Source organism: Xiphophorus hellerii, chromosome 7, assembly GCF_003331165.1.
Source record: "Xiphophorus hellerii strain 12219 chromosome 7, Xiphophorus_hellerii-4.1, whole genome shotgun sequence".
Taxonomy (NCBI): Eukaryota; Metazoa; Chordata; class Actinopteri; order Cyprinodontiformes; family Poeciliidae; genus Xiphophorus; species Xiphophorus hellerii.
Genome location: NC_045678.1, coordinates 7,011,629 through 7,299,986, shown reverse-complemented (window position 1 = coordinate 7,299,986; position 288,358 = coordinate 7,011,629). Strand labels below are relative to the sequence as shown.

The 288,358-nt window shown below is 40.1% G+C and overlaps 6 protein-coding genes across 10 annotated transcripts; 4 read left to right on the top strand and 2 right to left on the bottom strand.

Moving 5' to 3' along the window:
- Positions 1-11,749: 11,749 nt before the first annotated feature.
- On the bottom strand, positions 11,750-51,556 carry LOC116723058 (rho GTPase-activating protein 20-like). Its single transcript, XM_032567596.1, has 15 exons — positions 51,249-51,556; positions 49,013-49,098; positions 38,323-38,499; positions 36,464-36,613; positions 35,803-35,844; positions 35,515-35,599; positions 35,319-35,396; positions 34,529-34,595; positions 33,879-34,088; positions 25,297-25,487; positions 25,028-25,192; positions 23,923-24,032; positions 23,408-23,597; positions 16,765-16,873; positions 11,750-14,744 (listed from the first exon to the last, which is right to left on the bottom strand). Exons 1-15 carry the CDS (start codon positions 51,354-51,356, stop codon positions 13,114-13,116), a joined length of 3,399 nt encoding a protein of 1,132 aa, XP_032423487.1. The 5' UTR covers positions 51,357-51,556; the 3' UTR covers positions 11,750-13,113.
- Positions 51,557-154,286: 102,730 nt separating this feature from the next.
- Positions 154,287-181,176, top strand: rnf17 (ring finger protein 17). The gene is made up of 38 exons (XM_032566805.1): positions 154,287-154,356; positions 155,301-155,413; positions 157,531-157,628; positions 157,733-157,820; positions 161,088-161,177; positions 161,317-161,420; positions 161,917-162,085; positions 163,764-163,840; positions 165,101-165,175; positions 166,076-166,356; positions 166,453-166,545; positions 166,797-166,955; positions 167,983-168,154; positions 168,233-168,374; positions 168,463-168,650; positions 168,771-168,900; positions 169,607-169,760; positions 170,295-170,410; positions 170,716-170,833; positions 170,933-171,050; positions 172,444-172,704; positions 172,956-173,103; positions 173,569-173,681; positions 174,534-174,624; positions 174,739-174,860; positions 175,005-175,179; positions 175,350-175,461; positions 175,617-175,780; positions 176,662-176,781; positions 176,872-176,952; positions 177,697-177,819; positions 177,909-177,965; positions 178,119-178,229; positions 178,551-178,674; positions 179,413-179,548; positions 180,505-180,691; positions 180,791-180,895; positions 180,976-181,176. Exons 1-37 carry the CDS (start codon positions 154,287-154,289, stop codon positions 180,884-180,886), a joined length of 4,776 nt encoding a protein of 1,591 aa, XP_032422696.1. The 3' UTR covers positions 180,887-180,895; positions 180,976-181,176.
- Positions 181,177-181,286: 110 nt separating this feature from the next.
- cpap (centrosome assembly and centriole elongation protein) lies at positions 181,287-194,080 on the bottom strand. Of its 2 annotated transcripts, none has more exons than XM_032568848.1 (19): positions 193,977-194,080; positions 193,177-193,566; positions 191,400-191,526; positions 191,169-191,291; positions 190,942-191,050; positions 190,674-190,779; positions 189,458-190,168; positions 188,508-189,264; positions 187,659-187,791; positions 187,359-187,524; positions 186,298-186,429; positions 186,047-186,175; positions 185,870-185,957; positions 184,261-184,424; positions 183,961-184,050; positions 183,358-183,498; positions 183,095-183,179; positions 181,940-182,060; positions 181,287-181,677 (listed from the first exon to the last, which is right to left on the bottom strand). In XM_032568848.1, exons 2-19 carry the CDS (start codon positions 193,534-193,536, stop codon positions 181,485-181,487), a joined length of 3,735 nt encoding a protein of 1,244 aa, XP_032424739.1. In that variant the 5' UTR covers positions 193,537-193,566; positions 193,977-194,080; the 3' UTR covers positions 181,287-181,484. The 2 variants fall into 2 exon arrangements, with proteins under 2 accessions (XP_032424739.1, XP_032424740.1); XM_032568849.1 differs by having other exon boundaries at positions 184,261-184,421.
- Positions 194,081-194,525: 445 nt separating this feature from the next.
- On the top strand, positions 194,526-207,049 carry ttf2 (transcription termination factor, RNA polymerase II). 2 transcript variants are annotated; one of them, XM_032567040.1, is made up of 23 exons: positions 194,526-194,631; positions 194,838-194,943; positions 195,511-195,597; positions 195,712-195,781; positions 195,892-196,707; positions 197,800-197,920; positions 198,153-198,341; positions 198,435-198,589; positions 198,735-198,816; positions 199,089-199,214; positions 199,356-199,506; positions 201,110-201,215; positions 201,495-201,679; positions 202,406-202,559; positions 202,674-202,765; positions 203,654-203,739; positions 203,832-203,965; positions 204,089-204,268; positions 204,460-204,518; positions 205,634-205,787; positions 205,918-206,000; positions 206,288-206,362; positions 206,590-207,049. In XM_032567040.1, exons 1-23 carry the CDS (start codon positions 194,604-194,606, stop codon positions 206,732-206,734), a joined length of 3,384 nt encoding a protein of 1,127 aa, XP_032422931.1. In that variant the 5' UTR covers positions 194,526-194,603; the 3' UTR covers positions 206,735-207,049. The 2 variants fall into 2 exon arrangements, with proteins under 2 accessions (XP_032422931.1, XP_032422930.1); XM_032567039.1 differs by having other exon boundaries at positions 198,432-198,589.
- A 1,086-nt stretch (positions 207,050-208,135) lies between these two features.
- On the top strand, positions 208,136-231,221 carry mphosph8 (M-phase phosphoprotein 8). Of its 3 annotated transcripts, XM_032567038.1 has the most exons (14): positions 208,195-208,458; positions 210,478-210,639; positions 210,718-211,722; positions 211,837-211,933; positions 213,309-213,557; positions 213,646-213,768; positions 214,164-214,252; positions 223,065-223,205; positions 223,310-223,396; positions 224,082-224,236; positions 224,460-224,611; positions 225,484-225,608; positions 226,502-226,585; positions 230,287-231,221. In XM_032567038.1, the coding sequence occupies exons 1-14, from the start codon at positions 208,357-208,359 to the stop codon at positions 230,326-230,328; spliced, it is 2,613 nt and encodes an 870-aa protein (XP_032422929.1). In that variant the 5' UTR covers positions 208,195-208,356; the 3' UTR covers positions 230,329-231,221. The 3 variants fall into 3 exon arrangements, with proteins under 3 accessions (XP_032422927.1, XP_032422929.1, XP_032422928.1); XM_032567036.1 differs by lacking the exons at positions 223,065-223,205; positions 223,310-223,396; positions 224,082-224,236; ... (2 more) ...; positions 226,502-226,585; positions 230,287-231,221 and adding exons at positions 216,601-218,905; positions 219,498-222,648 and having other exon boundaries at positions 208,136-208,458; XM_032567037.1 differs by lacking the exons at positions 208,195-208,458; positions 210,478-210,639; positions 210,718-211,722; ... (9 more) ...; positions 226,502-226,585; positions 230,287-231,221 and adding exons at positions 215,637-215,822; positions 216,601-218,905; positions 219,498-222,648.
- Positions 231,222-236,993: 5,772 nt separating this feature from the next.
- On the top strand, positions 236,994-274,538 carry zmym2 (zinc finger, MYM-type 2). The gene is made up of 25 exons (XM_032567545.1): positions 236,994-237,075; positions 245,036-245,743; positions 247,232-247,394; positions 248,651-248,799; positions 250,167-250,315; positions 250,485-250,647; positions 252,177-252,389; positions 252,480-252,624; positions 254,817-254,932; positions 255,345-255,464; positions 255,821-255,971; positions 256,195-256,367; positions 256,469-256,634; positions 257,475-257,503; positions 259,256-259,397; positions 260,297-260,418; positions 261,345-261,480; positions 261,611-261,754; positions 264,308-264,432; positions 264,506-264,686; positions 265,912-266,054; positions 267,541-267,655; positions 268,699-268,941; positions 269,846-269,987; positions 270,903-274,538. The coding sequence occupies exons 2-25, from the start codon at positions 245,051-245,053 to the stop codon at positions 271,123-271,125; spliced, it is 4,146 nt and encodes a 1,381-aa protein (XP_032423436.1). The 5' UTR covers positions 236,994-237,075; positions 245,036-245,050; the 3' UTR covers positions 271,126-274,538.
- The last annotated feature ends 13,820 nt before the right edge of the window (positions 274,539-288,358 follow it).

The following is a 288,358-nucleotide window of genomic DNA, read 5'->3' as shown; positions in this document are numbered from 1 at the left end:
AAAATTCTAGATCAGGGTATCGTGACATTGTGCTCACATAACGACCTCAAGGGATATGCAGTTCCACCAGGTGTTTGCTAATTGTGCCTGGCTAGTCTGAAGGAGCCTGAGGTAGGGAGCACAGAGGGGAGAGGAGCTACATGAGACAGAAGCTTGGAAAATGTCTTTGAAGACAGTTGAAGACATGTCTTCAAATGCGTTACCCTAGGTAAATACCTAGGTACCCTACTGTAATGCTAGGGTATTACAGTACCCTACCACTGTAATACTGTAATGCACAGCTGTGCAAAACAACCATTCAGCTGTTTTGCACAGCTGAATGGTTGCCATGGGAGATTTCTCAAACATGCACGAAGGCATCAAGGCAAAACTATAGTAATGTCTTTGATGAGGGAATAACAGCATAACATGACATAAAGATCAAAAAAGTCAATTTTACCCAATGCTGCCCCTTTAAGCCCTGCTGCTAGTAAAAATGAAAAGCCTTACATGAGCCAAGTGTTGGTAAATTTCCTTTCCCATGTCCTCCAAAGGACAGTAAAATTTGGGTTAGTTAAAAACCACAAAGCTGGACTGTTTGGATTGTATTTATATATATATATATTTTTTGCTTTGCATTTCACATTTTCTCTAGTCTATAAGGGCAAAAAAAAAAAAAAAAACATGTTTTTTTTTTAAGGTTTTATTGGCTCTAGTGGCCCTCATCTGACAGTTAATTGAGAGGAAAGTGGGCAATGACAGAAGGGGAAGACACGCGGCAAAGGTCGCCAGGCCAGGAATCGAACCCGCGACAACCATGTCGAGGACCAAGGCACGTGGGCCGCACTCAACCCCTGCGCCACCACAGCAAACCCGAACATGTATAAAACAGTTTGCAAATAAACAGTCTGGGTGTTCCTCCCAAAAATATTGCTACGTGTTGGTAACATCAGGCTACTTTGGAGAATTACTGCTACCTGTTGCATAACTGTGCGGTCCAGGAACCAGACGGAGGAGGATGCAGAGCGGCGCTGGGGTCAGTAGAAAACTTCATGATGTAAATTCTGCTCCTGTAAATATTTCATCAAACATTAAATTCTCTTTTGTAATCAATCAAAAAACACAAAAACAAGGAGTTTGAAGATGTTTAGCTTTAAGATGTGTGACCATTTATGCTACCAAAGATATAATCAGTAGCTGCATTTCCATTAACCACAGAATTGCACAACATGGAATTACGAAAACAAATTAGCTTAATAGAAACATATGAATAAAAAAAAACCCTCACTCTTTTTGCTGAAATGTTTTGGGGCTAGGTTGAAGTGGTTTTTTGGGGCGTATCGAAACAGATGTATTTTTGCCGAACTGCAACAGAAACATTCTTTACAGCGTCACACGAGTGATCAACAGCCGCATGTTATTACTGGGGCAAATCACGAAGAAGAAGAGGACAGGAAGTAGTCGTGGTTTGTAGCTTGTTTTTGTATATTTCGTAGAATGTGACAGTTCATAGGAGGCTATATGTAATTTGAAAGTGTTTTGTAAAGTCTTCTGTAAAACCAGCGACTACAGTTTCCCCAGAATGTCACATATGTAGCCGCTCCCAGGTGTAAGTGGCTTGTCACTCCAAATGTCTCCTCTGATTGGCTGATAGATAATGAGCACTAGCACCATGGTTGAATTATGAATTTAACCTCATGTATACGTCTCTGCCATGATTTTTGATGACTTACCGCGTGGACAAGCTTATTCACGTGTGATTTTAATTGCATTTCTTATCTAATGAAAGCACCGCAATTGCAAAATTGTGTTTTTTCAACATCACACACAATTGCAATAGAAATGCAGCTTCACTGCCGTCAGTGAATGAGGGATCCACTCATTCACCAGTTTGCAGCCACTAAGTAAAGTCAGACAAAGGAATGTGACATTTAGTGAGAGCAGTTTACAAAATGTCGCCTGCGTCTCCGACGGCCTTTTCACCCTCGAGTCACGCTTGAAACCTCCTCCTGATCCACCGAGAGCGGGCGATGGGAGCCGACCCGCAGTCGGCGTTCCGGCTGATCCCAAAGCTCTTTAACGGGGTCAGGGCACCGCGCAAACCAGTCAAGTTCATCCACACCGCGCCGAGTAAAACCCGCGTCTTTATTTACGAAGATAAGCGCGCTGGTAATCTCAACTACATCCCAGCGAGCACATTGGTGAGCGACAGCTGGTGACCCTTTGTGTAACCCTGACGACTGCCGGACCATGAGCCAACGGTAGCGTAGAAAGTGGGTCAGAACGGACAGATTACGCTGCCATCAGAGATTGAGGCGTGCCCGGTCAGTGGCTTCCCCATTCCTTCATTGCTCAACTCCAGATTTGAAGCAATGATATACGCTGACGCCAAAATCCTCTTAGAGCCACTTAAAATGATGACATTAATCAGATTTGGTGGTATTTGTAAATCAAATCCTGCGAGGGATTTGTGTAGCGGAGGTAAACCAAATTTACCCCCCTCTCCCCTTTTCCACACCTGTTTTTATTGTTGTAGCTTCAAAACATTTAGTCTGATAATATACAATTGGGATTATATATACTGCTGCAGGATAAAACCCTCAGAAATACACAGTTCTGGACAGAGAGCTTGAAAAATAAGAATTTGGTGCAAAATTTATTGAGAATTTTCAATTGTACACAGGGTTAAATGTATACGCGTACCACTTTTGTAGCTACTAGCATGACCTCATTTTGTTGGTATCCCAGCAACAAATCAACTTCTAAACATAGTCCACAGATTTTCAATAGATTTTTAAGGTTGGGTCTTTCCAAAACCTTAATGCTAGCCTGGTTTAGCTATTCCAAAGCCAGCTTTCATGTGTATTTGGGGTCGTTATACCAACAGTTTTGTTTTGTTTTTTTCCAACTTTCAATCATCTGACCCAAACTGTCACCCTCAGATCAGTGGGAACAGGAACAGCCCAAAACAAGTTTCGTTGTCTAGTGTGAAATGAAATGAACATCAGCGTGGAAACCAACCAAGAAAGACGTGCTTGGACGCAAAAATCAACTCCTCCTTTAAGCTCAAGTGAAATTGTGCAGCTGCCCTCATCGACGGGCCTTTTGGAGAAAGTTGTGTGGTCAGACAAAAACAAAGATTGAACCTCTTGGTCAAAAAGATAAGTATGTTTGGAGGACTTGGGGCTTTTAGACATAAGATCACCGTACTAACTGTCGAGCACGGTGGTGGTCACATTATGCTGATGTAAATAGGAGGACTGCCTCAAACTTCTTTGACTTCGCCTCAGAACAGCAGCTAAACATTCGAAACGTTGGTTTGCTAACATCATCCTAAGATCACATCAAAGCTATTTCTGGAGTGGATGAGGCAAGTTTATATTAAACTGCTGAAACGGTCAAATAGTCCCCAATGAAAACTGTGTTCAAATTGTGTTTTAAAGTCTAATTTCTTTGCCTGGAAACCGCTAAACAAAATCCAATTGCTTTTTTTTTTCCTTTTCCTGTTCAAACTACTCCCAACGGATGCTGTCACAATTGCTTTGCAGACGCACTTCCGAGGCTTTGCAGCAGATCAAAACATTAAATGTGCCAGATTAATTCATTCAATAAAGTACAATGCTTTTCTGACAAGACAAAAAAAAAAAAAAAAGCAACTCAACAGTTGTGAAATAACCACACGCGACCATGGGATAGTGTGAAAAATGTGTCGAGATGAAGATCTCAGCTGCACCTCGTAAATACAGACGTTCCACTGGAAGGTCTTGCTTCACGTTCCAGGGACTCGCGTGTACAGACGCACTCTCGTCCTGGGTGGTGGACTTAGTAGTCACTTCTTTGTCTTGCAAGTTAGAGGAAAAGTTTGTTCATATGGCCAACAGGTCATTGAATTGATACATTTTAATGAGTGTAAAAAGTTAATGGGAAGGCGACAAATTAAAATATCTCTCTTTTTCTCCCAATTATGCCGTTTATTCATATCCCAAACACCCCTTCCCCCCCTGCAGTGTCGACGTCGTGTGTTCAACGGCTTCGTTGTGTAATCGTCTGGGATTGGCTGTTTGGATTTCTCCATTTTTATGTCACACTGAGTGTGTAGCAACACAGCAAAAGCTTTTATTAGCAGTCAGTACCTAACAGGAGGAAGTTCTGCTCAGTCAGAGGAAGCGTCTGCTGCTGGCAAGTAAGGATGTCAAAAAATGAGCAAGAAAGAACACCTTATTTCTTCAACGCACAAAGCAAGTAACCCACACTAAGCGTGACTCACTGAATGCGTCACTCGTGAAAGGAGCAGGGTGGGAGTAGCAGGTGTTAAAGGGGAGGTCGCTGAGTTTGAAGCCCTGATGTTGGCTCAGTGACATCAGCGGTTTGTGATCCCTTCCCCACCTCCTCGTGACATGCAGGTGGAAGGTTGTGTTGTTTTTCCGGTGCCACGCATTTGAAGAAAAATCCAGATGTTGCAATGGAATAGATTTTACTTTAATGTTAACAAAACATCTACATTTTGAAAGTCGGGAGTATTGTGTAAAAATGGACTTTTTAGAGCTTTACACCATGTTAACGTTATTCTCTCATTAAAAACAGACCAGGAGGGTTGCTTTGATCCTTTCATGCATGTTTGAGGAATCCTTTGATCTCTCGTGGCAACCGGTCAGCTGTGCAAAACACCTGGTTGGGCTTAGCCCCGCCTTTGACGACAAAGCTCCTCCCCAGAGCTGCAGTTTCCAAGCCGAGTTTCTTACCCTGCGACTCTCCCACCAAGTTCCTTCAAACTAGCAAACACCTGGTGGAACTGCACAACTGCTGAGCTACATCTCAGCGAATCGCTTGTAAAAATGTTGTTAAAGGGTTAACAGAGGAAGGTTGTGCTGAAGGAAGAGTGTCAGAAAGAGCAGGAGCTTCAGAAACCCAGTTTCAAGGAATAAAATTGCAAAGTCAAATTTCATTTAAGTCATGTTGGGTATGTATAGCAACTTTATAAAGTAAGTTACTCGATTGTGCTATTAAATGGCACAATATGCATAACGCTGGCCCTTTTAATGATTTAAAGATTTTATGCTAAAGATGTAATTAGAAAGGTACCTCACCCGCTTGAGTGAAAACACAACTCAAACAACATTAAAACTACAAGCATGTCATGACCGTAAGGAGAAACGTGTCACAGCCGCATTCTCGTTGCATCTCATCAGAGCCAATTCCAGGCAGCGTTTGGTTTGGCTTTTCCAATCTCATATAAAGTGTTTTCCCAAATGAACACAATGAAGTCTTCATACCGCTTGCCATATGAGAGCAACACTCAGGTTTTCTACTCAACAGCAAAAATATTCAAATGTGTCGCATGACCCTTACAAAGGAACGAATTCAAATTTCTTTGCTACAACGTGAACGCCAAAGGAATACTATCGCGGGGTTCCCCTGGTAGAAGAAAAGAGACCCTTCAAAGTGCTTTTTATTTATTTCATGGGGCGCATGGATCGGAGGGCCGGCACTGACGGCGAAGAGGTAGATAAAAGTGAAGCGTAATCCTTTTCCTTTATGCCAGCAAAGGTCACATTCGTGCCTTTCCACCCACCTCTTCTGCCTCATACATTTAAGAGAAGGGGCTCTGATGCCCACTCATGAAAGTAATGAATTGATTTTCTGTATGAACATGCTTAGCTGCATTTGTTCAGTTGCATAATGCTACCTCTAAGCCATCATGTAAACCGTAAGCTTTTGTAGCTGGGTTAAACACACACTCAAAAAAAAAAAGAGAGAAAAAAAAAAAAAACAACACAGAAGTGGGGGTACGTGGCACTTTGAAGCCACATACCCCATTGTGTACAGCTAGAGAAAACACAGTGGCTCTCAGGAAAAGCTAATACAAATACTGCAAAATAAACAGAGTTTTAATTGGGTCTTACGTAAATCTCCGAGGCACGGCCATGTACACACACGGACTTATTTGTTGTCTAACAAGTATTGTCTCTCTGCGCCAGTTTTCCTTTGGTGGTCGCTGCCCTGGGACATAAATCTTTTTCGCATTATATAAAGAGGCTTTGTTGGAGGTCTTAAACTGTTCAAGCTGAAACAGTAACGTGTTATTTACATGTAAAAACGTCAAACAAAAAAACCGACATGTTTTCTGTTGCCGTGTACCTCCGCGGAGGCCCGTAAACCCACGTGATTGTATTTTGTGGGTTTCCGGCTTTGGCAGAACCAACTCACGACGCAGGTTTTTGATCTGCCTCCGCAGCCGCGCTTGAGACTGCGTAATGAAGGCGCGAGGAATTTTGTGTCCCTGGTATTTTTTCGAGACTTAATCAGCGTCAGATGCAAAACATAAAAAAATAAAAATAATCCTACACGGCTTTTTTTTTTTTTTTTAAAGGGGGTGGCAGTTTACTTAACACCCAACGTTTTACGGCAACGCTTTTGTTTCCCGCAGGACGTTTTGCTGGAGAAACAGTACGTGTGAATTTCAACAACAGCTAGGCGAGGAATTTTTATACATTTCAAAGTAGGTCAAGGGAATCCTAATGAGAGAAAAACACACTTAATTACTGTTTTCACAGAAATCTGTGAGCATGCCACGTTTTATAGGGTGTGACTTCATTGCACAGTGCACTTGGGGTTAGCTGAGTAATCTTACTGACAACCTTTGAAGCCATGTATGGAAATTAGAAAAAGCTCTGCGTTTGCAAAGAGGGTACTTGAGGCGATGAAGGTGTGAGCTGCACCTGCGAGACCAGCATCGGCTCTTAATTAGAGCAAGTGGGACGGCTACAGGTTTTGAGAGCGCTGCATCTTTAAAAGTGGGCTTAAGGAAGTCTTTCTTATAAGCTCGTAGATTGTGTCATGTTTGTCACAAAACACAAACCTCTCGAGAGGAGAATCCATGTGTGGGTGTGTGTGTGTGTATACTTGTATGTGCTACTAACAGAGGACCACTTTTGCCATTTTCACCAACAAACTGAGGTCATTTGTGGAAAGCGAGGAACATGTGAAGTAGGTTTTTGTAAGGGTTGAGATGAAAACTAGACTAGCAATAGTTAGGGTTAGTAACAATGCCTAGGCTATGCATAAAAGCAGTTACTAAAATGAGAGGGAGTCAAAACAAAATCGTAATATAGAATAGAAAAAACACAACTGTGTGTGCTGTCTCTGCTGCATCTATCCACAGCTGCATCTTGTTAGGCCTCATCAAGAGGCGACATGAAAGCGCGGCAGAAGAAAAGGACAGTCACCAGTGATGGCGTCGCGGTGATAAATTCCCTTCCTTCCGGACCTGTTGCACTTTCTCCCTGGATTTCAGAACTCCTTCAGTAGAAGGTCTTCTTTCCTTGTCTCAGCTTCAACGCCAGTCTTCCACCTCCTTGAAAAAAGAAAAAAGAAAAAAAATCAGCTGGAGTTCGTCTTCCTCCTGGGAAACATTTGCATGCCTGTCCGCCCTTTCGCCTGAATCCACACCGCTCTAAAGAGACAAAGAACAGTGAAAGCACGCGGCCAAATCCCCGTTCGCTTCTGCCAGCCTCAGACTCTGTCGATTGCGCAGCATCCAGTCCTCCAGAGCTCTCACCAAACGGGTCAAGAGATACAGATACCCTTTGTTCCCATCCTGATTTTACTCCAATCTCCTGAACAGTTTTAAACCCAGGTGTTCTTCCTCTTGCCCTGAAAGCAGAAGAACGAACCCTCGCTGATCCTTACAATAAAACTCTTAAAGTTCCGACGGCCTCTTTAACGGACACAACACGATGAATTATGTTTCAAAAAGGTTAATGCATAATGCATACTTTTGACCGCAACTGCATTATGTTTTCAGGTGCCGCTGCCAGAGAGGATTGTCTGATAAATTAAAGTAAAAAGTTTCAGACTTCTACTGGCATCTCTTTTTTCTGTTATCTGGTGGCAGATGCATCAATCTTGTTTTACTGCTGGTATTTACATACCAGGATCTCTACCATGACAGACAGCTCTCATTCTTCAGCCGCGTGCAGAATGTCAGACCTGACACACGCAGCTAGCGTTGCAACCATGACAACGAGTCTACCTGAAGTCTCAACTCTTCCAGGTTGTTCGTTTCAGGCTCCCCTGTTTACGTGGATCATTTTTTGGACATGTGATTTTTAATGCAGGAGGAAACGATATTCTTCATGTTAACTTGACCTCTAAATCCGCCAAAAGTGCGGAGCAAAGGAGCCACATTTAGGGGGTGTGATGCCCCCTAAATGTGGGGCATCACACCCCCATTGATGCCATTTAGGGGGTGGTTGAAGAGTTTTACGCAAAATTGAAAACCGTTGTATGTGCTGGCTTAAATGTAAGTCGCAAGTAAACAAGAGCTGGGCATATTCCATTTGGCATCCACTTGTATCTTTGAAGATCTGACCATCTAGCCAAACTTCCAGTAATCTCTGTCTGGAATACGTCCGTCTTTGTGAGCGTGTCACTATAGGTCCCACTGGTAACTTTTAATAAGTCTGGAACCAGACCCGTCACCCGTTGTGACAGCTGACAGTGATGTATTAGCTGGTTGTTGCTGATGTTGGCGCATTTCTTGCTCATGGTGATGTGAAATTAATGTGTGGGTTGCTACATCGCCTCTTCGTTTCCTTAATTCCCTGACATACAGTACAGACCAAAAGTTTGGACACACTTTCTCATTGATTTCAATGAGAAGGTGTGTCCAAACTTTTGGTCTGTACTGTATTTCAGAGCATCCAACTGCCTTCATAGGTCACATAATTATTAACAAAAAAAGAAATCCTTAGTGTGTCGTTTAAAGAACATACATGAAGACATGGGATCATGTAGGTCAACAACAAAAAATATTAAAATAGTATTCCAAGCTTTGAACGGGTCTCAAAGCTCTGGTCACCATATCATCTAAAAACAGAATATGGCACAACGGGAAAGATGCCAAGACATGGCCTTCAAGTTAAGCTGAAAAGCTCGAAAGGAGACCATCAATAAAAGAATCAGCTGGTCACAACACGTTGTGACTGGAGATACCACAAATGTCCGAAGTTCACACGGGAAACTGATGTGCATTCCAGAGATTCTCGTGAACTTCAAAAGGGTTTCTAGGTGTTGCTGGACAAGACAACCCAAAGAAAAACCGTCTGTCTTGAGCTTTGTGACAAAACTTCCTTGTCTTGAACTTCAACCTAATCTTGGGAGCACTGAGTGCAGCTGACTCTGACTAACAGCTAAAAATGTCAAGAATTTGTCAGTCCAAGCAGGCCATCTGTAAACTTTCACCACCTCCATTTGTGTTCTTTCACACCGTCCTCTGATAAAAGCCGATACCGATGGGAGTAAAACACTCGCAAATACTTCAGCTGGAGAAGCTGGTCAAGAAGCAACAGGGACTGATTCATTCTTTTCTGCCGTAAGGTGCGGATCTCATGATACGCCGCGGTTTGGTTTTGGTTTTTCAGATCATTCTGGGTTGTTTATTACTGTCTTTAAGGTCTTTCCTTGTTCAGTCGATTCCTTTGTGTTGAGTATCTTGTTTCTTATTTTCTGTTTGCTGCGGATTATTCTTTAGACTGTTTTGTGTCATATACACTGGTAAGTGTACGGATGTGTTATTTTCTCACCTCCACTCATTTGCAAGGTGTGATTGGCATTTGTTTTCCCACAGCTGACATGCATCAAGTTGAGTGGAGTGGATTTCCCTGAAACAGACGCCAGACAGTTCCACAACATTACTAGTAATCAGGCATCAACAGCAAGATCCTCTCTTCCATCTTCTGCAGATCGTAAAGAATTAACTTTTTACCTTTTATCCTGAGAAGTATACTTACTTATACTTATCTAGCAACCAACGAGTTCAGAGGATACTTACTTACTTACACTTGTCTAGCAACCCAGAACCGGGATTAGAACTTGGAACCCAGAAAAACGATGTCAGCACCTACTTCTTAGACTCCTATTCTTCCAAACCAGAAAAGGAATTAGACCAGAGGATACTTACTTAAACTTATCTACCAACCCTTAACAGGAGCATCTAGTTTATTTACTATGGATCAACATTATTAGCTTTTTCTTCTTTTGCTCTTTCCCGTGGTTTGTTATTTTGTTTGTATTTCCTTTTAATTCCCGTAAAGCACTTTGTATTGCCTTGTTGCTGAAAATGTGCTATATAAATAAAATTACCTTACCTTACTTCAGTGCCATCCTGGAATCTTGCCTGAACCCAAGGAGAACTTCCATCTTCATCCCACATTTCACAAAACTGTGTGAACGCTCCCATTCGTAGTTGTTGGTTGCACCAAGGTCAACATAACCTCAGTTCAGCTGTCTCCGTGTTAACTGGTCTCCTTCCCTCAGTGACCCGTCTCAGCAGCTGTTCTTCATCCCTCTAATTACCCACGTGGCTTCACTCCTCAGGATTTAATGCTGCGTTCCAGTTACCCGCTGGGAAGTGGGAACTCGGGAGCTGGGTTTGACATCAGACTTGAGGCAGCAGGGTTCTAGTCAAGAAGTCGAAGTTTCAACACGGCAGAAACCTCTTACCAAAACATCCTTTTAAGCACAAATACCACTTTCAGTTTGTTCACTTTACAGTTGGAGGCGCTACATGTAACATCTAAGACGCACTCTTACTGGCGTGTCTCATAAAAGAAACATGTTTTCCACCACATCTTACTGCTGCTGATGAGAGGAGCGGCCTTGCTAGTCCTAACAGGGGTAGTCGAAGTTGCTCCCAGTTTCCGAATGGGAAAATCCGACTTTCCCACTCCGATCTTGATTCTTTTGTTTCTACTGAGAAGTTGGAATTTCCCAAATTCTGAGTACAACTGGAACACAGCATAAGTTTCTTGGTTTTCTTTATTCTCTGCTGGTTCCCTGTCATATTCACTTAGTGCGAAGGTTGTAGGTTCCTATTTGTTTTCGTTATGCTCGTTGCGTACATAAGAATTTGTCCTGTGATTTGCAGTCTGTACACAACTGTACAGCTCATATTTCTTCCATTTCTGAACTCTCATGCCAACAAATGTCAGCATTTTACTGAGCTATTTGCTGACGGTCTTATAGCTCATTCCACTGGTTTCCTTGAAAGAGCCACTTTAGGACTACTATCGTTGAAGTCGATCTAAAAATAAGGTGAATTGCTGGATTATAACTTAGTATATAAACAGAGTGGTCACGTGTAGTTATCTCCGATTAAACTTTATAAAAAACTGAAGCATAAAACTTTCCTGTCTTTTTCTCTCTTTCCTGAATTCATTCAGTTCGGCGTGCACAACGTCCACCAAAATGTGTTTCACGGCCGGGACACGCTTTCACGATGCAACACGGTCTTGTCTGTGTTGCCGAGCAACCGATGAAGCCACAAAGCCAGGCATGCGCCACTTCATTTGACTTTCTCCCCCGATGGAAAATATGAAGGCCTTGAAATGGGAATGAACTAAACAGATGAGTCACAAACAGTGCCGACTGTTAAAATATGTGGCGGTGGCTTCAACAAAAGGCTGCAGACAAAACCTCGAGGAAAGAGCGGCGAACGCCACAGACGGTTGTTACTTCTGTCGCGTCGCAGTGAGAGCCACGCTGGGCATCGCTTCAGCCATGAATGATGTATTCATTTAGGAAGTAAACGGCACACGCAGCACGTTGAACCTTTTGAACGGAGCCGGGAGCATTTTCAATCGAATATTTTAGAAAAATAAAATTTTTAAAAATCCACGAAAAGGCAAATGTGACGTTGCGCCATATCCGTATTATTCTCCCTCTTCATCCCACGGTGCACATTGTACGAACAAAATCATTGCGCGCTTCAAAAGTAGTTTCACAAGAGCGACGTTTATTAAAATCCAAATTCTTCCTCGCTCCTGTGAGCATTAGATTTACACAATATACACATGGTGCGTTTTATAGCAAATATACTATTGGGACAGCAGCAGCAGAATTGGCTTGTACAAAAATACATATTTCGTTTTCACAAACCATACCAAAAAGGATCAAGATAATATTATTATATATATATATATATTTATACATATATCTGTAACATAAATATTCACAACTATACAGGCTGAACACAATTCAAGGTAGTGGAAATAATAAACAGAGTACTTTTTGAGACAACACTTTACATGGACAATGACATGCAACACTCATGAAACCTGTTCTTTTACTGAGCTAAAATGAGTGAATTATGTTTTTATTGTAGTAATTAAGTGAAATTTATTAATTGAGGTAATTTATTAAGATATAAACTAATATAAACAAGATAATCTTGGCCTCACTTTAAAAAAAAGTACTTCAGATAGGGAGAGGACTCTAAGAGGCATACGAACAAGATTTATTCATGTTAAATTGGTTGATTTTCTTCATTAAAATATAGTAGTGATATAAAAGCATCCTCAAAAAGATTTTAAGTAGAAAGGCGCACAGAGAAATCAGCTGGTTGGAGAAATAAGCTGATCTTTCTAGTAGAAATCTCAAGAATCAGATTTTTTTAACCGTCAGTGAAGGCACCAAACCAAAACTCTATGTGGGAGACTAAACTAGAGGTTCAGTATTATTTAAAATGTCAATTCCTTAATAGTTTTGTGCTTTAAAATGATAGTAAAAGACAAAAAATGAATCCCATTGGCTTATGCATTAACCACGTTAAGAGAAAACATCAGTACGTATGGATCGAAACTTTAAAAACCAAGAAGATTTGGAATTTGGCTACAAATCTGTGATCAGTGCATCTCTAATTTTAACATCCCGTCATGGTCACAGAGATCCAAACCAGAGCTATCAATAACAAGAACACTTGTGTGAGTGGAAAGACATCTTATATATATATATATATAAAAAAACATTCACATGTTTGAAAAAGATAGAAAAATGCTAGAAAGAAAATAAAACACGTCCTCCTCATTTAACCCATGGGTAAGAAAAAAATAATGAGCTGGAATAGCTGTATTAACTGTTCATAAAGTCAGAGCGATAATCACTGCTAAATATCATTTCTTGCTAATTGTGGTGCCTATTTGTACCTTTAAAAATACAGAGTACCATTAAAGTACTCAACACTGCAACATAAGAAAAACGTATAATACCATAAAAGGTAACGGCTGTACACAAAAAAACATATCTGATAAAAAAACAAAACATATTCTCCCATTTACAGTTTGTACAGTTTTTATGTTACACATACGACTCTTCTGCAAAGAAGAGCTGTTCGAAGTCTTCCACTCGCGGGTCGCTGCACCGCCTGCTCTGCCACTCTTTCTTATTCTGCGCTATAGCCACGGCAACCTCCTGACTCTTCCGCAGGCAGGAGTCGGGGTCTGCCTGACCCTGTGAGGAGAAGTAGTCCCTAACCACCTGGGTGGCGGAAGGAGACAGGCAGAGCTGCGGCCTGGTGTGGCCGGACTCCACATGCGACGCCCTCCGTCTGCCGCCATTCGGCTGAGTTTTACCGCCCAAAGGTCTGTCTAGGGTGAGGCTCTTGGAGGCGTCCGAATTGGCCGAGACCTTAGCAGGCTCGGATGCTCGGCGAGGAAGGGTCTTCCTTCCTTTGTGGCTTTCGGCAGCAGGGGTGAGGGAGTGGGATTTTGGCCTCTGGAGGACCAGAGTGGTGGCCGTCTGTCCATAGAAAACACTCTGCGGAGGTTGGACTCTCTCAGTCCGCACCGGTCTTTGCGAGACCTTGGCTCCTGCGACCGGTTTGGGATTGTCCGATGGGTTTGCGCCGGAGGATTTGGAAGCGCAGCTCTGGTCGTGGAGCTGCCTCAGCTCTTTGACGGTCAGGGGTTTCTCTGCACCTCTGTAAAACGGGGAGCGGTTACGCTGAAGCTGGATGAGAGCCTGCTGGTAGGACGGAGGGCTGCTGGACCGCCGTTGGCAGTTTTCGTTTGGCTCCGTCGCTGCCGTGTCGTCAACAGCGACAGAGCAACCGCCACCGGTTGAGTAGGAATTCCCGTTCACCACAGGTAAGTCCTCCAAGGGTCCGTTGTCAGGTTGTTTCAGAGACAAGCAGCGGTCCTTCTTGAGCCAGGTGTTTGGGTGGAGTCCATGGGATTGGGAGATCTGGTTCCCACGAGGCGGATGGACGGATGGTTGCCAATGGGGCGCGGCGTCCCTCTGAGGCGGGGAGTCTCTCGGCGACCGTTGAGTAGCTGCGGCGTTCGTGGCATAGTCAGTGGAGTACTGAGAAAAGGCAGAGTCTAAAGAACTGAGGGAGGATCCTGTTGGAGAAGTCGCCGGTGAAGACAGGCTGGAACAGCTGGCGTCCAGTCGCAGCGGAGGCGGAGGCGCGTGCTTCGTCTTCCTCCGCCCACCGCTGGCTCCTCTCTGCACACACCCGTCCTTTACCTCCTCGTTTAGCTTCAGTCTGTTCAAACCCTGCTCCACGAACACCTCGTCCTCTTCCCCCTCCATGGCTGCGTCATAGCTGGCCTTCCTTAAGGGTAAGTGGTGGTTGTCCGCGTTGACCGCCACCATGCCGGAAGACGGCACATTCGCTAAAGCCAAGGCCGGCTCTGAGCTTCTCCGGAGTCTCCTGGGAGCGTGCGACGAGCCGTTGCGGGGCTGCCGTACGGCGGGGCTGAATCTCCTGGGCCTGGCCAGAGGGGGGAGCTGAAGTAGGTGATCGGTGTCGGGGTCCGGCTCGGGGTCGCCGTCGCTCAGGGTGATGACCGAGTCCCGGCTGCGGCTGTCCGGCTTGGCCTTTTCGCGCAGCAGCAGCTGTTCCTGGTAGGGAGACTCGGGGTCATCGTTCAGCTCGTTCTCCAGACTGTCGTAGGATGAGTCGTTCATTTGGAAGGACGAAACATCTAGGGAGGAAAAGAAAGGAGAAAGATAAAAAAAACAAAAACCCACCAAACTCAAAAAGTGGAAAACAGTGGAAAGTATTTTGGTCTAGTTTCTAGCGCAAATGGTTGATACACTTGAAATAAGAAAGTTAATTTAGAAGTAACTTCTCACCAAGATATAGGAGCTTGCTTTACATCAATAATTCTTGAATATTGATTAAAAGTAGTAGTTCCACTGGCTGATTATTTCTCATATATAATACAGGGAAAATGTCTAGTAATAAATGAAAAAATCTGCCAGGGGACCTGGTGCTTTTAATCAATATTTAAGAATTACTGACTTTAAACAAGCTGCTATATCTTGCCTAAAAGTTACTTGTGAGTTTATGTTCTAAGATATTTACACAAGAAACTAGACCAAAAACACTTAGTAAGATCTTGTGTTTTTGCAGTGTTACATGTAGACACATATATAAAATGTTATCCTTCAGTCTGGCTAAAACAAACTTTCTGTTCCATTTGCACCAGCCTACAAAAAAAAAAATCTACTTGTGTTGTATAATTGTGGACTAGGAGATCATAAAAAAAAATGACAGAGGGCCCGTTTGCAAATTCTCACAAGTTTCTGAGCTCAAGAAACTTGTGAGATACACAAGTATACAACAGCAAATACGTTTTTTTATGGGTAACAAGCTTGTCCTGACCTTGAATTTCAAACGGAAGTTGAAGAACTGATAAGAAGAGGTAAACACTGTCGAAGAAAACAACTGCTCTCAGTGGATCTTTCGCCTCGCTTAGCAACTAGCTAAACGCTACTGTAGCCTAGCACTACTTTAACCATGCTCTGTGTCTAATGTTGACGTAACTGCTGCTGCTACCCGAAGCGTAGGTACTGCAGCACTTTGTTAATTACTTTGTTGAACTTTTGACTTTTATTCTATTTATAAGGGAGAAAGTTAGACATGTCAGGTTCCAGGCTTCAAACCTCTGCATTGAGGACAAATAGGCTGCGTTCACACTGCAGCCTGAAGTGACCCAATTCAGATTTCTTTTGACGTACTGCGACCTGTATCTGATCTTTTCATGACAGTCTGAACAGCACAGGTCGGATTCTTTTCGAATGCGACCCGTATCCGATACGAATCCGATTCAAATGCGACCTAACATCCAGGTCGCATTCATCCAAGCTGAACATCACTGATTCTCAACAAATGTCTCTATTCTGCGCCCTGATACACGCAAGCGGGAAGAAAAACAACAACTATGATGGACTATAATGAGGATTAAGTTGTTAATATGCTGGCTCCGGTCGGACAACAACTACAAATGTGTAAGCTATGCTCCACCATTAGCGTCCATGTTTACTTTCGCAAACACTGAGCACTTCTTCTTTTTATGGCGGTTAGCAGAACCTTGAGAACGCTGACGCTATTGAGCCCTCTACTGCGCATGCGGGACACTTTCAAGTCCTTTGCCCGTTCACAGTGGAGAACACATACAGGTCGCATGTATTTGGCAGTGTGAACGGCCCCAGCAAAAAGTGAAGGCCTGAGAGCAACTAATGATCTCGACCTCCCAAGCTGAACGAACAAAAATTGGCGAAGACGTGGAGAACAGAGGACAAAGCTTCATCCTGCCGTGAGCTCTTTGACCTCTGGCGGTTATTTTCGACACGAGGGAGAAAATCAGTGCAGTGTATGAAAGAGGGGATTCAGCGGCATTTTAATCAGCACCTGTGACCCTGGCAGTCACCGAAATTACCGGAGGTCAATCTGCTGACCGCAATCAGCAGGACTGAAAGGGCCGAGGCGACTTGGCTAGACAGACGGAGACGGCGAGTCTCAGTCCGCGCCACTTTGAGGGGACAACACAGTGAGGCTTTATCACCGCTTTCAGAAGGGCAACAAATGTTTGACAAGCACAGAGCAACCGTTTTTAGCTGTTTTACCCCCCAATGTTCAGAAAACGAGACTAAAAGTATGCAGTTTTTTAATCAAACTGAAACTTGGACTCTGTCTTTTTCCGTCTCTCGAGTTCTTACCAGATCCGTGGTCGCTGCTGCTCTTCTGGCTGACGTCTTTGAACAACGAGGCCACGTCTCCCAGGACGCTGCTGCAGTTCTCTATGAGGAAGCGCACGAGCTCACACACCTGCAAAACAAAAAGCAACAACAAGACAAACAACACAGGTTGATTAGATGACATCAATCCCGTTTCAGCATCTTTTTTTTATTTACTCTTCTGAAGCTGCTGACAGTTTGCTGTTCTTTGTTTTACAGACGGTTGTTGAAGGATAGCTGCTGTTTATTGTTTCAGTTGTTCAATCAGTTCCTCAGGGAAGCAGCCAAAGTTCAGCAGAAACTGAGCCAACATGCAGTTTCAAAAAAAGCGTCCGCGTCAGCACAAACTGTCAAATGCAAGCAAAGATCACAAAGTCGGACTGGGAAAAACGTCAGAAATAAAGCTTTTTCTCAGAGTAAAAAGGTAAAACCTGTACTCAAAGAATATCTAACCATTTGCTGTCTTAACAGATGAATGCCTGAACTATAGTTCATCTTTAAATCTTTAAAAGGGAAACGTTACTGTCCCTTATGTCTTTTAAGCCCTGCATTTTAAAAAATGGCCAGTAACCTAAAATGAATGAAGGTAACTAGTTTCTTCAAAGCATGCAAAAATAATTTAGTCATTAAGCTTAGCGATATGCTGTTCAACAAAAGTGACCTAAATCTTGTTTTTAGCTTTAAGAATTGACAAAAAAAAATCTATTAAAATATAAATTCATCCAACTGATTTTACTCATGTCTTTTTTAAACAACTACATGATGATAATCATGAAGAATTGAACTGTGTCTGTATTGGGATGAAAAGTGTAAAATTGATATTCTGTCTCAGTGAAGGGAACATTTTCTTCTTATTGGTCGCCTCATCATCTCAGAAAGTTTAATGCTTTTGTGCTCAAACTGTGAATCCACCCAAAGCGTCATCTTTGGGGCGTCTTTGGGTTGACGTCCAAAAGACGCCAGAATTCTAGCTGAATTACTAGAAAACAAGTCCAGCTCCTCTCCCACCTCAACCCCTCCAAGCATCCAGCATGCCGATGTGAGTGAGTCTTCACGAGTGCAGATAGCATTACTTAATCACTGTGGAGGCGCGCTATCAATGGGCTATTGCAACAGTATATTTTTTTAGCAACTTTCATATAATTTTGTGGGAGTGGTGTATGTGTGTGATATTTATATCTGAAGGCTTGCTTGATGTCCAAAAAGCATTGAAAGCAACCTGGTTCCGCTTGAGATACCAAGTGTGCTACAGTGCGCCTTTGGAAAGGCTTTATTTACTTAAAGACACACTCTTTTATTCACCACATAGCAACTTCTGAATTTCTAGTAACACCTTCCTGTTTCATTCACAACTGTAAACATGTAAGCTAAAATCAAGACCATTTACCATTTGATGTATAGAACATACTGTTGCATATCAACACTGCTTCAGGGAGCTGGAGAGTCTTTCAGCTTTGTTGTTTTGACCCATGACCTTAATCATTTTGTAAAACAGCTACTAAAAGTGGTACTTTTTAGTCTCTTAGTTTATCATAGTTGTTTGTGCTGCGCTGACGTCAACTTCCCAAGTCCTTCAAGAGTATTTGCATTCCACAACATCCCTGACTCATCGAGACATCCTTCTGAAACTCCTTCACCCCCCCCACCCCCATTATGGATGATGTCCTGCTGAGTTCATAGAGTTTCCAGCTGATATTGAGAGCAAGACGAGTCCAGAAGGCTCGTCTACTCATCATCCGGCGCGTATCGTAATATAAACCGGAATGTTTTGAGGCTAAGAGGGTCCTAAAAAGTCCTGTTTACTGGAAGGAACGGTCATTCCGACGAGGTCAGGTTCTCGTAAGACACGCCGGCAGTTTCTTTGCTTTGCTATCGCCTCAGACTTCAAACAAATTACCAAACTTTGTCTGAAGCCGCCGCCTCATAAACTAAACAGATAAAATTTACTAAACACCAAAGACGACATCCTACACAAACTGTGGAAAGTTTCCGCTCGAGTCTGCCTGTCGGGTTTACACAAGAGGAGCTGTTGTTGTTCCCCGCCGCTCTGCCTCTGTGACGAATGCATGCGCAAAAACATTCAGAACAGTTACAACTTTCACCTTTTGTCACATTGGAACCGCAAAACATTAAGGCTTCACAGAACAACACAAAGCAAAGCATACGTAAATAAAGATGAAACAAAAATGTAGGGCAGGCATTTGTCTTCAGCTCCTTTTACTCTCACACCCTTAAATGAAATCCAGGGCAGCATTTTTCCGGGCTGTGTTGTGGCGACCCACAAGCCAAAAGACGCCAAAAAGGAGCTGTGAACAAACGGCTCCAATAAAATCCAAGGAACAGGCAAAGGGACAAAGTTGTGAACTTTATCCAAAGGAAAAACATGTTTCAAGGAAAATATCTGGCATATAAGTCCAGATTTTTGGGTCTGATTAAAACTGAGATGAATTAGGAAGCAACAAATAATGACAAAAAGCATCTATTAAGAAAAATAAATACTACAATGTTATCTTAAAGTTTAGAATGATTTCAGAAACATATCGGCCGCAGTGAAGTCTTTGCCGATTCACAACTATTCCAACTTTATCTCAGTAGGATGTTATGTTTACCGTTTTAAACTGTTTAAACACAAAGCACATCAAATGTTTCTAAGAATTTAAAAAAAGAAACCTGCTGGCCAGATGGGGACACTTTCATACAGTGCTTTCATTTCCTTTGACCTTTTTCCACATTTTATCATGCTACTATGACTTTAAACTCCAGTAAATATCTTGGGGTGATTTTTGATCAACGCAAAATGCTTCACTGCTTCTGCTGCAGACATTTTTAAATCATCACAGTATGACAAATTTGCACGTTTTAGTTCAAATCATAGACTTTTTGGTTTTGGTTTTTTTTTGCTATTCCTCATTGTCAAACTCACAGCTGAAGGGTTTCTGTATCTTACGTTTTCTCCTACATATTATGTTGTTTTTAAGTTATTTAAGTGCCCAAAGGTTTGTATTATTATTATTATTATTATTATTGTTTAGACTCAGGATTTCTCACATCCTGAGTCTAAAAGATTTGTCTGTCCTCTAGCTCAGCCAGAACGGTGAAAAATAAATCTTTGAGTCTTGACACAGATTCTTAAATGGATTGATATCTGAACTTTGCCTCGGCCGTTCTAATGCACGATTGTGCTAATAATATGATCTCAAATATTTACTTTGCAGGAGCAGAAGTCTGCCCTGCAGAAGTGATGCTGCCACCACCATATTTCAACTCAGAGATGGTGTGTTCAAGGCGATGAAGGAGTTCACTCAACTGGATTCTAATCACGCGTTTCCATTTATTTTAAAATTGCGCAAATTTGAGTTCCGGAAATAAATTTGTATAAATGGAAACACGCTAATTTCGTAAAAAAACTCAAGTTTTTCACTCAAAAAATAAATAAATAAATTGCGGTAGGCTGTGGTGATTTTTTTGGATGTATGGAAATGAGTACATTTTGGAAAACTGTAAAGGAAACACTTTTGTCGAAACTGGGTTTTACTACCGGCGAAAAAGACGACAGGAAGTGGTTGGAGGATGTTTTTTTAATGACTTATTGAGTAGGGACGCTTATTCAAGGGTGATTTTATTTGTGTTTCTCATTTAATAAAATGCTGAGGTTCAGAAATTGTGTTTCTTTTGACATTAGCGGAACACTGACAAAGTGTTGCGCATGTTTGAAATGGAAACGCAAAACTTCCCATTCCCATTCATTGTTTGATTTTGATTTGCAAAATAAAAATAAAATTGCTGTAACTCCACCAACTTTGTGTTATGTCTATATCACACACAAAAAAATACAATGAAATGTATAGAGGATTGTGTTCAAAACTGGAAAAAGTCATAGATGCCAGGCACTGTAGATTAGTGCAACACGCTTGGTATCTGAAATTCACTTACGCAGCCAAAGCTGTGGAATAACTTCCTGTTTCAGCGACAGAGAGAAGTCAGCGCAGTTAAAAAAAAACAACAACAAAAAAACAGGCAGAAGTAAAAGGACTGGCCAGCATTTTTATATATTTTTAACCACAGTCAAGAAAAAAACAAAGTGAGCACAAACTAAAGCTGCAATTACCTCAGAAGCTCCTACACAACTATGTTCAGCCAAAAGCATTTAAATTATACGCTGCTGTGAAGGAGAACCAGACACTCGGGCAAAACAAAATCTGCTAAATCTCAGGGTCCACGTGTCTGACGACAAGGTTAGCAGCCGGTGGGAAGCGTCCAAATCTGCCTTGTTAGAAGAAAAAAGGCTGCCTGTTGGAACCAACACACACACATCCACTGTGGCGGCAGGGGAAAATGTGACCAGGGGAGTATTTGTGAAACTGATCTTCTGGTATTTGAGGGTGTTGAGGATTTTTGTGCTGACAAGTGTGTGCGTGTGTGTGTGTGAAGAAAGAAAGAAGGGCAAAAGAGGGGGTGGGGGGGTTGCAGTGACATTTCTGCACACATATTTGGCTTTGGGATTGTGTAGGAAATTCTTTGCATGTTTTCTCAATGAACCTCAGCCGCTCTAAGGAACACACACTTGGTTTCCCTCTCACACACACACACATTTTTGAAACGATACGCAAATCAACCCCCCACAGAGATCGCATGTTGTGCTCAGTGATAAAATTTTAAAAACGACCACAGATCAAAATGAGTTGTGAAGTTACAATATGGACTCTGCAGGAAGAAGCAGCTCTGCCTCGTCTTTACAATAATTAAGTAGGTATTTATAATAAAAAAATATATATAATTATAAGCTCACAATTTCTGTAGTGGGAGTTTCAAACTGCTACTTTTCTATCTGCTTGCAGCGGCCACCTGTGCTACGAGGAAGAGTTAATCTTTCATATTTTATAAGAGTCAAGAGGTTCAAAATGGGAATCAGAACCAAAAGAAGTGAAAATGGATTGTAAAATTAAGTTTTCAGACAACACTATACAGATTAATTTGATTACTTGAAGGATTTCAGCAATTTTATAATTGTTTATCTTCATCCCTAAATATTCTAAAGTACAGACAACAATGAACTTATATGCCACAACTTGCAGAGATAGGTTCATATAAAAGTATTACGGTATGAAATGGGGTCCAAAGAGGCAAACTGACTAAATGGCTAACGCTAGTTTGCTAGCTCGCAACAAGTAGAAGTTGGGGTAGAAATCTGATATTTATTTTATTTTTTGCTGCATTTTAACTGATTTGCTAAACCACCAGAATGTCTGTCACATAAAAATTATTGGAAATATTAACCACAAGAGGTTTAGTAAAAAAAATTTAAAAAAAGACTTGTGAGGTATGGACCTGGAACTGTTCCAGTTTTTTCTGTAGCGTCTTGCTGGAATCTCAGAGGTTTTATTCTCATCTGAACACAAGAATGTGATGATTTCATTTTAGGACCATTTCCATACGAAGGCTTGTGAACGAGACTCTCTCCACGCATGTCTTCCTGTAATGGTCACATCAATTCCGAAGCAGCGCACGCAGTCATCCTCAAACACTTTACTCATGCGTTAGCAGAGAAATTTTGTCAACACACACTCTCTCGCTGTATTACTCACACAGTAAAACAGGTCCGACTATCCAGAGTTTTTGGGAAATGCGCTTGCTTTATTGCTGGAAGTTAGACTGATAAGGCTGTGGCTCAATAAGAGGCAGCTGCGGGGTTAGGTTACCATGAAATGCAGAAACGAGGAAGCCTGTTTTATGCAGAAAACTTCCAAAGTTGCTCAATTTATTTCCATCGTATTGTTTTCTGTTGGTTAAATATAGAAGAAGAAAAAAAACATTGAGAGTAAGAAGAAAAAAGAAGGAATTTAAAATTTGGTTAATCCCTTGGATTTTACAATTGGAATCAACATCTGAAATCTTGAGCCAACAGTTAAATTCAACAACTGTTAAATTCTAACAATGTTTGCCTTCAGAGGCATTTAGATTAGGATTTATTTTAGGACGCTAGCGCCAGCGTTCCTATTCACAGCGTATGGTGTCCAGCAGGGTGTATTACATCTGTGTCTGCTTAGTAAAAGTTATGATCTGTCAAATCAGAAATGTAGGTCTTTTTATCCAGACGAAACTAATTTGGCAACAGCACTAATGCTAAAATAAATCTTGAGCTCCTCAACTTTGAAGAAGTCATTGCTAATGCAAAATGTAGCTTTGGTTGTCATCAATGCAGCTGACATAGAACTTTGTTAGATAAGATTTAAAAGGTTTATTGCAATTTCACTCATGTTTAACCCCTTAACCCTAAATTATGAATGTTTTTGCTTCTTCTTTTTTTTTTAGATGTTGAATTTTCATAATTTCTACACAGACATATTATGGGAAATACAGCAAATAAAATTAATACAAATTGTTTCTACATTTTTGGGGGTTAAATTTGAACAAAATTGACTTACCTATACATTTAATTAGAATAAATGCCATCTTGATCTTTAGTCCAAACGCTAAAATTCACTGCCATCTCAAACAAATACATGTTCCCAAATATCCACCCCCTCCCCTCTCATTTTGTTAAATATTTCCACCAAATCTCATCTAATAACGGACCTCATGAACTGAAACACTGGGGGGGAAAAAAAGCTCCTGGGTTTCGCACCTTTTTTGTGGCCTCTCCCTCCATCTCCGGAGTGCTCGGGGTCGGAGGCCAAAGCATGCTGGGAGCGATGCAGACCGACAGGTTGAAGGCGTTCATCTGGTTGTCGTGGGCGCTGCCTTGTATGTGGTGCAGCACAGCGATCACGTGACGCAGCAGGAGCTGATTCTCACTGGGCAGCAGCTGCAGCAGCCTGCAACGAGATGATGGACAGACGGGGTTAAATTGGTCGGTCCCACGTTTTTTTAATATATATATTTATATGTACAGAAGAAGATCAGCAGCTCAGCTGCAGATTCCACTCTTGCTTCCATGTTGCGTGCTATTTATTTTTCCTTTGGCAGAAGGAATTCAGTTTGCTGCTTCTGGAATAAAAGCGGCGCTGGGTGTCGCGCCCTTTAATCTGCATCGCAAACAAACACGACCTCCCTGTGACACAGCTGAGCGGGAACATTCTTAGCAGACAGGAAGGATTCTGGAGCCCAAGTATGAACCGGCCCAGGACTTTGAGCTCCTACCTCTGAACACTCGGCAGCCGCTCCTCTCCTGCGTCCCCTTCCATCGCATCCATCCACTGATCGTACAGATCCACACACAGTATGCTGCCCGGGATGTTTCGCAGGAAGTCCTGTAAGCACAGAACGTAATGATGACTTTTTTTTTCTTTTAGGTTTAGTCAATCTTAAAGACATTCGACAATAACAGCAGCAGCAACAGGTTGCTAATGTTGTACTTTTGATTTACAACCCTTAGGTTTGTTGTCTATTCTTTAATATACGGCTAAAAAAAGAAAACATTCAGCTAGCAACAGCTTCACAACTCTAATACTGAGAGAAATAATTTTACAATCTCTTGTGTTCGCACACATTGTACTTTTCCACATTTTGTTGCCGTGCAATCACAAACTTCTATGTATTGTATTGGGACAAACACAATATAAGTTCTTAACTGGACAGACAGAAAGAAAACACGCTGGTTTGCTAAAAAAAAGAAAAAAAAGAAGATATTTCTCAACAAATCTTCATAGTGAAACACAGTGGAGATACCATCAAGTTTTTGTTTTTTTTTAAAAAAAAAGAAGATTAAAGTAGCTAAATACAAGGTAGTCCATTGCAGGAAATCATATGCAAATCTGATCGACCTCTCAAAAAAATAAATGCTTCTTCAAAGTTGTGACTCAGGAGGGCTGAATATAAATGCACGCCACACTATTCAGATTTGAATTTCATAAAATAATGGCCTACGTTGTTTTTTTGGGCATCAAATGGAGAACAATTGCAAAGGGGATGGACATATTTTTAAGACGCTGCAAATAGTTTAAGGTAAATGTAGAAAAACGAGACAATATCTCATATATTCTTTTTTAAATGTGCTTCCTTTTCTTCCACCTCCTCCCCAGTCTGAGGGGAAGTGAGTTAAACACCTGAGCTGCTCCTGTTTGGCCTGGAAGCTGAACAAGGCAGCACCTTGTGAGCGAGTCTGGCTCCCTGCCTGGCCGTCTGCGCCGACACACATCACCCCGTCTGGACTCGGGTGTTTGGAGGCGCTTCAGTCGGACCTGCCCTCTGTTGTCTGGTATCGAACGGGTGAGAGAGCTGGGTGCGGGTTGTGAGGCGGCGTTACCTTGAGGACGGCGGCGATGACGAACACAGACTGGTGTGTGATCTCCGGCTCCTCCGTCCCGCTGTCCAGCCTGTCCCGAAGCTCCCTGCAGGCCTTAGCGCCAGCCGACCGCCTGAACACACCCTTGGTGTACGGCCCTTCCTGATAGAGGAACACTAACATTTCCTAAAGAACAGAAGGAGAAAAAATATATATTTCACTCCTTTGGTTTTTTTTTTCCTCCCCTCTCCCCAAAAATCTTTAATCTGAGTAACCTATAGTCATCTCACCATGACGGGCTTGGGCAAGCTGTGATCTGAAGAGCACACCGAGTTCAGAGGCTGTCCAAACAGCCGTCCCGGGTTAGGAGACAGCAGCGATGGGGAAAGAGGCAGGCCGTCCAGCTGGGTGCTGGAGCCCCTCCAGAAAGGCCAGTTGATCAGGGATCGCTTCCTCTTGAAGGTCTTCTGGTGACCGGGCTCTGCAGAGGACAAAACAAGTAAAGAACATGGAGGTTTCAAATAACGTGTCTTAAACAACATTAATCTGTATTTTCATTCAAAGCAGCTTTAGCTAAGCCTGTAGCGATAACAAATTTTGCTGGACGATAAATCGTCCCAGAAGTTATTGCGATGAACGATAATATTGTCATTTTGAGACCATTTTCAAAGGTAATGGTGTAATAATGCAAGAACAATTAAATTCTAATGAACATGTGACACTGGAACTGGAAGTTATTTTAAATGTATAAAATAAACAAAACAGGAATAACAAATAAAATGACTTATTTAGTCTCTAAACAAAAGAAAAATGGGCCAGTTGAGACCAAAGCATCAGACTGAAAACTTTTGTCATCCAGTTTTTGGTAGAAACAGAGAGATGGAGAAAAACAATAAATCAGTGGAACTTCCTGAGCTCGTTTTAATTTATGATGGGATTCATTGATTTATCGTTTACTTCTTTGGGTCTACATGTAGCTACATTTGAGGGCAGGTTGAGGTGAGGCGTGCGCAGGCAGGACGGATACTTTTGGTGCAGCTTGATGAAAACGGAACAAGACAGACCCACAGAAGGAGTCGCTGAGGAAAATGAAGGAAGACGCGTGCTGGTGGTTGAGGACAGCGTTTATTTTAAGGCTTGTTGTGTGCCAGTAGGATGTGGTTATGTTTTTCCGTGCGTGGATGTTCTCTGACATACATGCATGGGGCCCTGTGGATGTCTCTTCGCATTTGTCACTGTGTGTCCTCTGCTGCGTGCCGAGCGGTGAGGTCACAGTCCGCACCTGCGCTCTGCAAACACAGGTCTGCCATGCGTCTGCATGTCCTCTGCTCACTCTGAACCGCCTGTTAAAATGTATGGACTTGTTTAAAAATATATATAAACATATATATTTAAAACAGAATAATTACAGATCTGAAGACATGCACCGAATGCAAAGTAGCTACGGCGTCATCTTTGTGGTTGCTGTTCTGTTGGAAGATAAATCAAGTTCAAGTTTAGATTAAGCCTGTCGCAATATAGTCAATTAATCGCTTTGTAAATCAAAATAAGCTCAATAATTTCCATTCTGATCATTCATATTTTTTGAAGGGTAATTTTGCTTACAAAAACTTCATAATCCATGTCATTTATGGTTTTGGTTGTATGGGTTTTCTACTTCTGTTTTATTTCATAGTTTTTGGTTGTCGTGTTTATTACTTTATTAGTCCTCAGAGGGCAAACTTGAATTATTACGCAATTATCAATACATCACTTAAAAATGGTCTCAAAGCAACAATATTAGTGTTTTTTCGCAATAATTTCTGGGACCATTAATAGACCAGTAAATGGTAGGCCTAGTTTAGATATGAGTCAGAAAATAAAGTTTAGGTCTGAGATGACCAGAGGTTCTGGTTTACCAGATCACTTCTAGCATCTGGCTGCACCGGATTTCATTTGGGGGTCTCAGAGTAAAGGCGATTGAACATAAACGCTCTTTACAGAGCATTTTTTATTTGAGCTAAAACTTGAAAATCACGTATCATTTCCCTTGCAGTTCAGAATTAACCTCTACCTTTTGTGGGTGGACTGGCACGAGTTTGCAGTTGCAACGTAAAAAAAAAAAAAGTGAAAAGGCTTCGAACGCTTCTGTAATCTGTTGATAAAACGTGGAAAATGCAACCGAGAACCGACACATGCAGAAAGACCCCAGGTCAGGATTCGAACCGATGACCTTCCTGCTGCAAGGCAAGAGTGCTTCCTGCATGTTGGGATAGGTTGAGCCAAAAGTCGACTTTAGCCTTTTCTTTGTGTGATTTACTTGCGCAAATCCCTAATTATTTCTATCGCCACATATAAAGGGATTTCATATCAACCGGTATCACATAATGTGCCGCTAATAGCAAGTGACCTGGCAAAAAACACGCAACCTCGTAATAAATCTTTTAACAAGCAACTGCGGTCGCACACAACTGCTGCGAATCCGACCTGCCTACGGTCTTGAAATAACGCCATTTGTTTTACTAGGAAGTTGTGATTCGTATCCGAGGGTGGGGACTTGAACAAAAACAAAAGGTTCTTTAAGCGGGCGGAGGACCTCGCGGCCAAAACGGGCCCCACGCAAAACACGCCGCATACCGCTCACGGAGTTCACGATTCAACAGTCGGTCATGGCGTCGTGCCTGAACACACTCTGCAACAAAAGTTCAACAGCAACACAGTTACTGGCCCGCTCTGGTGCTTCTCATCAACAAAGAGCCACTGACCTTGCTGTGAAATTATTACAACTCAATGAGGAGGCGATAGAGAGACGGGCTGCTTGTCCACACGGTGGGCCAAAGCCTCAAGAACACAGCAACTTTAAAACCCTAAAACAAAGAAGCTAGTTCTGATTCTTGCCTTCTTCTTTAAGCTGAAACAGTGTCTATTACATTGAAGCTCATAGACTCTTATATGAGAAGCCTGACAGCCTAAATGTGGCAGAAAATATGAGATTTGACAAACATCTAATAGAGGGCAACCCCTCAGTTACATGTGGTTGCTACTTTGGTTAGCGGGCTAGCTTTAATTTTGTTGAGGTAGAAAGTTGGTCTCAATAGAGCTCAGTAAAAAAATGGAATGAGGGGAAAAAGTAAGTGAAGGGATTTTGCTGAAATTTTTTTTTTTTTATAATCATAGCATCAAGGAACGGTTTGGAACCCTAGGACACACACACACACACACACACACACCGCAGGCAAAAATGCACCCAGCAATTCAGGTTAATCGCTGAACCTGATGTGCTACTTCTGCTCGCATTCCTGCACTTTGTAAACAACATTTCTGCACCGGTCCAACGTACTGAGGTGACAAATGCAACAAAAGTTCATTCTGAGTTTTCCAAATGGACAAAATGTGTTTCTTCTACATAGTGTGTCGTTCTGTTTTCTGGGAACCTTGTGAAAGTGTTTTATGTACATCAAGTACATTTTTAGTCAAGAATACGCAGAGAAATAGCAAAAAAATAAAAATAAAAAATCCTGTCCTTTTAGTGCTTTACTTTGTCCACCTAACAACACTTTTGTGGACATTGCAAAGGCAGGAAGACTCGGCAATTTTTCAATGTCAAGGAAAATGCAAAAAGCTGACATCATACTCTCTCAGGAGGACTGTCTGGTGTGAGAGAGTCAGACTTCAGCAGATCACAGGAATGCTAAACAGATTCAAACAAGATTCTTCTCTTTTTTCCCTTTCTTTTTGCACTTTTATCCTCAGAAGACGCTGAATAAGAAATGTTGGCGTACGTTTGCAAATCTATGAGTGAAGGTCGGTTGTACTTATGCTAAGGACAATCAAATCAAGTTCATTTGTGTATCCTAAAACCACAAAAATAAAGGCAGAAAAACAGACAGAGACCAATTGAGAAATCCGTAACAAACGTTACATTTTGCAGAGTGAGGCGGTGTACACTTAGCAATGCTAATTCCAGTACAGTAAGGTGTTCAAGATAAAAACTATTTAGCTCATCTATTAGTAAATATGATTTGTTGTGTCTCAAATATCAGGTCAGACAATTGTTAATTAGTGTCCTCCTCTGACATGGTGCTCTTCTGTGTTTTGGAAAGTTCCAAGGAGATATAATACGACTTATAAAGGGGATGTGGTACGACTGTTTTTGAGTTTTATCCGTCTTTTCCTCTGTCCCATAAACTAGAGCGGTGGTGTCCAAACTGTTTGTCCACAAAATGCATTAAATTAAAAACTGAACAGTTAGTTTTTTATTCATTTATTTAGTCATACTGGCTCAAAAACACAATTTTTTAATAAAATCTGTATATCATTAAAGATCAAAAACATAAAAAATGGTTTCAGATTGTTGCTGTATTAAAAGAAAAACAGACAATTTCCAAATATTAGGGGTTTATCAATTGCTTTCCATTTTGTTGGCCAAAATTTACCAACGAAAGCAGATAAAGAAAAAACAAAAAAGAAAAAAATAAATAGTGACCACACTTTGAACTCACCCGAACCAGGTTCAGGTGAGCTCTTCACTAGTGCTGCCGACTGAAACAACCTTTGGCTGTTTTGGTGAAATCGCATTGTCCTAGTTGACCATAAATGTACCATAGTGAACAAATGTATATTTTCATTTAAACCAAAAAGCACTGAAATATATCCTGAGGTCAAGAAGGGAAGTTCTTACAGTGGTTAAAATCAGCGAATCAAAGCTTCAGAAAAATCAGAAATTGGACATCGACTCCAAAAACTGCTGTCGATGCATCCCCAGTTGTTACATCACCACGTATCTGTGTATGTTTACGCTTCACATTCAGGGTCTTTGCATGCAACAAACTACCTCCGCTTCAACAGTAGAACGGTAGTGAGGTCATCAAAACCTAACACACAAACAAAGTAATGATGACAGTTTCCATTATATATCATCTGATTCCATTGAGAAGCACAGCAGGCTCCATTTAGTGGATTTTGTTCTAAGTCTTCTCTCCGACCTCAGCCAAGAAGCTTCTTTAACCCCAAAAACCACAATTGGAGCAAATCATCTGGAATGTTTTAAAGAGAAATTATAAAGCATGTTTGGGTGACAGAGATGGTATATTGGAAACATTTTCTCTTTTTTTTTTTTTGGTGTTTAGAGAGGGAGTGACGTGGCGGCCACACTTCTCAATCCCATTGCGCAAAACGGAGTTGTGTCAAAATAACTCGCAAGATAAACCAAACCTGATGATTCATGTTCAGCTCCAAAGGATGAAGCACTTAGATGGTTTAATGGCTTAATAATCATGTGTGAATGATGAGGGCTGTGGTGGTCTGGAGAGTCCCATCAGACGCTCCATGCCTGAAGCTGACAGGTCCGGATTAAGTGAGCATCTTCGAGACGTTGCAATGCTTTAGCAGAACATTTTGTTTTGAAACTGAGTGATCTTTTGGATAAACGCAGAAAGCAAAAACTTCAAGGAAGGAGGGGTGTGACTGAACCACTTCTGTCATAGCTAGTTACATTTACTTGACTAACTTTTTGGGGGGGGGTTGTACTTTTAGGAATAGTTTTACTACATTATACTTTTTACTTTTACTCCAGTAACTTTATTATGAAGTATTGTTACTCTTCTAGGTACTCTGCCCACTGTGAGTAACTTCATTGAATGAAGATCAAACATGTTTTAACCAAAGATTCACCAGACACACCTGCAGTTTTTGCTAAAATTTCATAAGTTGGTAACACTTTATTTGAAGGGGTGTTCATAAGACTGACATGACAAAACAGCCGTCATGAACATGAAGGAGTCTTCATGAATGTTTACGCCTGTTGACGTGAAGTGTCATTCGGTAAATAATGACACTTTTAATGAAAAGTTCTATTAAAATTTGCATTCAAATCCTTTAAAAGTGTCATTATTTACCGATTGACACTTCATGACAACAGTCTAACCTTCCTCCTTCATGTTCCTAGCGGGTGTCATGTTTATTATAATGTCATGTCAGTCTTATGCACACCCCGTCAAATAAAGTGTTACCCAAAAGTTTCATATTGAAAGAAACCGATTTTGAAGTTTTTGTTGTTTACATGAATTATTTTCAATTTGGTCTTTAAAATGGCAAAATTTCCACATAACTTTACACTTTGATCTGTCTGTTGTAGGGGTTGAACCAATTAGTCGACTAGTCGACTCTAGGACGTCTCGCGAGTTTTTACATTTCATGTCGACTAGTCGCAGTCATGTGATTGCCGGTGGTGACAGCCTGTGCTGATCTGACAGCACAGTATACGTCACAAGACACAAGAAAAATAAGTTAATACATTAGTTTAAATGATATGTAGATGGATGCATATTTGTGGTTTTACAGTGTTTTTAAAAGGAGATGGAGTTGCAGCTGCAGTCCACTACAAAACACGAGCCGTCTAAAACTCGCCCCCTTCCCGCTAAGGATGTCACTTAGCCGGCTCGCGAGTGTCTTTGTCACGACGATCTAACTAATACATTATGATGTTATGTTGCTGATTAAATAAAGATCTGTGGTAATGACAGCTGCTGATTAAATAAAAGCCTGTAGTTGGTAATGACAGTGTATACTTGTCTGACATATATATAGCCGTGAGTTCGTGCTAAGAATGACACTTCGTGCTTAGAAGTGTCATCAGATCTTAGCGAAGAGAATATTGACAGCGAGTTAACTTTATTTACCCCCCCGGCCCCGTGCCACCTCTTTTTATTGTTTTTACATGCCATCTAAAAGATGTGCGTTTCCTTTTGAATGTTGGTTTCCCAGCAACTTATTATTTATCATAAACTATCCCGATGTTTTGTTGTTTCACTTGTTGCTGTTCTGTGTAAATGCCGTATTTTTCCGTGAAAACGGGTAATAAAGCCTGTACGTTACTCCAAAGCTTTGCGTCTTGCGTTGCTATGACGTCACAACGACTAGTCAACTCGACATCGACTCGACTTTTATCATGTTGACGTTGACTAGAAAATATCTTAAATCGTTCAATCTGCTGAGTCAGCAGAGCTTCCTGCCGCGCATCGGGCGGAGGAGAAGCAGGTGGTTTCGTTGAATTCAGCTGTAACCAAACGGGATCCGTTCATAACAAGTTTGGCTTGTGATGTTCCAAAAGCACCATGTAGTCAGTGTGATAATTTGACTCCTATTGTAACTATCCAGAGATCATCAGCATCAGCCGGTGTTTAGAAAAAAAAAGTCAGACCCGACTTTGTGCAACAAACTTTTCCCCGATGCTCACGAAGAATCTCCATAATAGACTTAATAAAAGCAGGAGAAGGGGAGAGTGTGTGTGTGTGTGTGTGTGTGTGTGGGAGGTGGGGGGGGGGGGGGGGGGTCAATATTTGCAGTGAAAATAGCTAATAAAGCCTCCAAGTAGTTGTGAAGGGTTTTTGCGCTTACGTCACTATGACGTCACCGCGACTAGTCGACATCGACTCGACTATTATCATGATGTAGTCGACCTTAAAAAATATGTAGTCGTTCAACCCCTAGTCTGTTGATGTAATTTTTAAATATTAATTGCTTGATTTTTGATAAGTAAATCAGTACTTCAGTTGCCTTGTTTTTTACTCTCGAGTAATTTCTTGGATGGATACGTTTTACTTTCAACTACATTTAAGTATTTGAGTACAATTCTTTAAGTCCTCCACCACCTCCCGTCATTACTTACGGTGCTTTTCAAAATATTTGTACCTCTTCAACTTATATAAGGTTTTCATAAAATCCTCCAAGTCAAGTAAATTTTTTTCATGTCTCTACATATTGATCCACTAAGAGGAAAGATGAGGAGAAAGTTGTTGTGTTTTTCCACAACCTGAAAAGGGGATTTTGCCTTGTAGCCACTGGGTCGATGCAAACACTTGGGAGCTTTCAGTGAGGGTGAAACCCTCCACGGCTGCGAGGCTGGTATGGAGGAATTGCGTAACACGCTGTTATGGTTGAAGCTAAAGAATCCGAGGCGATGCTTGCGGTGGGTAAACTGGAGCCTCCTCGACTGGAAAACACAGATTTTTGCTCCACAACTTGTTTTCCTTTAAACCCCATGTCATCCCCTCCTTTTTTTTTCCATTCCGGTTTTTGTATCCGCAGTTTGTCCTCGGCCCCGTCCGCCGCAGCCGTCGTCGTGTTTTTCTTCCTCCCCCCTACCATTTCTCCATCCTGCTCGTATTTGAAGTCCCCCGTTTTCTTATCCTCCCCCCTCTAGCCAAATTCCTCTCTCTCGCCATCATCCGAGATCGCTTGTTTTTTTTTCCTTCACCTCTGCCGGCCTTCGGTCTTACTCAAAAGCTGTGTCATCTCTTTTCGCTTTCCATCTTCCTATTCTCACACTCGTCTCTGTGCCTTCTGGGCTTTCTGTGCCTCTGTCCATATTGACGGGGTTTTTTTTGTATTTTGCCTCGGCGTCTGTCCCAACCCCTGCTGTAAACCTTTATCGTTTCGATCTCTTCCCACCGTTCTTCTTGTCTTCTCGTGCACCTGTTGCTTCGTCCGCAGGCCGAACGACGGCAACCGAGTGCAAACGTGAGGCCGCTTATGTAAGGAAGTACTTTCTGTTCTGCATTAACGCTTCTTTACTCTCATATTCATTCATGCAGTTCCACAGAGGATCGGACCGACGGGCAGAATCTGGTCCCGCGGGTCAAACTCGTTTTTCATTTCGCACCACATAAAGGTCATCAATGTCCTCAAAGGGAAAAAAAACACCAGTTTTATAAACCGTTCAAATTTCTCTGCGTCCAATTAGTACGTCTTAAAATGTAGCTATTGTTTTCAACAACTTTTCACATTGATGTAAATTTGCAATTTTCTGGAAGTTTGTTCCAGATTGGATGTGATTTGATGAAATGTTGATTTTAAAAACCTTTTTTTTAAAAAAAAAAAAAACACAACTCACCTATAATCTGTGGAGGCTCAAGGACCACTTTGTTGGGTTTGAGGATGAACTGGCACTGGGTGTCTGGGGGAAGGCACTGGTCCAGCAGCAGAACTTCGGGGCAGTCGGTCGGACTCATGGGCTCCCTCCCTGGTCCTCCTCCGTGCCCGCCAGGGCTGCTCCCTCCGTCCCGAATGTGGCTCATCTTGATGCTGAAGGGAAACTCGTGGCCTGAATGGAAAGGTCAGAGCCCAGAGGTTAAGAGGCGGAAGCTGTGGTATGTGCGGCAAGAGGAGGAGAAGCAAAAGAGAAAACGTGATAGAAATCAGGACCGAGTTGGCACAGGGCGACAGCGACGTCTTAAAAACGGAGGAATTCCATGTGAACTGCAGAATAAAAAAGTTATGGTGAAGGAATGTCAGGGAAATACCACCGCGAGTAAAAGAAAAAAAGACAAATCGTCTGGACTGAAACGCTCCCAGATGTTCTGAGGGGTTTTCTTAGCTTTTACTCTTGCCTGATGTTTTCAACTTGAAATTTGTGATACTATATATAGTAAATTTTTTTTTTTTTTTTTTAAAACCTTCATGGATAATTTCTTAGAAATCATTCCTATCATTTATTTGTTCACTTGAACTTTATTCTAAATATTAGATAACAAAAATGCTCACCAATGAGAGGATATGGAGGATCATCTTTACAGGAACTGACCCACAATCGGTGATCCTTCACACAACCCTAAACAGAGAAGAAGAAGAAGAAGAAATTTACTTTTGTTTGAAGAAGAAGCAACACATCAAGATCTAGAAACTTGAAAACCCAATCTATTTTCCAGTGAACTTGTTAACTGTAGTAAGAGTCAAAGTTAGTCACATTTGCTACCAGCGATGAATGTCAAACTGAAGCATCTAAAAAGGTAAGCCTCGTGCTTAATAAACAGATATCCTGTCAATAGTTCCTATAGTTTAGCTGTTTTAAATCTTAAATTGACACAGCTACTGCATCTTATTGCCAATTTTTCACATTTTACATATTTTTTATGTCTATCTTTATTTTTTGTCATTGTTTGTCATTGTGAGGTGTGCTGCTGCTTTTCTTAGCCAGGTGATCCTTGTGAAAAAGCCTGGATCTCAAAGGTTTTTTTTTTATCTGGTTAAATAAACGTTTAAAAAAAAAAACAGTTTTACAGAAACCGTGTCCCTATCCACACAGTGTGACAAAGCCTCTGGTGCTAACGTGCATAACTAATGACTAGTCAATGTTAGACGCCTAGAAATCAAAATGTCGAATGTGAATTGAAATCTATGTTTGGAACCCAAGTTTTACTGAATTCTTACAGACTGTAAATCATCCACAGCACTCTGACGGACTAATCTCTGTTCACATGTGCGTCACATCCACAACGCCGAAAATGATGAGATTCTTTAGCATCACATGAACCCTGTTTGCGTTGTTACTTACCGATATGCCAAACTGCTGCAGGGCCATTCGAATGACATCGTCGGTTCTGTCATTGTTGTTGACGGCGAGCGTCTTGGCCTGGAGAAACGTCACGGAATTACATGCATAAAATAAAAACGCTGGCAATGCTGCTAACAAGTGAAAACATCTCTGTGATGTAGGAATAAAAAGGGGAAGTAAGTGTAAGGAAGCGTACATATGCACAATTTCCAATATCTTTGGCAAATATCTTCAGAGGAATGGTTTTGGGATCGTCCTTCTCTTTTCCTTCGTTTAACCGACTGAACATGGAGAGAAAAAGAAAGGAGAGCAATTAATTATTCTCCATTCAGAATCTCTGTCATTATGAAATAACTTCAACGGCTGTCACATAATTCATTTTATACCGAGTTTCACTTTTTATTCACGCAGAGCTGGACAAAAAAAACCCCATCTCAACTAATACAAAACATGTGATCTGCATTTGTTCCAGGGAGCAACTCACCCAATGATGAGTGACAACCACTTGTCCTTGATCTCTTCAGAGCTGAAGATAAGAAAAGAAAAATGTTTTAAAAAATAATCATAGTAATAATTAAAGCTTTAGCTTCTCTCCAAATCCCGAACCGCAGACTTTGCCTGGAGCGAAGGCTTGATTCCTGCTAACAGAAAATGCGATGTGTGTGTGTGGCGCTGACAGGTAGGTGCACACGCACAGCATGGCACGTGCGACTGCGTTTCTTGGTGCTACGTGTCGGGGCCCGTCACGCGCACATGCGGTCGACTTCTCTCAGTTGAACCGCTCCGGAAAAAAAAACAACAACAAAAAAAACGGGAACAGCCACAAACGCTCGAGGGTTTAAGGGATTTTATAGAAGCGCGTTTGATTTGTAGCTCCCCCTCCGCGATGTGCTTCTGCATCTCAGAACATTGCGTACTCTTTCAGAAACACAAGCCTGTTGACTCACAAGAGCGTTTCATGTTGAGCTGGGTGACTTCGAGGGACAGCGTTTGAATGAAATTCTGTACGACGACGACGACAAACGACATCAATCTGCTCCTATTTGAATCACATCGCGGTCATTTAAGAATACAGCCTTTGGCGTCTCAGGAAGTCATTTTTCTTACTCTTACTCTGTGTTTTGCGTACAAGACTAGATATTTACCTGAAAGTTGCCACAAAGTTACAGGTGGGCCATCCCATGACGAAGCTCCTCTCTGGGTTTGTGCTTCCCTCACACACCTCATCCATGCAGTTCGCCGTCCACATCTCACACACTCTGACCTGGGCTTTTACTTTGAAATGAGTAGGAGACCTGCAAAGGTACAAAACAACTGTTGGCCCTGATAAAAACCGAAGTCTTGAAAAGCTTTCCGACTGTTGCAGACGTCTAAAGGAGACCCATTATGCTGCCTCGAACAGGTTAGGATAAGTTTATGCAAAACATGTTCATTACAACTTTTTTGCACAAAATCATTCTTGGATTATGAGATCTTAGTCTATTCAGCTCTGCCTTCCAGAATGAGTTGTTTTAGGGCCTCTGTCTCTTTAAATAAGCTGCTGATGCTGGCCGCTCAATGCTTGCAGCCATTTTCATGTGCAAATGTTAACAGGTACGCAATTACACCACTGTACATCTTTGAAAAGCATTAGTGGAGCCTCCTTCACAACCAACGAGAACGCAGCAAGTGGTTTCTGGATGGCAAGTCAACAACAAAACACTTGTCTTTTCCGGCAGCCATTGTACAGCACTCACAGGAGACGAACCAGGCTTCGCTGGGGTTGCTAGGTAACGGCGCAGCGTGACTCAACCAAACGGGGACTTTTGAAACGGCTCGTTTTCCAGACACCAAACCAAATGCCAAAAATAAATAAATAAATAAAAAATGGCTGGGTAGTGTTTTTAGAAACAGCTGAAGCCAAATGGAAGAATAAAAACATGCAAAATGTGAACTTTGCATCATAGGCCCGCATTAAGCTTAGATTTATTGTGGTGTTACCGGAGGAGTGTAAAAGATGCAACCCTTTTCCTGCAGTCGGGAGTCAAACCGAGAATCCCTGTAGCAAATTATTTATTTTACAAATCATTGACTCAGAAAGAATGAATGAATATGACAACTAGTTTATACATTCAGTTTGCCTTTATAAAGCACTCTGAATATCTTTAACGTTCTCCCAGTATTTTAACTGAATCCAATTTGAGGTTAGAATTTCACAATATATTTCCGCTACGACACACTTTCTATAAATAAAGATATAAAAAGTTTCTATTTTCAGAGTAAAATGTGCATCCGTTTACCACGTCTCTAATTATAGAGGTAGATGATCCAGTTGAACGTATTCGGTCGATACAACGGAGGGAAAAGCACACATATAACACTGGATGTCTTTTCCCCTCTTGCCGTTGCACATTCCTCTAACTCAACCCGCGCTCAACCACAAAAAAAATAAATAAAAAAATTAAAGCCAATTACAGTGCGTCGTCTCCGTCCTGGAAGGGTCAGCTCCACCCCGCTGGCACGTGACTGCCGGGACACACCACAGACGTCTTGTCCTGTCTGTGTGTACAGTAAGTGCAGAGCTACAGTCTATTTCTGAATTCAGACCTCAAAAATGTCTCCGTGTGCCTCGAGTTGCTATTTTTGCGAGTCCTTGTGTGATTTAGTTTGTGGGTGGGGAGTCCCTCACTGAAGGGGCCGGGCGGGCGAAAAGCGTTTTGATGTCAGCCAGGTTTCGTATGGATTTGATCGACTGGGAAATAATTGTACGCTGCGGAAAAATCTGTGAGGATCTGAAGGTACGAGAGGTAAAACGTAACTAGATCTTTGGAACGCATCAGGAAGAACCAGAACACCCAACGAGTTTGTAAATGTTCTTCCAAAATATTCTCATTCAGATTTTTTTTTTCCTCGCCCTTGTTTGCATCTTTCCGTCTCCATATTCTGCAACCTGCCAGACAAACTGCCGCAGAAAGAGACAGTCTGAGTAATGTCAGGACGTTTGGACCAACGGGGAGGAGCTTACTTGGCCTTGGCGACTAGCAGCGCGTCGTTGAAGAGGAAGAGGTGTCTCTCCTGGGTCTGCAGGCCCGTCTTCAGCTGCGCCTGGACGTGACCCAGGAAAAGGCGGCCGAGGCATTCGGCCAGGAAGGCCTGGACAAGAGGACACGACTCGGGGTTGACCGGCATCATGCAGCTTTCCCTGGAGGGACAAAAGGAAGAAGAAAGAAAGCACAAAATGAAGCTCACCGCCGATCACCAAAGTACTGACTGAGCTTCGTGATGAGTTTGGAGACATGAAAGACGATATGTTTAGTGAAACAGTGAATTTCAGCTAAAATTCCCCTCAACAATTGGGGGAATAATGGGGAACAACAAAACCATGAGGATCAAATTTGCTTAAGGAGGTACAGTTCCTTGTAAAAAAATTCTTATAAACTTTGTTTTTTATTTTTTTACTTTGGGTCATATTCTGAGTGCACAAGTCGATGTCGTTTATTGGCAGATGTGGGAAGAGTAAGAGTACGAGTACGACTGGTTTTATATATTTTTTACTCAAGTAAAAGTAACTGTCCAAAAAGGTATCCAAGAGCGAAAAAGAATCTGATGGGAACATTAAGAACAGATCAAGGCAGCACATTTCCAAATAAGAAAAAAGAAAAGAAAAAAAACTTATGAAATATTTACAGTCAGTAAAGCACATATACTGTATGTTAAAACGGGATGAAGCTCAGCAGGTATAAAATAATAATATAACAACAAAGCCTGTGCACAAACAAGAAGTCTAAGCAATACGAGTAGCAAAAATAGCACTCAAGTAAAAGTAACGTATAGTAAAATTATGCCAACGAGGAAATTTTTTCTAAAAAGTTATACAGGTAAATGTAACTAGTTACTACCCAGCTCCAGTTATTGACATTTTATCAGTCTTATTAGATATTTTAAGCAGAATTTTGTTCTGGACTCTGGGCCACTCTAATACAGATATCTCTAGCAACATCACCCCGAGTCCCCACAGCATGATGCTGCCACCACCAACACGTTTCACTGCGCTATAGTCTTTTGAACGTAGGCCAAAGAGATCGGAGCTCCATATTCAAAAGTTTGGGTTAATAACCAGTGGGTATAATAATATTTGTGAGGCACTTTAACTGAAATTAAAGGAAATAAGTTAACACACAAAAATCGAAGCAGAATTTGGAATAACAATAGTTTCCTCTAACTACCTAATACTAAATCTGTGTCAGGTTAGAAGGAGAATTAAGATCATTTTTGTCAAGGTTAGCAATTAAATTAAATTAGTAGCCTTTACTCTTTTAATATGTTTTACCTCAATGACAATACTCCGGTATAAACGTGAAATAGGTCTGGCAAATTGTGAACCAGCAAAAGAAAAAAGAAAAAAATCACCTAGATCAAAAATAACCCTGAAACATTTCCCAGTGAGCTTCATCCATAAAAAAAACAAACTAAAAACAGAAAATCTCCTCAGCTCTGCTGTTTTCTCCGAAGTGCATCAACACCCGAGTTTTTTCCTCCAATTTCATTGACAGTATAATATAATGATCTGGCAGCGACCGCACAGCTAAAAACACGAACCCCGTGTAGCGGTGAACCAACGCTGGACGGGACTGAAAGGGGATTAAATGTCTCAATAGCTCCTCCAAAATTAATGGAATGGAATTTTCGCCGCAATATTTCCTGATTTCTTGCTGCAAAATAAATGCTGGGGCTCGAACAAAGCCACAAATCATGAGCTGCGCTGCCTAAGCCAGCTGGAAAACGGGCTGCACACGGTTTGTATGGCTTAAATGTGCATAAAAACAGCTTTGGAGATGGAAATATTGAGGTTCCTGGCACTTTATAGAGCACCTATTAATTAAAAGGGCTTATATAGTTCAAAATATTTTTTTAAAAAATCTTTTAAAAACTTGACTTTTATTCTCCTGTCAATACACTCCACTGTTAAAGGATATAAAAAGGAAGAACTTTTCTTTTAGAAGAAGAAAAAGGAAACAATTAGTGCGCTCCATCCTTTCCTGTTTATCCATCGCTCTCCGATAAAAACACTAAACTGTCCCCTTCCAGCTGCATTTACTATCTCTGTCTCTTTTATGTACACAAATGGGCACACGTTCTCTGCCCACAGGTCCACACCCTAGTATTAACAAAGCCTCTGCTGCTTGGAAAAAGAAAGCGCGCGTTATTAGTATTCTGGCAGGAAAGCGCCGAATGGTGGATCAGGCTTTGCTGAGGAGCCAAAGAAACTTGGACTCCCTCACAGAAACGTCCTACCAGCCTCATCAGACGAGTGTTTGGTTACATAATTAATTAACGAAGAAAAAAAAAAAGGGGGGGGGGGAACACGGTTATAGTGCTCACTCCTCGTCTTTGTGCGTCTTCCAAATATGAATCTCAAAAAGTGGGGGCCGAGAGATTTCTGGTAAATTGAATTAATGTGATAAATTAAGCGCAGGCTTTTCAGACCCTCGTGTGGTGCAGATATAAAACTAGAGAATGAACTGTTGATACTATTCAAAGAGCTGCTCAGTCAAACAATAAAACTATGGAATTTATTTTTCTTTTTTTTTTGTTGCGAAATAAACTCCACACAGATGTGTTTAAGCCCCGGGTTTATCCCCAGAACAAATGTTTAAATGCCAATTTGTTTTGTTTGAGAGAAAGACTAGATAAACACAAGTTAATCCCTGACCACGTCATGGACTTGTAGTTTAGTTGTCCAGGTGCAAAACTGACTTGCCTAGAGTCCAGATCTGATGCTCAGAAGAAAACATTTATAAAAAGCAAGGCTTGGAAGTGGTTACAACATGGTTTTCTTTGATTTTTTTTTTCTTTCTGAAACATCAAGAGGAAATGTCCCCTGTATCATGTTCTTTTCACTGCACTGAAACTATATTGTCAAATTTAGGACAGCTCTAATATTTAGGAGTTTTTACATCTGATAGTTTGGTAGACTCTGTTTGATTGGGGAACAAAACTGTAACTTTTGTTACATTTTGCTTTCACACTGCACTCTGTCAAATGTACCAAACTCATTGAAAAACCCTTTCACCCCCTCGCCAGAGGTGGCGCTGCACCACAAATTACTAAAGGAAACGACAAGAAAACCTCTGAAGACGACATGAGAGCAACTTCCTTCTCTCTTTGTGGTTTTCTTTCACAAAAAGGAAACCAAAACAGAGTGGCGTTTCTCTTTTGTCATTAAAAGACCACATCTTATTTCTGTCCGCTAGCGCTCGACTCGTTTTGGTTATATTTACCCAGAATGCCCAGCGCTGTAGTCCGCTTCCTGCTTTTGGAGCGGTCTACGGCCCGCTTGGCATTCACATATGCATTTGATTTGAACCGCACAAGAGTTCACTTCAACTGAACTGAGACTAAGGTTCTTAGGCAGACAAGAGTTCGCTTTTTAAGCCGACTGCACGTTCACACCTCCCCAAACAAACCGGACTTTTCAGGCAAACTTGAGTTCGATTAGAGCGGGCTAAACGTGGCTGGCGTGAATCCAATGGTAAACTCTGTCCGTCATACAACATCCCGCATTTTGAAATATTCTCAGCTCTTTGGAAAAGTCACGGTTGAAGTAAGCTGCAATCTCCCAAATGTACAAGTAGAGACGACAAATACCCGGGTCAACGCACTCCTAAGACGTCCCGAGGAAACGTCAGCTGAAGTTATTTGTTAAAAGCAAACAAAAACTGCAACCAGAAAGCAGGAAAATGTAGGTTTCTTTATGAAGTGGGGCTGAGATAATGGATGCACCTCAGTTCCTGTAATCAGTCCAAATCTCAGAAACCCTCCAGTTAGAACACACACACAAACACACACGAGCTAGCCCCGCTTTGTAAGCGCCCTTTCACTTCACTCTGCTCCCGCTAATAAAGACAACATCTTCCATATTCACCGCACATCCCTCCCTCCCAAATGCCAGATTGACAGCCGAGCCGCAGAGCTAATGTCTCCATTGTGCGTCATGTGATGTTGATAAATTTCATCCCCGCCCCGCCTGAACGTACACACTCGTTTCTGCCGAAGCCTGGGCTCCGTGTGGAAGAAATGTTGACTTTTCAGAAACGCACAATAAGAGCGCGCCAGCGCACAAAAGCTCGCACGACGCTGCATGCTAATCCCCGCGGGATGAATATTCAAGCGGCAAAAATGCGCATATAAAAAGGTTGACGGATTTTATCAGCGCGAGTCACAAAGTTGGACTCTGTCAAGTTGTGAAAGATTAAAAAGTAGGAACCCTTGAGTGAGACTCAGCGTTAGTCAGCGGAGAGATGGACTTTTTCTGTGATGAATGGAGAGCATTCACTCTGAGACACATCTGATTCACCTAAATCAGCTCAGGCCTCAGAGGCTGAACAGCCTGACGAAAACGAGAAAAAACAAGTTTAAGACAAAGGCTACATTAAAAACCATACTGGTATTTTTATTTTTCTGCTTGTTATCTCACATTAACAGGAAATTTGAGTTTTGGTGGTAGACCAACTTTATCATCCTTTGTTGATCTAGAATGCACTGCATGTGACCACAGCTCGGTTAGCAACACCCTTCAGTGTGGAAGTTGCTAGAGTTCACCACTTTTAGTATCAGATTAGTTTCTGATGAAGTCAGGAGTAGGAGGAAATGTATGCCTAAATAGTTATTTCCGTGGAGGCACATTGACCGTTTATCCAGGCAACAACAAAAAGCTAGGCTTTCATGGGTTAAAGGTCATTTCATTTCTTCGATGTGAGTTGTGGGCGCCAATTCGCACCAAATTTGGCGACATCTTATTGAACTGGTAAAGGATTGACTTATCACAGGGAGAGCTTGTCCGGATAACAGCAAAGCTGGATGTGCCATAGGTAAGTTTCTCCTTTTTAGAACTTTGTAGGTCAAGGATCTACAAGAATCCACAAGAAAACTGCATTGTTGAAAAAAAAAATACAAATTAAAAAATAGGAGAAAAAAAAGGAAGTTGTAGGTGAAACGCCAGAAGCTGTGGCTGCCAGTATTACACCGTATAATTATGGGTACAGCATTTTTTCTTCTTTCATGGTTAAATGTCATTGTCTTTGTTGGGGTTACAGTTAATTAAATGTCATTGTCTTTGTTGGGGTTACAGTTAAAACATTAAATGTTTTAACTTAGGGAAAATAACAGTATTTTTCCTAAAATGATTGTACAAGTGTAAAAATTACTGGTTTCACCAATTCATTTCACATTAAATCAACAATTTTACATTGTTTTATAGCTTACAGATTTTTTCATGTCACAACTTTACTGCTTAAATATACAGATTTTTTTATAGTATGATGTTTACAGTAAGGGATGCTAAGAATGCTAATTGCTAATACACGATGCTTAAGACAGGATTATTTTGCTTTTCTTGACACTCACATAGTTTGATGCCTTTGTTATTATTAACACTGACAGCCTACAGCAGGCTGCCTAGTATGGAAATATTTTGGACATTGTTAACTACGGTTCTTAAAGACAAATCAAAAGTGGCATCAGCAGGTTAGACCTTCATCAAAAACTGGAAAAAGCAGTGCATCTATAAGCACACAAAAAGAAACCACCAATCTTAGCCCTATTTTTTAAAGTCAAAGTGAAACACGAAAGACGCTGCCGGCCTGCCTCCACTTTATGCATATGCCGAAACCCTCCATTTTGCATGCGTCAGGTAACATGGTCCCTCCACTGCAGTAAGACATTACCAAAGCTGTCAAATAGTGAGCCCATCAAGAGAATATGGGGAGCCTTTCAGGAGGAAATGACACACTAATGTAACAGTCTGTCCCCGTTGATAAGATCCCTGAAACAAACCTTGTGATCGCATCTGCTCGTCCGCTGGGACCGAGTCCGACACCTTAACTTCCAACAAATATGATTATTTTTGGCCTCAGACCAACGCAAGCAAGGAACAAGTGAATGCAATGACGGACGCTGGCTGTAAGAGGAAGAACTGTCTTTTTTTTTTTTTTTTTTTTCAATTTTCCAAGCAAACTTCACACTGACGGGTTGCATCACCAGTAGTCCGGTCTGGTTCTCCGGACGAGCAGCCGCTCACGGCGCAGCTTACGGGGCTCGGGGAGACAAAGAGCGTTTTGCTCGCAAAAGACGTCATTCGAGACAGACACACACCACCCTGCACCATCCAAATCCACGGTAGCCGCTTTCCTTCATGGCTACTGTCGAACTCGATCACAGCCGCGGTGATTTAATACTGTTGACGACAGCCGCCATTATTTCCTTCTTGTCATTTTGACGTGACCGACCTTACTCTGTTATAGATAAATGCAAAAAATATAAAGTCGCCCCGCCAGATCGCAACAGATCCTGTACAGCTGAGGAAACTTTTTCACAATTCAAATCAGAAAATAACGCTTGTGTGTTTTTATCATATTGTTTATTGCAATAAAGTTACCATGATAAGTTTGATTCATCATTGTCTCGATAAATTCCTTTTATGATGTTTGAAACCCCCTAAAACTGATCATATTGTTTAGGTTGTTAGTTTTACTAACTTTTCTATAGAGAGTATCAATAAATTTGAAAATATGATTAGACGTCGTTACTATGTGCAGTGTGAGTGTAACAAATCACACTTCTTAATCTGACTGGAGTCCTAAAGAAGCCAATAATAAATTGTGTGTTTTTCAAGAGCAGTGTTTATGTTTGTGAGGCTGTGATTGCTGTTTAATGCAGTCACAGTCATACAGTTGGCTAAAAAAAAAAAAATAACTACTGCTTATCGTTACTTTTGTTGATCTTACAATAGTACTACAAAATATTTAAGTCAATATTACCCATTCTTACTTATGCGTCTGTGCAAAATGGTTTTTTCAAATGTCGTCAACTTGCATCACAGATGTCTACGCATTTCATTGAAATTTTAACTGATATGTTTTTGCTTCGAGTAGAAGCAAAATGACACATGGTTTTTCAGTTTTGCTGCAATTTTTTTTTTAAAAAGTGAAAACTTTGGCACGCACCAGATTGCAAGTCATCATTTTTCATATTTTTACAATGCTGCCATCTTCCACCAATGGCGGGTACATTTAATTCCCTACGGTTGATGGAAGTAATCCTATGGTTTGTTTCCATAATCTTCCATAATTCCTTTGATGCGTCTCTATCTCTGTTGGCAGAGACGTAGCAGAGGGAACTACTGTGGATATTTTCCAGATAAACTGAAGAGAGTGGCATGCTTTAATGTTCAGCTAGCCTGACTCAATACTTTATAAAACCAACCGGAAGTTTCTATGAGTCTTGCAATCTTTTCGAGGTCTGTCTCTACCAGATTTGAACATCTGGGGTCTGATTGGTCGAATCTGATCTGGCGCGATTGGATTATTTTGCTGAGGAGAGTTGACCCTTCACCCCGGTTTCGGGTCTTTTGCAGCCTCTAGCAGCTTTTCATGCAGGATTGTTGTGTTTTTAATAGCTGCATCTAGCTTCCCCGACAACTCCAACCAGCTTCCAGAATCCCCACAGCATGATGGAGCCACCGCCATGGGGAAGATGTTTGCAATGTGACCCATAGCATTTTGCATTCAGGTCAAAAAGTTCAAATTGGGACGAATTTGACCAGAGTACCTTCTTCCATATGTCTACTGTATCCAGTGAAAGGATTGTGACAAACTACTTTTTTTGTGTTTTTACACCAGCTTTCAACTTGCCACTCTTCCATAAAGGCAAACTTGTGACGTCGGCTTCCTGGCCTTCACAGACCAGTCTTATTTACAGATATTAAATTACACTATTAAGTTACAGTTACTAACCAGCTGGCCCTTATGTGGAGCTGATTGTACTTTATTTCAGCCATTGGCATCAGAGTAAAGAACGCACACAAGTGCGAACTTTTCTTTTCAGGTTTTCATTTATAAAACCACAACATCCTTTCCTTTCTACTTTACGTTTATGCACCACCTTGTGTTGGTCCGACACGCTGAAGTTAGCGGTTGCACATGGCAAAAAGTGAAAACGAATACATGTGCGGAGCACCGTATATTTAAGTTTCCTCTCGGATTCCCGCTTCCCAGTAAAACAAAAAAAATTCTAAACGCAGAGACAAACGAAACCAGAAATAGCTGCACTGTTACAGTATGAATGGCGCAAATGGTACATTTTCGTTGCTCTCCCTCCCATCTCGGAGGGATTTACTCGCATAAAGAGCACATTGGTGATGCAATGATACTGAAGCCTCTGCCAAGAGCTGCTGGAAGCACTTATTTATCCGTTTCAACTGCATTTATGTGGCTTAAGGGTTCCAGTGCTTTTCTTTCCAAGGCACGCACAGGGTTAGACAAACCCAACAAAACAAACCAATTTATTACAAAAATTGGCTGTTTTGGCAAACGGCTGGAGCGTCGCGTCAACCGCAGCCAGGACTTCAACCTTCTGACGGTTACAGTCACAAACCTCAAGAAGTTGACCCGTCTCCCCAACGTTCAACCGTAGATAAATGAACACCTCCCTCCCGACAGCTCCTAATTTAATGTCAAAGGTTAAGAGTGACAGCGGAGAGAGTCAAGTCCTGGCTCCACATCCACTCTTATTTCTCACACACACACACACACACACACACCGTCAGGTCAGACTGGGACAGACTAAGCGGCTCTGTCATGCAGACTATTTGTCTTTCAGTCAATAGAGTTCCTTTCTCAACCTCTCACCACACCTGCCAACAGAATATGTCTCCCCAAATCTATTTAACACACAAATCCTGCCCCAAGAGAACCGACCCATTTAACAGCGCAGGGAGTTTCCCCCTAAACCCTCTCCATCTTCTCCATCCCCACACACACATCGCTTCACGCAGTCAAACCTGAACTCCATCCACAAACGCTAAAAACGGTTCACACCTGAGATACGGCCTGGCATTGACAGCATTTGACTGTAAAAAGGTTTTAAGAGACTGGAAGCAGATTGAGAGAGTAAGCCTGCCTCTAAAAACTGGCATCGACGAGAGTTAGCCGCAGTTTAGAAGATAAACAAAGCCCTTCGTAAATAAACAGTGCGGCCAAAGGGGATTGGAAGGGCTTATTTCTGACCCTGGTAAAGGAAAAGGAAGGGATCTGAGTGATACGGTGAAGTGAGAGGTGGTGATGAAAAGACTGATAGCTCAGGGATAAGTAAGCAGTGAGTGAGTGAGTAAGCCTCCAAACTTTGAGATTCTATTCAAACTGGTGGTAAACATAATTCTTGAGCAAATATCTAAATCATAGACTTAGCCATTCAAAACCACAATCTATCTCACTCAGATCAGCAAGCAAACAGCTTCCACTTTCACTCACCAGAGATCCAGGTTTTAAACCTCTGTTGATTTTATCCCAAGGCTCTATTCCCCCCCCCCCCCCCCCCCGGTTTCTTTAATCTGTGCATTATCAGTCTCTCAAATCAGCGCTTAGTGTTTCCTGGGGAAAACTCAGTGACAAAAACAGGAAAGCTTTGTGAATCGGCTCAGCGACCGACTTGGCAAAATGCTTCACAGCAGTTGCGAAAACGCTCGGCCGACATCGGCGGAGGCACGCCTTAGCATTATGTAAAGTCAGAATCTTTAAAAAGAATCCACTGTTAGTGAAGGCATGAGGAGTCACAGTAAAACAGGCACGTGTTGTCGTGGAGTAGGCGAACATTGGAGGAAAGGATTTTTCATTCAGACGAGTTACACTTTCTAATCTGTTTGAAAGGTGTGTCATAATGGGAGTAAACATCTACACACGCTAAGGAACTTAGAGCTAACTCAACTGCACCTTCATCCATCACATCATGCATTTTGCGGAGGACTCAGCCACGAATGTCCCAATCAGGATGTTTTTTTTGTTTTGTTTTTTGCCCCCGATGCCGAGCGGCGTCATTTAAGACGAGGAATTTGCCAATAAGGCCTGATAATTAACCTCAACGCCATGTTTGGTGAGAACCACACATGGTCTGAATTAGTTTTGTGATTGCGCGGCGTCTAAATCTGCTCCAAATAAAATTATTCCTGATAGCGACAGATGTTTTGTTCCAGTTGGAATTTTGTTTTTATATAGGTCAGGCTTAATATGCAGCGTTAAAACATGGGGGGTTAAACTGAGTCAGTAAAGCTACAAGTATAATGTCCCGACAACAAGTTACCTGAAATGCAGTTAAGATTTACTGTGTTTCCCAAACAAACAGCTGAAGTCTTCAAAAACCTTCCATTACGATTGTTCTGTGTTGAGCAGTAAGTGGACGTGCTAAGCTAGGCTAACACTCCCATGTTTCTCTGTTTTGTTGTAATAATTTATTTTTGCTCGTAACGCTAATCGTTTATTTCAATCAGTTATAGCTAATCCTCTGCAAAAAAAATTTATGGGAAAAGTTAATAAATATATTGCTTTGCTTTAAACGTCGTAACATTTAACGACTAGTGCTTCAGCTGCTCTCTATGGATATTCGGGGGCCGCCATGACATGGGAAAAGTGATGTTTTCCCATATCCGTTTAGTTATTTCAAGAAAACACGCACAGCCTACAATCCAACTTAGCCAGCCGTCCACACAAAAATACGCCGCCGTCTTTTAAAAACATGTCACGGAAACACGACAAGAATGGACATCGGGAGCAGAGTTTCCTCAATGGAGTCGACTGGGATGCGATCGGGACGTCGCCGGTTTTAACGGCGCCGCTTTCAGAACCTCTCTGATGGGAACACAGACAGGTGTGTATTGCAGATACCTGGAAGCGCTTCTCGATCTCGTAAGCGCTTTGCTGATGACCAGCGAGGGAGCCGACTGTCGCCTCTGGGCGAGGGTCTTCATCTTCTGAGGGGGCAGACAGAAAGAGCGACACGAAACATGAGTCAAAGCACACGCAGAGATAAAAGTTTGCATCTGTGTTTTCGGTTACATTCTGTGACGGTAAGGTTTGTAGGGCGGGGGACAGAAAGTCCACAGTCAGCACTCTGTGATGCTGTCTGATGGCTGGAAGTTGAGGATTTAAGAGAAAGGGGAGGAAGGGGGGAGGTTTGTGACTGACAGAAAAAGCAGAAGAGCCAGCAGCAGTGGAGAAGGGGAGGAGGAAATGACACAGACTAAAACATAAAAGTCACAGGGAGTGAAACAGTTTGCAGAGACTGTGGCACAATGTTTAAGATTCCCTCAGAATTTGTTCTTAAGGTGGCTAATGGTGTACAGCCCGACATCCTCTCAGCTGTAACGACAATTAAACGGTAAACAAAATCACAACAAATCACTAACAGTGCAACATAAATTAAACATGACTCCGGAGCTCATTTTAACCCAGGACATTCCTGGAACATTCCTGTTTTAGCAGACTTACATGAGACATATAGGCCACTGTCACAAGAGTCCAACATAAAAATAAAAGCACCATTGATGAGCATCACGGGACACCAGACTGAGCGCTTGCAGGGATAAATGGTTTAGCAGTCGCTTTTCTAGAACAAGCCAGCTCTCAGACGTTTAGATCATTTTTAGACTTTATTCAGTTTCAGTTTCTGATTAGCTGTAAGCCACAGGCTGCTGCTGCGATCAGATGAGTCTAAACGCAGACCACCAGTCATGTTTCCTTTTTCAGAAAGTGCTCAGTTGACTCTTTTTTTAAACATTTTTAATTTTATTTTGTTTGCAAAAATCAAAACTGAAAGCACAACAGTCACTTCAAACATAAACCTCTTGTTATTTCTGAATGCAATGAATGACTGGGAGGACACGTGCCGTAACTTTAGGGACGCAGATGGAGAGGAAGAGACCAATGAATAGCACCGATTTTTGTTTGTTTTTGCTGATAGACTCAAGAAGATGAAAAGGAAACCTGACATGCAAATGCAATTTTACACAACATCAGTTCAATGGCACATCTTGCAACACATAATGAATATTTTGAAGGAAACACAACAAAGGATATCTTGAGAGTCTCTGGAATCAGGTTAATCCTTAACTTTTCTTTCATGATTTATTGATCAGTAAAACCAAAATGAAGCAAACCAAGCCAAGAACTACCAAAAAACGTGGTTAAAGGACACAGTACTGCCAAGGGTGTAAAAACATAAAACCAATTCATATGGGTTATGTTCAAAGCAAAGAGAAGACGTACCAGTTAGAAAAGCTACACAAAACAATAGTCAAGTAATGCACATGACAGATTTTTGCATACATTTAACCTGTTTAGGTGAAACTTAGTAGATACCTGTTTTGCTTTAAAAAAATGCTCTTTTAGAAAAAGAGCATTCTGCGCATAGATGCAGTTACCAATTTTAAACACGCAAGCGAGGGGGGGCGCTGTTTACAACAAGTTCTCAAAGATTCTGCTAAATCTGAAGGAGATATATCTACAATGACAATGGCTACTTCTATAGCAAAAAACAAAACCCGGCTTAGAATTACAATTCAAAAAATAATCTGTCAATTTATTTTTGCATATTGATATTATTGCTAAAATCGTTTTGTGGGACTTTCTTGGTTCAAGTTGGTTTTTCTATCTAAACAATTTATTCTGTCTATAAATCCGCAAGTAACCTAAAAAAAAAAAACAACTTTAAAAAGCTTCCCAGGTGTTGGTATTATATCCCGTTTTTTCTCATTAGTGTACTCCTCACACAGACTCAATTAATGTTTCAACATTTCTTGAAAAAAATGAGAAATATCTTCTTTGAATTAAGCTCTAATAAAGTAAAAGCAGAGACATATTTAAAAAAGATAACTTAAACGATTAGTAAATAATGACCTCCAAACATCTCGAATATTTAGATATTCGACATTTTTAGGTAAAAATTAGAAAACAGCAGGTTCAGAAGGCATTTAAAACCATTTCATGTTCAAATATATGATATATCGTTTTTACAGTCTAAGTTTTGGCACCCAAACTCTTGTTTTTTGTTATAAACAAACCCTTAACAGAGGCCGAGTGTCACGAAGCGCACACCCGAAAAAGAGTCCGAGCTCCCCGTTACCTTCTTGTTGTCGGGCAGCGGCTTGCTGTCACCCGTCAGAGAGTCGGACCGGTTCTGTCCCATGCTCCCCTGCTGCGGTGACATGCTTTCCATCAAGGCTGTGTACATCCACGGAGCCGAGCGCACCGGCGATATATTCCCATCATACGAGCAGTAAAGTCCACGGTTTACCCGCCAGAGAGGAGAGTGGGCGGAGGATCCATCACAGAGAAGAAGAAGAAGGTCCAACAAAAGAGCCTGTGTGTGACTGAGGAGCCCGCGGAGCTCCTGACTCCGCTGGAGCGACGTTTGGTCTGAGCGCCTGTTCCACAGTCTCGCTCAATTCACTCAAACGGTTTGGAGAGTAAGCGAGCATCCGGTTGGTATTTTCAAATTAAAAGTGCTTTAAAGGCTCAAGTCCCAGCGTGCTTTGACGCATCTAGTCATAGACATGAATCCGCACCTGGTATCCACAAACTTATTTTGAGGAAGAAAATGGCGTCATTTTAAAACGCAGAACTAGCTAGCTAGCTAGCTAGTGGCAGTTTAGTAGAGCGCGCGCGCGCACCATGTGCAGACGGTGACGTTGTCGACGGTTAAAGGTCGCTAGAGCTTTAAAACGTGAGCTACATATGTTGTAAATAAAACAGTCGTTCAGTGGGTGCCAGATTTATCTAACATTAAACAGAAAAAAAAACACTGCAGCAATATTTAAATCTGATTATATCTGATCTAAAAGTGCTTTCAAAATGAATAAAAACCCGTTTCTGTGTCGAGAAAGACGATGAAAACCATCTTGAATGTAGAAACAGATGATAGATGTGTGTTTAAGGATAAGAAGTCGTTTTATTTACACTTGCTGTGCCTCTTGTGGTGTGTGTGGGTGTGGGAGACTTGCTTTGTTTTCAGAGTAATGTCTCAGCTGGGGTAGGTGGGGGCAGGCTTGATTTAGAGTGTTTTGGAGATGGGGGGTGGGGGGCAATTAGCGGAAAAATATTTATATGATTTATATTTCCCAGAACCTTCCAATTTTATTTTTATTATTCAAGCACATTTATTGAACACGTTCTTTGCTTTTATTTTGAAAAAAAAGCAGGCTTAATCTAAATAACTTGACACAACTGAGTGAGGAGGACTTTGGTGTGTGTGTGTGTGTGTGTGTGTGGGTGTGTGTGTGTGCAGTCAGTTCCATATACATAGAAGTGTTCCTAGACTACATGGCAGTGTGGTCCAGTCCAGGTGTAAGAATGCACTGCCTGAGCCAAGAATAACAGGAGTGATGAGGAGGAATGTTGCCAGTAGTTTCTTTTCTCCACATTTCATGACGCACTCATTTGACTTATAGGAGCTGCAACAGTAAACCTCACTGTAGGAAACCTTCCTGGGAGGAGGAGAGTGTTTACTCTGAGATGTTGGAGGGGGAATCTGAGAACACAGAGAGAAAACTCCCAACCGGGCCTACATGCCGGTTGGGAGTTTCAGGATTTTTGATTTTGATCGCTAAAACTCACTACTTAATGGTGGGGACTTAAATACTGTGAGGAAACCCAGGAGCTGAAAGCGACAATTATTATTATTACCTTATAGGTCAGTCAAGTGTGGAATGACAAATGAATAAATGTGCTAACAAATTGTTTTTTCCACTTTTTAAAACAATTAAAGTAAAATACTCCAATTAGCTATGTTAGTGAAGCCCTAGCGGGTACTTACTGTACGTTAAAATAGTACGATGTCTCAAGTTGCAGTATCTATAGGCCTTTATGTGTTAATTTAAATGAGTTTTTACATTTTAAATCTCTTTGCAAAGGAATTCAGACCTCTTAAGCTACAATGTCAAATATTGGGGATTTCTTTGGTAGAGCAACACAAAATAGTGCATATAAGCACAAGGTGGGAGTAAACTAACAGATGATTTTAAAGGTTGTCTACAACCAAAACTGAACAGCTTAGAGTTCATTTTGTATTCAGTCCCCTTTATTGTGACACCTCCAAATACAATCCACAGCAGCCACAAAGAGAGTGCAGGCCAGAAGTCACCCTGAACCCATCATCTCCATGGCGATGGGAGCATCAGGACCTGGGGAGCTGGAGTTTAATGGGAACTAATTCCAGTGCAGCTCTGAAACAAAACTGCAAACGACTGCAAAAGACTTTTAACCGGGGGTGGAAATTCAATTTCCAATTTCCAACACAACAATAACACTGAACTACAATGGAATGTTTTAGGTCAAAACGTATTCGTGGCCTAGTCAAAGTCCAGGCCTAAACTCAACTGAAAATCAAGTTTAAAAAAAAAATTCTGTTTGTAGAGGTTCTGGAACAACTTAACTGAGCCTGAGCTAATTTTCAAAGCTAACAAGCTAAAACGTTAATCTCTTAAAGTGTATAGCTGGTGGAGACAGTTGAGGGCCATTCCCCCCCCCAAAAAAAACTGCAGCCATGTTTGCATCAAAGTAATAACTGCCCACGCTTTCTGAAGTTTCTCTTCATAAGAAATGTTGAACAATATTATGTTGTCTTGCTTCCTCTACTTCCTCTTTCCTGCGTCTCAACAAAATGCACGAGAGGTGGTGATTTTAAAGAAAAAAACTTTAGAAGTATCAAGGGATCTGAATATATTGTTAACTTTTGCCTGAAGCGTCTAGGACTCTCATCCTATCATAAATCTATCGCTATTTTGCTCCCCAACAGAGGGGAGGATAAACTGTTCAGCGAGATTCAAGCCTACAACGGAAAGTTAGGGAAAGCTCAGTGTAATGTAAAAAAAAAACCCCACAATCTCCCATTCACAAATACGAAGGTATGCGTCAATTGTTTTAGCTTATCTCGCCTCAGAGAAGCGGTTTGCTTAGGATGATAAGAGCACTGATAGCGCTCAGCCGTCCTCTTTGATCCAAGACGACGGCTGAAGATCCCCGGCTTCTGTTGAGGGAATTTAATCTCTCATTACAGAAGAATAACAACAAAAATGTGCATTCTTCTACAGCAAAAACAGCCTCGGGTCCAGCAGGCTGGACTTGTCCTCGGCTGCGACCAGTTTTTTGAGGTCGTGACTGCGGTGTGTGATGCTCTCTGGAGAGATCCGAAGCAGGAAAAAAAAAAAAGCCAGGGTGTGTCAGAAATGTGGTTGGAAAACGTCACTGGCTGACCATAACTGACTCCGTGCTGCACCGTGTTGTTCCAACCTCTTAAATGTTCCACTTTGTAAGTGGCTGAGTAACGACAATAAAAAGAAGGGGGAAAAAAAAGCCAGGCTTTTGTTTCTTCTAGTTCCCATAGCAAAATCGACACATCTCCCCGAGATGGGTTCAAAACGCGTCTGTGAAGCCACATTTCGCCGTCACACCGCAGCCCGAAAACTCCACCGCTCTCCACCGGAGCTCGATTAGTCGAGTCACTCGAGGTCAAGGGAAGTCTACTCGTTTGGGATTCTCCCCCTTCAATGAAGGACAGAGAATCACTGACGCCCTGGCTAACATCAGCTGGAGTTTCCTGTGAAGTGCATCTAGAAGAGAATGAACTTTCTTCACGCTTGGGGAGGCCAGCTGTTGCAAACCCCGAAGCCAGGGAGAGTCTTGACTCGGACTGCAAGTGGTCGATTCCAGACGGAGAAAATGAGCTGGAGGCAGCCCAGGACCTGCAGCTGAAGGGTTTCTTCTAAGGCTGAAATGATTCTTCGAATTAATCGCGATTAGTCGCTCATTAAAACAATAGTAATCGTTTAATCGTTAATTGGAATGTGCACTCAAAATCGGCCATTCGCTGAAAAAAACTAAGTATTTGGAGCGTAACTAAGCCAAAACTGTGAAATAGATGTATACATTTGCAATTAAGATCAAAACAACTACTCAAAACTTGTCAAGTGGCATTGTTTTAGCTTCAACCAATTCAAATGGTTATCTGCTTGTTTTTGTTTGCTGAAAAAGAAACATATTCAGAGCTGTATACAAGCTAAAATTCTACAATAAATATGCGTTTAAGATAAAGACAACTACCCAAAGCGTCGTTTTTATCTTCGCCAGGTTTCAAATGGCCATTTATTTTCTTTATTTCCTGAAAACAACATGTTCAGAGCAGCAAATAAGCAAAAACTGTACCATAAATATGTCCACTTGCATTTAAGATGAAAGCAACTAGCCAAACTCCTCAAGTGGCATAGTTTTAGCTTCGCCATTTCAAATGTTCATATTAGTTTTTTTTTCATTTGATGGAAGAATAAAACCAACATATCAAGTTCAGTAATGAAGCCCAACAGCACAATAAATGTATAAATTTGTGTTTAAGATAAAAGCAGCTACCCAAAACTCGTTTTAGCTTCACCCAGGTTCAAATTCTGTAAAAAGAATAAATCATTAATCACCTTTTTGCCACGCAATTATTAATCGGTCAGCAGATCAGCCCTACTCTGCATCGATATCCAGTCGAGCAGAAAGAGCTGCTTTCTTTCTCGTTTGCACAGAGATTGGGTGTTGTGGTTGTACTTTGTACTGTAAACGGACTGAATATGTGGCTGTATGTTTACGTTCAGAAAAAACATGCACGAAGACAAACAGACGCTCATGTGGGGGGGCACAAGGATGTGACGAGCGCTTCTGGAGTCAGGAACGGACCCGTGACGGATGGAGCGAGGGAGGGGAAGATGACCGACGGAGGTGTTTCAGTCAGACAGGGAGGTGCTGCGACCCAAAACGGCATCGGTTCGGACGCCTCCACCGCCCCAGCTGCCGCCACCGTCACCGCTGCTACTTTAAGAAGGCAGACTGCCATGATGCCAGCCAAAAATAAACACCCCACTGCTTCCCTTTCTTCCTTTTTTTTTGTGTCTGTGTGTTTTTTCTTCCTCTGAAAAACATAATTTTAGAGGTTTCTGGCTGACAAACGTTTGAGGCATGGCTGTGAAAATTATGGGCGAGATTATATCTGCAAGGCATTATTGCTTTATTATATATTTTTATTATTATTATTATTATTTTGTTCTTTACTGTTTCTCAAACATAAGCGTTGTGTAAAACTTCAGTGTCGGGTTACCCTGAACAGATTAAACAACTGAAAATGACTAAATTATTGCTGTATTTTGTCTGAGTTGTCAAAAAGAAATAGGTGAACAAAAACGCCTTTAGAGGGGGGGGTCACGTGACCGAGATCGAGATGGCAGCACAGTGAACAGCTCCAAGGACGTGTTCCGAATTTTCTCTTAAAACCCTTGCAAAAGCAGTAAAGAAGGCTCAAAAGATACGACACTGATATGTCTAAAGCTTCGTCTGTGAAACAGTGCGAAATTTTCTCAAAAAGACGCAAGACAACCTCAAAAACAGCACCGAGTACAACGTGCGGTGAAGAAGCTAATATGGCTAGCATAGCTGAAGTATTGGAGGAGCTAAAGTCGCTCCGGTCGGACTTTGGAGTTAAGCTGGACAGTATAGATGAAAGACTGACTGGAATGGCGAGCGCTATGACTGCACTGGAGGCTAAAGTGTCTGAGGTTAAACAGGACCTATTAAACCAGGCGGCTCATATGGAGGAGGCCGAGGCCCGCATTGCCGAAGTAGAAGGCTCGCTTGAAAAAGCAGAAACATCGTTGACTTCAGCTATGAAACGAATCCTGCTCCTTGAGGCCAAAACAGATGACTTGGAGAACCGAGGAAGGCGAAAGAACCTGCGTGTCTTTGGCATTCGAGAAGGAGCAGAAGGAAGACAGTCGCTTTTCGACTTTATTAGCAACATGCTACCGAAGTGGCTGGAACTCGCACCGGACAAGTCATTCACACTGGAACGGGTTCACCGCACACCAGCCTCCGGGAAACCAAACCAGGGCAGAGCGGTTCTGATTCGCTTCTTAAAGTTCCCGGAGAAGGAATTTGTGTACCGAGAGGCAAGGAAAAGAGATATTATGCAAGATGGGGCCAAAATCACGTTTGCACAGGATCTATCGGCGGAGACCGTACGGATCAGACGCGGGTTCCACCCGGCGGTGAAGCTGTTTGTCGACATCGGTGCGTTCCGCGGATTCCAACACAACCCCTGCAAACTTCGAGTTCTCCACGGTGGAAAGATCCATCTCTTCTCAACACCTCAAGAAGCTGAAACATTTTACAAGACTCTTCCAAAATAAACACAGCGGAAGCCTCTGATCAGTGAGTCATGGTTAAGAAACAGGTAAACTGATAAGACATTTTATGTGGCTGTGCCTCAACAACCGGATCATAATCAGGATCCGTACTAAGTTAATGGGAAGTTCATATAAACATAACCGGCTGCTCTTATGCGCTCACATGTTAGAAGTCTAATTTGAACTGTTTTGGCATTAATGTTAAAAGTTAAGCATTAAGCAAGTTATTACCGTTCTATCAAGGGTTAATGGTATTATTTTATAGTTGGACATCGTCTGCTGTGGAGAGCTTTGGTGAGGTCATGTTGACTAGTTGCTCCTCAGTAATGTGGATCAACGTCCTCCAGAAACTGGGTTCAAGGGGAGGGGGAGGCATTTCAGATAAAGAAATGCAAAAGTTCTTTTGGGGATTGTTCATGACTAGTTCTGTGTCTTGTATGGTTGAATGTGTGAATGTATGTGCAAACCTGCATTTTCTGCACTATTTTTGCCTACTTTATTTTAGTATAACAGTAAATTAACCTGATATGGAAAAAACAACCAAAGGAAATGGTTTGAATATCAAAATTACAAGCTGGAATGTCAGAGGAATACGAAAACTAAATAAATTGAAACAAGTATTAGACCGACTAAAATATTTGAAATCTAAAATAATTTTTTTACAAGAATCTCATTTGATTGAATCAGAAATGCATTGGATAATTAAAAGATGGCAGGGTCAGGTATATCACTCTTCCTTTACCAGTCATGCCAGAGGAGTTATTATTCTTATACATAAGTCAATAACATTTCGAATTATAAGGACAATTAAAGACCCATATGGGAGATATATTATTGTGCAGGGTCATATTTCAACATTAAAACTAAATTTAATAAATATTTATGGACCAAATAATGATAACCCATCCTTTTATGAAAATTTATTCTTAACCTTGTCAACCTTGGAGGGATTTTATATTATAGGAGGGGACTTTAATTGTACCCTTAACCCAAGCCTGGATAAATCTACTCAAATTGATACCAGTCATTCACAAACCAGGAAAATACTCCTTAATTATATAAAAGATTTAAGAATAAATGAAGTATGGAGAACAAGGAACCCAACTAATAAGGAATTTTCATGTTATTCAAGCTCACACCAATCCCATTCACGTATTGATTATTTTCTTATCTCCGTGGAGTTATTGCCTCACGTGGAGAACTGCTGGTACAATAGTATTGTAATTAGTGATCATGCTGCAGTGTCCTTGGAAATTAAAATAAATAAGATTGACCTGGGGATGAAACGATGGAGGATGCAGACACTTTTGCTAAAAGACCCAAAATTTGTTACATTTATAGAAACTTGCATTGATCAGTATTTTGAAATGAATAAAGATGAAACAACAGCTAGTATTAGATGGGAAGCTTTTAAAGCTTATATTAGAGGAGAAATTATCAGTTATAGCAATAATAAAAATAAACAATATAACCAAGAATTAAAATTATTAGAGGGACAAATTAAATCCAGCAAAGCAGAAGTTTATCAGAGCAATGATCAGACAAAATTGCACAAATTGAATGTTTTAAGAACCAGATATGATAAATTAACAACAGAGAAAGTGGCAAAAAACTTAATGTGGACTAAGCAAGCATTTTATGATCAAGGAGAAAAGGCTGGTAAATTATTGGCTTGGAGGATAAAGCAGATGCAAGCGGAAAGAACTATTAACAGCATAAAATCCAAATCGGACATTTTAACCACAGACCCTTCAGAAATAAATGAAAATTTTAGAGAATTTTACAAAAACTTGTATAAGTCTGAATATTCTGGAAACAAAGACACACAAGCTGCGTTTCTTAATCAATTAAAATTCAAAACCCTTTTAGAGGAGGAGAAAACAACTCTCGATAGTCCTTTAACAATAGAAGATCTATCTGAAGCAATAGACAGCATGAACAGTGGTAAAACCCCAGGTCCTGATGGACTTCCAATAGAATTTTATAAAATATTTAAAAATAAATTAATCCTACCACTTCTCAACATGTATGAGGAATCATATGAAGCTGGAATACTCCCAGACTCACTGAGGTTAGCTACAATAACTCTCTTGCTAAAACCAAACAAACCCTCCACTGAATGCTCCTCTTATAGAGGAATCAGTCTTATGGGATGTGATACAAAGATTTTGTGTAAAGCCCTCTCGAGGAGATTAGATAAGTACCTGCCCACTTTAATAATAGATGATCAACAAGGATTTATTAAAGCAAGACAAGGCTACCATAATATAAGACGGGTTCTTAATGTACTGCATGAAAAACACAATTGTAAGGACACAGCAATGTTATCATTAGACGCACGTCAAGCTTTTGATAGAATAGAGTGGGATTATCTGTTTGAAGTGCTCCCCAAATATGGATTTGGTGAAACCTTTCTAAAATGGATACGACTATTATATACCGATCCCCAAGCACAAGTTTTAACTAATAATAACATGTCAAAACCTTTTAACTTACAACGGTCAACTAGACAGGGTTGCCCCCTGTCACCACTACTTTTTGTATTGGCAATAGAACCTCTGGCAATGGCTGTTAGAGCAAATACAGGAATATCTGGTATTAGAATTGGAGGAAGAGATCATCTCATTTCCCTGTTTGCGGATGATATCATATTTTTTATGAGTAATCTGAAGATCAGTATTCCTAAATTATTACATCTAATAAAAGAATTCGGTGAATTTTCAGGATATACAATTAATAATTCTAAATCAGAGTTAATGTTTCTTAATGAAGAAGAAAGGAGAAGTCCTATTGTGACTACCCCATTTAAAACAACAACAAAAGGTTTTACATACTTGGGCATTAAGGTCACCCCATCTCTTAATGAAATAAGCACAACAAATTATAATCCCCTTGTGGAAAAAGTCACAGAAATGCTAAATAGATGGTCAAACCTGCCTATATCTATGATAGGCCGAATAAATTTATTAAAAATGACAATCTTGCCCAAATTTTTGTATTATTTTCAAACACTTCCATTACCGCTGTCAGATTCATTTTATGACAGTCTGGACAAACTATTTAATCAATTTATTTGGAGTAATAGAAAAGCAAGACTCCGCTTAAAACTACTCTATCTGCCCTATGAAAGAGGTGGACTTCAAGTCCCTAATCTCAGATGGTATTATATGGCCGCCCAGCTAACATCAACTACCCATTACTTTTGTCCGACGACACCTCCAGCCTGGGTAGATATTGAACAGCAATCTGTTCCAGATTTCCCCTTAAATACCTTTCTATATTCTTCGGAACTAAAGACATTAAAAAAGACCACAAAAAACCCTTTTTTAAAAAATACGATTACAAACTGGTATGCAGCACACAAACATGTAGGTGAGCGTCCAGAGCTATCACAATTTACCCCAATCTGGGGTAATGAAAGGTTCATCCCAGGAAAAAATGATGGAGGATTTAAACTATGGAAAACCAAAGGCATTCAGAAAATTAAAGATCTGTATGTTGATGGCAAGTTACTTACTTTTGATCAGCTATGTAAGAAATATTTAATACCCCCAAAACATTTCTTTAAATACTTGCAATTGAAAAACTTTATGTCATCAAAACTGAAACAAATAGTTGACATTCCACCCTTAACAAAAATAGAAGAGGTGTGTGTTGGAGACTCAAAAGGGAAAGGTTTTCTCTCTGTGTTCTATAATTTGTTAATGCTTTCCTCTAGGGACTCAGCAATAGATAAGTTGGACGCTTGGAGAAGAGATACTTTCGAAGATATAGATGAGGAAGACTGGAATCAGGCCTGTTTAAAAGCACAAAAACAAACGATAAACACACGATTTAAACTTTTGCAATATAAATGGCTTATGAGAACCTATATAACACCAGTTAAGCTTCATCATATGTCCAGTGATATTCCAGATACTTGCACTAAATGTTTGTCTGAAAAAGGAACTCTTCTCCATTGTTTGTGGGAATGTCTTAAAATTCAGAAGTTTTGGAGGGATGTTATTGGGTGTCTATCGGAATTGTTTAAGGTAAAAGTCCCATTAGAGGTTAAAATCTGTGTGCTAGGAATATACCCAGTGGAATTTAAACAATCACAGAGGAAAACTAAATTGATAGACTATGGACTTCTTCAAGCCAGAAGATCTATAGCATTATGCTGGAGAGGCATGGATGCACCCTCCTTGGGACTCTGGAAGAAGGAAATTGCAAATTCGCTCGGACTGGAAAAGCTAACATACATCGCCAAGGGTAAACAACGGGACTTTGAGACTCTCTGGGAGCCATATATGAAGACCATAGAGACTGAAGGTGGAACTTATTAATGGCTGTCTTGTCTACAGTTTCTATACATATATTGTTCTGTTATTTTTCTTTCCTTTTTCTCTAAGTTAATCTAAAAGATTTTTGATATTTTTGGAACCAAACAAATGCAGGTTTGAAGGGTGAGTGGGGGAGTGAATGCAAGAGTGTATAAGTACATGTTATAATGTTAAGTTTGTTGTGTGTAAATTTGTTATGTCAAAAAAGAGAAAATTCAATAAAAAAAAAAAAAAAAAAAAAAAAAAACGCCTTTAGAGTTTTTTTGTTGTTTTTTTAAACTTTGAGCAAAGTTATGATGGATAGCGAAAAAGTGCTGGCCACCTCAAACAGGTCAGAGTACAGATGATTTAAATTTTAAAAAATTGTTAGAAGTTGTTATATATTCACATTACACTGCTTGGCTTTACGACCCTTGCTATGTAGAATTTCTATTTTATTTTTTAAAGTTTATCCTTCTTTGTTTCCGTTTAGCTGTAAATTATTTCACAGCTTACCATTTCTCAGTGGTACCAGTGGGATCATGGGTTCTGCACGCTTTCAGAGCGTGCAGCTGGGATTATTGTACCAAAAAGGGGCGGAGCTTACAAATGGCTCCGTTTGACTAGGTTTTCTATTTCAGTAAGGTATTTTCTCGCTGTCGGGCTGATCTTTGTCCCCCATTCAAGCCGTCCCACTGCACTGAGTGCTTGGAACACGACCGAACCTGTCGGATCACATAACTATGCGACAACATTCCATCCTGTCCTTAGAGTTCGTAGCGGTTGAGGATCTGGGACTGCAAAAAGAAAAAAACTGAAAAAAAGAAATAGCTTGATTCTCCCACCCAACGAGTGGGAATGGTCTACTCTGCCTTTATAGCAGTTCTACTTGTACTTTAAATAAATGCTAAATATTTTTACACGCTCTCACTTTTGCATGTAACCATTTGTTTATCTCGTCAGTTTCTGACTCGGGGATGAGATCTCTCTTTCTGACTCTCCAAACACAGATGGATCTGGCTGGTGTCCAATGCAATTAGGGTTCTGACAAATTGTGACTGTTTCACATAACCACAGTTTAAAGAAACAAAAACAAACTGTTCCTTCAACAGACAGAATTCGGCAACAGAATTTTTTCTGAAATTCGTGTTTTTCTTTGTTTTCCTAGGCAAAAAAAACAACAAGAATGTTTATGAGTTTGAAAAGCCAAACATTTGCTAGAAAAAAAGAAAAAATTTTAAGATTAATCTCAGATTTTTTTATTTTATTTCTTTCTTTTTTTTTCTTTTTTTTTTAGAAAGGGTAGATTTCCAAGTTTGAAAAATCGCAAATTTGCATAAAAAAATCGTGGACATTTTTCATTCTCAAGTCGAAACTTTTTGACTTTTATTTAATTTTTTTTTGGAGAGGAGAGATAGCCTATATACCAGTCTGCCTCACCCCTCAGCCCAGACAGAAAAAACAGAAACGCCGACATCCATGGATAGCTGCTTTTATCTTTGATAAAGCAGTTTTCACACCGTAATATTACAATTCTCCGATTCAGCAACACATCTCGTTATTTAAGGCAAGATTTTCTTTTGTAAAGTTTCTGCGTGGCAAAATTTGTTCGGGTATCGTCATCTAGCGGTTTGTGTCGACCTCTTGAAAGTCCAGCTGCTGAATGCACAAAATTTTGGCTGTTTTTCTGTTTGTTTGTTTTTGCATTGCTGTCTACCATAAAACTCTTAAACTCTTTGCTGACTTTTCTCTGACGGTTTTGGAACATCGACTTTCACGTAGCGGATGAAACCCCCAGGATTTCCCCACATCCATGTTACATAACACTTTACCTCTAAGTCACAATGCTCATTGTTCACAAAACCGAGGAAGATCGTGTTTGGGCGAACATAATATATCTGGTGTTTAAAACAACTGACCGAGACACACATGAAAAACCACTTAAACCTTCGGCACAATGCTGGATAAACCTCTGTGAAGTAATTACGTGGTCAAAACGGTCCACCTAGAACTATTCCAGAGTATAATGTTACATTAATAGCGCTCTTTAAAAAAAAGGAAAATTTGAGTTAAAGCCTGGTTTTTACGTCCACTGCTTCTGAGCCCCCATCATCTGTTTACTCCTCTGGGATTTTACGGATCCAGCTTTTAAAGCCACCGGGACAAACACAGCGAATATCGGATGATAGTAATTTCACCACTGGCCTACGCCACAACCAGCGCGTCCATCTCTCTCTGTGTTTCTCTCGCTTCGTCTAGATCAGGGGTCTCAAACTCCAGTCCTCGAGGGCCGCAGTCCTGCAACTTTGAGATGTGCCTCTGCTGCACCACACCTGAATAGAATAATTAGGTCATTAAGGCTCTGGAGAACTGATCTACACAAGGAGGAGGTAATTAAGCCATTTCATTCCAGCGTTTTGTACCTGTTACACATCTAAAAACCGTAGGACAGCAGCCCTCGAGGACTGGAGTTTGAGACCCCTGGTCTAAATATTGTGGCGTGGAGCGGCCGAGGCGCGTCAAGCCTCCTCGGAGACGGACGCAGGCTCTCCCATTGAACAAAGCCCACGGCGGGAGGGAGGGAGGGATTCAGGTGGAAGGAGGGGAGAGAGGGACGACGTCCAAACAACGCAGCGCTTGGAGACAGAGGCTGCGGGTTAGCTGGCAGCTGCTTCAAACCCAGCCTCAAGTGGTCTGACAATTTAAGGGCTTGCTTTAAACCCTCTGAAGTAAACACGGACATTCTGGGGAATTTTATCACATTAAAACCACATTAACCCAGATAATGTGCAATGGGATTTACACGATTTGCTTTTTTTGTGTGTTTTTGTCTTTCTTGAGGGGGTAAAAAAAAAAAAAGCTCCATGGCAAAGAATGTCTTAATTATTTTTGACTCGGACGCCAAAACGGGAACTTATTGCTTTAGTTTTTTTTGTTGCGTACAAGAACAGAACAGTGGCTTGCTAAAGTAAAATGTTATAGTCGAAGCTGATGGGAAGATGGATTCAGCTAGACTCAGGACGAAAGCCTGTTAGCGGTTGAGAAGGGAACAAATACATGTCATATTGTTTCATTTTAACTGCAAAAAAAAAAAAAAAAGGTAAAAACTTTTTACATTTTTTTACTTCTGGTGCGTGACGTGGTGGCGAGGGGTTAGCGCGACCCATGTTTGGAGTCCTTGAGTCCTTGACGCGGCCGTCGCGGGTTCGACTCCTGGACCCGGAGACATTTGCCGCATGTCTTCCCTCCTCTCCTTCCCTCTTTCCTGTCAGCCTACTTTTAAAAAATAAGGGACACTAGAGCCCACAAAAAGACCCCCTGGCGGGGTACAAAAAATATCTAAAAAAAAAAAGTTTTACTTCTTAACTATGCACTAGACTAGTCTAATAAATATAATCTCCCACAATGACTGATGTAAACGGCTTTGGTGGGGAAAATCAATTTCACATCAGTTTGAAAGTCTAACACAACATCGAAGGATGTTGTATCTATCATTTCTGTAGCTTGTAGTTTTTATAAACACACAATAAAATTCCAGCTCTAGTTTTTCTCCATTAATTGCCATTTTATTTATTTCAGTAAGCGAATGTTTTTTCGATGTCAATTTTTGTTATTTTGCTCATTTTACTTTTATACCTTTTATCACAACCACATTTATATTTATAAATATGAAAAAGCTCAGGGAGTTGAATACTTTTGGAAGGTGCTGTATGAAAGCATGCAAAAAAAAAACCCTGTTATTTTATGTATTTCTCTGCAACCTGAAGGCCAAAAGGAAAGCAAAGGTATAATGAAGGCTTTGGATTAGCAGCACTGAAGTTAAATTGATCTTGTCTGTGTTATGCTACATTAACAATATTAGATCTCTAATTTCCATATCTAACTCGATTTTCTGCACTGATGTCTGTAAAACTGCTAGGGGCTCAAAATGTCTTCTTGACACTCTAGGACTCTTGCAAGGACTTTATCCTTTCTGAGACAAACAGACAGACAGTCACTCAATGAGTCAAAAATACAGAGAAATAAATCAGAGAAACAGACGGTCTAAGCTTGGCTGTTGGTTTGTAACATCTGCTCTCTTATTAGACACGCGCGCACACACACAGGCACACACGTACGTTCACACTCATACAGGCCCCTTCCTCCCCTTTCTTGCAGACCTTTTAACCCTTCTAATCTGATTAGGGCCGTGGTCCTACACATTGAGGATTCGACTGACACACTGCAGCTTGAAGAGGATCGTGGTTGTTATGACTGTATCACTCTGACTGACATCTAGAGACAATGCGACACAATGTCAACTTGGAAAAGTAATCATACCCCTTGAATTTTTCAACATTATGACGCATTTGCCTCCTCATCAAATCTCAAGTCTGGTTTTTTTTGTTGTTTTTTTTTAAGATTTATAAGCGTTTTCTACATTGAGCTTCATCAACTCCAACCAGCTTCTCCTGAGTAAAAACATCCGCATAGCAACGTTTTGGCTCCATCTTCCATGTTCAAATGACAGATTGAGCAGAGTTGGGATGCTGTAAGCGTTGGATCTTGTTTTACCTACTGTATATAACTTCACAACTTCCTCCCTGACCTTTAGCCTTCACAGAGCAGCTGCTTTTATGCTCAGAGTGAAATTAACTCTTTCTCACGATAGATGACTTGTGAAGTTGATTGCAAAAACCGAGACGTACAAATAATATTCCCTTTATCCACCCATCTAAAGAATTGTTGGCTTTGTTTTTGTTGTTTGAGTATTTCCACTACTCCGAACCCTGGTGACATATGAGGATTTGTTGGAGGAAAATAGCAGCTTTCAATCACATAAATTAAAGCAACATCCTCTGCAAGGCCAGCTATAAAAATGACTGGATAAGTTATGTAAAGGGGCAGTTTTTTGTAAAACTGTCTTTTTTGAGCTGTATGTCATGTTATGATGTTATTCCCTCATCAGAAACATACCTGGAGCAATGCTTTGATTCTTGGATGCATGTTTGAGAAATCCTTTAATCTCCATGGCAACCACAAAACGCCTGGGTGGACCCTAGTGCCGCCTTTGAGACGAAACTCCTCCTCAGAGATGCAGTTTTGAATCTTTCGCCTCACAGAGCAGCCCTTGCTCCTTGCTGGCTAGTTCCTTCAGACTAGCCAGCAGCAATTAGCAAACGCGCTGCACATCTGCTGAGCTCATAGGAGCTACTTCTCAGTGCAGCGCTGCTAAAATCATTGTTAAAGAGTTAATAGAAGAGTGTTGTTGGGGTGACTTCTCAAGGCAGAGTTTCTTAAAGAGACAGAGGCCCAATTTCAAGGTGTTAAATTAGGTAACGTAGTGCCTTGATTATGTTATAAAATGATACCATGTGCCTGGAAAACACAATACTGTTGCATAAGCCGCTGTTATCCAGACTTCTCGGACAGACCAAAAAGTCCCACTCGTTTTACTCATCTTAAAGTAATAGTGTTTAAAATGGCTGCTTTTCTGACTTCCTGTGCAAACTAGCTGCACTACAGACGTCAACCTAGCTTTGTATAAAAATGAATAACAAGGAAAAATGGATTTTATCAGTACTTAGGTCAACAACAGGATGATAATCTCATCTCATTAAGGAAAAATACAAAGATTTGTTTTATTGCTCCTACCTGTAACTACGACTTTCTTCCTCAGAAAAAGCATTTAACGTGTGAAATTCAGTAGCATATTACATCCATATGAGATGTTGTGAGATTAAAGTAACAATAAGTTAGCTATTTGAATCAATGTGTCCTCTTCCATCTAGAAGAGGATTTAATCACAATGTTACCCTTTTCCCAGGACCTCTGCATCAGGATATTTGCTGATTTGTTTTTTTTTTCTGAAAAGGAATTCTACAAATGTTCTTGTTTTGTCCTTGCATGGTCTCATTCCCCAGGAGCAATCTGTGGCAAATTGCTGCTCATCTCCGAGGATGAGATGAGCAGAAGGAGAGGAGAAAGCAACCATTCTGTCAGACAGTTATTTAAGAAATGCTTCTTAGCAAAATGTTGCCCATGTGACACGTCGACATGTATAAGTGAGACATCCTAGCTGACAGACATCACAGTTTCCAGTACTAGTATCAGAAGTAGCTGATGTTGTGCTTTTCCCATTTAGATGCTATAAATTCATCGAACTTATTACAAAAATAAAAATCTTAGTGTCACATCTTTTCACAGAAGTAGTTGTAAATTATATACAAATATAAATGTTTGTATACAACGCATTTTTATAGCATTCTGGTACAAACGCTATACCGGAATGCGACAAAATGATGTTTTGTACTATGAAAATGTTTTAAATTTTTAAAGATTTATAGCTTAAATATTTCAAAATCTAACTGATTTAATTAAATTAATGACAAATAAAAAGAAGATGATCACATGCTTGTCATTGAAGTTACTGTTGGAAAGAGTCTCATCCAGCACATGAACTCAATGTAAACGGTTCAAGCAGTTAAATCTTCATACGAATGTCACGTGTTAGTTGTTGAAACTAAAAAACTAAATCTATTTCCGTCTCAGCATTTGAAGACAAAAATGTGCTTCAGTAGTTTCACCTAACTTTTGGACACCGCAAGACATACCCACGACGGCTTTTACAGAAAAATCTTCCGCGGCGAAGACAAGAATTGGCTTTGTTTCCGTCGCTTATCTACAAAGAAGCCGCTCGCTTATCAGAATTTACAGCCGAAAAGACTCTGGGGAACGGAGAAATGTGACAACTGGAAGCAAGGATTTCTCTCAAGCAGTTTGACCTTTGCGCAGAGGATTATTTGGTCAGTTAGAGACAGTGTGCAGGAGCTCTTTGTCTCAGACTGGTGTGTTTATTTAAACCTGCCAACCCATTAATCCACTGGCAGCAAAACAGGAAGTTACGCTTTCAGGAGATCTGCCTGAAGTCGGCTCTTTATTTTCACCAAATTAAAAGCATGCAGCAGCACTGCTGCTTTCTGTAAACAAGTCCAAATGGACGGAATAGCTTCAAGCAAACCTTTATCTTCAGTGGCACATTGATTTAAGGGGGAAGTCGTAGCTCGCTTTGACGGAACGGATCGCTTTAAATCTTTTGTGGGCGATTGTCCAATCAATCAATCTGGTCTCCTGCAAGGCAGCAAGCCGAGGGAATATTGTCGCCGGCCACAGAAAACTATTCAATATATGCTCATATCCGGTCCAGCAGATAAGCTCTCCGTGGGGGGGTTTAAACTGGTGACCCCAGCAGGCCCGCCTGCAGCAGCTTGTCAAGAAAGACTCATTAGAAAATATTACTTCCTTTGCTGTCATTGGGGGTCATTTGTTGTTGTCCAGGATTAGACGTCTAGCAACTCCATCAAAATTAAAAGCACAATTTTAAAGGTTGCGGCATTAGGTCTGTTGATTTTTGCCTTCTCTGCTCTACAAAAAATAATCTGTTCGCAAAAAATAATACTTTTTGAATTTGGTAAGAAGAATAAAACAGATTTTTCTTTAGAATAAAGAGGTTTATGCATAAATGTATTTCCATCAGAACAACTTGCTGTGTTACCAGCAGGAGTCTGAACGCAGATTCTTTTTTAAAAATCGGTTGCTACTGCGGTCATACATTGTTTTTCGTTAGGATAACTTGAACAGTGAACAGTACCTGCCAATGTTTTCACATTAAAATGTACATTATGGATGTTACTCGCTTTGTCTCTTTTTTGTAGTTTTTTCCGTTTTGGGCACTTCGTACCAGGTTTTGTCGACTCAGTCTGGTGCCTTGAAGAGAGTTTCAATTTGAGAACAAAAAAAAAAAATCTGGCGCAATTTTCTTTAAGCTACTCATAATCCGCATCATTAAAATGTGGTTATGTGACTCCATTAACTATTATTCCTTAGTGGGAGGCCATGCTGAGCTGGTTTGGGTGATAAAAACGTCACGTTGCATCAGAGTCTGCCAGCCAAAACCAAGACCAGACCGCAAATTAATGGAAATAGGTCAGAATACCAAACTCAGAAAATAATGGAAGAATAAATTAAGTGATATACGGTTGGATCTTATCGTTTTTATGATTATTCCGTAATTTTATAACGGCTTAAGAGCATGGGAATCAAACAGTTTGTTTGCGGTCAAGAGACGGAAGAAAAAAAAAAGACGAAATGGGGATTTGAGTTAGTGAGGGAACACTTCCATCCTTCTTTAATTTAAAATTTGCTATTTTTTTCTGTCATAACCATTAAGCTATGTTCCTTTTTTTCCCTAAAAATTTAAGTTTTAATTAAAGCATGTTAACAGTTTCATTTCTATTTTGGAGGTAGCACTGACACAAGAGTGATGTGCGTCCGCCTGATCTGTTTGAAAGAGAATTTCTCAGAAGGATCCAGACGGCTGCTGGCTTCCATTAGATGGTCACGTCAATAACGTGTCCAAAAAGCACAGCGGGGTGGAAGCGCGCCCCTCTGCTCTCCGCAGGAGCTGCCAGACATGCAGGTCAAAAAAGAAAACAAAAAGAAAGGAAAAACAATCAATAGGGCACTTTGAGAGAAAAGGACGAGTGTGTCTGTGTCCTCCTCTCTAGCTGCTTCTCCCCATCGTCGGCCGAGCAGCGAGGAGTTTCGTACGTTCGCAGACGCCGTTTTTCCGTGTGTGTCACATCCGTCGGCGCTGACAATCAAAGACGCCGTACTGCTGCCAGCCCAGTCTTATCAGCGTCGCGGAGGGTTAAAAGGTGCAGAGGTCAAAGCCCGCATTCCACCGGGGGTCAGGATTAGCGGGCCCATAATTACAAATCTAATCAAGGTAAATTCTTGCTTCTTTAGATTGTATATTTATGCGACACGTCTATACTCTTCAAACCCAACTTGGATTTGAAAAAAGGGATAACTCTTCTGATAAACACTTCCCACAAGCAACATCCAGGAGTTAGGAGCTGACCTCGATGGAGACTATTCTGGAAAATGTGGAGAAATATCACATTTTAAGTAAAACCTGGCAATTCATGATCTTTAGCTTTAGCACTTATGTGAAAAACCATACACGGTCTATAAAATCATGAATTTCCTCAAAGGGCCTCTTGTACGAGAACATATTAATAAAACTCATCAACAAACTACTACAATATTAATCGTTGTATGCTTTCAATAAGTACATCTTAAAATTAAATAATATTGACCATCTTTTTAATGTCATTTGGCAGAGCACAGATAAAAACAGCTTTGATTTTATTAATTAAATAGTAATTAAGTATACAACTGTTTCTGAAGGTTTTCATGTGGCTAAAAGCTATGAGTTTGCTTAGTTTTTGTTTTTTTTCCTTTTTGTAACACTATGTAGGGGCAATAAATCTCATACAGTTGGAAACCTGTTTATTTCCCCCTAAAAGCTGGCACATTTGTTAGGAAAAATCATTTGTGGGTGAAGCTGCAGAGCTGTGAATGGCTACACCCATGAAAAATGTTCCCTTTTGGTGCCAAGCAGCTTTTTGGCAGCGGCAGTGTGACGGTGTGAGAGGGTTTCATTCACACGAAAAACGAGGCTCGTCATCATTGCTATGTCCTTTTAAATCATGACGTTGCTCCAGGTTTTCTATTTTACAACCTACTACAGAGGGACCCTCGATGAACCAATGAATTATCACTGATGATGTCACATTCGACAGGTTCTAGACGTTTCAAAATACATCCGCGTGAAATAACACAACATTTTGTCAAACGTTTTGTGCTTTTCCGCCACACAATGACAACTATCTCGAAAGAATTTTCCTCTGAACATTTTCTAAAAAGCCGCCAAATGTCTTAAAAAGCAGCTCAGATTTTACCAACCCACCCAAACGCAGGTCCACTGGAAGCTAGCTAGCGAGGTGAAAGAAGCTAAGGCTCAAAACAGCATGCGCGTTTTGACGACATGCTCACATCACTGCGCCATCTAGTGGCCTGGCATGACAACTACAGCAGATTCATGCTCGTCTCTGCGGTGCCGTCTAAATACTCCACCCCCTAAAACAAAATACCGGCAATTTGCAGTTAGTGGTCTCGTACAAACGCAGCTTCAGAGTGTTCTGGAAGGTTTTACATCTCGCCTGGCCTGGAATTCCTGAAATTCCCCTGAGAATTGCTGGAGACACTAGAGAGGGACGTTTGGGGTTTCCTCCTGGACCCGTTGCACCTGCGCGTCAAGCTGAAGACAGACTGGGTGATTTTGTTTTTCTCCGTGTCGCCCAAACCCTCATGAAACAGACTGGGTGACAAAAAGTGAAACTTCGACCTACCAAATACAGCAGAAATGCAAGGAGACGGATGATTAACAAATACATAATCACGTCCATCTGGAAATATAAACCATCCCCATATTTAGATCTGAATTATTCATACATTTTGTTGTGAAATAGCTACAACCAGTCACTGTGAGAGTGACAGCCTTGAGGAAAGCTGTTTGGAGAGCAAAACTCCCTTTTTTTCTTTTTTCTTTTATAACCTCTTCCATGGTTTCACTTACTCTGGAAAAACAGCCAAGGCCCCGGTCTGGGTTTTATTAAAAGGCATGGACATGTGTGCGCGGTTGAGTTTGCATGTAGTAATGAGAGTGGATGGTGCATCTTGGTTACACAGGACCCAGAAATAAACCAGGATCTGAGCCAGAATTACCAGCGTGGAGCTCCAAACTCCCCCCATTTCTGGACACAATTAACCCTGCTTAGTTAAAGAGTTACACACACACATAAACTGTATGCCGTGGCACAGAAACCCGGAAACCACATAATGACTACACACACACACACACATCCTACATCACAAACCGTCTCTCCTTCAGTTTCGCTTAAAAGAGGAAAAACATTTACGAGCAGACTGAAGAACGAGAGATTGGGATATCTGCTAAACTCTGTTATCGTTATTTTGTCCAACGTTCAGTCATGTGACCTGTCATAACAAAGCGGCGCAGAAACGTGCAGCCGAGAGCCAAACGTAGATGGGATTTCTGGCCCGACGCCCTGAAACACACCAGCCCTGCTGTGTCAACATCTGGCAGCGTGGTTGAACATGCACAAAGTTTCACCGCACGTAAACCTGACAACCTCATTCTCACTCGTCGAATAAAGTTGGCGATTGAAAGTTCAAACATCAGATTTAAAAAAAATTTTTTTTTACAAAGAATGGTGACATTTTTCCTTTTGCTTTGAGGATTTCTTTCAGAGCTACAAAATGATGCTTCAAACGCCTTCAACCTGACTAAATGATCAAACAGCATCTTGCAGTTTGATTTTTGGAAGTATTTCGATAGCGATCAAATCCAGTGCAGCAAAGAACAGTGTTGCAAAATGTGAACCAACTTGACTGTGATCTTAAACATATATTTAAAAGCTTAGTCGACCAGCGACTGTTCAGAACGCCTTGCCTTGCGCTTATATTGTAACTTTTTTAAAAGTAAAAATCAATCGATTCAATAGACTGCAACACCTTTCAGCAACAAGGCATTTCAAAGGGCTTTACACCACAAAAACACAAAAAGACAAAGTCCCAGGAAACAAAGTCAACAACTGAAATACATTTTGCTGTCGATGCACATCAGAATGTTGATTCATATTTCATTGATTATGTTTCAAGAGCAATTCTAATCAGAGGTGGAGGGGTTAATCTAGATTTAAAGGCACTCAGTGTTTCGGCTGTTTGTTCCATATTTGTGGTGTGTAGAAGCTGACATATTTATTTAATTGTAGAAATCATATTTCACTTTGACATTAAAGGTCTCCTCTTTTTTGACAAAATAATGACAGTCACATTTTGTTGATCATGGTTGATTTGTAAAAGCAATAAAAGGGTAAAAAGGGCGACTACTTTCTGGTAGGTGCTCTATATGCATGTAAATAAAGAAATTCATAAGAACAGCAAAAAGAAAAACGTCCTCTCTACACCAGATCTTATTTGATCAAATGTAAAGTGGGCTCAGTCAGGCTCTGGCCAAATCGGGGAGAGTCGTGATTTTTAGTGTGAAAACATGAATATTGCCCCAGTGCCTGGCACATGCAAAGAGCAACAAAAATGTTTATTTTGTGCCCTGAATGGCAATTAAAACGCCCAGTAAAAATACTTTAATTTATTTTACTTTTTTCTTTAGCAGACCCACTGAGCTTTACAGATGGCATTTGTTTAATCAGACTGAACTCCACCAAAATAATACGAGCTTGTGTTTGAAAAATAAAAAATAATTGGCGAGACATACATTTCTTTCCCACACTAGTTTCAGTGTGTTTCACACTAGTTTCAACGTTTCAGCATGTTAATTTGAATTCCTTAAGATAAAGTCCAAAACACCTTGAGAAATCGTGGTAGATTATCCCATAAAAATAGCACTAAACAGTCTTTCATACTGTGATCAACACGGCATTAAAATGAGCTGAAACGTTTCATCCTGCAGATGGCAGTCCATATATTATTAAACCATGACCAAATACAAGCTTTTACCGGGAACTCTTAAAGTATTTCTTAATCTGAATGACTTTATTCAGTTAGTTTAGGACTCGGTACGCTTTTGAAATAATCCATTAATAATTTCGTTTTTGAGGGGGTTTTTTTTGTAACTTTCCCTGTAAACTTTGTTGTTTTGGGGGTTTTTTTATCTTTGTGCACATGCTGCAGATACTAATCCACTGTAAGATTAGTTTTTGTGCAAGTCACGATTAGTTTCCGAAGTCCAACGTGAGGAAGGCATTTAGAGGCCGGAGAGGAGAGGAGCTGCCAAACAATCCCAGGGTGGCCTTCGTGGAAGTACACCAAATTATTTCACTTTTACCTCTCAAAATATTTCCATTAAAGTTAAGTCGGTTAATTACAACTCCAACTTTTGCACAAAACCTTACGTTTAAACTTCAGAGAGAAAAAAAACCCCAAAAAAACACTGATGATACATTTGTTTTTCCCCAATTTCCCCCACTGTGAGACAATGTCTATTTATTTCTACTTTGGATTAAGTGAGATCTTTAATATTAACTCTGGACATTCCTGTGGAATTGGGCACCAGCTCCAATGTGATTTTGCACAGATAAGCGTGAAGAGACAACATGGATGGATGGTTTGGATGACTTTTAAAAGCTGCATTATGGCATTCTCCCAGGTATAGAAATTTGTTTGGTATGAAACATCCAATTATGACAACAAAGCAAAACCTTAAAAAAAAACAAGTTTCTTCCTTTTTTTTTTTTTTACAGCATTTTCCACACAAACTTTCCAGAAATTCTGAACAGACTCATAAAAAGTACTAGATCTTTTTTTTTTATGAGTTTGCAAACTCAAAGAGATGAAGAGGCCACGGTTATAATTCTGAAGAATTTATATTGTTACACACTTAAAAAAAAAAAAAAAAAAAAAAGTAGCAATATCCAGTGAAATTAAGCTGCCAGAGATTCACCCTTTGGAATAAAGCAGAGAGGTTTCATCTGAAGTTCTTGTGGCTCGTAGTTTTGCGCTTCCTGCCCAAAAAAGACGGATTCCGGCTTCGACAACATTTCAGAAAGAGACACTGAAATAACAAGATGGCCGTCGCTTGGTAAAGCTCCCGACGTGCTCTGAAAACGGAGACCGACGGCACGGTGCGCGAGCGCGCTTCACTTTGCGCTACGTTTCCCCCCACGCACGCACGCACACGACGACGTGCACGGACATGTCTGAAAATAGGCCAAACAGGCCGCGTAGCCGGACGTGTGTAGAAAGTGAAATAAAAGATAAAACTCACCCCAGCTGGACGGGATGGGGGGGAGCATTTCTTTTTAGTTTTATTGCTACTATTAACTTTTTCCTTTCAGCCATGATGGAAAAAACAGGATGCAAAATACAACACTCTATTTGTGTGTGTGGGCGTGTGTGTGTGTAGGTGTGCTTTGGGGAAAAGTCATTTCCCAGGAAAAGCATTGAAGCTGGCAAATGAAAGAAGTCCAGTCGTCATTTTGTTACTTTACCTGCTCTCCGCTGTGGGGGGGGGGGTTTCCACGTGAACTCGACTGAGCTCAGATTTTTCTTTCTTTTTTTTTCTCTCTTGTTGATAGGTTTCTGCTCTTCTTTTGTAAGTTGAAACACCGTGACGTTTGCCGTAGAGCTCGTCGACGTGGTGTGCCTCGTTTGTCGTCGTCAAACACAAAAACTCGTGTCCAGGATTTGTAGTTTGGACACAACATTCGAGCCTCAAATAATGGGCTCTTTGCACCTTCCGCGCTGACGTCACAACCGCATGCGGAAATGCGGCTCTCTTTTTTCCGCTTTGAGTTACCATGACAGCTAGAAAAGACAAAATTGTATTTCAGACGCAAATAAAACAATACTATGAACGTTGCTGTCTTCCTAATAAAATGGGCTTTTAAGTTTTCATGGATTTCCAAGCGGTCCTGAATTAAGAAGACAATGGCTTGTAAATATTCGTCGCTACCAGTTAAAGCTAACGCCGCACAGCAAAGTTTGCAGCCTTCACTTCACTCCGGATCAGCTTCTTCAGCCTAAAGCAGAAGGTAAAGGAGCCTCCTGTGTTATTTCCATGGAATCACTTCTGTATTCAGCCTGAAAGAGTTTATGGGAACAGAGAGCAGACCAGAGCCAGACAGCCGAGCTACTGATCCGCCTGTACACACTGCTGTAAACACCGTCCTGCTTCACAAGAAGCATGCAAAACTAATAAAGCGAAATAACACGGAGACCTTAAGGAACACGGCCATATTTTTCTAAAAGCAACAACTCTGAACCTGAACAGTCAGCTGAACTAGAACTCCGACACCAGAGCTGCTCTACTGTTAAGCTATGGGCTTGTTGTTCCTCAGGCTTCAGAAGCAAAACGCCTGAACCGTAAAATCCCCGTTACTTGGTCTCTGACACTAACGACAATAAATGTACTAATATACTTGAACATAAGGTAAAAACATTGTCCATTAGAATGGATGAAAAATGTTTAGATACTTAAATAGCACATTTTTACAAGACAAATGTCCGAGAATATTGCCTACTAGCATAAGCTAAAGCTAATGTTAGCCACAAAGTTTAAAGAAAGTAAAACTCACCTTCGTATCTGTGAACGTATAATGAGGCGAACATGTTAAAATGGTTCTCCAGCTTACTTGTTGGAGCTTTGGATCGATGTTCATCATTAATTGTTACCTTGGACAAGCCCTGCAAATATCCAGTGTAAAGAGCCATTTTCAATAGATGGGAAACAATTGAGCCGCTTTTCCCCAAACGCGGAAGCTGAGGTGCAAAGAGCCCATTGCTCCGGGACGCCGCGTATGGGAACTAAATGTCCGCTGATTCTAACTTCTTGCTCCCTGTTGTTTGATGTACTTGAAAATTGTATTCATTTTCTTCTGAGTCAGAGTTAGAAAGAGTCGACTTTCTAGTCTACTGGGAAGCTTTTTGTTTGCTTGTTTCAATGAAAAGTGGCTGACTGTTACAAGTAAACGCACCTAGATGTCAAACCTATCGGGACATTTTTGTAATTGGATGGATAGAGAAAGGGGAAACGATTCGCTGAAGAGAAGAAGAAAAAACCCAACTAATTGACATGTCAGTGTGTTTCCTGGCCGGAGTCCACGAGAGAGCAAAGGACGCAGGTACACACACACACACACACACACATGCCTTTAAAAGGCAGATGTGAGAGTTTCGTAGAAGCAATTAAAGCTTTTGTTTCCATAGCAGAGTCTCATAGCTACCTCGGATGAGAAATAGTTTTGTCTCTTAATGAGCCCCGATCTAAAATTAGCCCGGAGCGCTTCTGTTTTCATCCTCTCAGCGAGTTTTCTCAGCGATTCTCTTGACTTACTGTTTCTCAGCCGTCTCTGTATCAGCATGTGGAGAGCTGATAAGAATGGCATCTGATGAAGACCAAGTCATCCAAGTGAAGAGCTGCCGTATGATTTGCAACGTTCTGAATCAAATAGTCACATTTTTATTAAATACAATTCTTAAAAGCTGTAGTATGTAAATTTTATAAAGGATATTGTTTTTTGTGTGTTTTTTTTACATATTTGCTAAAACTGTCACCATGTGATGACAGTTTATTATGAGACAGTCTGTGAAAAGTTCAACCTCCTCCAACTCCTTCCTGAGCTGCTATTGCGTTCTGAAGAAATTTGCGGCTCCCGACCAAAAACAACCAATCAGAGCCAAGAGGAGGGTCTTAGCGCTGTCAATCAAACTATTGCACTCGCTGCTAAATGTGCTAAAGTTGGAGAAACAACTTACAATTACAGGAAAACCGTTTATCTGCCATCATCAGTGCCTATGCTAACTAGCATTAGCATTCACAACAATTAAGCTACGCTAGCTGCAGAATAGCAAAATTGACAGCGTCAACAGCTCTGATTGGTTGATTCTAGTTAGCTTTTATTTTGTTCTTATTTACAGATTATCTGTCTCATACTCTCACAACACAAAGACAGTTTCAACAAATATGTGAAAAATACATTTTTTAAATAAGTTACATAACTGCAGCTTTAAGGAGTCTGCATAATTTTGTGTGATTAATGAAGCAGAGTAATTTGACGTCGGAATTGAAATAATTCAATTCAAAATAACTTGACTGATTCCAAAACAAATTGGATTACAAATTCTGAACATATTTACACATAAAAATGAGGGAACAGGAATGAACCGTTTAGTCAAGTTATCAAAGATTCAAACAGTTTTGCAGAGCTAAAAGCGACACGATCGGTAAAACTAAATGTAAAAATCCTGCCTCAAGAGAACTTATCATGTTTCAAGGCTTTTCTTTTCTTTTGGATTATGTTCACAAGTGCTTATGTTGCACATCTTGAAAGCTGCAGACTTTAGAAGCAACAGCAAATCTTCACAAAAACTTTAAAAGTTTCTGTTTTTATTGTTATCTCTTGTCATTTCTGCAGCCAACAACAAAAAAAGAGGCATGCATATCTGCAAAGGCTATTATGTCTCTCCGACTCCTTCCTGTCAGTCAAACAATTAACCAGAAGATTTAATCTGAAGGCGGCAAGCTCTGCCCTTTAACCACCACTCACATCTGTGCCCGCAGATCTCTGCACGGCTGTGCAGCTGCCACTCTCATCGGGTCGGTGACATTTTTGAAGTCGAGTCGAGACGATAATGCCGTTATCGGCCTTGTAGAAAAGTGTTTGCTGGACAAGATTGTGTTGCTGATGCTTAATGAGACATCTGGTTTCAAAAAACATACAAAAATCCTGTCGTGAGACAGCATCGAAACAGGAAGCTGTAGCAAACATGAGATGCTCATCTTCGCATAACGTGCTGAAGTCTCAAGATGTGTTGATCTGCAGTAAACCCTGTGCGATAATTAGCAACTGAGCCTCAAGAAGGATGCATTAATCAGATTTAGAAAGAAGAAAAAAACATAAATAGGTGCTGACATCACAAGCATTTTGAAAATTATGTTTGCAATTATTATAATGCAGCTGTGTTTGTGCCGTCATGTAGGAACAGAGGAACGTCTGTAGGGTTTAAAACCTCCCATCCTAAAGCTGACCTACATCCTGCTGTGCTATAAAAAGCATTTCTTTCCTGCTGCACTGCAATACTCCCCCCCCCCCATCGTGCATTAAAATATATTATGATCTAAGGTTCCTATTTTGTACCTCATTCTTTCCTCTGCAATCCATCTCAGAGATTTCCTCTCCCCGATAATGTGAAGTTATACATGAATCACTTTCTCCCTCCTCATTTTCCTTTTTGTTTTTGTCTGTTTTTGTCTGTTGTCATCCCATTTGCTTAACTTCCTCGCTCACTGTGTGGCCTCTTAAAGGGAAAGTTGAGCTTTCTTGAAACCAGGTTCTTATGTGATGTTGCTGTCAGCAACTCTAGCTCATTTGCCTGGAAAGTCCGGTTCGTTTGTGGAACTCTGATGCGAACTAAAACAAAAAAATAAAAAAAGCTAACTCTGGTCAGTTCGAATGTATACACATATGAAAAAAATAAAATAAAATAAATCGACCGCCTCGTCTTTCTAAGAAGTCTACTTACGTTTACCAAGAACAGCAGATTGATCCGCTCAAAGTATCATGTTTGCATCAAGCCTATTATCTTGTGGTCCGTGCGGAGCGCTAACCAAAAAGCTTTTACACTTCCTATATTTAAAGCATACAGGGAGTGCTTTACACTTGTCTCCTTACTCTACAAACCACACAATAAGCTTATCGCGCATTCATTTGCATTCTTGGTTTTACAGAACACCAATTAGTCATTTGTACAGCACCCGCGCTTCAGCTGAAAGCAAAATTTATTTATCGTTGTAGTTCAGAGTTGTTTCAGAGAGACAAAATTAGGGAGATAATCCGTGACAAAAAGTCAAGCTCCTCTGCCTTCTCCCAGTGCTAGCTAGAAACAACCAATCATAGCCGGGAGGCGGGTCTTAGCGCTGTCAATCTACCCTTTGTGTTGCAATACTCATCCCACACACCATTTGCTCTCTGATATGCCACGGCTAGCGTAGCATGTTGCGAATGCTAAGGTTAGTTAGCATGGCGGATAAGCCGTTTTCCTGCTGCTTCTCTACCACTAGCAGATTTAGCAGCGGGTACATGAGGCTGACTGACGGCGCTAAGACCCTCCTCCTGGCTCTGATTGGTTGTTTTTGCTTGGCATTTCTTCAGAGGGAAGGAGCTAGATATTCTCACAGATTATTTGTCTCATGGTTATAGTTTTAACAAACATGTAAAAAAAAATATATATATATATATATATTTTTTAAAATAAAAGTTACATACTGCACCTTTAACGCACCGTTCTTCTGGAAAGAGACTAAATTCTTGTCTCTTTCAAAGCTGCATGACTTTGATTCTTAATAGTCTCATCGGCTGCTGAACAAACTGTCCTCATAATCTATGAGCAATAGGTAAAGGTTCAGTCAAATATTTTGGTCGGAATAGTCTGCAGTCATGGCAGCAGAGGGAGCCACCTCTCACCCAGCAGGTGGAAAACGTCTTAAAGAGGGGCAGCGGGGGCGGGTTAAGGCCTTCCAAAGCCATCTCTTTAAAAACATTATCCCCATTTTTCTTGTAACCTTTCCTTCTTTTATTTCCTTCCTCTACAACTATCTCTCCACCACACTTCTTGTTTCCTCTCACCTGCTTGGCTCCTCCTCGTGCTCTCTAACTTGGGAATGCCAAATCAAAGGGACATAATCCTCCCACCTCCCCCGCATCCCCCAACCCAACCTTACAGCCAACATAAGACCTCTTGCCGCCACACTGAAGTCTTACACTTCATGACCTGCTGTGTCACGAAGACTTTCTGAAGCCAAGTCAAAGGGAATGCAAGCTGACACTGAATCCTTTGCTCTTTCGGTTTCTGGAGAAGCAAAGCTCTGAAGACGACATGTGAGGCTGCCGCATTAGGGCCACCCATAGGCCGGGAGAAATTCCAGCAAAAAAACAAAAAAAAAAACCATACCGGTTGATCACGGAACGGATAAAATCTCAGTCCCGCACAGATCCATGCGAGGACCGTTTAAACCGACGGGTCCCCCGTTTGATCGACCGACCGCAGAGATGGAGCAAACGACAGACAGTTGCAATTTATGAAGGGAAATTACATCTACCAGGGTAACAAAACAACTCACAGTGAAGTTCTACACAGTTCTCAAGTATTGAAAGCCTTAATTTTCAACCCGTTTCAACATGTTGCTGTGCATGATGGCCAAATGCCCACATTTTGGAAGTTGTTTTGTTTCAAATGTGCTGCAAATGTCCTCTTTAGACATACATTTTCTTCTGGTAACTCTTCCACATAAGCTGTATTTTTTCAGTTCTTTTGTTCGGTTACATTTTAACTTTAATAATTACTGTGCGACTTACTGTAAGGTCTTAGTGTAAAATCCTGGGCTTCAGATTGTTTGCAAATAACCATATAACCTTTGTGAGATTGATGAACAGCCACAGCAGTTTCTATGAAGTTATTGCTTATAAGTCACAGCATGTCACAATCAATGTGTTGGGTTTTCTAAGGAACTCTCAACAGGTCATGGCCTGTTGGGGGAGGGAAAAAACAAGTCAAGTCGCAAAACAAATACGTCTGACGTTTTTAAAAGCAAGTCTCCAGGTTTCTCCAAACAAGAATCCTGTCAGATCCGGACCAGCCGGAGAATGTTCACGGACAGATGATTGTCAGGTCTTCCAGAGCAAAATGAAAGTCAGCTGCAAGGTTTGCTTGCTCAGTGCCAGCCTCGTTCAGGTTTATTATTATTTGCAGTTTTTCACGGGTCAGATTGTGACACCGGCATGTTTTTGCGCCCCTCAAGTTTCAAATCTTCGGAGACTCGAGTCCTCAGCGTGTCGAGTCTATCCGCCTTTCAGATGCCAGTCATGTCTCAAGCCTTTTTTTTTTTTGCTAACTTTAATCCGTATCACCAGTGCGACCTCTGCATCCTGAGGCGTATGACTCAAGCTGTGACCACACAGAAACTGTCTTTTTTTTTTTCCCTTTCTTTTTTTCAGTTTTGCCTATCTCACACCAGTTTATCAGGAAAACCTCCCATATTAAATAGTCTTGTGATTATACAATTAGCCCAAAGATTCAGCTAAAATAAGATAGGATACTTCTGATTGGCTTTCAGTTTTTAAAAAATAAAATATTCTGAGAAGTGTGGCAATCATTTGCATTCAGCCTGAATCGATACTTAGCAGCAAGTCTTTGCTTTGCTCATTTAGAGGCTGAATAAAGCATCATCATGCTGGAATGCAGAGCATCCGTGTACAGCAAATCCTAAAACATTGACATTGACTAATAAGCCGCTACTTTGGCCCCACGGTTTGAACCATGCGGCTTATAGTCCGGTGTGACTTATGTATGTTTGTTTCCGGGTTTTTTTGTGTTTTTTTTTTTTTTCAAAACATTTGTAGGTGCGGCTTATAGTAAGGTGCGCTCTATAGTCCGGAAAGTACGGTACTCTTTTTGTTATTTGACAACTTCTCGCTACAGAGCAAACATTCAGGTAATCCTTCCGCATTGGCAATGAATGCAAGTGATTCGGTCCATGAATGGTAGAATCTCTCGTCGGCGATTTTTCTCTTGTCCCCTAAAACAATGGATACAGCCACCTGCCTCGCTCCCTGCCCAGCTGAGAGAAATGTGCCTCAGGCTATGACGCAAATCTTCAGAAATGTTGAAATTTAATATTTATTCTACACATTTTTATAGCATTGGAAAACGGTAAGAATGATTGTGTCATGTTTGTCCTCCTACAGAAACCATATTAAAACAAAAAATATATTTCCCACCCCCCATCTTTTTCAAATTTCAAACATTTTTGAAAAAGCTCCAGAGAGCCACTAGGGCAGCGCTAAAGAGCCGCATGCGGCTCTGGAGCCGCGGGTTGCCGACCCCTGGACTAGGCCATTCTAAAGACCTACACTGTGAACTGTGCGAATTCACTGTCCGCGGACAGCTGAGATTTCAAAGTCGAGCCTGCTTGTTGTCTACAGTTTTCTTGACAAATTCCTTCATTTTCCACAATCCAAATAGATGCTAGCAGGTTTAATGAACTATTTGGGCACCCAGCTATGTTTCTTCTCCACCAAGGCACCAAACACCTGTCTTGAGAACAGCCAAGTCTACGGGAGCTTAAATACATCCATCTACTGTGATGTAAACCACTCCATTGTAGCTCTGGATGTATGTTTTAGGGTTGCTGCTCTTTCATAATGACATTCTTTGTGTCTTTCATGCGCAAAGAGATCAGATTTGTTGGTGTACAACTAAACACAAACATAAACATGCCAGTTTGTGTAATGCATTACGTAAATATTAAAAAGAACACAGATGGGTAGGAGCTCTTTTGTTAAGCATTGTGTGGTTCTTGCCAGTTATGACACCAAGTCTAAGTTCAAGAATATTCAAGTCTCACCACCAGAGAATGTGAGCTGATCTCTTAGTTTCTCAATTTGTTTGGCATCTGGAGGACTTTAGTGGGATTCCTTCTTAAACACAGACAGACTTAGAATATAATATTCCAAATACACCTGAAAAATTTCTCGCGCACACACCTGGACTTGAATGTCTTTGCGTGAACCCTTGCTGACGTAATCTGTTTTGGAACCCTCCTCTTACATTTGACCCCCACCTCAAGCATTTGTCTGAAACTGAAATTAAATTGACCTCAAATTGATGCAGTTTGAGATCCTCTCCCAAGCAACCAACACTTAACCAACGGCCTTAGTTCTCTGGTCTAAACCTCAAACGGGAACCTACAGATAAAAGGTAAACATCCACACAAGCTTCATGCACATGCACTTCATCTGTACTTCCATACATATGGATGCTAAACCCTCTGAACTCACTCACAAGGCTGAAAACAGTGATTGAGCTCGGAGGGCCACAGGTACAATACATCCCTAAATGCATACACATTGCATCGGCATGGTCGGATTTGTTATGACTTAAGCCGCAATAATGATACACCTGAAGGAGTCACGAGATAGCTTTAATGATACAGTTGACTTCAAGGCTTGCTCTGTATGCGTGTGTGTGTGATATCGAAGTAGACATATGCCTCACGGTATCTGTGTGCTGTGTTGAACACAAACAGATCTTCATTCCCTCGCTGACCTCTGACTCACAGCTTGCCTTCATAGCTCTCCTCCGCTGCAAGCTCAGCTGTGTTGTTTTCAAGCATGTCTAAAGTCTGATGAACTCCTTTCTCAGGGAGCCGGGTGCTTGCGAGTTTCAGGTCTTTAAATCCAAAATGGTATTTGACTACAGCACACGGAAACCAGCAATTCTCAGAGGTCCAAACCCAGTTTACACTTTATTTTAAGGGCACAGTATTCCAAAGTTCAACCAACAAGGCTGCACACTACTGTGACGCAGATTATAAACATTTACGTCATTCCAAACTCTTACCAGCCGATAAAACAAGAGGAAAATGTACATAAGTTTATCCTTACACAGTCAACTACAACTGCAAAGAAAACATTCAGTCAAATCATCAACAAGTCATATCAAAACGGAGAAGAATCATGCTAATGCTAGCGTAGCATCTTTGTAAAGATTAATAGAACAGAATAAATAGAAATATCCTTTATTGTCTCTCACTGGGGAGATTCTGGTGCACCAGCATCAATGTGGCAGGCGAATAAATGATAAATTGTAAAAAAAAAAACAAAACCGCTGTATGTTTTAGGGGAAGTGTTGTCACAACAATAAAGATAGGTTCAAAATTATTCCGGTTTCCGGCAGACTCAGATTGTTCCTTACTCGAATCCGTTAGAGAATCTGTGGAGAAACCAAAACATTAGGATGATGCCAAGGAGGACCTTCAACCTCTAACACATGGAGCTTATTACAAAAGACAAATGATTAAATGATGTAGTAGTGAAACATGCAAAACACTTATCAGCAGTGTTTCACTGGTACTAATTCTAAATCTGTCAACGGGATGAATAACGTTAATTTTAGCAGTAATTGGACATCTATAAACTCACGTAGCTCCCTTGTTATAGAGAGTTAAGCAGTTGTAAAAACTGATATTATCAGCAGTTGATATTTGTTTTTAGATATCGACTAAATATCTAGGAGGGAACTAAATATCCCTAAATATCCCTCCTGCACAACAAGTTGTCCACCATTGTTTAGAAATCATAGAAAGTCATTCTCTCTTAACATGTCAACAGAGTGGTAGCTGCGACAGTAACTGCATTTGTAGGGTAATATAGCTACTGTTTGGTATTTATGCTACATACTGTACTACTGATGATAAAATGACAAGCAGGCTGTAATTTCTAGCTATGAAGTTCCCTTGTTTGGTTTGCTCAACAGAAAATTAAGCAAATTCAATTTAATGACTTCATATCATCAGTGAATTGAAAAGTCACGTGAAATTAAGTAAAAACCAGAGGTTAGGAAAGAGAGAAAATCTTCGCAACGCCAACCAATTCACAAAGAAACAGATGCTTTCTCCAAATTTTACGTCACGTACTATTAAGCGGTGCGATTATCTCATCCCAACCAGCAGCAGATCCCCGTGTTACAGGTATGAGGTCATTAAACCATGTCACACCCGGGAGAACAAGGGGGAAACGCGCGCGGTTCAGACTCGATCCCTTACCAACAGCTCGAACATCTGGCAACATGGCCGAGCTCCACTCTTTCCAATCACCTGTAGATCTTTCTTGGTCTGCTGGATTTAAGTGAAGCGCAGAGAAGTGGTAGTAATAACAACAGGACTCATTCGCCTAAATGCCGCCTAGATTAGGTGCACTTTATTGAATTGAGGAGATTCGTATCAGCCTAAAAAACACACACCTTGAGTCCAACATTATGAAACAAAAGTGCTTTTTGGTGAGTTTTTCCAACATGTGTCCATAATGGCACGGTGCCTTCATTTTTCTCGCTTAATCATGCGCGATGTAACTTCTGTTGGGAAAGGAATGTGCAATCTTAACAAAAACCTGTTTTCGTAGTTCGGCTACCAAAGCTAAGAAACAAAAGTGGAACGGCTAGAGAAAGCAGCAAGAGCTGAAACTGTTGCCCCACAGCTTTCAAAATTAGTTTTACTGTCTCTTCATGTTTCATTTATCCCGTTATACGTTGTTATGTACAGTATATGCTTTTCTTTTGTAGTTAGTTTAACTAGGTTTCCTTGAACTTTCCCTCGGACTGCTGTGTGTTTTCTGTCTAATTGTTCACCTCTCACTGAGCAGTGTCGGTAACCAATCACATCGTTTTATCCCGTAGAGTTGAGCTTTCAAGCTCAGCTCTGTTTTACGCAGCGTGACTCTTAGTGGTCCTACATTATTTAGAGAACACAGAGATTGCTGTTTACAGTTAGCGACGTAACCGCCATCATTTGCTCATTTAAGACGCTGCAGGAAGTTTCAAAATGTTAACTCGCCATCAATCATTTTTGTCTTTGTTTTTAAATGGTGCAACATTGTTTTGCAGCGATTGCTCCCTTGCACACAATGTTCACGTCACTTTTGTTTTTAGTAGAAATAATTCATGAACACTCATGATCATTAAGAAACATTTTTAATAACTAATAATATATATGTATTTTTTTTAATTCTGCAAACTAACACATCAAAAAGTCAATCCGCTGTGGGACATTTTCGGATTGGATTATCCATTTGCTGTTCAGCGTAAATGTTTGAGCACAATGTCGCTTCTCTATCTGAATGAAACTAACCTCGTTCAGTCAAGAGTGCTTTGTGTTATTTCAAAAATATGTTTGTTTTCATCTTGGACAAACTGCTTCCTAGAAGAAAAGGTTCTTCAGTCCCTGGATCAGAACTAATTGTATTAATTTGTCTCAGGCACTCTCAATGGCACCCAAGACCAAATCTGACTGGCAATCTTTTAGACAACTCAAAAGTAGTTGTGAACAAATAGAAAATGAGAACCTGAGTATTGTAAAACAATAAGATTCCCCCAGAAGTTATGGCAGACAATTAAAAATATGGACAATAAACACAAATCTTCACACCGCAATAAAGTGTGAAGAGATTTCGATGTCAGACAAAACCACGATGATTAATATCCTTAAGAAACATTTTATTGCATCTGGTCAAGCCTTCTTTATTGCCACTTCCACCATTGCTGTCAACCATTGTAATTAAACGTCAAATTTACTTCCTTCAAGCAACCCTCCCGTCTCACGTCAACTCTTACAGGAACAAGGAGAACTTCTAGAGCTGACGCCTCACAAATCTGCTGGGTTAGATCCTCTCTATCCTTTCCTTCTGAAGTTAGCAGCACACGCTGTTGCCATACCCGTCACTCATTTGTTTAACATCTCTATTTAATTCAGTAAATTTCCCCAAGACTTGAAATCAGCAGTGGTCAGCCCACTCCTTACCACACCTGTCAAGTTTTGGATTTGAGATTACGAGAAAGTTTTAGCCGTCCGCTGCTATCGTAAGTGCAGAATTTACGGGAAAATACTAATACAGGAGCACAACGGGAAAGAGAGGTAAAATACGGTAGTTTCCTGGCCAAAATGGGAGACTTGACAGGTATGTTCTATGCAGAAGGTGAGACTTTACACTTAAATTCCTATTGGCCTCTTTCCATCTTGATTGAATGATTAATAAACAACCCGATTACCCACCATTTTGAAAGCCAACAGAATTCTTACTAGCCATGCAGTCGGGCTTTGGGTGTATCTCTGTGACACTTAAAGTGTTCAACATGAATACCATTGATAAAAAAAGAATACTGTGTGGCTGTGTGTGTTGTCCTGGCTAAGGTATTTGATTCTATAAACCACAACATTCTGTTTAGCAGACTCCAGGAGATAGATCTCTCAGAAAAATCTCTGGCTTGGTTTAAAAGCTACGTCTTGGGTCGTTTTCGGTTGGCGCGAGCTGAAGGTTGCCAGTTCGGCCCTCATCCCTGTCTTCTGGTGTTCCTCCGGGGTCCATTTTAGGACCAACTCTTCAAAATCTACATCAGTGACATAGTTCATGCTGCTAGTACCTCCCATGTCCATCTATACGCTGATGATGCCGTCCTGTACACGTTATCCCTGAACACAGCCATATTCACCTTGCAAAACAGTTTCAGTAGCCTTCAACCAGCTTTTTCCTTCATTTCCTTTTAAACACAGCTAAAACTAAATACATGATCATTAATTAGCATTTATCGCCCACAGCAGCATTTCATTTCTGGATGGTTTACCACTTCAACTCATCAGTTCCTATAAATACGTAGGTGTATGGCTTGACCGCCCTTACAAAAAAATTCCATGAAAATCACATGTGACTTTCACATGTGACCACATGAAAACCACACATGTGGTTCACACAACCTTTTCATGTGAATGATGTGTGAAAGATGTGAATCATATGTAAAAGCACATGTATACGTGTGATTCTGGAACGTTTTGTGGTGAAATCACATGTGAAAATGTGATTTTGGTGGGATTTTTTTTGTAAGGGCGTACACTCTCTTGACATTCATCCAAATAAATTACTTCACAAGATCAAATCAAGACTTTTCTTTTTCTTTTATTTTCTTTATATGGTGATATCATACACAAATCTGCATCGAACATATGGAGTAGAGTTTCCGCTCTACTCCATATGTTTACTCTCTATACAGAGTGTAAGTATTCGATGTCATCTATCAATCTGCAATACATTTTGTTATTTGTGTCCCTTTTATTACCCACCGCTGCCATCTATGCTCACTTGTAAACTGGGCCATCCCTCCATTCACTCATCTGATTAATAAATTGGTACAAATTCATCTATAAAACTATCATTGGTGAAACTCCTCCACACCTTCACTCACTCCTCAGTATTTCCAACAACACTCACATTTTACATCACTATGACAGCCCCAAAGAGTCCATACACCATTAAAGAAATCCTAATTTCATTTCATTGCACCCAAAGATTGTAAAAAAAAAAAACAAACTTGCACTAAACACTAAAGTTCACAATGTTGACGTCAATATTGATTAAAATCTACAGTGCACCTGTTTTGAAAAGCCGGTGAATCCACTGCATTTAGTCAGTACAAATTTGGTTGTACTTTTCGTTGTTATTCTTTTGTATAACATACTACTACAGTATGATGTTTTGACATTTCTTGAACAGGCCATTGTTGAAAATGAGAAGTTGTTCTCAACCAACTTACCTGGCCAAAAAAAAGTTTTAAAAAAAGAAGTTAAAATACCTAAATACTGTATGTATTCTCTGTCTTACTGAATAAGAAATTACGCTGCAAAATACTGTTAATAGATTATCCAAAAGACACATTTACTTTGTCTTTTATAGAAGAATGGATTTCAATTTTTAAAAAACCCATCATAGTCAACACATCTTTATCCAAAGATTTTGTCTCGTTAAAGATGAGAAATTTGAATGCGTTTCCCAAACCACTTGTTGGTCTACATTCTGAAGTTCATCCAATGTAAAAGAGGAAAAGCCGACTTACTTTAAGGCTGTGAAACTCCACGCAGCTTCCAGCTCTGCTCCTGGCGCTGTCCACATTCTTGTCCTCCATGCCCACTAACATCTCCAGGTCAGAAAATCTCCGTCCCCCGGCTAGCATAGCGGGTTTGAGCTGCCAGTCTGAACCAACCAAGCTGACATCTGCTCAGTCTGATAGCTTCCCCCCACTTCCTACTCCTGTTTATCTCCTCCTCTTGTGTCTCAACTTCCCTCCTCCACACCTGCAGCGATGTAGATCCTTGAGGAATCACTAAGAAATTAGATTCATTCAGACACTATTCACTGACAAACGAGGACAACGGGTTTTCTCCAGCCAAATCTTGGTTCAGATTCTCTCAGCCTCTCAGCTCCGGTCTGGCTGGCAGGGGTTTTGGTCCTGTCCAGTTGGTCATCCACACCCCTCCCACTGCCCACTTATTTCATACCCAGACAAGTCTGTCTGGTCCGATTGGCTAGTCAGAGGGAGGGACTGAGGAACGAGGTGAAGGAGGGAGTTCATGAGGAGAGTGACGGCATCCTCCAAACTGTCACAGAAACAGGAAATGACCGAGGAGTTCTGCTAATCTTTGGGAGATTGAGTCTGTGATCAGTTTCTTGATTGCAGTTGAAGAATCTGCAGGAAAAGAGGGATGGGGTGAGGGGATAACAAGATCTCATCTTAAGCCTTTTTCAGGAATCCCGAAACTTAGAGGATTAGAATAAAAATAAGGCCATGGCTGAAATTATTCAAAACAAGGAAACATTACACACAGAAAATCAGGGCCAGACACTGTAAATGACTGTGTGTGTGGGGGGATGTGTGTAGGGGTGTGTGTGTGGATGGATGTCCTCCTCCCACAGACAGATACTGTACCACTGTGTGTATTGTCATTCACCTCCAACCAGCAGCCTCTCCTATTCAGATGCAACGAGCTGAAATGAGAATAGGCTCCATTGTGATAAAGCCTGGTAACCCCCATGTGGAGAGTTATACACACTCACACACACCCCTACAGTAAGTTTGAATAGAGATAACTTGTATATTAATGTTTAAAAAGTGAGAAAAACTCAAATTTCCATACACGCCAGAGTGTCAGGAAATGCAGCACGTTCTGCTACAAATCAACCCATGGACAAAGAACTGAAATCGTTTGTTCTCTGTCTGAAGAAAGTAATTAAAATAAATATTAGGCTGTTTAAAAAGTTGAAAAGAAAAGTACTGTTTAAACTGAACAATGTTTGAAGAATGGTCTGTCCTGTAAATAAGTGAGTTGTATAAGCGTTATTTCTGAGAAGCGCTCCACATCTGTCGACCTGGAACTGATATCGCATCTCAGGACATTTGGACCGCGTTCATCAGCTCCTCTGCATTTGCTGATTTCTATCAGAAACAGTATTTGTGATGTTAACATGTGAGTTTTCCACTAGACTAAACCCTTTATGTCCTAAATTTAAAATCTCCGCCTGAATACTTTTGCTTATTTTAATTGTACGCAGTTCTTTAAATGTCCTGTGAGAAAGTATATTTGCCCATCTATCCATAACAACTGGAACGTTGGATAACTAGCAAGTTATTTTCGCAAATTACTGTCTATTAAAAGAGTGTCCCTCAGAATAATTTCACTCCCTGCTGGGGCGGGAGTTTAATTACCGTAATAGCTTGATATTGACTGGAAAGCGCAACGTCTCCCCTTTCAGAAACCGTTGCCATTTTTCAGATAGCGCAACGTGGAATTACGGTACAGCAGATCTGGCTGGATCACCAGTTTCTACCTGGCCACTCTGTTAGTTTAATCTAGTTGGTCTGGCACCAACCTACCGATGTTTTGGGTTGCTGTCCTGTTAGAAACAGAGCATTTTAAAGGTATTTTGTCTAACATGTCATCTTCGTGTAATTTCATGTGTTCAAACTGTACATAGGACACCACAGCATTGTGCTTGGAGTAGTCAAATGTTCGTTTTTTCATCAGCATAAAATGTTACAGTTTAGTTCTTTGACCAATTCTAATCTCCCCCCCCCCCCCCCCCCCAACAGCTTCGCTTCGAATGGCTACAGCAACCAAATGTAGCTTTTATTATCTTTGAGCTTAATATTATTATAAGCTTAGTTTTGGCCATTTCGGCTATTTCCCCCCCTCTCCTCCTATTGTACGATAGTTTTCAGTTTTCTCCCACCTCTGTCTGGTTTTGTTTTCCATTTTAAAGCCTTTCAGATCATTTCACTTGACCGGCCACTTCCTGCACTTACGTTTTCCCCTAGCTAGTAAAAATTTTATTCAGTGCAAACTGTTCTTCTTGGGTTGGGAAAAGAAAAGAAAACATTTCACTCAGTTTTTCGGAGACAAATCTGCAGTAATCATCCCTGAGGAAGGACCACATATGTGCCACCTGTTTTCCACATAAACATCCTCACTGACTGAACTTCACTGATTCGGTTAGACGGAATCAACAACATGCCGCAATATTTAACTACAATAGCAAATAGAGTGGATCCGTGTGTAATTTCATCTCGGTATAAATACAGCTGTCCTGGGACGGAACTGGAAGTTTGCTAGAGAACATCAGTCGCCAAACGGCATCGTGAAGACGAAGAAACACAACAGACGGGTCAGGGAGAAAGTTGTTTGCAATCAGAGTTAAAATGTTCTGGCGTGTCTTGGAGATTTTGGGATCTATTCAGTCCATAATCTGAAGAGGGAAACAGTAAAACACAACCGCTAACATACCAACATGTGGCTAAACAAGGGGAGCGTTATTCTGAGAATTACCCAAGAGGATCTTTGTAACTCTGGAGGAGCTGAGATCCACAGCTCATATGGGAGGATCTCTTTTCAGGATAACCATTAGAAGCATACTTTACAATCTGGCCTTTTCGAGACAGTGACAAGACGTTTGCCTCAAAAACTATGCGAGGAACACAGCGAAAGCATGACAGAAACAAGTTAGATCAAATAAGACTAAAATGAACTATTTGGGGTTAAACATAAAACCCAATGTGCGTCTTCAGACCAACGGTAAAATGTGGAGATATTTTTTAAGCAGAGGAAATTTAAGCTGGTCAGATATGACGAGGGAATGGATGGAGCCAAATTCCGGAAAGTCCCACAGGAAAACCTATTAGAAGCTTCAAAAACACTGCGATTGGGGGAGAAGGTCATCTTCCATCTGGACGACCCTGGACATGTTGCTCTTGACGAGCTTCAACATTTTAGTTTGTTTCCCACATTTTTCTTGTCTTAAATGCTACAAACATCAGAAGGGGAATCATTCATTAACAAATCGTGGATGTAAATAGTCAACAGGATATTCACTGGACTTCCTGACTGTGATGTAAAGTCGACTTTTTTGAGCTTTCTGTCATGTCATAATATTATTCTCCCATTAAAAACATAACAAACCTGGAGTGTTGCCTTGATTCTTTCTTGCTTGTTTGAGAAATACTTTAATCTCCCACGGCAACCATTCAGCCGTAGAAAACACCTGGGTGAGCCTAGCCCCGCCTTCGAGGACGATGCTCCTCCTCCGAGTTGCAGTTTCCAAGCTTCCTCCTCACGAGTCCCCCATTCAGCTCCTTCAGACTAGCCGGCATCAACTAGCAAACACCTGGTGGAACTGAGCATCAGCTGAGCTCATTATAGGAGCTACGTCTCAGTGCAACGCTGGTAGAAACATTGTTAAAGGTAAATAGAGAAGCCATGTTGTGATGACTTCCTGAAGGCGGAGCTTCAAAAAGAACCTGAGTTTCTTAAAGAGACAGAGACCCAATTTCAAGAAGTTAAATTACGAAGTCAAATTTCTTCTAAGTCATGTTTCATTTTTACAACAAGCAAAGTTACAACCATAGTTACATGATTGCACTGTAAAATTCCAATATGTGGCTTGAAAACACATAATACTGCCCCTTTAAGTCTTGAGTGCTGACCTAATACAATACTGTCAAGAAGATAAATCATTCAAATCATGCACAGTGAAGTATTTTGGCAAGAATCTAGTTGGCTGCAATCATTTCATGATGTCACTAAATTCAACACTATGCACCTTTACTATACTGACTCAGTTCTAACAGTGTAAAAACGAGGAGAAGTGATACGTACTTCAGAAATTTGTCCCCTTCTGTTAGTGTAGTAATTCTAGCTTCCCTGCTCTGTTTTGGCAGCTGTGCCAGCTGCGTGTGTGAATGTTGGTGCACGCGAGTCTCTGCTGTGCAGTCAGCTGGAGGCGACCGTTCAGATTTTACTCAGCCACCAGATGCTGAGCAAGCTCCTTCTGAGATGAAAAGCACCCAGATGGCTCAGAGTTGGTTTCTGGTTTCATTTTCACCGCTGTTGCTTTCAGTTTGAAGTCCGGGTGCTTTAGTGAATCGCCAGGTGACTTTAAAGATCAAACATAGTAACAGTAAATATTTTAAGTACACACATGAGTCCCGTCAAAAAAAGTAGCAGTTGCAGCGCGAGTATTGTATTCACATTGGCTAGTAAAACTATTCATACTCCCAAAGTATTTTACCGGGATTTTAAAAAACAACAGGCCAGCACAAAGCCGCATATATTTATGAAAATATGGGAAAATTCAAAATTCAAATCTTAAAAGTTCTGGGCCCTCATGCGTGAAGCGTGCGTGCGTGCGCACAAAAAATGTGCGGCGCCACAAGTCAGCAAGTATAAAAATTAATTTTGCGTCAAAGTTTGCGTAAATATACGCACACTTTTTCGCTGGCGCGAAAACGTGCGGCAGCCACTCAAACCTTTTCTGTGGACAATATCAATACAAAGCGTCAAAACTCACCTAAATACACTGAAGTCTGACTACATTCAGTGCTATTTAGACCAAGAAGCATCAAACCCGATGTTTTTCATGATTTTAATATTTTATTGTTTACACGTAAACGATGAAATTGAACCGCATTTATCCTCAGACAATAAACTAACACGCACACAAAATAATGAAAATGAAAAAAAAATAATGTAAAAACCTCCCTAGAATGTAAATAGTACTTTTTCTCAGATTTTGTCTCTTAAAGAAGAAGAAAACAGGGTTGGATCACCAGACTAAGATTATGTTCACAGAGAGTGAATGCTGGTACAAAAGACCTGGACTGATTAGCTAATGGGTTGCAGGTGTCTCTCTCTCTGGTTGGAGAGAGACAGGAAGTGACACAGGGGGAAAGAGAGAGCACACTTTTCTCTATTTATTTTATAGAAAATAAATAAAACATTATAAAGTAACTAGACATAAGAAACATAATTAAACTAGAGTTACAAAGAATAACTAGACACAAGAAATAAGCATATTTAACTAGAATCACTCAGAAAGCACCAATCTAAAGCAAAGCAGAAGCAAGGCTGACTACAGGAACACAGGATATTGAAACTAGACCCAAACTCCAAAACAATCCAGGACCCGACAGTCGAATGATTTTAATCACTCAAACATTTTTAGGATAGTAATACTTGGGTATTATTTGCAATTTTCTGTCCCTTCAGATTAGAGGATGGTTTGATGTCCTGTGTAAATGGGTTTAGGTTTCACCAGTTAATCCTTCAGTTTTCAGAACAATACTTTAAAACTTGTTGGGAGTTTGATGTGATCAGAACAAAGCAACTTTAATACCATACTACGTTTTTTCGTGCATGTGGAAGTACTGTTCAGTAGCCCAAGGGTCCATTGTTCTCTTTGTACGACTGAACTAAAAGCTTCGCCTTTAGCCGTAAATCGGAGCATCACAAAGCTGTAGGCATGTCTGCGAATCTTAAGCCAGAAACTCTATCTCTGGCAGCGCCACAGTGTCACCATGGTAATGGAGAGGTTGTTTTCCTTTCCTCTGTGGAGAGACCAAAACCCCAAGAAGTCACTTAAAAAGTAAATCCTTCCATCTGTTCTGGAAGTTGATGTCATGAGATGGAGTTGCTTGTATGGACGCACCTTTCGAGAATTATAGCGTTCAGGACAGTTTAATGGGCGCGCACACGTGCCAGAGGTTAAAAACATCCCAGAAAAAGACAGATGGTATGAATAACAGGGTAGAATCATAATAGCTGTAATCTCTGACCAGGTAAGGGATTATCATCTACTTAAAGTCAGTCTCATGGATCCAGCAGGGATGAAACAGATTCATAACTCCAGCCGATTTGTTGCCGATATGACACGGACTTCTGGAACTAAGGAGGTTCTGTACGTGTCACAGCTTCTGACTTTAACAAGAATGTGCTGTTTGTGAAAATCTCCGATTCATTTATTCCTGCGTGATCATTTGAAAAAAAAAAAAAAAATGCCCCAATGATGAAGGAAAACTTTGGACTTGGTGTTCCCTCGCCCGGACGCGGGTCACCGGGGCCCCACTCTGGAGCCAGGCCTGGAGGGGGGGCACGATGGCGAGCGTCTGGTGGCCGGGCTTTTACCCATGGAGCCCGGCCGGGCTCAGCCCGAAGAGGAAACATGGGCCCCCCCTCCCATGGGCCCACCACCCGTGGGAGGGGCCAAAGGGGTCGGGTGCAGTGTGGGATGGGTGGCAGCAGAGGGAGGGGACCCTGGCGGTCCGATCCTCGGTTGCAGAAACTGGCTCTTGGGACGTGGAATGTCACCTCTCTGGTGGGGAAGGAGCCGGAGCTAGTGCGTGAGGTCGAGAGGTTCCGGCTAGAAATAGTCGGTCTCACCTCGACGCACGGCTCTGGTTCTGGAACCAGTCTCCTTGAGAGGGGCTGGACATACTTCCACTCTGGAGTTGCCCAAGGTGAGAGGCGTCGGGCAGGAGTGGGCATACTTGTTGCTCCCCATCTCGGCGCCTGTACGTTGGGGTTTACCCCGGTGAACGAGAGGGTAGCATCCCTCCGCCTACGGGTGGGGGGACGGGTTCTGACTGTCGTTTGTGCTTACGGGCCGAACGACAGTTCAGATTACCCACCCTTTTTGGAGTCCTTAGAGGGGGTACTGGAGAGTGCTCCTCCTGGGGACTCCCTTGTTCTGCTGGGGGACTTCAACGCTCACGTGGGCAATGACAGTGAGACCTGGAGGGGCGTGGTTGGGAGGAACGGCCCGCCCGACCTGAACTCGAGCGGTGTTCTGTTGCTGGACTTCTGTGCTCGCCATGGATTGTCCATAACGAACACCATGTTCAAGCATAAGGGTGTCCATATGTGCACTTGGCACCAGGACACCCTAGGCCGCAGTTCGATGATCGACTTTGTCATCGTTTCATCGGATCTGCGGCCGTATGTCTTGGACACTCGGGTGAAGAGAGGTGCGGAGCTGTCCACTGACCACTACCTGGTGGTGAGTTGGCTCCGGTGGTGGGGGCGAAAGCCGGTCAGACCTGGCAGGCCCAAACGTGTTGTGAGGGTCTGCTGGGAACGTCTGGCGGAATCCCCTGTGAGACGGAGCTTTAACTCCCATCTCCGGCAAAACTTCGAACACGTCCCGGGGGAGGTGGGGGACATGGAGTCTGAGTGGACCGTGTTCCGTGCCTCCATTGTCGAGGCGGCCGATCGGAGCTGTGGCCGCAAGGTTGTCGGTGCCTGTCGCGGCGGCAACCCTCGAACCCGCTGGTGGACACCTTCGGTGAGGGATGCCGTCAGGCTGAAGAAGGAGTCCTATCGGGCCTTTTTGGCCTGTGGGACTCCGGAAGCAGCTGATGGGTACCGGCGGGCGAAGCGGCATGCGGCTCGGGCGGTTGCTGAGGCAAAAACCCGGGCGTGGGAGGAGTTTGGAGAGGCCATGGAGAAAGACTTCCGTACGGCTTCGAGGCGATTCTGGTCCACCATCCGGCGTCTCAGGGGGGGGAAGCGGTGCAGCACCAACACTGTTTATAGTGGGGATGGTGTGCTGCTGACCTCTACTCGGGACGTTGTGGGCCGGTGGGCAGAGTACTTCGAAGACCTCCTCAATCCCACCAACATGCCTTCCACTGAGGAAGCGGAGCCTGGGGACTCTGGGTTAGGCTCTCCAATCTCTGGGGACGAGGTCGCCGAGGTGGTTAAAAAGCTCCTCGGTGGCAGGGCCCCGGGGGTGGATGAGATCCGCCCGGAGTTTCTTAAGGCTCTGGATGTTGTAGGGTTGTGTTGGTTGACGCGACTCTGCAATGTCGCATGGACATCGGGGGCAGTTCCCCTGGATTGGCAGACTGGGGTGGTGGTCCCCCTGTTCAAAAAGGGGGACCGGAGGGTGTGCTCCAATTATAGAGGGGTCACACTCTTAAGCCTCCCTGGCAAGGTCTATTCAGGGGTCCTGGAGAGGAGGGTCCGTCGGATAGTCGAACCTCGGATTCAGGAAGAGCAGTGTGGTTTTCGTCCTGGTCGTGGAACGCTGGACCAGCTCTACACCCTCGGCAGGGTCCTGGAGGGTGCATGGGAGTTCGCCCAACCAGTCTACATGTGTTTTGTGGACCTGGAGAAGGCGTTCGACCGTGTCCCTCGGGGAGCCCTGTGGGGGGTTCTCCGGGAGTATGGGGTACCGGGCCCTTTGATACGGGCTGTCAGGTCCCTGTATGACCGGTGTCAGAGTCTGGTCCGCATTGCCGGCAGTAAGTCGGGCTCGTTTCCGGTGAGAGTTGGACTCCGCCAGGGCTGCCCTTTGTCACCGATTCTGTTCATCACTTTCATGGACAGAATTTCTAGGCGCAGCCAAGGTGTTGAGGGGATCCGATTTGGTGGCCTTAGGATCTCATCTCTGCTTTTTGCAGACGATGTGGTCCTTTTGGCTTCATCAGATCGTGATCTGCAGCTCTCGCTGGAGCGGTTCGCAGCCGAGTGTGACGCGGCCGGGATGAGGATCAGTGCCTCCAAATCCGAGGCCATGGTCTTGAGCCGGAAAAGGGTAGAGTGCCTTCTCCGGGTCAGGGGGGGTGTCCTGCCCCAAGTGGAGGAGTTTAAGTATCTCGGGATCTTGTTCACGAATGGGGGAAGAAGGGAGCGGGAGATCGACAGGCGGATTGGCGCAGCGTCTGCTGTCAAGCGGGCGCTGTACCGGTCCGTCGTGGTGAAGAGAGAGCTGAGCCAAAAAGCGAAGCTCTCGATTTACCGGTCGATCTACGTTCCCACCCTCATCTATGGTCATGAGCTTTGGGTCATGACCGAAAGAACGAGATCGCGGATACAAGCGGCCGAAATGGGTTTTCTCCGTAGGGTGGCTGGGCTCTCCCTTAGAGATAGGGTGAGAAGCTCAGTCATCCGGGAGGGACTCAGAGTAGAGCCGCTGCTCCTTCACATCGAGAGGAGCCAGTTGAGGTGGCTCGGGCATCTGGTCAGGATGCCTCCTAGACGCCTCCCTGGTGAGGTGTTCCGGGCACGTCCCACCGGGAGGAGGCCCCGGGGAAGACCCAGGACACGCTGGAGGGACTATGTCTCTCGGCTGGCCTGGGAACGCCTCGGGATTCCCCCGGAGGAGCTAGAAGAAGTGGCTGGGGAGAGGGAAGTCTGGGCCTCCCTTCTGAAGCTGCTACCCCCGCGACCCGACCTCGGATAAGCGGAAGAAGATGGATGGATGGATGGAAAAAAAATGCCAAAGGTGTTTTTATTCCTGCCTTTCTGAAGAAAGACACTTTTTGTGTTTTGCATGTGAGAGACGTTCCACCAAATCATCCTCATCTTGTACCGACTGTTGCATCCACCCAAGTGCACAAACACCTATGCTGAAAGAGGGAAGACTCTGGTTGGCCTGCTGTAAAGCAACCACCAAGGTTGACTCAGAAGACGTGCCAGCAAAGAGACGATGCTGAAGTACGGGGGAATCCTGCCAACATTTGGTTTTTGTCAGCTTTTAGAAGCTCACACAAGTTTTTTACTCTAAATTCTATCACCTTTGCTACAACTTCAGACCAGTTTCTGTCTCTGGCCTGTATAAAAACTGAAATAGTAAACTGGATAGTGGTAGCAAATGTACAAAAAACAACTTTCTCTGAGTGATGTTGAAAAAGTAGTTCATGCCTTTCCTCCTTTACTCTGGATTATTGTTTATGTTTTTGTCCAGTCGACTGAATTCATTACTTCTGGTTCCTGAGTGACTGATTTAATAAGAATTTATGACATTTCTCATTCATTCGCATTGTCTCCTATGAAATACAGAAATACCTGTAAAGAAAATGCAGCTCATAATCAATAAAGCCAATAACCAACAAGAAGAACATAATCTTTCCATGTTACCAATCTCATCCTCTATGTTTCCAGAACACTGAAAGAGAGTTGTTTACCACATTTAACACAATAATAACTTGTGGATGTAACACAACATCCACAAGTTATTATTTTCTTTAAATGTATAAATACGACATTTTTTGCTTGGAATTTGGGAGACCTGTCAGTAGTTCATAGAATAAAAGAACAATGTTCATTGTACTCAAACGTATACCTACAAAAAGTAAAATCAGAGAAACTGGTCATTTTTCCAGAGTAATTTTTCTAAGGCAAGTTAACTTGTATTTCACATTTCAGCAACGAGGCAATTCACGGTGCCTTGTATGATGAGAACATAAATCAAAAAACACAATTGAAATTATAAACAAAATCATTATCATAAACAACCAGAACGAAGAAGAGAGGTCGTATGTTCCAGTTATTATTGAGAAATGGGATTTTAGTTTAGTGGTTTAAAGGAAATCAGTTCTCTGATTAACAGAACAGGCTTTGATTAATAGAAAGCTTTTAAAATATATTTTGTCCACCTGCATGTGTAAACATTTTACCACCCACTCATGCTGCTTGTAAAACTTGTGGTGCTAAATGGAACTTAATCATTTTTTGTGATTAAAAAGATTAATTATCCAAGCTGGTTTATCCATTCAGGTCACCTAAATGTCGTGCTGTTAGACGTCTTGCACGCACCGAGCATCTTTGAGACTGCCAAAGCTTCGGTCAAAGGCCAGCGCCGACTAATTAGATTGCGGCTCACTCGGGCTTTCATAATACCAGACGGACAGCTGGCAAAGGCAACCAGACAAAGAGTTTTGGAGCCTGGCGGAGCAGTGCAGGATGTTTAATTGGCGTCCGCTTTCCCAGGAGCAGAATTATGAATGAGCGTAGGAAATGGCAAATTGTGAATGACAAACAAGCAAAAACCTTACCAACACTCACTCTGAGAGGAATGGTTCTAAAACTTTTTTTATCACAAGTACATGTCGAACTTAGACTTATCGCCACGTAGAGTACAGTCAGTTTTTCTAGTCGTGTTTGCCAATGAATAAAAAGGAGGAAATTCTTACCTTGCCAGTAGAAACATCTTTCTCCTTTGTTTATGAACTGACATATTTCCTACCCAGTTATATGTAAACCGGCTGCACGCTTCGCTGGCAGTGTTATGTGGTTCTACATGTCGATGTTTTAAAGCACTCATAATTCTGACTTCACTTGGTGTTTGACGTCTGCTATGGATCTAGGCAAGTGTTTTCTGCCCATTGATGCCATCCTGCATGTTTTAGATGTTTCCCTGCTTTAACACACTTGATTTAGACAACTGCAGTTCAGTAAGAGCCTGTTGATCAGCCATCAATTGAAATCAGGTGTGCTGAGGCAGGGAAACACCTAACACCTGCAGGACCACTGTCGGAAAAACATTGGCATGGTACATCCATCTTGAAAACGGAAGGTTGTAGGTTCGATCCCAGCTTCCCCGGTCGCGTGACGACGTGCTCCTGAGCAAGGCACTTCACCCGACTGCCTACAGATCTGCGTATAAGTGTAGAAACGTACTAAATTGTGAGTGCGAGCTTTGAATGGACCGTATGACTTGGAAGGGAGAGGCTTTTCTAATTTTTTTTGTATGTGTCGCCATGGCTACGCTATTAAAACCAATTTACTACCAAAGGAGGCCAGAGCTGCGGTTTGAGAAGTGCAGTCTTAAAATCCAAGGGTTGAAGAGTTGTTTATTTTAAGTAGCTGATGTAAGCCATGAACATTTCACAGTATTAATCACATGAACTAGCTACGTATGATTGCGTCATGGACACCCAGTTCACCATTTTTCTGTCTTTCCTTTTATTGCAACTACACAATTTCCATTCTGCTGATTGGTTTGTGACGGATGCTTTTTAGCTGATAAAGATTTAAAAAATACAAAAAAATGTTTCAAAAAACACAAGCAAATTAGCATGAACAATACAGAGAACATGCAGTGTAGCCAAACTAAAGCTTAAACTCAAACTGACAGAGCAGAAGACAAAACCAACCAGATTAATTGTAATAGAGATATGTAAAAAGTAAAAGAGGATTAAATCAAACTGTGTTGGAGAAAATTTAAGGAAAAATGAGTCCGTTCAAACAACTTCTGGGATTGCCAAATTATAATGAAAATATGGACAAATGTTCAACATATTTGCTCCCAAGGCCACATTTTTAACTATCAGACGTTACCACAAGAACATTGCACGGCTTCCCGTTTTGACAAGTAAACAAAACTTCCAAAAACCAGCAGTGACAAATCCTGGAGTGTTATACTGTGGTGGTAAACAGATCTGGGAATGACAAGGGGCCGGGGATTTGGGGGGGGAAAAAAAGTGCTTGAAAGTCAAGAGGGAAGTTTGCGCAATAAAAATCCTACACAGATACGATCGTTTCCCTGTCAGAGGCCGCAGGGGGGGAATGACGAAGGACAATATCAACAATAACAAGAGGCGTTAATATAAATTACAGGTAGTTTGTGCATTGTAAATGTAAAATGTGTGTATTTCTTCTGTAAATGTCCTCTGATGTATGCATGAGACGAGAGGACAGATCCCGAATCCTGAATGTATCCTAGAGAATACTTTGGGTTATTGAGGTGGTTCTGGTTGCAGCATTAAGGATCGCTTTGAAACCTAGTAAAACAATTATGGAAGAATGGGTGGACGGCATGGAGGAGATTGCATTTTCTGGATCAGTAATCGATGTCATAAATTAGACGTTGAACAGATCGCAGAACATGAGAAATAGATTTCCAATCATCTTTATCTGTATCTCCTGCAGATAAAGATGATTATTATTATTTCATATTGGAGCCAACACTTATGGCTATGTTAATAACCTTGTATAGCGACAGGTCTAACAGGAACTATTAATGCCTATTTATTTGTTCTGACGGTGTTCTTTTTTATTTTTTAATCAATAAAACTTTTAATTGCAACAAAAAAACAGTTGAAAATATTTTTTCAAACAGATTTTCCTCTTGATTCACTGTTATTTCTGTCTGGAGCCACACCAAAGGAGAGAGAAAAAATAAATCTTTCTGCTTGTCTTAGTTCTTGCCATAAAGATAACGGTGAACTGGAAACCTACGAAAACACCAGCAGCAGAGAAACGCTCCGCTTCTTTCTGTTGGAACGAAATCAAAAGAGCTCGACAAAAATGTTACAAAATACAACTAAACTAATGAAATTGTCTAGCCTCATAAAATTATTAAGTACATAAACATGTTGGTTGTAATATTTTAAAAAGTATCGGTACCAGTCAAAGTGGATTTGGGGGAAAAAAAACAAAAACTAAACGGTTTTGAAGACAAATGATTAGGAGAAAAAAAAAGAATCAAAACATATATGAACAACTTCGCCAACATGGCAACCCACGTGGCTTCGTTGTCTATGCGTGCTTCTATTCTGAAGTGCTGCAGAGGAACGTTTCTAACATGCAGTTTAGAGACCAGATACTCTCATTTGAAAAGATTCCTAGCTCTCTCCTACAACCGCCACACGATTTCCTCCTGCTGATTAAATAAACATCCCAGCTCCATTAATGAAAGTATTTCCCTCTACCATGATTACTCCAAGCAAACTAATAACTTTGCAAGTTGTTGATGAGGGCAATAAAAGCTTTGCAGCAAATGTTTATCAGTTTTATTACCCTGCTCATGCTGATAGCGCTGGTCCATTTCTGGAGTAAAATTAGCTTACTGGAACCTGTCCTCAGTTTCTCGAGAATGATCATATGTATTTCCCAGCATGACGCAGACTTTCCTCTTGCTGTTGAGGGTTTTTAAAAAAAATTTTTTTATAGGTAAGACGTTGGACAAGACCAAAACAAAACTTCGGGATTTAAACAACAGCCTGGCACCAGGTATTTAAATGTTCACTTTGTATCATTTGTATCTGATCCAAAAGCCTGATGATGCTGGTTCTGGACGTTTTATGTGGCTGTGACACATAAAAAAACGGTTTTCCAAAAAAAAAAAAAAAAAAAGGGTCACGGGAGTTTTTTAGTCACTCTTTAAAATAGCGGTGTAAATTAAATTAAAGTTACAGAACGGCCACTCTTTCATTTTGAACAAAGTGAGACATGATTTTCAATCTGAAGTCTGTTGACGTGGCAACGATGAACTCACTTCCTCTTTTTCTCATTCTTCTGTGACGTCCACGATTTCTCATGTGGTTTAATCTGACACATGAATTCAGGCAGTTAATTTCCCACATTTGCTTTTTTAATTTGACCCTAATTTCTTGTAATTACAGCTGCCACAGACAACCACAAACCTCGACGATCAAAATTCGGATTTTGTACGATCGCGCAAGAAAAAGTAGTGCATGATGTTAAATGTTCAAAGCTAGTTATTTAGCTTTTTATGAATTGTTAAAAATAAATAATAATTCCAGATGTCACACATCTTACACGATGCTATTCTGTTGTGTATATATTTATTTAAAGGTTTTAAGTGGAAACCTAAACAGGCAAAACTTGAAATACAAGTTAAAAATGAGACAGAAGTAAATTTCAGCGTTTGGTTTGAAGTTCCATTCCAGCTTCTTTTCGATATTTATGATGATGAAAGAGAGATTATTTGAGTTTCCTGTTATTTTTTTATCATGTCGTATTAGTTGAACTGGGACTGGGTCTAATCTGAAATAACTTGGATCAGTTCAGGATAAAATATGAAAAAAAAAAAAAACAGGTTATTTGGGAGGCATCTCAAATAACCTGCACAACTCCCAAACGCGATTAATGGGACCTTAATCGAACTCATTTGAAAACCAAATTTTAAATATCTAACCTTCAGCAGGCACGAACGCAAAGGTCCCGGATGACACGGTCAGCCAAAGTAAATCGGGAGGCAAATGCACCAGTCTGTCTGACGAATGTGGATCTCTAGCCAGTTTCCATTTTTATAAATCTCCAGGCGATTACTAGATAATCCTTCACCCTCAGACAGAGCAGGTTTCAAACCACAGCATCTCGTTGGCCAAGACTCTGCCTGGTGTGACCAATTCTTCAGGTTTTAGAGACAGAAAGTCTCTGTCAAGGACAACTCTGGATGTGGCATTAATTTAAACACATTTGTGCACATTAACTCAGAGCAGACACAACGGATCGTATTTTTGCAAGACGGAAAGATTGTTGGTTGAGAACGGGAAAGCTTTGAACTTTCCGTCCGTCTTTCCAAGGATCATTGTGCATATGCACGGAGCAGAGACACCACCTGCACACTGACCCAAAAACCTCCATTTCAACCAATCAATCCTGCCTAATCTAATGATATTTTTTACTCAGAGAGGGAGTTGAAATATGCTCCTTCTCCAGAGAGCTTTGAATTAAAGGTGCGCAGTAACAGGCTGTGACTCACACTTCAAGTATTAACTCCGTGTCCACAGTCCGAGAAACGGCAGAAACGCGCGGTACTCAGTCGACACAAGATGAGTTGTCTGTGCTTTCACACACTATTGAATTACTGCATCAAATCCCTTTACTTACAAGCAATCTAAAGGGTATTTTTCTCAATAACGGAAGAAAGATTCCAGTAACTTTGCTAACAAGAAAGCTCCCAAGGATTAAGGTGAAATATTGGGTTGTCTGAACGAAAAACCTCTAATCTGGACAGATTTAAATTTCAAGTTCGTAAGACTGGATTTGTCTTGATTATATTTTGTTGTTGTTTAAATTTTTTGTAACACTTTACTTCTGAACGTAGGTGAGCATTTGAATAAACAAGTTTTCATCAGTCAATCTCGGAGGTAAATGTTTTGATACTGACGGGAGGAAAAATGCTAGAAATACAAACTTGTGGCTCTTTTAACTGTTTTATGTTTTACTGCAGGAAATGAGAAGTGCGCAGAAATGAGACTTTGAATGGGCCACTTAATGTCTTCTGTCAACATTCACATACATTATTTCATATTGTATGTCTTCTTAAAAGGACGGTTTTTGTATTTTTCTAGACACATAGTAGCACAGTCAAGTAACTGTTTTAACTTCAGTTGTTATAACAAATGCTGTGTATATAAAATATGACTTAAAAGAAATTTTACTTCCTAATTTAACGCATTGAAATTGGGCCTCTGTCTCTTTAAGAAACTCCTGTTCTTGGTGAAGCTCCGCCTTCAGGAAGTCATCTCAGCATGGCTCCTCCATTAACACTTGAATTACGTTTTTACCACTGTTGCACTGAGAAGTCGTTTCTGTAATGAATTCAGCAGATGTGCAGTTTGACCAGGTGTTTGCTAAGTGCTGTTGACTAGTCTGAAGGAACTGAGTGGGGGAGGGTTGCTCTATGAGTCGGAAACTTGGAAAGTTGGAAACTGCAGCTCCAAAAGCGGGGCTGGGTCCAAGTAGGCGTTTTGCATAGCTGAATGGTTGCCATGGAAATGAAAGGATTTCTCAAACATGCATGAAAGAATCAAAGCAACAATCCAGGTATGTTTTTGATGAAGGAATAACATTATAACATGTAAAGCAAAAGTCCATTTTACTTTTACTGTCCCTTTAACATTTTACCTTTAGCGTTCCCATTTCCCTTTACTTTAGATCGAGGTTGCATTGTATTCAGCATAGATACGTTAGGACATCATTTGTAAACCACAAGTCTGTTTTATTCAGTTTCAGACTAATGTAAAAAATAACCTCAGTAGATTTTCCTTCGTTGTCACTGGTTATGTAGTTAGAACCAGAAATGTTTTGCTCTCAGGACAGCATGCCTAAAGAGCTGGCAGATGATGGAGAGTCTCATTAATCTAATTTTTTATGGCCATCATCATCTTGAAAATAAACTTCATCTCAGACTCTGTGCGTATTAGCTGGCTCTCTGGTTCGCTGCCAACATGGTATTAGTGCATGGGATTAACTCTGCGTGCTAATGAGGTCCATTTTTTCTGCACGGAAGAAAAACCAAATGTTGTGTTTCGGTACAATGAGCGCTAAGAGGGCTAAGCGTCGGGAGCGTAAATCGGTGTTAGGATCAATGAAGAGAGCAGAAAGTGACTCTTATTCCTCCAAGAAAGTCAGTGATGAAACCGTGTGTTTCCCACTTGAAGGTCACACATTCTGCGTTTGGCGTTAAGAGCGTGATTCTAAGTCCAGTTATGTTTGGCCCGCTGTGGGATGCCTTTCTTTGGCCATTTGCCAATCGTTCAATGGGAGCATTTCATTATATTCCTCTTAAGACAGAGCTGAAGGGGGAGATGTAAGACAAAATGAAAAATAAACACTTAAAAACAAGAATGTAAAATAATTTAGGAGTAAAACTCTGTTTAATAGCTAAAAAGACCCGGAGTTGTTTTTGGCAGGAGTGCAGGAATCTTCATGAATAAGGAGCTGGGTTATCACTGCGTTGCCTTCAGTAAAGTGTCAAAGCAGCTCAGAGAGAAATGCCTCCCATATTACAATCTCCTCTCTCCGTTTACAGATGCCTCTACGTGCATATTACTTCATCTGTGCATCATCACAACTGAACTCGGTGGACCGTTTACATGGAGAGATTTTAGTCAATATCTCAGAATAAAAACACCTCGTTCTCTGTGTTAGCACTCAAAACAATTGGTATACATACATCTAAGGCATAAATTGTAAGTGAAATATAAATGAACCTTTAAAATACTTTTAGCAGGGTGGGACGTAAAACGTCCTTCTGACCACCACATGTATGGTCAGTTTGCATTTCGTCCTTAAAAGTTTTGGCATCACTGGCCTTCCATGCACAGTAGTTCACAAATATATTGTCTTAGCAATATTGATATCTGAAATGGTGTTTGGTATTGACTGTTGCATGCCATGTTTTGCAAATAATAAGTACAGATGATATAAATCAAGACGCTAATGGTCACTTTAACATTTAGTGAGAAATGTGTGGATTTGTACCAGTTCATATCTTCAGCATAATATATGCCTGTATAAATTATTACCACAATAAAGTAGTTGTTGTTAAGCTTAACCATTGCCGAACTTCACATGTACAAACTGAAATGCTTGATTCAATTTGCATGATTTAACCGGCTGATGAGAAACTCCCCTCAAAACTCGTTTTTACAGTGCACGGTTCAGCGTACAGCCTCTTAATTTTCGTAGATAAATCAAAACCCTGCCACATTCCACCATACGGGAAGGGAGGAGATGGAGACGTTTGGAAGAGGAGATTTTTATTAGAAACCAAGTTGAGTTATGGAAGGCAAAGGGAACTGAGTCGGAAAATAAACAAAGGGTTGGTGAGACTGATTAATGCTAGAGGCGGGAAAAGGACAAGCAGGTACGACGATCAGGAAACCAGAATCTGGTGTGCGACGTGCAAGACGTTACGAAGCAACACGTTCATGTCGTTCAAAAACAACGGGAGGCGGCTGCTGTTTACACTTTCCACAAAGTGTGTCCTCACTCATTGTTAAAGGTAGTTTAGATGTACATACTTAACAGGACGTAACTTATGGTTGCTTAAAAATGCCATATTTAACAGAGCTGTGGTGCTCCACAAACATTTGTCTATCACAAACACTGCCATGCCAAAGTGTTTGCACCCTTTGTTTTTACAACTGCAAACTTTAGTGTATTTTCTTGGAAATTTATGTGGTAGATTAAGATAGCTTTTAAAAAATCTTTTGAAAAAAATTTCTGATAGGTGTGGCATACATTTTCACTTATCTTCCTTTATTCTGACATCCCTAAAGAAATCCATCATTCACCTAATGAGTGCAAATTGCATAAATACAGTCAAAATGTTTGGTATAAACAAAGTACAGCATCCCGGGAAAGCAAATATTCACACCACATGTGAAGCATAGAGATGTAAGCGTCATGATGGGGGAATGCTTTGCTGCAGCAGAACCTCAAAGAATCCACCGTGAGTCCTACAGTTGAATTTAGGTGTTTACGTGTAATTAAATAACCTTTTTTAAAAAAGATTATACATCAGTACATGAAGATTTCTTCTGGGAGAACTATTTAATATTTCTCACCTGATAGTCTGGTAGACTCGGTTCGATCGGGGACCAAATTTGTTCCATTTTCAACAGGTTTGCTTTAACACTTGAAAACTTCTGAACAGCCTGTTCCCCTCCTCGCCTGTGGCGGCGCTGCACCAAGAACCCTGACAGAAACGACATGAAAACCTCCAAAGAAGACATTAGCACAATGTCCTACTTTGGAAAATGTGAACAAAAATGGAGGAGCTTCAGATTTTGTTGATCGTAGGATTTTTCTTTTGTCTTTGGTAAAAGAGCACAAGCTATTTCCGCTACTAGCGTTAAACTCTCGCCTAAAGTTTGGTCATATTTACCCAGAATGCCCTGCTTTTTGACCAAAACAAGACCTAGGTTTTTAGACGGAACAGAGTTCACTTTTTTGGTCCAAAATCAAAGTTCGATTGCGCATTCACTCATCTCCCAACGAACCAGACTTTCTATCTAGGCAAACCAACAAGAGTTCGACTAAAGCGGACCAAACAGGGCTGGTGTGAATGCGCCTCCATGTGCTTCTTCTCCTAAACACACTCCATCTTTTTGGAATTATGATCACAGCTCTCCTGTTAAATATGGCAGCACAATATCGCCCAAAGGAGCAATGTCTGGTAAACGGGTTCTTCCACAGGGATTTTATCTGTTCTAACTGATTCAGAGCCAGTCACATGGAGGATGAGGGCCGCTCGTTATGCGAGAAATGCCTCCAAATACATGAACTTTTCCCCCACAGGAGAGGAATGGCGCTAAGAGGTATGTGACATTCTCAGCAATTATGGTGCATTCAGGAAGCGGGTAATATCCAAAACCAACAGTCGCATGTGCTATGAATCTGCAAGTCAACAGAGGAATCCCATCACTCAGGCGTGATGAAGTGAAACCAATTAGGTGAGGTTATTAATGTTGTTGTTTTGACAGAATATTTCCCCGCTTGAACTTCATCAAAATCTGCCCCCAAAACACCATCCATTATGGTTCATATTCAGACTGGTATAAATCTTCCTCAGTTAAGGGTTTCTCTGGACCAAAAGACAGATTTGAAAAGTTAAAAAAAAAAAAAAATGATGGAGAACTATTAGTGGAAAGTCACCAGGAGAGAATAAAGTGGGTCAACAGCTGTCCTTAAGCACAAAAAGACCTTTAGTTGCTATAAGTTTTCAAGATGTTCGTCCTCCCTCCTAAAATTTAAAGCACTGGCAGTTGTGGAGGTCTCCTCTGCAGAAGGATAATCTGTAACTACAATGTTTACATCAGTCCCTCATTCCTCATATTATTAGCTTCGGTTGTCGTAAAATCTGGTGTTGACGCTCATAAACAATCTGCATTCCAGGGGGAAGCTCTTTGAAAGAGCGATGAGGACAATCCCGCTGCTGCCAGGGCTTTGATTGTTCCCTTAAAGGGAAGAAGAAAGTGCTGTGAACCAGGTACACTTGTTTTGTGTTATCGATTGGTGATCTATAAGCAAGATAGGATCCCATGATGGAATAGGATATCCCATGTACACATACAGTACAGACCAAAAGTTTAGACACATCTTCTAATTCAATGGGTTTTCTTTATTTTCATGACTATTTATAAGGCAAGAAATCCCACTTATTAACCTGACAGGGCACACCTATGAAGTGAAAACCATTTCAGGTGACTACCTCTTGAAGTTCATCAAGAAAATGCAGAGTGTGTGCAAAGCAGTAATCACAGCAAAAGGTTGCTACTTTGAAGAAACTAGAATATAAGGGGTATTTTCAGTTGTTTTACACTTTTTTGTTTAGTGCATATTTCCACATGTGTTATTCATAGTTTTGATGCCTTCAGTGTGAATCTACAATGTCAATAGTTATAAAAATAAAGGAAACTCATTGAATTAAAAGGTGTGTCCAAACTTTTGGTCTGTACTGTATGTGTATACAAAACATGTTAATTAAAATTTTTTTTTTACAGAATCATTCTTAGATAATGACATTAGAGTCTAATCAGTTTGGCATATTATGAGGTGTTTTAGGGGCTCTTGTCACTTTAAATCCAAATAAGCTGCTGCTGGCCACGCCCCCCAAATCAATGTTTACACTCGCAGGTGAAAATGGCCACAAACAGATGTACAATTACACCACTGTAATTGCTTAAATTTTTGAAAAGCAGAAGTGGAGCCTCCTGCGGAACCATCAAGAATGCAAGAAGTGGTTTCTGGATGGTAAGTCAACAACAAAACACTCGTATTTTCCAGCAGCGAGTGTGCAGCACATACATCAATAAAGCTGATGTATGGGCTGCATAGGTGTTGGAGCTCTGCTTGGGTTGCTAAGTAACGGGCTGGGGTTTATTGGTGTTGCTAGGTGAGAGGAAGCACCTGCTGACTTGTCATGTTTCATTCCAAAGGTTTTAGAAACAGCTCATTTTATAGACACCAAAAAACAACTGGGCGTTTCTTTTAACCCTTATGTCCTTAATTTAAAATCTCCGCCTGGATATTTTTGCTTATTTTAATTGAATGAAGTTCTTTAAATGTCCTGTGAGTAAATATATATTTGCCCATTTATCCATAACAATAGAAACTTTTAATATCTAGCAAGCTATTTTCGCAATTTACCGTCTATTAAAAGAGCGCTCCTCAGATTAATTTCACTTCCTGCTTCGGCGGTGGTGAAATTACCGTAGTAACCCGATATTGGCTGGAAATCGCAACCTCTCCCCTTTCAGAAACTTTGGGAATTTTTCAGAAAGCTCAAAAAAAGTGTGGCGGAATTACAGTACCGCAAATTTGTCTGGATCGCCTGCGCCCCGTTTAGGACTTGAAGGTTTCAGCGCTTGGGATGTTTTTAGAAGCAGCAGAAACCGAAATGGAAGTGCAAAAAGAATGTACAAAATGTGAATAGGTTCCCCTTTAAACTCTGAGTGACCTGAGAACATTTTAGTTATGTGAGTTGCTCAAACACAACCAGCTTTTATTCTGGAAGTTAGATCCACCCCCACCCTGTCTCTTGCTTTAGGACCTAAATACAGATACGCATTAATGTAAGCACAAAACCAGGCTGCAGTTTGAAATATGAGCATGTAAACACATTTTCCATCCCACAACCCTCCGCGGCAGTGTTTCGAGGAATTCAACAAAGTGCGCACATACTGATATACCTCAGCATAGGTCGGTGTTGTTTTACTGAAGGGCTCAGAGGTGAAGAGTCTCACCCAGAGGGAATGAGAAGCAGAAGTCTCAGATCTGGAGGACATTTGTGTGGAATGGAGGTTAGATCCCACTGGCAGCGGCACGACCACAGACAATCCCACCGGGTACAAAAACCCCTCTGGCACAGAAAGCTCTAAACGGACACTGAGGGCAGGAAAGCTTTACCCTTCTATACTATAAACTTCAAGGAGATTCCCAAAAGAAAACGTCTGCAGAGAAAGTCCAGCTTACAGTGATACGGCTATTAGTCAAGCACTTCACAAATCCTAGGAAAAATGTATTTGCTATTTTTTGCCAAGTTTAAGTTACAAAATGACGCATGGCTCAAATGGTTCACAACTCAGCACACATGAATCAAATGAACATGTTATTAGCTGCGTTTCCTTTACAAATGTGTGCAAAACATTGACGATACGCCACTAATGTCGAAAAGAGCACAATTTCAAAATTGTGGTGTTTCTGTTAAGTAAGAAACACATTTAAATTTGTTCACGCGATGAGTCGTCAAAAAAAACATGCTGCGCCATCGTCCTCCTATGAGGAGGACAACTTCCTGTCGTCTTCTTTGTCTTTTCCGCCAGTAGTAACATCCAGGAGTTCATCAATTACATCAATTTTGTAACCGCCAAAAAAAAGCAAACAAACAAAAAAAAAACACTTCATCCTATCGCAAAAAATGTGTGTTTTTGAGTCTCTCATGTTCTCTCATTTTCCAATCATTCCAGCATAAACATGCTTCAAGTTTCAGGTTCTGAACCCCGAAGATTGGAGTTTGGGATCATCAGATTCAGCTGTTGTCTAATCTTTTTCACGTACAAACCAAGACTCGGGTTGGCAAAGCAGGAATCCCTGGGACATCATGTTGAGAAAAACAACTGTCCTTTCTAATATTCTGGGACGCATTCGGGTCAAACTCTGCTCAAAGATCCTGTTACCTACAAAAGCAGAGCAAAGCCGTGCGGATAAAGTCAGCTGCGCTTTAGTAAATGTTTCTGTCTTTGGAAACGCGGGGAATGAGTAAAAATCACCTTGGCTATGCTGAGCTTAAAAGCCTTAAAGAATGTGCAATAGCTGTCAACTATGTATTTTACAAGAGATGGATCAAGTTAATATGACATTTACAAGAGAGTCCAGGTGTCCAGATGTGCATCTCCTAGAGACAATACATGCCATTTAACCGATGAGTCACGAAGGAAAAAGCTATCATTAACATCCCTGTTGTTCTCTTTGCTCTCTTCCAGCTCTGAACAATTTTTATTTTTGATTTAATCGTTGGATTTAATCACTGACAGACGCTTGACCCTAGCGGCAGAGGTCATGAGTCCTGGCTCAATTCCAGACCGTTGCAACATTTCTTACATTTCTTCTCTATTTCTGGATAATTGCTGTAAATAAAGGCGACTAGTGCAGCAAAACCTTGAAAAAATCAAATCATTAAAGTGTAATTTGCCAACTGACACGTGATAATAAACAGGACAGGCTCAACTTTTTAACCTTCAGCAATGTTTTAGGCAGCCTACATGGCATACATTTAATAAGACAATGTTGATTTCAGACTTGAAACTTGACTTTGACGTGGATCAATGACCTTTAGACCTAACTTGACCAGGACTTTGGGGAAAAAAATGACAGGAACTGATCCCTGGACATTTGGGCAGGCCCGGCGGCATGGGCGGGCATTAGGGGGCAATGCCCACCCACAGTCAGCCGTGCCCCCCCTGGACTGGAAGCTGTCCAAGCCTCTCCGATACTCTGCCTTAAACACGTCATAGCAACAACGCCTTTCTAAATGCGATTTACAGAGATTATTAGCAGAGTTGAATTGGGAACAAGCTCCTATGATGAGACTTGCAGTTCCACCAGGTGTTTGCTAATTGCTTCTGCCGCTAGTCTTTTTATATTTTCACTTAGTGCTAGGTTAGCTTGGACATCAGTTTTCCTCCAATAAATGGAATTATCATTTAAAAATGTTAAAACTGCCATTTGTATTTGTGATGGTGTGGAAAAAATAAGACACATGATTTAATAACTCAGTGCATTTACAGCACATCATGGAACGAACTAAACGAAGGAGCACAGTACCGTAATGTATTCTTCAACATCGTCATTTACTCCTTGTCGGCAGCCCCACCTAGTGGCGTGGGGGGGTATAACACTACATAAATAACGCAACAGTACTTACTAAAATTCTGGTTTGATGACCTGAAAAACTGAATAATAGAAAGGTAAAGGAAAAATAAGTTTGATAGGGGGACTTTTTTTTTTTACCACACTGTAGTTGAAATTAAAAACACGCTTTTTTCTTACCTCTAACACTTGAAACATTAATTAACTTCTTGCGATTTTCAGATGAAATGATTAGCATGATGCTCCATCAACATTCCTGCAGAACAATTAGGAAGTTGACATTTTTTCAATAAAAAAAAGTCCCCTTATTGAGAAACAAAGCGCTATGACTTTCTAATGACATTTTTCCACAATATTTTATAAATGTCAAAGTCAACAAATGCTAATAGTCCAACTAAATGCTCATAATCTGCCTGGGGATCCAGCTAGTTTTTAATAATGTTTTTGTTTACATACTGGAATCATAATCCCTCTTATCAGTGCATTTCCTCTGGAAGTCTCTCAATCACAACAACACTTTTTGGGGGATGAAGCAGCTCCAGTCCTGAGCCAAAGTCTGCTCTTCCCTCCACTCCTGTGGAGAAAGCTGCTGATGAGAACGCCCCCATATGGTTTCTGTTTCATTCTGGTTCTGCTTGTAGTGTTCATCTCGGAGAAATTAAAACAAAATCATGACTGAGATGACGAACGCCAGTTAAATACAGTCGGAAATTACGCCTTGGGACTCCGGGGGAGAGAAGTGATATGAAAGCAAAAAGGAAAACAACAAAAACAAAAAAGACTAAAGCTGAGAAAGTGTTTATAGTTATATTAGTCACTTCCGGTGGTGGTTTCCACCCCGATTTGGAAAGCGCTCATTTGAATTTCCAGCAAAGTTAAATACTAACAGGTTTTGTGAAATTGCGAGGATAAAACCGAGACATTAAATCCCTCGAATATATTGAAAGAGTAAAGTGAAGACATTTTCAAAACAGCCCTAAGCTAAAAACGAGAACATTTAGAGACCATTAGCATTAAGAGAGTGATTAGATGTTATCAAGCCAAAATATGAGTATTTTATTGTAAAAAAAAAAACATTAAAAATTGAGACGAGGGAAAGCAGAAAAAGTGAGGCTGGAACTAAAAAAGAAACAGTAATGATGGTTCTTCAAAGCCAAGAACAACCATTTAAAAAAAAATACATGTTACATTTATACCATAAAAAAAGCTGTAAATTCTTGCTAAAATCTGATTGTTTTGGGACAAACTCCCTGATCTGCAATCTGTTCCTCATTGAATGACTCCATCCCACTCGCACTGGGTCCCAGTCCCCCCAGTATCCATGGGAGGAAAACATCAGCTTGTTACTTGTGAAAATGTAACATTCGATTTGGAAAACGTGTTCTCATTTTTCAATTTGAAAACGTGGATGTTTTTTTTACTTTTTGTTTTAAAACCCCCGCAAAAAATAGCAATTTCACCACAAAACAATGCTTGTTCTGTCCTCGTCTTGAGTTTTTGATTTTTCTACATAGTCAGCCAGACAACAACCAAACTTCTTTCTTTTTTACTTGTCTATTGAAGAGTGGCCTCGGACCGCTGCCCTCATTTTGGCCATAGTAAAACTGCAACATACAAGTTTTAGCATTAGCTAACGCACATCGCAAATTAGCCATGCTTACTTCAAGCTAAAATGTAAAAAAAAATAAAATAAAAATCATAAATGACTTAAACGTACAAATTACTCACACCACCGCTACACAAAACAAAGAGACAATTATTATTTTCACAATTAACCAATACCTGCGAACAAATCTTGTCTGAAACACAACGTATTAAGATTTTTTTATTTTTTTATTTATTTATTTATTTTTTTTATTATCAAACAAACAGTATACAAAGACTCGTTGAGGTATACGAACATTGCAACATAGGTAGAAAAAATAAACAAAAAAACAAGGGGCTACGAATAAAGACATAAACAGTAAGGCAAATGAATAATAATAGAGCAAGATTTTAAAACAAAAGAAAAGTAGAGATACTGGCAGTTACTTTTTTTGCAGAAATAGATTTCAAATGTTTCAATGAGGTGTAATACAATTTAAATTGGTTAAGAAAAAAATCAAAACAAGGTGTAGAACCTCTCCATTTACAGCAGTGTATGTGATATTTAACAAGCAAGAAGACAATATTTACCATGTCAGATATTTGACTATCAAGGCCATCAACATAGTATAATATGTGGGTGATGGTTATCTCTGGGATGGCTTCAATTTTAAGGGACAACCAGTTTTTAATGTCTCTCCATAGTTTAAAAGAAAAAGGACAGGAAAAAAAAAAGATGATTAAGGGATTCTTCTGGACATTCACAAAAGGCACAACATGTTGAATCAAATTTAAATCTTTTGTGCAAAAATTCAGCCACCGGGTAAAAATTGTGAGAGATTTTGAAGTGAGTTTCTTTAACCTTTGGTGAAATCGGCCATTTTACATACTTGGAGAACGCCTTCTTTATAATAGACAGATTGGTTGTTGTCAAGATACTATTGTTGTAATCATTAAATAATTTAGATTTGAAGGCCGTCACAAGCATAACATTATTGCACTTTCTATCAGTCACACTATATTCTCCAATTTTCAATTTGGGTAAAGATGAAATAACATTTGAATATCTTAAAGTGTTTTGGATGAGATGGATCAGAGCTACAGGAATAGCTTTGCATACTTTTAGATATTCATTACAAGTACAGTTCAGATCAAATTTGTTGGTAAAATCTCTATGATTTAACAAAACACCATTACTATCCATTAAGTCAGTTACAAATAAAACACCTTTTTCATACCAGTCAGTTTTAAAAATAGATTTTCTATTTATTAATATTGATCTGTTATTCCACACAACGGATCCATGTGGGGTAAAATTGTGGGTAAATATCATTTTCCAAAAATGTAAAACTTGCTTGTGAAAATTAGACAGTGCAATATTAATCTTGGTTAATTCAAAATCACATTTAAGCAAGAAATCCAAGCCACCGAGCTTATTAAATATAGATTTAGGGATATGAAACCACATTGAGTTGGAATGAGACAAATAGTTTTTCAGCCAATTTATTCTAAATGAACCAATCAGAGCCTCAAAATCCAAAGCTCTAATTCCTCCTTTATCATAATCTTTAATAAGATGAGATCGTCTTAAATAGTGAGTTTTGTTCCTCCAGATAAATTGAAAGATTATTGAATTGGCTTTCTTAATGTTCTTGTCAGAGATAAAAGCAGAATGGCACGGATAAATTAACTTGGACACTCCTTCAGCTTTGGACAGAAGAGTTTGTCCAAAAATAGTCAGATCTCTAGTTAACCAAAGACTCAAGGATCTCTTCATGCCATCCAAGCAACTTCCAATGTTTTCCTCCTCTCTTCTAATAGTATTTTTTGAAATCAGTATTCCCAGATATTTAACTTCAGACTTAACTGTAGTGGAAGCAATAGACGTCTCAGAGCTGGAATGGATCGGCAGAAGTTCACATTTATCAATATTGAGAGACAGACCAGATGCGCTGGAAAACATTAAAATAGATTTTAGAGCAATGTCTACCATAGTTTTATCTCTTAGAAAAATTGTTGTATCATCCGCAAATTGACTTATCTTGAATTCCTTATCAAAAATTTTGATACCGTGCAAATTAGAATTGTTCATAATTAGTAAGGTAAGCATTTGAGTTGTTAATATAAATAATTTAGGTGAAATTGGGCAGCCCTGCCTGATTCCTCTTGACATAGAGAAACTAGGGGTCATACTCGTTCCCAGGGAAACTGAGCTACTTATGTCAGTATACAATAAACTAATTATGTTACAAAATTTTTCCCCAAAGCCAAAATATTTTAGTGTTTTTATTATAAAGCAGTGTTCCAGTGAGTCAAAAGCCTTAAAGAAATCCAGGAATAAAATAAAACTGTCACTATCAATAAAGCTACGATAATCAATCATATCAAAAATCAGTCTAGTGTGATGATGGATATTTCTTCCTTTTAAAAACGCTGATTGGCATTCATTAATAATTGTTCCTAATCCACTGTTTAAGCGATTGGCATAAACAAGAGCTAAAATTTTATAATCTGTACATAAAAGAGTGATGGGTCTCCAATTGTTTAGTGATAAAGGATCTTTGTTGGCTTTGGGGATCAGAGTAATCAGACCTCGTTTCATGGTGGGAGAGAGACTATTGTTTGAAATGCATTCCAGCAGGGCCTCAAATAATAGTTTTCGTAAATCTTTCCAAAAGAAAGTATAAAATTCAGTGGTTAACCCATCTAGGCCTGGAGATTTTCCCTTTGCCATTTGTTGTATTGCTACGTCCAGCTCTTCAATTCTTAAGTCATCTTCCATAAGGTCTTTAAAATCAAGATTAATTTTTTCAACAGATTCCTGAATTTCATCAAAAAAAATACTGGCAATTGGATTCTGAATACTTAGAACAATAAAGATCACTATAAAAATTTCTAATTGCTACATGTATTAAATCCAGGTCTTCAGTGATGCTGCCATTAATAATTAGTTTCTGAATCTTCTTTTTGGACTGTCTCTGCTTCTCAAGATTAAAAAAATATGAAGAGTTCTTTTCACCATCTTCAATCCATCGAGCCCTGGAGCGAATGAAAGCCCCCCTTGCTTTATCTAGAAAGACATCATCGAGTTGAGATTTGAAAACATCAAGCTGACTCAGCTCTTCAGACGTCAAAACTGATTTTGAACATAGAGAGTTAATATTGCTTATAATTTGGGATTGTTTCTGTCTCCTGAGCTTTGAAGCACTTTTGCCTGCCTTTATTGCTGTTGTCCTAACATTAAATTTAAATCACTCCCACTTATTTAAGGGTGACAGATCCATTACTGAAATATCTTCAATGAGGTTCAGGACTTCTGAACAGAAAGTTTTATTATTCAGCAGATTACTATTAAACTTCCAAGCTACGTTTGAAGGTGGTTTAGATTTATTCAGAAAGAGAAACAAGGTAACTGAACAATGATCTGTTAGAGGAGCTGCTGAGATTTCACAACTTGAAATATTATTGACCAGATTATGAGGGATTAACCAGTAATCCAGCCTAGAGCATTGGCCATTTCCAGAAGGGTTGAACCAGGAGTATTGTCTGATATTAGGATTTCTAATTCTCCAGCAGTCTGTCAAATTTGTAGTAGAGATTAAATTTACAAAAATACCATCATAAATATGGTGCTGCCCCCTAGAGGGCAGGCGATCAATCGATCCATCTGGAGTTACATTAAAATCTCCTCCTAAGATAACCTGATCAGTGGAATATTTTATTTTCCATTGTTTTATCTTCACTCCGAGGTCAGTAAAAAATATACTATTCATCGCTTTATTATTATATCCATATACACACACCAAAATGAACTTATTTCCATCAATCTCCACTATTACAGTTACCCAGTGGCCATTTGTATCATTGATATGCTCCAACAAAGAACCTGGGAATTTATAAAACATAATCACAACCCCAGCTGAATGCGACGAACCATGACTAAAATAAATTTGATCACCCCATTGAAGTTTCCAGAATTTGGCCTCCTCACTTGATGAGTGAGTTTCTTGCAGAAAGAAACAATTAGCCTTTTGCTCCTTGCAATAAAGAAAAGTAGCCTTACGTTTGACAATATTTTTTAAACCCCTACGTATTAAGATTATGATCAGCTTAATTTCACAAACTGTTCCGTGTGTTCCGCCATCTTGAATCGCTATTTTGTGTTTTTTAGCGCCACCAAACAATGTAGCAAAATATCCACCAGGGGGCGATCTAGTGCGGTTTTCAAAACCTTGCTGGCCCAGCTTAATATACAAAAGACAGCGCAATGCTAATTTTACATGCTAGGTATTTATTGAACGATTTGATCTACATTTTCTTTAAAGAATTTAAATGTGCATATATTAACAGTTTTTCAATTAATGTATTGTTTTTCATTTTTAATCAACCTACTAATACATAGGGTTGTTGTTTTTTTAAGGTTCTATGACACTGGACAAATTCAATATTGTAAAGAGCGAGGGCAAAAAAGGCTGATGCATATTTTTCTTCAAACTTTATGCCACTCCATACTCCAGATTTGCGCTTTATTAATAAGTCATTCATTCAAGTGTTTGCTGAGAGAAGTTGAAATTCGAATTTTTTTTCTTCTACAGAGTGGAGCATTTTTGTCGCTGGGAGTGTCCCGTTTCTTTGCTTTCATTCTGCAACTCTTTCTTTACTTTGACCTTCATCGTTGAAGCGAATTGATTTTCTCGTTACAATGGCAGCTGTCAGAAAATGTTAAATATTAGACATTGTCGGCGTGTTACCAGGCACGAAGGCAGTGAAGAGAATCCCATGTAACAGAAGAGGTACTGGGGTAAAAGGGGTTTAAATTTTATGACAGAAAGTTAATTGTGGAGTCATGCAACTAAGGCTACATAGCTAATTACGCTGCATAATCAAAACTCTACCAATAAGGTCGTCAGATTTATAGAGAAAGCAATAAGTCTTTAAAATGTAGTAACATTGTGACCCACATCTGTCTTAAGGGGGGGAGGGGAGGCCTCAACCAATATTTCCTTCAGAATTTACATTTGGAAACTAGCATCCATCAAGAATATGATGTTTACAGTTTGGGACGGTTCTTTGGCAACATCTGAGCCCCTTACATACTGATTTATTCAAGCACATAATGAAGTGATTTCTTTTCTTTCTTTCTTTCTTGACGTTCCTTTTAAAATAAATGACTTGCAGAAACATCTGTGGCGTGAAGCTGCCATTATCCTCCTTCTCCGTGTTACCGCCACTCCGCCCTGCTCCTGCAGCTCCTCTCCACAGCGGCTTGTGCTTTGGTCGCCTTTCCACAGGGTGTATATATACATGGGCTCACATGTCTCCAAGCCACCAACCAAGGGTAACCACAGTCCCAGACTTCTCCCAGGAAAACCCTTCATGTGGCAGGTCCAAGAAGAAAGAGATTGGGCTGTTTTTTTTTTTAGATGCTAAAAATAACTTTTAAACTTGTTGGCCTTTTTTTTTTTTTAAAGAGAAGCAGCTAATCTCAGTGTTACTGAAACCTCTGATTGAAAACTGTCTTAAAAGGAGGAGTATTATCTAAAATTGACTTTTTTTGAGCTTTACAACATATTATGTTATTTCTTCATCAAAAACATACCTGGAGAGTGTTGCCTTGGTTCTTTCATCCATGTTTGAGAAATCTGCTAGTCTCCCATGACAACCTTTCAGATGTGCAAAACGCCTGGCTGAACCTAGCCCGGCCTTCAAGGCGTAGCTCCTCCTCTGAGCTGCAGTTTCTAAAGCTGCCGCCTCACAGATCAGGCCTCCCGTGATTACGCTCCCATTCAGCCACTTCAGACTAGCCAACAGCAATTAGCAAACTCCTGGTGGAACGTCTACTGAGCTCATTATAGGAGCTACTTCTCAGTGCGTCGCTGGGAAAAACGTTGTTAAAGGGTTAATAGAAGAGCCATGTTGAAATGACTTCCTGAAGGCGGCGTTTCAGAAAGAGCAGAAGCTTCTTAAAGAGACAGACTTCCACTTTCAAGGCGTTAATTTAGGAAGTAGAAAATATTTTTTACGTCACATTTGATGAATAAAGCATTTTTATGCATTACTTAATTATGCATTACAAAAACGGAAGAACTGTTTGGCTACATTTCCCAAGAAACATCCTGAAGAGCCTGGATTTTGGATTTCTCTTCTTGCTTGTTAATTCTTACATGTTCCTGCCTCTGCGCCGACCGTGGGCGTTCGCTATGTGCTACAGATGTTCCTGCCACCTCAGTACTTAACAAATATTGCAGCATAACATTAGCTGAGCTACGACGTCCAGGCATTCCTCTCATGTCACTTTTACAGCCCGGTGCATATAAATGTTTAAGGTATGCGTGCAAAGGGCTCCACAGTGATAAATTACTGCGCGCACACCAGCAACTAAAAACTGCAGCTCTTGTTGTTTACAGCTAACAATGTATCTGTCTCACACGCTCCTTTGCATTCATTACATGCATCCATTGCAGGCAGTACGGTTACTCTATAACCTTAAAATAAAAACAAAGCACAACTGTAGATTCACATATTTCCATGTACACGATTGTTCATATTTCAATTCATTTATTTTACATTTAGATCACCTTTAACATTGCCGTTTCACACTTGTGCTAAGCGTCTTTTTTTATATATATCATTTTATTTATTTTTGCTAATATCTAACACTTTGGACAGAGTAGCTTGTCAACAAGCAAGCGTGTTTTTTTTTCCCCTTGGGAATCAGTGAAGTATTTTCTGATTCTGAATCCCAGTTCATCCGTTCGATTGGACTTTTCCTGATGCTGCTGAAATCTCAGCATCCAGACATGACAAGTCTGATTTCCCTCCCATGGTCCTTGAACATCCCAGTTACGTAAACGCCCGTGTCCTCTACGTAACCCTTCCCCGGTCGACTGAGCGGAGTTCGCACCAGTGTCCGTCCTGCAACCCTGCTGTTGCGTAAGCCTCGGGTTTGGCAGGGACAGCTGCGTGGAACCTTTGGTCTGGCTCAAACGCATCAAGAGACCCTTCCCGTCTTTGTTAAATGAAATTTAAATGCCCCGGCTCAGTGGATGAAGCTAGCCTCCCAGGGAAGAGGACTTAGCGCAAGCTTCACATCTTGCTACATCTTTACGGAGAGATTGCACTGAAAATACCTCCATACGTCTCCCCTCAACACCAAGGATTGAGAGAAAGCCAGTTTTCTTCTGTCGAACCTTTATGACACATGTATGAAGGAGGAAAGTCTCACTGGGTGGTAAAAAAAAAATAAATTATTGTATCCTCATTTGTGATACAGGAAATTTTGAGATTTCAAGTTTAAATGTAGACATGAGCAAAGAAAACAGGATAGAAAGAAAAGTTATACAAGCTCAGAATTATTAAAAGACGTATCATGGTGCATAATCCAAGGATTTGGGAACAACATGTAAACCGCTGGGGCTTTGTTGCTTTGTATTTTTTATTTTTTTATTGGCAATCTAGCATTGTTAAATCAAAATACTTTCTCCTGATTGGCCATTCTCCAGGAAGAGTCAGAACTATGAGCAGGTGAATTTTTTCCTTTCAACTCACATCAAATGTTTTATTAATCCGCTAACATATTAAATAAATCGATTTCAACATTTGTTTAGGGAATCGATGGGACATCATCAGAAAAAATGAGAGAAGGCAAAGTAGCAAATACATGCAAAGTCTGTTAGATAAATAGTTTCTTTATAAAAAAAAAAATTAGGTGAAGAAATAAGTACCCACTGGGTTCAGAAAGTATTTGTGGACACATTACTTCTGTTTTTGCTTTTTTTGGCACACTTGAATGTTCCAGATCATAAAGCACATGTAATATCAAGCAAAGTTGACCTGAGTAAATGAGTAAATACAAAACGCACATTTCAAGTCCTGGTTTCATTTATTGGGGAAAAACATATCCAACCAACTTTGGCCTAAATGTGAAAAATTAATTGGGCTCTAAAGTTACTTCCAGGTTATTGCCACCTTTGGCAATAATTACTATCTTCAAAGATTTTAAGTTAACTGGAAGTAAGGAATTTAAAGAGCTGTCGAGGATTTTTGGACCACTATTCTTTTCAGAATCTTTTCAATTCAGCCTCTCTAGAGGGTTTTGAAGCCCGACCAGCCTGGTTAGCATCATGCCACAGCATTTCAACCGGGTTTAAGCTCGGACACTACAAAAATCTTGATTTTATTCATTAGTTTTAGAACACGTGAGGCTAACTTGCTGCTGCGCTTTGGATTGTCGACTTGCTGCGTCACTAAAATGCGCTGGAGTTTAAAGTCACCAATTGATTTTGGTTCAGTGTATTTCTTTCTAACTTTACAAAACAAACATCCTAAAATAAATACTTAAAGACATATGCAGTCAATTTAATGCAATCACATCATATAAACTACTCGGCTCCATTCTCATGTCTGATTCTAGTTATAAAATGATGTAGCCAAGTTCAGTTTATCATCCAATTAGTTAAAAAGAAATATTTAAAACTAGGGTTTGGTTTTTTTTACTTTATAGTGGAAATGGAAAAACTTTCTTTTAACTAAAGAAAACGGCCGTTTGCGGCAACCAAACCGGCGGCTGGATGAGAGCAGAAATCAGGGTTTCACTAATTTCCTCAAGTCGTTCAGGTTGGGAAGAAGAAACAGCCCTGGACCATCACATTAATACAACGTATAATATTCTTTTTTGAAACGCTGGTATCTTTACACCAGATGTAGCACACACCTTCCAACAGGGAGTCTTTGTCCAGTCAGTACATATAATATATGCCCACAGATGGTTTTTTGGCAAATCTCAACTGGGTCTTTGTTCTTTTTGGTCAGCGGTGATTTTTGGCTTCTGTAAGATTTAAAGCCTCCATGACAGCAGAACATAGTGCTTTACCCACTTCATGCACATAAAGCATGTCATAATCCTGCCCTAATCAGTTAAATCCTGGCTATAAACTGAAAACAACTCTCAGAATAACCGCATGGCTCTCGTGCGCACTCCAGTTGGAATATGTGTTATTCTGAGCAATCTGAAACAATTTAGTTAGTTTTATTAAAGCTTATTATAAGGACTGTCCACATTAAATATTCAATCCGCCGTCAACCCTCTAAAGCTGGATGGATAAACAAAAAAACAAAAAAAAACCGGTGCTATGTTTTGCTAAGTTCTCATATAGTGTACGGTAATTGTTTTGGAGTAGATTCAAGGACAAGCAAGCAGAAGAAATTCGTTGGGTTTACCTGTGAGGCCCTTGGAGGAACACCAACCGCTTGATAAAGACAGTCAGGCCTACAACAAGAAACATTTCTGTGATTTTCATCAGCATAAATCAACGTTTTATTGCAGTAGAAAAGTCAATGCTAGACTACTAGAATGCTGTAGACTCAAACAACATCTTAACATTTAAATTACCAAAGCAATAAATCAGAAATAACAGTTAATAATCTGTCTTAACATATAAATATGTTGTAATGGTCTACAAAGTCTTGAAGAAGACATGCTGAAAAGAGTACAAATTGCACCTGAAAAATGTTTCGGACCGCTGTATAAGAAAGGCACCGCATTTAAAGGGGCAGTATTGCAGCAAGGCCTTTCTAAATGCGATTTAAACCCGTTATTAGCAGAGTTGAACTGGGAAGGAGCTCCTATGATGAGACTTGCAGTTCCACCAGGTGTTTGCTAATTGCTTCTGCCGCTAGTCTGTATTCTTGAACGTCGTCATCATTCTCACTCTTCCTACTGTTTGTCCTTTACTCCTTGTCGGCAGCTCCACCTAGTGGCGTGGAGGGATATAACACTACATAAATAGTGCCATTTTCTAGTACTAGTAACTATGTTACCTTTAATGCTGTATATATCAAACATAACTCAAGACAAATTTGACTTCATTACTTCTCTGTCTCTTTAAGAAGCTCAAACTGTCTCCGACGCACTTTATCATCAAAACAAATTCGACTCTGGCTTTAGGAGTCAAGGTGCTGAGGTTTAGGGCAGCGGACGTCTGTTTGAAACAACTTCAACACTGATGAGTTTTTTTGTTGTTTTTTTTAACATGTTTAAGCGATTTCTCCAGCACCGTCTTTTATGTAAAACAGATTTCATTCAGTCTCACAGGTTCCAGGACTTGTTGTTCGCCGTAGATTCGAATCTGTTTTCACTCGTCTCAGTCGGCTGTGCTCAGAGAGGCTGCCAGAAAACTTAGAAAAGAAAATAAGGCGTCAGATAGATGTGAGTGCTGCTCGTTTCTCCTGTTTCCAGATGGTGAATGGGGGACATAATTGGGTCAGAGATGTTTCCGATCTTCTTCATGTTCCACAAGAGAGCGAAAGAGGAAAAAAAAAGTCCTTGTGGAAAACCTTTTAAAGCTCATGAACACTCTGTCATCTAATATCACATTTACGTTAAAATTCAAGGAATAAAACACATGAAACGGTTTACAGTGTATTCTTAGCTTTATTTCTATTCTTTATAAAGAAATTTTATAAAGAATCTGCCATTCTTTACTAGTCTACATGCTAACAATTTCAGCAAATAAAGTGAGAAGTCATGGATAAAAGATCAACAAATTTTGGAAAAATTAATTAGGATAAGACAACTGAAATAACTTTTGTTTGCTGTTTTTAAGACTTTATAAAAAGGTCTTAATGTTTAGGTATTGCTAATAATGTCTTCCAATAACAGATAATTACTTAGACATATTTTCAAATCTCCTGTCAACTTTAACTCAAAACACGGTGGGCCGCTGGATGACTGCCCTAGCGCGCCTACCACCAGGCTTTGCAAGTTTTCTGCGGGAAACCCTGGGCCCGACGTAAACTCTAATGTTCAGCATCAAGTTTGTCCATACCAGTCCTGTCACAACAATAATGGCGGAAGAAATCCTTTGGTTTACCAAGCAAACGCTTCTACTTTAAAACTTATACCTCACCTTTTTAATCTTCTTGTCAAACATCACACCCATGGAAATCAAGCAGCTGGTTGGTCACATAAACGACAAGATCATCAACACATCACTCTGTAGTTCTGGCTCGGCCCTGTAGAAGTCTGTCGATGCGGACTTCTGACTACCCCGCTTGGCCAGACAGGGTTCTACGCCACTCGCCACGTCAGTCATTTCACGAAACGCATGTAGACGGCAGGAGGGCGCCTTATTTTAAGTGTTTTTTTCAATGGAGTTTTACCAATATTTTAGAGCAAACACGATATTTAGAACTCACTTTAGCGTCTAGCGATTAGCACAGCTCTCTCAAAAGGATTCAAAGCATCTTGTAACAAACTGAGCCTTCCTGTTGTCCGATTCAGCGCTTGCTCTAATGGACCTTTTTATTCTTTTATTTCAGTGCTTCTCTGCTGAGTTATTACCGTACAAACAGTGAACATTTAGCTTGATGAGGGCTCATCATAGTAAGGCCTTAGGTGAAACTGGGTCCGTAACAGTTTGTTTTCACAATACTAACTCATCCTAAAGAAGATTTCAAAGAAGCCTGCACAAACCTTTATTTTCTAGAAACAGCTCCATTTCTTTTCAGTTCGAGGTCATGCAGGTTTCCTCACAAGCAGGAAGGAAGAAAGGAAGAGCGGGGGATCTGGACGGACTCATCCCACAACAAACAAGCCCGTCTGACACACCTGACCTCTCATTCCAACAGTCATGAGACGCTCAGACACCTCAAATCCACGCGCATGACTCTTGCATAACTGCAAAACAGCTCACCTTTTCCTCATTGTGTGAAAATGTGGAGAACTGCTGGGGCTGGGACTGTGTGCAGCAGTGCAAGAAATTGCTTTACAAATGTAAATCAAGTTTCGACTTGTGTGCCATCGTGTAGAAATTTCATTATGCCGATTTTTTTCCTTCCCTTTCAATCTGTTTGTTCAGCTTTTGAGAAAAGAAAAAAAAAGCTCTCACTTCACACCAGCAGACATCTGGAGGAGCTGATCATTTCCCCCCCACAGCCACAGACGTCTGCCGCTTGCTGTTTTTGTCTGCACCGAGCTTCATACGTACAGCTTTATTAGGAAGCCGTCTCGTGCCAGAGGGAATCCAATCAAGTTGATTCATACAGTGGGAATGTAGAAAACAATGGGACGAAATTCTGATGTGAAGGCTTCAGCCTAAAACGATTTAGAACAATACGAAATACATCAGCTGTGATAGCACAAGTCACGTTTTAAAAATGAACCTTCTTTTGGCTACGGAGGTTAGGTTGAGTGTGGCTGTGATCAAATCCGAGCTGACATCGCTTAAACCCGGCAACCCTGCAGTGAACGTGATAACCGGACGTCGCTGTGGGCTGAATGTCGCTGCGAGGCCTTCGTTAAAGCCATGTCAGACGACAGTGTCAGCAAGTATCAGGTCCTCCCCCATCATACGTCTGTCTCCAAGCACGCTCAGTGTCCTTAAAGCTTTTCAGTCAAGGGAAAACAAAGATGCAATTCTTCCCGTGGCTTTTACGATACCTGACCACGTAGCTACACGTTTTACTGATATGGATAAATATGTTTTGTCGTGTCAGAAGTAAGAAAAATCCAGTTTTGTGTGTCCTCCGAGAGGCGATTGTTGCACTTTAGTGAAGCTGAAAAACTCTGTGGGCGCAAATGTGAGTATTTGCCTCAGTTTTAAAGGTGTAGTTAATTTTTTTTTTTTTACTGGGTTTTATTTAAACGTAATAATAAAGAGTTGCTCGCTAAAGCGGCTATAGCTTTAGCGAGCAACTCAAATCCTACAAAATGTTTCCAACCATGTACTTGTTGTTTTTTAATCTATTAAACAACCCACTGGGTGAGGCCCCACACACCAAATTTGCAGCACTGGATACAAAAAATGTAGCAGTTGCAGCTCTGGAAGATACTGAACCCCATTGAAAACCTCATGGTTATTCAACCAAATATTGAATTGTGAACTCTTCCTGAGTTTAAGCATTAGTGTTGTTTTTTTCTAAATGAACATGAACTTCTTTTCTTTGCATTATTTGAGGTCTAAAAGCACTGCATCCTTTTCGTTATTTTGACCATTTCTCGTTTTCTGCTAATAAATACTAAATGTTTCTTTTTCTTGGAATTTCGGCAACATGTCAGTAGTTCATAGAGTAAAAGAACAATGTTCATCTTACTCAAACATATATCTATAAAAAGTAAAATAAGAGCAACTGATAACTTTAAGTGGTTTCTTAATATTTTTCCAGAGCTGTATATACAATTCAACTTCTCAACTACAAACTAGAAGCTACTGGAAACTAGAAATTATTACAACGTTTTCTGCCGATGAGCTCAACCTCTGTCCAACTTTATTGTACAGCACGCATTCCTCCCACTCGCCATCTTTTGCCCTGTCGTGACTCACTTCCGACGTGTTTTTACACACATTCTTCTTCTGTAGCTGCAGAATAATAATAACAGACCTCCAGTGACTACGCACATCTGTCTGCAAGTGGCCTCACGTGCCTCCCTTTACTGTAACACAAACCTCCGACACGGTCAGGCCTGACAGGTGGGAGAGGGCTTGGAGAGTACCAAATGAAGCTGACATGTTTGAAGCTAATAACGGGGATGTGTTTCACAGTTTGGCCTCCTCGCAGAGTCCGGAGCCTTCAAGGTAAATTGCTGGTGTTCCGTTTCCCAGTTTAACCTAAATACCAAAGTTAATTACAAGGATACATTTCCTCATTTGCTTTGACAAACTTAATATCCCGTCAGCGGTGTTCAAATGCCACCCCGGGTGTGCGTGTTACGACTTTTACAAACGAGAGGAGGAAAAACAAAATGGCTACAACGGAGTGGGAAACAATAAACTACTCGGTACTCTTGTTCTGTTCTTGTTCACGTTTAGTCGTGTTCATTGTTTCCCAGCTGTATAGACCCTTTTCACAGTGACGTCAGACAATGGCCGCCATAACTCAAAACTGGGTATCTTTACTTCCGGTGTGATTTTGCCTTGGGAACCAAGCTGAAAACTTCCCGCATTCTCATAATCTTAAGGATATAATAAAAGGTAAGTTTAATAATAACAGCATTTAAGTGTTAGATAGCTGTTACTAATCATTGTAAATTCACCATTCTCTATCTGTGTATAAAATAAACAGCCTCCAATCGGAGAGTAAACCACCTAGCAGCAGCTTTAGCCACATTTAGGAAAAATATACTCTCTGTCAGCGCTGTAACGTTTAGAGGTTCACTTTCTGTGTTTTATAAAACAGTGTTTACGTGCTAGATAACCGTTATAAGTCATTGTCAATTTACCATTCTCCAACTGTATTCAAAGGAACCAGCCTCTGATCATGAGTAAACCAGCTAGCAGCAGCTTTAGCCACAGTTAGGAAACATATACACGGCCGCCTGTCAGCGCTGTAACGTTTAGAGGTTCACTCTCTGTGTTTTATAAAACAGTGTTTACGTGCTAGATAACCGTTATAAGTCATTGTCAATTTACCATTCTCCAACTGTATTCAAAGGAACCAGCCTCTGATCATGAGTAAACCAGCTAGCAGCAGCTTTAGCCACAGTTAGGAAACATATACACGGCCGCCTGTCAGCGCTGTAACGTTAGAGGTTCACTCTCTGTATTTTATAAAACGGTGTTTACGTGTTAGATAACCGTTATCAGTCATTGTCAATTTACCATTCTCCAACTGTATTCAAAGGAACCAGCTTCCGATCATGAGTAAACCAGCTAGCAGCAGCTTTAGCCACAGTTAGGAAACATATACACCGCCGCCTGTCAGTGATGTAACGTTTAGAGGTTCATTTACCGGTGAATCATTATTTTTTATAAGTTTAGAAAAAACAAGACAAAAGCCACAAATAACAGTTGGGCTTGACGATATTTCTGTTTTTCCAGCAACAAAATGCGCATCTCCATGCACTGTTCATGTTTCTGTCACTGCTAACTGTCACAGAGTCTCTCCCAAAGACGCAAAGAAGGAATAAAAATAAATACACAAGAAAATATTAATGTGCAATGATTTGGATAAATAACTTTAATCTGATTACTGGATTTGAAATACGAACTCGTTAGATTATTCGTTACCGAAAAAGTGGTCCGATTAAAGGCATTACAAAGCAGCGGCGGCACCGGACATCTTTGCTTATAACAAACAAATCCCTATTTTATGGGATGAGTGGCAACTCCAGTCTATAATTTAATAATCTGATCAAGATTAGAGCCTAAAACGTTATAGTTCAAAAACAGTAAAAAGTTCTGGTTAAGGAACAGTTATGTCACGTAGTTAGCTAGCTAACAAAATTCACTAATGCTAAGCTAACGGTTACGCAAAACAAAAATACCTACCTTCATAGTCAAACAGGTATTGTTCGGTGAAGAATTTGTAGCCTTTGTCTAATTTAGATTTTTTTGTCAGAGAGAACTGGTTTGCAAATCGTGATATATCTTCAAATCTTATTTTAGGCAAATGTTTTAGAGACTGTGTAAACTCCATGCTCCGGTGATCTGTCTGATCAACATATGCTGTCAGATTTATACATCTCTCTCTCTCTCTCTATATATATATATATATATATATATATATATATATATATATATATATATATATATATATATATATGACATATATATATATATATATATATATGAAATAGACAACTTTATCATTACTTACTATGTACACCGGAACTAAGGATACACAGCTTCGAGCCAAAACGGAAGTTGTGTGACGTCATGTGAAAAGGGTCTATTGAGAAGTCTGAAGAGGTGCAGACCATGTGTCAAACTCGCGGCCCGTGGGCCAAATCTGGCCCGCCATAGCTTTTTATGTTGCCCTCTAGATTCTAGCCTAAACACTACATGTGCTTAAATATTGTTTTCAATCAAATCGGTGCAGTTTTTATCTGTTTACTGCCAAATTACATCAATCAGTCTCTCCAGTTTCTGGCGAATTATTGTGGAAATTCACGCAAAATCAACAAATTTCTGCACTTTTTTTGCGTTAGTACATGACAGGGAGTTTATTGCAGATTTTTCTAAAAAATTATCAAAAACTTTCTTACTTGTACTAAACAACTGCCTCAGCCCTAACTGATGTCAGATTATATATCATCTGTATAAAAAATTCCATTTACCGTTATAAATAAGAGCAAATATCACAAATATTTCCAAATTAGTGCCACAAATAATTAGATTTTTATTGGAAAAAAATATCACAAAAAGTGTCACAAAATCCTGGAGGGACTGAAAAGATGTTCAATAATATTATTTAAGAATTATTTTTAAGAATTCATTGGTATTTTAACAGTTTGTGATCAGGTTTTATCAATACATTCTGGCACAACCGGCCCTTTAAGAGCACTCATGATTCTTGATTTGGCCCGAAACGAAAATGAGTTTGACACCGCTGCTCTACGTAGAGATTATAAATCCTGAATTTAACCTTTAAAGTCAACTGGAAGATGAGTAGCAGAATCACACGTCACATCCTGCTGATGTGATGCTGATGTGAGCGTTACACACGTTTCTCTATGCAATAGATCAAGGATGAATGTTCTTGCTTCTGACGTCAGTATGGCAGTCGCAGAGCCACGAACAAGAGTGTCGGTTCCATTCACGATGCTCTCCGTACGTTTTGTCTCAACTTGTGATTTTTGTTCATGACTAATTATGGAGCGTTGGCCTCTTTTTTAAAATTCCACACAGGCGCCATAAAACCCTGACCCTCTGCCTCTTATTAGTGTTGCCAAGAAGAGCCAACACAGGTGCAGAGTGTCCATCTGCCAACTCCCGTCACTTCTCCCATCTTTAAATTCAGTTTCCTCGAAATGAATTGTTCCACTAAACGTCGTCCTCTCTCCCCTGTCAGCTCCACTATGGTTACGGAGCTGGTTTTGTCTGTGTTTGGATGAGCTCATTGGGAAACGATGCACAACATCTTTTCTACGTTGTCTTTTATCTTTTTCCCCTGGACAGAAACTTGGACAAAACATCCTGATGCTTGTTGAGCAAAACGGGTTAGACTTTCAGGCACAAGAGACGGAGAGAGAGATCTAGTACAGGATTTAAGGCCGTCTGTTTTTGTACTTTTCCTGCTTTATTTTTGTCACAGTTACAAGTTTTATTATCAAAGAAATGTTTTTTATTATTATTTTCTGAGATGTTCTGAGGGAGACTTGATCTATAACCTTGGTGCACTTTATGATCACAAAATGAAAGTTTTTTTGCAGAATTTATGGTTAAATCGATTTCAGCGTGTTGTTCAGTTCCTGAAGCAGTAAATCTATCTTCCTTTCTGTTTCGGTGCATTTCTGTTAAGCACATTGTTAAATACAGCCAAGTTGAGAATTCAAACGTTAACATGAAAATCACTGATGCGTTTCATGACATCTCCCACAATGCAGTGTGTCTGTATGTTGCCGCCTAACCTGGATCCAAACAACACAGGATACGTTAATGGTTTTTAATGGTTTTTAGTATCTAATGTTTGCTGTTTGACTGGCTTCAAGATCAATTTAACATTCAAGATGTTGAAAGTTTCATTTGGATTGAGATCCTGCTGCTCTGGTACCACATCGTTTGGTCTCTCAGGAGAGATGGGAGCTTTTTGTGCAATCAAGATGGAAGATTTCATTGGGTTTGCAGCAAAATTACAATATTTTAAAAGAGGAAGCAAACAGTACTGCAGTACAATGTAGGTGGTACTGCTTAAAACCGTTGCCATAACTACACATTTGTTTTGGACAGCTGTTCAAGGCTCATTTTTGTAACCCAAAAGTTAATTTATCCTCCTTTCAGAGACAACATCTCAAGGGAATCACAGATTAGCAATAAAAAAAAACCTGCAAATGCATTAACTGGATAAAAATAGTGAAACTCTACCACATAGGGTTAGGTAACCGGATGAACTCTCAGTTTTGTACCGATATCACACACAAGGCATCGCTCTGTTTATTAAACATGTGACTAGCTAAAAATGGAAATCCATTACTCCAGAAATGACTGGACTGTGAATGGCCTCAGTGTTTCATCCTGTCAAACCAGATTCATTCTGCTAAAATTAATGATCCTAAACATCCATGTGTGCTTTCTGCTCAAATCATCGGCGCCAGTTAAGACTCATTCATGATCTGAACGATCCACTTCCCGTTATCTCCAAACAATATTTGTCAAAATCGGTGTAACTTCAAGGTTTCCCCCAGAAAACTTGCTAAGTCCAGAGGTTGGGTGCCAGGACAGTCATTCATCCAGCAGACCGTCGTGTTTTTGAGCTAAAAAATGTTTAAAGTTGGCAGGAAATGTGAAAATATCACTTGATTAACATGTGATATTGGAAGATTGAAGATTAATACTTGAACATCAATTATAAAGTCTTAAAAAATTCATACATTTTAAAAAGACTTAAATAAATAAGAAAAACCTGGTAGGGGCACAAGTATAGCCTGGTGGCCCGCCAGGCTTATAATACACTGGGGGAAACCCTGAGTCTTATAAACAATTTCATAAAGTGAGACTGAAAACTTTAGAAAGATTGATCACCCCCCCGATGTAAACACTTCATACACACCCTCTTTTTTATCAATAGGAAACCACTTAGTTTTCTTCTATTACAATTTATAGAGTTTGAACATATTAGCTTGAATTTGTGCCTGGCAAAAATACTTTATAAGTTGATTTGGCCAAAAGTTTTGAATCATTATGTTACTGAACGACTTCATGACGTCAAACTTTTAATTAAAATTCCCTAGCGGTGAAAAGGGTCCATCGTGTAATCCAGTTTTAGGAAGATTCTTATTTCCGTTTTGAAAAAGGACATACATTCTCCCAGAAATGGAAAGGCAACACCTGTTAATTGTTGGGGTTTAGTTCCATGCTCCCAAAGGTGAACTTTGGAGATTTTATTTTAAACTTCCTTACCTTGCTTCTAACTGCCCATGAGGTAGAGCTCTGACATAGAAATAAAGTTTAGAGATTTTTTGTGCAAACTTCTAAATAAAACAAACTTAGACTACTACATTTGTTTTTTGATTTTTTTACATTTCAAAGAACAAAACTTCAACAACAGATCAGATTAGAGATCTGTTTTAAGGCTCTTACCAAAAATAAAGTGCACAGCAGTATTTTGCTTTTACAAAATCACAAGGTTCAAAGTCCTTTGAGAACATGCTAACAACTTTTTTTTTTTAAATCCCAAATGCAGCAGCTTTGTGTCCATTTGTAGAAACCATCTAAACAATAACCTGCGAAAGCTTACAATACTAAAGCTTCTAAAAGTCAAACATTCTACAAAAAATAAAGTACAGCAGGTGTAATATATCAAAAAGTCAATGGGTAATAGTAATAATATTATCAGAGGTAAGTTTTGATCTCACAGACTTATTGAGGTCACTTGAGCATTAGTGGCAGGTTTTTCTTGACGAATTTCTGCTTTTCACCAGTCAGGCGACTTCTTTTCTCATCCATGTCCAGCCAGGATAAACAGCCGTTCACTTTCAATGCTTGTGCATGGGGCAGAGAGATAGGTTCGTTAATTAGTAACTAGTCATCATCCATAGCTCCTTTTTTTCTTTTTTAAATCCACTTGTCACTATGCACAGTTGGAACAAGTTTATGTTGCTTCAAGGCTGTTGTTCAAGGGTATGTTTTTCAATAAAATAAGATTGGAACATTGAAAGTGAATTGTGATCTTGTAACACAGTGTTGGTTATAAAAAGAAAAGTAAAAATCGGAATCTGCCAAAATTGGAATCCTTTTAAAGGTCGGTGATCGGAAATCGGCCAGAAAACTGCAATCGGTGCACCCCTACTAATTAATGAAAGTGACGGCAGCTGGGAAGGGAGTGGGTGAGGCTGGATGAGGCAACAGATGAACAGCTGGTGAAAGGGGAGTTAACGGCGGAGTGACAAAGGCAAAAGCGAAGATGAAACCAGAAGAGAGAGAACCAAAAATAGTAACAGAAATAAGTATCAACCTTACAAAATAAATTGAACACCGTCAAATAAACTCACAGCAGGAAAAATACTAAGTGCAAAACGAAACCAAATCAACAATAACACAAGCAGAAGTCAGATAGTGGAAGGGATAATGACAAGATTATGCAGTAGCAACTTAAAAGATGTGTTGTTGCGAGATAAATACAGACAGGAACATGTACTGAGTGACGTTTTATCATTTCTGGTATTCAAAACTTGACATCTTTCTATTGCTCTGTTGCATTATAAGCCTCCACGGTTATATTATTTCTAACATAATGACGCCGGAGGCTGGAGAAGATCTTGTGAGTACAGGATTTTCCAGAGGACAGGCGCTGCTTTGTCAGATTTGGTTTAAAAAAGAAAGTCATGCACAGCAGCCGAGGGCCTGCTTTCTTGAGGCATGAACACACAGCCGGCTTTCCGATTGGTAGGCACCGAACAAAGAGGGCAAATGTGAAAATGAATGGAGAAGAGAGACGAACTGCGTGTGGATGTGACTCTGGCTGTGTTTTCGTTACAAGTGTTCGCGAAACTGTGACGCCGAAAAAACAAGTTCGCATTTTAGATCCATTAAATGGGAAACTCAATTAAAATCTCACGTGAATAAGTTTGTTCACGCGATAAGTCATTAAAAACATGCTGGGCCATCGTACCTCTACCACTACCTGTTTTCTTCTTCATGGTTTGCGCCAGCGGCAACATCCGGTTGTTGGTCATGTGACTCGTGTGATGCAAAAAAAGCGTTTCCGTTACAGTTTTGCGAAATAAACGAATTTTGATACGTCCCAAAAAAAACCCACCCCAAAACGTTTTATCAAAAAATGTGAGTGTTTTTCAAAATTGTCGTGTTTCCATTAGGGAAACTTATTTTCAAAATGTCAAATCGTACAATTATATGGTCCATTTAATCATTGTCTGGACACTAAGACTCAGAACAGCCCGGTCTGCTGGTTCACCAACCTGTCCAGCAGGGATTTCCTATCCTCTTCCTCTTCCTAAAAGAGTGACATCCTGTTCTTTTTGCTGAGCTTAGACTAAAAATCAAAAAAACATTCAGCTAAAAATGTTTATGCTTATCTTATTATAAAGTACCATATCATTTATGGATCACTGTTTCACAATAATCTCAAAATTTAATCTGAATATTTTTTAATTTCATTACTGAGCTGGTAAATTAAATAAAAAACTAATTATTTTATATTGTACATTTACACTGTACAGTGCCTTGCAAAACAATTCATGCCCCTTAAACTTTTTCTTTTTTCATATTTTCTCATTATTCTTTACAAAATAACTTGAGTGCAGTCATATTATTTGGACTGCATCTGCAAACATCAACTTTCATGTCCTGCCACAGACTATTAAGAGAATTTAGGTCTGGACTTTGACTGGGCCAGTCTACCATGCTAAATCTAAACAGTTTCTACCTTTCCTTTCCCTGCCATGTTTCACTCTACGGACGGTGTGTTCAAGGTGATGATCAGATTCAGTTTTTCTCCATACATACAGCAGAATCTTGCATTGAGGGCAAAAAGACAAATTTTGGTCCCACCTGACCAAAGCAACTTCTTCCGCATGTTTACGGTTTCTTATGTTTTCCCTTATGCTGCTATATTACAAATACAACTTTTCAGCAAGATACAGGAGCTTGTTTTAAGTTAATAATTCCTTAATATTGATTTTAAAAAGTACTTGCTCCATTGGCAAACTATTTTACTTGCAACTTGGTAAAAAAAAAAATCTTTTTATATGTGAGATAATCTCCCATTGGAACAAGTTCTTTTCCATCAATGTTAAGGAATTATTGACTTAAAACAAGCTCCTATATTTTGCTGAAAAGTTACTTGGAAGTTAGTTTTGTCTTATTTTAATTGTATTAAAATATTTGAACTAGAAACTAGACCAAAAATACTTGATAAAAGGTGAGTTTTTGCAGTGCATTTTGATTAAAAAGGGCTATATACAGACGTACGCTGAACTTTTTAAATGTTTACATTTTAATCACTTTGAAAACTGTCTATTGCCTGAAGTCCCAGTGAAATACATTGAATGTGATGGCCGTAATGCCATAAAAACTGGAAAAGTTAGAGGGGTGTAAAATAGTTTGGTAAGACACTGAAAGTATTGAACCCGCAGACCTGAGCTCTGGAATGTCCTTCGAGGTCTTGGTCTCATCCATCAAGCTTGTTGTTGCAGTGCCGTTCTGTCTGGCGTTATCAATGTTTGCTCATCGACAAAAGCTCAAAGCCAAAGTCAACTTCTTTTGTGTGCAAAATTGCTCAATGTGAAGCACGCACTGGCAATTGTGTCTCGCAGTCTACACAAAAAAACTGATTCCTCAAACGACGGATGTTGGGAAACGTCTGTCGCGAATCGCTTCGTCTCGTCTTTTGAAGGGCCTTTCTAATATCCTGCGTATGCATGGCTGAATTTTAATTTGGGGTTTTATAATCGCCTTGACGTTGAAATAGAAGAACAAGACGTCCTGCCACCGAAGAATGTGGTCACACAACGGCGGCGAGCGGGGGCAAAGTCTCGGTAGAAAATAGTTGTGTTCGTTCAGCAGGCCCGTCTTTATGACCCACATCCAGCAGTGCCGTGTCAGACCGTCACATTTTATGACACGTGCAGTACGTTGGTGCGGTCCCTTGTGTCTCGCTACGAAGCAAAGCAAAGACACACGAGAAAAAAGTCGCACTTGGCTCAAATATTTACAGTCTGTGATTTTATGATAGGAGCCAGACAGTGTTTTTCCAATGCTATTCTGCTTTTTTCACCTCCCCAGAGTCATCTCTGGCCCAGCACACTAATCCAGCTCTAGTATAACAGGAATCAAAGTTTTCATACACAATAATAGCTGGAGCTCTTGAAGTCTCTCCCCGAACCCTTTTTCAGACGATATCAGCAAAGCATCACATGGCAGAAGCTTTTAACGGCAATCCCTTGACCGCCTCTCCAGGAAAAACACACAGACTTTATTTCTAGATAGCAAGCACTGATGTCATCTTTGAAACGCTTCGTCAAACCTCACAGTCAACTTCTGCCCCTGCTTAAAACTCGTAGGTGTCCCAACACCACCTGTTGCCCCGGTAACTTATTGTTTTACGGGATGATGGAGGCGGTTGTTGCACACACAGAATCAGTTCCATGTGTGAGTAAATCTTGTCCAGGAGACAAGTCATTAGTGTCAGTGTAAACAGGCCTGCTCTGAGAGCCTCATGCTAACGCTCAGGGTAATAGGGAGTGAAGGCTCCAGAGGTAAATTGGGGGCAAATTCACGGTGGATTAGCCAATGCGAGATTTCCAGCTGATTCTGCTCACTGCACTGTAGTAATCCAAAAATAACATCAACAACCAAGTCATTACACAGCACAAGCTCAGCCTTTGTGACGAAGTACCGCTGTTCAGTAATGTCCTTTTTATGACGCAGTAATGTAAATCCAAAAGTCAACACTTAGGGATCCGTCATAGCCTCCAGACTAAATGGCTCTTTTTCAGGAATCAGATGTTAAAGACGCAAACAAATTTGTCAGTACTCTCTGTCAGAGGTTTTCTCAAGTCTATTCTCCAAACGCAAGTCAAGTCTTTTGTTCCAAGTTCACTAGCTGCATTTACATTAAAAACATATGCAAAACTTTGTCGATATTCTGCTAATGTTGAATAAAAACAACTGTGCAATTGAGGTGTTCCCATTACATAAGAAATGCAACTAAAATCACACGTGAATAAGTTTGTTCACGTCATTAGAAAACATGCCGCGCCGTGATCCTCAAACTACTTCCTGTCCAATTCTTCTTTGTGACTTGCGTGAGTGGCAACATCCACTGTTGTTGGCACAAAAAAAGCTGCAATAGAAACAGTTTCCGCATTACACACATCTATTGCAGTTTTGCAAAATAAACCAATTTCGATACGCCCACACAAAAAAATAGTTATCCCAGCCCCAAAACTTTTTTTAAAATCAAAAACCAAGTTTTTTGTTTTTTAAACTGGTGTGTTTCCATTAAGCAAAAGTACATGGTCAGAAAATGCAGATACGATCTATAGTCACTTGTCCGTGCTGGGTCGTGGGGGAGCTGGTGCACATCTCTTCACTGGGTGTCGGGCAAATGGAGAGCTAAACCCTGGATAGGTTGGAAATCCATCACAGGACAACACAGAGAGACACGAGACAAACGATGCCGACTTTTCATATTTATCAATTGTCTTTTATTCTTTAGAATATGCAATTTGGCATGGAAAAACTGCAAAGGTCTATTACATTAGTAATAGAAGCAGGTATTCTTAATCAAATAAAAATATGAATGGATCAAAACCTGTGAATGTTGAATTTCTAAATGAAAAAAAGTGCTTAACCTTCCTGTTATGTTAATTTCTGAGGTACAGCAATAATGTTCGTGGGTCAATTTGACCCGGGGAGTGTTTAATCAGGCAACAGTGTCAAAAACCAAAGAAATCCTCCAAAACATTTTTGTATCTGATTATTAAACCCAATAATCCATCCATCCATCTTCTTCCGCTTTATCCGAGGTCGGGTCGCGGGGGCAGCTTCAGAATGGAGGCCCAGACTTCCCTCTCCCCAGCCACTTCTTCCAGCTCCTCCGGGGGAATCCCGAGGCATTCCCAGGCCAGCCGAGAGACATAGTCCCTCCAGCGTGTCCTGGGTCTTCCCCGGGGCCTCCTCCCGGTGGGACGTGCCCGGAGCACCTCACCAGGGAGGCGTCCAGGAGGCGTCCTGACCAGATGCCCGAGCCACCTCAACTGGCTCCTCTCGATGTGAAGGAGCAGCGGCTCTACTCTGAGTCCCTCCTGGATGACTGAGCTTCTCACCCTATCTCTAAGGGAGAGCCAAGACACCCTACGGAGAAAACCCATTTCGGCCGCTTGTATCCGCGACCTCGTTCTTTCGGTCATGACCCAAAGCTCATGACCATAGATGAGGGTGGGAACGTACTGTAGATCGACCGGTAAATCGAGAGTTTCGCTCTTTGGCTCAGCTCTCTCTTCACCACGACGGACCGGTACAGCGCCCGCTTCATGACAGACGCTGCGCCAATCCACCTGTCGATCTCCCGCTCCCTTCTTCCCCCATTCGTGAACAAGATCCCGAGATACTTGAACTCCTCCACTTGGGGCAGGACACCCCCCCTGACCCGGAGACCAATACTAACCATTTCAATCAATATTTGTGCAATGATGTTTTTTTATTTCTCAAAAATAAAGGATCAATGATGACAATTTAATCATTTGGACACAATAAAAAAAAACTACACACAAAAAAAAACAATAATTATCCTTAAAAGTGATTTTTTTGTAAAGGTTTTTGTATTACATTTTGATGGGGTTTTTTTGTAGTGATCTTTATAATTGAACTTGAGTCACGTATTCTGTTCTGGGTCAAATTGACCCGCTGATTAAAATCAAGACAAATGAGTCATGAAGATGATCCTCCAGCTGGCTTTCCAGTGTAAACCTGCGAGTTCAAAACATAGTTGGTTTTTGCATCAAATGCTGCCCAGATTTTCATGCCATATTTAGCTGGTTTGGAAGACATATATTGCCTAAATGAGCAGCGACCTCTGAATGCCACAAGTCTTTCATCCACTGTGACATTAGGGCCTGGGTTATAGAACAGGGGAAGTTGCAACCCACATGTTCCACACTGTCCTAATAGCTGCTAGTTTGTCTGTTTCCCATCTTGTCTCCCGATTGTCAAATGGAATTACTCTGGAGAAAATATGAAAAGTCTCCATAGACATTGTGGCCCGAAATATTGCCCTGCCTATAGACTGGCTGTTGATTCATCCTTTAACTTGTAAATGCTGGTCAGAATGAGGACCCCCACATATGCATGTACTGTAAATGCATTTGATCCAGCTCCTTACAGTTCTCTCCAAAAACTCGTCTTCCTTCTAGATTTGTCATTTCAAGAATGATTTTCTGCATTGCACTAAGCATGAGTAGCTCAACGACTGACTTGATGTCTGTGACGCGAGTTACTGCCATCCTAGTAGGCCCTGGCACTGTCTTTATTATATCTTCTTCACACTGTTTTCCTAGGTGCTTACTTGGAGATGAGGACCACTGTATTTCACCATTTTTTGACATGAAAGTCACGTTTCTCCAAATTAGACAATAATTTTCATCAATTGGTTCATAATCAGGATCATCAGACTCAGAATTGACCTCAATACTGTCTTCAGCTTCAGACACCTCCTTTTATATTTCACTGTCACTCATGATCAACAAGAACTTCCAAGGCTGTCATCTTTTTTTTTTTCCTGCTGCTCATTTCCTGACCTCTGACGGTGACCATATCACATGTACCTTCAGTCTGTAATGTGTTTAGGTCTCCCTTGCAGAGAGTATTTATGTTTTTGCCCCCACTTCCTCTGAGTGTCACTCAGTGTGGGTGGAGTTTGCCCACGGGAACAGAAAAGGTTCCCGTCAAAAGTTGTATGAACACCTGCTTTCTCGCAGTTTCCTAGTGAAGTAAAGAGAGTAGTGAGAAAGTGGGCTTGTGTTCGTGCACGTGTGCATGTAGGCGTGTGTGTGGGTGTGTGTGTGTGTGGTGAAATATGTCTCATAGCTGCAAGGAAACATATAGAATGGGCCTTTTTTTCTTTTACCTTTTACCCTTCAGCTTGACTGCCAGGTCAAATTGACCCGAGCAGTATCTATGAAATATGGAAACTCACCATTTTCAATTTATATGTAGAGAGTGCCTATTAAGACAAATAGAAAACGTTTCGTGCAGAAAAAATGCTTCCAACTATTAAAAAAATAAAATAAAATTTTACTTTAAAATGGGTCAATTTGACCCACAACATAACAGGAAGGTTGAGAATGATCCCACATTTGTTTTCCGGTGTTTTGCCAGGGATTAAAAGTATCTTTTTAGCAGCATTCAGCTTCTACGCACCTCAGATCTGGAGCAAACTCCCAGAAAACTATGAAGCAGCTGAAACACTGAGTTCCTTTAAATCCAGACTTTGACCCCACCCGTTTAGAGTTGCTGTTGAACAATAATAAAGGGAACATTGACCAACGCATTTGATATGTATTCACGATTTTAACATGGGCAAGACGCAATGTCTGTTTCTGCTTTTCACAATTATTGATTATATAGTGCATTTATGATGTTTTCGTGATATGACGCACTTTGAACTGCCTTGTTCCTGAAATGTGCTACACACATAAACTTGACTTGACTTACTGGTTAAGACATCCCAAGCGTGATTCATTGGCACAGTGAAAAAATGTTTTTGAAGATTTTAAACATTAAGACCTGAATCTTGCTGTGAGAAAATATTTAAACTGTGAATTGCAAAGAGTGGTAACCTGATGCCAAAGAGTGAAAATTTCTCTCACTACAGATGATGGGTGAGCTTGGGCATGCATTTATTTTGGCTTGGAGACGTAATGTACATGCGTCATTTATCTTTGCATCTTGCTTTAGTTGTACTGCTGACCTTTTGAACTCCATGTCAATAAGTTTTGTTCCCTTGTTGAGGCAAACGTACATGTGCAAATTAGGACACATGCATGTTGCTGCAGCGTTTGCCGAGACACACTGAGATTATGAATATTTGTGGTTTCTAAAAGCATAGAATTACAACACTTTGGTCTGATAACTGGGTTGTACATGAGACCTGCTCAGCAGGAAGCATGCTGCCGCATGCTTTTCACGGAAACTGACGCGAAACTTTTTTCCCACTGGGGTCAAAATTTCAAAAAGAACGCCAATTTTCAATCACGTTTAATTATCTTGTGGGTTTGGCCTAAGATGTGTAGTACACGCAAGGATACGTTCGTTATTGTAATTGCAAGGTTTCTAATTATTATTCTGCCATTTTAAGTGGCTTTTTGTAGGCCGCAACACGTTCAAAAACTCACCTAGCGTCATCTAAAATTGTCCCCTGTGACAATTTTTCAGATTTCGATGGAATCAAGAGATGAGATCTGGAACCTGGTACGTAAAACGGGTTTTTGTAGCGATGTTTGAGATGTTAGCAAACTAAATAGGTGGAGTTTTCATATTTGTTAAATCAGCTTTAGAATTGTGAATTTTACAACTGTCTGTATCAACACAAACCCATAATTAGGTTAGATACTACATGGCAAAAGGCAAAAATAAAGGTATTAACCACTTACATTTTAGTGGGTGGAAATATGAGCACATTTGACAAGATGACACAACTGGGACACGTTGAGTTTACAGACAAGAGCACCAGAAGTTATTTTTATTTAGTATTTTTTGACTTTGATTTATGCAAGTGTTTATTTCCCGACCCACATGTTTTCCTGGTGAACCAACATGTTTGCTTGCAGTAAAATGTGAATAGATGGAACGAGATCTGAATCTAATTCATCAGGCTCGAGTGTCTTGTTTACCCCCTTCGAGTGTCTTCATCTTTATTGTTTAATTACAGAGACACACACAAGTATACGCATGTTTGACGGTTTGTGTGTCGGCGCACACGCGTTTGAACGCTTCCGCCTCCGCAAGGCAGCAGAGCGGCGAGCCTCATCGCTGCCCCGGAACGTCGGCGTGAGAAACAAGAGCCTGAGGAACAAGCAGCTGGAGAACGTGAGGCTGAATTGAACATGGATGACGTCTGTTAGTCATGTTTGAGATTACACCAGCGCTGGGATGTGTAATCACACCGTCACTGGCAGTGAGCTGCACAACAGATGTGGAAATGACAGTTAAGTGAGAAAAGACTGTTAAGATGCAGGTAATGCATGTTTCACGGCTTTAAAATTAATTGTAAAAACAAAAGATATCCCTGATAAAAGTGTGAATAAATATAAACCAAAAACACATCTGCTACACTTTACATGATCACCAACATCTGCTGATTCAGTTTTGATTGAGTCCGAATGTTGCAGTGCTGCTCTAAAATATTTGCTTCTTACAGTTTTTTTCTATTTTTGCTGGTTTTATTTTATTTATTTATTTTTTTGCAGTACTTAAAGTTTCAAATTGCACAAAATTTTACAATCACACAAGGTTGACCATAGAAAATACAAAAAAATAAAAAAGGTTTTGCAAAAATGTCATTTTGCATCATGGATGTTTGTGTCTTTTTACATGTTGAGCACAGCATAATTATTCAATTTGAACAACTTTATTATATTCATTGCATATAGTGAGTGCACAAATGCGTGCTGTAAAAAAAAAAGGTGTTAAAAATTAGATTCTATTATCCTAAATACTAAATCCTGAATGGCTCCTGTCAGTACCAAAGACGTATCTTGTTTAAATTAGGACACCACAGCTGAATTAACAGATTTTTGCTAGAAGTTAGAAGTTTTAATACTTTATTGACATGAATCCAACCAAGATGTATTGAATTCAATTAAATTCAAATCTATCTGATTGATCCCAGATGGAAATTAAATGTTGAAACTCATACTAATTCAAAGTTTCTCCAAGCGTTATTGTAGCTGGTGATGACTGTGGCCATGAAAGAGCTCCTCTAATGGCCTACATTACTTATGGCACTATTAGAAAGGTAGTTTGTCCCTATTTACAGATTAAAAACAAAACCAAAAAAATCACGGGAAGAAGTCCTAGTTTCACTTTAATGGTCATAAAATGATGCCACCATTAAAGTTTGCTTAACAGTTTGCTATGTAAACGAAAGACATGTTTCTGTAGCGAGTAATCGCCTCTAATATGTTCAAAATTACGACTCCACCTCATTTTTATTGTAAGAATTTGCCTTTTCACAGGGTGCAATAATGTCAGTGTGTTCTGTATGTGTACATTGGCACCCATGGTGTTTGTGTTTGACAAAACGATCTGAATACTTTTCTGCAGCCGCTCACGCGCCGCTCCAAACCAGCACATGAGGTTTTTAAAACGTTCTTCATCCCTTCATAAAGTTAAGGGAGTGGCTTTTACAGCTCTACCTGCCGATTGGTCCTGGAACATAAGGTAACTCCGGTTATTATTGTGTTCCCACAGACACGACACTTCAGGAAGCGCTATTCGCGCTCGTTTCCTAAAGCAAAGCCCAGATTACAGGGCAATGAGTGCGCCCGTGGCGCGCCGCCACACTTCACCACCGCATTTAGCCTTTCGTCACCTCTGAGACATCCACCCAGGTGTGTTTCGCTGCCGTCACTGTCACGGTTTTTACTGGGCCGCTGACTGACAAGTAGGCAGTCTGTCTCTGTCAGGACTGTAATTATGGCTGCCGCTGTGGAAGCCTGTGGCATTGTTGTCATTGTTTCTGTTGAAGTGACACACAGGCAGAGGGGAAGAAGACGAAGAATGATAAAAGGAGAAGCCGTCTGGGTGCCAGAGGGAGTGAGCAGAGCAGGTCAAACGGGAGAAAAACACGTCTGAGATGACAGCAGACACAAACAGAACTGCACTTGGCGATTGGCAGATGATCATATCTGCATTTGTATTTCAACGAGTCTTTTTAAGGTTAATAACGCAAATCGTGTTAAGGTTAGAGGTGGAGAACTTAAAATCAGGACATAAGATTTCAGCTGAAGCGAGGTTTTGGGTCATTTGCACTACATGCAAAAAATATATATTCCTTGGATTAAGGGTGGGCATTTATCAGATCATTTATCGAGATAAATGTTGTATCGTAATAAGAATTTTGATTTATAGTCAGTAAATTCCGATTAATGTTTAAAAACCTCCAAATTAATTTTTTCTTAATTTTTCTCCGATGTTTGTTCAACAAGAGTATCAATAAAAATCAAAATGCAAGTACATGCAGTTATTGTGTGCAGTTTAGTGATACGAATCACACTTCTTTGTGTGACCGGTGGCCTAAAGGAGCGCATTACTGTAACGTTAAAAGCAAAATCGGCCAGAACCCAAAACGCAGCCAAAACAAGAGGACGGTTCACCAAAAGTTTTATTACAAAAATATTGATGTAGAAGGGTGTGGTCACACTGGTGGATCAGGGATCCACAGGGGTCAGGAGTCCAGCTGGGGGAGGGGAGGGTCAGGGGACAAACAGAAGACAGGGACAAAATCCACCAACCAGAGGCTGAGTCGTGAAACGGTCCAGGGTCAGAGACAGGCAGGGTTCAGCAACAGGACTTCCAACAGCGGAGGGATTAGGCAAAGATCTGTGGTCAAAAAATAGGCAGGATCAGAAAACCAGAAAACTCTTTGGATCATGAGACAAGGCTTGAAAGCTGTGACAGTGGCAACAGATGATCTCGCACTGAGCTGATGACGAGCAGCTGATTAAATAGGAAGCAGCGCAGAGCAGGTAAGGGAAATGAGTAATCAGCACTGTCAAGGTAGAGCTGAAGGGCTGGAATCATGACACATTACAAATAGATATGTTTTTCAAGATCATTATTTGCTTTTCTGGGGCTATGAGTGTTGTGACATGCAGCCACAGCTGCACAGTCACCTAAAAACGAATTAATGACTCGTTCTTTACCATTATCACGATAATACCACAAAACATTCAGAAAAAACGTGAAATCCATATCACCCATCCCTAGTTTTCATATGTCAACACCATTTAACCAAGTTAAACAATTAGGACACCCTTTAAAAGCCTTTGTTTTTCCAACATATTTGGACTTATGGACATTTAATTCAATTTTATGAATGCTAAAGAAAAATTTAAGTACTATAATGAACTGTAAAAGCAGAAAGAGGGATCGTTTCACATTGTCTGTAAAAAAGGAGAATAAATAGCGCAACTCCTGGAGATGAAAAACTGGAGCACTGGTGACACAACAACCAGAATAACGTCTTCTATCAAAAACTAAATTGAATATTGCATATATCTTTTGGAACATAACTGCACACCTGTGCATGCAAGCTGTATAAATGTGTTTTATACACATTGATTTTGACCCAAAACATTTTTCATGCCGAGACATCAATAAACTTCTAATAAAACGATAATTTCATAATGCCTGAGTCTGACGACCTCTTTTCTTTCCTTTTTTTTTTTTCTACATTGCACCTCACATTTGATTCCCGTTTTTTTTTCTTATCACACTGCTGCCTCTGGACTTGATGAATGAATCACCACACATCGTGTGAGAGTTTACTGTAAGGGCACGGCTATTTAAAGTAGCAGGCTGACGCTTTTAGTGCTTTTTTTTTTTTTTTTTGGTAGGAGAAAGAGTTGCTTTTCGCTTTATTCCAACCCGAACCCATTGAGCTTTTAAAGTTTCCCCAAAAAGTACAAAAAAATCAATAAAAAAATTGGAGCAGTTCAATGCTTGGTGAAAATGAAAGCCAACACATCCAGGTGTGAGGTTTCTACCCCAGTTCTTCAGAAAAGGCTAATGAATAAGTCGTTGATTTCCGATTTGGTTGAATGGGAAGGTGTGAAATTTTTTTGGAGCTGCATTCACCGATGAATATTGTTAGACTCGTCTAATCTTGTTGGCATAAATGACCGAAACAACTTCAGCGCTCAGTTCTCAAGGGACGTTTGAGCACATTTGAGGTGCAAAAAATTGTTTTTAAAAAAAAATCCAAGTTCAAAAAGCAGAATTGGTTCACAGAACTCAAATGACATGACGAATGACCAGAAAAATGTCCTACTTCTGCAGCTCAATGGGTTTTTGACAGGAATCTGTCAGTTAAGCTTTCTTTTATGTTTTTTTTGGCTGCTAATGCTATCACAAACTTAAGAGGTCAAAGAGTATTACTGCCAAATAGAAGTGATGAGAGAACAATGCACGTGAGCATAAAATTAAGTTTAACTTAACTTATTGCTAGTGAGAATTTCGATAATCCCAGAAGGAGACGTCTCAGTCCGTAGTTGTCAACTCGTAAATTGTGCACCCGTTTTAAGACTAGAGACAAACTGATGAGGAAAAAAAAAAGTCAAAATGATGAGAAGAAAGTTGAAATAAAAAGTAGACTTCTATCTATTCCCGCTGCCTCACACACAAGCAAAAAACACACTTCCTCACCAAAGCTGGGGGAAAGAAAAACTGCAATGCCCCGGTTAAGACGTAAACATTTGCACAATGTTGCTGCAAATGCTCAAGAAACTAACGTTCCTCAAGGAGTGAAGTATTTTCTGTCACTTACAGGTTCGGCGCTTCATTTACACCACAATTTGTTCTCTAAATAAACATTTATCATTTATGGTCCTCTACCTGTCTCTAAATGGATACAGAGTTTTGTTTATATTGTCCTCTTGATATTTAAAATAAAGTCACTGTTCCCACACCTTGCAACAAAGTAGTCCACCTTAGCTCTTAAATATGACCTCAGTTGGAGTCAGTGAACACCTCAGAAAAATTTTAATATTTCTTTTTCTTAGCTAATTTAGCTACATATTAGCTAGTATTGAAGTGCTCAAAAATATATTTATCAAAGGCCACAGAGTACAGTTTCTGTTCCTTCAAAATCTGCAGTGTCGGTTGCAAAACCCCGTCGGTGGGCCACGGGGGCACAAACCACCAAAAAAGAGGGCAACAGGTCATGACCTTTTTAATAAGCACTCATTAAAAGCAACTCAAAGAAATGAATGCAGCCAGTGAATGCTTTCCCCGACTTTATCAACCCAGAGCCTCTGCTCCCTTTCTCAATCCACCAATCACAACGGACACGCAGGCGTGCGCATGACCGTGGACTCGTTCACCCGTGTGCTCGGCTGCTTTTTCACGCATTGGCCGACCCCTTATCTCTCAGGTTTAGAGGCATGATTAGGAGGTGGAGCCCAGCGGCTGACAAGGTACCAGTCGCAGGGACTTGTAAAGCTGGACCGTTTTAGACTGATCTTGCTGACCTTATACTCGCACAAATCACAGGGATCAAGGAGAGGATGGAAGATCAGCTCGTTAGACCGACTAATTGGTCTATCGTTCAGGATTTAAGTGATCTAAAAAGATTTTTAAAAACTCATCACTGCCTATGAGTGTTTTTATACCAGACCACAAGGCTTCAACACAGAGACACACGCAAGACAAACCAAGAACAATATTGCACTTGTCTCGCTTTGCTACACTTGCAGAATGCCAGGCCTGCTCTCTCAGCACTGATACGAAACATTTCTCAGAGAGAGAGCCAGGGGTCGTCACCGAGTTGCTGTGTGTCTGCGGAAAAGAGATGTCCTTTTTTTGTGTGTTTTACGGCATTGGTGAGAAAAAGCAGGAATAAGTGTGACAGCCGAGTTTATGTGTGCGTAATTGTCGGCTGTTGTGGTTGGATGAAGGCCTTGGTCTTGCTGGGTGGGCGACAGAAGAGGTGAAGAGGTTGGTAGACTGGGGCTGTTGGCTAAATTGCCTTATCACAAGATGCAAAGACAAACCCCCCCCCTTTCCAACTGAATGCTCTTAGAAGTTGGATAAGCTGCTTCATTCCCATCCACAGTAAAACGGGGGGGAATTGTAGTGTCTATGAAGAATTGGTTTAATTTTAAGACCTTCAGCTTGAAAAACCTTAAATATTACACCAACTTCAATACAAAAAAAAAAAGCTCCACTCTGTAAATCTGAGCATCTGTTTCCACGCCTGATTTGCCCTCTGGCTTATGGTGAAATGTGCGGCCGACAGATGTCTGTTTATTCCAAATGTGACCATTAACTACATGTAAGACATTCAGTACAACATCCTGTTCTGTCAAGCACTGACATGCTAATAATTTATTTAGTTGGGGCGACATCTTCAAATGTTGTCTCTTCTGACTACAGCAAATTCTTCCTCCGCTGCATCCCCTGAGCAAACTGCGAAAGGGATTTCTTATAGCTGGTAGCCATGGTAACTGTGCCAATTTCATTCAGGTTTCTGATGATGCATAGAACAGTGTTCAAAGATTGATATATTGTTTTATAACCTGCTTTAAACTTCAGCTACCCCTATTGCTACTCAGGGGCAAAATGATCATCAAGCTCCAAGCTTTTATCTGAACATCCCTCTCGTACTTGATGCTGTAGTAATTGTTGGACTTCAGAATCGAACAGTAGACTAACACCATCCATCAGCAAGTTGCCATGGAGACAAAATGTATCGTGGTGGACGGACATTATTAGTTAATGAAAGAGCTACGTTGACTTCTTAGCAATTGTTCCTGCTATCAAGAGATGTTCTGTTTTGAGCTTTACATCAAGTTATAGTGTTATTAAACATACCTGGAGTGTTGCTCTGATTATTTCATGCATGTTTGAGAAAGTCTTTAATCTCCATGGCAACCATTCAGCAGTGCAGAACATCTGGATGGACCTAGCCCCGCCTTTGAGACACAGCTCCTCCTCTGAGCTGCAGCTTACAAGCTTCTGAGCTTCCAATTTACAGAGCATCCCTGCCCCCAACTATCCCAGTCACCTCCTTCAGACTAGCCAGCAACAATTAGCAAACACCTGGTGGAACTGAACATCTGCTGAGCTCATTATATCAGCTACTTCTCAGTGCAACGCTGGTAAAAACATTGCTAAAAGGGTAACAGAGGAGCCATGTTGTGATGACTTCCTGAAGGCGGAGTTTAAGAAAAAGCAGGAGTTTCTTGAAGTCAAATTTCTTTAAAGTAATATTTGATATATAATGCATTTCTATAACAGAAGGTAACATAGTTACTTGATTGTGTTATAAAATTGAATATGTGCCTGGAAAATCCATAATACTTTAAGATCTGAAGAAAACTTTGACTTTATCAATGTCCTATGCATAAGAGAAACACAATTTCATTTCATTGTATATTTTTTGACATTTTATGAAAAGGCAGAAGGTTACTTCTTTGCATTATTATCGTTCTAGACTGTCACAATAGGCCTGACAGACAAAGATATCTCAGGGCTTCTACTAAAAAGGCCGCAGGGTTAAAGTCTCTCAGAGGCTTTGTATTGGAAATCTATAATGTGGACATAATGGGTAGTTTCTCAGCAAATACAGAGCAAATAACAAACATTTCCAGTCACTGTTATCAGCATCATCATTGTGCATTTTGTGAACTGGTGAGGTCATTTCACATGAAAAGGTCCAGTGCCTGTTTGTGTTAGCTGACCTGGAGTTAATCATAAGCACCATTTGCAGGCAGATATCTGCCAAAGGAAAACTGAAAGCTGACTTCAGACACAGGGCTGCTCAATGGAGCAACTAGCACTGTTGCCTTGCAGCAAGAAGATCCGGGATTTGAACCCTTGCCTACATAGTTAGCATGGGTTCTCTCTCTGTGATGCCTGCTGATGTATCGATCAATAGGTACGTCTTTAAAGGACTTTAGAGGCATGAAGATGAGTAAATCATACAAATTTTCCACCTGTCTTGTCAAAACAAATTGTCATGACTTACTTTGTGCTATACTGTTTGGTGTTGGCTTTCGTCTTTGTTAGGAAGTAGGTCTTTCCTTAATCAGACAATGAAAATTGGGTATCTATATCAGTCAAATGTGGCCAAACATTTAAAGTCAGTTGATAAATCAAATGTTCCCTGGAAACAATTACATTCCAAGACTTTGTGCAGACATCTTTGAGTTTTTACATTAAAATCTTCATCAGACGTTAAACTTCAACCATGCAGCCCGACCGTCACAGAAATCCAATACTCCTTTGTTCTCTGTGACCCTTGAATGCACAAAGCGGCTTTTTTTTGTTTGTTTGTTTTCAACGTGACCTTTGAGACACTGCTTCCTATAGTTATCATCTCAAGTCATAAAATTAAATATGTGAAATACATGTGTAACAATAAAACGCACAGATGACAGCTCAAGGCTTGGGGAAAGACATCAAGAGAAGAGCTAATGAGATACACGGCTTAATTAAGAGCCTCTAATGAGCAAACTATCTGACATGGATCTTAGGGGGGTGCAGGCGGGGTCGTTGTTTCCTTCGTAAACACGAGGAGGGAAATCACCCCAGGTTAGGAAGTGACCCACATTTTGCAAGAGGGACGATGAGGGGGTGATGCTTGTTCCCCTATTTGCTGGCACCCCTCCCAGGCGGACTGCTGATTGGTTCAATACCCCTGGTAAACACAAGCATACAACCCCCCACACACTCACCAAAAAGGCATCCCCGTCCCCCATTTTTCGGCTGCCTACTGTACAGATTCCTCTAGTCAGGATATTCAGAGCCCTTCATACTCTTTACTCTCCTTCAATCTGCTGGAATGTGAAATGTGTTTTTTTTTTTTTCTCTAGACATGAAAGTTTAAAACACCGTAAAGATGTTTCACATCTGGAATAGTAAAAGACACTTTTTTTGTTGTATTATTTCTGCTTTTTGTTCTATAAATTCTGTTTTCTTATATTTGAAATATTTTAACAAGGCTTTTTTTTTTTTTGGATGAGCCATATACTGTTTGACATCATCAGACAATGATTATTTTTTTTGTCTGCTTCTCATTAACTGACAAGTAGATCTTTATACCCCGAGGCATTTCAACAACTCACACCACGGTGGCTTCACTTCAGATTAAGGCAGGGAACATTTCTCAGGTGGGCACGTATGTTGTTGGGGTAGTGGCACAATTAACTCACGCGCATTCAAGCAGATCTGTAAAGCTTCATCCTGCCAGTTTTGACTGGAAAACCTCCTTGATAAGGTTGTAATTTCTTTCATCCCTCCTGGGATCTGGACGACTGCTCTTTGAAGGTTAAACCTTTGGCTGCGTCACATACAAGACAGTTTACCTTTGCCATCTGATGTCTGCGCCTCTCCACTCGCCACTTGTTGTCACTACCAGTTAATTCTGCTTCACTAGGTAGCTGCCCAGGGTCTGCAGGCGACAGTGCTTCTGCCAGCTGCGCTCAGATGGAATAAAGGACCGACAAAGTGACGTTGGCGTCTGCTATGAAGCATTGCTATAAGCCCAACAGGAAACAGAGGAATGCACCAGAGTACTTTTAGCATGTTGTAAAATATTAGAGGTAGAGTGGTGGATTCAATGTGGTTTTTTTTTTTAATCACATCTAGACAATAATAAAGGCTATTATTCATTTTAAACTTGTTTTTATGTGTAAAATATAAAACATCCATATAGCTTATCACACTGAACTCTAGAGGACTTAAAGAATCCTATTTCCAACTACGATAAACGTGATTCCAGTCGTGTATATTTAGTTATTTTCAGATGGTATGTGAGTAGCAAATGTTTTCATATTTCATGTGTGAAAGAGAATATGTTTCCAAATTTTCAGAGGGGTCTCGCGGAAGCCCCGCATGTCTGACTTAGTCTTTGGCGCCCTCATGTGTCCGTAAAAACACTGCATGATATATTTGTTTTTCTACAGCATTTCACTGTTTTTGTGAACATTAATGTTTGCATATTATATACAATTCCTCTGGGAATTCTGACTAGTCATAGTCAATAATTATTCAAAGTTCCAATTTTTCAACCAAAATCATTTGATAATTTAATGTGTAAAATGAAATGCATTGGATGTGGTCAGAAAAGTGAGGTCATATTTTTAGAAGTGATCTTTGTGTTGATAAGGATGAAAAGTGGCAAGGTTGTAAGCTGTACATGCTTATGGCGTTACAAATCTATTTTAAAATTAATACATTTTTACACCACCGTGTTTGATAGGTTTGAAGACATTGATGTTCATTTTGTATGTTGTCTTTTTTAGAACAAAGAAAAATACCTTTGGAAAAATATACAGATTGTTGAGATGAGTCAATAAATTCACGAGTAAGAGGTCTTACTGGTAAAAAATAAAATATACAAGCGTTACACAATGTATTAATACATGGTGACACAAGTCAAGCTAACATTGGAACAAACGTTTGTATATTTTATGATAGTTTCATCTGCATGAAGATTGATATGTTCATGTTTACCTATGTGTTTTATTTTAATATGGCGAATAACATAGAAGTGTTTACAATTGAAGGCGCTTCTCGTGCGTCCGTGAACGCACCTGTATAGTCACGTGACGAAGTGAGCAGCCTGCGCGGCGCCATCTCAGGTGGAGCAGAAAAAGGAAAATCCAGCTTCTGGCGACGTTAATGATGGAGAAAGGAGACAGTCCCAGTGCTGCAATTTGCAAATTATGTGGGAATGCATTTAAACTTCCGGGTAGGATATTTACAATGATTTTAATACCGTTTATCTTCGATGTACCACGTTTTACATAAAGTTAGCTTAGCAGTGGCGCCAGCAGGTGGCTAATTTTTATTTTTAGCCACTTACTAGCAGTGCGCGTGCACAGACGTTTAAAATATAAATACGAAAGATGCGTATTAATTATGAGTAACTCTTAATGGTTGCAGTTTTTTTTAGAGGACGGGGGTAACCGCTGTCTTACCCAGAGCATTTGGTGTTAGCAAATGAAAGCTAATTATACTACACTAAAATACCCGCCTAAGTCAAAGAACGACGTGATGCGTCTTCTTGCCGGAAAGGCGGCTCGGCTACTTGCGCCTTTTTTTAAAGCCGCAAATACGCTACAATGTACGGTAGTTCCTTAATCGGAGTGTGGAAGAAACTTTATTTGGTTTGTTCTATCAAAATTAATAAGGCGGGAACAAATGGTCTATTCTTCTACAGCGGGATTTGTTGTAGCTACTGTAGCTGTGAGTGAGGCGAGTTCACCCGCGGAGTTAAACATCCAGGCACTAAATAATCACGTTCACCTATTAATTTCACTATGAAATGAAAATAACTTTTCTTTGGGCTCTCGCTAGTCTCAGCGTGTCATCATCTAGATTATGATGCTGCTAATCCATAATACACATTCAGTTTAAGTGAATCGGGGCTGAGGGAAAACATGCAGTTATACACATATCATAAAGTGATGATTTCCCATTATTATTACTATTTTTTTAAAGGTTTTTAACTATAAGTTGGTAGTCAATCGTAAAGAGAAGTGAGACTGTACTTTGTTTTAAAATGCATTTGGATGAATGTTTTTCATTTTTGGAACCAAAAAAAGTTGTTCCCATTATGTTGAATGAATTAAATCTGGTCTACCTTCTTGTAGTCAGTGCTTATTCTGTTCTATCCATTTTACCACCTTTCAGAGGATGAAACCGATGGTAATCTGCCCCGTATACTTGCATGCGGCCACATCTTCTGCACAAACTGCCTTGTGTCTATTCAGTGTGAAGGTGCCATAAGATGTCCAGATTGTGAGGTAAAGTCATGTTGTTGGATCAATCTTTTCCTCTGTCTCTTTTAGCCTCTTTTAACTGCTTACACGCACACGCTGCAGCTTACATGACTATGTTTATGTGTGACTGCCGGCAGTCATACCAGCCACGGATCCAGACGAGTTTAACAGGGGGGGCATTGGCTTATTTTGGGGGAGGAGGGGCAAAATGAATCTACATAGCAATAATATGACTTGCGTAAAAGAAAAAAGTACAGTGCAGTAAAACTATAAGCACCTTCCAAAAAAGTTACTCAAGTGAATGTAACAAGTACTACCCACTTTTGAACATAGATAACATCAGTAGCCTACAGGCTACATGTTAACAAGCTTAAAGTGCTGTGTTGGTATTAGCTAGCCATCATTTAGCTAACATTACCTGCATCCAACAGCTTTATTCAACTCTGTCGGTTGGTTTGGGGGAAAATGTTGTCTAAAGGTTTTTGCGTTTTGCTGGTTTGCTGCTATGATTCTAACACACACCTGTGTGTGTGTGCAGCAGGTCTCCTTCGCTGCCGGACAGGCAAACCCAGCTTGAGCGTCTTAGCGCTCATGTTGCGTTTAAAGACGGCTCGGAAAACAGGTTACGACGTGTTAACAGATTAAACAGTTTTAACTGCTAAAAAAGGGTGACAAAATGCACAGATATGGGAAGTGCAGAAGCCCTTACTGTGTCAAATCAATGTAGGAATAACAGAGACTTGGCCACTTATAGGTAAAAACAATAAACAGCTTCTAGTCCAGGGGGGCGGGAGGGGCAGGCTGACTCCGTGGGCGGGCAATGCCCCCAATGCCAGCCCACGCTGCGGGCCTGAGTCATACATTAACAGACTGAAACTGATTAGACTACCTTTCAGGGAGGGAACTGATTGCGGAGAAGAATAAAAAGCTAAACTCGCGCTACAATCTTTACCTCACTTGGTTCCATCCATAAAGTGAGCTAAAGCCCCTTTTGCAGTGCACTGCTGGACCCCGGTCGACCCGGGCCGGCCGGCTTTGCATTAGCACTTCCAGCCCGGTACCACCCAGCTCCCTGGAACCCCGAGAGCTGTAGTTCCAATCGGGCCGCCAGACCGGACCTAGCTGTTGATTGGTTCATTGGCTGCGGGGGCGGGACAAAGATCAGATCTCTGGATCAGAGGAGCACTAGACTTTCTCGATGGCTGTCATTTCAATATGCTGCATCAATAAATTCTCGTCATAATCTATTCTTACCCTACACTGGGATTACAATCGCCTCTTCAGCCAAAGATTTTAATGGTAAATGTAAATAACATCTCTCCAGTTGAACCGATCAGAAGTCGGCAAGGCTGTGAACGAGGGGATTTCCGCATTCCCAGCGGTAGTTCAGCTGGCCGTGAGTCCAACTCAGAGACAACATTCAGATGAGACTTTTTTTGTTTTTAGTTAAATGTAAAGCTGAGGTAGATGTTTCCCTCAGCTTCCTCACTCATGAGCGCATACAGAAAAAATGGGACGGGAGACCCAAGAAGAAAACCGTTCTGCGGTCGCTGGGGAGATCGCTTGGGTAGCTTTAGCAAGAATTCGATTTACGTGACGTATCCTGCTCAATGCAAAACGACCAGGGCCATAGCACCAATAGGACCGGGTTGAACTGGGCCCTGCAGTGCAAAAAGGGCTTAAGTGTGGCCCGGCGCTGGACGGTGAATGTAACTCTGTATCTGTTCCATTTGTATGGCTTGTAACATTTTACCATTTTTCAGCATTAAAGCCTGCTTTTATATATAACCAAATCTCATTATTTCTCAAGGTAGTTTACACTCAGGGGTTCTGATGTGGTCCTGAAACTGGTAAACAGACCTGGTGGAGCACAGAGACAAAAATGAATGAACTCCAACAGTCATCAGACTTGTTCTTTCCAGGAGCAGAAACAACGCTGTTGAAAACTGTTCTGTTTTGAGTTGAGCTTAATGTTCAGGGTCATTTTCTGTTGTTACTGAAAACAGTTACACGCCTTTAGCGTTTATAAGACATCCAACATTTTAGTAAATTCAAACATTTGTGGGCTTGTACAAGTGTTGTGTGCTTAAATCTTTTGAAAACCAATGATGATGTTAACAAGATGAACTATGTATTTGCAGTTTTTTGCAACCCTTCCAGAAGGGGGGGTTAACAGCCTGCAGGAAGAAAGCAGAATCATAGGTCTGATTTACACTGCTGAGATGAACCAGATCAAAAGGTAAAACAGTTTTCCTTACACATGTTTTACCAAAATATAACTTGTTTTCTTCTGTCTTGATTTCAGAAAATTATACATAATTTCAATATCCATTTTTCTTAAAGCCTCCGCTGCAATGGACCAAAGGTGTGCCAGAAGAACAGATCATCACCTCGTGCAACCACTATTTCCAACAGTGACGTTGTGAAGCAGGTAAATTTTAAACTTTTATTACAGTAATTATTTAAAGTTGCCTGTTTTTTGGGGTTTTTTGTCAATAAATCTGTCCTAAAATATACTTTACAAATGATTGTTCCTGTCTTTTTTAAATATCTTGGAAGTACTTATGTTACAAACTAAAACTGAATAATCAGAAGAAGAAAAAACAAATTTGAACTTTTAATTTTTTATTATTATAATTACTAAGCGTTGCAGTGTACATGACTAAATGGTTGTGATCACAAAAATATAAGACAGAACCTATTTTGCATCAGAATCCAGAAATTAAAAAAACTATTTTCTTGATTTTCACTTTAATTTACAAAATGTGAACTTAAAATAAAGCCATCATTGTTTTATCTGTTTTAAACAGATACAGGAAAACTTTTATTTAGTTGCATTTTCTTCTCAAATTTACAATATTAAGAACGCTAAACACACAGCTTTTTTCATATTCTTTTAAGCAGACACCTAATCGTATAGCTACCCTATTGTAACTTTAGGAGTTGCTCATTCTTTTGCACATCTTGAACTGCCTTCAAATTGTGAACAAGAAGCAAATGTTTGCTTGAATGTAGTTTAGCGTTGGTCAACAGAAAAACAAATAGGATTTAATTTACATTAGCTGAAGAAAACGGCTTGGTGCACGTGGTATTTTATTTCCATTTCTCACCACCACTTGGAATCAAACATCACAGACTGTTGCAAATTATTGGCTCTTCTAAACATTGCATAATATATAAATTATATTGTAAGAGAAGTGTCATTAAAGTAAACTTCAGATGATTGCATATTCTGATGCCGTTATCAGAAAGTATGACCACATATCTACATTAAAGAAAAGAGGTCAAACCTCAAACTTAATGTAATCGACACTCCCTTCTTCCTGCATTGTATAAAAACCCTTCACTTCTGACGTTAACAGTGCTTTTTGAGCTTGGTCATGAGTGGTGAGTCTCTATTTTTTGGTGTATGAGGTGAAAGATTTTTTACACTTCGGAGGTAAAAAAAAAAAAAAGAGAGTTAACTGTTTTACTTGATTACATTCATGTCCTAATATTTGGTACAAAATCTGGACAGATTAATGTATTCATAATACAAGTTCAAGATGGAGGCTACATGAACATTTGGACATTTACTGTATTTTCCGCACTACAAGGCGCACCGCACTATAAGGCGCACCTTCGATGAATGGCCTATTTTAAAACTTTTTTCATATATAAGTAGGCCTGTCGCGATAAACGATAAATCGATTAATCGTACAATAAATTAAAACTATCGACGTCATTTTAATTATCGGCATTATCGTCTCTTCCGGCCTTTTTCTCTTTCTGTTAATGACACTGAATGAAAAAAAGGCTCAACTCCGGTGCTCTCCACTGACTCCTCCCTTCCTCATTTCCTTAGTGTAAAGCCCAGCGCACACTACACGATCTTAGAGCTGTCGGCCGATTGTCGGCCCATTTTCAAAACCTGACAGATCACACATTACCCGACAGGTTCGATCAGATTCGTTCCTGCCATGTGGTGTCCAACAATGGGCACAGAATAATGGCTACAAGTTCAGTGAACTAATTTTAAAACCAGGCATTAATCAATGCTTTACTACAATCTACCTGCAATGCATGTGGCTAATGTCAGTCCTGACTGAATGAAAATCATTATAACCTATTTATGTCACATTAACGAAGAACAGCTGAACAGTTACTGGGTTTATCAACTGCGGTAGCAATTTCGCTCCAACTCCTCCCCTTGTCATTTCTATATTCTTTGCATGTTGAATTAACATTAATGTTGTTTCCACATGTCATCTCCGATGTCCGCTGGACTTCGGGTTGCGCCGTGTCAGCTGTTTGGGATTCCCCGACGTAATTTCCCCTCAGAAAGTGCGGAGGAGAATCCGCGCTTTCTGATTGGCTACCTGTCACATTCAACAGGCTGCGTTAAAGCGCCCAGTCGGGGAAAATCCCTGATTTAGATCGGAGGACGATCTACCGTAACACACCACACAATCTTAGAAAGACCAACGTTTTAAGATTGTTGTAAGGGGAAAAATAGGAGCAAAAAATCATGTAGTGTGAACTATTGCATCAGGTAGTGGATGTGCCCATCTTCTCTATTTAAATCTAATTATTACTGAAGGGCAACATAGTATACAGACTTCATAATCTGCACTCTTTTGGTTGAATGCAGTATTTATTTCCACTTTGGCTTTATGTTGTTTAGTTTTTTTTTTCCAAGTGAGTTCTTTGTTAATGGAGACTGAGAATCCATTTTATTTTCGTTTTTGGTTGTTTTGTTTATTTTGTTTATCAGTTCCAGTGTTTAGTGTTCTTTTGAAAATAAAGTGTATCTATCTTTGGCAAGAAATCGCATGGATTATTATGTCATTTCCATTAAATCAGTGTAAAAAGGTCTTCAAACAATATTATCGTTTATCGCAATAATTTTTGAGACAATTAATCGCTCAGCAAAATTTGCTATCGTGACAGGCCTATATATAAGGCTCACCGCATTATAAGGCGCATAGAACAGACGCTACAGTAGAGGCTGGGGTTACGTTATGCATCCATTAGATGGAGCTGCGCTAAAGGGAATGTCAACAAAATAGTCAGATAGGTCAGTCAAACTTTATAAATAGATTACAAACCAGTGTTCTGAAAACTCCGTTCATTCCCAAAATGAATAAACAGCTGTTGCTTCCTCCACTTCCGCACCATTGATTGGTTCATGTTAAATTCTCTGGCTGCTGTTCTATTCCCGTGTTCTACTGCGTCACTGATCACCTTGAGCTTAAACTCTGCGTCGTAAGCGTGTCTCTTAATAGGAGCCATTTTAGGGTCTACACAAAACCCAGCGTGCACCGCGCGCTTCTTCTTCTACGGGGGAAAATGAAGTTGGCGGCTGCTTTCCCCCGTTTCTTCTTCTACGGGGAAAATGAAGTCAGCGGCTGCTTACCATAGTTGCGAGACCCTTTTTTAAATGTTTTTATTATTATTTATTAAACAAACAGTATACAAAGACTCGTTGAGGTATAAGAACATTGTGTAGTTACGAGACCTGTTGTGGCTCAATATTGGTCCATATATAAGGCGCACCGGATTATAAGGCGCACTGTCGGCTGAGAAAATTGAGGGTTTTTCGGTGCGCCTTATAGTGCGGAAAATACGGTAACTGTTTTTCTTCATCTGTATAGAAATTTAAATTCAAATTTCGTATTTAAAACGGACTGGTTTGAACGGAGAATTGTGTTTTCTGTAGGCAGCAGACATTGAGAAGATTGAGAAGACAGTAGATGAGTCATTGGTCCAGGCTGCAGAAAATCTTGCCCAGTTGGAAAACATCTATGAGGTAAAAGCAGCACTGTGTCTAATAATCAGATTTTTATGATCGTTATAGTTCCTAGAAACAAAATATGCTTCTATGAATTGCCTGTCTGAGGCTCTTACTGGCATGTGGTTGTGTGGATTGACTGGTCTTCACCTGGCAGACCCTGACAGCTGACCTGGCAGAGCAGGTGAAGAGAGAGAGAACCCGACTGGAGACGGAGATCACCCAGGCCTCAAATAAAGCTGTGCACGCGATTCAGAAATGGTATAAACTACAACACAGAGTATGCAGGGTTTTCCTCAGTATATTATAAGCCTGGCGGGCCACCTGGCTTTACTTCCTCCCCCACCAGGCTATGCATTGCGTATTTATTTAAGTCTTTTTAAAATGTTTTTAAGACTTTATAGTTGGTTTTCAGGTATTAATCTTCAATCTTTCAATAACACATAATTATCAAGTGATATTTTCAAATTTCCTGTCAACATTTAAAATGTTTTAACTCAAAAACACGACGGGCCGCTGGATGAATGACTGCCCTGGCACCCAACCACCAAGCTTAGCAAGTTTTCTGGGGGAAAACTTGAGTATGCTTGTTAATATGATCTTGCATTTAGTTTCAAAAGTAAGATGTCTAAGTATTTAGTTGATTTTTCCCTCTTCTGCTTAAAAGTCTGAAGACAACAGATTAGTTTTAACATTATTTGAAATTTCCAAAATATCTCCGTAATCCGTCATGATATTGGAGTTTGTTGGTCAACAGGAAAGCTACACAGTTGAACCAGCTAAAAAAAATGGAGACACGGTTTCCCTCCAGCCAGGCAGTGGTGTCCCATGTCCAGGAGAGGATTAAAGCTTTGGAGATCGCCATGCAGATGGCCAGAGAAATACGCCGGGTTCCCTTCTTGGAGCAGTACTGCATCCTGGATAAGGTTGGAGATTTGATGGCGTTTGAAATCCTGCACGTTTGGAGTCCGTTTTTAGACCTCACAGAAATGTAAAGCTGTTGTGTTTGTTGACTCAATAATCACACTACTGATGTTGGCATCCACTTTAATGGACTTTTAATGGTCGCCATTAACATAGTTAACAACATGCGCTCCTCTCACAACAGAATGAAAAACTACAGCTCTAGCCCTGTCTCCCATTACCTTACATCCAACACATGCGCATAGGCCTGTCGCGATAAACGATAAATCGATTAATCGTACGATAAATTAAAACTATCGACGTCATTTCAATTATCGGCATTATCGTCTCTTTCAGCCTTTTCCTCTTTCTGTTGATGACACCGAATGAAAAAAGGCTCAACTCCGGTGCTCTCCACTGACCCTCCCTTCCTCATTTCCTTAGTGTAAAGCCCAGCGCACACGACACGATCTTAGAGCTGTCGGCTGATTGTCGGCCCATTTTCAAAACCTGACAGACCACACATTAGCCGACAGAAATCCTAGGTATAACGGTTCGATCGGGTTCGGTCCTGCCGTGTGGTGTCCAACAATGGGCACAAAATAATGGCTACAAGTCCAGTTAACTAATTTTAAAACCAGGCATTAATCAATGCTTTACTACAATCTACCTGCAATGCATGTGGCTAGTGTCAGCGTAAAGTCCTGACCGAATGAAAATCATTAGAACCTATTTACGTCACATTAACGAAGAACAGCTGAAAAGTTACTGGGTTTATCAACTGCGGTAGCAATTTCGCTCCAACTCCTCCCCTTGTCATTTCTATATTCTTTGCATGTTGAATAAACATTAATGTTGTTTCCACATATCATCTCCAATGTCCGCTGGACTTCGGGTTGCGCCGTGTCAGCTGTTTGGGATTCCCCGACGTAATTTCCCCTCAGAAAACACGGAGGAGAATCCGCGCTTTCTGATTGGCTGCCTGTCACATTCAACAGGCTGCGTTAAGCTCCCAGTCGGGGAAAATCCCCTGATTTACTGTAGATCGGAGCGGCAATGAGGATCTACCGTAACACACCACACAATCTTAGAAAGACCAACGTGCTAAGATTGTCATAAGGGGAAAAATAGGAGCAAAAAATCATGTAGTGTGAACTATTGCATCAGGTAGTGGATGTGCCCATCTTCTCTATTTAAATCTAATTATTACTGAAGGGCAACATAGTATACAGACTTCATAATCTGCAGTCTTTTGGTTGAATGCAGTATTTATTTACACTTTGGCTTTATGTTGTTTAGTTTTTATCAAGTACATTTTTTGTTAATGGAGACTGAGAATCCATTTTATTTTTGGTTGTTTTGTTTATTTTGTTTATCAGTTCCAGTGTTAAATATTCTTTTGAAAATAAAGTGTATCTATCTTTGGCAGGAAATCACATGCATTATTACGTCATTTCCATTAAATCAGTGTAAAAAGGTCTTCAGACAATATTATCGTTTATCGCAATAATTTTTTGAGACAATTAATCGCTCAGCAAAATTTGCTATCGTGACAGGCCTACATGCGCAGTATGCTACTTGCTTAACTTGCTACTTGTATGCTACAACTTAACAGTGTTGAACAGCTTTGCATTTCTGAGTCATTGGATGTAACCCTCTACAGAACGAAACTATCATGCTGGTTGTTTCTCTCATGAATAGGTTTTAGAAACACTGCAGACACCGGTGGATCAGAAGGCCATTGATTTGAAATGCATCACTGATGGAACTGGAATGAGGTTTGAAACCAGATTCAGTTTTAATACAGTCACAGTAAAGTAGAGCTTTCTTATAATTTTGGGTTTCAGTTAAGTCTTCAAAATCTTTTCGTTAAAAATCCTTAAAGTTAAAGATGAAATTAAATATTTACACACGTTTAAAAATAACCTTTTTTTTCCTCCATCTGAAATTACAATGTAATATTCTTTTCCTGCTTTAGATCATTTAGGATTAACATTATTTGTGGTTGCTAAAGGCCAGATTATTTAGTCAGAAGTTTGCATCACTTTGAACAATTTGGGAAAGCCCAGATGATGATGTCATGGCTTTGTTAGCTTCTGATAGGTACATTCATAACATCTGAGTTTGTAATTGTAATTGTATTAACACATGTTGCTGTTTTGTAAAACTTTAGACAGTCCTTTTTGTGTTATCATGAAGAAAATTGAAATATATCAAGTAACAAAATTTTGGGTCAACAAGTCGGGTTCATTCTTGAAGTAGAATATCATGAAAAAGTTTAATATTTGTTTGTCACTTATTTTATAGATTCATTACAGATAGTGAAATGTCAAGCCTTTATTTCTTGTCATTTTCATCATTAAGGCCAACAGTTCATGCAAACACGAAGTTCAGATTCCTCTCAGACAGAAAGTTGCTTCTCTCAAATGGACAGTGAGCGTAATCATACAGCCAGGTATGCTGTTGGGTACGACGACGTTTTGGAGAATCCTGAATAAATCCCTCATTTCAGTTAACCTGACTAGGTTAACACAGGTCTTTCAGGGGGAGGTGGCAGACATTAAAGCTAGGTATTTGAGAAATTTATGGACCAGTACCCAAATAGTTATAAAAAGAAGAAAGACAGTTCAGTAAAACGCCTTAGTGTGAATATAGACGAAGCTTTTTCAAACAGATGATGACCAGCTGTGGTCTAGATTGAATTTCAGAAAAAACTACTAAGCAAAAACTTTTAAGATGCGATGTCAAATGTGGTCTGTACACCAAGTCAGGTGTGGAGTGCCATAATTCTGTGTTGTGTGAATTTTGACTTAAAGTTGTGAGCTCAATTAAAATTGACAACTCTAAAAACAACACTGGGGTCGGCCACTTGTTGTTTTGTTGTTCTTGCTGTCACATCTATGTATGTATAGCGCATGTAAGAATTACGGAGCCTAAAAACAAAAAGCTGTTTCTAAATACATACGGAATGGTGTCAGTTCACGGAATATGAAGTTTTGTATTTTATATTTGTTTTGTATTTCTTCTGTATGTTACAGCTGTGTTTTTCAGTCAGAGAATGTGAGCCGGTGTTTGATGTTGTCTCTGAAAATGGAGGCCTGCGGCTCAAACGCGTGAGTTTAAAACATTTTTAAAAAATAATTACAGTGTGATTCTATGGCACATGTGTCAAACTGAAGGGCCGGTTGCCAAATCTGGCCCGTCATAGCTTTTTATGTGGCCCTTTAAGCTCCAAATTACATGAATTATTCCCTCTAGGCTTTCACAAATCTGAAAAATTCCTACAAAATCCACACAGCAAGTCAGCACAATATTTTGTTCTGATTTTTTACTGCAAAATTTTCTTGAAATTGGTCAAAAACATTGGGTTTAAGTGATTGCTGTCTCAGCCTTACTTGATGTCAAGTTGTAGTCTGTGAGCGACATGGCGAGTGATAAAAAGTCACATTTAGCATCAAATATTCTTAAATTAGTGCCACAAGCCAGCGAGATTTTGATTAAAAACAAAACACAAAAACATTCACAAAATCCTATATGGATTAACCAGGATTAATTTTAAGACACTGAATACTGAAACAAACAGCTATTTATCAATATTTTTAATAGTTTAGTGGGTTTTATTAATACATTTTGGGTCTTTAACAACTTTCAGGTTTTTGATATGGCCCAAAATGAAAATGAGTTCGATGCCGCTGTTCTATGTAATACTTAACAATGCTTCTTCTAATTTTTCTGCAACTTTATGCTACTTTTTGGAGTCCTTAACATATTTTCCTTAATTTATAAAGTTTGGATTTTTGTGTACTATTGCCTAAACTTTCAGAGCTGGGCTTAAGATGACTGGAAAAACACCACATCTGCTCTGATTTTGATTTTTTGTTTGTTATTTGCTAGCCATGACACTTTAAGTCAGTTGGTATATTTTGCTTGTTTGTATTCCAACATATAGTCTCCTCTTTGTTTACTTTTTTCTTTTTATAATAACAAATTGCATTTTGTTCTTTTTATTTCAGTGTAACCAAGCAGCTAGTGGGAAGCCACCAATCAAACGTCTCCATCAAAAGCTCTTCAAGGAAACATTTCAAGTACAGAAACGGCTGCTCCAATCTACCCAGTAGCAAGCCAGAAAAATGGGAGCCAGAGAGCCAAGGGGCCAGTAGATCATCAGCTCCAAGGACCCATCTGGTCCCACAACCTGGCCCTAAGATCAGCCTTTCCCCCCACAGCTCGTTCTCAGACCTTGGAAGCCCAGATGTGATTATTGAGGAATTTTTCGACGATAACCCAGAGCCTGGTGTGTAGCTCAGTCATCTGTCACTTTTAACTTGATGTCAGATTCAGGTGTAGTTGAGGTTTTGGGTTTTATTGTTGACATTACGTCTTTCCATAGTGACTCCAACTGGACCTGAAATGGCCAACAACGAGTGGAGAACTCAAAAGAGGCGAAAATGTCACCTGCTCCGTGACAAAAAGTGTAAGGAAGGTTAGGAAGCAGCTCTCCGATCTTTATTACAACTTTGTTTTGTAAATGTAAGACACTGATTTGAATCCAGCAAATAAAAATGCAATTCTATACGAGTGGAAGATTAATCTAGGAACTATATAGAAGATTTAAAATAACTTCAAACACTCTGAACTTGACGCTCGCTTCATTTCTCAATGTTGTCCATTCAGTTCTTCCGTCTCATTGAGTTTTATTCAGTCACTTTTTTGTGCTGTTCTCCTCTGCTTTAGTTACTCTCTGGGTGGTGGTGACCCATGTGGTGAATCCAAGTCACTTCTACGTCCGCTATGTGGCTGAGAAGAAGGAAAGTGAGGTTCTGTCAAGGAATATTAACAAACTCTGCTTTGGAGAAGGTTGCCAGTTTACACTGGGAGACACCATGGAGAGAGGTCAGACTATCGCTTTTCATAGCACTTTATCAAGCTCCTAGTCAAAAGTAATCGTTAGTAGTATATTTAAGTGGCGGTGCAACTGTGTTGTAGTGACACATCGTTGAGGCTGAAGACCACTCCGTAACGCAGAAGTCTTGATTTTACATGACTCTCGGTGGTAGCAGTTCCTTCGCAGTAATAGTTGACACATAATTTTGTAACAAGTTTGTCTTTTCCTGAGTTGGAATATATAGCATTGTAGCTTGAGGGGCTTAATGTTTACAGTGTGGTTTTACTTCAGTACATCCTTAGAGAGTCTTAAAAAAATCTTAAATCCATGTCTCTAAAATTAAATTAAAATGTCTTAAATTAATGAAAAAATAATAATTTGGCCCTAAACTTCCTTAGTCACAGATCGCACATTTTATTTGTGTCTAGACTATTTAATCTCATATATTCAAATTAGTTTATTTTTTCTTGTGTAACTTTTCTGTCAGGTAAACGATTGAGTCGCACGTAGACGTCTTCATTACGTCTGCATCCGTTACTCAAGCTGCTAATATGCCCTTGCTAGCTAGCTAGTATTTTTGTCTCTCTTTAGGGGAGTGTAACATTGTTGCCAGTGGGGTGGATTAAGTTTATCTTTCCCACTTATTCACTTCCTTTGTACATTTCTGTTGTGATATAGGTCTTAAATTTCATTCATAATGGTTTTAAAACAATCTTTCAAAGCCTTAAATTTGAATTGGTGAAACCTGCAAAAATCCTGAATAGAGTTCCTTTTGTTCTATTTCAAAAGATTTCCTTTCGGTGTCCCTGCATATGACCTGAAACCTGAGTGCCACGCTTAAAAGATCCGCCTTTTGCATTTCTTCAGATTTGATCGTAAACAAACATTAAGATAATCGAGTTTTGACTTTTGTCAGTCGAGTCATAATTGTGTCTTGATGTGTCAAAAAACAAAATACATTTCTTTTCTGCCACCCTTAGTCTGTGAATATTTCTATGGAGATGTTTAATTGTAGTTTTCCCTGCTCGTCTCCAGGCTCCATGGTCTTTGTGAAGTGGAAGGAGGTGGTGTGGTGCCGCGCCACAGTGGTTGAAGTCTTTCAGAAAAGCTGTGTTAAGGCTGTGAAGGCCTGTCCCGTCACCCAGCTGGCCAGTTTGCGGGTCTTCTTCCCAGATTATGGGTTCACTAAAAGCATCACCATCCAGTCGTACGTTGTAATTCGACCAGACTCTATTTGTTTGTTTCTCTTTGATAATACGACTGCAATGTTTACTCTTTTTCTCAGCGAGGAGGCGGCTGCCGAGTCTTTACTTAAAGCTGTGAACAACCACCTGAGGAAAGTGGCTGAATCTGTGAACGTAGAACTGAAAAACTTTGCTCCTCAGGCCGTAAGATGTTCACTGAAAGACCTGGTCCCATATAACCTGGTAGGATCACTCTAGATTCAGATGTTTAGAGCTTCAAAAGGTTGATATGAAATTGAAAGTGTGTGTGTGTGTGTGTGTGTGTGTGCAGACAGAGGGCTGGAGCGAAGAGGCAAAGGCTGAGTTCTGCTGTGTGGTTGGATCTGCTGCTGTGGAGATGCGACCTTTGGGTCAGGACAGAGACTCTTTGTTGGTGGATCTAAGAAAAGCTCCCTTGGAGCAATCCACTGATGTTCCCATCTCTGTCAGGGAGTACCTCGTTTTCATCGAGGTGGCCAGGTACACCTGTACATGTGTTTATTTTACCGTTAAGCATGTATGACGTGCTAAAAACTTGTTACAAATTTGAGATGTAGGAATCAGGACTTGTCCCCAAATAATTGTGCTTTTCTACCGTAGGTTTTACTCCTCAGTGACACTGGGCAGGAAGCCTCTGATGTACTACTCGCCTGTGTATCCGGAAGCCAGCACAGAGCTCGATGCTGTGATCAGCCACATCAACAACCTCTCTGACTTCTACATCCAGCTGGTATGAATCTGAGACACCAGAGATAGATAACCAAAACAACTTCCCAGAACTGTTCCTGTAATCATCACTTTGAGGAGGTTCAAGTCACGACAGCTTTATATATCGTATTTTCCGGACTACAGAGCGTACATCACTATAAGCCGCATCTACAAAGTTTTTTTGTAAAACTGGAAACGTTCATATGTAGGCTGCACCGGGCTATAAGCCGCTGGGATCTCCGCTGCTCTTGGTTTTTCACAAGGACGCAGCAGATTTATTTATTAAGGACCCAACCCTGAGTCTCCAACGCCGAACCATGAATTAGTTCACGCCGAGTTTACGTGCAGCGGCTCTATTTCCCTGCTGTACTGCCAGATTGATAGTCCTCAATTTAAAAGCTGCATCATATGAACTTCTTCGTGTGGTTTGGTTTCCATAATAAGGGGTTATGAGTTTGAAAATATTTCTCCGTCGTGCCTGCTCCTAGCATTCGCTTGTTCTAAATGAAAATTAGTGCTTTCTTCTTTGATTTCCAATGTTGATTTCCAATTATTCACTTCCTGCTAAAGAGCCCCCTGGTGGTCGAAGAAAAATCCACAGAAAAGCCGCACTGGGCTAAAAGCCACATGATTCAAAGCATGGGAAAAAGCTTATAGTCCGAAAAATACAGTACTCCTGTCCACTATTTTTGTTTTAATACGCTTCTGTATCCCTTCTTTGTCAACAGGTTGACAACATGGAGTCCCTGTTGCTGTCAGCCAAGCTTCAGGATTACTACAATGCACTGAAAGACGAGGAGTTCCGGGTCTACTGCCCTGCAATAGGACAGGCTTGCGTTGCTCGTTTTGAAGACAAGTTGTGGTACAGAGCTCAAGTCATAAGTAAGGATATCTTATTCCTGGTAGTGCTGCTGTAGCATTTATAATGTTTGCTACACCTACTGTGTAACAGCTGCAGCTAATGTGTTTATTTTTGATACTTAATTTTCACTAACATGTAGTGAAGCAAGTGGTTTTCAGTTCAGTTGGATTTATGGTCCGTTATGTTTATAATAATCATATATACTGGGCTCTCTAAGGCTCAAAATCAACCGGTGAGAATCTTTATACAGCACATCTCTAAATGACTAGGTTAGAAATAAACATAAACACTTGCAGAACAATTAAGGTAAAATATTCCCCTCAAATGAACAGTCAAATTAGGTTTGCACTAGATCTGTTTAGTTCTTTGAGATCTGCCACAGTAAAAACAAACCAATTTTAAATAAAATTAAAACAGTTGTTTTTTTCTAGGTGCTTTTTTCTTTTCTTCCCCTAGTTATGTTGTCAAAGTAGTTTCTGTTCCAACAGAAACTATTTTTAAGGCATGTGGAGAGAGGAATGTTTGCCTTTCTGATATGGATTGTGTGGTTTTAGGCCATCCCGGTGGACGAAAGGTGGAAGTTCGATATGTTGACTTTGGCAATAAGCAAGTTTTGTCAGTCAGTGACTTGAGGAAGATCAAAGATGAGTTCTTTGCTCTTCCTGCCATGGTAAGAGCACAACAAAAGCTCACATACCGCACTAAAGCAGCTACATAAAATGCTCAGGTTGCTTTGAAAGAGTGTGTGTGTTTCCTACTGTCCTTATTTCTAAGTTAAATGTAATATATGATTCTGAATTTACCGTTGTAACTCAATGTAGATTCAATACTTGAAGTTTTTAAACAGAAAAGGCAAAAGTCAATTTGCAGCACAATATAAGGTTAACTTTTGGTTTCAAAAATGTAATTTCTGTTTAATGCTCTGAAAGTTTGTGCGTTCCCCAATTAAAGTGAACTTGTTCCTCTTAAATCCAGGCAGTTCACTGCTGTTTGGCAGACGTGACTCCTTTAGACGGAGAGAGTTGGAGTGAAGCCTGCACCAAAAGATTCATCAGCCTTGCTCACCAACAACTGGTCACTGTTATGGCAAAAGGTGCTGACTGGGGGTTTTCTTTTAGAAATTTTCCTTTTCTCGTACCAAATCCTTACTTCAGATAAGTTTTTGTCACTGATTTTAAGTCTGTTCCTCCAGGAAAAGTACCTAAGACTGAGCCTTTGCCCCTTGGAGTGTTTGTGGGTGGAGTGAACCAGCCAAAAACCAGCATAGCTGAGCTGCTGGTGAAAGAAAATTTGGTCTGCTTTAAAGAGAGGTAATTCTTGTCTGAAGTACATGGACAAATTGTAGTTTGATGACATCAGAAAATTTAAACAAAAGATTGCAGGAATATATGTTTTAGTATCGGTATTTTACCACAGATTTTACTTCATTGTTTGAATGTTCCAGCCTAATGCTGGGTTGTTGGATAACAATAACTAAAAACAGCAACTTTTTAGCTTCATCTTGAATATAATGTGTATTTATCAGGCTATGAGAGACAAACTTTAGCTTCTCAGTTACTGAGAAGGAAGATGAAGACATGAGCTGCAAGCAGAAGGTTATATATCAGTTTTGGTATCAGTTTTAAAGTGGTAGTACTCTGCTAAATCAGCTTCTTTTAAGCTTTACATCATGTTGTAATGTTATTCTCTCATCATACCTAGAGTATTGCTCCGATTCTTTCATGAATGTTTGAGAAATTGTTTAATCTCCATGGCAACCATTCAGCTGTGTGAAAAACGCCTGGTGGACGTAGCTCCGCCTTCGAGGACGAAGCTCCTCCTCGGAGCTGCAGTTTCCAAACTTCCGCCTGACAGAGCATTCCTCCCCCACTTAGCTCCTTCAGACTAGTCAGCAGCAATTAGCAAACACCTGGTGGAACTGAGCATCAACTGAGCTCAATATAGGAGCTACATCTCAATGAAACACTGGTAAAAATGTTGTTAAAGGAGTAATAGAGGATTGATTTTTGTGATGACTTCCTGAAGGCGGAGTTTCAGAAGGAGCAGAAGTTTCTTAGAGACCGAGCCCCAATTTCAAGATGATATATTCCAAAGTAAAAATTCTTCTAAGTAATATTTGACGCATTCAGCATTTTGATAACAACTAAAGGTAACATAATACTTCCCCTTTAAATATTCTTGCTTATTCAGGAGCTGCACATACACACTTATTGTTATGCAAGTAGCATTGCTCATCATATGTGAAAGGACTATAAGACCAATATGTTATATATTATTTAATTTCCCTTGCGGATCAGTAAAGTATTCTCAATTGAATTTAATATAAATAAGCAAGATAAGATTGGAGACGTAAGGGCGTGGCGTAGGGGTTAGCACGACCCACATTTGGAGGCCTCAAGTCCTCGACGCGGCCGTCGCGGGTTCGACTCCCGGACCCGGCGACGTTTACCGCATGTCTTCCCCCCTCTCCTTCCCCCTTTCCTGTCAGCCTACTTCATGAAAAAGGGACTCTAGAGCCCACAAAAGACCCCCTGGAGGGGTTATAAAAAAAAAAAGAAAAAAAAAAAAGATTGGAGACGTAAAGTGCAGAGACTAATATTTTTATCGTATTCTGTATTCATTCTTCCCTCTTCCTCTCTTACAGTATCTCCATATTTGACAAATTTCTTTCCGTTCCTGACCCCACTGCCTCCTCTGTTTCAGCAAGCAGAGCACCAAAAACAAAAAGCCGTCTCGTCCCGATTCCACTGTCTGGGATCCTCCGCTCGAGCTGGGCGCAGGCGCGGTGAAAGCCGAATCTTCGGGTCACGTCACTATTGAGGAGCAAATCGACGACCCTGTGGAGCTGCAGGCGCAGTTGAAGCTGCCGGATCAGCGCAAAGACCTCCAAGTCATGGTCACTCACGTCAACTCACCAAGCAGCTTCTACGTCCGACTCACCAATTCTGACCCTCAGCTTAAAAGGTGACCATCCATGACTAACTCGTGTTTGACATGTCTAAATCTACAAGATCCAATTACTTTGTGTTTATAAAATAACCCAATTCACCAGAACTGAGAGGGACTGCCAGCAAACATCTCAACTACAGATTTAGAAAGCAAAGCTACAGCTGCTTGTCCAACCCTGAATGTTTAAGCTCAGGACGTCAAAAAATCTGTCACAAGCAACTTGCAGTTGAAGTAAATGTCATGAGTTTATTTTAATGTTTGTGTAGAATATGCGAACTGGTGAAGCAGGAGTGTGCCCTAATGGAGCCGCAAGAAGTTGTGTGGAAGGCGGACATGTACTGCGCTGCCAACATTAATGGAGTCTGGGAGAGAGGACGGATCTGCAGCGACGTCACATCAAACAACATTGCAGAAGTATTTACACACTACAGACTTTTGTTTCTGACATCAGTTTACTGCAGCTGTTTCACTGCAGAACTGTCGAGAGGTTTGTTAAGATGTTGTAAGTAAATCTCTGAAAACTTTTACGGTACTTGGAGAGTGTAGGAGACGCATCACAGCTGTGATTAAAAGGTTTACACACACTTCCTGGAGCAGTGAGTAGCAAAGTTTTTGGAGCTTTTAGTTAATTATTTTAAGCTTTTACCACTACAGCAGCATACAGGGATTTTTAAAAACAAGAACTGAAGCAAACTGCAATTTGAAAGAGTACATTTAAATTAGTTGGTTACTTTCTTTACCATAGAAGAATAGTTTCATTGAGACGAGTGGGGGACTTTTTGACCTAAACTTGGTGTCAGGATTCCCCTGTAGAGTTTTTGAAATACTTCAGTGGTGGCATTAAATGATGATCACTGTGTCTCTACTAAATGGTACCAGGTCAGACGGTGTGACCATGGCAACAAAGTGAAGATCCACATCAGTAACCTGTACCCACTTCCGTCCTCTTTGATCGGCTCCCTGGCAATAGAGTGTACTGTGAATGACATCAGGTTGGTTATGCTAACATGTCAAATGATCATAGCAACATATTATTCTACTACATGTCTGTCAGTTGTTTATTGTTTTGCTTCTTCTATTTATTTTTTATTCTGCTCTATATATCATGACAGTCTTTTCCTCATTTTTCCTCATGTGCTTCCCTATTCCTTTGTGTTCTTACTATTGTCTCTGTGTCTTTTCTTCCAGAGTTCTGTCTTATTTCTTAACTTTTTTTTTCTTCATTCCATTATTTCCTACTTTCTATCTCTTCTTTCTTGTGACCATTCCATCCTTCAATGTGTCTTTGCTTCCTTTTTTTGTGTTCTACATCACTTCCCTCTCCCTTCCCTTGTTTTTGTGTCCTACTTCCCTCCTATCCTTTTATTGTCCTACCTTCCTTTCTTAATTCTTGCCAAACATATCCTTACTTACTTGTTTCCTTCCTCCCTTCCTTTTTCTGTTTTTGCCATATCCACATTTACATTTAACTCTGAAAGGTGGAGTCTCTGAATGTATGGCAGAAAGACAAAATGAGTTTGAATCCTGTATTGAGGAAAATCAATTGTTTCTTTTTTTAAGGAAGACGCACCAGAGATAAATATTGCCAATGTAAATAAAAAGAAAAAACTTATAAAATAAAAACTTATATAATAAATTAATTCAATAAAAAAATATACCTTACCCTTTGCACAAAGTAAGGTAAAACATACATGATTAAATTTACCAAAAGCTGAATTATATTAAAGGCACTTATATCAATTTGACAATTGTAATAGAACTACTGAATATTAGACATTCCTGACATTTTGAATAAAATGTGTGTATTTTGACATTGAGACATTTTCAATCTGTTTGTCCTCTAGGCCAACAGGCGGCCGATCGACCTGGACAGACACAGCCTGTGACCTGATCTCCTACTACCTGACAGGAGCTTCAGCTTTGATGACAATCAAGGTGTCTTACTCTCCTCTCCTCTTCTTTAATTCTTGCTGTGGAAATGAATGACTTTGCATCTCTCTATCAGACGTCGTCTGCTCGTATGTAATGGCCTCATTTGTGCTCGTTTAGGAGGAGACAGAGGAGCATCCGTTGCCCGTCACGTTGTCCTGCTCCAACAGAATGGGAGAGTACATCAGCATCGCCGACTTCCTGGTCGACGAAGGCCTCGCCTTCCGGGAAAGAAAGCCAAAGTCCGTGTGTTGTCATGAATAGTAAATTTCCAAATACATCCATTTTCTGTCTCAGCTTTAGAAAGACTTGACTGCTTGCCTGAAGCTTTGCTGTGTTTTTAATCTTCAGGATATTCATGCTTTTTGTTGTTGTTGTTGTTGCAGGGCCACAGCTGTCCAAAAGCCCAAAGTAACTGATACCCAGCCTCCAGCCACTGACCCAGAAAGTTGTGAAAAAGAAAAAAGCACCTCCCCTCCATCTGTTTCTCCTTTCCCTTCCACCCAATCTGCTTCCATTCCTCCAAAACCATTCCCTCGCTCAATTATAACAGCTGAAAAGGTGACTAATGAGTGAGAAACTCACTCTACAATAGCTTGCTTGTTATTTTTCTTTTAATTTACGCTTAGGTTTTTCATATTTACAGGTTTTATTCCATGTAGAGGATAAAATAATGTAGATAAGAAGCTAAAGAACAGGGGAGCGTAATGTGTGTGTGGTTGTTCATACAGGTGAAGACTTCAATGTACAACCCTCCAGAGCTGCCGTGTCCTGGTCACATCCTCATCAATGTTTCTGCTATTGGAGACGATGGTGTCATTTATGCCAGAACACAGAGTGCAGGTAAACTAAAGAGATCCCTTAGAATGAGACATAATATGTGGAATACGCGTACTGCAAAGATGATATATTTGAGATAGAAACCTAAGGACGGAGCATGAGGCTTAATATACTCATATTTCATATTTACTTATCTTGTCTGTGTACGTTTTTCTCAGAGTATCAAATTGAACAACTGAAGGAAGGGATTCAGAAGAGCATCAAGACGTTACCCAGACAGAAGCCCTACACCTGGAAGTTGGTCCAGGGCTGTGCCGTCATCGGACCAGACATGTTGTGGTACCGAGGACAGGTGCTGGAGCTGCTGGGAGGTCACGTTAAGGTCAGGAAGAACTGTGGAAACAAGATAAATTGGATTATTACTATGAACCATTTAAAGTGGGTTTAATAACCGGTAACTTATTTGGAATATCAAATCACAAAAACTGGACAACTACAACAGATTATGTCAAGTATTAGATAAACGTTTGTGTCATGAGGGGTGGTGAGGCAGACGCTGTAGACCCAGGTAGGATGAATAGTTGATTTTAATAAAGAAAAAACACAATCCAAAAACAGGCAGCACGCACATTAGACGAGGACCCGACAAAGAACAGACACACAGGTGACACTAAATACACTGGGGGTAATCAGGGAACAAGAAACACCTGGGAACTAATCAAGGGGAGAACAGGACAACACAAAGACACTGAAAACTCGAAATTAACACACAGAAAACACAGAACACGACAGTTTGTAATTGACAGCAACCGTTTTTGTCTTTCTCCAATTACAAACGACAAGTGAATATCCCGAACAAATCTATGGACTGATTTACTTCAATTTTAGGCAAAGAGTCACTATGCAGGATTAAAAACACCACTGTGTTGAAAATTGCTGATTTTTAGAGTATTCTAATTTCCGTTACTTTCAAGAGAGAAGCATGTTTTCAGATGGATTTTTAAAATGTTGTTTCTAACTAATTAAATTAGTTTTATGAATTCCTGTTGTATAGTAACTGTTGTTGTGATATCAGCAGAAAAAGAAAATGGCCGGCCTAATCTTCAGTGTGCATTCCCAAACACAGGTGGATGGAACCGATGGATTCACTAATCCATCAAACCTCCATTAATTTCCCTTATTAAGTGCCTTATAATGAATTTCTCTAACTTGGCGGCTTTTTATAGTAAAGTTCGACCAAGTTTCATGATGTTGTGTCATCAGGTACAATATGTGGACTACGGTCTGGTTGAGAACATCCCAGTGGTTCATGTGTATCCCATGCTACTGTGTGTGGAGGTTCCTCAGCTCTGCATGCCCTGCCAGCTCTTTGGCATCAACCCTGTAAGAATGCCTCTCGTTTTGTTTGTTTTTTTTGTTTGCTTGTTTTGTTTCGCTTTGTTTACTGCAGTCGTTTCACGTTTGGACCGTTAGGTTGGTGGGAAATGGCAACGAGACGGAGTAGCTTTGATGAGGGAGGTGTTACTGAACCGATCCGTGGGCATGCAAGTTGTGGTAAAGTATACTTTGGAATAATATGCAAAATGTCAAACAAAAACCAAACAATATCACAATATTAACTTGTCTGAGAATACAATAGAAAAGTATTTATTGTGTTCCGTATTTGTTATGCATGCAAATCCCAATAGTATATTTTCCTAGTTGGGTAGGCTTATGGTACATAGGCCGGTCACCATTACAATTTTTAGTGGGCGATAAATTGTCGCAATAAATAATAATATTGTTTTGAGACCATTTTAAGTTTTGCTCTCTCAAACTTTAATTTTGTAAAGAACATTTAACCCTGGACCTGGAAGATATTTTAAATGCCCCAAATAAAACACAGCAAACAAAAATAATAAATAAACCGGAAATAAAAACTACAAGTAACTGATCAAGAAGTCTCTGTTACCCTTCACAAAAGATTGATCATCTGAATGGAAATGATCCAGCTTATTTTAATTTATTTAATTGCTTATTGTGACAGGCTGAGTGTGACATTATACGTCCTTTGTGAGCATCAGATTCTGACGCTCACAAAGGACGTATAATGAAGTAAAAGACAGAAAGAAAGAAAACATATAATGTATACACGTAATGGAAATATTGAGCAATTTCATTTTGTCCTAGTGTTGTGCCGTTCTCCCTGCTACTCTTTGTTGTGAAGCTACATATTGGATATTAGCTACAAGCAGTAGCAGCATGATTAGTAAGCAGCACAGAATAGTGTCTGAAATCCAGTGTGTATTTATTTGCCAGGCGCTGCCGGCTGAGCCCCGGGGAGCCGTCACCGTGGAGATCTTCCTGGATGGGATGAGTCTCAGCAGGATTCTGTGTCACAACGAACACGCCTCCATGGACGGCGCTCTCTCAACAGAAAAGGTCTTCCTCCATGATGCTTTCTGTTTTGATTTTCCTAAAGCGGACTTCACCACCTTCCGTTGCCTAGCGATATTTGTGCTCGTCTGCAGAGTCTGGTAGTGATGCCTCCTGCCTCCCTGCTGGATGTCTGGGATATCAACACTGAGGTTTGGACCTAAAATTATGGCTGCAGGTTCAAGAACAGCTCCTTTAGCTGTATACATATATACGGTTTTGGGCAGACATTTACCAAATTATATAGCATAAATTTATTTGGTTGGATATGAAAAATATTTTCTGTTCTGTTTTATTTCTTTCAGAGTCTAATGGGCCCAGAAGAGCCAGTGTTGGGGTCCTTTGTTAGCCCAAACCTGCCACTAGAGGGAGAACACTTTGAAGTCAGGGTCACACATTTGTGGACCCCCAATGAGGTTATCTGTTAGCTTCACTGTCACATCAAATGTGTAGGAATACCGTACATCTGGGGTCTTCAACCCTGGTGTACTGCAACTTTTAGCTGCAGCCCTGGTCCAACACACCTGAATCAAATGGTTGAATCAGCTCCTCAGTAAGCAGTCATGATAATTTTTACTCAGAAGACACACAAATAAAAGTTGCAGGATACCGGCCCTTTGATAAGATTGCATGCCTTTTAAAAATATGATGGTTGTTGCTGATTTTTTGCCAGATCTCTGCCTGTTTAAAGCTGGTAAATAGTTTATTAATAGTGTTTCACCTTCCCTGTCTTGTAGCTGTTCCTGTGGCCCCTGAAGGACATGGCTGGCTCAGAGATGATGGACGATTCTTTGGACGAAGCTTTGACAAGAATCAATGCAAACATCACCTCTTTACCCCGACTGACCAGCTTTCCATATGGTAATGTTTCTCTAGATTTCCTTACCTGTTAATGAGGGGAAATCAGAGGTTTCTTATTAGGGGAGGTGCTACTGAACCGATCCGTGGGCATGCAAGTTGTCTTCTTGGCATCTTGAAATCATGGACTTGACTTCAATCATATCTGTGTGCTAAGGTCAATTATATTACCTTAGGGGTGTGCAGCATGACTTTTGTTTTTTCCAACAACTATAATTTTCATGTCATAATGTTTTCTTACTGAAAACGTGTAGAGAGTACAGGCCACTTCTGAAAGGCTCTGTTGTTATTGTTATTTAATATTTATCTCCTCGCACGTTTTTGCCTGAAATTAGAGATTTTGAGAATTCAATGACGGCAATATTCAGTATACATGGTTATGGTTGATCACCAAAGATATTATTATACTTGTGGGAGTAGTAGTATTGTAAAAAAAAAAAAAAATTCCTGTAATAAATTATGTCTAGTGGGGACTAATTACAGTCTGCAGCCTAAACCAACATTCCAAGTTAGTAACACGTAAATAGGCAGGCAAATGCAGTGCAGTGTTTGTTTTTATAGTTTGAAATCTGTTTTTTATAGTTTGAAATCCGTTTGTGATCTCAAGATCTTTCTGCGTTAGCAGATCGTCATAGTGAATTAGGGTTCAAATCAATCTACAGGTGGCCTCAGTGGTGTAACTCTGCTCCTATGGGTACTGACACATTATACTTCATTTAAATACCTATTTTTGGTTTTTAGGTGGTCCATGTTTGGCAGAGTACAGCGATGGCAAGTACTACCGGGCCAGGCTGATGAAGTTCACCAGCATAGAGCCTCTCGTGATCTTGGTTCAACATGTAGATTTCGGATCTGACGACTCTCTGCCAACCAGCAAGTATGAATTTTGCACAGTGCCTTAACATTTCTTTTAAACGTTCCACTGAAATGCAACAAGTTTTCTGACTCCAAGACAAAAATCTATCTTTTGCAACAACAATTTGATGTAGACCACATAATCCGAGGGGAATCAAATATAGCAGTTAGAATTGAAACAAGCCCTGCTAATTTACCCAAACCAGGGTGTCTGCACATCCTTAAAAAGTCTTAAACTCATGTGTCTAAATTTAAGGTCTTAAAACATCTTAATTTAATTTTAAAAAAGTAAGTAGGTCTTAAATACATTCATGTCAGGTCTTATGTTTTATTGTAATCTTGTGTATTTGTAGTTTTTTCCCCTCACAGGACTTTTCTGTTTAAGTCACGTACAGACGTCTTCTAGCAAAGGTAGCGCTAGCTAGTTGTTTTTTTTATGTCCATCACTGGTAAGTGCAGTTATCTCCTGTTGGCTAAATGATGTTTGTCTTAGCCATCAGCTCACTTCTGTTGCTAACCCGTATGATTTATTTGTTTAGTCCATTTCTGTCTTGATACAGGCCTTAAATTCCATGTGGTCTGTGGTTTCAGTTGAAACCCTGCAAAACAAAAAAACTGCTGTTTAACTGACTGCTCTCTTGACATGTGAAGTTAGTGAAAGAATTAGTGCAACACTGGATGCAAATGAATCTTGTAACATTACAGCACCTTATCGAAACAATGCCGCAGCAACTTTGTGCTGTAATTAAAGTTAAAGTCGGCCTTTTCTTTGGCCTGGCAGAATATATTCCCCACATAGGATTAAGTGACTATTTTGAGTGGTGTGCAGATTTTTGAGGGAAGGTGGAACAAATTATTTTCACTGAGGGAAACTCATTTCTAAATTCAAATGATCAAGATACGCCCTTGTAGCTGTGACGTACTGTAGACACAGATGGGGTTTTTTTTTTCCTCTTCAAAATCTTGTCTTCCTGCCAGGCTGCGACAAATGCCATCTGAGCTGCTGCTGTTTCCGACACGCGCAATAAAAGTCAAAGTCGCCGGCTTCAAGGCGCCGAGCGTGGAGCGGCGCAGAGACGTCCTGCCGTACTGCCCTGCGTGGAGCGTGAAGGCTGTGATGGAAATGACAGATCTGCTGCACAACAACATCACAGCAACTGTTGTTGTAAGTAACATGATTGTCTCCAACGAAGAAGAAGCAGAAATGTGTCGACTTTAATAAATCCTGGTAGTGGTTGTTGATTTTTCTTCGTTCTCCGCGCAGTCACGAGAGCCAGAGCTCAAAGTTCAGCTGTACAACGAGGACAGAGAGCTGGTCCATCTGCCTCTGGTGAACAGCGGATTGGCTGAGTTCGACTAAAACTTGCAGGTCAGAAATTAAAATGAACTCTTTAATTGGGGTCTTTAAACTTGGCATGTTTTCATGAACAATACATCTTTGTTTTCCAGGTATTCTTGTTCCCATTGTTTTGGGCTTCAGATATTGTTTTATTAATGCTGCTCTTAGTTTATACTTGTTGGGGGGGAAATAAGTTGCATCAATCTGTTCATGTTTGACTGTTGAGTTTAAATAACCAATGTTTTCATGACCATTTGGGTTTTTTGGTTGTTTTTGTGTTAAGCTACACATTAAAAGTTCCCAAGTGCCAACTTGATGCCTGCTGAGAGTTTTCTTTTAATACGCATAAATGTTTTCATACCTGAGAAACAAGAAAGAAAGTTCTTCAATAAAAAATAATATTTATTTAAAAAATCTACATCCATCTACAAAAATAAATATTTCAGATTTTACACAATAAAAAACCAAAATATATATATATTAAAAAAAAATCCATGTAAGTGTAAAACTTTTGCTCAGTATTTTGTTGTAATGCTTTAAAGAAGTGGAGGCACTCAATGAAATTAAGAGGAACTTGGTTCCATCTTTAAAGATGCAAATGCTGGTTTGGTGCAGGAAGTTATACCCGGTTGTCCAGGACGATGTTTCCGTCTTTGTCCTTGACCCTAAGCCGCCCTGTTGGGTAGCGAGTTTCTTGCCTGCCGTCGGTGTAAACGGTCTTCACTGTGCCGTCTGGATACTCCCGCCTCTTGTATTCAGCGGTGTGTATTTCCTTCTGGCCCGTGTTGAAGTGGATCTCTTTGGTGCCGTCCCTAATGCAAATAGAACCTACAGCTTAATGGAAATCGCCGGTGGTGGAACAAGATCACAATGGTTGGGTGAAATTGTAACCAACAAACTGAATGGTTTCAGCTTGTACCTCTTTAAGGATGAGGTTTATTTTTTAGTACTGAATTGAATGCTGGAAAAAAACATCAAGTTTAAAGTCTAAAAATTGTCAGACTAACTTTTGCCTCAGTAGTTTCTTGACGGCAGTTTTTACCACAATGTTTGAAGTATCATCAGTGAACTTACGAGTTGACCTGGATGATGGTCCCGTCGGTCAGCACGCTTTCCTCTCTGCCATCAGGAAACAGGTTCTTCACCGTCTGATCTGGGAAGGTGATTTCTTTGCGGCCATCCGAAAAATGTTTCTCTGGAATGAGAATAAATTATATTTGAGGAGTCTGCATAAAGAACATTAAGTCATTATTTTTAAATGATTTTGGTGCTAATTTATTGCTTTTACAACAAAAATGTTCTAAGATTTAATGAGTCATAAATGAATAAATCTGACTACTGTCCATGATGCACTCTGAGTTGCAATGACTTAAGATTACACAGGGTGTCCGCACATCCTTAGAAAGTCTTAACTCATTTTCGTTTTGGGCCAAATCAAGATCATGAATGCTCTTATAGGGCCGGTTGTGCCAGAATGTATTGACAAAACCTTGAACATCTTTCCAGTCCCTCCAGGATTTCACAATTGTTTTGTGATTTTTTTTTGCAATAAAAATAAAAGTGTTTTTGGTACCAATTTGGAAATATTTGCACTTATTTATGACAGTAAATGCAAATTTTTATTACTTGTGGTATAGCTTATGGGCTATAATCTGACATCAATTAAGGCAGTGGCAGCAGTTTAGTGCAAGTGAGAGTTTTTAACCATTTTTAGGAAAATCTGCAATAAACTCCCAATTATGTATTAGTGCACAAAAAGGCAGGGATTTGTTGATTTTGCGTGAATTCCCACGATAATTCTCAAGAAACTGGGAAGACTGATATAATATGCAGTAAATGAATAAAAGCTGCGTTGATTTGATTGATGAAATAATATTTAAGCACACTTAGTGATTAGTCTAGAACTTAGAGGTAGGGGTGCACCGATTGTAGTTTTCTGGCTGATCGCCCATTACCGATCTTTTAAAAAGCTTAACCTGCAGATTCTGATTTTCTTGTCTAAAATGTTGCTCAATATAGCATACTATCATAAATTGTAAACGTGCAGACATGACTTGGTGGGCCGGTCTGTCAGTAAAACCTTTCTTACCAGAGAGCAAAAGAGGACAGTGGCTGACGTAGACCTTTCCCAAGCTAGATCAGATCGGCTTCATATGTAGCAAATCGGCTGGCCGATAAATTGGTGCATTCCTACTTGGAGGGCTACATAAAAAGCATGTCTGCTCTCACCTGTCTGGTTGTTGGGAAAGTGCAGGACTTCCATACCGTCAGGATACGTGATGTGTGTGGTCTGAGCCTCAGCGTAGTAGTAGATCTGGTTGCAAGAAGCACATAGGAGGCAACTAACACATCTGTTCACCCTACAGCAAACTTTACATTCATTAACCTCTAAATATTTAAAATGGATCATCTAGAGTCCATCAGGACTCTGTAGATGTCAGTCAGGTTTATTCAATATATTCAGAAGCTTGTTTGAGGACAGAAAATCTCACCACTCTCTGATCGGCTGTGATTTGTTTTGTGTCTCCGTTGAAGAAGGTGACCTTGGCCGAAAGCCCGTCTGCTGAAACTTCTTTTCTAGTACCGTTGGGAAAGACGATGACGCGATCGCCGCCAGCCAGAACCTTCTCTACCTGAAAGCAGCACAGAGACGTTTCAGTAAAACTCACAGGACAATGATGCACCCATTAATCACCTGACTGTAATGGTTTACGTATTTTTAAACTGTCCAACAATTTCATAATCTGTCATTACATCTCTAAGCAACTAGAGATGGAGTTAGGTAAGCTATAACTTTATTGATTGATAGTTAATTTCAGTATTTTGGCTTTAAAAGTGACTCATAAAACAGGAAGTTTTAAGCGTGTTTGTTTTTTAATCATGACTTCCAACTAATGAAAATCTTTCTAATTAAGAAATGTCCGTCTGCATACCTTTACCTCCTGTAATGTGGTTGAGGAGCTCTTCATCACCACATAAAGTTCTTCTAAGCTTTTAAAGGGAATGCATTTTTTGTCTAACTTTTTCCATTTAAATCATATTTTTGCTTGGCAGGTTTTCTCCAAACATTTTCTCCAGTTTTAAATGTGCCTCACCTTGCCATCAGGGTGTGTGACGACCTCCTGAGGTAGTTCTGGATCACGGGCCTCGCAGCTTTCCGGTTGCTCTTGCTCTAGATCTATTCTCTGTAAACACACACACCAGAGGTTCAGGTAAAAAAAAAAAAATCTTAAAGGTATTGCTGTATTGCTATTTGTAACTTGGAGCGTTCAATAAACTTAAAAATACGAAAAGGCTTTTTATATCAGAAGTAAAGTTTCTATCTGGATGCAAACTTGTATTACTCAACAGATTAATACAACATTAGAGTGAACAGCTCTAATGGCGGCTCTTACTGGAGAGCAGTCGTGTGAATGCTCCGGTTTCTGGTTGGATGGTTTTTCCTGGCTCCTGCTCGTAGGTCTTGGCTTTTCTTCCGTCCTCCTTCCAGAAAACGTTGAAGAGGACGACAGAGAAGATCCTGACCCGACCGACCTCCTCAGGCTGCTTTTCATTCCTGCTGACGACCGCAGAGCAGGAAGAACAACAAACATCATTCCGACTGGCCCCGTAAAACGGCTTGAGGTTGTATACTTTAAACACCAACGAGAGACAAATATGTTTAATCTGAGGATATGTTTGTCTAAACAGTCCTGTTGGTGTAATTTCTAATTACCCCGAAAACGGATTTTCTTCCCATTTTTTCATATTCGAGGGTTTAAAAATACTTTCATTTATACATATTTTTAAATGCATATAATTTTTACACCTTGTTTCTCAGAAAAAGAACTAAATTGCTACCTCATAAAGACCTACTTTTAAATTGAGCATATTAACAGATTTTTTCAAATGTCGTAGCGTTTTACTTTGCACTCAAATGAAATTACTCCACTGTCCACATTAAGAACTGTTACGCAACAACGGGTTTTAACTCTGTAACGCTCAAAGCTTGTAGAATCCGATTAAAACTCTCCTACTGCAGAACACACACCTTCAAGTCAAGCTGAGTCATGCTAAGGACAGCCTGGAGAGCGATTATGCAAACTGAAAACATCCCTTTGTCCAGCATAAATGACACACACACACGACTAATAGAACCAGGGGAGAGGATTTCATCTCTAAATTATTGTAAGCATCTAAATCACTTGTCAAACTCAAGGCTCGCAGGCCAAATGCGGCCCGTCGTAGCTTCCTCTGTGGCCCTTCAGACGCCTGTGAGGCACGAAGATATAACCTTAAAGAGAACAGTTCAGCGCTTAAATCAAAGCAGTTTTTACACTCCACTTTTTCACAGAAAATCACGCAAACTCAACAGACCGCCACAGTTTTTCACGTGAGCTTATTTCAAATTTTCTACAAAAATGATAATTAAAAAAAGAATTGGTTTTTGGGTTTAGGTGATTGGTAACTCCCACCTCTAGGTGGCAGCATTCCTTTCTTCCACACTGCTGCGCTAGCCTTTTTTGATGTCAAGTCAGCGTTGATATGGCAACGAGTAACAAAGTAACATTTACAGTCATACATAAGTGCAAATATTGCTAGTATTTATACATTAGCACCACAAAATCAATGTTGTTTTATTTTTACGGGAAAAACCCCCTCAGAAAAACAATCGTAGAATCCAAGATGGACTGATCAAAGTGAAAAGATATTTATTATTTAACTTTAAACAGTGCTTATCGAATAAAAGTGCTACTTGTTCATATTTTAACAGTCTTGGAAAAGGTTTTTTTCTGGCACAACCTGCCGTCTGAGAATATTCATTGTCTCAATGCGGCCCAAAATGAAAATGAGTTTGACATCCCTGATCTAAAGTAAACCAAGGACATGGACTTTGAAATGCCTTGCTGCTGAAATGTTCTATACAAATTTGATTGATTGACAAGGACAGTACCTGGTATGTTAAATCTGCTAGAGTATAAATATTCTTCCAGACTATAAATCCTATGAAGCTCTTGTTTCTACCTGTGGCTGCTTGGCCGTTATCCTTCGAGTTCCTTCCTGCTGAGCTGAGCAGAGGGCTGGAGCTGCTTCCTCTAGAGTCCAGGGGAGTCTGAACAGGACGCGTCCACGTCAGTGAAGTATTTTATCGAGCTTTTTGCAAAGATTAACAATATAAAAATAATAAACAGTCAAGCTTACCGCAAACGTTACTCCCTTAGCCACGCTGCTATCTGAAACTCCGGGTCCGTCCTTCGTTTGGACGCCTTTCTCTGCAGAGGCGAAGTTTCTCCTCCAGGCACTGAGGCGCAGCTTCTCCAGGGTTCGAATCTTAAGATCAGAAGTCAAAAAGCGTGCGGCCGTTGAATGAACTGATTACGGGATCTATGTGGAGACAAACTGGATGTCGGGTTTAAGCGCAAGCGTGACCAAGAGGAGTCGAGTGGTTGCACCTCGTCGCGCAGAGCGCCGTTCTCCTGGTGGAGGGAGTCGATCTGCTGTCGCAGGCGGCTGTGTGTGGAGGCCCAGCGGCTCTCCCTCCTCTTGAGCTCCTCCTGCTGGGAGCTCAGCTGCTGCTTCAACGACTGTTGGGAAAGGAGAAAACGTTGCAGGAGGCGCAGTGGTGGGCATTTATTGTGAAAAACTTTTATTTTAGAACAATTTTGATTCATTATGGTCATTATAAATTTCACTTAATGATCGTTAAAAAAAAAAAAAAAAGAGTAATAATAATTAAAACGACAGTATGACGGGAATTGGTTTTGCTGTTTTTCCACAAGAACATTAATAAATAGTAAATTCAACAAAAATGAATTTACTATTTAATACCATTTATTTCTCAAATGGGAATGATTTTCAAGAACAATATTTGTTTGTGGCTCTATAAATGCTGTCATGCATTCACAGCCATACAGTCGTCTAAAAGAAATAATAGTTTTATTGTTACAACAATAATTCCACAACGTATCGCGATAATACGTGATACGTATTATCACGTATTATAATACGTGATAATTATCGTATCGTATTGTAATTCTGTAATTACAGAATTACAATCAGAAGTTAGAAATAAAAAAAAAGTGTAAGACTTAATAGCTGGTGTCCACATGTTGTTCTGCCATCAGCCGATGTTCGTTTGTTCCTTTTACCAAGTCATGATTGGAAACCCCCTCCTGGAAGGAGGCTTAAGTGGCTCAGTCACCTGCTATGTGTGGGTAATGAGGTCTAACAGTGAAAGGATTACGATGACATCACAGTAGCTCCAATTATTGCATCAGCATGGAGAGCTTAAGATCTGACGCTGCGTTTGAAGTCGACGTGTTCGCCCCAACGTTGTGATTAAAGATGAGGGAAGATTGAGTGGGGCGGGGGAGAAAGAGGAAGATGCTGATGCTTTGTTTCTACTTTTTAGCGAGTGGTTTCAAACACCAGCCGGTTTGTTACAAGTTTATTTAGTGAAATATTTAGGAGTAAAGACACAAAAGTATTTAAATGAGTGACGTGTGACATGAACCTGGATTTCCTCCCGTTCCTTTTTGTCAGGAATGGCTCTGGCCGCCGACACGTGCTTCTCAAACAGCTTGCGCTCTTTCTGCAGCTTCCTGTTCTCCTCCCTCTTGTACTCCTCAAAATTGGTCAGCTCCTCGGCTTTTGCTTGCTCGAACATCAAACGCTCTTTCCTACAACATACAGAGGCAACTCTTGAAGGAAGCAGAAGACGAAATGATTCTTCTCCAAAATAAATTAAAAATATTATTTTGCCTTTAAAAAAAACAAAAAACAATTCAGAAATCTTACTTCCTTCCAGCCTCACCTGAGGTCTTCCTGTCTTCTCTCGTTCTCCTGCCTGAGCTTGGTCAATGCAGCGTTCTCTTTCTTAAACCTCTCTATCTCCATCTCCAGCTCAGCCAGCCGCTCTCTGAGCTGTCTGGATTGGACCTGCTGGGCTGGAGATGAGAACAAGCACACGCAGGAAAATAAAAAAAATCAGAAAACACAACACAGGAATCCACTAGTTTTACCTAAACTGAGCTGTGGAAAAGTTCAATCGCAGAATCTTAAAGGGGCAGTATTATGTCTTTTCCAGCTACTTAGTATCACTTTATAGCTCAAATCAAGTAATTGTTACCTTCAGTCGTTGTATATATCAAATTTGACTTTAAAGAAATTTTACTTTGTAATTTAATGCCTTGAAATTGGGTCTCTGTCTCTTTAAGAAAGTTCTGCTCTTTCTTTAACTCCGCCTTCAGGAAGTCATCACATCTCTCCCCTATTAACCCTTTGGCAATGTTTTTACACTGAGGAGTAGCTTCTATGATGAGCTCAGAAGATGCGCACTTCCACCAGCTGTTTGCTAATTGCTGCCGGCTAGTCTGAAGGATCTGAATGGGAGAGGGCTGCTTTGTCATTTGGAACCCCAGAAGCTTGGAAACTGCAGCTCCGTGAAGGAGCTGCGTCTTGGCGGTGGGACCAGATCCACCCAGGTGTTTTGCACAGCTGAATGGTTGCCATGGAGACCAAAAGATTTCTCAAACATGCGTTAAAGAATCAAAGCAACACTCCCATTTTATCATGTTGTAACATTACAAGATGTAAAGCTAAAAAAAAAAAAAAAGTTGATTTCACATAATACTGCCCTTTAAGGATGGAAGTGTTGTCTGACCTGTGTCGTCCCGTTTCCTGTTCTCAGGGGCAGCAGGTGGAGCAGGTGGAGGTGCGCTCTGAGCCTTGGGCTTTAACGAGGGGAACAGTCTGGTCATGAGTTGAGAAGCTGGTGCAAGTTCGTTCTCCGGGCCTTCATCTGGCTCCACAGCTCTGCTCACCGCTACTTTCCTCAGCATAGCCTTCTCCTGTGGGGAGACTCTGCCGGCTGTCAGCTTGGGAACCGGACTGATCCCCCGACTGTCGCATTCCACCGTGACGGCCGTGTCGTCCAGGTCGTTCCAAGTGTCGTCGTCGTCAAATATGACCTTCCTCTGCCCGTCGCGTCCGTCCTCGATCAGAGTGGAACCGTCGGCATTGCTGGCGACGCTGTCGCTCTCCTCATCTTCATCTTCTTCCACTTCGTCCCTGAAACTCTCCTCATCCTGGTAAGACCTCTTGTCATAAGCGGGGTTAGAAGGTGCTGAAAAACAAACAGTGACTTCTTTGCCTCCAAACTCAGAGATCTCATCGTTGTGTGGAGCCTCAGATTCCCGTCCTCCCTCGGTTACTTTGCTCTTGAGCGCATTCCCTCTCATGTTCGCCTCAGATGCTACTGATTCTAGGGAAATCCTTTCACTCTCCGACCCGTCGGTGAGCCGGACACCGACCCCCTTCTGAGGTTCGCTTCCCGATGCCGACTTGATAGGGGTGGAGGAGAGTCGCCTCTGGTGGAGCCCAATGGCAGAGTGCCTCTTCTGCTGGTCCAAGCAAAGAACCTGCAGAGCAAATGGGGAAAAAAATCTAGCTCAGTAATTAAGTACAGAGTCACTTCAATTCACTCTGGATGGTTTTGATCACAGTGAAACTGAAGTTTTCTCCTTAGGTTAGAGCTTAGTTAAGGCTTTAAGACAGAAACCACTCAATTTTACTGTCAGATTTTGGTACTGGACATGAATCTGTTTTCCTCACCTTCATGACGAAGGAGGAGTTGGATGAGAAGGACAGCTCCTCGGCCGCTTGCTCCAGCAGCTCAAACTCTCCCAGCTCCATGCTCTCCAGGTGCCGGTTGCACTCCCACCGCTGCAACTTCTCCTGGAACGACAGCTCGAAGGAATGCTGAGGAAGTCCACCTCCGTCTCCCGCTCCAGCCGACTGTGCTTTAGAAACACAACTCTTCTCTTTCCCGGCATCGCCTGACAACCCCACTTGTTTGATCACAGGGTTCGGCTGCAGATTGGGACCGGTGTTCCTCACGACCTGGACTGGGACGCCTGTATTATATAACTTCTCCGGCCCCAGATGATGCTTTACCGGTCTGGGTTCCGGTGCAGTCTGACTGGTAGCAGGTCCGGTGTTCTGTCTCTGATGACTCCCCAGGACCGTGGTCGTCCGCGCGGCCCTGACGTCCTGCAGCGGCGAACGCAGCCCCCTTCCTCGGTTCTCCTTGTTGAGTACAGCGGTTTTGCGTTGGACGGGAAGCGGCGGGCCGGCGCTGGAGCTGCCCTTCAGGATGGAACCGGGTGCGGAGTTGCTGCGGGTGATCGCCTGTGGTTTCTGCTCCTTCTTGTCCTTCGCTTTCTGCGCTGAAGCCTTGGAGCTGCTGGTAAATCTGGAGAGGCCCTGGCCTCGTTTCAGAAAGGGCCGCCTGGCTGGGAATGCAGCTTCAGGCCTGGCTGGCTTCTGATCAGATCGGAATACAAAAGGTTGAACGAACGTTAAAGAAAACATCTGCAACAACTCTAAAGCCTAAAATATCAGCACTTGACTAAAATAAAAAATAAAAAAAACCCACCATGGTTCCAGGTCAAAATTTCAGATTTTACTAGATTCAAATTACTGATTTTTAAGGCATTGTTCAGATGTAAATACAAAAATTGTATATATATATATTTTTTTTCTTACGTATTTTTATTTTATGTACTTGTGTTTATTATTTTCTATTTTGTACATATATTTATTTATTTTAATAATTATTTGCTATATTAAAATATAATGAAAAATGCGTTCATTTTAAATTATTTTTATTCTTTTTAATAAATGGATGGGTTTTTTTTAAAATCCTGCATGAAAAGCATCCTCTTTTTGAAAAGTCAAATACATCAAACTGACAACTGAAAAATGGAACAAACTAAGACCTGGAAACTACTTAGCTTGCATAGTAAACTTCAGATGTTTATCCTCTTACAGGCTGTTGCTGGGCAGACTTCAACCTCTGCTCCTCCAGCCTCAGTTGCTCCTCCAGAAGCTCCTCAAAGGTTTTCTTCTGCCCCCCAATACCTGGTTTTATGGGTCTGGAGAAAAGCCATGAAGGGCAAGCAGTTGCATAATTATTAGAAATTCTACTCATTTGAAAGGACATGTATAAGAGAGATGTGTTGAAGTGCATTTGCTGCTTGTTTAATTGAGGAGATATTGACATTTTTAATATTGATTCAAATGTAAAATGTGTTTACCTGTCATGTAAGTCATTTTCCTGTTGCCTGCTGTTGGTGTCCGGCTGCATGAATGCATCATCCGACTCTAAACTCTGCTTCGGATTCTCTTTGTCGGAGTCCCACATGCCTGCAGGAATTACAAAGTGTAAAATTGGTTAACATACATAATTTACAAAAATTCCTCTCAAAGTGACACTAAGTGGATTTTTTTTTTAATTTTCTATCTAAAACCAAATATGTTTTACCCTCATCATCTTCATGTTCCTGCTGGTCAGAGAGCTGCAGCTCCTGCCGCAGGCCGCAGTTCCTATCAGGGCTGCGTTGGACCGTGTCTTTTCGCCATTGTGCTCCTGGAAGCCCTGGATTTTCTATGGATCATAAAATAGAGAATGTATACATATTTTCTATTTACAGTAAAAAAAAATATTTTTTTTAAAGATTCATTAAAAGCAATTTCAGAAGCTTCTTTTCCTGACCTTCAGTGCAGATCTGAGGTACATCCCCAGCCCCCAGCAGTCTGTGCTGCTGCTCCTGCAAACACAGCAGCTCCTCCAGCTGGTGGGCTTTCAGCTGCTCATGCATGTGCTGCTGCCACTTCTTCAGCTGCAGGAATGTACGCATAATTACACAGACGGCACAACTCACACATGAGACCAGGCTGGTGAACGGTATCATGGGAAAAATATGATTTTAAAATGTTCTCCATCATATAATTTCTACAGGTTAAAATCCTTTTCATGAGACGCTACAGAAAATATATCAGTTTCTCAAATGTTGTCGTTCCTTCTGGTGCATAGAAAGTGTAGCGCTGCCCCTCCCCCACCTAAAAAACAAAAAACGTACTATACTTTCCCGATACTGAAAAGAAAGACAAAACTGGCTGTTTGGAGTAGTCGTGTAAACTAAAGGAGTGCTACTTTTATTAAAGTAATACCGCTTTACAACAATAAGTAACTTTTATAAATCACAGTACAGCTGTTATAGAGAAGGGTGAACCGATATGAAAATTTGGGCCGATATCAAGATTGCTGTGATGGCCGATAATCGATGTTATTTCTATTTCCATACACTTCCGACATCGCGTAAACGTGACCACACCTTGTGCATTACTTCACCTGACAATCCGCTGTCACATGACCCGAAGTTTTGTTTATGGGGCCGATACAGATACGTTTAAAAGAAAATAAAAAAATAGACTAAACTCGACCGATACCGATGCTGCTGCTGATGTATCGTGCATCCCTAGTTATAATCCATTCTAATACATCATTTTAGCAAAAGTAGAAATGGTTGCTTTCCTGTTTGAAACAAAAGCAAAAAGATCATGATGCTGTCTCGTTTCTCCCCCCACCCAAGAGGTTTTGTCCAGTTGGTTTCGAGGCAACTCAACAAGACATGTTTGATCACAGTCTGTTTACCAACCACTAAATCCAGCTCGTGTTAAGAGTATTTACTTACTTCAACACCTCCATTGCAGTTTAAGCCCTGGTCAGCATGAATAGCTTTTTAAGGGAGAGATGCCTAAAACAGCAGGGGATGTGGTATTAATAACCCTTTGGTTTTCAGTCTATTCTTATTATTTCACTATTTTTATCTAGCTGGAAGCACAGATGCTCCTCCATACAGATCTCCTTGTAGAGCTTACTTATTTTATCCAGTTAATTAACTTAAGTAAAATCACTACAACAAAACGTCACTGTGTCAACAGCTACTGTGAAGACAATTCAGAAAAACGCTGCATAATGACACACAGCAGTTAAATGCTGCACAAAGTAGTAACTAATCAAAATGTTATGCCTTTTATTTTTGATATTACCTTTAGAAACAAAAAGATTCACATTTTACATAAGCTTTCATTTCCACTTGACAACCATTTCCATAAACCTCCAGTTTTGCGCTTTCTTCAAAGTTCTGTATCAAACGCCCATGTGTGCACACAATGGTAATCCCAGGTTGGTTGATTAGATTTTCCTAATCCTACTCTCTCTCTTTTGCAAGCATAATTAATAGCTGTAGCTATTTAAGTGAGAGAAAATCCACAATAAAATTGTCAAGTATGAATCCATCTACTAGAACGTTTTAGTAATTGAGACAGAGATGTCAGTTTCAATTCTGGCATTTCTAATGTTCTCTATATTCAAAGATGAATCTTCATGTGTAATCTTGTGTTAATCTCTCATACAGGATTCTAGGGGTTCACCTCTACATAAGCAACATAGCTAATAATCTGCGGTATCAGATTTACGACCTTACCTCTTCCAGCTTCATCATCAGGGGTAGATCCTGGGTTTTGCTTGTCATTCCCCCCAAATTCTCGAAGCGTCCATCTGAAATCCCCTGTGCTGCAGGCCGGAGGTAGCTCGCCGGCCTAGTTCCCTCTCCACATCCATCCACGCCGAGGCAGCTGCTGTCCGTGGAGGCAGGCAGCGGAGCGAAATCGGAGACGAAAGAATCGTCCGGATGCAGGGGAGCGGGCACCGCGGCGGCAATGTGCCGCAAGGACCCCGCTAGTTCCCGGGGTGGGCTGAGGATCACCCCGGCTCTGGTGCTGCTCGGCATCCACTTGGTAAAGAAGTCCGCCGAGGAGTTCTGAAGCTCGGACGGTGATGACATGCCGACCCAGGATGCTTCAATAAGCGTTTGCTAATCCGGGATTTGACAAACAGATTACGGTGACAGGTTAAGGGTTAATTTAATAATGAATGTACACGACGTCTAACACACTGACTGTGAATCCAAGTTCCAGATCAAATGAGACGGCACATTCATTTCTGTATAAACATCGTCGAACCCAAGGTATAAATAAAAGTTAGTCCAACTCATATCGCGTACAGGTTAGTGAGCATAACATAAACGTGACAGGAACAATTAATTTCGGTCCTGGAAGCGAGTAGTGAACATTGTAGTGAAATGACGTAGCAGTTAAAAGGCCTGTTTACACCTGCTGGTGTAATGTTTAACTTCACACGCAACGTTTTTAACGGTTATCACATTAATGTCCAAACATGTACAGTGACGGCATCTTCTGCCAGGCTAAGAATACTTGTAATTACCTGTTATAAGCAAGACGAACGTCTCGCATGTGAAAAAGGAAATGTAGTGCATATGAAGCAAACAAAGATTTCGAATCCTGCCGCCATTATGAAAACAAAGCCCGCGAGAGCGGACGGCTGTTGGTGCATTATGGGTAATGTAGTTCAAGTGTCTTTTTTAAAAAAAAATGCGTTTGGGCAGGTTTTAATCCTTTTTAAATAATAATAATAATAAAATATCTACATAAAACATTTTCCAGTATGTTGTGTTATTTTTGCAACACTTTAACAACAGAAATTTTATGAAATAGGTTTTCCTGGAAGCTTAACAAGGTTTATGTATCCGGTTTAATCAACGGTCCACATTTACACATTTCAAAATAATGGCTTTTGTACAGATATTATTTAATCCACGGTTACACTTACACACGTGTGTTTATTTCCTTAAATGCACATCAGGAATTAAAATAGTTCAGGCATTTTAGTAGTTAATAAAACACAAAGTACTTGTCAAACTCGCATGTGAGCTTTTATATCTAAATTTACAATCCGGAAGTGAAATTTGAGTGCTGTGATTGGTCAATCCAAAAATACCAAGCTACCGAGACGTTGTCACTCTGCGTAGTTAAGTAAAGGATTTCAGACACAATGGAAATAGTTAAATGTGATTCACACGGTAAGCTATTACTAATAAGATATTTGTAATAAGTTATCATGCAACAAAAACGTATTTTATGTTTTAGTACCGGCGGATTCTGTTGTATGTGTGGTTCTAAGTTAGAATGTATGGCAAGGTGGGTTCTTCTCCGTTCTCGGTAATGAGAACGGAGAATCTCGGTTATAAGATTTGCTAAATAACACTTCCTCTGTGTCCTCTCGCAGGTAGTGTGTGTATGCTAAAAACCGGTGTGAAAGAGGGACCAAATAAAGGCAAGAGCTTCTATATTTGCATTGACAAGCAGGGCTGTGATTTCACCCAGCAGGCCAGGTATGTCAGCAGGTTCATCAGCGAGCTCTTGAATGTCCAGCAGTTTAAAGTCTTAAACGTGTTCTTACTCTGTGCTAGAAATGTTAACAATTCGTTAAAAAATAACAGTACAGATACTATAAAAATAAAGTATACTCTTTCTTTTTTTAATGACATTTGTTTTAATTACAAATAGGCCTGGCTTATCAAAAACGTTTCAAGTCTCCTTGGAGTTCCCTTCCCCTTTGTTCGTTTCCTCCTGTCTCTTCATGATTGTCACTCCCTGCCCGGTCTTCCGCCTTAACGAGATCATTTATTTAATAGCTTAAACTGTACAAAAAAAACAAAACCCTCTTCATGATGTCATGCTATGTAAAACCTTAACGTTGGAAAAGAGTCAGCTGTCCATGATTGTATTTTTTTTTTGTATTATCTGTTGCAATATTGTGTTTTTTAAAGCCCATTTCAGCCTGCATTCAGTTTTGTAAAAAAGTTTCCACTGAGATTTAAACATTTCAATATTGTCACGTTTAAACTAACTCGTCATATTCAGCTGTTAACCTAAATTCTCAACATCGCCTGCTCCAGTATCGCTCCTTCCCACTGTCTGCATCACGAAGAATCAGTGGTGGAGCTGCAGGCGCTCAGCTACAGTCAACAGCAGCAGAGCCACCGGTGAGGATGCGGAAGGATTGAGTTAGAAAAATAACAATTAGTTATTGATTATTATGTTTCGTATTTCTTTAAATTAGCATCATGAACGTTACACCTGTTCCTCATTTGTCCCAGACTCTACTACAGATGTGCTGTCGGGAAAAGAGAAGGTCAGAGATGGTGTGGAAACGTGCCCTGGACTGCTGTAAGGCTAACTTTGTCGACATTCACTTCCCCAAAACTCCTAGAATGCATAAACATTAAATATTGTTGCAGCCATATTCATTTAAGTCTACATTTTATAAATAATTGCAGCAAGAAAAAGAAAGGAGAACCCCTCTAACTGACTCCCAGCTGCAGCCATCCTGCCTCCCACGTGTCAGAAATCCCTTTAAAGCTCCCGACAAGACGGACAAACCTTCGGAGCGGAGACGCATGCAGAGCGGTGGGTGTGAAGAGAAAGAAGGGGAGAAGAAAACTGGGAGAGCGAGTCATAACGCAGAAGGAAGACAACGCTCTCAGAAGGAAAATACGGAGGCCCTAGGCGCAGAGGAAAGAAAGTCGAGCGCACCTGAAACATATCAAGGTAAGCTGCTCCCAGCAGGAATGAAGGTAAAGAAGAGGATTTCAAGTGAGGAGAGCAAGTCCAAAGCTGACGGCGTTGATAGAACAGCTGTTAGGACGCAAGACAAGGCTGGGAAAAGTTCTGCAGAGGAGGGAGAGTCGGAAAAAACCATTTCCACTCGAGACATTGAGAAAATCAGTCAAATGTGCCCCGACCTACTCAAAAATATACCACAGGAAGCAACCAATAGTCAAACCTCTTCCTTGAGTCAGAATGAGCCTACAGCGGAGAAGAGCGTTGCTGAATCTGTCCCCGGCAGAAGCAGCCAGTCGTCCAGAGGAGCCGATTGTGCCTCTTCAGCGGCTGTTAAGACCAAGACCCACCAAGAAGAGGAGGATGACGACGTAGTTTTGGTTTCAGTGAAACCGGCGGCTCGCCAAACCCCCCCGGCTTCTTCTACGGTCCAAAAAACGATCACCAGCTTTCCAGGGTTTCAGTCGGCTGCCCAGGTGGGCGACCCAAAGGGGATGCACTGTCTGCTCAGTGCCCAGCTTCAACAGAAGAAGGTTGGTGGTTCCACTAAACAAAGGCTCTGCTGCAGTTTGATGCAAACGTTGACGTTAACAATTAATTTATTTGATATTGTAAAGGATTAGTGCAGCATCGCACTGTTTAAAAAGAAAAAAAAAATCTCTCAAGCGTGGATAAAACGAGCGTGCTCCTCTCTCAGGCGGTATGGTTTTCATATTGGCCACTTGAATTTCAGGATGATGACAATTTTTCAAGGTGGCTGCCATTTTTAGCTTTTTAAACAAGTTATTGCCATGAAATGCTACCTATTTTTATGACTTGGATGAACTTTATGTCACTTTATATGTTTTCTGCTATGGTCATCCCATTCATACAACTTCAAAGTTGTAATATCAGAAACTGAGGGCTTTGCCGTTTGCGAGTCTCGCACCAGTTGTTAACTGGAAGGAGAGAAAGAGATGTGTGACACAGACTGAGTGAGAGCCGCCATACTGGTTAGCGTTAGCAGATTTTTAAGACGTGTTTGGCGTAAGTGTAGCTAAAGTTCTTGTTCAGCGAACTAGTGGTTAGTGAACCTAACTTTTTCAATAGCTACTGCTGGTTTTAGTGCAGACATACATTCTCCATTACAACCATGGCGGCCATTTTGAAAAATGTCCAGCAGAGAAAGGAAACACAAGTTCTAGAAAATGTATGTGATTTCTATGGTTCAAAATATGCTTTGACACCAAACACATTCATCTAATTGGCAATTTCCCATGACAGCTGTCCAGAAAAGAAATATCAGTAATTATGAGTTATCAATTATGTATTATTTGATACCAAAAAGTATTTGTTTGTGCTATATTGGCAAATATTGCGCTAAGATACATTTACTTGATGACCGTCTTGATTCTTTTTTTAGAAATAAAACAAGTTAGGTTGTTGTATCTGCATGTGGAAGGTTTTTCTAGAATATTCAGGTTTCTTCTGCGCTATATTTGGTTTTTACCGTCATAAAGGTATTTAAAATGCACAAGCTATGAAAATAAAGTTGAACAGGAAAACATAGTCGTATATTATTCAGTAATTTTCTGCTTTTCAAGTGTTTGCCCCACATTTGTGTGTTTATGTGTTCGCCTGAGCAGGCCACGCTGTCTTTGGTGAACGTGGCGGCTCTGCCAGATAAAGGAGAGAGGCTGAGGTTGCAGGTTAAACAGCTGGAGGACGCTCTGGAGTCTCTAAGCCTCGCTGCTGCTTCTCAGCCCGGTGAGTTGTAACTCCGCCCCTCCCCCTTCCAAACACAGCATTACAAATCTACACCTGCGGCTCTCTCAATAGCCGCAATCCACCTCATTAGCTTTTGCCACTCCTTTTTTAAATCTCTATCCAGCCATATGGTTACAAAACAATATTTTCAAAGGGTAAATCTAAAATCTGTTGGATTAAAGTAGCTGTTTTTGTCGTCTCACTGCTAACGTGACGTTCAAACCTCTTCCAGAACCCGCGGAGGAGTCCGGGAGCGGCGGCTCTGCTGCCGGCTCCGCTCGGCCCGTTGTCAATCCATTCAGCAGGCCGGGCGGAACTGTCCTGCTCCCCTCCGCTCCAGTACCAGGGCCAGTCCGGCACCAAGCTTCCAGCAGCTCTGTGGGGATTCAACTGAGCCAGGGAAACGCTCAAACCTTTGGAGGTGAGCCATACTTAGAATCTTGTGGGGGGGAGTGTTGTGTATTTCTTTTAATTTGATTAGTACTTTTCTTCTTCTTCTTTTTTTTTCCAGCAGATCTCCAAATGCACCCTTATTATGGCGGCAGGATGACGAATGAGCGCCTGCTGGAGGTGAAGAACGCCACCTGCGAGGCCATCGACCATCTTCACAAATCTCTGGAGTCGTGTCCGGATCCCGAGGACGAAGCTTCAGACCCCAGAGGCATCAAGGTTCCCCTCTCCTTCACTCTTTTCTGCCAAGTCAACCGCAAAACCTGGTGTTTTGCTTCATTTTAAACTCTTCAAAGCTGTAATTATCAATACTTTAAGAGTGTTCTGTGTCAGTAACGTTGAGTTTCTTTGTTTGGTCGGTCAGGTGCCGCTCCTGGCCCATCAGAGGAGAGCTTTAGCCTGGCTGCTCTGGAGGGAAGCTCAGAATCCATGTGGAGGAATTCTGGGTAACTTTTATTCATCTGTGTATCACTTTTAGCAACATTTAAAACCTTTACAGATTTTAAAATGGGCACAAACTAAAGACAAATCAGGGGTTTTTTTACTGGCCGATATCAAATGTTTCCCAATACTTAGTGATTCTGATTTTTAATGTTAAATGCAGGTGAAAGAGAGAAAACGTGCATTGACAGGGGTCTCATATTTTCCATGTTTATACAGCAAAGCATTTATCCCTAACCTTTTATCATTATTATTTTTGCCTTTTGCGTGGCTACAGCTGACGACATGGGCTTGGGCAAAACACTGACCATGATCGCTCTCATGCTGAGAAAAAAGATGGAGGCCAAAAAAGAAGGAGAAAAGAAAGAAGAGAAGAAGCTGGACTCCTGGATCTCTAAAAGCGGTGATCCTTATTTGTTATCAGTCAATCCTTTGTTTTTGTTTTTTTAAATCCAGCTGGGTGACTGTAATCATTTCTAAACCGTTCATAATTAGATGACACGTCGTTTATTTGGTTTGTGTTATTGCTTGTTTCGCTGTCCAGATTCCAGCATTGTGTCTTCTAAAGGCACTCTGGTCATCTGTCCCGCCTCCCTGATTCACCACTGGAAGAAGGAGATTGAGCGGCATGTCAAGACGGGCAGGATGTCGGTGTATCTGTACCACGGTTCCAGCCGGGAGAGAAGCGCCAGAGCGTAAGGACCAGCACTCCTGTTAAACACACCAGTGACTTTCCTTTGCTTTATCTTTTTGATCTGCCTTTCTAAAAATGGCTAGGACCCATTAGAATCTTTTCTGCAGCCAAATATATATCAACCTTCCTGAGCCATGAAAAACGCCACGATTGTATACATCAAAGAAAACAAACACTTATTTGCTTTGCTAATTCTTTGAGACACATTTGTGTTAGCAGGCGCAATGAAAAGAAGACAGATTTTGCATACGATTATTTAAAGCACAAGCAACTAATGTCGAAGATTGTTTTGTATCTGGGACTGCAATAAACAATTATTTTAGTAATTGATTACTCTATTATTTATTGTGACAATTAATTGATTAATTTTATGCCATGATCATCCTTTTTTAGGATTATCTCATTTTAATCGGATAAAGAAAATTGGCACATTCTGCAGAGTTTTCAATAAATCATTTTCATACAATATCAGAAATGCCTTGAAAGATGCAAATTAATAATTAAATTCCCTCTTTAAATAAGAAAACAAAAAAAATTTTATTGCCTAAAATGCAATAACACAGTATTCCTTTAGTGAACGTTTGATTATTTGTAGCAAAGGATGCATCTCCAGCTAAAAAAAATACATCAACTTGGTAAAACTCAGCTCTTTCTGCTTGACTTAACATCAATACAGTGTAGGACTGATCTGTTTATGTTTTGAATTGTGTGATGGACCGAGCAGTTAAGGAACAGCCAGGCACAGGTTCAAAGTCAAAAATAATTGTTTTTTATTTAACCCAAAACAAAACTTGGGTAAATAATAGAAAAAATGATAAAATTTGGGCCCATAAAAGAGGTCAAAGTAACAGACATCAACTCAGACTAACTCAAAAAACAGACCTCCTAAACAGAGACAAAAGGGGACTTAAATACTGGCTGATCAGGCCACATACAAAACACAAAGGGGAAAATACACAGAAACCTAACTAAAACTAACATAGCAAATCCCATTCCCCCCCTCTGGATGATGAGTAATGGTGTGAACCAATTTGCAGTCTCAGCTGGCTTGCTCCACCCCTTCTCCACCTCTCTGCTCTCCTAAGGATTGGGGCAGCCAGCACTTAAACTCAGAAACAAAACAAAGATTAAATCAAGCAAAACACAACAATGTAAACTAAAATGTGCGCACTTATTCCAGAATACACTGTGATGTGTTGCTTTCTAAACAAAACCAGTTATTCTGTAAATTAAATCCTAAACTTAAAGAAATCCAAATATAAGTGAAATGAACTTATTGCGTGTGGTGAGAGTGAATATTACCACATTTGTGTGGCTGTAACTGCAGCCATCACAAATTGACTGATTAATAATTGGACAGCGAAAGGGGCTTAACAGGAGTTATATTAATATTTAACATATTTACAGGCATCTTTTTTTTCCCCACAAGTTCAAAATTAATATATTTTTGTACAGCTTTGGACTGTGGTGTTCTTTTGGCAAATCGCCTTTTTTGAGTCCGAGTAGTTAGTAGATCACTATATTTGTTGAGGATTATTTCGATAATCGATCCATCACGATTAATCGGATTAATCGTTTCAGCCCTAATTGTGTCTCTCTTCCAGACTGGCAGATTACGACGTGGTCGTGACCACATACAGTTTGGTCTCTAAGGAGATTCCTGTCGAAAAGGAAGATGCTGATAATCCCGGCAAAGATCCCGATCATGTGGTAAATACAGCAAGTCAAATCTAAAACGTCAGGTTTTATGTGTAAATAATAGTAAAAACAAAAATCTGATCCACAATTCGGTGATCACGTTACATTATGTTGAGATTATCATATTGTCACCTTCCTAAAATAAGGTACGGTAGTGTTTTATGCCGAAAGGGATTCCCCCTCCGCTTTGGCAAAAGAAAAAAAAAGACTTATTTTAGGAAGGTGATGATATGCAAAGGAAAGAAGAAGCTAAAACAAATTACCTTCAGCTCATATATTGTATATCTGCAGCCGTCACGTTCAGGCCCTCTGCTGCGAGTGACCTGGGCCCGTGTGATTCTGGACGAAGCCCACAACATTAAAAACCCCAAAGTGCAGACCTCCATGGCCGTCTGCCAGCTGAGAGCCCGCGCCCGCTGGGCTGTCACCGGGACCCCCATCCAGAACAACCTGCTGGACATGTACTCTCTGCTGAAGTAGGTCCCATCTGGTTGTCGGTTCAACTCCTGTCCTGTCCCAAAGCTGGAATAAACAAGTCTGACAGATTTGTGTTTACTGCTAAGCAACATAATGTATGGTTAAATTTAGGGATGCACGATATTATCGGCGTGGTATTGGTGTCGGGCAATATTAGCTGTAAAATTTAATATCGAACATCAGCCTTTCCGTCAAAATAACTCACTGATGTAGAAACTGTTTTTATATGACAAACCAGTGACAATAATGCCTGCAGTACAGCACGTCAAATTTGCACAGTTTGATTGTTGTAATTGTTTTAGAGAGTAAATGTTGTGAATAAATTTGACATTAAACATAACGTAAGTTGAAATTGTTACATCATTTTTTCAGCCTCCTTTTTAGCATCTGCATTTGGTAGCAGGCTAAATGGACAAAGATAATGCAGTATTTTAATTCCACAGTAGAGAAAGCCGTATAGTTTCAGTAATTATGTATAGAAATAAAATATCGGTACTGGTATCGGTTATCGGCCAAATGAGTTTTAGTATATCGGATATCGACCAAAACTCAAATACTGTGCATTCCTAGTTAAATTCAACTAAACTGTCATTTTGAAAGTGAGGAAGGAGTCATTTCACACCCAGCAGAGCCAAATCTTATTTGTTTATTTTTTTAAAATTAGCATATGAACATAGACCCAAATGAAATGAATTGTTCCGCTAACTGACCGATTGTATCTTAAGATTCTTGCGTTGTTCTCCGTTCGACGAGTACAAGCTGTGGAAAGCTCAGGTGGACAACGGCTCCAGCAGGGGCAGGGAGAGACTCAACATCCTGACGAAAACTCTGCTGCTGCGACGCACCAAAGATCAGCTGGACTCCATGGGAAAACCGCTGGTAGAGAGAGCCACACACACACACACTCCCACCGTCATCCTTAACCATCAAATGTAAACAAGGAGTTCATCCTTACTGCAGAAGAGAGGCTAACGAGAACGTTGGGTGTTTCAGGTGTCTCTTCCGAAGCGGACCTGTGAAGTGCATCAGCTCAAACTCTCTGAGGACGAGCAGGCTGTGTATGATGTGGTGTTCGCTCAGTCCAGGTAAGATACCGACAAGTGATAAAATTATGTTTCCGTTCACGTGTTATTGAGAACACATAAGGGTGGAGTTTTTAATAAAACATAGTGAAGTTTTGCTTTTTTATGCTATCAAAACAGACGGAGCAGTGGCGCCCCCAGAAAAATAAAATGGATGGGATGGCTACACAACTAAAATACATATATTTCTATAATTTTATTTATTTTGTATTAATTTATTGATTTGTTGGGTTTTCTTCACTGAAGAAGATGACTCTGTATGCCTTTCTGTGACATGAGCATGATTCTGTGGGGTGGGCAGCCTTTATCTAGAGAGAGCCATGGTCCCCCTAAACCCCCCTCTTGGATGCGCCACTGAGATGGAGATTTTGTAAAATATAAATCAAATCCTATCTTGCTAATAATTAAACCCTAATAAAATGTTATTTTTTTTATTTCAACTTTGTCTGAAAGTCCCAATATTTAACAATCACAAAGCAATTAAATGTTTTCCTTACAGCGTTCGGCCCTAATGCTAAGAGAAACGACTGTTTTCAGCATGCCAAGTTTGCCATGCTCAGAAAATTAAGAAAGAGAAACTGCAAGTACTTTTCCTTGCCCAGACTTGGAACTTTAGATATCTATTTTTACTTTTTATGCTTTTGTCCTTTTTTTGTGTGTTTTATTTTTTTCTGTTGTAAAGAAATTAGGTGAGACGGCATTTATTGATTCATAGCTTCAATGACTGAAGTTTAGTTATCTGATTGCAGAATTGTAGAGATGATTTTGGATTCCAGTTGGCAGGAAAAAAAAATTTTCAATAAAAAAAATGATCACACTGTATTGGGAAGTATTGATGTCTTTCTTGTGAGTAGGAAAAGGTAAAAAAAAAATGCATGTTTTTCCCCTTAGGTCTACTCTGCAGAACTATCTGAAGAGACATGAAGAGAAGGATTTGGACAAGGGAAACACGTCCAGCGTCAATCCGTTTGATAAAGGTTAGATAGATGGTGAAAGCATATAAAAAAAAACAACCCCAGTTCTGTAAATGTAAAACTAGGAACTAAAAACAGTGCTTTTCTCGCTCCAGTGGCCCAAGAGTTCGGTGTGTCCCAGGCTGACCCTGCCAGGTCGGGCTCTCGCCAGGCATCCAGCACCGTTCACATCCTCTCTCTGCTGCTGCGCCTCAGACAGTGCTGCTGCCACATCTCTCTTCTTAAAAAGGTACTTTAGATTTTTGGGGGGGTTTTTAGCTTTTAAAGAACTCATCCAACTTTGACTTAAACAAAAACAAAGAAATCCAATCTCCATGCATGTGTGATCGTTCTTTTCTACTTGCCTGCGCAGACGTTGGACTCGTCTGAGCTGCAGGGTGACGGGATCGTACTGTCGCTGGAGGAGCAGCTGAACGCTCTGTCGCTCTCCTCGACCCCGTCGCCATTGGGCCCTGACCCCAAAGACACCGTGGCTCTGAACGGCACCCGCTTTCCCTCACAGCTGTTTGAGGAGACCAGTGAAAGCACCAAGGTGAGTGACTGGTTTATATTTAGACTCTTGGATCAAAAATGTGGCGCACCGACTTTACAAAGTGCTTCTTAAATTGGCAATGATGAGACAAAGATTTGTTCTTATTATACCAGTGGTGATGCATATTATGAGTGGAAAAGGTTATGTTGATTTTATGAATTTGTTGGTACTTCTTTCCTGTGTATATTTAGATTTCTGCGATCACATCTGAGCTCATGGCGATAAAAGAGAAGAGTGACAATCAGAAAAGGTAACAACGCGCTACCGATATAAAAAAAAAGTAACTGAAGCTGTGAATAATTAGGATTTTATAAGGGTAAAGTAAAGAAATGTTGCTTCCAAAGTGTGTCTGAAATTAAACTTTTCTGTTTATTGCTTCTACTCCTATTAATGTCACCAACAAATCAAAATTAGGGTTGTCCCGATACAACTTTATCAGTATGATACCGATATTGCAGCTTTGAGCATTGGCCGATACTGATATTGACCCGATATGATATTGGCACAAATCGTACATACTTTTATTACTTATTTTGTAATGTGTTAATGTTAGAAAAGGCGTAGTCAGGTGATATTACTCAGAGAACAGTGGTCAATAACGAACAGGTTTGAGAGCAACTCAATCATTTATTAATAAGCAATTGGTCTGCATGCAGTATACAACCACTGCTGGATAGAAGTGCTGGAGTGGAATGCTGGAGCGGAGTGCCTTTATCGTTTTAAATGCAGCCCGACGTAATCCGATGCTTGTTTTTAGCGAATTTTAATATCAAAATTGGTTCTGGGCAGCAGGCCTGTCTCGTTAAAGAAAAAAAAATTGCCATTTGCAGTAATTATTGCGATAAGTTATAATATAGTTGTCTTGAGACCATTTTCAAGTAATATGTTAATATTGGCATAATAATGCAAGGCTGCCCTCCTAAAGACCAATAAACTTTACATTTTTTAAAGAATACTTTACACTGGAAGATATATTTTTGAAATATCCAAAATAAGACACAACAGCGAAAAATAATAAACACACACTCAACCGAAACCACCAATAAAATGGATTATTAAGTCTCTGTAAACAAAATTGCCCTTCAGAAAATATGAACCGTCAGAATGGAGACAACTGAGCTCATTTTAATTTAACCTACGATTTAGCATAGTTGAATAATTGCTCATTGCAACAGTCTGCTTTAACTTTGTTCTACTATATTGAGGTATTTTAACCGTTTCATCAGATGACAAATCTGCTTATGTATTATTTTACTACCTTCACCGATTACACTTGTTTCTTATTTTTACTTTCCAACACCAACACAAAACGTATTAAAATGACTTTTACGATATACTGTATGTGCCGCATGTGTTTCTTTGCAGCGTGATCGTGTCTCAGTGGACCAGCATGCTCAACATCATAGCAGTTCATCTGCGGCGGATGGGCTTGACTTACGGGGTCATCGACGGCACCGTGAACCCCAAACGGCGCATGGACCTGGTGGAAGAGTTCAACACGAACCCTAGAGGACCTCAGGTACACCTTAGCTAAATGTGATGATTCTTAAAGCTAAATGATTTAGTTTTTATCTGGAGAATGTCGCAAGGGAACAATTTGCTGCCTTTAACATAAACGTGTAAGAAGTTGTTGTTTGCTTTTCTAAAAGGTTATGCTGGTTTCTCTTTGTGCTGGTGGGGTTGGACTCAACCTTATTGGAGGGAATCATCTCTTCCTCATTGACATGCACTGGTGAGGTCACGGCACTAAAACAAAAACCATACGTCTTTGTTTTGTTTATGCTTTTCGTACGATTGAACTTAGAGCTTTCACACCTGTTATTGAGCATGTATTGATACTTTTGCACGTTTTACAAGATAAAAGAATAAAAATAAAAAAAATCAACTACCTTCAGAATCATTTATCCAGATCTCAGAAAAATAATTCAGTTGTTGTTCTGTACAGTCACTGCAGCACTATTTACCCTATTTAGTATAGAAATATTAACACAGAAATGTCATTCCTTTAAATTCTGACAGGAATCCAGCCTTGGAGGATCAGGCCTGTGACCGAATCTATAGAGTGGGACAACGTAAAGACGTCACCATTCACAGGTAGCAAAACCGTAAAATCTTTTTTTTTTGACAGGCTTTACTTTCTGCTTTCAGCTAATGATAACATGACATTTCAGATTAGAATATTACATCAGACCATTAAAAATATAGTTTTTACTACATAAATGTGGACTTAATGAAAAGTGTAACAATGAGATGTACCTGTATTTGTCTTTCTTGGGTTCGTTTATATGTACAAATTTACTTTTTACACTGTATGGCTGCAGGTTTGTGTGTGAAGGAACCGTAGAGGACAAGATTGCAATGCTGCAGACGAAGAAGAAAGAGCTTGCCCAGAATGTGCTTTCAGGAACAGGAAGCACAGTCTCTAAACTCTCATTGGCCGATCTCAAAATCATTTTTGGTGTTTAGAAATGACGAAAGTCTTGAGGTTATCCTTTTTAAATGTTAATTTCTGTTTTCCTTTTTCTGTGTGTAATGATGCAAACCTTCTGGAAAATCTTGAAAAAGCCACATAAGGTATTTGTTAAATGAAAGGTTGCTCCATTGTCCTCCCTACAGATAATGCTTCACATTTTGATTTATGTTTTTAACCATTACAGATTGCATAGGCTATTATAAAAATGTCTAAGCTTTTTTTTTTTTTTACAGTAATGCTGCTATACCCATCTCAGTGTGCATTCTAAATTGTAGGACTTTGTTTTTATTAATGCACTAAAGTGTAAAGTTTGTCATTTACTGTGAATACAAGTGATAAATCACTGAACGGCTTAGCACCACAATACATTAAAGATCTGCTTTTATTGTATCAACCTTCCAGACCTCTCAGGTCTTCCGGTTCTGGTCTGCTCTGCATCCCCAGAACCAGAACCAAACGAGGAGAAGCAGCTTTCAGCATCTATGCACCACAAATTTGGAACAAACTTCCAGAAAACTGTAAAACAGCTGAAACACTGACTTCTTTTAAATCTCAACTAAAAACCCACCTGTTTAGAATTGTATTTGAAATGTAATCAATTACAAATTTATTGATGGAACTTGACTTAATGCTTTGTTTTGATTATTGATTCTATGTTGCATTGTGTTTCTGTGTTTGTAATGATGTAAAGCACTTTGAAATGCCTTGCTGCTGAAATGTGCTATACAAATAAAATTTGATTGATTGATTGATAATTTTTGAATAAATTCACTTTATTTCAAACAAATTGGAAGATTTAAAACGAAGTCCACCCTAATAAAACGCATCACTCTTTTTCAAGCCAAGAACCACAACAAATTATGTAAACTAAAAGCTTGCTGTATAAACTTAATAATCACGTTTTCTTTCACAATACTTTGAAATACAGGGCAATGTATAATACTGTCAACTTCGAGAAGGCCGGAACTGATGGTAAAAGGATGATTTATTACAGCCATCCTTGTTTATCTTCTCCGGTAGCTCTGTGGTTCTGTTACTATAGATACATTATATTATTTACGTTATACCAAAATAAAAGCACCGAACTTTTAACGGCGGTTACAAGAAACAACGTAACATTCAGTTGGCCTTTACAACTGTAGAAAGTATTGTACAATTATAATAACTTATGAGCTTCACCTGGTACTAAATGTTACAAATTTGCTGAAAAATCTGAAACGTTGAGACAACGAGTAGGTCACTATGGCAGGTATAACTTACATTACGTTTTTAATGTAATATCTAAGCATGTTTGATACAAAAAAAACCAACAGTGTTTTCTCCGTTTCTGTTAAAATAATAAGGAAAAATCGCTAAGATATTACCCGCTACTAGGAACTTTCTCCTAGTAGCTACATACAGTATCCAGTCTTTCCTACAGGAGGTGGGGTGACTTGAACGCCTCACTGTGAGCAGGAGGCGGTTGATTGTCTGCGCTCAGTCCAAGCTGAGCAGCACAACCGGAGCGGACAGTGCCGCGAAGGTGCGCCACCGTCCTGCCTCTGTCCGCACGGCGGCCTGAACCACCGGTCTGAAACAGCGCTGTTCGTTATAAAAAGCATTCAACCCAGCAGTCATGGCGGCTGAGGCCGAGAAGGTAGAACCGGCTGAAAGCGAACAAGACGAAGAAGAAGACGTATACGAAGTGGAAAGGATTATTGACATGCGGGTGGAAGAGGTAAAGCTAACGGCTAACTAGCTTCCCGGCTAGCGGGCAAACATGGCTGGTATTTTTTTTTTTTCTTTCCCTCTTTGACGACGCAATGCCCTCGTGAGAATAAACCCCTTTGCCAAAATGCACTAAACGTAATTTCCGATGCAATTAATAGTGTCCAAGTCACTTAAACGCATGCTAGTAGCGCATTTCTACTGCGACTCGCTGCTGCTCCAGTACGTCGCACCGATTCCCTGCACAACTTCTCCCATGATGTCCGCTTCCTTCTCCCCCTGCTGAGGCCAAGGACAGGCAAATGTTTTCATCATGGCTGTTGCTGCACAGCCGCAACTCAAAATCCTTAAAAAAGGACCCAATCACCGTGCAGAAAATGCACGGGTGTAACTGGTTCTCTGCAAATCTTAATGGTTACTGAAGTCTGTCCATGCGAGTGCACTAAAGCCAGCTAGCATGTTAACGTTTTAGCAGAAACTCTTGCTTAAACTAGTCTTTGACTAAACTGAGCTCGGTATAAACCTTGTAATGCAGATTTACTCAATAAACAGGATTGCTGCGAGTAGCGACGAAATACAGTTGATGCTTTTGCAACAATTTCGTTGAAAACTAGTTTTTTGTTTGATATTTTAGAAAACGAATCTTTTCCAAATGTGCATTTGTCACATTTACTGTTTCAGTAGCTAAACTGGTCAAATGGTTAAGTGCGTGTGGTTGTACAGTAAATTGTGAATGATGCTTCCTCGGAGGTTTTGTCAGGCTACATTGCCAAACAAAACAGCCACCTAATGGGTCATAACCCAGAGTGAAATTTATACCCAAAAAAGCATATTCAAAGTAATCATTCAACTCAAATCGGTCTTTGCAAAGTCTGGCTTTATGACAAAATAATTCCACAGTTAAGAAAAAAACATTTACATCAATTTTTCTTTAGATAATTTAGTTGAAATGGAATAGTAGTAGTTATAAACTGATTAAAACATGATCATTTTAAATAGAACTGCACTATATCTTATCACTTGAGGTCTGAACTGCTGATTCCGATTGTTGACCAATGTTTTGTGTTTTTTTTTTATGTCGTTATTTTTGTCTAAAGCCTATTAAATTGAGGGAAAAAATGTACAACAGGTAGCAGGTCTCCATCCAAAAGAAAATCTAGGAATTACAAGAGTATCCCAATTTATGTAGTACATCGCCATGGCAACCTCTGAAGGAAAAGCCCAAAGAGAAGATGCATTAATGTGTATATGTCCTACATTTAATTAATACATTTTTTTATGAATTCAGGGTGCAAAGTGCACGCTGTCGATTGATGCATTTATGTAATGAAAAGGAGGGGAGTTCTAAATTTTGATGCGTTTCACTAAATGGGGATTTTTTTCCCCCAATATTTGATCAGCCTATTTTTGGTCAAAGCCAATCAATGGAAACTAATTAATGGGTTGCTGTATCCATGCTTTACATGTAGCATTTTTTTTTTTTACAATACAAGTAGACAAAAAACATGGCAAATTTGTGTCAAAATCTAAAGTACAACCAAGTGAAATTGATGCAGCGTTGCCCAAAACGCGTATCACAATTTCACTATATGAAAAACACTCGACTTTGCATTGATGTCTGAGAACAATTTTTTTCTATCAAAATTTTTATTCATTCATGCAAATTTGCCCAGTTGACTGAAGTGAAATTGATTTTCAGTCCTTGCGTACCATCAGCCTCGCACTGTCTAAGCTCAAAAACAATGTTTTGATCAAAAATAAATCAATGTGTCGGATCACAGTTTTCATAGTAGTACCAACGTGTGCAGCATTCCAACTGCAAAGGAGCGTTGGGATGGTAGACTGTAAATTTTCAGGCAGCATATGTAAAACTTCCTGCCGATTATTATATTTAAGCACTTAGATGGCCTTTCCCCAGTTCTTTGTGCTCCTATCTAGTATAGTTCATACTGGCAGGGATGCTAAAGCTCAGCACCCTGCTGATATGAAGAGTGATATTTTATCTAAAGGCTCCTCTGCTTGTTGTCAGGGCGAAGTGCTTTACAGGGTTCGCTGGAAGAATTACTGCTCTGACGACGACACCTGGGAACCCGAAGCCCATTTAGAGGACTGCCATGAAGTCCTGCTGGCGTTTAAGAGGCACCAGGCCGAGCTGAAGGCCAAGAAAGAGGCAGAGTCCAAGAAACCTGTGGTAAGACTCTAAGATGGCAGGTTAATATACATTTTAAAAAAAGGATAAAAGAAATTGATGATGTCCTTTTGTGTTCAGCAAAAACTTTTGCCTGTAAAGAGCGACGTGTTCGACGCCGACTCGGAGAGCGACAGTGACAAAGATCGCCCGACGGAGGCCCCCGTCAAAAAGAAGAAGAAGAAGAAAAAGATCCGGGAGGAAGAAGAGGAGGATCCCCCTCCGAAGAAGAAGAAAAAGAAGGACAAACGCAGAGACGAGCCGAAGCCGCTCCCTGCGCCGGAAACGGACGACGAAGAGGAAGAGACTCCCCCGAGCCCGCCCTTTCCCCCAAAGGAGGCGAAGGTCGAACCCAAAAAGCGCTACGCCGACTCTGACGAGGAGGAGGATGGAGCGCTGTCTTCCAAAAAGCAAAAGAAGGAGAAGGGAAAGGACGGAGGGAAGCATAAGAAAACCAAGACGGGGGAGGGAAAGAAGAAGAAGGTGAAAAAAGAGTGGAAAGTGGAGAGCTCTGACGACGAGGCCGCCGCCCTGGTGGAGGAGGATCTGAGCGACGGGCCGTCCGAGTCGCAGATGGAGGACTCGGGCTCGGCGGAGGCCGTCGCCAAGCCGGCGGAGAAGCTCAATTTGGAAGATAAGATCAAGCAAAAGAAGGGCAAGTGGGAGGTGAAGCTGCAGGGCATCAAGGACCTCATTAGCGAGAAAAAGAACAAGAAACCAGACGGCAACCTCCAAAAACCCAAGAGTCAGAGTTCGAAAAGCAAGGAGGACGGTGCTCTCCAGTCAGACTCCAGCGACAACTCCAGCCTGCACAAAAAGGCCAAGAGCAAAGGAAGTGATGGCACGCCCGCCGCACCGCAGAAAGCCCCTTCTTCCTCTACATCCTCTTCTTCATCCTCTTCCTCCTCCACCACCGTGGCTACCAGTAAGGTCAAAGAGGATGAAGTGACTAAAGAGGAGGCACAGAAAGACGCCAGCGGCTCCACGAATCTCTTCGAAAAGTTCTTGTTGAACTGCGAGGCCAAGGACCGGGCCCCCCGCAGGCCGCCGCCAGTCACAGAGAAAAGCAGCAGCAAACCCACAAAGGTACAGACCTCGACCGTCCTTCATGTTCAGACAAGAAGTTGTGATCAAATTACAAATGTTCTGACACTCGTCAGAGACTCATTTATTGCGTTTTTCTTTGTCTGTCGATATAAGTTGATAGGAAAGATCGAGAAGATCCCCAAGCTGACCAAAGAGTCTCCGTCTCAGAAAGCAGAGCTGGAGAGGACTGAGCGGACGAAGCCGTCAGACGGTAAAGCTGCTTCACACATACATCAAAAACCTCTTGTAAAACGTTGGGCATGACCAGTGCAATGCTTTGAAAAGTTGGAAGTAAGAATGATCAAACTTTAGAGGCTTGTACAGAAAGTTAGAGTTAGAGGCTTAGCATAAAAAGTTTCTTTTAGCTTTTCTACCCAACAGTTTATTTTTATTACCGGACCAGAACTGGCACTGATCAGGCTTTTCCATGACCGACAAAGATCTGTGGGATTCTTTCTTTGTAGTGTGATCTGCTGAATCAGATTTTTTTTTCCTCTAAAAGATCTTAATGCACACGTCAAAAATGTTCCTTAATGGAGGTAAAATCTTAAAACAAAAACTGAACTGGAGTCGGAGGATTTTTCACACTTCTTCATTTTCCCTAACGTGTATCTGTATTTTTCTTTTTAAATTACTAAACAAAAGACAAACAAACAGTGAAGCTGCAGACTTTTGGTTGACATGTTTCTGTACTGGTAATTGTGTTAGCTTTTCATTTTGTAATATTTAATGAGCAAAGAGGGAGGGGGAAAACACTTTCATTCAATTATTATCACAATTAATCAGTCAATCGGATAAAACATTTTACAAATCTAGAATATTAGAAATATATTAAAAGATGTACATAAACTAATAACATTTTTTTTAAAAGACAAAAAAAAACCATTTTATTGTCTAAAATGCTGTAACAGCTTTTTTTTTTAATTTATAGGGGCAAGAACTGCCATTTAATATTTATTGACAGACGTAAGTGTTTTTAACTTAATTGCTACTTATATTTATAATACATTTTTGGTTTAATTAGTCCTCTGAATATGATTTATTTTCAGCAAGTGGCATTTTTGGGGGGGAATGGGGTTTCTGTGCGCTAACAATGACTCAATTGCTAAATCTATTAATCGTCAACTAATTTAATCGTCCACTAAATTGGTTGACAATTATTTCAATAATCGATTGATCCAATTAATCGCTTCAGCTCTAAAGAATGTGATTTATTTAGTTGGGTTTTTTTCTTGCACAACTGGAATCCAACCACTCATTTTGGGTTTTAAGGCCAGATTTGAATTGTGATTTTGAGGCTTCTCCACCTACAATAAACACCTGTAAATACCAGGTCCGTACTGAACATAACCCGCAGAGGTTCAAATGCCTCCGTCACTGGTGCATTGCACAAATGGGTTGAATAAGGGAAGAAACGGGATGGATTCGCCTAAAATCAACAGTAAGATACTGAGAACCCAACAGGATTACAATCCCAAACACACATGGAAATGTTTGCGGAAACAAAAAACAGCCGATACCTTTACCTTAAAAGGTAACTCATTTCTTATCTCCAACCTGTGATGTTCTGTCTTCACCACCTGCAGTCCCCAGAGCCAGCCAGAGTCACGGCTTCAGCCTGGACAGCGACGAAAGGGAAGAGGAATCCACGGGGAAACCGCGGTCAGCAGACGACTCCAGAGAGCGAAAGGAGAGGGCAGACGAGGCCCAGCGTCCATCCTGGGAGAGGAGGAGTTCAGCCGACGACAGGAGGAAGAGGAGAGACGACAGCGAGCCCAGACTCTTCATTTCATGCGATGAGAACCAGGAACCACCAGAGGGCAACGATAAATCTGGTAAGGCTGGCTTCTTTGGGCTCTGATCTCACATTTAACAGTTTAAGCTGCTATGATGCTAATGGTCTTTCTGTTCTGTGTTGTACAGAGAGGGCTCAAGCCACTTTGAGCCTGGGAATGGATCTCAACCTGGACTGGATGACACTGGATAACTTTCAGAAGCATTTGAATGGAGAGGATGAGATCCTGTCAGGTCCACCATTATCACCCAGTGAGTGTTTTCCTTTACACACTAAACAGCACATCTGTTCTGTTGACTGAATAAATCAGTTTAAGTCTCTTAAGAAAGAAGTTTTGATAGAAGTATAAGATTATTGTGATTTTGGCCTCCAGTTAACCTGAGATTATACTTAATCATCAGATTTTCTTTATATGTAGTAGTGAAGGATGGAGGTGTAGGTCTGATTTTTATTTTTTTTACCTCACTAGAAATCACTACTAACAGTCGAGGTTGCGTGTTCCTACCATACTTTTCAAAACTACTGTAAATGTTTTACATTTTTTTCATACCACACACACAAGCATCCATCTGTTTTCGGACTTTCAGTAACACACCAACAATGGGAACAGGATAAACACTGTTCTTCTCTGCCTCGTGTCTGACAGGTGAACTGCGAGACGCTGTGAAAAGCGGAGATTACATGGCTGTTAAATTAGCACTAAATTCCAAAGAGGACTACAATCTGGAACAAGAGGTATTCATTTGATGCTTGTATACATATTATTTTCATGCTCAACTTAATTCTGTATTTAGATTTGTTCATTTTGTGGTTCCCAAATTTCAAATCACAATCACATTTACCAGCTTGCACCTTGGTTGCCCTGTTTGAATGTGTGAGAATTAAAATCATGTTTCGTACACTGTTAAAGATAAACACTTATGCATTCTGTAAATGACTTAACAAGCATTAAAAATATTCAGAGGAAATATTACCCCAAACAGTGTGCCAATGACAGGGCTAGTAATAGTTAAGTGGTTTGTTAAAATGTTGGACCAATTCTGTGTGAGCAAAGTATTTTTCATAGAGTATTTATAAAAAGTATTCACCTCCTTGGATGTTTCAAACTTTTATTGCTTTAAAAAAAATCAATCATGATCAACAAAGTTTGGCTTTTTTGGAAAAATTACAAAACCAATCCTCTTGTCAAATTGAAAACGAATTTCTACAACATACTGACAATTAAATACAAACATTTCACGTAAAATAAGTGGTTGCATAAATATTCACTCTTCAATTCAATGTTTAGTATATGTATCTTTGGACAGTTTTCACTTTGACAAGTTTTATCTCTTTTTTTTTGTAAAAACAGATTTGTCAAAAAAGCAACATTTTGTGGATGACTGATTAGTAAAATCAATAAAAAGGATAAAATATCCAGTGGAGTGAGTACTTTTTATAGACTCCTTAAATTAGGGATTTTTACTTTTATGTTATGAATTTGAGTTCTATATAGGGAGAATCTGTTTACTCTGGTCACTTTCTGCCACATGGGTGTTTGCTCCTCATTATATTCTAAGGAACATGGTAGCTAGCACCAATATGACCTGTAGTTGATAGGAGAGAGTAGGTTTTTCAAACTGCATCTGAAGATCAACAACCAGACTTGATTTCTTCATACCTCCTAAAAAAAGAAACATCCTGTCAAGATATTTGCGTCATCTTCAAAGCAACTTTGCCTCCGCTACAGAATCAGGTAGGACAGTATTTTATATCTTCTAACTTGTATTTATTCTCCGGTAAGGTTGTAAGATTGTCCATATTGTAAAATGTAATTACTTTACTTGATTGCAATATTGGATTGCATGTTCTTTAGCACAATCAACCAACATTTTATGTTTTTATTTAAAGAACATATAATTTAAACCTGAATTGGCTTAGTATTTAAGAAGTTTATATTTCTAATCTAGCAGCCTGTTTTTATTGCTAGCTTACACAGTTGAGTGTAATACAAAAAATTTTATATTATTACATTTCTCAGTTCTCAAGTTGTTTTATAAAGCTGTTTTAAGGAGACTGTGAAGGTTTTCTACTTGCATAAATATTTAATTAAAATTATTCAGCATGGGTTTTTTTTATTGCAATATATTAAAAATGTTTGTTCTGTGACTCATTTAGTCTTATGTTAATCATATCATGGCTGTAGAGCTATAACATGTATGGAAGAGGTATAAATTTGAGACGAGTGTTGCCTTTCTTTGCAGTGAACAAGCAACTGGAAGACAACACACAAAGTACCTGGACAGGAAGATCCATTTCCAAGCAGGTACATACTGTAAATATGATTTCAAAACATGTCATATTGTCTTCATTAACTTTTTTTTTTATTTGTATTTTATTTGAGTAAGACTATTTTAAAAAGTTAAGAAAAACTTAGCTAAAATATGAGCGTAACTGACTGGCAGGACACTCCTAAAGTGTGCCTATTGTTTTGTAACCCTGAAGAGCCAGTTCATGCACTGTTAGCTGCTATGGCCACATCAGTGACACACTTTGTTAAATTGCCAGTTTATTCTGTAACACTGGTATTCAAAGTTAAATAGTTTTTTTTTAGTCATAAACCATGCATGCGGATTTAGCATGAGTGCACATTTTTGTTCACTTCATGAAGCATTTCATCTGACACCCCCATCCTGACTTGCCTAGACATTTATGTTAAAGCTCTGCTTGATCCAATAAAGCCATTAAATGTTCTTAAATGGGTCACATGTGGTTTTTGTACTAAAGATTTGGGTTGCTGGTGCAGATGTTGGGTTAAAAAGCGATCACTTTGAGCTCTGTTTGAATGAGCCCGAGTCCTAATGGGGCATTGCCAAGGTGCAAGTGTTAAAAGAAAAAGGAACATCGAAAGATGGGTAGCAGAATTGCAAAATTAATATCAGAACTAACAAAGTCACCATCATATTTGCCAAAATTCAGAAAACCCCTCAGCCTCTACTCCTTTCCCTTAATTAGTTACATCTAAAACATATATTTTCCATTCAATTCAAATATTTGTGGGGTCTGATTTGGCAAGAAGTCTTACATTTACTCTTTTTTTGCAGGCAAGTACTATTGATGAGAAGAGATCATATGAAGGAGAGAGGAACTTGATTGAAGCTAAAAGAAATAAAGAGGCAGCAGCAAAGGAGAATATCCCACAAGATATGGATGGTCCGCAGAGTGACAGTAGAATTTCAAGCTTCCAAACTAGCACAAACGCTGAGAAATTAACAGCGAAGAAACATAAACGTAAACTACGGGGTGGAAGCAATAAAACTAAATCCAAGAATACATTACGTAAAACTTCAATCACACAGAAAAGTCAAGGAGAGGAACAGAAGATCTCAGATGACACAAACAGTGCATTATCAACCCAAATGACTCTGAACACTATTAATTTAGATTTAACCAAAAATGCAGACAAGAGGTTAAAGCAGGTAGACGACGGAACTCGACAAAAGCACAAAGCAAGTAAAATTAAAGCTGCCGAAGAAGGGAAAGACTCAGATGAGCACACGGACGGTGCAATGTTGGAAAATGTTGATGGTTTGGATCAAGCACTTACAAAGTCTGACGGAGAAGAGACGGTTAAAACACGATGGCTTCGAAGGAGAAAAACAGCCGAGAGCATGATACCGACGCGATCAAGTCTAAGGACCCACAAGCAAGTGGTTGAAACAAAACCCATCGTTGTGGTTAAAGAAAAAAAGGAAACTTACAAGAAACACTTGTGCGTGTTTTGCGAAAGTTATTTTACTCAAATCACAAAGCACTTGGAAAGTAAGCATGCAGAAGAACCAGATGTTGCCCATGCCATGCACTTTCCCAAAGGTTCCAAAGTAAGACAGACCATGCTGGACCAGATTCGCCATAAAGGAATTTACGAGAATTGTGACGTTTCTAACAGTGGTGAGGGAGAAATTGTGACTAAGAAGCAGCTGAAGAAACCAGCCGTATCTGTGCGTGACTTCTTGCCCTGCCAGCACTGTCTTGCATTTTATCGCAAAGCTGATTTATGGAGCCATGAGCGAACATGTAAGATTAGAAAGGGAGAGCAGAAATCTTCCGAAAAGACAAACCGATCCAACAGTTTCAATTCTGTCTCCGATCTACTTCCAATGTCGGAGTTCTTAACTGGAAGCTGCAAAGAAATCATTCAAATCATGCATCAAGATGACATTTCAAGACATATCCAGTTGGACCCACTTATTTGTAAATATGGCAATACCTTGTCTGTCAAGTATGATCATGATAAGTCTCAGTTTGCCTACATTGCACAAAAGATGAGAGAGTTGGGTAGGTTTGTTCTTGCTGTGAGTGAGCTGGACAAGACTGTGAAGTACCTTCACGAAATATGTCTACCATCTAAGTTTGAATTAGCTGTTGAGGGGGTCAAAAAAATTAGTGGCTTCGACCCAACATCTAGTAAGTTTAAAACGATTTCCCTTGTTTCAAAGATTGGCTACTCTCTAAAGCGCGCAGCAGAGATAGCATTTGGAGAAAGTCGCATGACGGAGGACAGTGAAACGGAGGGTGAATTGAAAAAATTTATCGAACTACTTGACACGAAATGGGCCTACTGTTTTTCTCGCAAAGCACTTGCCTGTTCTTTAAAGCAAGAAACCAAAAAAGTGGATGTCGACAAGTCAACTGTGACTGAAGATTTGATAAAACTCCACAGATTTATTACAGGAGAAGAGGAAGAAGCAAGGAAGGACTTAAAAGACAACGCCAGCATGTCGACATGGAAGAAGCTAGGTGAAGCCACATTGGCAAACCTGTGTCTTTTTAACAGGGGAAGAGTGGGGAATATTGGAAGGCTTCTTCTGAAAACCTACTCTCAGAGGATGAGTGGAGGCACATGTATTCTCTCTGCGGATCAAGTTAGGAAAAGCACAAAGCTGGAGTTGGAACTTCGTTCCAGTTTTACAAGACTGGAACTTGAAGGCCAGTATGGACGAAACATGCTGGTTCTGTTAACAGACAGGATGGTTTCATCAATTGACTTGCTTGTTGAGAACAGAGAGCAAGCAGGCGTCTCCAAAACTAACCCGTACCTGTTTGCAAGGTCGGAAGGGCCCTCTTTCATAAGAGGATTGGATTGTTTTCGAAGAGCTGCAGTTGAGTGTGGCGTTAAAAATTCAGAAGCACTTCTGTCCTCATCTGGAAGAGAGCAAATTTCCACCTGCTGGCAGCTGATGAGCCTCAGTCAACAGGAACTGGACCAAGTAGCAAAGATGTTGGGAAAGAGTAGCCAAGAATGTTACAGCCTTTCTCAAAATGCAACACTACTGGAGGAAATCAGCAGAGAACTGCTGAAAATGGATAGAACAATGCCAACAAGTCGGCCGAGCACTACAAAAGATGGTACGTATGATTTGTTCACTCTTTCTTTTTGGTTATACATTAATCTATTTTGCTTTAATTTCTAAATTTCTGCCATAGTGACAAAAAGAGTTTCTTCAGTTTATATTAAATTAAGACAACATTTAAGTTTGATTTAAAACAAGAGGCTCATGTTTACAATATTGGGTTCCTACAAAAACAGACTATTTGTAATAGTTGAACTACCCCAGTACAATCTCTCAAAAACACGCTCACACCAGTCACCAACTTCTTACCTTAGAGGGAAGATGCTATGCCTTTTTTCTGCATTAGGGTCCAAAAGGTTGCCCCCTGAAGAATGCTCATTACGTTTTTTGTTCAACCCTGAAAAGAGAGATGGCTTATATTAGTAGAACAACCTATATTCAATTCATGTTTGTCAGGTAAATAACAGGATCTTTCAGATCAAAGTTTTCAAAAAAGGAGAACGCTGAACTTTTAAGTTGTTTGCACACATTTGGGACCTTTTGTCATTAGGCTTGTAAGGTAAAACAGTTGAATACATGTAAGGTTTCTATTTTTGTTTATTTTCTCTTTTTAACAAAAATAATTCCTTATACTCTTATTTTTTTAGGAACCCGACCAAAGCAGCTTTTAAAAAGAAGACCCTGGAGTGAGAAGGAACAGATGGCTGTCAAACGCTACTTGAATGAATTCATCACGAGGATGAAAGTTCCAGGCAAAAAAGCATGCAATGCCTGCATAGCAGCTGAGCCAGATCTTGGAGGAAGGTCTTGGACGGACGTTAAAAACTATGTCCACAACACATTGCAAACAATGCGTAGGAGAAATAACCAGCTGAGGTCTGATGGGAATAAAGGCGTTTTGAATACAAAGAGTTCCAAAACTCCAGACCAAACCGTAAACTCTGATGTGGAGGAGATAAGTGTTTGTACGATGACAACCGTGAATCCAGATCACTTGCAAGAAAGTAGCTTAAACTGTTGTATGACAATGCCACCTTCGGCAAACATAAGGGAATCATCACCATTCTCCCAGGAGATTAATGCTAGTTATACGCCATTTTGTTCTTCAAATACAAATATGATCCACACAAGTCAGCCATTGATTTCAAACTTCACACCACTAAACGCCACTGATACTCAAGTGGTTCCTACGTTTACCCCACACCACACTACAAATACCTTAATGTCTTCTGTATACGCATCAGAGAACAACCATAGCCTGTCCATGTCGTCTTTTTATGGACAAAATACTACAGGTATGTTGCAGTCATCAGTGTATACCCCACTGGAAACTACAAACTCTCCACTGATTCCTTCCTATACACATTTTAATACCCCATGTACTTCAATGGTTCCTACATATACACAGTTGAATACTCTAAGTGCACCAATGATTTCTGCATTCTCCACGCTAAATGACAGAAGTAGGCCTGTCATGTCTTCGTTCTCTCCTCTTGACCATTCAAGTACCCCGCCCTACCACACCAGCCCTACAAGGGTCCACACAACTGCGCAGGTTGTCCCTTCAATCCATGAACATGCCTTTTCTGAAAGTGCGCCGGTGGCACAGGAAAGCGCACCGGTTTCTTCTGTGAAAAAACGAGCCCCTCCGGGCGTGAAGCCTCAAAAAAGAAACAAACGTTTATGGAGCGAGGAGGAACAGGCAGCAGTGAGACGGCAATTTGGAGACTTTTGTCAGTTGGCGAAGGTGCCGGGGAAAAAGGAATGCGATAGATGTTTAGCTGCCGAACCGGCACTGAACACCAGAACATGGAGGGAAGTGAAATATTTTGTACATAACTCTATTCAGTCACTAAAAAGAAGAGGTCATGCAGTTGCTTCCAAACAGGATAGACCACCCGAACCAGAGACTCAGACTTCGAGCAATGAGTGGGATGGTCCCGTGTATCTTTCCCTGTAAATAATTTGACTAGACTTGCACAAAAACAATGTGAGAACATGAGAGGTCTGTGGCTTTAACCTCAATCTGATTGGAGTGGGGAAAGAAAAAAAAAAAAAAGCTAAATTTGTGTCGTCAACAAAGCCTGTTTGCCGTGATCTCACTTGTTGTTTTATGTTTATTCTTGCATTTTCAGACAGTCCTGACGTTCTACCGGCTATATTTATATTTTTAGGTCCTTATGTTTTCAAAATCCAATGAAAGAATCTTCTTTATTGCATGAATATTCCCAGATGTGGGAAAGGAAGAATGATTGTTCTGTAACCTCACTCGGTTTAAGAAAATTTTTAAATATGACATGCTCAAATGAGACACTACTAGTGTTTTGTTGCTCATCCGTAATGCATATCAATTTATACATTGGTGTGGAATGCAAATTTTATTGGACAAGGATTTGCAGATTTCTACCAACCACGGAAAGCCAGTGGCTTGAGACATTTTTCACTTTATTCGGTAAATCCTGTGACCGAATATCCAAAGGATCCAACTCTTAAATATATTTGAAGAGTGATTTCTGACTGAGAATTGGCTTGCATGTAGGTCCTTTTTGTTTCCTGTTGTACTGTTTTTAGTAGCATTTTATGTATTTTATTTAACAGAAAACCTTTTAGAGAATCCTTGCATTCAACCCAGCTAATGTGAGAGGTGTACCTTGTTGTGTATCATTACTATATCATGTCTTCAACCAGTAGCCGATACTGTAGGTAGGTTTTTATCAACTTTCTTGTAACACTACAGCATAGAATTTGTCTTGTACACTTTTCACTAAGACATGGACAGTTCTTTAGCGGATTTTAAAGAGGATTATGTCATTGATTAGTTGCGGTAGTTTTTTTTTGTACCCATTTGTATTACAAAATATTTTGTAACACTAAAAAGCGACTGTTTACAACATTTTATTGTGCTTGATTGACACTACTTTGAGTTACTGGATGTTTACCATTAATCTGTACTTGCTAAGATCCAGCTGCCTTACTGTGGTGTATTTTGTTTTAATCCTTCTATCCACCCAAGATCACATCAATTATGCAAATTTTGATCTTGACATTAAGATTTTCTTGTTTGTTTGTTTTGCTGAGAAATGGTGTGTTATTTTAACTATTTTTGGATTGATGTTATCAATGTGCCTGAAAGAAAGTGGCTGAAAAGTTTAATTTCCTAATATGTGGAAGTTACAGTATGGTTGAGTATTGAGTCCAATTGCTTGCGCTAAAAAAAAAAAAAGACAGCAGGAAAGAAGGAGAATTTTGTTAAAGTTCAATACAAATTTTATTTATTTTCCTTTGTACATTCAACAAGGCATATGCTATTTAGATTGTGTTGTATAGATACTTTTTTCAAAGTTAAAAACATCCTGATGGTCATTTTTGTTCTCACTAAGTTGAAGAGAGAGAACTTTCTTCTAAGAACTAAGCATTACACGCCTGTTACAGAGACTTTTTTTCTAGCCTGAGTAGCTGCTAGTGAACCTAAGTTGAACCTGTGTTCACGTTCTCATACCAAAGTCATTAGAGTCGCTGTCAGATGTTTCAGTTTGGCTGAAGGGGTGCTTTGAAGTCAGATACAGTAGCAAAGGTTAGTAGGATGTGGAGCTTTATGGTGTGGTAAGAATTTATTATCTGGGGTTTTTTTAGGCTTTTTTTTTTTTACGTGAATAGCTTTGTGGAAGTTTTTGTTTGTATGCAATGTTACTGTAAAAAACACTTGTTGCTTGTTCATCCTGTTTACTTGTATGTAGCTTCAGTTAATGTTTTACTGTAAGGAACTTATCACTTCTAATAAAATACTTCTGGGCTTGATAATGTGTATTGTGAAAAAAATTATTTTTGGAAGGGATTTTGTACACTAACGTTTGCTTTTGGGTGGTATATATTTTCCAACCTGCGTTGGTTCACGAGTTAAGTTTTTTGATAAGAGGGACACACACACAATCGTGCTAATATAGTCTCAAATACCAATTTGAAAAGTCAGAAAATGGATATTGGTGCAATTTGGAGTTGTGTGTTTTAATTAACTTTAGCATTTATGGCGCTTCCATATTTATTTCTCATAATATTTAGATTTAAATTGATGTACTTGTGTATCTGGTGCAGTGTAAAAGTAGTTTAAAATAGATTTAGATTTTAAGAATTTTTCTCCATTTTACTTTGGTCCAGTAGATACTCCTACTTAATTCTGTGTTTTAAAGCCGTTGCCATTTCCTGTTTGTCCACAGGACGTGAGTGGCATGTCCCTGTGCATGCTGGCTGCAGCGGGGGGCCAGGATGACATCCTCAGGTTGCTAATAAGGAAGGGAGTGAGGGTCAACGCCAGACAGAAGAACGGCACCACGGCGTTGATGCACGCCGCTGAAAAGGTATCCATCACGCAAGCTGGGTCAACAAAAAAAAAAAAACATTTAATTATCTTTGGAATCCTGGACAGACAAAATCTCACAACTTTATCTGTCTTTCCTGGCAGAATTTTTTGACCACTGTTGCTATGCTGCTGGAGGCCGGTTCCTACGTCAATGCTCAAACGCTGGGAGGAGAAACGGCGCTGATGAAAGTAAGCAGCTGCAGAATATTCCAAATCTCAGTTGTCACAATGTCGTTTTGTGCAGAGGCACAATTGCAAAAAAGTGCCTGGATTCAGTAAGCAGTTGGCTGGTATATTTCTTGCATTCATTTTTCTTTTTCTTTATATATATCTTTAAGCTATGGACATCCTCTACATTTGCTACTTCAATTTCAGAGCATTTTGGGCATTTTGTGTAGCAAATGACTTTATAATCTCAAGCAGCTGAGATTTTCTTCTTTGAAATTTCTGACTATATTGTCAGAGAATATCCTTGCTTAAATATAAAAAATGTATGCCTTTTAATTATGAAAGATATGACTTTTTGACATCAGAGGTTCTTGTAAATATGTGAAATGTACAAATGTTATTTTTTGGGGGGTGGGGTATTAGGGCCACTATTTACAAAGTATATTATATATTAATATAATATTTTAATATATGTTATGCAGTTATATATATGTTTTAATATGTCTTTTACATTCGGCATAACTTTCAAATAAATGTTCATAGCTTTAATTTTAAAAATAGCTTTTTTTGGTAATATTTTCAGGCAATATTAATGTTAGCAATAACACAATTTATTTAGATTTATTTGACCTACAGACCTCTTGTTCAAATGAATCAGAGGAACCTAATCTCTTCTCTCCACTTTTGAATTTTTTTTCTGTTTCAGGCCTGCAAAAGAGGGAATGCTGACATAGTGCGCCTCCTGCTGGAGTACGGAGCAGACTGCAACATCCTGTCAAAGCACAAGAACAATGCTTTGTATTTTGCCAATTTCAGCAACAACCTGATGGTGTGCGACCTCGTCAAGGACCACATCAACAAGTAAGTGCTACTTTCAGGTTTCATGATCGCTCTTCTTTATTAAAAGCTTAGCATTTACAGTCTTTAAGAAAAATGTATTCTGGAGGAATATTTAGAAAAATGTTAACATTATTGAGTCTATAAAGTCATCCTGCATATAGGATGGAGTAATCTGTTTGATACATGTCGCATGCCATTCAACAGTAGAGTAAACCGACTTTTTGTTTATGTTTCTGTCCTTCAGGCTGTCCAGTGTGGCAGAGGAGACCATCCGAGCGTACTTTGAGTCCCGCCTGGTGGTTTTAGAGCGGGTGTTCCCTCTGGCTTGCCACAGGCTTTGTGAGGGACCCGACTTTTCTATGGAGTTTCTCTACAAGGCACAGCCACAACCAGAAGGTGAAACTCTTTTATTTGTTTTATTAAATGGGCAGTGTTATGTACAGTCAACCTTTTTTAGCTTTATATCGCGTTATAGTGTTATTCTGTCAACAAAAACATACTTGACTCTTTCATGCATGTTTGCTGTGTAAAACGCCCAGTTGGACATAGCTCCGCCTTTGAGGATGAAGCTCCTCCCCCACTAAGCTCCTTCAGACTAGTCAACAGGAATTAGCAAACACATGGTGGGACTGTTCACTGAGCTGAGCTCATTATAGCAGCTACTTCTCAGTGCAAAAAAAAAGTTAAAGGCTTAATAGGGGAGTCATGTTGTGATGACTTCCTGAAGCCGGAGTTTCAGAAAGACCAGGAGTGTTTAAAGAGACAGAGGCCCAATTTCAAGGTGTTAAATCAGGAAGTAAAATATCTTTTGAAGTCATATTTGATAGATATGGCATTTTTATAACAACTGAATGTAACATATTTACATTTACATATTTACATCGTGTTCTACACAATGTCATGATATGCCCGGAAAACACATAATACTGCCCCTTCCATATAATGGTCACTTTTTTAAATTCAACGCTGAGGGAGACTAAATAAAATTAAAAGAAATTTTTTTTTAAAATAAATTCTCTGAAATTTGCATCTAAAAGAAACATTTCAACCTATATGAGTATTATTCTATGGCACATTATATATGTGTGTATCAAAGATCTTGATGTCCTTAGATTTCCAGCGTTACTATGGTTTCTGTTCTGGCTGATATAACAAAATCTGTTTGTAAAACAAAGCTCCTGCCGAGTTTACATGAGTTCAGGCGCTGTCATTTTGCTTTTGATGTAGACTTGAAATCTTTCTTCTTTTCTTTTTCCGTTCTACTCCAGGTTCAGGCATTCTGCTCTTCATCTTTCACGCCAACTTCCTGAATGAGATCATAGCCAGGCTCTGCGGGCCCTGCAGTGTTCATGCTGTGGTGCTCAACGACAAGTTCCAGCTGCCTATTTTCCTGGTTGGTGCAGATTCTGCTGTTTCCTTTATTGTGAGGCCGATTGAACCAGATTTTGTTTTTTAAAAAAGTGTGAAAACAGCGGGGAATTGGAAAACAAACCTATTACGGTCTGTGTGATAACTAGCGGTGCCAGATTTTCTTAATTTTGGAAGATCGGCAAACGGCCAGTTCTTGCATGTGGAAATGATTTTATCTCGATCCACAAAGGTCACATCTGCAAATTCCTTGTCAACAATAGTCACCCCACTATTGCCAACTTTGTCCCTATAATTAGCAACTTCTCAATAAAATAATGAAGAAAAACTGTAAATCAGAATAAAAAAAAAAAATCTGTGGCCAAAAAACTGTAGTTGGTGCACCCCTAATGTTTTTTATTTTTTTGTCTCACAAAGACACAATTCAATAAATTCACAAAAATGATCCACTTACACATAACTAGTCAACTTACATCGTTTGTGATTATTTTAAAATGCTCAGCTTACACTGCTGAGTAAGCTGAGCATTTGAACACATTCAAAGTTACACTTTGAATGAGTTAAAGTGTAATTAAACTCATTCGAAGAAAAGCTTTCACTGTATAGATTTGACCTTTTATACAAGCAAACTGTAATAATTACGTAGAAATAATTAGAATCAGATAAAAATAGTCATCAGGATTTAAAAATGCTTTCTTGATCATCTTTGAGAAGTTGTTGAATGGATCACAGCTAAATCTATTCAAGCTAATTTCATAAGACTAGTTACCCTCTGAACAGATATGTTTCCATATTTGGTCAGTTTATGGAAATATACCTAATGTAATCTTTCTAAGAAATTGCTTCTTTACATAAGCTTTTATGCTGTGTAGTAATCATCTTTCTTTTTGTCCTGTTTGTGTCTCTTCAACATTTCAGGATAGTCACTTCATTTACTCCTTCAGCCCGATTCCAGGGATCAACAAACTCTTCATCCGTCTCGCTGAAGCACCAACAGCCAAGGTGACAAATTTACAGCAACACCAGTAAAAACCTCTAAACTCTTACAACGCCGTACCTGCTTTATTGTGCACTCAAGTGAATGTCATTCATCAGAGGCAGAATGAGCCACACATCTAATCCGTCAAAATACAGTAAAATGGAGGATTGATGTTGCTGTTATGGCCAATAACCGGTATTTATTGATATTATATATATATATATATATATATATATATTTTACTAACCTTTCGGCAGCAGATAGCCCCGCTTCTGAAGCCAATTCAAGCATTTAGCCTGGAAAGATAAGTGAAACTTCCTCGGTGCTGACTGAATGTTTGCATAGTGTAACAAGAGATTTAGTAATATTAGTTATCACCGTCACATGACCAAACAAATACCACATGAGCAACTTCCTCCCTCTTCAGAAACAAACAACATCTAGACGGAAATAAATATCCGTTGTTAATATCAGCTCAGTTTTATTTATCGGACATGCAAGTAGTAGTCATGTTAAAAAATGTAAAATTCGTAAAATCACCGTAATATGGTTGGTGGAGGCAGTTTGCAATGATGTTTCTTTTCCGGACACCATGGGAACCTTGTTGGAGCACATGGGTGGTTCTTTCTGCAGGATAATGATCCACATCTTATGGTCGAGGACGGTTGGTTAGTTAGTCACAAAACCAACCGTCCTCTGTGGACTATCCAGTCTGCGTCCATTTTTGTGAGCTGAAGAGAATAGAGTCTCTCTGTGTCTCGTCCTCCGTGTGACTTTTCTTCCTTCCTCTCTTTCATTTCTCATCTTACAGATTAAAAGTCTTATTGCCCTCTCTCTGTAGAAATGTCCGCCGTTAATCGATGCAGAACTGTACGGGTGCTTGAAATCCTTGAAAATGCTTGAATTTCAATGAGGCATTTTCAAGGTTTGGAAAATGCTTGATTTCAGTATAAAGGCCTTGAAAGTGCTGCATATTCAAACTAAACTGCGCAGTATTGTAATAAAGTCCAATCTAACGTTTCTTTAAAAGTCTAAATTTGGAAGGTCTTATTTACTAAATTAAACCAGATATTTAAAGATAATAAGACATTTTTTTCTCACTGTGTGAAGTTAAATCAGACTAAATTTCTCTTGTTTTAGGTTATTTAGAATTACCAAAATTATTTCTACTTGCTAAATGCCAGAGAACTTGGCGAGAAATTTTTTTTTGCGTTTTTTTTTTGTTTGTTTTTTGTAACTTTCTCATACCAGCCAGATGAATAAGACGTGTGTATGAGACATTTGAAAAGATAACATTTTATGTTTCGGTTAGCTTTGTGCCTGCTGCAGAATGTAGAATACTATCACAACACATTATTAATATCGGTAATAAATAATGTAATAGTGAGTTCATTTGCATTTTTTGTCTTTCTCCAAAGTGTGGTGCTGGAAACGTTTGAAAACGAACCTTGAAAATGCCTGCAGCGTGTTTTAATTTTACTGTGGGAAAAGTGAATGAATCCCGTCCATAATGGACTTTACAGTTTGCATTTTTAAAATGAACCTAAAGGCCTAAGAAGTCTAGGAAGTTGTGTTTGCAAATGTTTGAGATTCGTCCATTAAATGTGTGTGGGAACCCTACTTCCTGTGTTCTATGGGAAAGCTTCTAGAAGAAGCCGCTACACTAGTGCTGTCCTGCTGGCTAAAGGAGGGTGCATTAACGGCAAGGAATTTTGTTGTTGTTTAAAACATCAGTTTATTTGAAGAATTTTTAGATATCTGCACGAGAGACGCATCAGCTTTATCTAAATCTTTAGATGACGATGTTTTTCTAAGTTTACAATTGTAAAAGTCACAAAAGCCCTAAAGCTGAAATCCTGACTGGGAAAGTCAGGATTCCAGCTCAGATTTCAGCATCCGCTGGCTTTGCTGGCGCTTTACCACAACAGCTAGAAAATCCCACTGGTTTTCCGACTTGCACCCAGACACACACATTGTGGGCATGACGTCATTTCCAGATCTGAACCCAGACTTCCGAGGCAAACTGAACGCATCATTAGATGTTGGAAAAACAGAGGCTGGTTTAAGAATCTGATTGTCTGTATATGAACACAATAACTTTTTGATTTCTTTGAAGAAATCTTTTAATTGGACCTTTAGTATTTTAACCTGGAGCGGTTTCATGCCTTGAGTTTTGCTGTTAGTTTTAGTTGGCTGCCCCCAACGTACAGCTCTCTCCTCGGCCAAAGGTCTTATCGAGGAGCCTCGAGAATCATGTGACTTTTGTTCTCCATGTTGTGGCTCAAGCATTAAGAGCTGCAGCTTTAGTTCAAACCTCTGGTGATGCGAAGGCAGCAGAAGACGTGTCAGTCCTTTAAAGACAGAATTAGAGAACGGAGTTCAGTCAGAGAGTTAAAAAAAAAAAAACAATGTGCAGAGGTTTGCCATTAGACTATTCTACCCGTTTCCATGTTCGTTTCCTCTCAGAACCACCAAAAATTTAATGTTGTAGGTTTAGATGGAAAATTAAATTCAGCTTAGAAGTTTGTTTCTGATGGGAAAATCATGCTATGCATTATCTAACACTTTAAAAATTTAAACTGTGCAGATTTTTCAGAAGCTGGTTTATTATCCAACCTTTTTTGTCTCAATTCCTTTTGCTTCATATTCAGTGGTTTTGGCACTGATACTTAAAAAAAGTTAGTGGTGTTAACCCTAAGGCACTAATCATAAACACTAGTTCTGCTAAATCGCTATGTCAACACTGTATTTAGTGCAATCTAAAGCTAAAGCGCTATACAAATATAGTATCTTGTGGAAGCTATCGCTAAGACGCTATGCCAACATGGTATTTAGCAGAAGATAATGCCAAAGCTCTAAACAAACACTATTTTCAGTGGAAGCTAAAGTGATATACCAACATTATTTAGTGGAAGCTAACACTAAAGTGCTATTACCAACACAATATTTACCCAAATCTAACGTTAACATGCTAAACCAATACAGTATTTAGCAGAAGCTAATGCTAAAGCACTATTGCATACTCACTATTTGGGGGAAGCTACAACCGTTGAGCACCAATTTTATTTTTACATGTTCTGTATCGCCCTTACGTATTGTATTTATGAGTATATCTTGTTCTCTACTGTCAATTTTGTTTTTATTTTACTCCTGTATGTTGTTTTTAAACCAGCATACAGTCTCTCGCTCTATTACTGGGGAAACCGTGAGAGACCGTGAGGAAACTGCTACCTACAGGTTCTTCCTCCCCTTCAAAATAAGAGCATGAATATAAACGTTGGTAACCAAAACTTCGACACAGATGTCAATCTTTATTCAACTGAAAGTTTACAAGACAGCCGAGTAAATCATTGCTTTAGAATCTATCTGGGAAAATTTATTTAGGGGAAGATAAACGTGCTAAAGGTTTTTTGAAGTTAGCAAAATTGCTAGACAAAAAAGGGTAGCTCTGCTATATGCGGAAGTGTCTCCAACGTTCGTATTTTAATTACTGCTCCAACCATAAATGTGGGCAAGATTGGATCATGAGCTGTAGCCTTCCTTGAATGGCATGGTCTCTTTTCTTACCCATTTTGAAGAGTGACTAAGTGAAAATAGCCTCTGGGCCACGTCGTATTATAAGTGTGACATTTAAAACCAGGAGAAAACCTCAAAGTTAGAAAGTTCTTGATATTATAGACACAGGAGACTGACCGTATGTGGGGAACTGTTCTCCTTTCCTCAGGTGAAGCTCCTCATCGGAGCGTACAGAGTCCAGCTGCAGTGACGACCGCATCAGAGCCTTTTCTCACTGCGCCGCTCGATGTGGATCTAAGGGACGCCGTCTGCAGAGGTTCATCCTTCGCTGATCAGCGCAGCCTCCTGGCGGAGGGAGGCGGTCGGACGCTCCGTTTCTTTCCCACCAGAAGAACTCCCAAAGACTGAAATCCCTCGTGTGTTGTGCCTTTTCCTGGGTTCCACCTGCTGACTGGGTGGATAGTGTAGACACTTGTTGATCCTCAGTCTAGCTCGTGCATTTATGTGTGGTGTCTCTTTTGCATTCTGAGAATGTTTTTGTTTTTTTTACCCCTCTCCCATCGCTTCCTTAGCCCAATTTTGACCATTTTAATTACAAAAGTAAAGTCAGTCTGGGTTTCCAAACCATTGTCAAAAACGGTAGCAACAATTGGTTTCGCTAAATCACCACATCACTACACATTTCCTCTGGAGTTACAGGAGACGAAGCAGAAGCTCAGAGACTGTTCTATGTTTCCTCCATTTTGGCCCACTGCCATGTTTACCACCGGAGGGGAGGTTCTTTTAAAATGAGATGTTTTAGCCTTCCGTGCATCATTTTTTTGTGGGAGTTATTTTTTATATATATATATATATATATATATATATATATATATATATTCCAGTTTGTACATATTCACATACAATATATAAATATAAAAGCGAAAGAATATACAGTTATAAAGTGTCATGTGATGACTGCTTACTAATGTTTCACGGCTTAAGTTATTTGTGCTGTAAAAAGCTGTTTTAAGGCCTAACACGTCTCAGACCGACCCTGCTTCGTTTTGTTGTAGCTACGAGAAAAGCTTTGGTAGTCACTGCAGGATTTAGAGACTTTTTACATATACTGTACATGACTGAAAATTAAAACTTGCTTCTCAACCTCGGCTTCCTGATTTTTTTTCTTTGTTTTTTTTTTTTGCTGCTTTGTAAAAGTCTAGATGTGATCTGAACTATGGCAGATCACATATAAAGGCCATTATAGATAGATTTCTGTCAAAAAAATTTAAAAAAATCATAAATTTTCTAGCAAAACAGATTTCTGAGGTTGAAAAGTCAAAACTGTACTAGAAGAAAAGTGGACATTTCCGAGTCTCAGAAGTCAAAAATGTGCGACTTTATTTAAAGTTTTCCAAGCCTCAAAAGTAAAAAAAAAGTCAAACTTATCAAATCTGTAAGTTTTTCCAGAAAATTTCTGATTAATTTCAAAATTTGAGTTTTTTCTCTCTCACAAATTTGCAACTTTTGTTTATCAGAAATTTCTTTTGTTCTTTTTTTCTAGAATATTTCGGAGATTAATCTCAAAATGTCTTTTTTTTTTAAAGACATTTAAAAATTCTGAAATGGAATATGTTCGAACTCAAACTTTTTCTTCTATTTGTCGCTTTTTTTCCCCTCCTATTGCTTCATTTTAAATTTCATGAGTACCACAAACAACCAGCAACTTTCACTCAATAAATAAAGCTGAGGGAACCTGGCTAAGCACAGGTGTTGTTTTCAAAGTAGGTTCTTGTTGCCGAGAATAGACCCAAAACATTTTTAGACAAGCAAAATAGAAGAAACAAATCCACATCAGAGACTTTTTTTTTTTTTTTTTTTAAACCTACATTAAAATATTCTCTTTGAAGCAGCAGTCTGGAGTAAAGCATGGTGGTGGCAGAATCATGTTGAGGCTTACTGTAAGGGCTATCAGTCAAACCAATATTTAACTATTATTAGATACATCTATCAAATTCAAATATGTATTGGATTCTCTACATTTGTAAAAGTGGAGTTTTTAATAAAAATGCAACTTTGAAATCTTTAAAAAAAAAACAAAAAAAACAGTTTAATGAAAAAATGAGGTCAGTTAGATGGTCTGTATCCACTTCCACATTTCAAGCCTGGAAGAATTTTGATGCCCAAGGGGCGCTGGGCTGTCTGATCTCTGCCCGCTCAAACAGAGCTTCATCAGCCACTGGGCATTAATATTTTATATGAAAACAAGGGCATGCTAATTTATTAGAGCAGTGTTTTTCCAAAGCTGCTTCCAACTCAACATGATTTCAAGCTTTTCTGAAAGATTTTTAATGATCCAACAATTCCCCCCCTTTCAGATGCACATTTGATCAAAAGAGAGAGAAAAACAAAAAAAGGTTTACGTTGGCCTTGTCTAAGAGCAACAGTGAGTTATTCGGGGTCAGTCGGGACTGGCCGCCACCACACAGGGGATACATATTGAGGTCGGACCAATCGGAATTCTGGATATTCTAAAATGGACGCAGGATCTGCAGCAAAAGCAATAAAAAAAACCCAGTAAAAATGTATCTCTCTTGTGATTGTACTATGATTGTGGAAGGAATCCACATGTTTTTGTTCAAGACAAATGTTTCAGAGCAATATATATCCCAAAAAAAAAATACTCCAAATCTGATTCTCCACTTTTAAAAACTAACAACTGGGAGAGATGAGGGGAATAGCCATTCCATGTATGGATCGGTCGTAGTCCAATGTGATATGTTTGGAGAAAAAAAAAAAGTCAAACATCATAATTAACCTTCACCCTTTGGTGTCCTAGATGCAAAAAGTAAGACCAGGAAGTCCTGAAAGCCTAGGGTTTCTTTCTTTTTTGAACTAGGCTGCTTTGAGGAACAAATCCAGTGTGGTTTGATGGAAATTTAATGTGAAAGACAAACACTAAGTAGTCCATTGGAAGGAAAACAATTTACAGTTTTTGTGATTTCCTGTCAAATGAAATTCTGAATCCCCCTGAGTCGACACTTAGAAAGTCTAAGGAGACTTTCAGCTAGAAGACTTTCAGACTTCTAGTCCAGTCCAAGACCGGTTTTGGACTGGTTTTGGACCAGTCCAAAACTGTTCTGTCTCGATCGGTTTTGGACATGACTAAGCTGAAATGTTTATTTAACGTTCCCATAGTCGTGCAATTTTCCGGCTGTTCTCCAATCAGTCCAACCTTGAAAATGAACACGAATCAGAAGACTACAGAGACGTGACAACACGAGGTGTTACCGAAATCGTGCAAAGACACAGCAGCTTCGATTAGTGTAAACTTCTGAAATTAAAGAAAGCTTTTAAAAATTCTCCAAAACAAACAAACAAAAAATCTTAACCATTTTTTGGTATTTATTGAGTAAAAATACCATTGGTTATTCTTAGTGAAGTAAAACTGCAAATATTTACGTTGATTTAATGCCAAACAGTAAGGGGAATCTCTTTTTGTACAGTGCGTATGTGCAGCATCAGCATCATCATCAAACCCAGTAACCCCAAAACACACAGCCAGAACTACGGCTGAGTGGTTTAGATCAAATGTGTCAGAATGACCTAGTCAAAGTCGGAACCTGAATTTGTGGACAGACTTCCAAATTTATGCTCTCTGGTCACTTGGACTGCACGTGAAATTTAAGCTGATCACGCATAAAAGCGATCAGCTTTTATTCCTTCACTTCTTCCACTGTAAGTCTTAAAGTCAGATGTTTGTCACCTGGACATTGATCTTTGTGGGTTCTGGAGGAAGATGCTTGATCCATTTCTAAAAAGAGAATAAGAGAAGGTTCTTTCTATCTGTGCTAAGCTGGAACTCGTTTTTTTTTTTTTTTTTTACTTCAGGCTTGGTACTCTCCCACCATAAAAGGAAGCGCATGTGATGCAGAAAACCTAAGATGGTCCAGATAACAAAGGCTTACTTGTTTAACGGCCAAACTTTGCAGAAGGAAATGCTGAAAAAATAACAATAACTAAAACTTACATTGCATCAAAATGGTAAAATGAACGGCGACCACTTTTCAAGTTTTCAAGAGCTAATACTAAGTACCGGTTCAAAAAATACAAATAAAAAATCCTGCTAATTTCAAAGGAATAATGCAATATCTGCTTATTCAAAACAGGAAAACATTGTTATTATTATTATTATTTTAACGTGGCACAGTGATCTGACTGGAGGGATATTTGTAAATAATCTATGAATTTGGATCTTCCAAAAATGTATTCTGAATTCAAATAAAACCTTGAAAAGTCCATAATAATAATAGAATATTTCTATATAAAATTTAGAGCATACAGATCTCTTTTTTTGTCTCACCGTGCTACTTTCTCCTACTACTCTCTAGTTACACATTTCATGCCATTCTTGCTGCCATTAACTTTGCGTTCTCTGCTTTTTCCCTCTCGGTTGCTGCCATCGATAACTTTAATCATGGTTGCCGCATGCTTTCACAGGATGGAAGAGTGCTGCAAAGTTAGTGACCTGCTGAAAAGAGTGGCCCTTTTTCAATATGTCACTTCTGTTCCAGGACCCAACTGAAATCTGATTGGTTGAATCGTTTTTGTTAGGTTAGGTGTATAAATCAGTCTGTTCACCTACATAAATAAGGTGAACTGAATTAGTTTAATTAGGATCACAGTCACATCTGAATGTTGGATTGTAAAAAATTATAAGACTGAACTGGATTATATGTAATTAACGTGAGCGGGCCCTAATAATAATATTTTGCTCTATATAAACACAAATAAAAATGAATCACGTGAGCAAAATCTAATGCTTTCTGCATATGGAGTTCGTCCATGCACACACACGCGCACCCCCCCACACACACAGGGCGTTAGATTTGTCAAATTTAATCCAATTTTGTAGGGCGTTTATCTTTGCGCATGTATGCAAGCGGAAATCTCAGACATTTTGTGCAGGACACAATAGGCAGATCTGGCAACCCCAGCAGCGACTCCATGTGACTGATTTGGAACTAATAAAATGAATCATGGACCCGCTTTCTGGAATAGCGTGTTGTGTTTTCGGGATGTGTGCGGCCACATAACCAGAGATGTTTTCTGCGCCATCATCCGGGGGTCACAAATCAGATCTGCGCATTTCGGAGAGACCTGAACGCACCTGGTCCGCCATGTTGCCATCATCTGTTCACAAAACGCGCCAGATTAACCCCAATAAAAGCCTTCCTCTGATTCAAAATGGATCTGCTTTGATCAGAGATAAGTTCTAATCGCACGAATATGCATTTTTTTTTCTCAACATCCTGTCCTGTTCGCATATTTAGTGCGAATTAAGAAGGTGGCTTTATTTTTTTTTTATTTTTTAGATCTTGGTGGTTATTAACTGCTTTTCCTGGCCTCTTGGTTTCTGGCACACGTCTGGATGAAATTAGTGGGGAAACCCGACGTCGCACCGACCAACACAGCTGACAACATGAACTCTCTCAACCCTGATCCCTGCTTCTGATTGGACCCGCGCGCGCTCTGTGCAACGCAGCAGCTTGTTTTACCTATGAGAGAGAAAAGAAAAAGAAAAAAAAAACAGCTTTCCAACTTTAATAAACGCTCACTTCCGAGCTGAACTGCCAGTCAGTTGTCATGAGAAACATGATATGCATCGATAAAATGCAATTAACGTAATGGAGCGTTTTAATTGCCAGCCATGCACCGCTGATTGCTGCCGCTGCTGCGCTTGCGCGACGGACGAAAGAAATATTGAGGAAAAACGAAAAGAGAAAAAAGAAAAAAAAAATAGTAGCCCTTTAGATAGGATAATGTGTGAGAGAGGATTCACTCTGCCACTGTTTCTGGCTACTGAAAAAACGCATCAGAAAACACGTTTTGTTGACGTTTCATGCTTATGACCTGCGGCTATTCAAAAATCAAAGTTTCGTTTCTCCGAAAATTACATAAAACCGGTGAAAAATTATATTTAATACAGAATTGTTGAAAAAATGTTGCGACCAACCCCAGTTTTTTTTTTTTCAAAGTGAGGGCCGCGGCCCCTTGGGGTGCCACCAGGGGGCGCCAGAGGGACCTCAGAAAACTGGAGGGGAAATTTGACAAAAGCACGAATAATTGTTTTTTTAAATTACTTATAATCAGAAAATAATAAATATCTTTCATCATAAAATTGAATCTATTTTTTAATCATTATCATAAAATATATGTATACAGAAATGTTATTTTACATGTTCATCTTTTTATGAATAGATTTTTTTTTGTAGAAAAACCATTATGAATGAATGTTTTTTTAATAATTTTTTTAAAACATTTTTTAATGTGGTAAAGGACGCTTCTATCCTTTTCAATTCTAACACCTTGCACTCGATTAGTCCACTAATAATTGCTTCATTCTTTAATTGTCATAAACTGGAAGGTGTTCAGCAGTTTTTGCTAAAAATGGTTTAAAATAGTATGGGGGATTATATTTAGCTCCCTGAGTCCAGTCAGTCCTTGAAGGCCCGGCATCCTGCACATTTTAGTTCTCTCCCTGGTGGCACCAACAACCTTTTCAGCATGTCAATGTTCTTCTTAGGCCTCTAACGAGCCATCATTGGATCCAGGTGCGTTAAACCTGGGAGAGAACTAAAACATGCAGGATACCGGCCCTCGAGGACCGACTTTGGGAACCACTGCCATTCTGTGTAAAACAAATAGTTGCCATTACAACTGGACATGTTTTGAGGTAATCTGTTGGAGAAGCAAATAAAATTCCAATAAAATGCATTGGAGTTCGTAATTCAGAGGGTACATAGATTTTCTTTATTATTTCGTAATAAACAATAATTGATTTGAAGAGACTTCTCTGGAACGTGAACCTCCACGTACTCAACGGGGAGTGGGCTGCTTGTGCTATAGACGATCTTTGCGAGGAACGTGAAGGGCTCTGCGTAGTGCGCACGCGCTTCCCTCTCGGATTAATGTCAAGGCACAAAAGTGGCGCTACAGCGTTTCGAGCTCTCCTCCGGTAAGAATATTTCCCACAAGGGTTTTATTTCCCACTTTCGTGCCTAATTGATTAAAGTTTCGGGAACTTGTGTGGGGGGCCCGGTGGGGTCCCTGGGGAGGCTCTGTGGAGTCACAGCGACCAAAGGAGATGCACTGAGAGCTGAATAAACAGTTAATTCGTCTAGCTTTCCTCCCCGGCTCCGCGGACTGTGGCCGCTGCCGCCTCTAGTCTCCAGTATTGTTCCGTTGGCTCCCTAATGGCGGACAGCAGGCAGTGCTGCTTTCCGCTGGGGGGTTGTGGGAGGTGTGTGGAGGGGGGTGGGAGAGGGCTCGATGTTATCTGGTTCCGTGACTAATGACCAACACCTGGATTTTTGTAACCGTCAAGCATACAACGTAAATGCGATTTATTCGCGTCTACCATCTCCAGCGCATGACATAAATAAAGGCAGTTCATGAGAAGCGAATGGGGAAGGGCGCCCCTAGTGGAGGCCGGTATATTTGCCACTGATTGCGCCAGGGTGGACTATGTGCAGGCTAACTTTCCAATTAAAACCCCAACGTGACAGGTATCATAAATGTTGGCGTTTTTGGCTGAATTTCGGGCCGGTTTTGATGTAATTGGTATATGTGGTGCACCAGACGGCATAAAAGGGCCCAACAGGATGGGGGGGGGTGCGATTATAAACGTTTGCAAACGTTTTCTTTTTGGGGGGGGGGAGGAGGGTGACGGGGTTATTTCTGGGTGTCGAGCTGTGTATTGTGTGCAAAATGTGCTTCCGTGCGTTTCAATCTTAGCAAGTTGTTGTCGTTTTTTCTTTCTTTTTTTTTTTTTTTAGCGGCGTTTTAACAATGGCGCAGTCTGTGTCGGCTCTCCTCCCCTCTATCCGCCGCTAATCCAATGGCTGTTTGCGCCAGGAAGGGCAGGCAGGGGTGGAAACGGAACACCCTGAACCACGTTTTCTCCTGAATACCCCCTCCCTCTCCTCCTTCCTCCCTCCAACTTGGAGGCTAGCTTTTCCTCCAACTCGGGTTATTTATGGAAGAGTTGTGCAGCCCAGGTAGCTGGCTTCACTGTCTTTGATCAAAGTTTTGGAGCGGCTCTAGTCATCGGTAAGTTAAGTCAGGATAAAGCGCTGAGAAGCAAAAGGGAAACGGAAGGAGAATTGGGTGGAAGTGGAGCGGGTGTATGGAGGGGGGAAGTAGTCCCCCCCGTGGTAACCGGGCCCCTGGACCTCATTTGCCGCTATGGTGGCCGCTCCAAGTCCTGGTAAATTATCAAGGACACGGCCTGAAATCCTGCTACATGCTGCCTTCCTGTGGTCAATATATATTTTTTTCGTCCCATTAAATCTCATTAGCTGTAGTTCAGGGTTTGTAGTTTCATCTCTCTGCTGCCAGGTAACCAGTTTCTATCTTTCTTTCTTTTTTATTTATTTTTTTTACCCCAACTCATCAGCTGCTATGATGTTGTGGTGGCTGCGCATTACGCATCACATCCTCAGTGACATAATACTTATATAATGAGCTCACGCTTTTTAATTTGAATAAGATATGCTGTCTTCTTCTTCTTTAGAGCAAAAGGGGGGGCAAATGCTGCATATCTGCGCAAGCCGGATGGTGCTGGAAAGGTAGAGGAGCACCTATGGTGATGTGGCGCAGAGGCTGTTTTGCCCCCATGAAGCGGGTTTTGTTGCAGGGTAGGCGGGTCTCTGTGACACACCGCCCGGCCCCTCCTTATCTGTGTCCACCTGGTGTTGACTATGGGAGCAAGGTTACATGTCAGAGCTCATTAGTGGCCGGATCCTCGTTTTTTTTTCTTTTTTTCGTCTCTCATCCACGTGCATGCAGACTGTCTCGCAGCTCTGCATTGCAGTCTGAACTCAGTCTATTTTTTCCCCCTTTAGAGCGCCACTGCTTTGCACTGATATTCATCCATCCCTCCACCTCCCCCCATTCATGAGGCTGGCAGGCTGCAAAAAAGAAAAAACGACTGGCGTCCATTGCTTTTTGCGGCTTGGCTTTGGGGGGGGGGGTGAGTAGTGCTCCACATTGTCCACAGTATTTTACCACCGGTTACCATGGCATTTGCAAACAGATGTTACCTCAACACATGTGGTCTGATGACATCAGCCTGGTGTTCTGGCTTACGAGGTAATGCTGCTGCTACGTGCAGCTGCTTTGGGAGCGAATCTGGGTTTAGGAGCTGCTACAAAAAAAAAAAAAAAATGACATGAAGACTGACATTTTGTTTTGCTGTGAGCTTCCTGTCACGTGAGCAGACGCAGCATGTCTTCCTCATTCAGCTTCAGTGTTTTGCAGGAAAGCAGATCTCGATTACTGTAGGTTTGAATGTTTTTGCAGCATTTGCAGACCCTACTAACACAAACGTTTAAAAACATAAATGATTGTATTGGTTTTTAAATGGAAGACCAAGCAGTTATTCCTTCTACTGCTAAAATAATATTATAAGGTAATGGTTTTCACATTTTTGTGCAAAGTTTGTTTCTAAATAGCAACATTTTTCTTTCTTCTGTGTGAGGGGAAATGCCTAGTGGTTTTGTTTCAGCCAGCTAACCAGCTGGGTGCAGCAAGAAGTGGAGGAGGCGCGACACTGCTACACTTCCTCCATAGAGGTTAAAAACACCCGTCAGCCTGACACTTCATCTAGAATCAACGTAGTGCAAGAGTTATAACTCCATTTTTCACTTTTACAATAGGATGGAAAGTAATTGCAGTTTTAAAACGTCATTGTACCTTGATAGCAGTGACATAATACCGACTGTTAATTGGTATATTTTTGAACCAGCAGCTCATTTATGCTCATTTGCATGTTTAAATATAAACTATACTGAAACTGAAAAGTTAGGAGTAAAAAAAAACAACACACAAATCCATATGTTTACATTTAGGATGATACTCAAAGTGACCCAAAGAGACTTTTTCTTCATTCTATGAGAATCTTTTATTGGCCTATACTGTACTTTGCTAGAATCTTTCTGAGATAATTGGGATCATAACCACATCGGAATTAGCAGATCAGGCTTTTTTTTTTAAAGATTGATGATTGGCTAGAAAACTGCAATCGGTGCACCTCTAGTAAACATGCTATTAGCTACTTACTGTTAGCCCCGTTACTGTGTTGCATCAGACTGAGTCCCCCCCCATCGAGGTTCTTTTTTTTTTTTCCCCCTCTGTCTACACTCCAATCAACTCTTGGCTATGGATTCACATCCAGCAGCAGCGAATCCATGGCAACCCACCCTGCTGACTCTGGTGGATTGCCAAAGAAAATATGATGCAAAATTGCCAGAAACACAGAGACGAAGCTATGCTGCTGCATACATTAGCCAAACCAGATCTTTGTTTACACATGTAAAAAAAACAAACGTTAGATGTGCATACTGGGAAATATTTTTCTTCCAGTTAATTGCCTACCTTATTGGGACATGCATGTCTTTTAGCTTGTCTGCTGTTTGGGGAAAAATCACAAAACATAGCTTTTTATGTGTATATATATATATTTAGTGCTGAATACTTCATAGTCTTGCCTTAATTAATGCAATTAAAATATTGTCTAACTAATTGGTTTATTTTTCTGTTATGTTGAATAGGGCTGAAATGATTAATTGTAATTAGTTGGCAGGGTTTCCCCCAGAAAACCTGCTAAGCTCGATGCTTGGGGCGCTAGGGCAGTCATTCAGCCGGCCGCCATGTTTTTGAGTTAAAAAAATGTTTAAAGTTGACATGAAATTTGAAAATGTTACTTGATAGTTTGCATTTTTGGAAGACTGGATTATTAATAACTAAACACCAACTATATAGTCTTTAAAGAAAGGCAATAATTACAAAAAACCTAAGATAAATTAACAATGCTAAGCCTGGTGGGGGCACAAATAAAGCCTGGTGACCCGCCAGGCTTATAATACACTGAGGAAAACCCCGGTTGGATTAATCACGATTAGTTGGATTAATTTGATGAGTCGAATTAACTGGAATGTACAAACTCAAAGGCCATTTGCTGAATAGCAACACCCTCAGAGCATTAATTCAGCCAAAACTATACAAATTTTCACATTTGGTATTTAATATAAAAATAAAAAACTTTGTCTGTAAATATGTTTTGCTCAGTTCTCCTCTAGAGGCATACCTTTAGCTTCACCTGGTTAACATGCATGGCAGTAGTGCTATGTTATTGCATTTTAGACAATTAAAATATATTTTTTTATTTAAAAAAGGAATGAAAATATTTGTTTTAATATTTTAATGCATTTCTTGTAGTTTAAGGGGTTAAAGTAAAAAATCTGCGGAGTCGTATCATTTTAAATTTGATTAATCGTTAGAATAACTGATTACTAAAGTAATCGTTAGCTGCAGCCCTGATGTTGAACATGGCATTGCAAATTTTCAGTGTAGTTTTAAATTTAAAACTTTAAACTTAATTTAAAACTCAATAAAACAATGTTATGTTTGATCATAGTGTTTACATTTTATTCATAACTTACTTGTGCGTATTATAAAAGATTGTCCGGTTGGTCATGTGCATCTCCATACACACGTCTTCTTATTCTTTGTGATGTTTAAGCAGCCAGGAGGTTTTCTTTTATCCATATTCATTAAAACATGTAATGTGCGCTGGGCCTCCTGGAGTGTTTTACAACTGGCTAAACAGTTGTAAAACGATTGTTTTTACTTACCCTGTCCTTAATTAAAAAAGTTCAGAGAAGAAGGAACATGTTTGGAGGAACAAACAGTGCGTGTCGCTTTTAAAATATGCCCTGAAACTTGACATCTTGGTAGCCTATGATGAGTCGTCACCAGTTAAAGTAGGATGTGTCCCAGTTTAGAACCATGTGACGTTTCACAGGGAGGCCGGGGGGTCATCCGCTGGCTGCACCCGGCTCTGGTTCAGATCTGGGGGGTGAAAAAAAAACAGGACAGGGGGATTTTCTCCTGCCTCATCAGGAACTTAAAACGACAGAAAATCCGCCATGCTGAAATTCAGCTTGACTGAAGTAATAAAAAAGCTGTGAAATAGTGTGTGACCGGGCACTTCCTTACCCCCCGAAACCCACCTCAACCCCCTCCTACCGAGATGCAGCCGTGGCATGGTGCTGGGATCAAAATGGCCACCAGGATGTTGTGGTTCTGGGGACGAAGCGCCGCCTGGCCTCTGCTCTGGCTCAGGGAGATGTTTGTGTGCGCTCAGGCTCTTCCTGTCTGTTGAGGGGAATGACGAGCTTCAAAGATCAGCGCATCCGTTCATGTGTACATGTGCGTTTCTGCGCCGCAGCTGTCGGCGGCGACGTGATGTATGGGGCTCGCAGCCACCCCGACTGCTACGTGACACAAACGCAACCAGCTTTCACACCGCGCACATCCTCAAAACGTTCTCCCTGGCTGCAGAGTTCTGCCGTTCGTCTTTGGTGTTTAGAGTCCGCCTCGCCGTTTAAGCTCCATTCATAAGTTATGTATTACTCCGGTTGGTATGGCGATCACTAAATCAACATCGCCCAGATGAGGCACACAGAGAGCCAGACTTTTTAGAGGCAGTGGGCCTTACCGTCACCCTGGCAACTAAGGTGTAGCTTCACCGGTTGCCAAGGACGACGAGTGAGCACCTTTTTGCGGAGAAGTGGAAGGCAGCAGGTGAGAGAAGGCCTCTGGTTGGTTCAGGTGTGTTGGAGCAGGGATTTGTCTGAAGGTAGCTCTGCTGCATTAGAGGTGGGCATTTATCGTATTATTTATCGTGATGAATTCTGATTTATCGTTTTTACAACAAATTCCAAATATGTTTAGAAACCCTCACGACTTTCTGTATTGTTGAGATTAATTTGACTATTTTCGCCATGGCTCGTTCAATGAGAGTATCAATAAATATCAATACAATCTGAAAATACAGTTAAATGAAGTTACTGTGTGCAGCTTAGTGATATAAATTAGACATCTTTATGTGACAGTTACTCAGTAAATAAGTAATAACTAGTTCTTCTTGCCACTTTATCAGAACAGTGTGGCAAAATATGGTGATAAAACTTGTACTGTCATATCATCCCCTCTCAGTTATGATGACATGTTTTTTCATATAATAGAAAACTGGATTTATCCTAACAATAAATTCCAATTAATGTTGTTGAAAATCCTCAAAAATGTATTGTTTTGGGTTATTATTTTTATTATTTTTTCCCACTCTTTGTTCCATACAAGCATCACTATATTAGAAAATATCATAAAATGCAGCTACTATGTTGCATTTAGTGAGAAGAATGTCTCCTCTTTATGTAACAGTTATCCTGTAAACGCATATTTGAAAACGAGTTGTTTTTTTTAAGAGCAGTGTTTGTGTCCACTGATTTATCGGCCAACCGATTTATCAATGCTGATTTGATCGGTGATCGGCTGATACGTGTGAAGCCGATCTAATGCACCTCAGCCAGGGTCTAAAAATCAGCCACTGACCTCTTTTGCTCTGCTGTGAGAGAGATTCAATTGATAGATCGGCCCGGCATGTCATGTCTGCACGTTTATAGTTGGCAATAGTCACCCCACTGTTGTCAACTCTGCAACTTCCTTGTTATATTTAGCACTTTTTCAGACAAAAAATATTGGTGTTGGCCAAAATCATCATTGGCAGGTTAGGCTTTTTAAAAATCGGTAATCTGGGCGTGCCGTGGTGGCATAGGGGATAGTGTGAGGCCTTGAGTCCTCGACGCTGCCGTCGCGAGTTCGACTCCCGGATCCGGCGATGTTTGCTGCATGTCTTCCCCCGTCTCCTTCCCCGTTTCCTGTCAGCCTACTTTCATATAAGGGACACTAGAGACCACAAAAGACCCCCTGGAGGGGTAAAAAAAAAAAAAAAAAAAATCGGTAATCTGTGATCGGCCAGAGACCTGCGGTCGGTGCATTCCTACTTTAAAACCAATAAATGTGGTCAAATACATTTTCAATATATTGATCTTTACTTTTCCCATTTCTATCAGGCATCTGTTTGTGATTACACCAGGAAGACATTGTCACTGCTTAGTCATGTTTCTGTTTATTTCCTACAACTCTTATCGTCGTGGCGGCATTTATCAGATCCCAGGTCAAGCTAAAAGCTGCGCCATCCCAGTTAAGCCTGTTGCAGTTAATCAATTAATTGCAGGATAAATTAAAATGAGCTTGATCTTTTTCATTCTCATTAATATTTCTTGAAGGGCAACTTTGTTTAGAGACTTAATAATCCATGATTTCTCCATTTCTACACAGGTTATTCCTCAATACATCAGAAACACTGTTGCATCTGTTGCGTTTTTTAGTTGTTATAGTAAACACAAAAAAAGTTAAGCAACCTACTGTCCTTCAGCGTAGCACTAATAAATTACACTTAATTGAAAGGATTTAGATGTTAATCTAATATATGGCTAAAGAAAGGGAGTTATTTTTAGAAAAGCTAGCCCAATTAATTCATCTTTATTTCAAGTAATATAATTTAGATTCCATCTGCGAAGATACTAAAGAAAATAGGTTTTGTCAGGTTTAATTTTGCTAATAAGTTAATTACTCGAGTGGTTAATGACATATTTCCTGTAGCTGTAATTAATTGCATCCCTTTTTCTTTGATTCTTGTAATGGTAATAAATAATCGAAATGCTTGACCTAAATCGCACATCGTCACTACGGCGACGCCAAGACGTGCATTTTCACTCATCCAGAGAAATGTTGCAGATTCTATGAAGTCAAAGCACAGATTTAGGAGAAGCTGGAGGGAAAAACAAATGTGAAAACGGATGTTTTAAAGGGATAGTGCAACTAAATTTAATAGGGGAAAAAAATGGAGAACGATCTCAAGCCATAAACAGGGTGAAACCATGGCAACCATGGGTTTTACTTCAGGGGATACCTGAGCTACCTGTCCAGCTGTCAGACATTATAAAACTAATTACTGGCGCAGGCCGCCTCCTAATTGCGTCCTAAACGGCTTCTGTTTGACTCGCCAGGTGGTTGCCTTAGCGATGGATGGGGAGTCAGAGCCAAGCCCTGTTGTGGCAGAGGACGCGGAGGAGAAGGCGGAGCTCCTCGACGCCACTCCTTCCTCCCAGCCGCCATCCTCACCTCCCGCCGAGGAGTCTGGGGAGCCGGTGTCCATGGAAACGGGAGACGAAGCCACAAAGGAGGGTGGCACAGAGGACAATGACGATGATGATGTTGTTCTTGTAGAGGAGGAGGCTTCCCAGCCGCTTCCCGCTGCTGCTGCTACCTCTTCTCCAGACGGACCCGACGCGGAGAGTGCCGAGCATGCGGGCGCTGCGGCAGAGGACGCAGCAGAAACGCCTTCCAAGAGCCCCGACTGTCCTCCGTCTTCCAACGCATCCATGGCGGCGGCGACGGCAGCGGCCCAGAAGCCTCGGACCACAGCCCCGGAGCCTATCGTCATCGACGACGAGGAGGACTGTGAACAGAAAGAAAACTCTTCCCCCTCACCTGCGCTCCCCGGGGAGTCCTCCGCCTCCCACTCACCCGCCGCGCTCAGCAGCAACGACCCGGACTCGGAGATCAGGATCTCCAGCGTCACCACTCTGGGCTCCAGCAACCAGAGGGGCTCGGCGGCCAACACGCCGCCACATCCAGACGATGCCCAGGCCGACATCAACCTGATGATCACCTCGGTGACGTCCCTCCAAGGCGGAGCGGCGGCTGTCGGAGAGGTGAGGATTAGCATTGGAAGCGCAGGTGGAGATGAAGCGGTTCTGTTAGGTGGAGAGCGACTAGGACAACGAGTTGAGGCCCTATGAAGTCTGTCTGATTGCTTTACAAATTCCACTGTCAAAGTATGACATAAAATCAACTTTTTTTTATGTTATTATGAAGTTATTCCATCATCAGAAACATACCTGGAGTGTTGCTTTGATTCTTTTATGGATGTTTGAGAAATCCTCTAATCTCTCATGGCAAACATTCAGCTGCAGAAAACACCTGGGTGGATGTAGCTCCATCTTCGAGGTGCAGCTCCTCCTCAGAGCTGCAGTTTCCAAACTTCCCTCGCAGAGCAACCTTTCCCCACCTTTCCCCCACTCAGCTCCTTCAGACTAGCCAGCAGCAGTTAGCAAATACCTGGTAGAACTGCACATCTGCTGAGCTCATTATTGGAGCTGCTTCTCTGTATAATGCTGGTCTAAACGTTGCTAAAAGGTTAATAGAGGAACAATGTGGTGATAAGCTCCTGAAGGCGGAGTTTCAGGAAGAGCAGGAATTTATAAAGACACAGAGACCCAATTTCAAGGTGTCATATTTGATACACATGCAACTAGTGAAGGTACAATAGTTACTTGATTATGCTATAAAATGGCACTCGGTGCTGCCCTTTTACCTTGTTTTATTTACCCAAAAAGTATGTGATTATGTTGTGAATGAAAAAATTGAACAAATCAATGGCTAGAGTTTCACATTTACTAATATTCTGTTTCACATATATAACAGACTTCTGTGGTTTAACAGAACATTGGTTTTACAAGATGTTAAAGTGTTTACCCCTCATTTGTTTTAAAGAATTCAAACATTATGTGGAAAACTAAGAATCGGGTTTTTAGCAGAATATAAGAAAATCTCCCCTTTAATGAGGCTTTAGAGTTGAACCCAAAATGTGGGATTCAGAGCAACAGCCACCTACAACTCTCACGTCTACTGATTTATGTAAATGTTCAAGAACTAACCGACGTGACCAGCTGTTGGCTAGCTTCTTTATGTTTCTGAGAAGTCGTATCCTTGTGCCTTCAAACAAAAGTGCAATGACAAAATGTACAGAAAACTTTATTTTCGAGGTGAAGACGTCGACACTTTAGAAAAATTTTTTTTCCACCATGGCTGACCGGTTCATTCTGTGTGGAGAGGAGAGCCCAGCTTTACCAGCTAACTGCAGCTACAGGAGCTGCTGTGGCCAAAATACTACACAGACTGCTGTATATCATCCCCTTTCCTCCAATATCAGCTAATTCTGTGAATTTTTTCGTTTTCTTATGAATTCCATTTTCTTTATCAAATTAAACAATCCCCGTCCGAGTTTTCCGCATCACAGAAATCACATTGCCCTTCAAATGTCATTGGTTCTTCATCGCGTTGCTTTCGGATGTTTCTGCTGAATGGGGGGAAAAAGAAAAGAAGAAAACCTCTGTAACCTCTGCTGCATCTGTCCTCAGGCTGATGAAAACGAGACAGAGGAGAACGGTCTGCAGATCAGCAGTGCCTTCAGTCTGAATCCTGAGACCCCATCTGCTCGACCAACCGCCTCCTTTAACCCCGGCCGAGGCTCCGCCAGCCAGCTGGTTCAGAACGGAGACACGGGGACGCACAAAGGAGCAGGTAATGCCTGGAGTTAACCGTTTCCTGTCAGGTGAAGGGTGAGAGTGTAGGCCCTTTGCCGATTTGGTCCCTGGAAGATGGGGCCAGCTAGCAGCACTCATGAAGAATTAAAGCCTCCCGCTGCCGTCATCCGAGACCAACACGACGAGTAGCGGACTAACTAAACCGCCTCCCAAAAGTAGTCGAGCCTTTTCACGTTTTTTCACATTACAACCATAAACTTTGATTTATTTTTGGGGCGGAATTTATCTGAAAACCCCCCCCAAAAAAACACGATTTGGTAGGAGGAAAAACATTGAATATAGTACAGTTTGAACAAGTTTTAATACATTTTCAGTTAATTTTTTTAGGCATCCATAGAAAGTTAAAGGAGTGAAATTTCTGGGTTTGCAGTATTGAGAATTTTAAATTTTGAGCCTTGAAACATCTCCATCTTTGTACAAATCTTTGAAAATGTTATTATCCTCCTACTTCACAATTATGCACTACTTGCTTCCTGTTTCACTAAAGATCCCTGTTATCTTTCATATTAGAAAAATGACGGATATTTATGCAGGTACTGTACAATATAATGTCTATATTACCTCTTAAGGCTCTTTATTATCTACATGTTTTGTCTTTAAACAGACTGTATGGACATTCCTTATTAATCACGGGGGGTAAATTGTGTGGAGTTGGAGGATTTAACAGATGCACTTTAATCCTAGACTGGGAATCTGCTTAGGACAGGAATTACTCGGCTCTGGTTGACCAGTACGTCTATCAGCAACACCACACCACTACATCCAGATTGTCATGATTAAAATTTAAAAACTGGGTTTTTACTGCAGATTTCTGCACATCTGCACACGATTGTGGAAATCAATATTTCCAGATTAATCATCATTTATTTTATCGTATTTTTTCCCCATTAAATGATTTACAAGCTCTAAAATTCTCTTGAGTTTTATTGTTTTGGTAGTTTTTAGTTATTCTCTTTCAGTTCAATCATTGATTGGGATTTGTTTAAAATTTTAGAAATGTCTTGTTTGCTGTTTTAGTCAGCCTTTTAGAAGTTTTTGAAGGATGTACTCTTATTAATGTTAGGATTCTCTGAGTGTTTCAGACCTTCGCTGCAGCTTTTAAGATGCCACATTTGTGTTTAGCCTCTCTCTGCCTCCTGCGGCTGTGTTTCCAATAAAAATACCAAATGAGTGGTTCTAAATGTGCAACCATGTAGGGAATGCAGGTAAGATTTCCTCTCCTTCTTCTTGTAGACTCGTGGATCTCTCAGTCGGCCTCGGTTCCCCGGAACCAGAAGCAAAGCGGGGTGGACTCTCCGTCGCCTGCCACCTCGCTGCCAAAGCCTGCAGGCCAGTCTTCCTCCTCCTCCTCAGGCTCCCAGACACAACCCAGGACAGTCAAGGTGGGTCCAGCTGGGCGGGTATCAATCAGTCAGATATGTTATATCGACCATTTTATAGAAAAGTGCTTTAAAATAATATATGCAGGTAGGCCTCTTATAATGATAAATTTTGCTGGATGATAAATTGTCCCAGTAATTGCTGCGATAAACGATAATGTTGCTATTTTGCGACTGTGTTTAAATCAGTAGATTTTAGTAGGACTATACTGAAACAATTAGTCCTTCCTTAGATGAGGAACAAGGCAAAACATTAGAAAAGACATGGGTAGACAGGTGTCTGATATGTATTGTATTATTATGCCATATATTGTTAAAGTTTGCCCTCTCAAAGAGTAGCACACTTAAATTTTGTAATGAAGATTTAACATAGGAACTGGGAGATATTTTAAATATCCAAAATGAAACGCAACAAACAAAAACAGTAAATAAAACAAAAATAAAAACCTACACACAACCAAAACCATAAGTAAAATGCTTCGTGATGTCTCTGTAAGCATCATTGGCCTTCAAAAAATATTATTAAAATATTCATTGCTTATTGCGACGGGCTTGCATGTAGTTGCAAAAAAAGAGATTATTGGGGGAAAAGAGGTTGTTTCCACACTATTCATACCTCATCGATCTTGATGCATGGATATCCGCCATGAATTTATATCACACCTATGTGTTTATACGTCAACAAATGGGCTCAGAATGAGAACTCACTCAATCATTCTTATATGCTTTTCCAGACCTGATCCAAGTCTGGAAAAATGTTTGAAATTGGATCTAATATATATATATATATATATATATATATATATATAAAAGGTAAGTAAAAAAAAGGTTGTATTTATCCAGATGAATATCCATCTATTTATCCTCTGTATCTGTCCTCTGTACCTGTTATAGGTCGTACCTTCCTGGGCGATCAACTGATTTTATCAATATATTCTTTAAATGTTTTATTTTTGGAAAGTTGGAGTATTTTTTTCACTAATTCACTCCTTAGGTTTCCATAATGTTCTACAACATGCATTTGTTTGGACTTTGTATTCAGATCATCTCCCAGAAGGCATTAGTAAAATAAAAGCCAGTTTTTGGAAATATTTTACGCCATTATTAATTTCTTAAGAAAAGAAAGCGACTAAGAAAAAATCTATTAAAATTGCACCTGGTATGAAAGAATGGAAGATGTTAGTATAAAGCCAGATCACCCAGCCTTACATCCACAATGGATGGATGGATGGATACCTGGCATAAATTCATAGGAAACTTATTTTGATTTCTACTTGAAAATGAGCTAAAAGGTCAGAAAAATGACAAGTATGTAGTATTCCTACATTTGGAAAGCTTCCCTCTGTTAAATCTGTATTTTTACCTCCCAGGTGACCTGCGCCAACTGCAAAAAGCCTCTGAAGAAAGGCCAGACAGCCTACCAGCGAAAAGGCTCCTCTCACTTGTTCTGCTCCACCACTTGCCTCTCTGCCTTCTCACACAAACCTGCACCCAAGAAGACCTGCACCATGTGCAAAAAGTCAGCCTTTCATTTTCTCTTTTTATGCCTGAAAACACATGTTACAAGCTCATAACAGACTTTTCCTTTAGCCACAAGTTTTCTTTTTAGGTTCTCATTTTCTGTAGATTTTTTTTTTGTCAACAAAACCATGTGATTTTTATTTTATTTTTATTTGTTCTTTCCACAGGGACATCACACACATTAAGGGCACCATTGTGGCCCAGGTGGACTCTAGCGAGTCTTTTCAGGAGTTCTGTACGACTGGCTGCTTGGGCGCGTACGAGAACAAGAACAACCCGCCTAAAACAGGCCTGAAAAACAAATGCACTGTCTGCGGGAAACTCACAGAGGTCAGTCTGTCCAGCAACCACAACATCTTATTTATTTATACATTCATTCACTACTTGTCGTTCCCAAGACGTGAATGTACCCGGTAGAGCTGCGTTTGCAATTGCAATTTTACTGGAAATTGTAAACCTTGTTTCTGAACACAGGCTGCAGTTTGGGATTTATTGGTCGTTGTTTGCAGGACTCCCTGTAAACTCAGGTCGGTGATTCAGGAATCTGTAATTTTTCACTCCGCTCAGCACTGTAAAGAGCGTTCACAGGCACCTAGTGCTTCTACAAACTAAGCTATTGATGCTTGGACGGCTGTTGTGGGGATCCTGAGACAAACTGATCTGTCGATTCACTGTCTCTTTAAACCGCAGTCTTCCCTAGGTATTCAGAAAACCAGGAGGAAGATCAAGCATACGGGATGAGGCATTAAATGTCATATAATAATACTGCTGGGAGGATTTTCTGGATCTGGAAAACCAAACTGCTTCACTGTTTAGATGTTTTTTTAACTTAACTTGTTGTCCTACCTGTCTCGAGTGTTGTGTGTCACTAGCTTGGTTTCCATTACAAATGTGCACTGGTGTCCTAAAGAAGCTTATTACAAATGGGAATGTTTTTCGAGAGCAGAATCTGTATTTGTGGGGCTATAATTGCTGTGACACACAATTACGACCATACAGTTACCAAAAAAGGAAGTAATAAATGGTTCTTATCACTCTAATCATTATCGCAATAGTACCACAAAATATTGCAATAAAACCTTAAGTCCGTATCGCCCACCTTTCTTACCTGCCAACAGTATTTTCAAATGATTTCCCTCAGTGGTCCTGTCATAATTCACTAAAATGTGGGAAAAAAAGATAAAAATGACTAATGAAGGGTTATCATCAGGCCCCGTGTGTTAGGGAATTATGAAGGTATGCTGGACATTTATTTAAAGTGAAGCATGTGTAGCTCCTTTGTTTACCAGAATCATTTACCTGTGTAATTCTGAACTAAACCAAGATGGAGGCTTGGTCCAGCCCTTAGGAAACTCTAATTCTCTCAGGCCGCTCCATACATCGCATCTTTCATTACCGTATAGCAGGGACTCAGTTTCCTGGCATGACTCTACCTGGAAGTTCTGTTTTTGTTTATTTGTTTTTATTGCATGTTACATGCCAGAGTCCTGTTGCATTATCTTCCAGTCATCATTCTCTTCACCATATCAAACCATATCCTTCACCATCATATTGCTATTTATCTCGACTTTGCCGTATTGTATTTCCCCTCACATAATGAATTATTCATCTTTCGACTATCTTTATTCTCATCTGGCCTCAGTATAATCTAGTTCAATCTGTCTGACCGCTCTTTCCTGCCTTCTCTCTACAGTACGCTTCACGATGAAATTCTGATCTTCTTTATTCATTTTGATGCGTACTCTACCATAGAAGAACTTTTTAACCGTTAAGCGATGTAGATTAAAGCTTAACTGCGTAGGGAATCCGTTTTTTATTTTCTGCTGCTTTGTGAGAGTTTTATTTTCCCTGTCTTCCAGATTCGGCATGAGGTTAGCTTTAAGAACGTGACCCACAAGATCTGCAGCGACACGTGTTTCAATGTGTACCGCAAAGCCAACGGGCTGATCATGAACTGCTGCGAGCAGTGTGGCGACTATCTGCCCAGCCGGGCGTCGGCCAACCACTTCCTGCTGGTCGATGGCCAGCAGAAACGCTTCTGCTGCCAGAACTGCATCAGGGATTACAAACAGGTAACACCCGCCGCCCTGCTGTCCATTTTTTTTGGGATCATAATGCTCTCGTTTGCATCTTGTTTTGACATGACATTTTTTCCCACCCAGGCCCACAGTAAACTTGCCAGCTGTATGACTTGCAAAACACTAATCAAGACGGGGGAGGTGCTCCAAAGCCTCGACGCAGGCTCTGCCATGAGCTCCTACTGCTCCGTCAGCTGCATGAACAAGGGCAAGCTAACGTCATTCATCAGTGAGTAGTCGGAGAGAGACGCACCGATCCGATATTGGTATCGGTACCAATACTGAAAATAATTCTAGATCAGGTATCGTGGCACTGTGCCCGATCCATAAGGGCAGATCTATTCAGTCTAATTCCATGTTTTGTGCTCTGAGTGATGTCATAATTTATTTATTTTACATTATACTTAGAATTCCTAATTGCACTTTCTGAACCATTGGAGAAAAAAAAGTCTGTTGCAGTTTATTTTTACATGTTGCACCAAGATAGGCAATCTATTGTCTTAGTTTCTTATTTACTTTGCAATAGTTGTTATACTGCTCTTTGAACTGACTGAACAAATTAAAAGTTTTGTTTTTACATGTCTGGCTAAACCTATGAAGCTATTGGTGTATTAAAGTGATGTATTTATTTGATAACTGATGCAGAGTTATCAAAATAAATGTGTAATTCAGTACATTTGTCTGAAAAAGTAAATTCAGCAGTGTTTTTCTGCATCAGATCGGTATCTGCTGATGAACCTCATTGGTATTGGTATTGGAAGTGAAAAAAGTCCATCGCTGCATCCTTAATCAGAATGCACACTTATCAGGGTTTTACAAACCTTCGAACACTTTATTAATTAAAAACAGACTGATTTAAGATCAGCTTTAATTCCATGTGTAAAACAACACCAGTTAGTCAGGTTTATGTTTTTAAAGGTGGCGGTAGAGAAGTTCTCAGTTTGTTGAACATGGATTTGCTCTGTTCCGTATTCAGTATAAATAATAATAAATATAATTGGGTCTTTGTTCAGGAACGGTGGTGTGCAAAATTGTTTGCCCCCCCCCCTTCCTGATTTCCTATTTTTTTGCATGATTGTCACACTTCAGTGTTTCAGAACAACAAACTAATTTAAGTATTAGTCAAAGACAACCCAAGTTAGCACAAAATGCAGTTTAAAAAAAAAGATGTTTATTATTAAGGGAGCCTAATGACTGGTTGGGCCAACCTTTGCAGCAACAACTGCAGTCAGACATTTGTGATAACTTGCAGTGAGTCTGTTCTAGCTGTGGTCACTTATCTTTACAGAATAGTCGTAATTCAGGATTGTTTTCAAGCTTTTTAAAGTAATCTCAATAGCACTTAGGTAAGGACTTTGACTAGGCCACTCCAAAGTCTTCATTTTGTTCTTCTTCAACCATCCAGAGGTGTGTTAAGAGGCTGGTGTGTTTGGAGAACCAAAGTTAGTTTTGGTCATCTGTAGGTGACATCACCTACAGATGACTGAATGTTCTCTTTTGTGTTTTTTTTTGGTAGAAAGCAGAATTTGTGTTTCCATTTATGACAGCAGGTCTTCCAGATCCGGAGGCAGCAAAACAGCCCCAGACCATCACACTACCACCACCGTGTGGTACCGCTGGTCTGGTGTTATTTTTACGCCTAATGTAACGGGTCGCAAACTCACAAAGATTAAACCTTTTCACTCGTCGGTCCTCTGAAAGTTTTCCCAAAACTCTTAGGGATCATCAAGACATGTTCTGGGAAAAACTGAGCCCAGTCTTGACGTTCTTGTTGCTCAGTAGTGGTTTTCATCTTGGAACCATTTTTGGCCTGCACTTCTCTGGATGTTGTTGTTGGGTCTTTATGACCTCTTGGATGAGTCATCGCTGCGCTCTTAGGGTAATTTTAGTCGGGGAACCACTCTCGGGAAGCTTCGCCACTGGTCCATGTTTTCTCCATGTGCGGACAGCGACTCTCACTGTGGTTCCTGACGCCATGGAAACGGCTGTGTGACCCTTTCCAGAGTCATTTTAATTACTTTCTTTCTCATATGTTCCTGAATTTCTTTGGATCTCGATATAATGTCTAGCTTCTGAAGAGACGATCACTTTCTCACCCAGGGCCACAAAGGTTTTGAGTTTTTCCTCCCTTAAACAATAATTTAAAAACGTAATTTTTTTTGCTTACTTGTGTTTCTTTTGACTATTTAAATTGGTTTGATATTCTGAAACATTGAAGTGCGACAAAATGGGAAATCAGGAAGAAGGCAAACACTTTTTCTACACTACTGTATTTGTGCTTTTTTGTTATTTTTCATGAATCAGTTGCAGTTTTTCATTTGTGACCAGTAAATTTGTAAAAAAAAACTAATTTATGTATCAAGAGGGGCATAAAAATACAAAGAAAAACTTTTATTTTTATACATTTTTTTGTGTGTGCAGACAAGGAACCTACATGTCATTTCTGTAAAAGAAGCTCATTGCCGCAGTACCAGGCCACGCTGCCAGAGGGCGACATCCTCAACTTCTGCAGCTCCCAATGTGTTACCAAGTTTCAGGTGAGATCTTAAAACAAAAGATGCTTCTGCTGTGTTGATGCTGTAGATTAAAATTAAAACAGCTCTTTAGTAGAGGAGGAAAAGGTGTTGTAAAAACAACATATTTCTATTTTATGCGTTTGTGTGCGCGCTCTGGGGTTTTTACTTTCTTGGTGCATCTCAATAAAATAGAACATCGTTAAATTGTTTATATATTCAAATTAATCAATACAAAAAGAAAAACTTTTATTATACAGATTCAGTAAACACAGCGTGACATATTTAAGGAGTTCATTTCTGTTCATTTCAAGATTTTAACCCACAATTTACAAAGGCAGGTTTGCACCCATGTTAAGTCAATTAATTAGTTTTATTTAACGAATTTCACAGTTTTACGCCTGACCTTTTTGTTTTTTTCGTCCTTTATTTACAGAACGCCTCCCTTCCAACAACCACCAATGGTCAGACACCCCTCAGCAACAGCTCTGTCCAGCTGAAATGTAACTACTGCCGAGGAGCGTTCAGCCTGAAGCCCGAAATTCTGGAGTGGCAGGTCAGACCTTCAGAAATGTCCCAAAGTAACCCGCTAGTTGTCGGACCACATTTTGGACAACAAATGAACAACTGGTAGACATTAGATAAATGAGTTTTCACTTCATTTAAGCATTAGTATCTCTATTTTAAAAGTAGAACAGCTAAAAATGAGCCAGCTCTTTCTTTAAAGTATAAACAATTGACCTAATATTTATTTAAAAGCATTTTCTAGTCACTACAAAATAACTTTGCTATCATTTTTCTTATGTAAATGTAAAGATGTGGGAGAAAAAAAATATTTTTATGACAGAAAAACTAATCTGGACTTGAAATGGCTGCAGTAATATTAACATAAGTGTGTATGTGTGTGTTCAGGATAAGGTCTATCAGTTCTGCAGTAAGCCATGCTGTGAGGACTACAAGAAGCTCCACTGCATCGTGACGTTTTGCGAGTACTGCCAAGAAGAGAAGACCCTTCATGAGATGGTCAAGTTCTCTGGCGTCAAGAGGCCCTTCTGCAGCGAAGGTACCGCCTCAGTTCTCCTCAAGGACACTTAACGAATGCAGCTTTTCCGTGAGAGGTTGAAGTAGGTACAATTTGAGTGTTTTTCTGAGCTGCTTTAGTGAAATCGGGTTCTTAAGCGGCTCCTTTCTCCTAATTCAAAGTCATTAAAGATTGAGTAAATCAAATTGTTTGTCTTTTTTTCTTCATCCTGCTATTTTTTTATATTTGTTTTCTGCTCCTCCAGGCTGCAAGCTGCTGTTTAAACAGGATTTCATCAGCCGGCTGGGGCTGAAGTGCGTGAGCTGCAACCACTGCAGCCAGCTGTGCAAAAGAGGCATCACCCGGCAGCTCGGCAACATGACCCGGGACTTCTGCAGCGAGGCCTGTGCCAAAAACTTCAACGACTGGTATTACAAGGTCGGCTCTCTCCTGAAAAAAAGTTAAACCAATTTACAGGCGGTTTGTATTTGTTGGGGAGGAAGGAAGGGAGCGTTAACATTCCTCTGCTTGGCCACCAGGCGGCGAGGTGCGACTGCTGTAAGGTTCAGGGAAACCTGACGGAGTCGGTGATGTGGAGGTCGGAGATGAAGCATTTCTGCGACCAGGAGTGTCTGCTGAGGTTCTACTGCCAGCAGAACGACCCCATCCTGGTCACCCAGAAGGGACCAGAGAACACCATGCTGGGTACGGACCGAGCCGCTTCCTGTACATTTTAGTAATCGATTATTCTAGTGATTATTTGATTAACTGAATTTAAAAAACGGCAAGTTCTGCAGATTTTTCATTTTGCCACTTTTTCATACATTATTAGAAATGCATACATCAAGGCTGATCTGGCAGACAAGGATTTTTTTATGTTAAGTGCAAATTGTATATATTTTCTGTACAGTTTTGGCTTTGAGTGTGTTCTTTCAGCAAATGACCGTTTTTAGAGTCTGTATATTCCAGTCCAGTTATCAATGAAATCAATTACTAAATTAATTGATGATTATTTCAATAATTGATTCATTACTATTAATCTGATTAATGGTTTCAGCCCTAATACAGTTATGTTTGTTTTTAGGGGAAGTTTAAGCCTCTCAACAAACTGTTCTGCCTCAGGATCTCTGGATACCTGGAGCATAAAGCTTCTTATTCTATGAACTTTTATTTGATCAGCTGTAGTCAGTATAACTTTCAAGAAAAGTAGGTCATGGCAACAGATCCGGTATCTATGTCACTCTGAAGGAACTCTTGAAAAAGTAATGGATGTGTACAAAACTGTGAGTTTAGAAAACCTTTATGAAGAGAAAAAATACAAAAACATCCAAACAAAAAAAGATCTCAAGTCTCTTATTTCCACTACTTTTCCTAATATCCAACAAAACACAAACCGTTGCTGCTAAAATTTGAGGCGCAGCTACTTTACAGTCTCTGTTCAGTACTTACGCTTCATTTGAAGAAAATCTCAACAATTGAGCAGTCGGCTTGAAAAATTAACTCTTTTTGAGGTAACCTGTTTTTTTTTCACCTCCCTTCTTATAGGTATAGACATGCACGCCGCAAAAGCTGGGGTAAGTAAGAATGAATAAATAAAAATCAAATGCTTCTCTTGAGACCATGTAATTATTCGTAATGTACAACAAATCAAACCTTTCACACCTGCAGATAAGCCTGTCGCAATACGTAATTAATCAGTTAATGGCATAATAAATACAATATATATATATATATATATATATATTTTTTACTTTATTTTTATTTATTTTTAACAACACATGTTCAGTTACATTCTTCTGTCTCTTACTGACATTTATCATCTGCATTATAACTTGGCAACAGGAGATGAGACAGTAGGTATTTTTAACAAATGTAATAATGATTACAAAACAATGGAACAAAATCAACAGACAGATAACAGCAAAATTAAATAAATACAAAACATACGATTAAATCCCCCCTGAGTTAAGGTGGTCCACACATTCTTAAGCACCATGGTATTTTAGACGGACCCAAGAGAAAACACAAGTGCAAAAGGGCAATCCTGTAATTGTGTCACTGAAATAATAGCGGTATGACAGAGCTCCACCTTATATTAACTGTTTTTTGAAGCCTTAAGGAATATGTGATTTCTTCCATCAAATGAGTGTCCCAAACTTTTTGTATCCATGTGTTATATGTAGGAGGTCTTGGCTTCAGCCATCTCATAGTTATGCATTTCAATGCTGCTGTGAGGAAGATTCTTAAAAGATATCTATCATCCTTCCTGTCTTTTCCATCAGGTAAAACTCCCAAAATTGCCACTAAGGGGGATTTTGGAACATTTCTTCTGAAAATTACCTTGAGAGCTTCAAAAATGTCCTCCCAGAATACACTTAGTTTAGGACAAGCCCAAAAGATATGAGTATGATTTGCATTCTGCATCCCGCAGTTTCTCCAGCATGGACTGGGTTGTGTTGGGTTCATTTTACTGGTTATTGCTGGCGTTCTGAAGAACCGGACTATTACTTTCCATTTGAATTCTCTCCATGTATTAGAATTTGTTGTTAATTGTGCTTCAGTACATATTTGTTCCCATGTGTCCCCTGCTATTGACTCCTGCAATTCAGTCTCCCATTTATGCTTTATGTTTGTGGAATTGTGCACATTTATGGACAGAAACAGGTCATATATTTTACTAATTACGTTATTATTTCCCTTTCCCCTTTGTATGTCCATTAGGAAATTTTCTATAGGTGTAGATTCAAGAAGTTTAGTCCAATTGTTGTGTGTCGTCACAAAGGTTCTAATTTGTAAGTATCTATAGAAGTCCATCTTAGGGAGGCCAAATTCACTTTTTATCTGCTCAAAGGTTTTGAAATTTCCCTTATTAATTAATTGGTGGATATGAGATAGTCCATAATTAGACCAGTTTTTGAACCCAGAATCTAAATTGTTCGGTGTAAATATCTTCATATATCAATATATATTTTTTGAAGAGCAATTTTGTTTACAGAGACATTGTAATCAATTTTACTTGTGTGTTCGGTTGTGTGTTTTTTATTTCTGTTTCATTTATTGTTTATGGTTGTCGTATTTATTTTGGATATTTAAAATATCTTCCTTCCAGTGTGAAGTGTTTGTTGCAAAATGTAAGTTTATTAGCCTTTGAGAGAACGAACTTGAGTTATTATGCCATTATTGTTTAAAAATGGTCTCAAAACCACAATGTTATTGTTTATGGCAGTAATTACTTCCTCAATTTGTCGTCGTAACCGGCCTACCTGCAGACTAGCCTGTGCTGTTCTCCGTTTACGCTGACCGCTCCATTTTCCCTCTTATTTCAGCTGGTGAACCAGAGTGCTGCGGCGTACTCCAGTGGAGGAGTGATCAGAGATGTGAAGAATAAGGCGGTGCTGTGCAAACCGCTCACCCTGACCAAAGCCACTTACTGCAAACCACACATGCAGAGCAAACATCTACAAACGGGTAAAATACGACACAGACGCGGCCAGTCGAACTTTGCCCTCATTGTGTCACTTTACCACCACAAACCCTAAAGGCTTGCAGCTGTGTTCAGAGTAAAAGTGTTGAGTTAATATCAGCTACTGTTAGATCTGCAAATTATATTAATTTGAAAGTTTGGTGTACCATGACAAAATATGGGAAAAAGTAAAAATGATCCTATATTCCTTTTTGTGAGGCTGGGCTATAAATCAATTTCTTTGGTTTTTGAAGATTTAATATTTTGAAAATCTGGATTCCCCCCCCCCACCACCACCAAAGCACTTCTTGGGTTCCATAGTTCAGAGTGATGTCAGCACTCCAAGGCCGCCATCTTGTTTGACAAGCGGTGCCTTACAGCTTCTACATATTTCTATTTTGATGTATTTCTACAGTGGAATGTAAGGGTCAGGCTAAGATGTTTTTTTTTTTTGTCTGTTTTAAATATAAACATATGACAGTAAAGTCAAAATAATACAAGGATAAAGTGTTATTACCAGAATAAAGTCGTATTATTAATAGAACAAAGTAATAGTTTTATGAGAACTCCAAACATAAAATATATATATATATTTTTAATTAATACTACTTCTCTCAAATTTAAAACATTCTTCCAATCCAAGAAAATATTCAGTCTATTTTCTTGTATTTAAACAAAAGTTCTCATAGCCCGGCCCTGATACTCGGTCATAAACCTCACAGAAGGGACAATTGGAATAAAAAGATGCTTTTTAGAAAATAAAAGCGAGGGGGGGAAAAAAATCAATCTGTTATGGGGGGAAAAAAAGTCAGATTTTATATTCAAGCCCAGCGGGTTGCACAGAAGGACTTCTGCTCTCACTGATTTGCTCATGCTGTACACTGTGGCATTTCTCTGTCTGCAGATGTAGATGACGGTGTGAAGAGGGAGTATATTCCCGTACCCATCCCTGTACCCGTCTTCATCCCGATGCCTATGAACATGTACGCCCAGGTCACCCCCACTCCAGTCTCTATGCCTCTACCGGTGAGCTCTGTGTTTCATCAACGCATTCACTGTTAAAAGTAAACACACACGCACATATTATGTTGAAGGTGTTTTGGACAGGGAGGTCCAAAGTGAGGCCCTCTGAACAATTTCTGGCGGCTGATTTGTAGAATGGAGCAAATCTGGTTTGTAAGCATAGATGGATGATTCAGATGGACACTTTCATCTTTTAGGGCACAGGAGTCAAACTCCAGTCTTGGAGGGCCACTGCCCTGCAACTTTTAGATTTGCCTCTGCTGCACCACACCTGAATAGAATAATTAGGTCATTAAGGCTCTGGAGAACTGATCTACACAAGGAGGAGGTCATTAAGCCATTTGAATCAAGTGTTTTGTACCTGTGGCACATCTAAAAACTGCAGGCCAGCGGCCCTCGAGGCCTGGAGTTTGACACCCCTGATTTAGGGCAATGTTTTTGTTTTTTTTACAGATAAATAACATCTTAAAAAATATTGGGCACAAAAATTTGTTTCGCATTTATTAACTAAGTTTTTTGCACTGATCTTACATTTTTAGTAACTAGAACCACAAACGTCAACCTAATTTTTCTTGAAAGCAAACTTTACTTCTAATTGTGTAAGACCTTTTTTTAATATATATATTTGCTTCTGCAGCGATTTACCAATTAAAAATCGGACAATTTTGTTAATTTTATTAAAATTGAAATTTTTTAGTTTGTTATTGAGCAGATAAAATAAAAAAGTCACAACAAATGTTTTTTTTAAGAATGTTACAAAAGATATTAAAAATTGTGGCCCCCAAGTGCTTTCATCTTAACGACTTTGACCCTTATGATAAAATGTTTGGACACCACCGAAGGATAAATAAAAAAAAATAAAGCCTTCTGGAATTGGAAATATTCAAGGCGGTCCAATTTTATTAAAGCCTAAATTTTGCTCCTTCCAGGTTCCTGTGCCTGTGTTTCTGCCCACCACGCTGCAGGGGGCAGAGCAGATTATTCACACCATGAAAGATCTGAAAAGCGAGGCGCCCTCTAATACCGCAGAGGCGGCTATTATCATCGACGACGAGGAGAAACCAGGTGAGAGTCTGCCGAAATGTGCCGAGTCGCACGTGGCTTTGTTGAAGCGCGGACGCTTCAGAAACGTGTCGGCTCAATAAAACCTGCCGGAAGTGTCGACTGTAAGAGTCTGCCTGGTCGAACGTTTCAGATGTGAAGCCGTTGGCGGTGAAGAGAGAGAGTGTTAAGGAGGAATCCTCCAGCTGTGGCGCCAAAAAAGAGGAGACGGTGAAGGAGGAGAAGGAGGAGGAAAAGTATGAGCCCGACCTGGACCTAGAGGCAGACTTCCCTCAAGGTAAACACCGTCCTGACAGCCGGGCCGGCGCTGCATCCACATACTGACCCTTCCAAAAGTATTCACACCCCTTGGAATATTTTACTTTTTGTGACATCTCTACCTCAGACAGAGCCGTGCAGAGACCTTTGGAGGGGCAGGGGCTCAAAGTTAAAAAAGGGCACATTGAACAAGATCTTAAAACACCGTACAACAACATAGCAACAACCCATATTAGTCCAGAATTTAATTGGATCCTACTATATCATTGCCATCATGCAGGGACAATGCAAAGCAAATGTAGTCTATATTTTCCCCAATATACAGATTATTATGCAAAACGTGGGAATATCATCAAAATAAGCAATAAAATAATCGATAGAATAACTGATTACTAAAAGAATCGGTAGCAGCAGCCCTGTTTGAAAACGATTGAATTCTCGTCTCCTAAAACGGTAAATTGAACTTACGACTTTTAAAGATGTCTTCATTCTTTCTCCTCCGACTTCATGATGCCGTTTCTTGACTTGTGTTTTCTAACAAGTCTTTAAGAAACAGCTGGATTTACACTGAGATTAAAGTAAACACACTGGGGACTCTGTTCACTTAGATTACTTCACCGCATCTCATTTCATGTCATGTACCTCAATTTGCTGACGTTAGTGGTTCGGACATGAAAAATGTGGAACATTTCAAGGCACTGTAGCTGTTTTAAGACTCAGGTGTCAAAGGCAAACTGTTACTGAGTTCTTAAAGACTGAATCATTTGAACATTCGGCCTGTGCAACAACACATTATACCTAAAATACTGTTCTGTCACCATCATGGTGTCGGCCAAGCTCCAGGAGTCGCTCTAATTCAATCTGAACCATTACTCTCTGTTCTGTTATCGCACTTCTTGCGTCACATTTTTGTCTACAGAGGAAGAACTGAAGCTTTAGCACATTGCGGCTTGTTTGTTTATTCGGATTTATCCCGTTAGCTGTCTGGTACGCGGCCGGATACGGCCAAAAAATGAAATGTCTTCGTCTCTCAGGTCCCTTATGATTTTCTCACTGACCTTCTCTGTTTCAGTCTGTCACTTAATAGAACTTTTATCTGGCGCCATCTGAATCTGTCGCTTTCTGGTGGTTCAGGACAACAGCTGAGGCAAATATTTCTCCCTCTGTGGGTTTTTTTTTCTCAGCACTGTCGAGGCTCATGTTTTTAAGGTTTGGATTTTGTCAAGGGATTTGGAAAAGTGCCGGAGTTGTGTCATCATCTCGCTTTATATTTGGGTGTGAAAAACTTTCCTTGCTGCGTTATTGAAGGTTTATTGGGTTATCTTGGACAGTCAGTCCCTGATTGCTCACATGCAGGGGAGAAAAAAGTAAAAAAATATTTCATTCAAAACGAATTCCTTGATTTAGAAGGTAGCATCATTTATAACGGAACAACAGATTTGTAAATAAGCAAAAAAAAAAAAATGTATGCGTCTTTAATGACAGATGTCAAAGTGTGCCCTAATACACTAAATACTTCAGCTGTACCTAATGCTGAGCTTGTCCTCTGTGTTGGGTTTTGCCTTTGAAAGCTGAACTTATGATTAGAAACGTAATCTGCAGAGAGCTGCATAAAGGAGCTGCGAGTCGATATTTTCCCCCCTAAAATCTGGTGCTCTGTTGCAGATGACTCCATCTTCAATATATGCATTTCCATTACAGCCATTGCAATGGATGTCCCGCTAATGTAGAACAAACAACTTCGCAATTGTAGTGTTTCCATTAAATAAGAAGCGCAATTAAAATCCTTTGAATGCGTTTTGTTCACACGACAAGTCCTTGAAAGATATGTTGCGCAGTCATCCTCCGAACACTTCCTGTTGTCTTTTTCTTCATTGGTTTGTGCCAGTGGCATCTGGTTGTTAGTCATGTGACTCGTGTGATGCAAAAAACGTTTCCCTTGCAGTTTTGACCCCAAAAAAAACTATCTCATCCTGCCGGCAAAACTTGTCGTTAAGCTTTTTTTTTTTTTTTTTTTTTTTTTTTAATTGCCGTGTTTTCATTAAGCAAATGTACTTTTGAAATGTCAAATTGTGTTTCCAATTATACAGTCATTGGAAGCGCAGCTGTAGTTGTAACCTGGATTTGAAAGACAAAATGTTGGTCAAGTTTATTTGAATAGAAGTTCAAAAAGCTTTAGGTAGCAAAAACATCATCCAGTCACCAATGGGGGAAACGAGCAATAAACATTACATTTTGTCAGATATCGTCATCAAAATCATTAAGCAAATATAAATAAAATATATCAATCAATGTTAGAGCAGTTTTCCGGTTTTCTGGAAGTTCAGCGGAGAATAAGAACTGAATACTGCTTCTCCATGGTTGGTTCTGGGGATGCAGAGTAGAAACCCAAATGTTTGCAGCCTGCAGCATGGAGGGAAAACAATTTGGCCTCAATGTTAGGCTCTTTTAGAGAGAAGTGTGAAGGAAGGTCTCAGGATTTCCCTAACTGGTTCCTCATTTTAACCCATTTCTGCATATTTAAACAAAGCGGTGAATAATTCAGCTGGTCTTTTGTGCGTACTGTCCTCAGCGTCGGATCCTGTCCCGGCAGTGGAGGGAATGGACGATGACATGAGCTTTTCTCTGCCTCCGGTCTTGGCAGAGGAGAAAGAGGAGCTGCAGGAATCTGCGCCTCGACCTCGGTCCAGAAGACTGGTGCGTTTGGACGCGAGGACATGACCGTGTTATCCTACAGCAGCCTGATGACTCTGTAACGATTGTGTTACAGGGGAGTAAAAGGCAGGCCGTGGAGGATCTGCCTTCGTCCTCTCCGTCACGTCCAAGCAGCAACTTGGAAGGAAGATCGCTGCCCCTCAAGTCTCGCTACGGCATCAACGCTTGGAAACGCTGGGCACTGTCCCTCTCTGACCAATCAGAAGACACCAAAGAAAAGGATATTTCCAAACCAAGTGAGCTGAACCCAGACATACTCTGGGAACATAAATAAAAAACTAGAATGCAGACGTGAAATGAATGGTTTATAAGCTGACATTTACAAAATAAAAAGGTTATGTTGGTCTATTTCAAGGACTTTATTTCTACACACAAGATGCATGTTGATGCTTTAACATCTCCACATTACTGTTAGTGTCAGCTTCGGTTCTGTAACGCCTACAACGTGGGATTTTGATTCAACTTTATATTTGATGCGTTTTTATTTTTACATGTAAAAGGGGGAAAAAAATAATTTGTTTTGCAAGTGTTTTATTTTTAAATGGGAAAATGTTTTTCATGATCGTTAACAAAGACGTTTGACAAAATACGCTTCCGAACTGCAAAATTCAAAATCAGCTTCTTTTTTTTTTTTGCTTGAAAAAATTCATTTCTTAAAAATCTGAGAATTAAGTTTAGGATTTAATTATACTGGAAAAAAAACAGAATAAGTAACATAACTTTACAGAAACAAGCTTCTTGCCTGGCCTGAAAGTATAGAGTTTTATTTATTTTTATTTTTCAAGGTTTTGAAAATGACATCAATCAATCAATCAAATTTTATTTGTGTAGCACATTTCAGCAGCAAGGCATTTCAAAGTGCTTTACATCATAACAAACACAGAAACACAATGCAACATAGAATCAACAATCAAAACATGACATTAAGTCGAGTTCCATCAATAAATTTGTAATTGATTACATTTCAAATACAATTCTAAACAGGTGGGTTTTTAGTCGAGATTTAAAAGAGGTCAGTGTTTCAGCTGTAGATTTTTTTTCATTTATTCTTTTATCTAATTGATAAAAACTTAATTTGTGGGGAGGGGAAAAAAGTGGGATTTTCACTTTTACAGTTTTTAAGCTGGGTTTGGTTGGGACACCAAGCAAACTCATAGTTTTGGTATATTTTTTTTCCAAAACTACATAAATGTATTGTGGCTTATAAACTAATTAATTACTCACTTATGTTTGTTGCTTTTTGCTGTAACCTCCCTCTGTCTTCTCCCTCCCCTGACACATAAACACTTAGAGACTTGGAGAACTTTCCTGGTTGGTGGTGGATTTTGCTACAACCTCAAGGAATCTACAGTTATTGAAGACGTCTGATTTTTAGACAACGTGCATTGCTTTGATTATATTGCTCCGCTTTCCCTCCCTATTCTAAAGTTCATTCATAGTAAGAGCCTCTGTCTCTTGCAGCTCGGTCGAAAAGCAACCTGTTGTCGTTGAACGGAGAGGAGCTGAACGCCGCTCTGTCCCAGTTCGTCGGAGAGGTGTGCCGGCCAAACGGGGAGCGCTACTCTCCAGATAGCATCCTCTACCTCTGTCTGGGAATTCAGCAGGTCAGTGCACTGAAATGTTTACCACCAGATCCCACAAAGCTTCAACCACTGAGCAAAAATAACTGGTACAGAAATACCAGACGGATTGACGGTAACCCAGAGATTACTGTTCAACGCGCTGTCGGCTCCCAAAAAGCATTTGGTTCAGTGTCCAGGTCAGAGGTGATGCTGGGATGTTTTTGTGTTGTGTGAAGTTAAAAATGTCTGCGTGTCCGCACCTAGTGGTCATGGACGTGAACTGCAATTTGTCAAAATTGCTGATAACATCCAGATAATATAAATGGTTAAAGAAAAAGCATTTGGTTAACGCACCTCCTGCACTAACCATCCATGATAACGCACGGGTTACCTCTGTTTTGTTTGGTTTTTTTTTTGTCCTGGAAATTAGAGTAAATTGTGCCAAAAAAAATCTTTTTAATGCTGTTTTCATGTTGACTGCTTTCACCTGTAGTGTAGACTCTACCCAAAGTTGTGCTTTTGGGTTAATCCACAAAAAACAGTCATTCATAGCTTCACGTTTACCAATAACACACGTTTATTTTTTTCCAAATACAATCATATGAGCTTTTACTTTTTGAGAAATATGAAAATCTAACTTGTAGAGTTGCATGTCGGTTTAGCCGGTTGGTGGGAAAATGACTAATGGAAAACTCAAGATTTCCTCTCCCATATACAATAAAATGTTACGCTGCAGGCTAGCAACAAACTTGAACTGAACTCTTTTTTTAAAATACATTTAATACATTGTTCTTTTTACTTTGTTACTGTAGACCAATCCAGAAAATGCCGTTTACAAAATCAGTAAAGGTTCTTTTTTTTTTTCTAGGTATCAGCAAATACCTAGTCTGATCAAGTGTATAAATTAACAATTTTCCTCATTTTACTGGCTCTATTTGTAACAACTGTAATAAAATAGGGTAAACAATTCAATTCTACAATTTTTAAAATAAGCGTAACACATTAAAACGGCTTTTGCTGACATGGCAGTTCTGTTTTCGGAGGTAGGAACCACGTTTGGGGTGAGTGTTTCCAGTAGGACAAGTTTCGGTGGTGCACAGCCTTTTCCCTCCTCTTCACCCATGTGAGGATCAGATCAGAGCATGGCTGCTGAGAGGAGCACATTTTTATCTAAACTCATCACATGTTGGAGTTTTCTGGCAGAAAAACGTGAGATCTGACTTTTGAGCTTTTTTGATTCAAGTTTTGTTGAACGTTTCTAGAGTCATTCAGTTGAAATGTTTCAGTCTTGGACCTGCAGTTATCCTCCCTTTGTTTAAAATATGGTGATGTCATTTCTGCAAGTCTTAAGTGTACTTGTTGTGTCCGGTGATTATATCCATTGCTGTTCACATCCTGACCAACTGTGATGTTGACCTTTTTTTCTGAGGACACTAAAGCTTCGTCCGCAGACGGCCTCGGGTCTCCATGTTTGTCCTCTGTACTGAAGTGAGCTTTTTTTTCTCTCTCTCTCTCTCTCACTCTGAAGCATCTCCACGCCAAAGGCCGGAAGGATGATCTGTTCAGCGACCCGTGTTACCAGCAGTTTGGAGAGGAGCTCAACAAGGTGCTCAAAGACTGGCAGCCCAGTGTGCTTCCTGATGGTAAGAGGCGCTGAACTCACAACCTGCACACCAAATCCTACTGCTGGAAAATTGTGGAAAATTGTTTTCACTCCCTTAAATTCATGGTTAGCAGCAGATTTTAAACGTAGCTAGAGCACATGTGTCAAGCTTGAGGTCCAGGGGCCAAATCTGACCCCCATTTCTTTCTATGTGGCCTCTAGACTCCAGAAGGATGAATGAGTAGAACCTTCGAGAGAAGCTATGTGCTTAGATATCATTGTATCAATCAAATCAAAGCAGCTTTTATCAGAATATTGGTAAATTACATCAATCAGTCCCTCTGGTTTTTTTTGCAATTCCACGAACACAGAAAATCATGCAAATCCATAAACTTTTTTTAACAGAAATGGATCAAAGTTGTATGAGAATTAAGTCGAAATAATACAAGAATATTACAACTTTATTCTGGTAGCATCACAACTTTATCCCCGAAATGTGATGACTTCATTCCCGTAACATAATGAAGTCATTCAACTTTATTCTTGTAATATAATGACTTTTGTCTCGTAATTTAGTTTAATCTTAATACTGCCCTAATATCCTGTTAAATTAATGTTTAATTTTGAGAAGTATCGAATGAAGACCCAGCTGTTTATAGATATTTGAACCTTTTAGTTGGTTTTATCAATACATTCTGGCCCCTTTGAAGACATTCATGATGTTGGTGTGGCCAGACGTGAAAATGCGTTCCACGTCCCCGAGCCAGAGGCTATCGGTGGAACATGTGAAGCTGCATCTCTGCGTGGCGCCTGAAAACAACATCACCTCTCACTGATAACACAGTGACATGGTGAAGTGGCAGCATGGCAGGACGCAGGTGTTCCTGTCGGCAGCAGCCGGCCGCACAGAGGCGTCCAGCGGGTCATGTCCAGTGATTATAACCTTTCTGCTGTTCACATCCTGATGCTCTGTGATTGCATTTTTGAAGTTATTATGAGGACATGCCCGGGGGTTCCTAGTCTGCCGCACGGCGACCGTAGGTTCCTCGCAACGGTTACCGGAGTGCTTTGTGCTGCGTTCAGGCTCGCTGTGGGGCCGGGTGGAGGAGCAGAGCCTGTGGAGCGGCCGGCACCTCGGGGAGCAGAGTCCGGCCTCCCTGCTCCGCTCGCTGGTCTACCTGAACACCAAATACTTTGGTCTGCGCACCGTGGAGCAGCACCTGCGCCTCTCCTTCGCTAACGTTTACGGGCCCGACACCATCCATCCTGTCAGCAAGGACCACAGCGTCTGCATCCGCGTGCCCTCCATCCCTCAGGATCACCACGGTAACGCAGCTACCTATATTAGCTTTCTATCAATTTCTTATGGAAGTGGATGATTTGGGTTTCTTTTTCTAAATCAACATGGTGGCAATACCAAGTTAACAGCTGGTTTAAGACTCCTTTAAACTCCTTTAGTTGTTTTTTTTCTAGAATATGATTGTTTAATAAGACAAATAAGTCTGGTGCTTCGTTGCAAAAACACAAAATCTCACCAAATATCTTATTACACTTGAAATAACAGAGAACTTACTCACAAGTACCTTTCCAGCAATATATAAGAGCTTGTTTTAAGTAATTCCCTAATATTGGTTAAATCTACAAGCTCCACTGGAAAATGTTGTTTTTTTTACTTGTAACAAGACATTTTTTTCCCATAAGTGAAGAAATCTACCAGATTTTAGTACTTTTTCATCAACATTAAGGAATTATTCACTAAAAACAAGCTGGAAAGTTACTTTTAAGCTAGCTTTATCTTACTTCAAGTAGATTAAAATATTTGCTCTAGAAACTAAACCAAATATACTAATAAGATTTTGTGTCTTTGCAGTGTGTTGAAAATTCAAAGAAACTAATATGTTTTGTTTTTTCCGTTAAGCGTATTATTCTCCTGCATTTTGTCTTCACCCACTTTTAAGACCTTGTTTTTCTGCTGTATTTTATAAAATGGGTAAACGCTTATCAACATTTGGAACCATCTGAAATAATGATAAAAATACATAAATATATATATATATATATCTGGACTTCCTAAAATGTAATTTTTACCAAGCAACACTTTACATATCTTTACCAGGATATTAGTGTTTATGTTTTATTGCTTTTCCTTGGGTGTTTTCCTCTTTTGGAAGAGATATCTGTTCAATATTTCACTGCCGTTCCTTTCTAAATGCTTTACTTCTATGCTCAGGTGAAGCACAGACAGAATCTAGGAAGAGGAAGCGCAAGCAGACCGAGGTCAAACGGGATGAAAATGAGGCGGGCCACCCGCCTGTCCGCTGCCCAGTACAGAAGCACGAGTGTCGTCTCTATGAGCTCTACAGATCCAAGTGGTAAACACACTTTGATTCATGCGCTGCTTTTATTCTTAAAGTTGTGTTATGCATTTTAGCTGCAGCATGAAAATTCGAAATCCCATTTAAATCACTTAACCGAGATTTAAAGTTAAAATAGGAAACTGTTTGTGTTGGGTTATGAGTATCGGATCCCTTTGATACGATTGTGTAAAAATTTTATATCTCAGTACTTACAGAAACCTGAACAATGTAAAGGATTTAGCATAATCTCATTTTACTCTTTTTTTGAAGTAGGGGATTCAGAAAACTTGAGAAAAAATTAGAAAAAAATGCAACAATAAAAATAATCTAATACAATTTTAAGCAGAGGGTAACAAAAATTTTTTTTAATATAATCAAATATATGTTTTAGTAATTACTATAAAATATAAGTTTTAATGTTATTTGAAATTCTGATTGGCTGCCTGTCAAATTTATGGTTTGAGGCTGTATTTATGCTAAACAAATATAATAGTTATTGAGAATGCAGAAGAAAAATGTGAAAACTTTCTAAAAGTTTGTTTCTTTACATATTTTGTAGAATTGCCTGTTGGTTTGCAAAGAGGGGCCCCCAGACTGTAACTTATGCTGTTTGAGAGCCCCTGGTATAAAACACAGACAGGAATAGCCTTAAAAAATCAGATCAAACAAACATGGAATCCAGTAAAACCTGGTCAGTCCTGTGATTAAAACTCTTTGCTGTTCACATCCTGAACTTTATGTTGACTGGTCAAAGATGAGGACTGAAAATGTAGCTTCATTTAGAGTTTCTCAAAGTTTTGGACTAGATTTCATCCTCTAACCTCTAACATCCTCTAACTTCTCCTTCTTCACTTCTACCCCCAAACCCCTAATCCTTCCTTCATCCTCCCACCCCATTTGTCTCCTCCTCCGTTTCTCCCTCCCGTCCAGTCCGCCGTTGCTATGGGAGCGCCTCGACGTCTTCTACGTCCAGCCGGACCCCGCCCGCGGCCCCGGCGACCCCGTCTGGTTCAGCTCCACTCCGCTGGAGCGTCAGATCCTAGAAAGCCTCCTGACCAGAGTCCTCCTGGCCAGAGACATTTACACAGACAAGCCACTCCGGGAGGAAGAAGAAGACGAGGAGGAGTGCGGTGATGGACCTGGAGGAGAGTAGTGCCCGCTTTCGGACTCCCGTTCAGAAACCCGACGAGAGCGTTCGGGGTAATCTAATCGTACGTTGTCCCCTTCACCCGTCTCTTCTCCTCGTCTCTTCACCGACTCTAGTGACTTACCGTTTCCTCCTGGTGAGGGACGCCCACGGCGAGCAGAGGAAGCTCACAGCGGCCCAGGCTTCTGCCTCAAACAGGAAGCCAGAGGACAAAGCCTTTGATTTGTTTTGGGGTTTTTTTGTTTTTGTTTTAGAACCTGGAGAAAAACGACAGCCACGTAGACGAGACGAGTAAACGTAGTGAGCCGAAGCTCGTCCTTAACATCAAACACCCCCCCCAAAAAAAGAAAAAGGTTAAACGGACGGTGTGGATGTGAAGGGATATCAGGATGTTGTTTCCAAAACATGCAAGCTTAAGTTTAGTTACAAACATCAAAGCCCGCATTGCATATTTGAGTTTAATTTTCTCGATTCTGAAATAAATTTGTTTGAATTTCGGTTCCTCCCTGATAACGCTGTGAGGGGGGCGGGTCGGCGTTCTCCAAACGCTTTTATACCAAGGAGAACATCAAACATTAATTAAAATATGTCAAATTCTGAGGGGTTTTTTTCTTCTTATTTTTAAATTTTCATCCCACTTGGTTTACTGTTATTGCATTCATACCAGAACTCCACTTGAGAGAATAACATCCTGTTGGTTGGCCAACACACAGACAGCATATGACTTGTCCTGGTTATTATAATGTTAAAACATGAACAGTGTGCTATAGATTCGGAGATGGTTTTATATATATTAGAGATGCACTGATCAGATATTTTGTGGCCAGTTTCTGATGTCCAATTTTGGAAAGTTCTAACTTAATACCACTTTTAGTCATTTCTTTCAAATCTTTTATTAAAAACACTTTTCTTTTTTTTTATTTCTACTTCTTGACACCATATTTATAGTAAAATAAAATGCCTAAGAAAGAAATCGGGCCAAAGTTACACAGCTTGCACTCTCCATCACTGAAAATCTACATTTAAAGCTTTTTGGTCTGACGCATCTATAAACTAAAAACCCAATTAAAAAGATTGACAGCCTATTTAATTATTTTTTTTAAAAATTCAATTTTGAACATCTAATACGCACCATCTTGAAAGACATAAATTTCAAAATAATTTAATTCTCCATATTAATATCAGAGAAAAGGCCAGTATGTTTTCATTGGTCTTCTCATTTATAGTTCAAGTGAGCAAACAAGATGTCTTCTGTCATCAGTTATTTATACAGGGAGCAGAGGTGACGTCACACCGTGTGAGGGAGAGAACAGTCGATGTTGCACAGCTCTGCAGTCAAAGCATTCCACTATTTGAAAACAAATAGAAAATGATCAATTTACATTTTAATCCTACTTTATTTTAGGGGGCCATCATTTCCTGTTAGAGCTGATACAATCCTCTTTATAAGGAAAAAACTTCAACTTTTCTACAATACCTTTAGCTTCCTGTTAGCATTGCTTAAAAAAAAAAAAAAAGTGAACATCTGGAATGTTTTCTAGAACCTTCAAACATCCTTTGCGCTTCCTCTGACTACTTTTCTTTTGAAATAAAGCCGTACCACTTTATTTCAACTTCCACACAAAAGAACTGCTTGGTTTTTATGTGGTGTGTTTACTGACTGGGAAAAGAATGGATTTTTAGCTTCCGCTGGTTTGGAGTCGATGAACGAGTGAAATCGGCCCATTATTCCAGCAACCAGACAATTTCTTGGTGCATCTCTAATATTCTCCACTGTTTGTGATCCTCTTAAAACGCCTCTTTAAACGAGTGAATCCTCAGATTTTGGCCTGTACAAGGGAACCGGTTTAATTATCAACATCATAAGAGGAATCCAGACTTGTACATTGCAATAGATGGTCAAAATCGACACAAGAAACTCAGAAATGCAGAGTTTAATATCAGCCAGATTATTTAGTTTAAATTAGATTAAATAAGCCCCCATTTATCTTAATTTCAAAATGTCCAGTTGGCTAAACTTGTCTGTGAAAAGCGAAGGGAGGAAAAACATTTGCTCAAACTAGCATCGCTAGCACAAGGCCAACTGAACGGCATTTTCTGTAGCGATCGACTTACGTTGACGCTTGTACAAGGAGCTACTTTGACACATTCTTGAGAAATGTCTTTAGGAATCAGAGTTTAGGTTTTTTTTCTTCCCGGGTAAAAAGAAAGAAACCAAGTCGTCAGGATGACTCTGAGGTCACGAGTGCTTGAAAATCAACAATGTGATGTTCTATCATCTGTTGTTTCACTTCAGGTTTCTGCACACTCTTTAAAGGTGGTATTGTAAAGTCATCTTGTTTTTTCTTTTGTTTTTTAAAGTTGTATAACGTCTGCATCGACTAGGCTGCCTTACCTTCCAACATGCTGTGTCTCTATTGGCTCACCCTCGCTCGTGTGATGTAGCATTACCAGAGTACCAAACCCAGACTGTGTGTCATAAATGCGTCCGATTCAGGTTGGTTATCTCGCACATCGCCAACACAGGAAAAACAACTGCAGCTTGCAAGCCTGCAGGATTAAAACTGTCTCTAAAACTTATTTATTCCTTTTTTTTTTTGTTTGTTTTATTAATATGTTGGGATTTTGCGGCTGCCATTTTCTTTTTCACTTTGTTTTCACTCATTAGTTGCTGCTGTCTGTCCTGCGGTGGTGAAGGATCCCGTGAAGCATGAAGGATGAGGATAGTTTGAATACGGAGCACTTCTTTCCGAGTCTCCCATTTTCCTGACACTTTTTTTTATTTTTTTATTTTTTATTTTTATAGACGTCTAGTACTGCAAAGTAAAAACTTTTGTTGTAGCAAATTAATTGAATATTTTTTATTCGAAACAGTTGAGTTAGACTGTTTTGGGTTTTTTTTCTACTAGTCTCTTAAAGTTTTTTTTTTTTTGTGGAGCTAAAACTCTCTCAGACTTCAGGCTGTTTCTCCTGTTACGTCAAACTTGCCTTGTGTGCGTATTCCCGGTCCCTCGGACTGTGACGTTCTCTGAAGAACAGACTGTGTTTAGAGGTCTGGGTCTGCAGTGAACACACACTGTGGCGGTGTATTCCCCAGGGAGAATATTGGTCAGGTGGCTCCATGCAGCTTAAAAATCCAAACATTCAAATTTTCAGAGGAAACCAGTTAACCAGACTGATTTTTTTAATTATTATTATTTGTTTGTTTTTTTTCCTTGCTGGACTGAGAGGCAACAACCAAACCTGCCACTGGTTTGGCCCTGCAGTACACGCTGTGGCTGGCTTTAACGCCTAATGTGAATGTGCCTATCTGTATATAGTGAAAGTGAGTGATTGTGACCTGAATCTGATGCTATGTGTATGGGCTGTTCTGCCAATACGGTTATGTTTAATAAATGATTTCCTTTTTTCTAACCAGACTTGTTTGTGATGCTGTTTTCAGGCGTCTGCTTACTTATCACTTTTTAACTTTTGCTTTTTAGTTAAGTTTTGGTTGGTAAAGTAAGATCCTTTTTAAATTCAGTGAAGTTGGTTTTGCATCTTCAGGGCACATTTGCGTGAAAACGTTGGTTTTTATGGCCACAGGTGTGTAATTGTGATTTAGACTCTAAAGTTGACTGCTGATGTTGCTTTAAAAGTTTCCTAATTAAAATAAATAACTTAAGAAAACTTTTCTGAGTAAATAATTTGCAGAGTTTCAGAATGGATTGCTTCTCAATGAGTTTGGGAAAAGATTTTTTTTTAAATCCCTTTCATTTCCAGAAGCACATTCATTTTCAATTTTTAAGTCATATTCAGCTAAGGGAACCCAAACTACAAAACTTTCTTGCAAATAAAAATTAAAAAGTGAAAAATAATTTTTCTGGGAATGAACAAGATTCCCCAGATTCTGTTTGTGACAGTAGCTCAGCCTGAAAATTTGCTTCCTCCTGTAAAAGCTGTGAGGTTTAACTAAAAGAGCAACTTCTAGCTGAATTTCAGTTGAGTTTTAATTTTATTCATTCGGTTCAGTTATTTAGCGCTGATTTGCAAAACAAAAATATTAATTCAACCTGATGATGAGACTGATTCAAAGTCCATTACTTCGAATTTGATTCACTCAAGTTGGCACATTTCTAGCTAAGGAGTCCCAGCTGTCTGCATTGAGTCAATTTTGCAGCAATCCCTTATACCAAGCATGCATGTGGTGACAGTGGAGAGGAAAACGCCCCTTTAGCAGGAAGAAACCTCCAGCAGAACCGGTTTGAGAAAATGAAGCATGCACACAATGAAAACACAGAAGTACTGGTCTAGGAGCACTTTCAATATTTTTAAAAATTGTAAAGCGTTAATGTTGGCAATAGCTCATTTAATTGGTTTGTCTTGGAAAGAGAGCTACCTCTATTTTAAGAAAAAGCAATTTTTTACCATTTGTTAAAATGCACAAAATAAAAAATTGATAAAAAATGATATAAAATGAAAGCTTATTTGAAGTTGATATTTCATAATTAGGCAAAATTCTCAATGTAAATAACTGTATTTTTCAGACTATAAGCCGCTACTTTTTCCCACGCTTTGAACCAACCGGCTTTTAACCCGGTGCGGCTTTTCTGTGGATTTTTCTTCAACCACCAGGGGGCGCTTTAGCAGGAAGTGAATCATTGGAAATCAAAATTGGAAATCAAAGAAGAAAGCGTCAATTTTCATTTAGAACAAGCACATGCTAGCATGGAGAAATGTTTTCAAACTCGTCATGGAAACCAAACCACACGAAGAAGTTAATATGATGCAGCTTTTAAGTTGAAGGGGATCGATGTGGTAGTACAGATCGATAGCTGCTGCACGTAAACTCGGCGTGAACGAATCCATGGTTCGGCGTTGGAGACGCAGGGCTGCGTCCTTAACAGCAGATTGTGGAAAACCGAGAGCGGTGGAGATACCAGCGGCTTATATATGTATGTTTCCAGTTGTGTTTTTTTTTTTTACTTTGTGGGTGCGGCTTATAGTGAGGTGAGCTCTATAGTCCGGAAAATATGGTACTTTTCCAAAGGCTCCGTCTTTCACAGGAGAACCACAAATGTTAAATTTAAGTAAACAGGAAATGACATCAGCCACTAAACCCCTGCTGTTAACCACTCCCCTCCAGAAACGGGAGTTATTTTCCTGAACTCCTTGTAATTCTGCACAATAACAGCATCCAGCCTGTCAAACCGTAGCAACCATCATGAGCCATCAGACAAAACCGCTGGGACCGGAGCGCCGTCTGCAGCGACTGACGTAAGGCGACCCCCCCCCCAACCCTCCTCGCCGCCCCGGCCTCGCCCTCCATGGAGCCAAGCAATCCCTCGTTGCTGCTGAAGGTGGACGGTCACAGGGGCGAAACGCCGTTGCTCAACCCAAGCATTTGAAGAGGCCAGCTTTTTCCTTTCTGTGCTCTCAGAGTTGGCCAGGCTCCAATAATTTGACCCATTGATCCGGAGCTACAGCAGCCCCGTGCGCCCACGCGGCCCGGCCTGCGAGGGAGCAGGCAGGGTGTAAAAACAGTTTTTCACCCTTGTGTTTAGTTTTTTTTTTTTTGTTGTTTTGTTTGGGCTCAATCCCCAGCCCTTTCAGGCGGCACAAAGAAAGCGCTGCACTCAGCAGGGTCGTGTGGGCGAGGGCCGGGGGCGAGACTACAGGCGGCGATTAGGGCCTCTAATGTGCAACGAATCCCCTTTGAATCACATCATATGAACTAATGTCGCCATTTAATGATAAAACAACCAAGAGCTGCTGCTTATGTCTCTGTAGGAGCCGTGTTTCAGACCACCTACCGCAAACAACCTTTCTTTCTTTTTCCTAAGATGACCTCCGGCTGACAACTTGGTTGTTCCTTCCTGAATTTAGTCTTGAAAAACCGGGTCAGACAAATTGTCCTAAAAAAAGGGAAAAAAAAGTCAAAGCATTGCTTTGAATGAATATTATCAACTGCATGCAAACTTAAGTAAACTAAAAGGATTCCCCCTCCCCTAAAAATTAAGTAAAAGTTCCAGAGAAGTGAATTTGAGAGTAGATTATTTTATCTTCTCATAACATGACCAAAACAATACTTTATTTAGTAACACTTTATTTGAAGGCGTGTGCTGCATAAGACTGACACAACACCTGTTATAAACATGAAGGAATCGTGTCATTATATATCATTGGGTAAATAATGGCACTTTTAATGCAACATTACATTAAAGCTTGCATCAAAAGTCCAGCAAACGTATCAACTATTACTGGTTCACTCAACCCAGAGCAGGAATTGGAACAAACGAAGAACCCAGAGAAACTCTAAAGAAACAACTCATTACCTTCAACATTTATAGAATCAAACACGGAGAACCAATATGTAGTTTTATCAGATCAAGGATCCAGAGGAACCCCTACTGGTTTTTACATTCTTACTCTTATCAAACACAGAGAACCAATATGTAGTTCTATACTTTTATTTTCTCTTGCTTTTTGTGTTTCCTCTAACTCATTTAAAGCACTTACAATTGTCTTGTTGCTGAAAATGCGCTATAGAAATAAAATTACCTTACCTAAGGTATAGTGCACTACATGTACATAGAATGTAGTTTACAAAATGTAAACTTCAAGTACACTGCCTCATTTTTAGCATAAAACAAGTAGACTCGTTAACTGGGACTCCAATAAGCTCCCAGTTAACCACGGAGCAGTGGCGACTTGAAAGTGAAGCTCTGCAGCAACAAAACATCACGTTGAGCTCGCAACGCGTCCAGCTAGCTACTCGACCTGACCTGACCTGACCTGACCTGACCTGTCCTGTCCTGACCTGTCCTGTCCTGTCCTGTCCTGACCTGACCTGACCTGTCCTGTCCTGACCTGTCCTGTCCTGTCCTGTCCTGACCTGACCTGACCTGTCCTGTCCTGTCCTGACCTGTCCTGTCCTGTCCTGTCCTGTCCTGTCCTGACCTGACCTGACCTGACCTGTCCTGACCGTCTTCCGGTTTACGAGCGAGCGGGTGCGACTTGCGAGCAGAACTGCGCGCGCAGCTACGCGGGCTTGTCGTTACGGAGACGTTTCGGCAAACTCTTAAAAAGTGAAGGTCGAAAAGAATTCGTTTTAATTTTCTGTAGAGAAACCCCGACGAGTAACTCCAAATAAAATAACAAAATGTGAGGTGGAAGAAGTCGTGAATTCAGAGTCCTGAGTTTTATGCTCTCAGGTGGAGGCAGCCAGGTGCATTGTGGGTCATCGTACTGCCATACGAGTCCTTCACCCTCAGGTCACACGGCGTGCGCACGGCGAACACATGCTGCAACATTACATCATTGAAAGGCAGTAAGAGAAGAGAGGCATATTAATAGCAACAAACCTTAAAGGATGACCTGTTTAATTTATTTATCCTGAAAGACGAAGCACGACAGAGTAACTGCTTACAGACTTTTATTGGTTTATTTAATGAGCAGCTGCTTTTTTCCCAGCAGATTCTGTTTCTGAAGGTCAGATTGAACCAAACAGAACATCGGCTTTAAAGACCCGATTCATGTGCCAATATCAAGGAGTGCAATGTTTTGCTTTGTTTTTTTTTCTTTTTCTTTTTTTAAACATCTTTGCATAAAGTTTAATTGTTGTTTAGGAAACTTAATGGTGCTCTGCACAGGTGCAATTATTTACTCAAGAAACTATCTTTTGTAATAATAATAAAAAAATCTTATGCTGGTATCTTTATTTGTCTGTCATAAGCTAAACACTTTGTTGCTTTCTTCATTTGTTTATAGTGAATAACCTTTAAAGGTGTGGCGTTAAAAATGTTTTATTGGGATTTTATGCAATTCGAGAAGAAAATAATAAATTTTTGAATTACTTTTTTGTTTATTTTGTTTGCCAATAACAAAAAGAAACATAACGAATGTTATTTGCATGTGTTTATTGTAAATAACTTTTAAAAGGTATAGTGTGGTTAGAAAATGTGGTTAGAAACACAACATTTAAAATATCTTATTGGGATTATTTGGAATTGGAGCATGTTTAAGTAGAAAAAAATAATTCATGGTTGTTTTTGTTTGTTTTTTGTTCGTTTTTGTTTCTGTTGGCAATAAAAATTGCAAAGGTGTGTGTCGATACTGAGGGAGCCATGAATTCCAGCTGCAGTTTTTTTGCGTATGTCTCTACCAATTTTGTGAAAAAAAGTAAATGTGTATAACATTTCTGCACATTCTTCTTTGTAAAATAGCTCATACTTAGTCATATTAGATAGAGATCCTCTGTGAAGATTCATTTTCAGGTCTGAACTTTGACTGGGCCGTTTTAATCATTCTGCTGTCGCGTTGCCTGGTTGTTTTCTGAGCCCCTTTCCGAGTCTCAAACTTCCACTTTTTGATTCTTCATCTGGATAAGGAGGTCAACTATGTGCTGCTTCACGTGGTCTGTCACACAACATCCCAATAAAAGACGGCGACGTTTGTGTTTGTAACACGTCGAACGTCCGAGAAAAGAAAATGTTGCACAGACATTTAAAAGTTTTGTCCCGACTCATAAAAGTTTCCGTCCAACAAATGGCCGTCTTTTCACGAGCCAGAGGTCAGGCCTCCGAGAAACAAATTAATCACACTCCTGAAATACATAAAGAGGGCCTGAGGTATTTGTGGTGTGGACTGAGTGTGAATTTGTTGGGTGATTAAAGGCTAAATTTAGCCTCCTGTCCGCTGAGGGCCGCAGGCCGGCCAGCCAGTGGCAGACTGGCTCTTTTCCATCACTGGGCCAAGTGGGGCTTTACAGGGACCAAACTGGACAAATACCACTGTTCCTGGAAGTGAACTCCTTTTTTCTCTCTCTCTCTCTACACACTGCAACATATCTTGTCTTGCATAATTTTATTAAATATTTCCTTCATTGAAGGCCAGTGGTGGAAAGTAACGAAGTACAAGTACTTAGTTACTGTACTTCAGTACAATTTTCATGTATCTGTACTTAAGTAGATTTAATAATGGATACTTTCGACTTTTACTCCACTACATTTTACAGTAAGTATCTGTACTTTCTACTTCACTACATTTTTACAAAATCGTCGCGTTACTCGTTACATCCAAGTCGCATTGCGCTTTTTTTCCCCCCCGTTAAAATGTGAAGTTCAGGGGCGTAGCGGTTAGCGCGACCCGTATTTGGAGGCCTTGAATCCTCGACGCGGCCGTCGCGGGTTCGACTCCTGGACCCGACGACATTTGCCGCATGTCTTCCCCCCTCTCCTTCCCCGTTTCCTGTCTGCCTACTGTCATATAAGGGACACTAGAGCCCACAAAAGACCCCCTGGAGCAAGACATGCGCAGTGGTTGGTCTCCTCTGAGCGGGAGACGATGTCTGTCTGTCAGTAATAGGATCCCGCTACGTAATTCATAAGAAATCCGATGGCGACAGGCAAATTCAGCAGCGTTTTGCTTTCAGAGACTTTGCTTTTTGGGGACTACGTCTAACTTTTATCGTCACTTGGAAAGGTAAGCAATAGCAAAGGTAGCTGTACAGGGATAAATATGTTCTATTTGTGATGAATAAACGTTGTCACTCACTGCGCTGAATTATTGTGCGGAGGTGTTGACTGACGTGTCGCATATATGGGACAGCATTGTGACCAAAGTCTGCTATATAGTGATGTGGCATTCATGAACAATCCGATTCTTCTGAACGGATCTTTACTAAGTCCTATAGGCCTGGAGCCTCACTGAGAGATGTTCATTGTTCTTGTGATGCTCTGCGTACACTGCAGTAGTTATTATTATTTTATTTAATTAAAATATATATAGATTTATTTAATTAGTAAATAAATAAAACAAGAAATTAAGCGCACACAGAGCATGTTCATTGCTCCATGATTGTTTTCGTCACCTGTCATGGTGGCAGACAGGGTGAAAACAGTCATGGTGGCTTGGCTACTTCTTGCTTGTTGCTCCTTGAACAGTGTTCATAGTTGGGCGTTGTTTGTTTACCATTGGGGCGTTGCCTTAATTATTATGTTTAAAGGTGCAGACAGTTGTGGTTTCTCACATGGGCAATATGGGCAGCCGCCCAGGGAGTTATCTTTTTAGGGATGGGAGGAGACCTCTGCGGATTGTGGCACAGAGATGAAAGCAAAGCAGAACAAAGAGTTTGTAATGATAATGATACTGGTAAAAGTTATTTCAGCTCTACGTATTTAATATCTCTGTGTTTTTATGGGAATGTGGATTTTTCAGATCAGTTTGAGAAGCAATTTTGATTGTTGCACTTAATTTTATTGTGTCATGTAGCGCGGGGTGCTGGTCTCGGTCTGGTCTTGGGTCAGGTGGTCTTGGTCTTGGGTCAGGTGGTCTTGGTCTGGTCTTGGGTCAGGTGGTCTTGGGTCAGGTGGTCTTGGTCTGGTCTTGGTCTTGGGTCAGGTGGTCTTGACTACAACTCTGCTGCGTGGCTCCTTGGCTGCATGTCCTCCCTCATCCACCTTCTTTCCATCACCTTTCTGTTGGATTTCTTTCAAAATAAATGCCACTAGTGGCAAAAAGAAAGTGAAGTTCATGCCATGTTAGGACAGGAGACAAAATGTTTCCATCGCTGAAATTATGATGCATAGAATCACATATGAAAGTCTAAACTATGTTACAGAGAGTAAACACAATGAAAACATCCATTATCTGTGGCGTTGTTCATTAAAATGGCACATTTCTGATGTATTAAAATTAAATACGAGAGGTAACTTAATGGTATTTTATTAGTGATTAGACAATGCACTCAGCAAGTACTTTTACTTTTAATACTTAAGTATTTTTAAAAGCCAGTACTTTTTTATTCTTACTTGAGTAAAAATGTTAATGTGGTACTTTTACTTTTACTAGAGTACATTGTTTGAGTATTTTCTCCACCACTGTTGAAGGCAATTTGATGCAGCACAGCCATCATTTGATGGTTTTGACCAGTGGAGTTCTGCTAATTTTATTCTTAAAGACTGAAATGTGAAAACTATCCTTCTATAAGAAGTGAATTGAACGTAAAATATAAAACATTTGTTTATTGAACAGTCTAACTTTGCACATCCACTCGAATACAACTTTCATAAAAGGAAATGTGGTGGTGGCAGCATCATGATATGGGGACACATTAAAGTCCAGACTGAAAATCCAACTGAAAGTGAACAGATTTGAAAATAGTTTTTTTTTTACAGACTCTTCCACTGTAAAAAGCAATTACAGTGACATCTACAGCACTGTAATTACACACGCCTATGGGTGCAATTTCACCTACACACATCTAGGTGAATTCGCACCTAAATGCATGTAGGTGCAAATTAATTTCAAAGTGCTCACCTGCACCATATAATCTGGAAATGAACCTTTGCGTTTCAGGGGGTTTCGTGGCGCACAGCCAGAGGATCCTTGGTTCAAATCCCCAGCTTGGTCTTCTTGTGTGGAGTTTTCATGAGTGAGTCCTCTCTGGATGCTAACTAACAAGTAACTTTTTTGCAGTAACTGGCAGATTATTTCACTTATAACATGGAAACAATGTCGTATTAGTGGAACTATACATTTTTTTTTATCAGTATGAAGGAATTATGGTCTTAAAACAAGCTCCTACATCTTGCTGAAAGTTTACTTGTAAGTTAGTTTGTGTCTCATTTCAAATTTCCAGAGATATTTGCTTTAGAAACAAAAACACTTAGATTTAATGTTTTTGTGGCGATGAAGGCGTGGTACAGTTTTTATGTGTTAGAAAATACAGTTTTCAAATAAACGCATAGTTTAGTATGTTAACACATAATCTAGTCTTTCTTACCAGCAATCTGTGTTACAAAGCTGGTTCCATATAATCTGGCTGCTTGGTTTAAGTAACTCAACCACTTCAAATTTCATTAAGCGATACTGCAACAATAATTATCGACATGCTTTGTTATTGCGTTGTGCACGTTAAATGTCAAATGCAACTACATATACCCAGAGGTGTGACCAAGTCACTGTGTTGCAAGTCTCAAGTAAGTCTCAAGTCTCTGTCCTCAAGTCCGAGTCAAGTCTCAAGTAAAGACAGGCAAAAGTCGAGTCAAGTCTCAAGTCAGGAACCTCAAGTCATTTCGAGTCGTTTTTATTTTTTTTTATAATTTGCAATTATACATAAAATTCAAATATTAGACCATTTGTTCTTTTTAAAATATGTATTTGAGGTTCATTTGTGATCCTCTTATTCATCTGGTATTCTTCAAATCTGTCAGAAGTAAACAGATGTCAGAAAATAAATTACAGCCATTCATGAATTACATTTGACTTCAGTTTACTCCTTCTATTCATAAATAAACATCAACACTACAACAATCATAGTTTTCAAAAAATGAAATAAGTATAAATGAAGTTATCACAAGTAAACTCAGGAAGGTCTGGTGCATTTATTTTTCTGCTTTTATTTCTAAGTATGTTAGTTTCAGTCCTCCGTAAATATGGGACAGATATTCTAAACACAAAATTTATTTGGGACAGTCACTGTATTTGGTCTTTTTTTTTTTTTTTTCCAGCAAAGCTATACTACTTGGAAATGGGTTCTGTGCGACATGTGACAGTCACGCCGGTCAGTGCATTAAGTCAAAAACAGTTGACTTAATGCACTGACTGCAGTAAACAATATATTGTCAATATAATTTCCCAACGTAGATGTCTTCAAATACACCAACCATCCTTAGATGATACTAGACCCGGCTCATCATCATGATGGGACAGAGAGACTCTGTTCCCTGTGTTCAGGTCCAGAATCTGCTTTCTGTTCCGGAGCCCCGCTCACTATCCACCGGCTTCCTGAGCTAACACGGTGCACATTATTTGTGGAGGCATTTGAAGGACCGGATTTATGGTAAATCATCACCAATTTAACCCGGAGTACACATGCTAACACGAAGTTAGCTAAAGTCAACTATCTTACAGCAAAAGAAAAGTGCCACCTACCGATCTTTGTGAAGCTTCAAATGCCGGACAAAGTTGGACGTCGTGGCATCTCCATCCGATATTCTCGTCTTGCATGTTTTACAAGTTGCAGTTCGTTTTTTAGTCGAAAGTTCATAACCTACGTAGCCAAAAGAAATTACTCGCGGAAGCATATTCGAGCGGTTATTTCGTATTTCGTTCCCTGAGCTCTGTAGCTTTGCCGCGTTTTTTTAAACGTCCAAATCCTGTTAATTTGATTGGTTGTGCTGCAGCTACGTACACATACATACATAAGGAGAGAGGAAAACCATAGTGACGGTCTGCGCATATTGATACGGAATGAGTGACATTAATTAATGACGCCACTTTATAAATAATGTGTTTTAAATTTTAAGACTTTGAGTAAAAAATATCAAGTCTTTTCAAGTAAACAGCTTCAAGTCGAGTCAAGTCCCAAGTCAATGGCATGAAAGTCAAAGTCAAGTCCGAGTCTTTGAGCATTTTTTCAAGTCAAGTCTCAAGTCGTGATTTTAACGACTCGAGTCTGACTCGAGTCCAAGTCATGTGACTCGAGTCCCCACCTCTGCATATACCACAATTCAATTAAGTTCTAATTCAGTCAGACTGGTCAGTTATAAAAATATCTATTAAAAATTTTGTCTCATTGCAAAAATATCACAATATTGTATTTTATATGATGTCAAAAATCCAAATAACAAAAAAAAAAAAGAAAGAAGCTCCAGATAAACTTTGTTGTGCTGTGTAAAAAAGTCCTGGAGTGGAAACTGACTGATGAGACAAAGGTCTTCACTCAGTTATTCCTACAGATCTCCTGTCACTCCTCAGCCACTGGACCAAAGAGCCCAGCACTCATGTCATGTCCTGGACTCACTGCCAGACTCTGGACCTGCACTAAGGAGTCCGGCTCTCACTCTAACATAAGGCTTCACTCTTTACAAGATGCTGAATTGAGCTTGTTTGTCATTATCTTTCTGAAATGAAATCAATGTGAAATCAAAGTCAATTTCATGCAAACAAAATTAGTGTTTTTTGATGATATATATATATATATATATATATATATATATATATATATATATATATATATATATATATATATATATACTGTATGTGTCAAATATGACTTGAAAGACATTTAAATTTGTAACCTTGAAATTGGGCCTCTGTCTCTTTAAAAACTCCTGAAACCCCGCCTTCAGGAAGTCATCACAACATGGCTCCTCTATTAACCCTTTAATGTTTTTTGCCCAGGTGTTTTGTACAGCTGAATGGTTGCCACGGGAGATTTCAAATATTTCTCAAACATGCATGAAATAATCAAAGCAACAATACATGTATGTCTTTGATGAGGGAAGAGCATTATAACAAGATGTGTAGCTCAAAAAAGTCAATTTTACATAACACCGCCCCTTTAAAGCGCCCCATGTGAGACGGCTCCATGTTGGTACCAAACATAATGTATTAATGTATGCATTAATAAAAATGTAACAACAACAAAACAACAAACTTCATATGAGCCTTTGAGTTTTATTTAAGGTCTAATGGTGAACATGGATTCATTACAAAAACATTCTAAGTATTTGGGACGTCCCCAAAACGTGGAGCCCTGGGCTACTGCCCTTACAAGCCCCTTCTAAACTACAGCCTCTTTTCAGAGGGTTTTACCAGAAAAATCCCTGTAGATCAGTACTTTCTGAAATAATCACACCAGCAAATACAACTAATCCACTTTATAAGTTACTTTTCATCCATTCCTCACTCTGCAGTGAAGATTAGTTCTGGGTTGTTGTTGTTTTTTTGTTTTTTTAACTCTCTTAGACTTTTTAGTTTTTTTTCCCCATTATTTTTGTTTTGTTTCCCCAGCGTCCTATGTTTGGGTCTTCCTTCCTTCTACCTCTGTCCATGTCACCTCAAGCGCTCAGTAGACGGTCCTTGGTTTCCTTTTGCTTGGGCAGAAATGCTTGACATTGTTTTCTGCTGTTTGTTCAGCTGTGCACAGTGAAGTCCTGTTTTCTGCCTCTGGCTTGTTGTTGGGGAATCACATTGTAATCCGGTACTTCTAGGTTAGCCAAATGAATTTAAAACGAAGATTTCTCATTGCCAATAAATTTGGTTATTCATTACAAAGGAATATAATAAAACTTGCTATTTGAGAAAACCATCTCCATGGTACGATGAGTAAATAAGCCGGTTTTTAAACCCACATTAAATGACTAAAAATCAATTTATTTTTCTAAGGTGAACACTTACTGATGGTTTTCTGCAGCTACCATGTCCAACTCATTTGTACCTCATACCACGTCGCCATTAAGGTGGTAAAGTGTGAGTTTCGCCCATCTCTGCCATGTCTTGAGCAGAGTTGTAAATCCTTTTTTCTCGCGCAGCTGTGTTAGAACCGTGTGTGAGACTCAGGTGTGAGACTAACACGCTCGTCGCATTTTAATCATCTCTGGATGTTGTTATGAAATGAGGAGGGAGGAACGGAGGTGAGAGGCTAAAGAAAAACTAACAGGAAGTCAGGAGTGCGGGAAAAGAAAAAAAACGTTGCGACTTTTCTTTTGATGTCCTCAGCCTCAAAGCCAAATAAAGTGCAGTTAATTATGAATCAATAATATATTTTATTAAAACATATGAAGTGAAAATGTTAATAAATCAAGACCAAGCTATTTTTTTTATTTTAGTTTTTGCAATTTGGTTGCCACAATGGGGGAACAAATGCTTCCCTTCCCCACTTACTTCCTCTTGCTCCTCCAGGGAGACGCTGAGCCTCCCAATGACAAGTAGGAAATAAAGGCCATTCTGCCCGGTAACAGAGACAACGCCTACAAGTTAAAAAAAAAAAGTTCCTCTCTATTCGCTACATTTTTCTACAGTTTTAATAATAAAACATTGACAACCACGCATAGGTTTTTTTTGTTTGTTTGTTTTTAACTGTGCTACCTCTGGGTATTTCTGTCTCTGGAGGAAATAGTGTCAAAAATGTTTTTTTTTAAACCCCTTTTTACAGAAAATGTAAAAAGGATTTTTTTCCCCCAGTTATTTTAAATATTTATTTTCAGTAATGGTAAGCTTCGTATTAAATGAAATCTGTGTCAAAGGGAGTCACAGAGCCATAAGAAATGTTCAAAGTAACGTTCATGATGCTCCAACATCTCTGACGTAGCTAGCAGCAGCTGAAATGAAGAAATAGTGAAGAAAGCAAAGGAAAAGTGACGCAGTGACAACAAAGTTTAAAAGTAAACGTTAACATATGCTGAGTCTGGGTTAGGCTGAGGATGAGCTTGCGTTTCAGATCTGACAATCATATTCAATAAGTTAGAATATACATTTTGAAGAGGCTCATTTGTCAGATTAAAAAAACAACAACAACCTTTAAGCAGGTATTAAACATTCCTGTTTTAAAATGTTTTTCTTGGTTTGATATAAAATTCTAATCTTAATTGTTGTGTTTTTGTTTGCAGTAATCAGAGAATCATAACTAAGAGAGAGGAAGATTATGGGTTTTCTTCTTGTCACGATGACAAATTTTGCTGGACGGTAAATTGTCCCAGAAGTTATTGTGATAAATGATTATATTGTTTGTTTTGAGACCATGTCCAAGTAATACAATGGTAATAAGGTTATAAAAAAGCAAGAACACATTCTCAAAGATCAATAAACTTTAAATTCTAATGAACATTTAACTCTTCAAATGGAAGACATTTGAAATATCCAAAATAAACAAAAACAACAGAAATAACAAATAAAATAAATTATGAACAAAATGATGTTTAAAAAAAAAGGATATTTGTGCTCAAAGCACCAGACTGAAGACTTTTATCATTCAGTTTTTGGTAGAAAGAGAGAAAAAAGAGGAAAGCAATAAATCAAGCAAATGAAAATTATTGAATTTTCTTTTAATTTATCATGAAATTAATTGATTTATTGTTTATTTTGACCGGCCTAATTACTGACATAGACTGGTATTTAAATTTGGGGTTTAAATATTCTAACTTATTGAATGGGTCAACATGTAAAAAACAGAAGCCTATCCTGTAAGAAAAAACTAAAACGTCAACATTACTTTTTTGTAACAGATAAAATATTGTAGCACCTTGGACTTGTGGTTGTTGTTTTTAAAACGTTATTAATTGAAGTTTATTGTGTTTAAGTTCTGAGGTTTCACATATCTGAAAATAAAATAATAACAATAATAATAATAATAACACACAATCACCTTTGTTCTTCCTAAATAATTCAATTCAGGTGAGATGCATGTTGACTGCAATGAAAACTGAACAGGACTTCATTACAGTACCGGTAATTGTTTGAAATTTGGGGTTTA

Coding starts and splice junctions, on each gene's coding strand:
- mphosph8 (XM_032567036.1), top strand. CDS start 208,357: ATGGCGGCTGAGGCCGAGAAGGTAGAACCGGCTGAAAGCGAACAAGAC. Junction 208,459..210,477: donor TTGACATGCGGGTGGAAGAG/GTAAAGCTAACG, acceptor GCTTGTTGTCAG/GGCGAAGTGCTTTACAGGGT. Junction 218,906..219,497: donor GCCGAGCACTACAAAAGATG/GTACGTATGATT, acceptor TTATTTTTTTAG/GAACCCGACCAAAGCAGCTT.
- ttf2 (XM_032567039.1), top strand. CDS start 194,604: ATGGAAATAGTTAAATGTGATTCACACG. Junction 198,817..199,088: donor TCCATGTGGAGGAATTCTGG/GTAACTTTTATT, acceptor GCGTGGCTACAG/CTGACGACATGGGCTTGGGC. Junction 203,740..203,831: donor CGTCAATCCGTTTGATAAAG/GTTAGATAGATG, acceptor TTCTCGCTCCAG/TGGCCCAAGAGTTCGGTGTG.
- zmym2 (XM_032567545.1), top strand. CDS start 245,051: ATGGATGGGGAGTCAGAGCCAAGCCCTGTTGTGGCAGAGGACGCGGAG. Junction 252,390..252,479: donor GCATCAGGGATTACAAACAG/GTAACACCCGCC, acceptor TTTCCCACCCAG/GCCCACAGTAAACTTGCCAG. Junction 260,419..261,344: donor CAGTCTCTATGCCTCTACCG/GTGAGCTCTGTG, acceptor TGCTCCTTCCAG/GTTCCTGTGCCTGTGTTTCT.
- cpap (XM_032568848.1), bottom strand. CDS start 193,536: ATGTCATCACCGTCCGAGCTTCAGAACTCCTCGGCGGACTTCTTTACC. Junction 191,527..193,176: donor TGATGATGAAGCTGGAAGAG/GTAAGGTCGTAA, acceptor ACATTCCTGCAG/CTGAAGAAGTGGCAGCAGCA. Junction 186,176..186,297: donor ACGGCGCTCTGCGCGACGAG/GTGCAACCACTC, acceptor TCTGATCTTAAG/ATTCGAACCCTGGAGAAGCT.
- LOC116723058 (XM_032567596.1), bottom strand. CDS start 51,356: ATGTACACAGCCTTGATGGAAAGCATGTCACCGCAGCAGGGGAGCATG. Junction 34,089..34,528: donor TCCTCCATATCCTCTCATTG/GTGAGCATTTTT, acceptor CTTTCCATTCAG/GCCACGAGTTTCCCTTCAGC. Junction 23,598..23,922: donor CGGCTGCCGAGTGTTCAGAG/GTAGGAGCTCAA, acceptor ATCTCGTTGCAG/GCTGCTGCAGCTGCTGCCCA.
- rnf17 (XM_032566805.1), top strand. CDS start 154,287: ATGATGGAGAAAGGAGACAGTCCCAGTGCTGCAATTTGCAAATTATGT. Junction 154,357..155,300: donor GAATGCATTTAAACTTCCGG/GTAGGATATTTA, acceptor ACCACCTTTCAG/AGGATGAAACCGATGGTAAT. Junction 161,178..161,316: donor AGTTGGAAAACATCTATGAG/GTAAAAGCAGCA, acceptor TTCACCTGGCAG/ACCCTGACAGCTGACCTGGC.